We start from the raw sequence: 245705 nt of genomic DNA on the forward strand, positions 1-245705 counted from the left end.
GGAAACATTTAAAGCATTATTGCAAATGATCATCAACATACCTTTGTTTAGCGTCGTTCATCCTGAATTAGTCAGAGAGCTCTAAAATGTTACAAAATACTTTCATTGAACTTTTAGTTTATTATCACATTAATTACAGTAAGAATCATTAATAGCAAAATAGTGCATGAATGAGTTCAAGTTCCTATCCCAAGAATGGGCAGCTCTAGCATAAAACTGGAGATAACTGAAATAGAAAAAAGAGGCTTTACAGGACTAAGATGCATGTGTAGAATTCACTCCACCGCTATTAAAAAGTTGGCTCTGTCATGAAGGGTTTTAACTCGCACAGGCTCATATACAACAATACACATTGTAGCTGAGGAGAAATTTTGGCAAAGGCTTGCCAGAACATAATGGTTGCCACATTTTCAGTGAAGGATTCACATTAACATATTCACTCAGCAAGACAGACCATGCAGAGTACACAAAACTCAATACCCGCCCTGTGAAACAAGCTATTAACGTCCCTCTTCTGACCCAGCTATATATATATAAATGGAGCCACAATAGTGTATGCTAGTCAACGGTTGGCCCAGGTTTTTGGATTTTCCAGGCCACATGGACATCTCAGAACTGATACATTAGGCAATCACTCGAAAGGGCCCCTAGTAAAACCAATGTGCGGAGTACAGTGGAGGAGTATTACCTTCTATTGCTCGAATTCCTGCCTGGTTTTCACTTCAACATTTTTGGATGATTCAGTTTCCATCATCATGAGCTGCTTCCCCTGAAGGATCCCCTATGGCACATGTCCTTCTTAAAGCACAACTCTCAAACTGGAGACAATTTGCAAAAGAGCTGTTAATCGCCCTGTACCTTAGCAAGGAGACCGCAGAACGCATACCCTGATCACTCCTTGCTTTCCTGGTCTGCTCCATTCAACCTTTTTGCCTCCATAACAGTGGAAGCCTGGTCCTGCCACAATGTCTCTTTACATGGTTAGTGCAAATATCATCCAGATTTTGTTTCTTAATTATTTCTAGCAATATTATACAGGCTTTTGCACCGAATTGAGCAGAATGGGTCTCTCCCAAAATACCTCTGAGGCTGCTAAAATTCTGAGAGACTTTTGGGGAGGGAAAATTAACAAAGGACTTTATTTTTTTAGCATTTTTCCACATTCCCGTGTTTTTCTGAGCACCTGAAGAGTTTCTCCTCTGCTCTTGGGACAGTATGAGTTAAGACAACATCATAGACACACACACAAAAATTCTGTCTTCCCCAACAACATTACTTAGGCTTTTGAAGAGAGGCAGCTGACAGGAAAAAGAGAAATGATTTTAACAATGACACCTTAAAGTGAAGTTTAATACACAGGACAATAAGTTAAGAAAGGAGGCACATTTTGTTAACATTTTTCCCCTTTTCCTTGTATGGTTGCTGAATCCCTGAGTGTGTTCCCTTGCACACTGGGGACAACATATCAGCTGCTGAGAGATGCAGATTCAAAACTGCTGTGGAGGCTCCTGTGATAGCCCCTAGCTGCAGAAATAGGCTTTTGGTTTAGCTTTCCACAATCAAACTTCCTGCTATCTGCCATCTCCTGTCAAGAAAAGATAAAGGCTCGGTGTATTGGTGCCCTGCTTACCTAGGGCTTTGATCTCTCGCAACTCCCTGCTAGCAGGAGTTGGGAACAAGTCCTGATGGAGTTTCAGAGTACGGGAATTTACAACCCGGCGAGCTGCTGTGCTTTCCAAGGGGGCTGCCTTTCACACCACATCTGTGAGACTTCAAAGCAAAGGGGAAAGCTATTCTCTGTTTACTCTTCCAACTTCCCCTTCTGCAGCCTCTGGATGCTGTCAGTCACCGAACCTTCTGTGTTTCTCAGCACAAGCCCTGTGCTGAACTTTTATGAACCAAATCTGAGTAGAAAACTCCCCTGGGATGAGGCTGCCTGCCTGCAGCGCTGCAGCCACCTCTCTCTCCATGCTCGCACCATGGCGAGAGGGTTGTGCTCACCCTGTGGTGAGCCAAACCACCGGCACATGGGGCATCGGGCAAGGAAAGGGGCATGGCTGCCAAGCATCATGAGTGTTGGGTGCATCTAACTGCTGTGCCTAGTTCACACTAAACTGGTTACCTGGGAGCATTTCCAGGTCTCCAAGCATAAACCACAGCCGTGTTCTGATTCCCACCTGGCTGCATTTTGCCTGCGACATAGTGTCTTCCTGCTGGGTTTCGTGCTTTGCACTGAAAGGGAACTTGAGTAAATACTGTTTCTACGTGGGAATGCTCTGGATGGCAACACGGCACGCTTATGCCACATCTGCACAAGAGGAGGAAGATAGGGCCTTTCATACATGCCAAACTGTATGAACTGGATGCCCAGGATACAGTGAAATATCTGCCGCTGTTGCCAATGGTGCTTCCAGTTATGTCTTTAGTTCAAGGGGTATAGCTTTCTCCTTGATTTATTGCCCAACAGTCAACATAGGGATACATGCTGTGATTGCACAGCCAATCCTATTGTTGCATGCATGCATGAAAAGGCAGAAAAGTAGACTTGCACAGGAAACGGTAGAATGAAAATTAATCAAAGTTTGAGCATTTTTGATAAAAAATTATTTTTTCCTCATAACTGGATGAGCCATTGCTCTACATGCTCTATCATGGGCTTACTGTGCTTGATACGAGCAATGTCTGTTCCAGACATAGCCCCAAAAAACACAATACAGTTAATCGGCCCCACGGTTGGTTGGAGTAGTGTTGTGCCAGCGAAACTACAACACTTGCTGAAATCTCATCCTCGTGTTTCTGCACTGCATCAGCTTGTGCAACATTACCCTACCCAAGTAGGATACTTAGGAGAGGTAAAAACTTACATGAGTGGTGAAGAACGTGTTACTCCTGGCTAAAATCCCATATGCAGACCAGGATTCAGGCATACTGGCATAGCGAGTACATGGGAAGTCTGCTTGTGCTGCTATTCTGTGGATAGAAGAAGGATTTCTTTCACACCATTTGTCAAGAAAATGATTTTATCCTCACTAAGTACCCTGTGTCAGAGTTTTGTTATGTTTATAGTTCTGCAAAAGAGTCTATTACGTAGTTGCAAAATGCTCCACAACACAAGCGACAAGTGTGAGGGGGCTACAGAACTACAGGGGCTTCCAGACACTTGTCTATTCTGGGTAAGGATCCTAACCACAAGCTGTGCAAGTCATCCAGCATTGCTTCTGATGCTGTTATAAACAATCTGTAGGTTCTTTTTATTGTCTTGTGTTAGAACTAGCTACTTCATTTTCTTAATTATTTGCAACGTTAGTAACACAGGAGGAAATTCCTGAAGATTCAGAGGGCTTGTTTTTAATACGGAAAAAAATATATATATTTCTGTCTAGGATTCATAGTCCACAGAGCTCTAGCCAGTCCCTTAGATCATCTAATCCAACTGTGTGTATAAGAGAAGGTGGTAAGAACCTATACCACTAGCTGACAAAAATATTTCAGTCCTCAGAGGACTGACCTGATATTTGCCATAAGCAGATGACAGGATGAATTGAGAAGCCTCCAAATGGCAAGGCCCTTTCATTGACAAAAAGTTAGTTGGGAGAGAGGTGCCAAAAGATTTTGGCAATTGATTCAAGGCTGTAAAGAGGAGCTAGGTGGAAGCCCTCTGCAGCACAAGTCAACACACTTTTTAATAATACTTCATCTTGACCCCATCTGTTTATCAGTATGACCTTGAGCACTTGTGCTAGAGGTACCAACCAGACGTTTCAGAAAGGGAACCTTTGTGTCACCTGTGACCCACAGAAGGTGGACTGCCAATCTTTGATCTACTGCGGGTGCTTCACAGGAGAGGTGGGAGAAGGAAACATATATTTTTTCAGTTTATTTCTAATTGGTTGTTCATGGGGAGGGAAAAGGGGGGAACATTGATCTTTCCAGGAGACTTTTGAAATACTGAAGCACAGAACCTGGTAATAGCTTATAATCTTGCATTCCTTCCTTCTTTTCTTTTGGACCTAATTTCCTCCCTAGGTCTGTGGGCTGCAAGTTGATTGGGTCCATGTGGGTCCATTTCAACTAATGTTTTTTCTGATAAACGTACAGCTGGACAATCTAGTCAGACCTTTCATCTTTTTTTTGCTCTATCACCTGTCCTCCTGTCGTGAGTCTGCAATATAAGAATCATCAGTGGATAGAAGTGAATAAAAAAAATAACATTTGAAAGCTAAACATTTCTAAACAGTTAACCAATACAACAAAGTACCAAAGGAAGTGGGGTGATCTCCATTTCATAGTGTCTTAGCAGCAAGATATCCTTCTGGGGGAGATGACAGAAATCCGGAGCTGTTGAGCTCAATACAGAGTTAACTGGGAGATAACACTACAACCTGTATAATGCAGCAGATGAGATTAAATGACCTACTGGTTCTTCCCTGGCTCTGATTCTATGGATGTTATGCATATTGTGGTCATCATGTCTTTGGCAGAGTACAGGAAAAGGCCTTAATAGTCTGTAGTGAACTTGGTAAACTGGGGGGTAGTAAACTGTGAAAGAATTGGTGGGATCTTCTGTCGCTGAAGATGATGGGTTTTATTTGCTTAAGAGGATTACTTTTTAAACTCAGGCTACTGGTGCTTTCCACTAAATCACACTTTTCTGTCAATCCTTTAAAACCACACTGCACAATTCAGATGAAACTTTTAGAATGTGCAAAATTGGTAACAGCGCTGGCATTAATTTACTGATGCTCATTATATTGGAAAGAACACTGCTTTACATAACAGATGTGAGCTGTCATTACCACAAGTGCTGCTGGTTTGGGGATGGTATTGGACAGACAGCAGAGACTGAACAGCAGCAAAGCCAAGGAGGAAAACATTTTTTTTCCTCCCATTTCATCATCACATATTGTGCAGAGAAGATTGCACGTCTCAAGCCACATTCTTCTCTTATCCCCCTGTGCTATTTCCCTGTGGTTCAAACTGCACACAGCCGTAGCTAATAATTTTCAACTTTCAGCAAATTGACTGATTGCTACAGTTAGTGCAGGCAGCGCAGGAGATGCCTCAGAGTTTCTGAACAGCAGAAACAAAAGATGTGAGCATAGACAGGCACAGCTCACCTTGACTGTCTAGACAAAAGGCATTTACTAACATCGCTACATCTCTGAAGTGTAAGGGTTGTACACAGCCAACAGAGGTGCCTTTTTTGTTGTGAAAAGGCCTGAAACAGATAGGGAAGGGGATGATTACCGAGTACTGTAATACCAATTATTAGATGACTGCTGGGAAGTGTGGCTTGTAACCACTGGCTTACCACCACGGAAATCAGTGCTTCTGCTGAAACTTGGAAGCCTGGTTTAAGCTTGTTAGTCGCAAAATGGAAGAGGTTTGGTATATTATCCTAAAAATCTGTAAAGCCAAACTTCCTCTGACAGAGGTTTTACTTTCATTTCCTTCATAGCTTGTTACTTTAGGAGAATGAATTTCACAGCATACAGGAGTAACCAGGTGACTGAAACCCTTGCACCTCCTTCATTCAGGGAGTAACAGCAGGAATTTTCTTAATCTGGACTCTGGCTGAACAAACTGGATCTTCTCCAGCTGGTTTTCCTAGTTCCAATTTCTAGACTGGACTACAAGCTCCCCCTGCAGAAAAACATGCAGCTAAAACTGGGATTGTTCGTACAGCCCTATAATGAAAGGATGATTTGGGAAAAATCACACAGAGCAGCCTACGTAACTGCAGTACAATAGTTCTGCGCTGACTGAGGTGTCAAACTCCTGCTGATGACTGTTCTACTACTTCCAAAGGAGAGGAAAGGGAGATAAAAGGATAAAGCGCCTGAAAGATGCTTAGTGTATGAACTTACATATGAAGGAAGGGTATTGAAGGTATCTGTATTTGGTGAGTGGTTGTTTTTTTTTTTTAAAGCATTTTAAAACTGAACAAGAAATTTCCTTGAAACACACAGGGTGTTTGTTTCTTCAAACTCACTCCCCCCACGTACACAAGGGAATATTTTACTGCATCTGCCAAACTTTGAGAGAAAACCTTGGTCACCATTGTGTGGGTTTACTGCATCCGTGATTATCATCCTCAGAAATTTCCTCCTTTGCTAAAACAAAATGACTTGACCTAGGCTTGACTCCAGGCACATGAAAATAATTCCAAATAAGGATCTGCAGCATGACAAGATGCTGTGCTTAAGAGAAGTATAAACTGACCATGTTTAGTAGGGATTTCAATTAAAGGTGGCTTTTTGACATCATCACTTCTTGCAGCTACCAAAGCGATATGCCTCTCTGCTTCTGTAGCTGTGACTAGGGGTGAGATAAACCACAGTAAGTTAATTATATCTTCTGCTTCTGAAGGTGCAGACAGGCCAGGTTTACCTTCCTCAGTTTGCCAAACACCGGTGAGTAACAAGAGGGGGTTTGGGGAAAGAGCATCTTAGGAAAGAGATGTGCAGCAAGCATCCAGAGTGCTTCTGTGCAAAACCCACATAAGTCAAATATCCCTCCCCATAGGTTGGTTCACTGGGTAGATATTCTCCCTTCTCTACGTTATAGCCAATAGATGGAAATGCTTTTGGCTGGCAGTTGCCATTACAGGAAACTAGCATTTGGTGAGGAGCTACTGTTAATAATGGCACTATCAGATATGACAGCTGGCAGATCTTGTCACCACATAGTCACCAAGAGAATAAAAGGAGGTGTTATTCCAGATTTGGTTCCAATAAGGTGTGAAAATACTAAAACCAGCAACTCATAAGAGCACTATTGTCTAGTCCAATAATTATCTGCTGTTTAAATGCTAGGATAAATACAAATCTGTAAAGCTTTTACTTCCTAAAACAAAAAACTCCACATATTGAAAATCAAGTAGAGATAAATAGGAACTCATTAAAGTTCATCTGAGTTAATCTTGTCAAGGACAGAGAATGTAAAGGTTCAGATAATATAAGAGGCACAGAGACTGAGGGAACAGAAGAAGGAAGAGTTGCCATGTATGTTCTCACGGCAGAATTTGAAGTTAGTGCTTTGGTCTCAGAGTGAAGTTGTTAATGGGCCGGAAAAAGTTTTTGACACAGTTTGTGATGAGCATTGCAGGCTTGCCATCACTCTGGATGCTCAAGGGCAAGATTAATATCTCTGAATAAAAGCTTTAGTCTCTGAGCATTCCGAATCTCATCTGATATTCTTATCTGAACTTTCAATATACTTGCATTATTTATCACATCACATTAGTACTGAAATAACCAATGCTACGCTTCAGGACTTCTGCTTGTCTTCTGTAGGCTGCCAGAAACAATCATTCTTCCTTCCCAGTGCATAGCTGTTCTAATATCTCTTCCTCTTCAGTGTATTTTGCAATGTACCAACAGCAAAAAGAAAACACCTCAAATGCCTCTGTATCTTACTTTTGCTCAGTGTTAGGCAGCGCACTCAGCATGGACTTCCCCAAGCCAGATTTACAGATGCCTGCTGTTCTGGCCATGTTTGACTTTGACTTGTTCAGGAGAAAAGAATTTGCTAACATGGTTGTTGTGCTGCAGTTCTCTCTTGCTCTCTTCTTGTAGCACATCACAGTTCCTTGAGACTCTGAGTTGCTGATATGATGCTCGAGGATTCCCTCGCTGTTCTGGTCTGAGGGGGAGCAGAGTGGATATTCCTGTGGACTTTACTTAGTCTTAGGCCTATTTCATGATCATGGGTGACTGAGGGACTGGCTTCAAAGGCATATTGGTTCCTTCAGTCATATGCTCGTTTTCAGGAAGGAGAGAGTCAGAGAAATCCCACAAATGAACTTTGCCTCAGAGGGCCTGTCCATACAGAAGAGGCAAAGTGACTGAAAACAGAGGTTAAGGAAATAGAAAGTACTGCATTAAGATAGCTAAAATTTCAGAGGGCTCAAACCTCCCAAATCCTTGGAAATGGATCACTTCCATCCTACAGTTCTGAAAACACTGAAAGATGGAATTGGAGTTTTGGTAGCAAGGATCTTTTCACCTGTGTAGGTGGAAGTTATGTGACTGGAGAATAATGTGCAAAATCTGTAATGTATCCTAGGGGGGAAACAGTCCAAGCAACTTCCAGTGTGTTAGGCTGACCTGAACAGTGTGCAAAGCTTTAGAACAAATTTGCAGGACAGAATAATAAAGACAGGATGGGAAATGAGACAAAAAGCAATGTGGATTTAGCAAAGGTAGAATATGCAGGATCAATTTGACCTGTCCTTTCATAAATGATTTCCTAGCTCTAACCTGTCAAAGGTTTACACTTCCGTAAGCTTGCTTCATTGCTTCTGAGATGACTTGGGAGCAGGGGCAGTTTGCAGGGTTAAGTTCATGATACTAAGAGACATTCAAAGTCATTCAGGAACTGCTCAGCCACCTGCATCTTACCACAGGCTGCTGGCTGGGCAAACCTAATTCTAGGGGCAAATGTAGCAGATCAAATCTACCGGGACTCGAGAAAAGCATTACACACATTGTCAGATGGGAACTGTTAGGAGGAGACTGGGATTAGCAAAAGAACTATGAGGTGACATAAAGGAAATGGGCTGAGCACTGTGAGAAGCCCATGGAGGTAGGGGATTCATAATGAGCTCTTCTAAAAGCTAGGGAAAGAAGTGATGCTTGAATAGCTGTGCTTCAGAGCAGATACAAAGAAAGGACTGGAAATAGAGAATACTTCTTACAGGCAGAAAACTAAGTTTTATCCAGATCAGCAGAGCAAAGTTTAGTGGAGATAATGTTATGCAAGTATCAGGAGCCAGGGAAGAGACTTAATCAAACTGAAGAACACTGCTGATGTAAGAACAAGTATTTCTAAACTGGCCATACATCAGCTCTGGCTGCAACTGCAAAGATATCCAAGTATTAGAGAAGTGAAGTTCTGAAAAAATCCTCCAGACATTGTTAAATTCTTGTCCACACTCCTGGTTTAAAAGAGGAGCTTGTGGGATTAGCCTACAGCTGCCAGGGAGGGCTCTGACCCACAGGGTGTGTTCCACCCCGCACTAGGAAATACTGCTGGCCTCTTTAGCCTTTTTGCACATGTTCACAAACTTTACTCATGTGGAAACACAATAGGGATCAAAGTCTAGAGTTTTCTCTCAAAGGGAGGAAATGAGAGCATAAGAACAGAAAAAGAAGATGACAAGTGTCTGGAGGAAATTCCACGACCAGCCTTATTTCCTCCATTGCCACTACACCGCCTCACCCCTCAGTGCTGTCATCCAGAAACTGGAAAATCAAATGCCATGCTGGCAATGCCAGCTGCTTCCTCACTATGTCCTACCCACTCCCCAGACCCTCCCATTCTCCTGCCCACTTTATTTTCATCTGACATCTTGCTAGTATCTTCCAGGAAGACTGATAAAACACCCTTCTCACATCAGCTCTTGGCTCTCTACCCTCTCTTGTCTCAAACCTAAAAATACAATGTCCTTTCCTGTAAGCCCTTTCTTTCCCTGTCACGTACTCGCAACCATGCATCACCCTTTTGATTCCTGCTGTCTTTCAACCCATTTATTTGAGGGTGAGCGTCACAGCCCTGAGCTGGCCACAACTTAGAAGGGATTTTCCCAAAGAATAATAAGTCTGTCAAATACAAAATTAGGCTTTCTTTCTCTCTATTCTTAGAAAATTGTCTCATCTTTTCAAATAAGGGCTAGAAATAAAAGTTTTTTTTTAAAAAAACAGATCTTCGCCATCCCCCAAATCTCAGCAGGATGGCTCCTTTCTGTCAGGTTTGTTCTGGGTAAGGCTGGCTTCCCAAGTTGCAGCAACCTCTCTAACTTCTCTTTCAGGTTTCTAGGAAAGCTCTCTCTGTCACCTTAGGAGTCTGGATGTGTGTCTGCTCCCTGCTCCTGTAACCAGGAAGCTCATCTTGGGCTAGCTGACTCCATTGCTCTTAAGATCAGGAGCAACCTGCCTCCTTCAAAAGGCTTCCTCCTCGCACAGTTCATCCACACCTTGAAGGCTGGATGCTATTCTGGTACTTGTAGTTCTGGTCCTCAGCTCAGAAACTATCCACATAAATGGAAAAGGTTCAGAGATAAGCAATGAAGATTAGCAAAGTTTTATGGTAACTCAGCTAGGATACTGCAGCCCCAAAAAGCAATGATGGGAAGGAGGAGGGGAAATACATTTGAGGTCTACAGTATGCTGATTAGCCTGGGAAGGGTGCATAGGACCAACACTTCAGCATCTTTTCAAACACAAGAATGGGGGGCATCAGATTAAATTAGTGGGAACCAGGTTCAAAAAAGATCGGACTTCACACAACAAATTCTAAATCCTTGAACCTCCTTCTTAGGGACTCAAGGGGAGACAGAAGAAGGATAACTTAGGACTTACTAAAGAGAAATCACAGGCTCAGGAACATCCCCTGAGCTAAATATTGTCAGTACCTTAAAGCATACCAGAAGGAAGCATCATTAGTTTACCTTATTCTGCCTCTGGACTGCTGCTTGAACAACTCTTGGAGGCAGGATTTGGGCTGGATGGACTCTTGATCTGAAACCACACAGCTGCTCCCACAGGCCCAGCAGAAAGCCCTAAGGTCAGAGCAATCAGACTGTCAGGCAGTCAGGCTGCAGACAGGCTCATCCCGGATGGGATAGCAGGCAACTTACCACGCACTGGTGCTTCTGGTGCCTTTGCCATGGCATTCTTAGAACAGCCTCTTCTAACTCTTGTGGTGATGTTTCCACCCCAAGTATGCCAAGAAATGTAGGTATACACACATACAGTGTATTACCTATGCCTAGCTGTCATTTTGAGAAGCATTCTGAAAGAGTGAAGAGAGACGTGCACAACACTATTGTGGATCATTTTTGTGTTCTCCACACTCACTCGCTCCAGATATCACAGGACTGAGGACTTGGACATGAGGAACCCTACTAGGAACAGCACCACTTTCTCATCTCTCCACTCTCCCATCTCTCCAACAGATCCACTTTGAAACTTGCTGGAGAGCCCATTTTTAATTCACAATTAATCAGAAAGGACATTGGATTAAATCGAGTGCTGTAGGAAAATTCAAGTTTGATAAACACAACTGTATTCTGGGACAGTCATGTAACTCCATCAAATAAAAAAAATAAAGAGTAAAAACATACCCACACAAAATCACTCTGAAACCAATGTATTTGTGATTTCTGATGTCTTGCTATGGTCTTGAATTCACTGTTATCTTACCTAGCATCACTGTCAAGATAGCAAGTCTGTAGCTCCTAGAGCTGGAGGAAAGACAATGGAAATCCACAGAAATGCCTTTATTCACTCAGCATACGTGTCTGAAACATCTAGCTATGAGGCAAGTGACATTTCACCTGAAGTGTGTAACACCATTAATTGGTGTTGGACAAGGACTTCAGAATTCACCCTGCTTTGAGTGGAACTGACCCAGGGACCTCCAGAGGTTCCTCCCAGCCTAAGTTATTCTTTGGTTCTATGAAGGGGGGTGTGGGGGGAGAAATCAAGGAAAGAAGGGCGAGAAAGCTGATTCTTCCAGCCTCTGTCCATTCCCTCTTAGTGATGCATTTACTCTGAACACCAATATTTTTGGATGTGAAGAGAACCAGATATCAAAGAGTTCAGTGGACATCTCAACCCCACTATCCTTTCAGTAACAATGCTAGGCAGGTGTTCAGATATATGAAAATCTCCAAGCTGGCAAGTTCCAAAGAACCACTGCCATACACTTTAGGGCCACAGGTACAAGAGAAAGTCCAAGTGTTTGTAGCTCAGGTCTGCATGAATTTCTGGCAGAAAAGAAAATTTAAAAGCATCAGAGAATGAGAAGAAATTCAAGAAACAATGCAAGACAGGCAGGCAGTTTCAGCTGAACATGTTACAAGGCAATGATTAAGGAAGTTGAATCTATAATTAAGAAGTTCACAAACTTGGTTTGCAGGACAAACACTAGACTGGTGGATAGGCAATACATTCAGGAGTTTTGGGTTCCTGGGTCTGTTAATAATGGCCAAACTCCTTGCCTGATTCAGGCTTCTTCCCTTTGACTAGTCTTTTACTGGTTTCTCTCCTGTGCAGTGCTCGCTGAAGCAATGACAAGTGAACACAGCAAGGAGTTAGAAATTTATGTCTACCTAACAGCATGTAAGTGGGGCTTTAAGGGTGTGCTAGATAGCCCATCACATGGGACATGTCATCAAACTCAAGAATTTCACATGCTTAAGCTAGAAACAGAATTATAGCAACAGGCTGGACCTTGAGTTAGCTGAGTTACTGGTACTCACATTGCTAAGCATACGTTACCCAAGCAAAAGAACTGCATCTCAGAGCACAATGAATTGAGGCCTGCATGATCAAGAAATATGAGTCTCTGCGAGTTATTTGAGCTTGTCTGCTTGAAATTGGCAGAGTCCCCAAAAAACAAGGAGAGGGAGTAATTTAGTTGACGTTAAGAAGGTTCATTCTTTCATCTCTTGTCAATATCATCTACAGACTACTAATGTTCACATCGGAATGAAAGCTATGAATCAAGCTGGATACATATTTTTCCTCATGCGTTATCTGTACAATATCCTACTGCCTGCCTGACTCTTTTTGTTTAGCACCTTCAGGAGGCTACCTGAACACAAAGGAAACCTGACTTAAAGGCAAGATAGGAGAATCAAAGGAAATAAATTGCTCTCTATGTTTTTCTGTTACATCCCAGTGCACTTTCATAAGCCAAGAACTTCAGCGAAAGATGTCAAAGATGGAGGCACTGCATCACGGAGAAGGGAACTAACTCATACCTTTTGCTGGGCATCTACAGTACCAAAGGAAAAAAAAAAGTGTACTAAACAAGACTAATTTGCAAAGATGCAGCAGTGATTCTGCCCTACACAATTTAGTAAATCCAGTTACAGTTACGCTTCAATAGACAACTCCAAATGCTGCTAAAAGAGTTTATTAAAGACTGTACTAACAGTTCTTGTAACAATGGCACATACAATGATTCAAAATCATGACAGATAGTGTGGAGTTTTGGAGAGCATTATTATAATACACCATGGACAAGAACAAAGCAGATGTGCAGTCTCAGAACTCTACAAGCAGGCCTGTGAAATAGAGGAGTCCTATCATACAGCTGTACAAGTGTCAGAGAAAATAGAAAATAAAATACAAAAAAAAAGTCATTCAATACACACTCCTTGAATTTATTGACAGTATTACAGTACTTTATGGGTAAGGACTGGCTCGTTTCAGCTGTGCTTTCCAGAGTACAAGGGCAGCTGAAAACAGCAAAAAAACAACTGGAAAACAACAAAAACAAACAAACAAAAAAACCTCGGTACAATCACTACTCCAGTCCTTTCTGCTTAGGAAACTTCAGTCAGAAATTCTGACATCCCTGCAACCACTTTGCTCAGGACATCACTTCATTTTGCAAAAAAACCCAAATCTGGATGCTTCTTCACGCTAGTGCAAAAACATTTTTCAGTGGTATCATTAATCACAGAATAATGACAATCAGCATGGATCAACCACAGCATGGCCAACAGCAACTTTAAAATCAGAACAGAATGGACCTGCTGCACCTTGACCTTGAGGACTGAGGGCTCACAGAGGAGAAATGTGTTGCTCTCTCCCAAACAAGTTCATAGTGAGGAATGGTCTCGCTGTTTCAGGGAAAGAAAATGCTACAGAAAGCCTGCAAGTATTAAATTATCCAAACCCATGTAAAACTAACAGAAGAATATTGAAGTGAAAAAGGTATATAGCAGCCTTATTATTCACCATTGCCCTAAAGTTGTTCCCTTCCCTACTACATTGGTCACAGTAGCCAAAGTGCGACTTGTGGAGTTTGGCAGCTTAGAGCATCCCCATGTTAACGCAAGAACCCCAGCAGCATTCAGAGAGTTATGTTCTCCAAGACACACCAGCTAATTACAGTAGCAGGGCAGCTGCAGTCTGCTCCTGCTGTGCGGCCTTTGCAGCTTTTGGCTATGAGATCTTAGGCCCCTCCGCACTTGTCCCACTGGTCTTGCCCATGCTCACAGCAGCACATCCATGGTCATACATTCATTTGGTGTGCATCTTCAAAGCAGCACACAACTACTTTTTTAAGCAGATGTTGAGGTGTCTGCGTATCACATTGGGGCACCAATAAAATCTGTGCAACAACATCCCTTGGCAGCTCCACAGTACATGAATTCAATGAGGAATAACTGCTTTGCCAAAACCCCAAATCACTGTTCTCCTCCTAGTTTCCATGCAGTTGGTTTGTTTTGTAGTGTGATTATGTAGAACCTTTTTAACATCTGCCAACTTCAGAGGATAAAATCACAGTGCTGCGTATCAACAAAACCCAGCATACCCAGCCTCCAGTATAAAATAATGTATATACACAAAGCAGAATTTGCATCTTAAATAAGGAGAGATTGTCTCATTCTCTATAGTGTCTTACCCAGCTACTAAAAAATAAATAATTCACATCAGATTGATGGATTTGTTTCCTGTACAGCACACGTGCGCTATCAGAACTGACAAAGACAACATGAAAAACCTTTTGTAATTAATAAGGGAGAATTGTTGAACACTTGCACATATTGGCACAAGGCAGAAGAGAATAGGGAACATTACACAGCTCAGCTCAGGTGCCTTCCTCCGTGGAACGAGATTCAGATTTCAACTTTACAAATTCTCTGGCAACTTCATCATTGGTTCTTTGAGAGAGAATCCGCAGGACTGTAAGTCCAGTTTCATCCATGTGAATCCTGCGCCCAAGTGGGCACCAGCAAGCACAGCTTCCTTTGTCCGCTATGTCTCTGAGCTGCATCACTGCTATGCCCAGCACACGATCCTCCCGAGCAAAGCAGTAGTCCTTCACACAAACTTGGAGCTCATAGGCATCAGGGCCATCTTCATTACCCAGTATGCTGAAACACACACACAAGTTTGTTTATAGCTTCAGCAGAATATACCGATTTCTCTGCAGAATATATCGATTTCTCTGCAGAAAGGTGTCAGCAGCTGCCTAGAGTTCTAGATGAGCCATAGAAAACTGCTTTCTACAGAAAAGCTCTACAAAATTCAGGTTGGGGGGGGGGGGAAGACCAGGGTTAGAGAGGGGGAAGTGAAATATATGGCATATGGGTGTTTTTGCTGTTTCATGGCTGATAAAGACAACCTGGATATTTAAAAAGAAAAAGCCAACAACTCTTTTCAGCTTGCCTTTGCATGTGTGTTTGTGCTAAACTATGATATGAGAGAAGCAGAGAACATTAAAAGCTATGCTAATAGTATGTTCAAATCAGATAACTTGAAACACTTCCGCTTGTGCTAAAAGTTGCTTCATTTCAGTAATTAATATTTTAATTAGATGAAGTCTTTGTTAAAAATTCAGACCTTCCATTAAAGCAAGAGCTAATAAAATTAAACTGCCAATCTTTCTGATACTTGTAAAGTTAAAAAAAAAGGCACAAAAATCTCTTCATTTAAGGAAGCCTGTCAGATCTTTCTTTTCATCAAAGCAATAAAAAAATTATATGGATAGTCCCTCTCCTCCAAGATGTTTACACTCTTTTGCTAGTCATCTCTACTCCTCTCATTCTTACTGTACAGCTAGGCAAAGACGGGTCTGTAGCTCCTTTTTTTGAGTCTTTCAAGAAGGAAGATGCCTTGTAATAATGAAAGCCAAATTAGGAGAGATCAATGCTTAGTGTTTAGAAAGTCTGAAATTGTAGCAACGTAACCACTACTAATTCCAAGGACTGTATCCTTGGAAACAGATTCAGAAAGCATGTCCTGCAGGTCAAGTCAAGTCGAGACAGAAACAAATATTTATTAACAAAAAAAAAAAAAAAAAACCCCAACAAATCCAAAATACATGATGAACTTTTAGCCTCAACCCTACAAGCTACAAACAAAAGATATAAAGTTCATTAAAATGACAGAGCACAGTGAAATATGTTGATAGGATACCCAATGCCAAAGGTAGCCAAAGGACACTGCTGACAGCATCCCACCCACAGCAAACACTCCCATATTCTAGATTTTCCTGCCAGGACACCAAGCGTGGGGCCAAGCTGCTGGCTTGAGTAGTCCTTTCGGCCCTGGCCAGGCTGCTCGCTGAATTGCAAGGCCCTATCTGCACTCAGCATCTGCGCTTTCCAGGTCAGATCTTTAGGCTATTTTTCATACTTACAAGTGAAAGGTTTCATTGTATTTGGGAGCCCAGTTGTTGCTCTTGGACTTGGTCGTGAACTTCCTCTTCTTGTCACTCTGATGGGGCCCAATCATGGTAATTTCAACAAACGGACGGAACATGCCGGATGTTTGCCACTTCAGGTCATTGGCTGCCACAACTGGAAGAGAGAGTCAGAACCTGCTTTCCAGTAAATGCTCATTTGTCCCTGTCACTCTGGGAACCTTCTCAGCTCCTATCAACTCCCAGTTCCTTGTTTCAGAGGACAAAGTTCACTCCAAAACATGCAAGCGTCCTGACACACATGGGCAGGATCGTGTTGTATTACGACAGGCTTTTTTGTTCCTGTTTAAGTTCTTTAAAGGGAATTTAATACTTGGGACAGAACCTGGCTTTTGCCATGTGCAGAGTCAAAACATTAGTCTGAGAAGCAGGCATTTGTACAGCTCCATGCAGGTTGCCCTGCCAATTCTGTCCTTAATGCTAGATCAGCTGCACAATGAGGAAAAAAATGAGGCATTTTGGGCCTGATATAGAAGTCTGTTGAAAAGCAAAATGAGATTGCAGGAAAGACCAGCAAAGCATATGAACTGTGGATTCTTTCAGAAAGCTTTGGAAACCCCCCAAATTGTTAGCTCTTTAATCCTCATCCACTCCCAGGTTACTGCAGGGGACAGACTGAAGCACAGGGAATATCTATGAAAGCCACTTTTTACATTACGGTATAGATTTACCCTGGAGAAGCGGGGCCTGAAGAGCTGTATATATATTTTTAGAGAAAATTAAACAATTTAAGGAGACTGTAGGCAAGCAAGGGAGACCAAAGAGGAAGAGAAAGCCCGAGATGAATCATTGCTTGGGTTATTTTCAGAGTGCCTCTTCAGGGACCAGTTTGGCCTTCAAGACAGAGAAGAGCCTCTGAACTCTTGGTGGCTCTGCGATCTCTTGGCTCATGCTGAGCAATTTCGCAAGACCACTCTGTCATGCTGCCCTGTGCTTTGCAGCACATGCTAAACTGTGGGGCCTGGTGAGAGCTGTCATCTGATTTTTGTTTACTTCATATATCACTGCAAATAAACAACAGGACTACATATTGCCATGTCACTGGCTGGGCTGGACAAGCTCATCTGCTGTTTCTCTACATGTTCCTGATGTGAAACAGAAAAGACAATTCTGGATTCACATTGCGTGGTTTAGCACAAAAATATTATGACTTCCAAGGCTGGAAATTTGTCTTGATACAACCACAGATCCTGAGCAGTAACACATTTTCTCATACCTTTCACAGTGACCTTGTGTTCACCAGTTCCTGGGTGTGTATACAAGTCAATCTGTATGGACACTTCACCCACAGGATCATCCACACCAGACCCTGTTGGAAGAAAATCGACACCCCCCCCACCACACACACACAGATTATTGGTTATTGACACCACCTTTGGTTTATGGCCTCAGCAAGACGATATCCTTTTCACAGAACACCTTCCACAGCCAGCTTTTCAGTCAACACTGATAATGTAACATTAATGCAAATTAACATCAGACTTGCATGCCCAACCCGCATGAAACACTAAAAATAACATCCTGGTGAGAATACTAGGAAGAAAAAAAAATTAAGACTTCTAAAATTCAATAATGGACCCTCACAGAGAACAAGGATTTTTTAGAAGTTCCTATCAAGCTGTTGAATATACATGCAGGCATTCCAGTGCTGGGCATCAGCATTCCTATAATCTCACGGGACTGTGTGCTTCGTGATGGTGGTGGTGGGGAAAACAGAGAGAAAGTTCAGGAAAAAAAAAGACAAAGATGACAGTGATTTGCACTGAGCCATAATGCAGTCTCACCCTCCAAGAACCTTCCATGCTGTACTTCAGATAAAACCTTTCGTACCGATTGCCTGCCTGCTTCCCGTCAGAGCATAACGTGAATCCCTTAACTGTTGTATGCCATCCAAGGTCAAGAGAAAGCAAGCATTCGCAAACTGCATACTTACTTCCTTTTATCAATTAGCCAGGAGAAAATGAGATGTAATTTCACAGAGGAAAAGGTAACATGTTACAACACAAGGGGAATAAAAGATTACATGAGCCTTAAAATTCTTGTATCAGGATGTGTTCAGCTTTTCCACTTCTAATCGTAATTATCATGCAGAACAGGGAAATGACATTTATCTGGGTAGAAAAATCAAGATCTCATGTAAATTACAGAAAAAGACTACTTTGTGAAATGAAAATCAAGTTCTTTGATGAGATAGTGAGATTTATTTTACTTTCCCTTTGATAACTGTCTGACCTCAGGTTGACAATTAGCAATGCAGTTGTAACTGGGATATCTAGAGAATAATTGAGCACCTATGGAGAAAAGGGCTATTTTGTCAATTTTGAGGCTAAAACACATTATGAAGAGAAAGAACTGATGTATTTGATTGGACTTCAGGATAAGGAGCTTGAAGCATACCATTAAACAAATATTTTGATTAGATGGGTCTAATGTCAACTTCTACAAGAACAGACTGCAGGGAGGAAAACCCTGTATTAAAAAGACGACAGGAGGTTGAGAGCTAATCTGTGCGGTTTTCTGCAGAGTGTATTACATAGCACAGAAAAATTGTATACAAAGAAAGTTACATTAATTTGTAAGTAAACGTATATGAGCAAACATAATAGAAGTTCAAATTATTACCTTAGGATAGATACTCATTCTTCATCTAAATAAAATAAAGAGCCTTTAGGCTACAAAATTTGTATGCTATCTTGCATGTACTTTTTTTCCCCCACTCAGAACTGTTCTTTTTTTCCTGTACATAAGCACAGTGTTAAAATTGGAGGGCTTGATTTCTTTGACCTGACCCATCTGGTGGTGAAGGCCCCTCACTCACATCGTCAGCATTTTTCATCGGAGCAGGCAAGATTATTGACATTATGTAGGCATATCTTCTCGGACTTTATCAGACTGCAGTTGCAGAAACATCAGCTACAAAACACGCAAGTCTTTCTACTCCTCAGGTACTTTAGAGAGCAAGGGCCTTGCATGCGTCAGCTCCCAGCCTTCCTGCAAGGAGCAAGCAGATCAGCAGACGCAGTAATCCAGCCATGTCAGCACATGTTCTTAGGAAGTAAACTAGGGCAGGGAATTTGATGCAAGCCAGCAATGTGGATAGTTGTCATTTAACAACACTACAGCCTTGAACTTGCAAAGGAAGAGAAGCATTTTAGCAAAAGTATTATTGTCCAGGTCTTCATTTTACTGAACTGTAGTGGCTATATATGTCGCCGGCTAATAGGCTATAAATGAGACACTGATGCTTCAGAGGAGTGACAGCCGAACTGTCCCATTACCTTTGAGGAAGACCGATTCAGACTGGGGTTTTACACCTTCACTTTTGTCTTTCTATACAGAGATCAATGTTATATTAACTGAAATGCTCTCAGATTTAAAAAAAAGCATTCAATAGCTGTAGATAGCCAGTGAAAATACTCTGGTCACTTATAACTGTGTACATAACATATGCTTACATATACAGTGACAAGCAGATTTTAATCTTGACATGAAAGTCTCATTGGTGTGGTGATACTGGAGGGTGAGAGTGCAGAGTGAGCTCGTGCAACGTGTTACAGACATATCTGACCTAAAATAACCAGAATGTTTTGGACAGCATAAAATGAGAGATGAAACACAAGACTTAAGTTTATTCCATACTCCTGAGCACGCAGACTTCCAGCTACCCTCCCCGCCCTCGAAGCCAGATGTCTCAAGCTCGGCCGTAACTTTGAGTGCATATCAGTCATTACCATGTACTCCAGTAGCCTGCCCGTGGCAGAACATACACATGCAAGTCCAAGACTTGAAACACGGCAATACACAGCCCACGATAGAGGGGAGGGGAACAGGTCTGTAGCATCTCTCAAAAAACAGTCCATTTTCAGGACGGTTTTCACATCCCCTGAATAAATATCAAGCTTCAGGACAGGCTCTCAGGCAGACTTCTCCCGTGCACAGCCCAGGGCTCTATCCGTAGGATGCAAGCAGTCCACTTCTACAGGGAACCACAGGAAAGGGATCTCTGGAAAAGGTTTCTGAGCATGGGCAAGGTGACTTCGAAAGCAAGGCAAGTTTTCAACTGCCTAATGTTGTTACGGTAACAACATTAGTCTTGAACATACCCTTATCAGGAAGAACGTCCTCATTAGCGGTAAACCTAATACCTTTCCCATCATGCACTGAGACATGAATTCAAAAGGCAAGAAGCAGGCAGGATAAAGAGAGAAGAGTGTGAATTACAATCCAATTAGTGGTGACACTTATACAAATACAACACAAATATTCTAGCTCTTGATAGACTAAATAACCCCTTAGATCTTCTGCACCAACACAGGCTTTGGAGAGCAAGGCGCCCAGAGTAAGGGATTGTCTGGGTTAAAATGAGAAGAGAATTTATGCTGGCATAACTAAACTGCAAGCCCTGATCCAACACTGCAGCACAAACGGCCAATAGCATTGTGTCACAGAAGCCTGCTCTAGAAGAAGAGGAGGGCAACAGAGGCCTCACAAACTGGAACACACAACCGCTACTAGCGGTTTTGCAGGCAGCCGTGTCTTCCCATAGGCCTGTGGAAAGCTTGACTTATGCAAAAGGAAACACCAACCAGAGCTCTGTAAAGCCAATGGCAGCTGTAAATATGAGTGCTGTTCCTTCTGCCCCACCAATGCATAAGCAAATCTCCAAGTCGTTCCACGGTCTGGGGATGCTCAGAAATGTATGCAAGCAACATCCTTTTTCTAGCCCCAAACCCAGGAGCCAGTTGTGCCTTCCAGAGATATACCACCACTGATCCTACAGACAGTAGGTAGCATAGCTCAAGCCTTGCCTTCTCTTCCCCAAAACTCCCAGCCTAGCAATGTAGGAGATGTTAAGCTGGACCTCTCAGGGGCCCGCCAAACCCAGGACCTGTCCCCAAAAGTGTCTCTGATAAGCTACTTCACAAAGAAATGTTATCAGTCAGTTATGAGACATAGTTGGCTAACTCATAATGAGTGCATCTTATATCCTAAAGACAGAGCTTAATTCCAACCTTAGTCCCTTGTGGATATACCAGTGTTTGACCTTTCTGGCCACTGGATGTCATCATTGCTCTGCTGGGACCTACAGTCATAGGACTATTTTCTCAAATGCAGGTACTGTTTCTTTAGTTAAGTGTTTAAACCCAGTATGTTTTCAGTGTTTAAACCCAGTATTTCAGCCTAAGGAAAAAAACATTGTGCTGCTAAAGACAGGGATGGTTCAGTCCCTAAATCCCCAGAATTACCAGTACTTTCTCCAACGGTTGGGCAATGCCAGTATCAAGTAGTCTCATTCACACACCAGGGAAAAGCGCATTAGCTAAGGAGGGCTTTCCGTTTGTTTCCAGTGCTTGGTGTGGCACTATACTGGCAGAGTTAGTATGGCCTGTGGGGCTGCCAGCTGCTGTGGGTTTGGAAGGGCTGAAAGAAACAGGACGCCAAGCAAAACGGTGGCAGAAAGACCCACCCATGGAGTCTTATGACTTTCGCTTAAACAGCCTGAAATCTTAAATCATCAGTTCCCGCTTTCTACCTAGCCTATAATATCATTTGTATCCTCCTCCTGAGATTAGCAAGATTCAAAGTCTGCCAGTGAAGGTCCCTGAGTACAGTTCAGCTTATTCTGTGCAAGAATCCGGAGATGTTTCCACAAGAGCAATGAAAGATAAAGATAATTAACTATTTACCATTTCTGAACCAGTGAAACAGCACCCTGACTTCCCAGAGAGCTACCAAACAACTCCAGTGACCCATCCTAGCAGCTCACAAAATGTGCCAGTAGTGAATATTTTCTTTCAATACTTAAGATCTCTAATCATCTAGCTAGCGTCCTATGCTGGCTGCACACAAAACAGTGCTTGCGTTACTCTCACTGAAGTCTGTTCCCTTTAAAGGCAGCATGTAGCCCTGTGACTCACAGCATTGCTGCCAATCAGCATTAGTCAGAGCTGTGTGAACTGCTGGAAACTGGCCTGTGACATCGGCACCGACTAGTTTCTGCAGCGATGTTTTGCCGAAATTGTCTCCCACACCACTGTGCAAGTCTCAGTACAATAACTTCAAATTTCACTTCTAAGTCACCCACCCACATTAATTCATGAAATGGGACTGTTAAATGAGCATTGAGGAAAAACGACCACACAACCCTCAGGATTTATATTTCACATATTTCTGTGCTCTCAAAATGTAAATGGTGAGCAGGAAATAATCTCTTATCCCTCCTTCCCAGTTTCAAAAGTTCTCAACTGTCATGTTTCTAGAAACATTACTGCCAAAAGCGCTCTGCAAACTGGCAGAACAAGACAGAGCAATTATGAACAGAGTGGTAAGCTCCATTCAACTTTGCCAACAACAGAAAAAGTCTTACCCTGAGCTGTCTGAGTCTGGACAAAAGTTTTGATGAGAGTGTCTGTGGTCTGAGTGTAGAGAGAGAGCGCATACCGAAGCGACTGCAGGTCTGGACTTTTCTCCAAGAATGTTTTCTTCAGACCATTCCCCCCAGCATGGAAATATTGCTAAGAGTAAAAAGAACACGGAAAAAAGTTAAAGAACTGCAATCAGCAACCAACACTTACTGTGATGTTTTGCAGATGGAATGGAAAGAGCTAAAAATGCCAAAAACCAGCTTCTACACTGGAAATCCTGCTCTTAGTAGATCAGCTAATACGGCCTGTTTATGGCTTTCTTCTCCCCAGACTCTTAAATATAAATATGCTGGCTCCAAGCACGTGCCAGTCACTTGAGCCTGTTGAGGTTTACAATACGGCTCACTTGGTGCCTTACTGCTACAACAGCAGCAACGGATTGCTGACACTTCCAGAACTGGAACAGGCATCATCGTCCCAAACAGTATTTGAGGATGGAGCAAAGGAAGGACAGTGACAGAAGTGGAACCACTTACTTTGATAGTATCCAGGGCGAGATCCAAAACAGCACACTGCTTTGGAGTGAGACTCCTAGTTTCTTCTCTCACCATATGATCCTGCAAACAACCATTATGTATGATATTAGTATGCTGTTAAAGACTAAAGGAAAAGGAGTTGCCAGCATCACATCTTTCTCTGGATTCATGCTGTGTCTACATGGCCACAATGTTAATTCAGCTGTTAAAGGAACACTTAGTGGAGTCTTTCAGAGTCATCATTTATTACAGCTGAACTGGAAAACAAACAATTCCTCTGTTTCTTGTAGGTAAAGAAGAGAAAAATACAGAGAGGAACCAAACAAAGATAACAAACAACATTTTAAAATCACAATCACACCCAAAGCAATGAGTTCTGTGAGCCACAAATTGGACAAAATTGTTTGATGCTTTTGCAGATTTAAGTCTTCCATCTACAAAGGTCAGTACTTCATCATGTCATTAGCATAATGGGATAAAAGAAACAAACAACATGGTCTAGAAAATACCTTTGTTAAAAGAAGATGACGTTCCCATTAAGACTCACCACCTCCAAATACCAAAAAGCCAGGTATCCTTTGGGAAGTTTCTCTTTCTTGCAGTTGGAGCATATCCCTGTTAGACTCCTACCAGGCCACAAGGATGCGTCATCCTTTGTGATTTCACTGAACTCTTTGATGCTGAGTCTAGGTCTTAGGGAAAACTGGCACATTTTAGGAAGTAGGTTTGCACAAATCTAACTGAGCTGCTTGAGGGTCAGGCCAGCTGGCTGCAGCCTCGGCACAGAGACATTTACGAAGAAGATGCAGGAAAATCAGACACAGGTACTTATGCCTGCTGTAAATGTGACATAGCCTCTGATAAGGGACACTTTCCAGGGGACTCATCGACTAAATTATCTTTGAGTGAAGCATGTTTAGCTAGTTCATGTGTGCGTTTCACACTGATAGGCCTGCTGGCTGTCTTGCAGCCTACATCATTTGGGGTTGTTCCACTTGTTATCTATCATGATCCACCTCCTCCAGCCTGATGGAGATGAGGCTTCCTGCAGTCGAAGAGCAGTGCTAGGCAAACCGGCATGCTGCTCCGAGACATCTAGCTAGTATCTTTACACAGTGCTGCATTAAAATATAGGGAAGAAGCTGCTTGAGTCAGCAGTACTTCAGACAAGTTTGCACGGTGCTTTCTTGAATAATATAGACATGCCATAACTCTTCCCTTTCCTCCGCTCTAACTGTTCCCGGTCTGGGAAGCTCACTGCGGTGGCACGCTATTCTGTAAGCTGTAAAGTATCTTCTATTGTGACAAGCTTTCCTTAGGGGAGCAATAGCTCTCCTCCCTCTTTGCATGAGCTGGGAGTAATTCAATTGAAGATGATGTGGCTTCACACTTCAGTACACAGAGGGCAAATCATTCTTTCTTGGTCTGACAGTCTGAGATTAAGCACCACAATTGGCCAGAGCCCAAGGCCACAGTCATGGGAGAGGACTATTTAGTCAGGGTAGCCGTGCCCCCCGGGGCAGAGCAACTTTCATGTCTGCTGAAATGACTTTCTATGTCTGCCAGCCAGATCCCCCAAGCTGCAACAGAAACCAGGTCAGCATTTTTATCCTAAACACCAAAAGAGCTCATTCGCCCCCCAACTGAGCTGTCACCCAGCCTGTTTGTGTCCATGCTATCACAGCAAAGCAACACATCACTGCTTCCTAAGAGAGTTTCCCAGTGCCATTTACTTCAACACATTATGTAAAAATAGCCAAGTGACTGGACTGATAATGCTTGCACCTACACCCAAAGGAGCCCACGACTGCCATTCCCCTGCGTACCTGCCCTCTGCTCATCCCACACACTGTTCCTATAAAGGGGTGCACAAAGTGCTACCCTGCACTTCCCAGATTGTGAGCCAGCAACAAGCTACAAATACTTACATCAAATAAATAATTACGCAACTTCGAGCAGACGAAGTCAAAATCTTTTCCTGGTCTCACATATTCATTCTTGCATGCTACAGAGGTGCTCTCGGAAAAACTTTGCAGTTAGAGCTCAGCTGATTACTCCCGAAGCAGCATGAGGGAGAACAGGCGGCTGCTCCCTGCTCTACTCATTCCAGTTCTTGGCTCCGCAGGGCAGGCAGCAGCAACAGCCCAGTTTCGCTTAAGCAAACCGAGCAGACAGGGTTTGATAATAAACAGGAGGCAGATATGTGGCACCAAAGTGCCAGTCTCATGGGTGGTTTTCCCAGCATTTTAAAATACATTGCAAAATTGACTTGTCACCAGGACAGGAGCCTGTGCTCATCAAGTCTGTCAGCCTCAGTTGTTCAGCTGAGTTACCTGACCCACTAGGGCTCTTTTCCCCCCTGTTCTAAGACAAATAGAGGCTTAAAATGCATGCCATAATTTTTCCAGATTTTTAGCTGTAAAATGCTAGAGTCACTCATGCTTTTCCTGATAGTTTGTATATGCCTGTACAAAAGGGCAAGAAATCCATGACGTTTACACAAACCCAAACAATTTACACTCTTGTAACACCTTTACTCTTCTGGAATATCTCGTTTGGATGCAGTGTTGGTTCACACCATCTGCCTGAACTAAAAGTCTCCAGAATACAGGTGGCAGAGCGCATTCACACGTGTGTACAGCTCACTTGCTAGATATAAAATCCCATGTACCTGCACTGCTGTAGTTTTATATGTGGATATGCAAATAAAGCCTTGAGCACTCACCAAGGCTTGACTGATTTGCATGATTATGTGCATTTCTAAAAATGCAGTCCGGAGTTACCAAAGATAGGCCTCACGGAAAGTGAACTGAAGATACGCTGTTGCTGACGGGTGGCCTTTATCTGACCTGTGCAAATGGACACGGGAAAAGCTTCCAACTCATTCCTGGTAAGAGGCACCTTATATATTTTCAGAAATTCCAGTAAAGGGAAAATATGGAGGAAGTAAAAGATAACAGTGAATATCACTATGTCCAAGAATCCAGGGAATTTATGGCAACTGCAATCATCTGTACACAAACTGTTACACTTGTGACCTGGGAAGAGTAATGGAGCAAATTCACAGAGCTCTCCCCCTTTGATGCCGGAAGCACATGCAGATAGCAGGGGTGACTTTTCCACCTCCAAATGTTGAGTACTCACGGCTGTTTTTAAAAGGGGAAGAGGATATTGCCAGGAAAAGGGGGTCATTTGAGCACTGTGGTCCAGCTCTCACTCTCCCAGTCTGGCTACAAAACTCCTCTCTCCTCATTTCTCCCAAAAGTCTCTGCAGAAGTGACATGGAACATTGTAAACTCAGGAAACGGTGGAGGTGGCACATTCCTCTGGAGCCACCACATCGGCAGAGAGGCCAGCCTGGCTGCCGGAGTGCATGGGGCAATCCTCTAGTACAAGTGACCAGAGATGACACCTATCCTCCTTGGGAGCCACACCTGAAGGGTTTATGTTGTCAGTGTTAACTGTTATATTACAGCCTTAAAATATAACTGTAGAACAGCATGTACATCTAATGAAAGCACCTGCATATTCAGATTATTACTTGGATTTCTAATAAGTACTACTTTATATGATTGCATACTGTGCTGGCTCATAAGCATGTATACGTAAAATGTGTCTGCCAAGCAAGGGAAACACATAGCTGTATAAAGACAACTGTAATAAGTACACAAGACAAAAAGATGTCATGGAAAAGGACAGATGTATTTTGAAATTGCACCAATCACTTAGGATGGCTTTTGCCATGAGAAAAATTCCCTGGCCATCCTCCTAGACAGCATTCACATTCACATTGGTCTTCCTTCCAGCATCATTTGTGCCTTGTGACTCTTCCGAATTAAACCTCTTGCAAAAAATGTATTTTGTAGTGCAATTCGAACCACAATGTAGTGCAATTTGAACGTTGTAAGGCATCACTATTTTCATACCATTCCTGTCGCGACCAGTGAATTAGAGCTTCATTGGCTTACGATGAGGTGGCGTGCACTTAGTAATGCTCATGTCATGCACTGTCACGTCACGCACTGTCAAAACACATCAATACAGCCTTCATACTAAATGCCAGCTTGCCTGTAAAGAGAGCCCACGCAGTAGGAATTTACAGACACAGGCTCCTCTCCAGAAGCAACAGTTATTTTTGTAACAGTGCATCTAATTCCCTCATCAATAGCTAGCAAAATAGACTATTCTACTGATATCTCATTATCGGGAGCATTAGTAATGACTTCTACAAAAGGATGGCACAAGGGGCTCCCTTTTACACAAGCGGATGCAAAGGCATTGGCCAGATATTGAGACCTTTACTTTTTCATTTTAAAGTGATATAAAAAAACCCGATTGCTATTTCTACTGAATACATAAAGTACTCAGCTGACTAAATCCACAGCAAAATTTAACAGCTAATTTAAGCACAATATTAATGTTAGCAGCATTTCAAAGCACACATTCTCTATAATTACACACAACCACAAACCACTGGAAGCACAAGACATGTTATGCACTATTACACTTTCACGCTTACACAAGGATGTTAACATAAGCCATGCACAACAACAATACCTTCAACTTTGACAAGTGTCCCAGTTCCTTAGCAGCACTGAAAATCAACTGCGTACCCTACGATTGCAAGTTACAAAAGAAGAAAGGGAAAAAAGAAAAGATTATATACAAGCTTTGCATCTTTTTCCTTTGAGCACATCAAGTCGGTTCACAGATAATAACAACTTTACATAATAACCCCCAAGGTCAGTCAAAACAACTTGACTTCTTGCCAACTCATTACCTAGCAAAAAACCTGGCATTTCACAGAATCACAGAATGGTTGAGGTTGGAAGGGACCTCTGCAGATCATCTCATCCAACCCCCTTGCTCAGACATGGTCACCTAGAGCGTGTTGCACAGGACTGTGTCCAAACGGCTTTAAATACCTCCAAGGATGGAGACTCCACAATCTCTCTGGGCAACCTGTTCCACTGCTCATTAAAGAAGTTTTTTCTCATGTTCGGACGAAACTGCCTATGTTTCAGTTTGTGCCAGCTGCCTCTCATCCTATTGTTTGCCACCACTGAAAAGAGTCTGGCCCCATCCTCTCTACACCCTCCCTTCAGATACTTATGCATATTGATAAGATCCCCCCTCAGTCTTCTCTTCTCCAGGCTGAACAGGCCCAGCTCTCTCAGCCTTTCCTCATAGGGCAGATGCTCCAGTCCCTCAATCCTCTTAGCAGCCCTCTGCTGGACTCGCCCCAGTAGCTCCATGTCTCTCTTGTACCGGGGAGCCCAGAACTGGACACAGCACTCCACATGTGGCCTCCCCAGGGCTGAGTAGGCGGGAGGATCACCTCCCTTGACCTGCTGGCAATGCTCTTCCTAATGCAGCCCAGGATACCTTTGGCCTTCTTGACCACAAGGGCACATTGCTGGCTCATGGTCAGCCTGTCGGGAATTTCTGTGTATTCCACATCCAGACCTACTTTAGATCACAATATTCTGCTAACTGGCTTGCTCTTGCTTACAGAGGCCACCATTTAAACAGGATGCCCCTTCAAGTGGGTTGCAAAGGCCAGGCGTGAAGATAGCATATTGGTTTCACCTCCAAGTGGTCCTCTGGATTTTAAGCCAAGTCTAGATACACATGAACACAGTGACTCTGTAAGACTGGTCAAAGCAGAAATCACCCAGCTGATGACAATATTTCTACAGAAGTACAGCACAGTGAATGGGGTGGGTGTAAGCACACCTTGGGTCAGAAGCAAAACTGGATCTGAGCAGTTCTCAGGCAACAGATTGGCAAACTAAGTCCAGTGGACATTACTGCAATTTCTTTATATCTCAGAAACCTTGACAGTGGCTCTTCTTCCCACCCTGAGCCTTACTGATGCTGTATGACCAATGGGAGGGAGAGGGCAGGATAAATCCCAGTGGCAGGAAGTGTTGCTTCAAGCAGCTTGCGCTCTAGTAGAATGGATTTTTACATACTCTCCCTGCAATGGTGATAACGTAAAGATATTTTTCCTTTTCCCCCACCACAGCATTCCTCTGTTGTATAATACTCCTTTTGCCTGGGGATTTAAGTCCAAAATTAAATTAGAAAGATAAAAGCAATGAATACAGTTCTCCAGCCTCTCCTCCCACAGATGCTTTACAGGGTATGCTAGAATTTATTTTTTCCACTTCACTCTATTCTTGCCATTCATCTGTTCTTGTCTTTTTCTTTAAACTGTCACAAGTGCCCGTTATTCCACTCAGAATAAAATCACAGCCTGCTGTAATTCTGCCTGTGAATAGTGCATCTATCACATTATGAAACTTCTGCTCTCCGCTCCAGTCCTCTCAGGCTGGTCAGATTTGGACTACAGGACTAAGACATACAGCTCCAGGCAACCACTCTTCTCCAATTAAGTATCACCACCATTTTTTTCCTCTTTAGGAAAGCCATAGGTAGGTCAGGAGAGCTGTCCTCTTGAAGATGACTTTCAGCTTTCATGACCTGTAATCAATTGTTAGGGGCTAGTGTTAAAAGCATATGGAAATGCCATCACAGCTACCAGTTGAGAAGGGCCTGGGGAAGGCCAGACAAATCAGTTTTCAGAAACAGACAGACATGCTGGCGGGTGGCACTTTCTAGTATGGCCCATTTTCCTCAGGAAAACGCTTGGGAGAAGGTAAAGCTGATCATCTTTTGGGACCCCTGGTTCCATAAAGGCCATATTTCCACAAAGGTCTCTAGTAAATCCAAAGCATAGTTTCTCCTTTCCACAGTCCTCCTGTCTCTCATCTACTACCCTTCCTTATCTCAAAGTCCTTCACCCTCCCACTTAACCACAACTGCCATGAACATGCTCCCTCAAACAGTAACAAAGCATGATGTAACACCAAAATGATTATACTGTCCTTTGCTCCTACCTGTGGCAGTCAGTTTGTTTCATTTACTTCTTCAATATTTGTTCATTTGTTGCTTTTGAAGTCAGTGCTCTGTGGGGCAGGAACTACCCCGTGTATGTATTTGTAGAGGAGACCCTGGGAATTAGGTTCTACTGCAGAAATTGTTGTTAAAACCATTCATTTTTGTCTAGGGTTAAACTAACATCATCAGCTCCACTGATCCATTCCCCCTGAGCAAAAAAGCATCTTTATACCTGTCACTAAAAGTAGCAGGTGCCCTTTTACAGAAGAAAAGCACAAGCAAAGAGCATACAGCAGTAACACTAGAAAGACGGGGCTAGACACCCTCCTGAGCATTTCAACAGCAGTCCAGGCCTGCATTCTTTGATTAGATACTTTTGCCTTAATTTTGCCAGTTTCTGAAATTGCTCAAGCTGAAACACTGTGACCTGAAACTGTGGACAACTTCCTGATTTGCTCTATCCATAATCACCACTTAGCCCTCACTGTTCCTCAGCCTTTTATGCTTGTTGAAAAGAAATCAATACAGATCATGATCATTACTGACTCCATAGGTGAACAGAGGCTCTCGATAAATGTAGGCAAAGGCAAGGCATAGACAAAGGAAGGCTTTTGAAATGAGACTGGGAGCTCCAATTCTCATGGGCAGGCCCAGCAGTGATAAAATGCTATAATTCTCTAAACTGAAAGAATACAAAAATTCTCCGTATTTCCAGCAAACAAGGTGGGGCATGATTGCACAACAGGAGCAGCAAAGAGAGATTTCACTGTGGGCCACATTATGTAATCCACCACATGGGACATGGCTGGAGGGACATGGCAGCACCCAGTGGTCTGGTACCAAGCAGTGAATGCCGTTAGATGCACCTGCCGTTCTCTATGATTGATCATGGGCCTTGTTTGATTTATGGGTTTTAAAACTCAAGGTTTTCATGCCTGTTGACCAAGCAGGAAAAAAAAGTTTTTTCAAAATTATAAAGTTATAAAAATGTTGGGTTATTTATAAAAAGTTATAAAAATGTTAAGTGAGCAGCTTCAAAATATACTAATATTAATGTCTCTTTCTTCAGTATTTTCAGCCTTCATTGGGATTTTTTTGATACACATTTGAACAGCAACATTAACTAGCCAAGGCATGTAGTCTTCCTGCCACAGGCTTTTTAGCAGGGCAGGTCTGTAACACCGAGCAATTCCCAGTGACTTGATACGCTTCATGGAACAAAGTTGCTCAGATAACTGCTCTTCAGCTCTTCTTGCCCGCTAAGAAAAGCCTCATCAATCAGTGCCAATCTCTGCAAACATGCCTGCAAGCAGAAGTTATTGCACTGTTATACAGAGTTTGTCATCAATGCTGGTAAGGCCTAATGAAAATCTGGATAGCTCCTTTCTCTGCCAAATGGCATTCTTTGTTTACAAGTTGCTATACATTCTCAGGAAGTTATTTATTCATGGAAAACATACGACAAAGCTCTACAGGCAGGATTTATTCTATATGCACCACGTGGGAATGAAACCAACTATAGCTGGATATCAGATAGTTCTCGAGGGAAAAAAAAATGCTCAGAATAGAATTGATTAAAATGTAAAAGATGAAAGATGGGGGGAAATTAAGACCTTAGCAGGAAATGTTTCTACCTAGCTCTGTGACAAACTTAGATGGAAAAGGGACAAACCTGAAACAGTGCTGGTTTTCCTAATTCTTTTCAAGAAATTCATTTACCTTTGTGAACTTTTTGGAAGCAGGAATATTCTGAAACATCTATAGTCTGCAGCACAGATTTTGAATTCACTATTAAAGCTTTGACTGGATTTTTCCCCAGGAAAAGCACTCAGAGAAGGCTCATCAGCTAACACAAGTCTAATTGCTAGAAGACAATAGAACTGTGCCGATTTTTATTCCAAGGGGCTCAAGCCCTCATAGCTCAATTGTCCTAGCAATGAGTACACAAAGTTAAGAAACAAAAGCCTACTGCAAGTCTTTTGAATTCCAGTCTTTTTGGAAAACTTACTATTACTTGGAGTTCTTAAGTCATACTAATGCAAGGAAGTTTTAACTGGTACTGTACATTCCTTTCCTGGTTCCTTTTTTCCTCCCAGATTCAACATCATGAGAGCTGATCATTTATCAGCAACATTTAAGCTCATGTTAAAAGCTTTATCCAGGGAACATTAGCTACCACCCTTTAAAATCAGACTTTTTGAGACGTTGGGGTGTATTAAACACTGAGAAGATAAATTTTAAAATAGGAATAAAAAAGGGAAAAGAATTTTCTCTTTGTACAGAGATCTGGGCACACGTGCAGTTCACAGACCTTCTAGCAGGACTCACGCAGTCAAAAGCAGAGCATTTTATTCAAGGTTAGGACAGCTCCCTATCCCCACCACAGGGCAGCCTTGAACTTTTTTGCTTTTAGCTGTCACAGGAGAGAGGATGCATTTAAGCTACCCACAAGTTAAGAAAGGTTTCAGAAAACCTCTCAAGCAACACGCTCTTACACCACAGAATAACTCGCAGAAGATGCTGAAGAACAACTGGCCAAGAAATCACATGTAAAAATCTATCTGCATCTTGAAGAAAATTTTGTTTCTAACCTGGACTATGTTCTCATTTAGTGGAGAAAAGTCTGCCAAGAGTAGAGAAAAGCAGAGCAGGGGCAAGCACAAATGAAGCCTCATGTAAATGGGCTGTTGTGTACCATGCAAATAAATAAAGCAAAGGCTTCAGAGGAATCATCTGTGTGTGAATTAAGCAACTCTTTGCTGACCTGACCAGCCACTGAAGAAAGGCTGGGGTTTTGCACTAAGCAGGAAGAGAGAGAAGGAAAAGTATATCTAGTCCTGCTAATATACCCAAGCGTTGTGCACTGAGCCCCAAAATAAGAATTCCCAGAGAGCTATATTTGCATATCCACTAATCCAAGACACAGACTATTAATTAAATGTTGATCTTTACTTAAAACTAGTGAGGTGTGAACTGCTCTGTGAATTACTGGGGATCATGTTGCTATTAATCTCACAATCCATGAGCAGTCAGAGCTTAGAGAGGTAGAAGCCAGTCATTTGAGAGAGTTATTAGGCCATCGGCAGCTCAGGTCCTCGGAGCGTGAGGCTATAAAACTGCCCCTTTCCCATTATAGTGTCCATGGGCAGTAGCTGCCCATGATCTCTCATCTGAATTCCCCCCCTACATAAAACCCTCCAGAAGCAGCAGAGAACGAAAGGGGAGAGATCAGATTTTCTTCCCTGTGTAATACAGGCTGAGCTAATTCAAGTGGAATAAATCAGTCCGGAGAATAACAGGCGTTAAAGCACTGTGCAGTGACAAGGTCATGCCAAGTTAAACGCTCTTCTGTGTTCCCAGTAGGGAACCTTCTGGCTGCTTATGCTTTCCATAACCACCGTTAAAAATGCTTTTACACCTCTAATAATTTTACAGGAAAGGGAGAAAAATAATTCCAAACTTAAAAGAGACTCCTACTTCTTAAGAGCTGCAGAGGAGTTTTAGGAGGGAAAACCCCATCCAGTATCTTTCAAACATGCAGAGGGTATAGCTAGGGCCTTCTCTTGCTGGGGGCAGGGAAGAAAGTGAGTTACGGTGCCTGGGGCTGCTTTTGAGTATGATGTTCTGTCCTTTATGAGGAAGTAAAATACATAGAGGTGCATGGTGGAGAAGCAGAACAGCAAAGAGAAAGTCCAGCTTTTGTCTACACTGCCAGCCCAGAGCTGCAGCCCTGCCAGCCTTCACTGCCAGGGTGATGAAGATCTGGTGGTAACAGAATACAGCACCATGTCCCAGGGAATAACTGACTTGCACCTTGCAAGCAGGGTTTCATCCTTGTAGCCCATCTAGCCTCACCACAGGTCCCTGCTCAGGGACTGCAGAAGGGGCCATTTCATTCATTGCTTTGTCCACAACTTTCTGAAGCCTTTCTGAAACAGCTACTCTTTTTCCAGGTCAGATTAGTTCAGCCTTCTCACTATGATACAATTGATCAGATAGCTAAAAATCCAGCTATGATCAATTCACATTGTCTTAGAAAACTGAGGGTGTGCATCACTACACAAAGATAGTCGCTCAATCTGAAACTGAAGCAATGGCAACATGAAACTACTTGAAAAAACAAAACCAAAACAAAAAACTCCCAAAACCAGAGCGGCTTATAACAACATCCTGCAGGCTGGGAGAACTGTCTGAACACAATTATTGCCTTCCTCATGGTATAACCACTGAAGCACCCTCCTACTCTGCCTTTAAAATTCAAAATCGGCAAGTATAAAGCCCAAGCAGCTTCTCCTTGGTTCTCTCCAAGGCCTTTAATTTCACTGCTTCCATTCTTAAGGGGACATGATAACGCTGCTCTTGCATGGTAATTTTATAGCATTTCTCCCCAAAGATTTTTTTTCTAATAGAAGTTCGGCAAAGGGATATAAATTCCAACCTCTTAAAATTAGGGCTTTTTTCTCCTTTATAAATTCAAAGGAAAACAGAAATGATCACTCCAAATCCGAGCTCAGAGCAAGCAGCACCTTGCAAATCTGTGCGTCATGCTCATTAGTAGGTATGACAGCACACTGGGTCTCAGCAGCTCTACTTAAAGTTGTCATCATCAAGGCCAGAGACAAAGACCTTCCCTCTCTCAAAGCAAGGAATATCTAGTGGAAGTTTCAAGCTTACATTGCTTTTCTATACACTACAACCCAAGAAATCCACTCAATATATGTAGGCAGCTGCTGAATAGCGAAAACCGCTTTTGTTCTACCTACTACTACTAGGATAAAATACATCAGCATAAATTAGCCACTAGTCCACTCCAGCGCAGGCATGAAAAGAAGTTCTGGAACATCTCCAGATAATAAGGTTATAGCCCAGACTTCACACTACCTACCAAAACTGTGTGTCATCCCCCAGAGCAGCTGGACATACGTGACTTACATTTTATCAGCTTCTGTGGTTTCTCAAAATTAGGAAAGAGGTTAATTTGCCATTATTAAAATGTCAAAACACCTCATGACACACATTCATTGAGCATGTCCATGAAGCTGAACAATTATATAGAAGGCTGCCTTTGAAGGCAAACTATCTGGACATGCTTCTAACTCCCCAACACCGGAGATGCAGAAGCCATAATAGCCCTAACCCATGTTAAAACCTCAGGGTCATTAAAAAGCAATCCCAAATTAACCACACCTATACAGAGAGACATGTGACTAATAAGATGACAATAATTAGGCAAAAGAGAGACATGAGACTAATAATATGACAATAATTAGGCAAAAGAGTTTACAGGTGTTGATCTAACACCATGAAGCCAACACTAACTGCCAGAGAATCCCATATACACACCTTCTCTAAAGGACTGCCATTCCTAATCAATGTAATCTGATATTCTTGACAGCCACTACTTTTGGACCATGGATTTTGGATTCCTGTGCTTCTAGAGTATGTGCTCTATACCTTGCAACCCTTGAAACAAACCTTAAAACTAATAGAGCTGATTTCTCACTTTGCTAGGTTACAGACGACCTCTTTCCTTCCCAGAGCAGGCTAACGCGCAGACTGATTTATCTGGACAGAAGACTCAGTTGGTCATGGAGTTAAGTTACACAGGGAACAGTAACTTTCTGCTATGATTCAGGAAGGAGAAAATGTTTTACCGTATGATCTGTAAGAGGAGGCAGCACAATCAGCTTCTCCATGGTATTCATTACCACTCTCCAGAGCTCTTTCAGCACCCGTTTCAACACTGTCTTTTCACACACAGTTGCAAATAGTGTCAGGCTGCAGGGAGAGAGCAAGAACTCAGTAAGTACCAGAAATGCAATTTGCAAAGAGAAAGATGTGTATGTGAGAATCAGTGCCCCATCCAAAACAGTTTCTCATAATGACTGCTTTACGGGAAAAATCTTCCCTTTTCGTACAGTGCAGCCCATTTTCATCCTTGGAGTTCCAGCACTAATGACATTTGGCCAAAAGGGGTTCTTGACATTTCTGACCTCAGTCATTTCTGTTTACTGCCCTGGGGATCATGGCAGATATCGCTGAATTATGGTAGTTGGGAATATCCCAGATAAGATCAGTTACTATTACACAGGTTCCTTTTAAGAAGATACTTCCTGCTGTATAGGGCATACAAAGTATACAGGAGAAAGTCATCAACAAATATAGAAATATGGCTTTAAGCTTGAAGGGATTATTATAATGATCTTAGTTGACTTCCTAGATTAATACTTCCCATACTGATACGCAGAAGTTCCTGCAAATGCACAACTTCTGACAATTGCTGAAGTTCCTTAACAAACCACCTCTAGCACCACATCAAGGCATTTCTCGGATTCCTCTGCACTTTGTTGCAATTGCCTTTACCAGCAAGCACCTGCCCTTTTACATAAAGCAGTTCTGCTTTATCTCCCTATTTATTCCTCCTTTACTATTGTACAGGCTACCAAAAAGGCTAAGAAATAACAGATCCATCTTCAAGGTCCCACAGTCCTTTTCAGTGTTATTTGCCAACCACATTGGGAGAGCTAAGAAACAGGAATTCTACAGCCAGTAGTAGTGCACAGGCAATAGCCAACTCTTCTGCATTATGTAACATCTTCTCCTAAATTTCTTATTTTCCCATAGCTGATTAGACAGTGAACAAAACTGAACAGGGACAGGACTGATGTGATGTGTGTAGGATGCAGGAGCCATTAAAAAAGACTTTTCTTCCATAGAGGCATGAAGCAAATAACCCAGGCTCAGATTATCATCCTCAAATGACTTGCTCTGCAGCTGGATGAAAAGCTCACAGCACTCCAATTTCCCAATGATACAAAAGAGGAGAGCTTTTCAGGATTAGCAAAGGCACGCATGGAAAATGCTCAAAGAAATGAGACAGGTCTTGGATGTATTGACTGCTGCAAAGAGTCACTTGCTACATGGTGACTTGGAAAGATGCAAAGAGCAAGTACAGAAAGCAAGCGAAGAAACTATTTCTCAAACTTTTAAATAGCCTTCACTTCTCTCATACCATTTATCATCAAAATTGCTGGCTACACCTTTCAAAATAAAGGACTGCTGTGTATCATCAAGAAAATTAATTTCTACAATAATTAAAAACTGCATCGCTTCGTAGATCAAGGCTTAGCTGATCATAAGAATTATGTGCAATTAGCAGCAAAACGTCCCTCTGCAGTTGAATAATGCTGCATAGCATTAATGGCAACAGTTAATTAAAACAATGGATGTATAGTTCAATTTACTCAAGCTGGATGTGCAGAAATGTACCTCACCTAGTGCAAAAGCTTATTTGCTAGTCAGAACAGCAGCTGGTATGGCTAGAACACACAAGCTTAACATGAGATACTGGGATACTGACTAGCGTATGCATTCAGTATGTAAGTAAGTTTTGCAGTATGTTTGCTAATTGGCTACAATGTGTCACAGTGTGATTTGTACAGGAGAAAACTGTAGCTAATACACTTATAATTCACTGTGTGCCTCATAGTCTTCCCACTACCTGATGAGCAGTGTGCTTTGCCGATATCTATAATTGCCAGAGGGAGGAAAGGAGAATTGGGATTGAATTGTGGCATTGAAGGATAGCTGAAGAAATACACGATCCACGGCTTGGCGAGAGGCGGATTTGGGAAGAAAAGACATTACCTCGACCTGAGAATTCAGAGGCTGCACATTTCAAGAACCACTCAAGAACTTGGAGCTATTTTTCCTTCCCCACACTGTTCCCAATTTGATGCATTGCACGTATGAGACATATCTGAACACACTCTTACTTTCCATCCAGAAAATCCATCAATGGCCTCAGGACATTATCTGCATCTTGTGCCACAGAGTTTCTGGCATTAGCAGGAACATTTCCTGTTCCTTTCACTTGGCAGAGGATATCAGACATTTGCTTGACACACTCATCAATACGAGTCTGAAAGCTGGACAGGTAAGAGAAGCAAAAACAAGATTATTTGTGGCACAGATCTCACCTCTAGTACATAAGGTAAAACATTTCAAGCCCATAAACTGTGCACTCAGTTATACATTCTTCCTCCCTCAGATTTTCTGCTCATCTCCTTACAATATTTGTTATAAAGGGACATGCTATCCAGTTCCTTATGTACATCATCCACAGACAGCCCGCCACCCGGGAACACAGCCATGCTCACACTTGAGTTTGTTCTTTCAGCTTGCAAAGAGAAACGATCCTTTGTTATTTTCTAGAAACGCAGTTATTCTTAGCTCAAAGTCTTGCATATCTTTGCCTTCTACACACGGTGTTATATCATAGAGATCAGCATATAATATGGAACAATGGCATGATGTATGCACAACTCCAAGCACGTAAGAGTCCATCGGCAGTAATCTGGCTATGACCTATCATTGACCAAGCCTTTAAAATCACAGAGACAGCCTGAAGGCAGATATAGACTGAAACCAGTCCACTGTCACACAGTCCATGTTATATCAAAATATCAGAACTGGATGTGGGGCTTCGCTATATAATGAGCAGTGTTCTTGTAATGATGTGACTTGCAAGCCATTGAAGTGCAGTTACCTTTCCATCTTTTACCACTAAGAAGAGATTTAAAATGAAATACAATGGTTATATATGATGAATACCACAGCAGAGCTGTCAACCTACCAATTCAGCGAATAAAGGGAAATGCTTTGACATTTAGAAGAACAATTACTAACAATAGGCATTACAAGTGACATTTAGTGATCTACTAATGGCACAGAGGTTTGAAATCATGAAGTGAAACCAGTGCTAGGAACTAGGGTAAAGACTTAGGACCAGGAACCCACGTTTGAAAGCCAGCTATAATATCTGGGTAAGTGGCCTGAGCTTCTACTGTGTGAATCACCAGGACACGCACGGATCAGGAAGCACCCCTCCCAGCGTACAACGCCTTCCCCCTGCTACTGCCCTGTTGCTCTACCCTTCTTACCCCCACTCATCACCTCTTTCCTTTCCTGCATCTCAACCTTTGGCCTCATGATCCTCCTTGCTCACTTCTAACCTGCTTCTCACTGCAATTCCAGATAGACACAAGAGCTCTCTCCACAGGCAGCCTCCATTTCCACTTCCCCCCATTTTTAGCAGAGGAGGGCTTGCAGCAGCCAGCTGTGGCTACAACAGCAGCTTAGTCAGAGACATAAGCCACATCAGCTGTGCTAGAGAAAAATAGTACCAGGAATTTCCTGCACTGCTGACAGTCCTTATTCTATTACAGGCTAATCCTACCCCACAGTTCTCCCAAATCCTGCATCAGTTGTGGGATCCTGCTTCAAGATGCTGTAAACCTCCAGCTGGGGGAGCAAAAACAGCAGCATCTCTTAAAAGATAAAAAATAATACAAGGTAAAATTGTCACCAGTGATGAAAACTGGTAAATCAGTTACTGTGGTAACAGTTTCACCTGAATGTGAAGTCCATGTAAATGCACGGCTCAACAGGAACCCTTGGCAACAGCGAGTTAAAAGACAAACCTCACCTAGGCTGTCAGACAGGGCCTTGTGCTCCCTAATTCTTACAGGATTTCCTCCCTTCCCTCCTACAGACTCCCAGAGCAAAACAGCAATCAGCCTTGCATGAAGTGTAAACCCTTTCAGGGTTCCTTTTTCCTGAGAAATCCTGTAAAGTGGAAAACATTTCCATGTCCAGACATCATCATCTCTCAGCTCAAAGGTGGCAGGACTCTCAGGATGCGGGCTGCTTTCCCAGCAGGTGCAATTATCTCACACAGATGAAGCAAGTGAGATCTGCAGCGTCAGGTGTGCACAGTGCTGTGGGAGCAGCTCCTTGCAGACCCTGCACAGAATACTGTGGATATCGGTCTTACCTCCCACATCTACATCCTTCAGGAGGAGATCCTGCTCATACAGTAAACTGCAGCTCCACTTTTCATTCTCTATTACTGTTAAGGAGTAAGTGAAGCAGCTGCGCCCTCTGACTGGTTAAATCTGGCACATCTCTCTAAAACACTGCCTGGTATGTGTGCTGATACTGAATAATCTCTTCAAATTATATTTGCAAATGTCAAGATTCAACCCTAATTGTCTTGTAGCAGTGACACCACGGAGATAAGTGTCAGGTAACAATATTCACCCCCTAATTATGATTTCTCACTCATCCTCCATCTAATAATGAACCTTATTGTTTCAGATCAGTTACAGCTTGAATCTCTCCATTTCTTGCTATGCCATCCAATAGCGGCAATGGGAGCTACCCACTTAGCGCTGTGCACTGAAATCCAGCTAGTCTGACAAATCCCACAGTGATTTTTGGTCGTAAGTCCTGCAAATCTATAGACTGTAGGAAGCTAAGTTGGTACAATTTGCTCTATTCTCCTCATCCATGTTTAGGCTGTACCACTCTACATGCCTGCAATAATCTTGTTATAAAGCACAATATGAAATGAATGGGGTTTATCGTAAGAAATGGTTATTTTTGAAGATCAGCTGGGAACCCTCCATTTCTAGATTTTGCTTAATTGACATCTTTTTGCTTCACTGCAAAATTATTACAAAGTCGAGCACATTTTTATCCTCAGGTAAATCGTATCATGTTTTGAAATAAAATTTAATTGCCGACAATTACTCTGGCAGTTCTTTAAAGAGCTTCTCCCTTTGAAACACTGGAAAACAACATTCATTGCAACATTAGACCAAGTCAATCTCAAATTCTAAACCCATTTCCCTCTTATTCCAATATTCATTTAACAATCAGAAATCACTCAGCTGTTTCATACGTTCAGTGCAGAATGTTTGAACAAGAATGTCGCTTCATAAATGCTAAGCTGGAAACTGCTTTCAGAGTAATAAAGGAGCAGGTAATTGAGTTACTGACAAGCACTGTTTACAGAAAAAAAATCAGTCTATGTAATTCAAATACATTTCACAGCTGAGAGATCTCCATGTTACCTTTCTACGTAAAGCAATATAGAAAACAGACTTTTTAAAACATTTCCCACTTCTTTATGTGGTCTCAGCATTCGAAAAGGCCATGAATTCATGACAAAAAAAAATGAAATACAGTTGACATGAGTTTCTTTTCTCTTCTTAACCTCAACAAATGAGGCTAGATGAAAGAAAAGAATGCTTCAAGGACTGAGAACCTAATTACACTCACCTGTTACCAAACACTGCACTCAGCTCATCCAAAACATTGTTCAGCTTCACCTGGAGCTCTTTGAGATGGTCACTTGCTTCTGTGTCCAACTGTAGATGAAAGAAGAGAACTTAGCATGGAACCAGAGGTCAGTCTGCTGTCCTTCACAGCATTCGTGCTCACTGTTGAGGGCACCATTAATAAGCATGTGAACTCTCACCACTGGACTTTGCACACTAGGACCCTCTCCTCCACTGCCTGCTGCTGTTATAGAAGCTGTGAGATTGTCAACAGATACTTGACCAAACAGCAGTGAGAGTTTGCCTTAGGCATAGATATCCTCACAGTCCTCTTCCTGATACTACTTCAAGCTCAGAAGGAGACTTGGCTGTTTCAGACTTGACGTTATCTACTTGTGCATCTCTCCACGCATGATCTTGAAAGATGCTATTTCACCTTCCGCCCTGTTATCAGTATTCAAACTTAAGACTGACCCAGCCACTGCTCTCAGAAGACTGCTCCCCAGCTATTTTGCAAATCTGGCCACAAGTACCGCGTCAGGAACTGTCATGGACTGATAACTTTTGGAAAGCATAATCTCAGCTACAGGTACTAAGCGCATGCAGCTCTGCTCTCGCAAGGATCCAGATAATTTGGGTATACAGTTCTTCAGAGAAGACTATATCTATCTATCCATATATATGGGGGGGAAAAAAAATGCCCAAGCACTGCATGGAGTTTGCTGACATCTTGGCATGTGCTGTAAGATGGTGCTTGCTCCATCATTCTCAGCCCAAAGCCACCTGTTTCTGCATTCATGAAGTGCTTGTATTCTGGCTGTTTTCATCCCTCCAGCCTCAAAACAAAACCACTTTCTGAGCAGGCTGCCTGTGTGTATACATAATACCACATGTTGAACATTTTGGGATCATTTGCCCTGAAAGAGTAACTTGTAGAATAGATATTGCGTTTGTATGCAGGCAAGCTTCTGGTTGTAAAACAAACAAAAAAACCCCTCCAAAAATGTGTGCATTCAGCATTCAGAGCTTCAGCTTTACCTCTAAGCAGACTATCTATTTACCAGTGTAATCAGCCAGATGCCAGCACAGTGGCTAGTAATCAGTTTAGATTTTTACGTTATATCCATGCATGCAGCTACACAGGATTTGAACATGATAGGAATTCCCACTATTACATTCAGTACTGAAGCCCTGATTATATTCTTTAGCATCTGTCAGAGGAAGCCAAGCCTTAGGGGATTTGGAATCAGATCCATTCATTTTCCTATCACAAGCTGGCATGGAAAACTGACTCTATTAGGCATTTGAAACAGCACTAATGAAAGTCCTGGATCGGAATTTAAGAAATGGTGAAAAATATGCAGATGGTGGTTACTTGAGCCTAATCACTTGCTGTGATTATTTTCCTCTATTAATTTACATTTCTATTACCTTTGTAAATCCCTTGGTATGAAGGCAGAGGGCTGTCAGTCAGCAGCCATTCTAGCCAAACTTGTAGATGACAAAACAAAGAACAATGTCTGTTGGTGATGTTTGCCTTGCCCCTGCACAAGCCTTCCGTTCTCACATTAGTGTACAGCGGCAACAAGTCACAAGCTGCCTGGTTCACTACTGATAAATAACAGCACAGTGTTCTGTGAACAGTGCTCTGATTTTGTCCATTTCTGGTAGATTTGGGGCAAGTTCAGCTCACCATTGGCCCAAACATTTCAAGCGATTGCTTTTCCAGTTGAAAAAAAGGCCAGAAGAAATTTCTATGGGTCAAGTATTCCTCTCTGTTTACTTCTGCTTCTTTATTAGTTACCAGATGTGTGCGTGCTGGATCTAGACATGTTTTAGGTCAGGATCAACAACTTGTTGCCTTGGTTCATGAACTATGCAGTTAACCAATCGTTTTTACTGTGAAGTGACATGACTGAGAGTCTCTACGTTTTTCCTTGCTGCTACACTTGAAAGAAGAAAGTCTGATACCTCTATTGCAAGGAGGGACAGCTGGAGCAGTGCTTCACCACAGGGACAAGCTCCAGTAACCACAGTGAGGAACCGTGTCTCCTCCAGAACATAAGCTCATGGCTTTCTGGGTGCAACTGGCAAGACAGCTGCCCAGGTTTGACTTAGAGGTGCCTAGCCTTATCCTCAGGAAGCAAAGCCAAAGGCAGCTCTGGTGATGAGCATTCTGGTTAAGTGACCACCATGTCCTCTGTCATCCTGCAAAGGCTGTTTTTTTCTGAACAACTACTGCTACAGAAGAAGGAGTCTAGATAATACGTTACCAATTGCTAATGCTTAGGTACTGGCTCAAAGTAAACTTTAGAGAATTATCTGATCATGAGTTAAGTCCATAAGGAAGGTACGTGCAGGTGTGTATTGCTGTTTCCTCATGCATATAAGTCACATATTGGTTACAGTGTCCCTGTAGCACGTGATATAGCTGCAAACTGTTCTTTGCCAATATGGTGAAGCACTGATAACAGCTCTCAGATGAAACAGTGTCTATTCTGCTGCTCAGCCAATGAATTCTAAGTATATCAGCTATCACTGATAGTAGGAAGTGCTACTTGGACTGCATGATAAATCTGGCTGGTAGAGCAAAGCAGAAAGCAATATTAGATAGTTGGATCACTGCCATATGTCACGTCCAGACCATCTCTATCGGAAACGAGAGCTCAGCAGGCTTACGATCTCCATTCTGTGGGTGTACAGGAGATGATTCAGAGGAAGAAAGCTAATGAAAATTTCTCTGTGCAAAACATGGAACAGCACCCACAGCCAGGTGGCTTCTGATCTCTGAGCAAATGCTCCAATTCCAGTGGAGATAATGGTTGGCACTTCCACAGTACCATGTTTGAGATGTTAAATGGGAAGCACTAACCCTATATTTACATTTTGGGGAACAAAGCAGGGCCCTATGGATTTTCTGAGAAGACTTGGAACTTGGCACTTCAGAGAATCTGGGCCTCAAAGTCTCATCCAAACAGACACAGGGCTGGAACCTCAAGTTCTCTGCTAATCTGCACAGTGGTACTTACAGCATGGTATTATAAATTTCATTTTAGGCTGACCTTCTTCTGCTTCTCTTATGGATGAAATTGAACCTGTGAATTTGCTGCCATGGGCTTCCAATTTCTTGGGCTTCCAATTTCTCCAAGAGATGTCTTTAGTTTTTCCTTCATTCCTACACACAGCGATGAGGAGTGAGCAACCAAAACTGGAAGGCTCTTCTTTAGCTACAGAAACTCAGCTCTGTCTTTCTAGATGGTTGATGATGTTAACTAACTCACATCTGAAAGCCTGTGAAATCATCAGGTCTGATCTGACATAGGAGCAGCCAGAGAATTTTGTCCTGCTACCCTATTTTAGCCGCATGCAAGTTACAGGACTCATCTGGCTCCAGCTTGAAGTTGCTGATTCTTGTTCTGCCATCCTCCACTAGTTCCTGGGAACTTCTCTCTGCAAAGGTAACTGTGAGGCAGGAAGCTAAACACATTCAACCTCCTTAAAAGGACTCACTGCTCTGAATTTTCATGATTCTCCCTACTTTCCTATAGGTTTCAGGAATGAGAAACCTAGAGAACTTAATACTGGCAATAGCTGCGTGCTTCTCAAATGCTAGAGTGGCCTTATCTAGCTACAGCTCTTGGGAAGCTAATGAAAAGCAATCAGTAGATGCCATAGATCTTGTGAGAACATTCCTGCCAAGTGCTGACTGTTTTAAAGTTGTCCTGCAATTTGTTATTCAGGTAGCTGAGGATTTAAAATGTGGGCTAAATCTGGCTGAGCACTAAGAGAGTTTCCTGAAGCATTAACTGTACAGCTTAGCTTAGCTTGTAACCAAAGGCATGAAAATTGTATGACGACAATCTGCTACTACTCAATAGCTAATTCTATGCATTCTAAGCAGTGCTTGTCTCTGATACTCGCCCTAGACACTTGGACTTCACAAAAAGTGCAGAAATGCTGTTTTAAACTAGGTTTCCACAGCACATCTCTAGCATATCCTAGACTCTAGGAGTAGGCAACGCAGTAGGGCAGCTTTTATTTTCAATGTTATGAGTTCATAACTCATGAAAAGCCGAGCAAAGTAACAGGCTACAGAGCCCATTCTCACCAGCAAAATCAGAAAGGCTTACACTGGCCTCAAGGAGTGTATGCTGGGCAAGCTGATGTCTGCAGGAAAACTGCAGAGGTGAGTAGAAAACGCAGGTCTCATTAGGTTTAATTAGATAATGAATGAATAATTACATACATGAGGCCAGATACAGTCAAGTGCTAGCAATGAACATACACATCCCATTTTAGCACAGAGCAGCCCAGTTCTAAAAAGTATTTATGTAATCAGCTTCTGTCCAGCACTCACCCCTGACTCCACTGTCCTTTATATTTTGAATGCTAAATGTCACTCCATAAATGCATAAATTTTCAAAACCAGCTTCAGGAATGTTTGAGAGGGCTTCTGAGCCACCCGGAAGCTGTTTTGACCCCATGAGATAACAGACCTCAAAAGGGACTGAAGTATTAATTATAAACCCTAAAAATCATGCAAGATTTTTCTTCCTATAAAGATTCCTTGGTATCTCAAGCACAGACACAAAAGAATCACTCCTCACAGACCTCTCTAAAGCCCTTGATGTCCTACCTTTCCTACCAGTACTGTTCATGGACTACATGACGTCACACATGAAACCTGGTGATGTTGGACCAATTTTTGCCCCTACTTAATGCCTTCGAAGCACAAGTTTGAAAAAGAATAAAAGAAGTGGGGGCAGAGATAACATTCCTCACCTGGGGAAAGACAGAAGGCAGATACCATATTAAGGAGCCTAATCTCATGATATAGTACTGGGCAAGCACTTCTATTCCTTGTTACACCATTACACTGCAGGAAACGACAGGTGAGCCACTGTCTTTTCATTTCCCTAACTGTAACTTTGTAAAAAAGAATAAACAACATGAACTTTCTTTGGAGAGTGCTTTGGGACCTGCTGGCAAAGAGCACCAGGGAGCAGCAGTATTTAAAAGCTCTCCAGAGACTTGCAGGGCTAGTATTCTGCAGATGGACATGCATCTGTGAATCAGAAGCAAATGGAGCCGTGAGCATGCAGTAACTGAAATTGATCCCCAAGTTCTGGCTTTGCATGTGGTACATCTAACTTGACTATTGTTGGAACAACAGAATATCTGGTACTTAATTCTCAACACCACACACAAGAACACAAACAGGCGAACAGTTCAAGAGGGCCAGGACATACCACTAATGCTACTTCATTAATCCCCCAAGGAAGCAGTTCTGTTCTGGGTACAGCAGTCAGGACAACGTTTACATTTCTGCAGGCTGCTGTGTGATGTATAGTTGAACATACACCAAATCTATTGCACGAACTAAGAACTGCCCTTCTTGAAGGAGAGGATAAAACTCAATAGAGATGCATTTCCAACAGCATGTTTGACTACATGATTCCATTTTCAAAGCTGTTGTCTCACCAACTGATACTCACTAGCCAGGTTTAATCTCCATCAGAGAAGGGACTACTCAAACTAGAACAAGACCTTGTTTACTCTAGCAAAACAGAGGATCTGGTAGGTCTTCAGCTCAAAAAGCAAAGCACTACATGGTCACCAAGAGGAAAAAGCCCTAGGGATGGCAAAAAATTCAGGCACCTAGCACAACACAATTTATTTCTGGTGATCAGTGGCAGCCTAATGAAGTGAACAAGCAGAATTCAAAAAGAAAAAAAGAAATTACTTCCAAAAACAGCTTTCTAGCATGTTAATCAGGCTTTTTCTATGTGTTTTATTGCTCCCAGGCTGGGCTCCTCTCTCTTTTTCTCTTGTCCAGTTCCACAATACAGGGCAAACAGTGGCTCATTACCTCTGTTCTACCTCAGCTACTATCTGGGGAAAGTTTTAAACAGTAGAATGCAGGAAAGGTCTAGTCTAGGAGATGCAGCTCACAGTCCCATTAAATGCATTTTTCCCCCCAATTTAACATAGTATCAGTTAACTTGTTGGTATTTTCAATTCTAAGCACAGGGAAACCCTACTTAAAGGCCAGTGCTATGCAATAATTTGACAATTTGACAAATTGATTCCTTAAGAGAAATTGAGTGCACATGCATTAAAACTTTATAAATCATTTCACAAACATTTCATCACAAGTCTATTTTTTCCTGAAAAAACAAGCACTTAGCTACCATTGCTATTACAGCCGAGAGGATAAAATTCTAGTTCTTGATGTAACTAAGAAGTTAGGACTGTTCAGATCGCATGTGAAAGGATAAGAGAGATCTCTCTTGCCTTACGAGACGAACCTTTTAGTAGAGATTTTGCCACTTCATAGAATTCTGCCACTAAGCACGAGAAAGATTTGAAACAGCAATGCAGGCAAAAAGTGAACTGCCCATTAGCAAAGTGAACTTTCCTCTTGGTATATAGGTCATAGCACAGATTCTACCACAACACAGACAAAAGAAAATGCACTCAGGCTTTGAAAACAATTTTTTCCTAACAGCAGCATCAGCAGCCTTTTCTTCATCTTCCTGAATCTTGAAAAGCAATGAAAAAGAAAAAAAAGTACACAGATTATATCAGAACAGAAACAGTTATTTGGGGGAGAAAAAAAACCCTATTTTTGTGAGAACAGCCATCTCAGAAAAAAGAAAGGAAAGCTAAGAAATATATCTATATTCATGGACAGTTCTGAGCATCCAACAAAGCCTGACCATGTAACTCAGCATTTGCGAGTTTGCAATACATTAGATATTGGACATTTAACATCAGAGGTACTGTCCCACATTTATGTCATGTAAAATGACTTGATGTCAACAGTTCTCAGACACATCTGTCTTACTTCAGAGTCTTGAAACCACCAGCCATGCCCACAACCAGCCCACATGAACATGTTACAGATTACTCTCTTCCCTCCTCCACTCTATTCTGTGCCTTGAAACACTCCCTCCTGCATCTTATGATAAATTTAGCTGAAAAATCTCCAGGCATGGCTGTCCCTTCACACTTACTATAGTGCCAGGTGTCACGGGGCTCTCTTCATGACTGCAGTCTGCAAGTACCAGGATGATGCTAATAACCTAGTAACATTGCAGTAAAATTGAGTAATAATTACTCAGTCTCTTAACGCTCTTACCTCTTTACCACCCATGGCTTCAAACATCTTCTCCAACTGTACCCGCAGTTGCTGGATGTTATTCATTAGGATGCAGGGCTGAAGGGACAAAGGCAGGTGCCTGTTACTGCTCTGGATGCTAACATATATTCATCCACTGGTACAGTCTGTGCCTCAGACACCCTCCTCCAAGTATCACTGCCTCCATGAGTCAAATAGGAGGAAAGGCACAGATTTCAGCACTCAACCCTAAAAAAAGGAACGTCCTTCTTTCTCCAGCTTGAAATGAAATGGCCAGTTCCAGAAACCCCAGATCAGGGAATTCTCAGTTGTATTTTCGTCCTCACCTCTATCATAGAGAATGAGCTGAGAAGAAATAGGTGCAAGGACAAGGCCCAACTCTCTCCCCGCATGCCCTCCAAAAGTCGAAACTGTTGTTGCCTTCAGCCTCTTAATGCTGCCATGTGCTATTGTGAGTTGTGTAAATCTCAGGTCAGAAGGGGAACTACCAGCCAGAGCTGCACCCAAAGAGATGTTTGGAGTCTGCTAGGCCAAGCCTGAGAGCAGTAATGAAGGGCAGCTTGAGCAATAGACTCCTCCTCTCCCTACTTCCATCTCAACACAGCTGTGGGAGATACCAAAAACAGCATGGGACACACCCAGGTTTCAAAAATGAAAGTCCTTGTTTCATTTAATATCCTGAATTTTACTAAATTGGGGTTTAAACAGAAAGTTAATTAGATTGAGAAAAAAGTAAACCAAGAGTGCTTCTGAGAACCAGATCTAGAGAACAACCTGTGCCCATCACCTATCACCTCTCTAATGCAGAATGCAGACAGGCAGAGTAGAAGTTAATTCCAAGGGGACCTAACAGTCTCCAAGCCCTGCAGATCACCTCCAGGGTCTAGTTTTATTTTATGGCTAAGCCAGAATTCAATCCACAAAACTATAGGGATGATGATAAAAACAGGACTACTGATCATATTTACATCATCCACATGATCAGATTCAGTGTGCAGGGAAACTTGTTTTATTGGGACAATTACATGATTCCTCAGGGTGGAGGAGGAATTCATCACGACTCACCAGTTTCTCCTTGGAACAGTAGGACTGGAAGCTCTTGGAGAGGATGTCAGCATACTGCATTAGCACTTTCCCAATCGTCTGTGAAGACAAGGTGGCAGTACTGTTATTTGTACCCCATCACTGAAGGGGAGCTCCAGGAAATCAAGCCAAAACCACAGACCAAATAGGGTCCTTCAAAATGTGATACTATTTTTCATCTCACTAAGGGCAGACAAACAGCTGGATGTTGAGGATATTACCTTAGCAAATCTCCTATTGTAATGCGCAACAATGACAGGGTCTGGGCACTCCAGCTTCTTAATGATCTCAAAGCTCTGATTGAGCTGGGTGAAGACATCCACGACCGAGCAGGAGAACAGAGCATGCTCAGATGTTTGCTGGAACTAAAACAGAAGCACACAGAGTCATTCTCAGATGGAAAGGTCTGACATTTCATGGGTATCTCTGTCATTCACAGTCCTGGAGGCAGGACAACTTCACGAAAACCCACAACTTCCTTAGAATTAGTCAGAAGCTCTCCAAGAGGCCCAGAGGAGCTAAACAGACAGTTTTGCTGGGTTTATAGGTTTACCATCCTTCACCAGCTAGGATTTGACAAGCACTAAGGAAATGCAGCGTGATGCTGAGACCCTTAATGAAATGCGTTGTTTGCCTGTCAGTTAACGAGTAAAGAAGAGAGCGAAGAGGTTTTCTTTTTTTTTTTTTTAAAGATTTTTGTTTTAATGTAGACATTAAGGGGAATGCTGACGTTAGCATCACATCACAGGCTACAGCACCAACAGTCACAGAACAAACTGCAAGGCTCGTGCTCTCCATTGGAAATACTCAGCAAACTAAGAATAAGATTAGTCCGTAGGTGGATTAAGGTCATATCCTCACTGCTGTGATTAAGCACATGCTAAGTGCCTTATATTTCAATTACATATCTTACAAACACAAAGAGATGAGAGAGCACCAAGCCACTGGCTGAAAGATTAATAACGGCAGAACACAACAGGCATAAATGAATGGTTTGCACCTCACTATTAGTGTAAAACAGCTCTTTGTGACCTGTACACAAAAGTACTATGATCAACAAGTTTCCTAGTGCAAAAAGGACTGCATCCTTCCTTTGTATGACAGCTGAATTTACAGCATTATTGTTTGGTTCTGGGCACTGAATACTGCAGTCCTCTTTTCAGTGACCTACATACCCCATCTTTTTTATCTCTCTCCAGAGCACCGTGCAAGAATTCCAAAGAAACATCTTCATTTTCATCCAGCCACTGCATCACAAACTGCTCAAACCACCTGGAGGAGGGACAGGAAAGACAGCAAGGTACAGCATGAAGTAGAGCACCCCAAATGGACCTTTCCCCAGCACATACGCCATCCCTGCAGCATCCAGCGAATAGTCAGATGATCTAAAAGCCCTCAGAATAACACCTTGCCCTTCCTCTTTCCACAACATCACTGTCAGACAGTTGGTGCTGTTTCAGTAAACCTCATGAAAGCTTGTTACTGTTAGTTGCCTGAATGCTATTATCTATGTATCCAGTCAAAGTCCCCCCAAAACGCTCTTACTGATACACAAACTACCAGTGAGTAGGGCCTGTACCATCGCTTGGGCTGGATCAGCAGAACACAGCATGGCCCAGCCTCTGCAGACTGCTGGTCCTGTGCTACTTTTGTCCTTCTCCCCTATATTTCCTCTTCCTTGGTAACTTCCCCTTTTTCCCTTGGGTTCCTTCTTTACCTTTTCAGCATCTCAGAGCATTTTTATTTCCTTTTTCTCTCCTTTCATCCATGTGTTATACAAGAAAAGGGAGACCTCCATACCCACTGTCTGCATGTAGAGAGAGACACAGCACACTCCATTTGGACTCCATTTCAACCTACCATTTTGCATGTAAGAGATGCAAATGAGTATGAAGGGAGGAAAAGACACTCTTTTCCAGGGCCCTGTAGCCACCTCATCTGCAGATATAAGCACAGCTCTGGAGTGCCAGGAGGGAGAACTGAGGCTAGAAATTTTCTCTGCTTTAATGCTGTTCTTGTCTTCCCCAAGCCTTCTCCAGAACATCCTCCCATTTCTTTGGCCTGCTGATCTCACTGTGAGGGTGCATGAGTAAGATTAACTTCTGATGATAGCACAGCTCATCCTCTAAGGCTTGCAGGAAGCTGGCTAGCCCTGAAATAGCACTTCATTGACTTCTTTTAAAGAAGCATAAATACAGTTCACAAGAAAAGTGCTAGCCCGACTGCCTTGCAACATGGTCAAGTCTCTGAGACAAGCAGGCCCTAGAAGCAGGACAAGTTTTGTATCCGCCCTCTCTCCTCGCTTGGGAGGAAAAGCTAAATGGTAGAGCAGAATATGGGAGGTTGCAGAGGAAGAAGCCATTAAAACAGCCACTGCTGCATCTCAGGGAGATGCCTTATGCGAGGTGGTGCTGGCACAGCATAAACAGGGAAGGTGAGAACTGGCTTCAGCGATAGGACCTTAGAGCTTGGAGAGCAGGTCATCCCTCTGCTCCCTGCTATTTAGGACATAGTCACATATTACAAATGGGAGGGGTACTGTCTATGTTTAAGCAAAAACTCAGCACTTAAGCCTTTATTTAAATAACTGTCTACGGTTTGTTATTCAGATCTGTCGTGTGCAAGTGCCAATGTACTGCACTGAAGCAAATCTTAATTTTAAATATTACTAAACAGCATTCACATATAAGGAAAAAAGTGCCCATGTGTGATTTCAGTCCATACAAAAGATTATATGAGCCTCACAACAGAGTACAACCTCCTCTACACAAGCAGCTGTGTTCATACAGATCGTGCTAATTATGGACTGAGTTTGCAAAGAACATGAAAGCATGTGCCAGACATGAGAGGGAGATCAAGAGCAAATTTACAGACAGAGCACGCTGGATAGCCTTAAATACTCTCTACACTTTGGAATATAAAGCACATCGATGCTAATATTGGAAATTGTACCTGACACAGTGTTAAATGCCGACAGCAACCTGCCTATGCAGCACTATTCAATTTAGACAGCAACAGAGCAAAATTATCATAGGCATATGGACTTCCCATGTTCCTGAAAAATTCCTTTTGACTGCCAGTACAAGCTCTCAAAAGTCAGCATATTTGGGAGTTCTTGTGCTTTGCAAATTTCTCATGCTTTCAACATTTTGTTTTTAATTACAATAGCACATTTTGCTTTAATTACAATAGCACATTTTGAAGCTATAGCTCAATCCGTGCAAGAGAACTCAGCAGTTTGCAAGGAAGCAGCTACAAAATCCTCCACCTCTTTCAGATTTCCCAGGCTGCAAGTTGCTCACTGCTTCACCTATGTCATAGCTCAATGGATAGAAAGCTTTACTTGCTAGAGCCAAAACTGTGGCTTCTGGCATAGAGAAAAGTAGAACTACTTCCCAATTATCATTCATCCTTGGTTATTGCACCATATCCATAAGAAAGGGCCATGCAGCGTTCAGAACAGTCATTGCCCATTTTTATGGCTACCATATGTTGATATACAAAAATCAATTGCATAGATATTTTACTGTCTCACCAGACTGTCTAAACAAAGACGGTGAGTAAAGAAAGGGACATGGTGGTTTAGGATTTTGTCATGTCCCCCCTTCCAGCCCTGCCATTAAAAAAAATTATCTAGGTCCAGAGAAAGGTTTAAAATGAACCTTCAAGTGCAAAGTGAACTACTCAGGTCAGGTCAGGAAATGCAGTAACCACATTTGCAAAGTCAGTCTCAACTTTGCCCTTTGCTGGCTGGCAGTAAAACACAAGAGATTATAGACCGTCTATAAATATTTCTAGTTCCTGGGCACATTCAGGAGCAGAATGTGCTTTAAGCTGTAACAAAAACCTAGAGTTATCTCTGGCCAAGTATCCCTTACAGTGTTTTACCATCAGTTCTTGGGCTGCTGAGCAAGTGAGGAGGGACACTGGGGACCACGAAGGCAACATATCCAAAAAGATATTCAAAATTATCTAGCACAGAAGCCAGTAAAAATAATTTGATTCCATGCAGAAATAGATTCAGAATGTTGTTATATGGCAAATATCGTCTTCATCCTGTCACTTTCAGTTATCGATCTAGAAGCAAGCGGGGTAATGACTCACGCACGAGCGCACAAGGCAGAGGCTGGCGCTGCCGCTGCACGAACGCTCTGTGCTTGCAGGGGTCGGCACAGCCTGACTCGAGACTGCACAGCCCACGTCTCCAAACAACTTTTGTACAGAATACGCCTCGGTCCTGCCTGCAGGGAAAGGGAGCGGCGCTTTGTGATAAAACGCAAGCATGCTGCTCTTTGTTGCACAATAGTAAGGTAGCACAAAAGGCTGTAATTTCAGCTTGGCCACAAGCCTGGCTTCTGCGGTCTCAGGCTTGACAGGTGAACTAATCTTGCTCGTTTGCTGGGCTGATGCATGTGGGTGCCCAATGAACATCCAACTGGCCTTGGCAAGAAGGTAGGCAGGATTTCCAAGAGTTAGATGAGCAGATACGATGTTCAATAAAGTGACCCAGAGGTACAAGACAGGATTTCAAAGGCAGGAATGCCTTTCCCCACTGGAGAGGAGCTAGTCTCTAGTACAGCTACAATACTAGCCGCATGCTAACATCAATATTAAAACAAAACATAGAACATTTCTCTACATGTCTAAAAGAAATGGTTTTTTTGGAAACTGACACTTCACAGCTTTTAGCAGGCAGCTAAAAACTGAAGAGAAAAAGTTTTAAAGATCTACTCCCAGCTATGTTTCTATTTCAGGTTCAGAAACTGCTGCTGAATTTCAGAAAATTAGGGGAGCATTAAAAAAAAAAAAAAAAAAATCAGCTTCACTACTTTGGAGCCTTCACCTTATTCAATCATGTCCCAGGGCTATCAGAAGCATGGTCTCTTACAGCTTCAGAAAGAAAAGAGTTTGTGGATATCCTCTACTAGAGGGACATCTCAGCTGTTCTCTGGACAGCAGCAATTTGGTTTCATCTAAAGAGTTTACTGATGTGCAAACCTGATGCATGGACTCCTTTGTTTAAAGAAGCTAAAAGACTAAAAGACTGAGCAAAATAGACAACGGCACATTGCTGTAATTGATATCAAAGGGATATGTTGGGACAGGTGAAGACCATGGTTGAAACAAACACTACTTGTGCCTGACAATGTGATTGTTGTACTTAAAACATGAGAGTGAAGCAGCAAGGGAAGCCAGAGACTGCACAGGTTACAGGAGCGTAGAAGGAGCTCTGCCACAAAGACCAGCAGAGCAGAACAGTCTGCAAAAAGAAACTGAGCATCGATATCCTGATTATACAGAAGAAAAAAAGGAGACTAAGAATATCTGATTGCTTGCCTAAGTCTGCACTGACTCAGAGGCACACAGAGATAAGCCTTCTGAGACTATCACTCCAGCACCCTATTCACTCAGCTAATGCCTCTCTCTGACCTGATTTGCTAAGCAAGGCTCACAGCCCAAGCTGAGCTATTACACCAAGTGCCTCAGTCTTATTAACATGCAGATAACACCAGGCTTGAGGGACTGTGTACAGTGGAGGATGGGAAGAGAATTCAAACTGCCAAACTGGATAGGCAGTCCAAGCAAGAGGGGCAAGTGCAGAGCACTACATTTAGACAGCGGGGAATAATCAAATACAGGAGGGGAACAATGGCTAGGTAGGATGCTGCTGAGGATGCCTGGGCACTGGCAATACCATCAGAAAAAGACTGCCATCACCCTGGCATGCAAGAACTGCAGCACTGTGTGCAAGGCAATACAAGGCAAGGCCTAGATGGAACAGTCTTATTCAAGCGTGGGTGTTGCATGTCCAGACACAGACCAGCTGGAGAGAGGTGAGAAAACCTCACTTCGAAGCAAAGCTAGGAACAAATGGGAACAGGCAGAAGACTGGGAAGGGACAGGAGAACAATAGGTGACTCTCATAAAACAGGAGCAATTTGTTCTCCATGCTCAGGCTGGTAGGACAGGATATAACAACCTCAAACTGAAGCAAGAAAGATTTTTAGGGGGACGGAGGCCCAAACCCCCAAAGGCTGATCAAAGGGATAACAGTGAAGCACAATGAAAATAGTTACTTGAAAGGAATAGAGAAACACTATCGCTGTAAGTCTTTAAAAACCAGTTAGACAGACACTGGCCAGAAACAACATACCTGCTCTTACCTTCAGCAAGGTGGTAAACTCTGGTACCGTATTCTTTCCAGATTGCTTAGACAAGCTTTTGCATTCATAAACCTTCTTCAGGTCTGAAATCTACTCCCTCTCTTTTAAAGTTAAATAAAAGTTGAGAACAATTGCTAGAGCTAAAGAGAAAAAGCTTATCTGATGTTTCCAACTAAACCACCTGGTCTTATAAAAAAGTTACTTTTACTTACAAATCCTGTTATGCATATATGAGATACCATGCACACACATACAGACATATATACAGAGTGAGTGAGTGAGAGTGTGTGTAAGTTGTATCTGTTAACACAAGAATGTATGCAATCTCTGTCTCTCTAGGCAGGTGCTTACATTTGGGGCATCTACTCAGAGGGTCTCTGATGACAGGGAATGTCTGCTGTTCAAGAACTGACCAAAGCCCACACTACAAGCACAGAATAGTTTAAGGACTGTTGAGACCTATGGGAGACACTGTACAACGAGGGACTGAACTGTGTCAGAGACAGGGACACAGAACACCAGAGGGGACAAACATGCATGTAAATGTAGAAAACAAGGAGTGGTGAAATACCATATCATGAAGGAACCATGGGAGAACCAAATGACTGCCCTGAGGAAGATAAAAAGAGATGCAGAATGGGGGTTTACTACAGAAGATACAATACACTCACGCTGGATATTCAGGCACTTTTCCCTTGAAGGCAGGCAGATCACGAACATATTCATTGTACAGCCACTTCACTTTGAAGTGTAAGTTCATATAGTCTGCACTTTTACACAGCCTGTGTTTCTCATGCTCTGTAAGGAAGGAAAAAAAATAGCAGTTAGGTCTGAATTTACCACTATTGCTGCATCAGATACAGGATGGTCTTACAAAGCATGTCTGCAGGATGCAGCAGGTTTGAGCACAAAGCATCTACAGAGACATAAAATCTTCAATGACACAAGATTTCAGCAGCAAGCTGAAAGTTCTCTGTACTTGACAGGTTGCGCTCTGGAGGTTATTTTTGTAGCTCCAACTATCCAAACTAATACTTCCACTTATTAAGAGGTTTTTGTTGCCAAGGCAATAAAAAAAAAAAGAGAGCAATTTCTTATAGCCTTTCCATTTAACATATGATGTCCAGATCTTATTTTTGTGGGAAATAAATCAAGGAGAGTGAATTTGCTCATTGTTACCATAAACAAGGGCAACACATATGTTACACTAGATTCCCCAAGAGACAACAGTAGAGAGAATCAAGTTCTTTAGTTTGACAGTGCCAGTCATAAGCAAGTTGAGACAAGCTGCGAATTCTTTACATAGGTCCTCTCAAGCATTTTCACTATAGCATGTTAAATCCCCCCCTGCCCAACTCTGCCTTGTGAAGACTGGAAAGCAGCTAACATGAATTCAGCGATCACTGGAGCCACTTTGACACCAACTTTATCTGCAGCTGAATTCTCAGTGCTATAAGTAGAGTCACAAGAAAGGCCTTCTCCTTCCTCGTACCATAAAGAGAGGCAATACATAGCCAGAAATACTCTATTCCACATCTCTAATATGGCCACAAAGTGTTCCCCAGCATCACAAAGAGACCCTCCAGGTTGCCGCAGCATATCGTTTCCACACATCTCCTGGAGAGCTCATTTCACCACCAGCTTGGCCTCAAGTAGTTATTTTACCTTACATTCTGCATATGGGTTACCCTCCTACTAACAAATGGGTTTGAAGCCAGTTTACACAGCCCAAAAGAGTTCATGTTTGCTCTTAAGCCTTACAGAAATCTGTCTATCCTTACCCACTACTGTGCCTGTTCATCTGCTCTCTTCCTCCTTTCAACTTCGCCTAAAGATTCTTTGCCTTTGCCTCACTTCCCTTTTGCCCAATTTATTCTTCCCAGCCTTCTCATACTCTTCTTTGCCCCTCAACACCTGTATGCTCTAGTTTCCTCTATCTGCAAAAGCAACCCACTGTTCATGTCTCCAGTCTTTAGCCGTTCACTTTTTCTCCACCCATATTCAATGAATATGCTGTACACAAACAATACTAGGAGTCTGTCTTATTCTGCCACAGATCATCTCTCATCTCCTACCTACAACACTCAAATTACACTTGATTCAAATGACCTCTTCCAAACCTCAGAACCAGAGCTCCATATGCCCCCACTCAGCCTACCAATAGGGTGGAGCATAAATCTTGAAAATCTTACTCCCCTCAGGCTTTGTGCCCATCTCCTGCTTCTCCGGTAGCTCCTAGTCCTTGCTTCAGCATATCCTTTAGAAGATCATCCATCTACTCTTCCCTCCATCCCAGTTTTCTGCAACACAAACTCAAATGTGATCTGATTTGATCTCTATTCCAAGGCTATACTCTTCTCTGCAAGATGAAATCTCAGCCTCTCTCCCCTCATCTGCTCATTCGCAAAGCCCAACACAAACTACTGCCATCACACCTCAAAGCCATCTCAGCTACTGTTCCTGCTCACTGTGGTCACTACATGGCATGCTGTTGCTGAGACCCGCAACCTGGCCCTCTTGCTTGACCTGAGCTTCTCCAGATGTCTTCGTACCCAGACTATGTCTGAACAACGCAGCTCCTCTCTGCATAATGCAACTGTCTCCATAATGTGACCTTTCCCATACACCTACACAGCTAGACCACTTGCCATAGTCAGACCTACATTACCGCAGAGATCATCTCCTTGGACCACCACTCCTCTTCCTCTCTCATATGAAACATATGCTTCATGTCATCGTTTCCAAGGACCTCCACAGCCTATTTCCACATTACCATCTTTCAGCAGTTGACTCCCACCTCTGATCAGCCCACAAGCCCTGTTTTAACCTACTTGTTAAGTTCTCCAAAAAACATCTTCATGCTTTCTTCCAGGCCATTGCTCATGAGCTTTTAAGAAGCTCCTCCTACTGCATTGCTTTTCTTCAAACTTATCCTTGAAAACAGTAGGATTAAGTTTTCTTTCATGATGGTAACGGGGGGCTCACATCAGCTGCGCTTTGTGTGAACCGTGATTCTAATTGTCAGGTGACCAGGGCTGCACTGCCTGTATCCATCTCTTTCTTCTGCCAGACCTCAACAGCACGAATACACTTCATGCCAGTCGTCTTTTTGTTTGTTCACTCTAGCACCACAGCAAGCTGCTAGGCCATGACTATGGTCTTAGGTATTAGGCTAAAATGTACATGATTTGGGTACGGACTTAGGAATTTTTCCAAAGACTCACATGAGCATAGGAAAGGAAGGGAATAAGAGTTAGAATTTGTCTTTAACTCAACTTTCTAGTTTTTGTGTGGTTATGTCATTACTAATGCAAGTCTCTAAAGGCACTGCTGCTTATACGTGTAGACTGGATCTGAATGTGTAAAAAAAGTAAAGTCTCTCTCAACTTTGAATGGCTTTGATCTAGTACTACAGTACAGGTACCCAGTGAACAATATATGCTACAGGTATTGATCAGCTGAACACATGCCTTAAAGATATAAAGTCGTCAGAGCTTTTCTAAGCAGTAACCTGACAGACAAGCTTATCTTACATTATCATCGTCCATTTTAATGTAAATGTGAATACTTGCAACTATTTCAAAACATGAAGAAACTCCCACCTCTCTTCTGAAGCTTGAGCAATATGCATAAGAAGAAAGGCCAAGTAAGTTATGAGTTATCCAACTGAAAACACAAAAACCAAGGAACCTTTCTTGCATAATTGTTTCACAAGCTTCACCAACTCCCAAAGCAGTGGAACACTCCAGTGAGATGTTTGCAAACCTCTGTTACAGCGTAGTACAGATTTCCTCCCAATTCTTCCAATTCACATGTAGCAGATCCACACAGATACAATCTTCAAAAAAAAGAAACTCAATCTTCCTTTTAAATAAATTAAATGGTTGATACCAAACAGACAGACATAATCCCCATGGGATGATGGTTCGATGGACAAGTTACTTCTTATGTGCTACCACTTTACACATGTGCTGTGATCCATTACTCTCCACAGAGAAGTTGCTTTTATGGGAAGCAGAAGAACAGAAGTACATTCATGTTTTAGCTCAATAAAGCTAACATCTTTCTTGAGCACTAAGGAAACATGTTCCTCTCTCAGAGTCTGAACTGCTGACTTCCCCCAGGAATAACTGCAGAAGAAAATGATAAGCTCTCTTTGTAAATCTAAAAGTGGAAACAAAAATGACAATAACACTGCCCACTTAGGCAGGCTATAACTTCATTAACTTTGGTATGTGGTCCTGCAGAGGTGTGGTTCCTATATGGGAACAGCTCTGCTCCCACAGATGGAAGGCTTGACTTGAAGCTTGGCTGAGCACCTTGGCAAAGGTAAAGTGTCATCCAAAAGTCACTCAAAAAACCCCTCACAAGGGGACTTATCCACTTCCCTAGGTATCATTTACGCAGAAGTCAGCAGCACTCGTGGTTGAAGTGTGAATCACATCACCTGTAAAGGGTGGAGAGGTAGCTTTAAAAACAATCTGGCCAATGTAACACATTCACTGTGATAAGCCTAATGGTGCTTAGGTCAGAAGTTTGAGGGGAGGCTTGACCCCTCTGCTGGGGTCACACACACAACAAGGGAAGTCGATCATCAGTAATTCTTTTCCAAAATTCTCCTAGCCAAGACACTGGCCGCCAGCACACGACCACAAGAAAAACATAGTGCGTACAATAGCAGCCAAGGGAGTTAAACTTTAAGTGTTGTAGGCAAAAATTACGGTAAAAAGAATTCAGTCAGACCTATTTCTTCAAAATTAAGCAGTGCACTAGAAGCAACTAATTCAAGCCTTTTCCTGATATGCATTTTTCCTGTGGTAGGACATTTAAAACACTAGTAAACTGCAGAAGAGGAAGATGCAAAGCAGCCACAGAAGCATAAGCCCAGGGATTGCTATCTAACCACCTATGCAGTAAAGGAGAGGCTTCACACTAAGGAGACAAAACTAAGGGAAATTAAAAGAAAGGCCTTACCACCATAAAAGAGACCTTTGCGTATACGAAAGAAAGGTGGGGCTTGTGACAGAAAAAAGGCAAAAGTGAACTACAATAACCAAACATGCTGGAGCACAAAGTAAACCAACAAAGCCAGAAACCCCTCATCCCCACCAGCTTGTACCATCTGCCTTCTCCCCTTCAATGGTCACTGTAGGGTTCTGATCACCCACATTCTTTGTAAAGAGAAAGGTTTCAGAGCACTTGAAGGCGACACAGAAACACATCAGCTACGGGCCAGAGGTATATCTCAGAAGATTGCACTTACACCTTTCACACAAAGCAACCTGTGTTTCAGATGCTCACACTGTTACGCATTTCAGAAAAAGTTGAAGAGCACAGGAGCCATCAGTCTTAGCAGATTTTGGTTCTGCTTTATAAGCTGCTGGCTTTTATAAAGCTTAGAGGCAGCAGCAACAGTGGAAGAGTACAGAGATACTTTCCAGCACCTGCTGTGTTTTATCCTCAAAAAACCAAGTTCTGTAACATTCTCGCATTTCATCTGAAGATTTCATCTGCAAACAGTCTCCTCTGTAGGAGAGTTTTAGGGTCACTGAGGCCATATTATTAAGACATTAATAGGGAACTGCTTCCTAGCACCATGCTTTTCAATGTTATGTCCAGTTCTATTTTTGAGCCAGAGAATAGGTCTTCCACCATGTCCTTACTCCACAGCCCATCAGATCGCACAGGGTGGATTTTTCTTTTGATAGCCAACCTATTTTTCTTGGGTTAATTTCAAGCAAATAATGCTGAATTTCTGCAAAAAACTACTAATAGCTACCTAGGCTGCTGAAGTGTTAACACTTCAGAAAGTTGGCATCTGCACGTGCACTTGATCTCCCATATTAGTTGTCAGACCACGGCAGAATGATTTATTTCAGCCCTTCCTGCCAAGTCTACTCAGTCTCTGTTCCTACCAGAGATGCCTCCAGTTTACAGCTTTCCTAATGCTGATGTGTCCAAAGCAAGATGAAATAGTGCTGTCAGGGAGGACATTGATTTTCTATTACTGTCTTTTAACATCTTCCTAATAAAGTAAGAGCAGAATCCCTCTTTGCTTGGGGAGTGTGTGCTTTCTGGGTTATGGAGGTTTCATGGGAGACAGCAAGAAAATTAGTAACTCCAGTTTAGTTTCATCTGTCAGCCCAAAGTGGGTTCACAAGGAGGCTCTCCAGCTGCTGAGCACTAGTCAGTCAGGGCCACAGAGGTGAAGTTGTGTGACTTGGAAAAATTGTGCTCTTCCCTACAGAGCAGGATGATCCTGCTAGCCAAATCTGGGCCACACAACATTTCTATCTGATTTGTTTGACCCTCAGGCTGATGGGGAACAGGAGGCACTTCTGAATGCCTCCTCCTGTACTGCCTTTGCCAGTGAGGAGGGAAGTGCCAGGTTTTCCATTCACAGTGCCCTGAGCTGTCACTGCTTCTGGGGACAGGAAAAAGAAGACAGGCCTGGTAGATCCTGGAGCTGCTGCCATGTCTCAGCACCTGAGTCTCCTCAGGGGAGGCAGACGGGCACGAAAGATGGGCCTCCAGTGCACTTGCCTTCCAGCAGCCACTTTCAGCATGCTGCTGCTGTCACTACTACTACCAGTTCCAAAACACATTTGAAACTGAGAAGAGCTGTTTCATTTTTATGACCTGACCATTTCAAACATTAGCAATCTTACTCTTCTAACGGTGCCCAAAGGACACGTGCTGCAGCACCCCCAAACTAGCAAGACTTCTGGTTCTGGAGCCCCCAAGCATTGCATTCTAGACATCTCCCACACTTTATTCTCTGAAAGCTACTGTCCTTCTCACAAGGCTACAGATTTACAGACCCATAGAGGAAAAAAAAAAATGCTTAACTCAGCCTAGGGTCTTCATCTCACTGAGGTCTCTACTTCCTCCTCCTAAAACATCCTGGCCATTAACAGCACTGAGAGTAGCACAGTGCACTGCTCCTATACATTAGCATTTTTACATTGCTCTACACAGACTGCTCAGTGCATATGGGGGTTAAGTTCCAGCTAGAAAGATGCTGTTAGCTGCCACCTGCACAGAAAGAAAAGGAGGACTCATGCAGCCAGGAGCTGCTCTCCAGCTCAGATAAGCTGTCTTCTCCCTGAATCTTGTAATTCTCTCCACACTGTATATTGGAGAGCAACGTGGAAGCATAAAGCTGGAATGAGGGAGAGGGCAGTTTCATGCAACCAGGCCCCCATTCTTTCTACACTAAAGCCATTGAACAGCATTTAAATTAGAAACAAACTTACTGCCACTGCAGAGTGAAGGAGCCACAGATCGTCAACCATCACGCAGCCAGGAGGGAAGGAACAGACCCACACACTAACCAGAGCTCAAACCTCAGCAGTTATTCTCCGTTGAATATTACCTACAGCTTAGTGCCTGAGACACAACACAGGGACTTTCACGCAGAATTGCTGAGCATACTGGGTACCAAACAACATGCAAGACTAGTGAGAAGAGGAGTCTCCCAAACAGCACATACCCACCATTTCTGCAGCAGCAGTACAATCTTTACATCTCTGCAGATCTGCTCATCAGTGGCATAAAACCACAGAGCACTAAAGCTAATACTAACTACATCCAAGGTGCTATAACTACCAGTAACAGATCAAAGTCTCTGCCTACTCAAAACTACAAACTCTGCTAAAGAGCACAAACTTACCACTTGGTGAGGTGAATGAGCTCATGTTATCCAGAACTTAGGAACAGAACATAAGGGAAAACACCATGAAGAAAGTTAGGAGCAAGTATTATACTCTGCATTCATATCCACACATCTCCACAAAACAGATCAGCTTTTGACAGAGAGCTTCTGACACATACAGACCTCAGAGCACACCAGAAGTGTACCCATGGACTACTGCACAACCCAAAGACAGGAATATAAAACTCTTGGTAGAGAAATTACTGAGTTAAACTGAGAAATTACACAGCCAAGGACAGCAAATCTGATCTTCGCCCTTCATATCCTCCCCGGCTGCCCCATTTAAAAAAACGCGGTGAGCTAATCCAAGCATCTGTATTTAAAACATGGATAGTAAGGCCTATAACTGAATTACTGCAAGTTTGTTCTGAAGGTTATCTTTGAAGTTTTTAGAAAGCATAGCAGTGGGGAAATCACACTTGCCTCAAATAGAGCTCTACACCTTGAGGATTTCTCAAATATATAGTTGGAAGAGACACATGCCAACATACTCTCTACCACTGCTCAGCCCTCCCACATGACTTGCACAGATAGAGTACAAATACATGCACTACGCAGCTTTTCATCTTTAGTTCAAAATGCAAACCCTTCCCTGCCCATCACCTGACTTTCCGTCAACCCTTCTCAGCAAGAAATACTCTGAAGAGGGAAGCTCTTACGATATACGCTCTTTTAGCAAGTGTTTGCTGTGCACTGATGAACTCACAGGTGGAAACATCATGCCAATCCTTGTCTTAAAAAGCTCACTAGTGAACAGAAGGATGCCAGGAAAAGCTGAAATAAACCCAGATGCACCAGGGAAGACAGTCACTGACATGGACAAAGGGGACAAGGTATGAGATGTGAATGGAGAAAACCCGGGAGGCAGAGTGAGCTTGGGCACTGACAATCCATTGGAGACATATAAAAGGGAAAAAAAATTTGGTCAGATTCAGTCAGATACAGACAGAATCAGTACACCTTTTGGCAGCTACTTTTTGGATGCAACGGGGAATGGGAATCTCAGGAAAAGCAGTCAGCAACTAGATCCGCAGAGATACAGTTTTCAAGGCTGGTGTGAAAGGAGGAAGATACGTCACTTTCAACACGCAGAAGAGCAAAATGCATTATGATTTCCTGAGGGTGGATGCACAGCAGCAGATAAGGACAAAATGGAGAGGGGAGCCAAAAGGCTTTGCAGGAGCAAACGGTTTCTAGGGAAAGTGAATGTGAAGTAATCACAGCTGCCTTATCTCCAATATATGAGCCAGTAGCGCCAATCACTACAAGAGACACACTTCACTACAGGTAGTAGGGCTTAGTCCCATGTTCATAATGTCTGTTCTAAGATCAACACAACCCCACAAGACAAAGATGCTGTGGGGTACAAATGTATTTTAAAAGTTCCTAATGCAGAAGTGACAATGCTTCATCTAGACCTGCAGCCTGCTCAAGTCAAGCCTAGAGCTGGCAAAGGGTGTCCACAGCACAGTCTCTAGCCCTGTTATGTTGCTAGAGATGGGGAAATAGATGGAGTCTATCCTCTTCACCTACAGAGCAAGCCTGCAAGACTGTTCCTGCAGAACAACATGCTGGAAACTCTCTTAGCTGGCAGCAGCTTTCTTCTAGCAGTCTGAAATAAGAGATTAATGGGCTGTCAGTCCTAAAAGCAAACTTAGATCAAACTGGGGGCAAATGGACTGAGGATAATCTTGTGTGTTACCAAAAGTAATAACTTTGTTTTTGAAATACAAGCTATAGCTAGCACACCATGTAACACAGGCACTTCTGTTTTATCAGGCTGTCACCTCACAGATGATTGTAAAGGCCCGACCCTGCAAAATACTGAGAAAACAGCTCCCACTACAGCTGCAGAGACAGTGGGAGTTGGATGCTCTCTGAACCTTGTAAGCAGCTGTCTGCCCTCTGCAAACAAATACAAAAGCCATATTCAGACCCTGTAATAAACTGTAAGAAGAGTGCTGCAAATGGAAAAATTTCTTCCAGAGAGTTTGGTGGCCTCTGCATGCCTAACTTGTATTTTCAGAAACTGTAAATTCCTCCTTACTAGCAGTTTGCTAGGATTATGCAAAAGATTTATTCAAGATGAGGATATCTGCAGCAGGATTTGTTTTAGCAGCACATTTCTGCCCAACGCTTAGAGAAAGCCTAGAGGGTATCATACAGAGAACTGCAGCCATGGTACAACCCAGAGCCCACCTACTTCTCCAGCCCTTCCTATCTCAGTACACTACAGCAAGAAGCTGCTGCTGTTCTAGGGCATCATGTCCTGAGGCCAAGGTGAACTCATTACTTTAAACCAGCTCGGATGACTATAAACAGCTTGCAACACAGCCTGACACACAGCTCTAGACCCCCTGGAGTCTGTCAGGCAGCTCTCAGGCTGAATTCTCACCCACAAAGCAGCTGCCCACAAATAAAACACTAGAAAACCCTGCTCCAAACAGTGGTACAACTAATTTGCTTAAGCCTCATCTGCACCAAATGGATGGAGAATAAGAGATCAGCAACAACAGGTCAACTGGCAGCAGTGAGAAACTCTCTTACCTTCCATAGCATATTTCATATCCTGGGCAAAAAGACTCCACATGACCTCTGCGCTGATCTTCCCAACAGCAAGCTCCTGAGGAAACCTGAAGGGACATTTGGGAAAGGTTTTGGCACATTTCAGGGCAATGGACTCTTCTTTATTCTGCACTGAGCTAAACTTCAAGCTGAAAGGTTCAACATTACAGACATTTCTTTCACCCTAGAGAGACTAACCAGGTGGATTTTGGAGATCATGGACTGGTTGAGACTGGTTTTAGCTCAGAAAGCCAGCCACTGGATGCCTCTCCTAAAACAGACATATACAATAACTCCAGCAATGTGACCTCAATGGACTTTCACCTGTTTCCCTTTCCTGTCCATATTCCAGGTTTTTTCTAGGATTACGAGGCATTGGTGGCAAGCGAACACTAGTCAGGTGTTCTCAGAGTGTTAAATCCACAACCTCCAGGGCAAAATCCATCCCTTCACATATAATATAATGTCACATCTCTCTCTCTCTCTCTCTCTCTCTCGCCCCGTGGGATTGCCAGAGGAGCATTCACTGGTTACACAGACCAGTTTCAGGCTCCTTTGCAATGCTATGCCAACCCCACCCAGTGCAATCTCCCAGCGCAGCACAGAATACCACGTTCCTAAAGCACAGTTTAAGGCACCATCACCACGGCATCACTGTGTGCATTAATATGCATCCCGGAACTGCTCGACAAAAAAAACCCCAAACCCCCAAAACAAAAAACCAACAACTCTCACCCCATTCTCAGTTGCCTCCCTGAGTTCACGATTGTAATAATCAGGGTGTTTGTGTTCGAACGCCATCGTAAATGAACCTTTTGAAACTCTTCCATCCCAATCAAAAAGTTATTTATATAGACAGAGACAAATAAGACAGAAAGACAGACAGACAAGATAAGTACTTCTATAAATACACAAGTGACAGAAGAGATAGAAAGCAGTTTAACAAATAAAGCAGAGCACACAGAGAGACTGCTATTAGCATTAGCCATAAAGGACATGGAAGTTTCTTACTGATTCAGGACTGGGGTATAAGAATTTTTGTCCTCTTCTATGATAGAAACTATCAAAGTGATGAGTTTGGGCCAGAAATCCAGGTTCCTGATGCTGGGGCCCTGTTCCTCAGGAGGAAGATCCGGATTTTTGTTCTGGGAAAGAAGCCATTGGAAACCCAGTGTAAGTTTAAAGGGGAAAGAAAAAGCTGTGAAATGTAGATCACCTTGTTCCTTACAAACCGCAAACACGAAGGTATATTTGGGCATTTTCTTCCAAAGAGTTGAAAATTATTAACGTCTCCTGGCAACCTGCTTTATCTAATAGAAAACACAGTAACATGCCAAACCATGTCCCTAACTGGTGGCCTCAAAGCCAGAGATAACCCTCCTTTCGCCATGTACCATGCCAAGAGCAGCGCAGGCCAGGGAAAACTTGCCGAGACATCTTTCTCTCTAAGCTAGTTGCAACTACTTGCATTTTAGCCACTTGTGTTGACTAACAGACCCATGTTGGCACATTCTGTGCGTGTTACTGAAGAGGGGGCAGTAGAGCTCTCAGGGATTTGAGAAAAATTTGGGGCTAGAGGTACATCCTAATGCCAGTGCAGGACCCCGGGTACCAGGAAACAAGGTAAAACTTCACTCCTTGAGGTTTATCTAAACTACATACAGTTTCCTTGATAAGTCTACATGCTAATCAGCTTTTGCTGACTGAATGTTGCATCAAACCTTCCCTTCAGAAATATCTGCTCATGAAATAAAATAGCTGAGGCTGGTAAAATGAATGGCAGAGCAATTAGTTAGTGTAAAACGATTATCATCCTCCACTTACTAATCAGTGCTCATTAACTGATTACAAGTTTTGTACATTCAGAAGATTACATGCCACATAATTTTGTCCTGGCTTTTTGTATTAATTAGTATTCTCATTATCACATTAAGCAAATCATAAGCTTGGATTTCTGCCTGCTTATCAGTTACTCACAGGATCTGTCTGGTACTCGCGACTGTACAGCTCGTGACAGTTGTTGAAAATGTACTCGTAGGTGGAGTTGAGGCAAGCTTTTACACAGTCCTTCACTACTTGGCTGGCTCGGGGTGGGCTCTGCAGCTCTTGAACCTGCGAGGAGACAACAAAAAAAGCCAAACGAAACAGCGTCCGTAAATCAGAAAAAGAACAAGCCACAAGTCTGGGAACTACCCAGGACTCAGCGGATCTGCTTGCCGCAACTTGCACTGTCAGTGACCTGAAGCCATGTACGAGTCTCTGCCTGTGGCTCGCCTCCCCAGCTATAAAATAGGAGTGACAACGCTCATGCTCCAGCAGGATCATTTGGATCAGAAGAGAGATTTTAAAGTGCCAAGGAAAGTTCTTCAGAATACATAAACCATGTGGTTTGGTTTGGAAAGTCTGAGCCAGGCACACACAATTTCTGCTAAACTCAAAGGATTTTGCTATAATGCCAGCGAACCTTCTTTTTAACCACTGGAAGAACATGAGACAGACCATCAGAGCACATTACATCTGATCTGGAAAGCTTTACTGAAGACCGAACACTCGCATGCCTTTAAATACAGTAACTTTACCATGCAAGGAGGGCATTCTCCTTCACCAGCTTAACTGAATTTTAAAGCACACCAGAATCCTTAGTGACATGCCAACTGATGCTCCATTCTCCTCTTGCAATATCAGTTCTTTTATTTCACTATTACTTTAGAAAAACATTACAGGTCTATTTCAAAGTTACACCAGATATGCAGGCATTATCCTGAGAATACAACTACATCTTCAGACAATTTTGCTATTGTCACTTCCTCTAAACTTTTCAGAGGATTTCTATAAGCCAAACTTTCAATACATACATGTTGTATGAATGAAGACTTTCAAAATAAAGTTCTAAAATAATATTCACCAAAGGGCTTAAGATTAGACTGGTAAGCACCTCCTGAAATAGCTCAAATAAACTTGCTTTGTTTTTTAAAAGATGAAAACTGCTAAGTGACATGTGTGCTAACCTACTGCAGCAGTTAAAAAAAAAGTTTAGAAACAGAAATCAAGAGTTAAAAATAATCTCATTACACATGGCCGGAACAATAAGCTTAACTACAAGACAGACACATTAACATACACAAAGCTCTCTTGGGTCTTTACTGATGGATACTATCTCATTTCAGTATTTTTACCCTCCAAGAAATAAATTTAAAAATATTTACTAGATAAAAAGATGGTGAAGAGATGGTCATGACAATTAAATGATGTAGACATAATTTTGTATGAAAAGCTTCCTGATGTTACTAACAAAATAACTTATCATTCTAAAGAAAGACAATATGCCTTTTTGTTTTTGAGAAAAGTTATTTGTGCCATATTTATGACTTAAGAACCCTATGGAAAAAACAGGATTAATCTTTGTCAACCAACATACAGTGACACAGAAATAAAACGTGGATGTTTATTACATGGTCAGCATAAAGTCTCCATTGTCTTTCAGTGGAGAACAAAGGCACAAAATAGTTTAAAAATGGAAAATCAGCTCCTGCTACAAAGCTACAGAAGTCTCATTCCCATCCCCACTCATAGCACTACCTTCATCCTGAAGAAGGTGATGCTGGTCAGCAAATCCACTGTAGACTTCAGGTCCTGCAGCCGTTCACGGCTGCTGGCTGGGAAGTTGTTCTGTTGACATAAAAGGGAAATCCTGTTGGAAAGCACAGTCAGATCCCTGCAAAGCTTCAAGCATGTTCTAAATAGGGAAAGCGCCTTGGAAACATCTCCTGTTCAAGAAGCTTGTACCAGTCAAAACAATGCTCAATAAATAAGGCCTTTTATTGCAAGAGCTCATCTGTTTGCTTAATTTAATAGCTTCTCATATGGATGCAAAGTTTGTGGATGCCAAGAGACTAACAACCCTCAGAGACAGGAGGCCTTTCCTTGGCCCCAGGATGAGCAGGCTGTGAGCAACAGCCTCACCACCTTCAACCCTGGCCTCCTCCCTAACCCCGGGCAGGTCCTTTCCTCCTCGCGCTCCTGCTCGGCTTTTGGCTTCTCTTCTGAGACACCAAAAGATGTAGTATATTTGCAGCCTCTCCGGAGGAATAAAGTGGATTGAGAAGGAAAAATGTGCAGTGTTCACCCTAAGAAGGTATCTTAACCACTCGGTCCCCTGTAAGACCCAATCTGCCAACATAAGTGTTTGCCCCTCAGTGCCTCCTTTGCTCTAACACACTTCTTTTACATTATCACCCTGCTGCCTTTAATGGTTGTTTCCCCTTTCACTCTCCAAATTCCACTGAAATTAAAAGTGCCATTGTCCTTTCAAGAACTGCATGCACACACACATATTTCTAAAACTGCATATATGTGTGTATATACATATATATGCACATATATATACACACATACGCGCATTTATATAAATGCCAAATATATATATACACAGCCCCAGTGCAGAAAACTTTCTTGCTACATTCCCACTCTTTCCCTCCTGGGTCCTTTCACAGTGTTAAGGCTCCTCAGCATGTTCTTACATTCCAGCTGATGTGCTGCTTTTGCTACAAGTAAAAGACTAAATGCACTTGCATAGGCTTTTCATATTTGCCCATTCAAAAACTATTGACACTTTCTTTTTGACAAATCCACACTGCTGGCTATTCATTGTTTTCTTATAAGTGCTCATGAATAGCTTGTTGTTTCAATATTGGGGTGAGAGGGATTTTATTTGGGGTAATTTGAATAGCAAATTGCCATCTCCTCTTTTTAAAGTTGGAAACTGTAATCCCTTTTTTTTGGTCTTTCAGAACTTAACTTACCCTTCAGGGGGTCTTAAAATAATCACGAGCAGGTCTCAGATGGCTTCAGCCCGTTCTTTAAGGATACTACCAATTTGATAACCTCTAAATTATTTAAAGTACACTAATCTTTCCTAGTCCTTACCTAAGGCCTTTCTTGTTTGTCCACACCTGAATGCAGTTTTTATTGAAGACCAAACAAACAGAAAGGGATCAACGCTATAGCTTCTTGTTGCCATGTGTTGGTAACTCTTCCTCTGCTATACAGTGGATCATTGCTCTCTTTGCACCTTGCCTTACTAATGTACTTTTAGAATAGCTCATTATGCAACATCCCTTTTATCTTTCTTTTTTTTTTGCACCTTGCCCTTTCTGTCCCTTTGTCTTTTTAATGCATTCCTCCTCTTAGTCTGCTCATGTTTCCCTTCTCTGTATGTTTTATTGTGTTTCAGAAAGATGAACCACCCAGAATATGATTTTTTTTTTAAATTCAAAGCTGATACTTTGCCACCATTTTTTAAAGTTTCAATGAAGCAGCATTAGTCACCATTTATTTCATGTCCATTGACACAGGTATGAAAGAGCTCAAAACTATTCGAACATCTCACCCGCCAAAGAAGGAAACTCAATACTCCAAACAAGCTACGGCCATTCAATTGATAGCTGGAGTTATTAGCTAGTGCTAAATATCAAGAGGTTTTTCCACTCTCACATGGGGGCCCCAGAAGGTAGGGAGAAAGTTTCTGAAGGAAACCATGACAAAAGGAGAGGACTTGCATTTGATGTGAGAAAGGGTATTTGAGTGTGATACCAATCCTCTCTTTATTCAAGACCAGAGACTTCACTGAGCCTAAATGCTGACTACATCTCAGGTCCACAGGACTTAGGTGTCAGCAAAATGCTTCCAAGACTCCTGTTTCCTTACAAAAACTTGTAATTAGTGTGCCAAGTCACATGGCAAGACCATGTTGACTCTGGAGTAGCCAAGAAAGAAACTAGAGGGTTTAAGAAGCCCGATAGACCAATGCCAATGTTTGAAACTCATCTTCCTCTATACCTTTAAGTGAGATCTCAACCTGAGAGCACATCTTATAGATCCAGCGTCAGGGAGAGCGATCAGAGTCTGCTAGATCTAAAACATGTACAACATGGCCATGGTCCCCTGAAGGATTCTTGTCTTTCTAAGTGAGAACAGATCTGTCTGTTTTCCCTTTGTAGCTTATGCCTGAAGTAGCTGAAGAGGATTTAATTCAAAGGAATTAATCTAATTCAACTTACATTTCTGAGAAAGTATCAGAAATAAGTATAGTTCACAATCTTTAAATTATTTCAGAAGTCTTGAGGTAGTTATAATGCAAAAAAGAGTATGGTTTAAGCGCTAACCAAAAGGAAACCAGAATTATGCATCTGAGCAACAAGCTGGTCACAACAATTCTATAAGACACAGAAATTACCCCCAAATTCAGACATATAAGAAAAGTCCAAACTCCGTGTTTCCCCTCTGCCCATGAGAATTACTGAAAAGATTCTGCTTACTGACGCTTACCCTGTACATTGAAAGATCAATGCGAAGTGAATTATGGAGCTGGTCCAGAAGTTTCACAAATCGTTCTTTCTGTTGAATAGAAAACAGCAATAAACATTGCATATCATCACTGTCCAATCAATGCTCAGAGTAAGCAGCAAGATATCAGAGAATTAGTGCCAGATTTCAGGAGAGTGGGAGGAAAATGTATTGTGCAAACAGTATTTTCTTTGGATTCCTGGATTTGCTGTTACACTGTAATTATTTTTGAAGCTTGTAAAACATTAGAAGTGTTGGAAAAATACTCCATTATCACTGTGAAGTAGAGGTAGAATGAAACAACCCTGATATCTGGAAGACGATTTGCACTAAGGTTATATTTTAGAAAAAATGTTCAGAGGTGAGTAAAGGAACAGGTATAAAAGGGTCTACTGCAGAGCAATGATACAGATCCAAGACCTTATGTATTAGTTCAATGACAAGTATTATAGGTGTTTCACAACTACGACTATTTTCTTGGAGTCAGGTCTCTCCACTGGATCCTGGTTTTGCATTGTGAATATTTCCTCATTCAAATCTATGTATTCTCTGTTCGACAGGGGAATTTGAGCTATTGCAGATACTCTCCCAGAATGTTCAGCTCCACCACATATTACATGAAAAACAGATGAGCCATTAGGGACCAGGCTTTTTTTTCTTTTTTTCCCCTCCCTTCCTTTAAGCAGTTGCTGTTTTTAAAAATGAAGTTCTGAAACCATCAGACTGCATGGTATATTTTATCACCACAGCATCAACACGCAGAGTTTAATACAATTTGCTCATTTCCATACCATCTGTGCTCCAGTGCAATTTGAACATGAAGAGTAAACATCACAATGCATTACACTGATGAATATCTAAACCATGTGAAGATGACAACAAACCACGTTCTGCTTTGTCTACAAGAGCTCCACAGCTTAAAGCTCCTCACAGATCTAACATTCCTTAAACGGAGCACATTCTTTATTGAAAGGCAGAAATGCCATAGGCAAATCAAACAAGTCCGGCTGTAACATCACCGAACACAGAGACATACCCCAAAGTTGGAGGCTGCAAAGCGGTCTGAAGCAGACACATTCGTGGAGGCAGTTGTGTGCGCGTAGTAAGCATTGATATTGGCAAGTAAGGTGCTCATCACAGCTGGCACACCTGGGCACATGTATTTGGAGGAGAGACACGCAAAGTGCCTGCAATAGAGAGGACAGTCCTGGTCATTCTGGTATCCTTTGTATAGCACAACTTCATTTTCTGCCTACAGTCTCCAGAACCAACTCTCAGCCCACTGTTTCCTACCCCTTTAACAGCCACACAGCTCTACTTAGCACCCTGCGCAGATGCAAGTTATGCTTTCTCCCTTCTAGTAAGTCTCCAGCACCTTACTTTGAGTTTTTCAGAAAGATACCATCAAAACAATAAATACTATAGAAACAAGAACAATTCCTTTACTGCAGCCCTTTCCACACTATAAAATAGCTTCTCTCCTCAACAATTCATTGCCAGTAGCTTGTGATTAGGTGATAGCTTGGGTCCCAATGGCAATTATAAGAGTCAAGCCTGATACAACGAGATTACTATAAATTCTACTGCTTCTTGAGGCAGCCACAACTTCTGAGCTGACATGAGGTAGCAGGAATTGCAAAGCATTCGAGCACAGCGAGATCACACACTAGTAGTTGTGTGCCATGCTGACACTCAGGTCCTTAGGGCTAACCAGTCCATCCTGCAGGAAGCACGCAGGCTCATTTACATTTTCTCATTTAGTTGCTCTCATTAAAGTGCAAGGAACCCTCCTGCAGGAAATCTCAAAATTATTCCAGAAGCATTTGGGCTTGTGAAATAATTAAACAATCAAAGAAAATCTGTTAGACACGAGGAAAAAAAAAATCAGAGCTTAAGAAAGCTGATGTGAGAAAAAGCAAGTGAAGTTCATTCCAACAGACAGGAGAGTTGGGCCATTTTTAAGCAGTTCTCTGTGCAGGAATCCTTACAAACCTCCCAAACCAAATTTGGGAGCAATTTTCTAAATGTAGCTTTCTCCCTGCGGAGCTGATCACAGACAAGATTTTGTGCAAGTTTTCCTGCAAATAATTATAATCAAAAAAGTTCCAGGGAAAGGATTTCACACAAATTCAAAAGCCAGTATTTCAGACAACCATACGACATTGATGCCTCAATGTTAGCTTGCTGGCTACATGATACCTATGTACCAACAGGTCATTTAGGCACTCTATCAGTAAATAGAGATCAAGACTGATCAATGAAGGCACATCAAGTGCTTTTGTTTAGCTTGAGGAAGAAAAAGCTTAAGTAGTGGTGATCCAATTGATATCTTCATTAACTAACAGACAGGGTAGAGTTAGCAAGAAGATGGAGACAGATACAGTATCTTAGAGTAAAAAGACAAGCAGCGACATACAGCAGTTGCAGCATAGGAAATTCTGACTAGGTTTTTCCAACTTTTCCAGATTTCTTCCCCAGAAAGCTCCTGTCCTCGGAAAAGAGAAAGAGGTGGTGGTTCACCATCCTTGGAGATTTTCAACAAAATGAACCAGAACCTGAGCAACCCAATCCAATTTCCAAGTTAGCCCTGCTATGAGCAAGAAAGACCACCTCCAGAGGTCCCTTCCAACCCATATCTTTCTGCAAGTCTACAAAATAATGATGTTCTCCTCTCCAGCTGGTTCTTTTTTCATCTCTGAACAAATGCCTCTGAAAGACCTATTTTCCACACACAAACCCTATTTTTACTATTACAAAAATCCCTGGAATAACGATATCCGCAATGTGCTGGCAGCCTAACTGCAGCTATTCATGATAAGCCCTGGACAAGAACATCTAGTAATGGCAAGTATCTCATTAATTTGAGCAATTTCTTTCTACTTTGGCTTAAATCAACAAGCAGAAGGGTGTTTGCAAGGAGATGTAAGTGCAGATCATAACTAGTCCCAGGACCTTAGGTTGACTCAGAAACAAAGCTTTCAGCTTCAGATGTGGACTTTTTTTTTTTTTTTTTTAAACATTAGTCTGCTGCATTTAATATTACACTTAAAACAGGAAATGAGCTAAGTGTAGTACTAGTAGTCTCTAAAAGAAGGGCTAATCTCAAACCCAAGTACAGTGACCAAGAAAATGCTCTTGAAGATCAAGAATTATATTAGCCTAACTCCAAACAGTACAAACCAGTGAATCCATTACTCAAACTTCCTATAAACAGCTAGTTCTCAACAGCATCTGGGAAAGCAGTGATTTCACAGGACTGTATCAATTGCCACAATGGACCTGTAGGGTTAACACTTTCACAAAACTTCTTCCCTTCTCACACCACCAGAAATCTTTACTGGGATCTTTGGACAATACCTTTTTAATATGATAGTGTTCAAATAGAGATTTTAGAGTCTTAAAACAAAAACGGCTCAATTACCAATAATAAAGTACACTCCTTTACATTACTGAGGTTGGTGTAACTCCTTAGAATTCATTTTAAAGGTAAAGGTGCTCACACAAACTGCTCAGATGTGTGCCTAATTCCAGCACTTTCAAATATTAATTTCTAGACTTTGAGGAAGGTAGTGATTCAGAAATAGGCAGTCTCTTCCTGCTAACAGTAATCCCCCAAAGGAGTAGTTGGCAATGACAGTCCTCTCATTACCAACCAGATTTAGTCTTCAGACTCAGAAAAGTCACATCAATTAGTTAGGCTGAACATTTGCACTACGGACCACACAAAAGGAATCTTACGTCATGGCCTGGTATATTGATTCAATGCCGTAACGCATTGCAAATTCGTCCACTATCTCTTGAGCTGTCTCATCAAAATACACCTTCCAAGCATCATCTCCTTTGGCATCAGGGATCTTCACCACCCCATTCCCTTGCACATCTGTGAGATGGTGGAAGAAGTTCTGAAATACAAAACAGGAATAAAACTGTACGTGAAGTTGCTGAAGCCTCCAAGTGAGTTTTGTTGTCCAGCTTGGAACCGCCCTGAGGAGTAGCCACTGATGGCAAGTTTCCTTCCCCTCCTCCTTCCTTCCCCTCTGCCCAGTATGAGTTTTTCTGCTTTGACTTGTTTTTCTTCTCGAGTGTTCCCAGCCAGATTTTTCACATGCATACCTACCATTTTACCCATAAGACTTTGTGAATCATACAGAAGAGTACTTCAATGCAGTGAAATAATAGACTAATTAGTTATTATACAGCAGAACAGTCTGAACAGAATTTTCTTCTGAGAAGCAGGACCCTAAATTATTATTATTATACAGCAAAACACTCCAAACAGAATTTTTTCCAAGAAGCAGGACCCTTTACTAGACCGTTGCATTATTACTCATCATAACCTTTCACTTTATCTAGGAACACTGGAAAGGCTTTCCTCTATTATTGCTGTGCAGAAATTGCACATTCAGTTCAGTGAGTTTCTCAGTAATCCTCAAATTCATGTCACTTACGGATTCATCAGCCTTTCAGACAGCTGCCTTCTTGTAGTTAAGGGATGCAGAAGCCTTCTGATCTAATTAGGAGCTATAGGACTCTGCTTTATACTGCTATTTCTCCTGATGAAATTATTCTAGGTGTAAATCATTTTCATTTTATGAGGCACAAATAACTCCATGAAAGAAGGTGATGCTTAGAAAGAGACATCTTTGCAAAAAAGAGGGGAAGCAAGTGAACATGCATGCTTAGACAAAAAAAAAAAAAAAAAAAAAAACCCACAGCTTAACAAACAGAAGCAGTCACTCAATTAAAAACAACAAAAGCTATATACTCAAGGACAAGGCACAGCCTACTAAACAAAACTGATGTTCATCTAAGTCTAATATCTGTCTCTTCCCTGGTAAGGCAGGAAGACATTACAGGGCTCATCTAGCCAAGTGTCTAAATAAGTTGTTCCCATAGTTGAACGCTCCTCACTGTGACACATCTGTCCTTGTCTTAATCTGAATTTGCTTAAACTTCACTGGACCTTGTGATATTTTTTATCCATCAGGTAAAAGGACTCTGATTACTACTCCCCATTTTGGCACTTAGAGACTGAATCTGTCACCTGCCTTCTCTTTGACTGGCCATCACGAATCTCTCAGACACACGGTTTCCCCTTTTAGTTGTTCTCACGAGTCTTCTTTCTGAATTTCTTCCAAATTCTAAAACACTGCCCACCCAGCTTAGTCCATCTTGAGCCAGATCAGCATCCTGTGACCATAGCTCATTTTTGGTTCCTCAATAGTCATTCAGAGCTCTACGGCAGTGCAGCAGCACAGAGGAACCTAGGCCACCCATACCTACATTGCTCAGTGGCCAGAGTCAAAGCCCTCGCCAGAAAAGAACTTACTCACAAAGCAGCTAAGGTTGAAAACTGAACTTTTCACATGGATAGCCACTCTTCCAACTTTTTTCAGGCAGGTGAGCTTAACCACAGTTTTTACTGAGGAAACTAAGAGCTTTTCTGTAACTCTCCTGCCTCACAAAATACAGATGCAGTAAGAACTTGATGCCATTTTCAGCTGCAAATTTGCAGGACACCTGGCACTGGCCTGTAGCTTAGCAGTTACTCTATACTAACATCACTCGTTTTTTTCTGTTGTTGTCCAAGCAGGACAACACAACCAAGTCCAAGCACCAGGCTCAGCTTTGCTGAACCATGCAATATATGCAACTGTCCAGATGGAAACTGCACTGATGCACTGAAACTGCTCCTCGCTATCAGTGACAAGCAGTGTGTTTTGTTCACTACGCTCAGAGACTGAGATAATAGCAAGGAACACCTGCCATTATCCCACGGAAATGCTGCCTGTCTGGGACCCCACAAGGTATGAGCAAAGTGTATTTGTGGCGCAGATCTGGGTTTAAGTCTGCCATTTGAGTAGCCCTGCCCTAAAGAAAACCGTAGGTACTGTACATGCTGAAAACATTGCTTGAGGAAATACAGAAGACTCCACATTACGCTTGTGGGGGCATCTGAGCTGGACTAACGCCTGGTCTCAGCACAGCGGCAGCGCAGCTGTGACAGCACGATGGAGCGCTACAACCCTGGCTGAGCTGGGCAGCGCTTGCGCGCAGGGTAGACAGCCTAGAGCCTCCTCCGCCTTCCTGACAAACGCGGCTCTGATGATTCAGCATCTTTCCAGGCCTGCGGAGGCTGGAAAAGAATAGCTTACCTATGGCGAGGAGGAACATTTCAAGGAAATAAAGGTCAGAAAATTGCTTCTTCAACAGAAAGGAGGAACACGGTAATGACTGAGCAGATCAGCTCCTTACCTCATGAAGGCAAGTGTACTGAATATGATATGGAGCCACCTTCTCTTCCCCTTTGATCTCCACGCTGATTTGCAGGCGGATAGCCCCAGACACCGCAGACTTATCCGTTCTCTTCTCTAGAAGGAAAATGCATCAGCAATTATACGCATTTTTCACATATGGAGCACAGCCATCTGGGGGTGTCAACATGGGAGAAGAGATTGCTGGAAACTCAGGCTGAACTTGGGGTCAGAATCACCGCAGAGAAAACTGACTGCGACATTGTATTTTTTTTTCTTCCAAAACATTAAACACTAAGTAGGCCTCAGGAAAACAACTGCTATGATACACTCTCAGTATGACACATCTAGCTACCACTATGCATATTTCCAGACGTAAATCAGCCCTTCTGACACCAATTGTGCTACAGGGTCCCTAGACTCAGACTCAGTCAATTGAACTGGAACTACCAGGGAATATACTGCAAACCTCTCCAGACTAAGACTCATATGACGGCAGGCAAGGGAATTCAGCATACATATCATATGGACAGCTAAGACAAGGTTTTCCCCAAGACTAGCATTAAAACACCAGCATGCCTGGAAGATGTTGCTCAAATCCCTTTTTAAGAATAGGGTTGAGAGGAATCTGTTCCTGACTTCACCATAGTCCTGAAGCTCCTGAGAATTGCTGATGCTGTCCACATCAAGAAAATTTTGCATCTCCTAGGATTATCGTGCCTGTCAATTCAGCACCATCTGGTTACATATCATTTTTTCCTTCAAAGTCCTATTTTTGCCACTTGAAAAAGGCCTCAACAACTTGCCAGCCCGGTGCAGTGCACTTGCAGACTGGTAAAATCTTTACATCATCACAAAAACAAAGGGCAAAGGATGGGAAATATTCCTCCAGCACCAGCAGAGTCCAACCCTGTGCCAAGCATTTACCCACAGTACTTTCCAGTGCCTGCAGGGAAATGCTATACTGCACTTCTCCATTTTAACTGGAATCAAAACCCAAAACCTTGCAGCACATCCACCCTTGAAATCATCTAGGCTTCCCAGTGTTCCCAAACACACGATACTTTTTCAATCCCAAAAGCCCACTCACCAAGGTTGTACCACACATCCATCTCTCCGCTCAGCGTACGGACTTCAATGATAGTCTGTCCCAGGAAATCATCCGACTCGCGTTTCAGCCTCTGCTTGACGCGAGACTTAATGTCGTCATCTTCATCCCACACTCGCACCTTGATTCGGTCGGAGGAGTTATGGCACTCACTGTGAACAAGACATATGCGATGCTGAAGAGCGCATGCTTCAGTTGACATTTCTACACTACATGCTTTACATTTATTTTGACCTGCTTGTCTAACAGTGGAGGGATGCAAAAACAAAACATAAATAATTGCCTATTTAAATAAAAGGGTAGCCTTTGACAGGAAGTACATGGCAATTTTTTGATGTATTCTAAATGCTCCTATGTCATGATGGACACTGCAAATCTGACGCAAGCCAAAGGAGAGCGCCCTGCACTGATTGCAACCACCAGCTTCAGACTTGTAAGTTGCTGCAGCTCTCCTGCTGTTCCTCACTTCCAGGACTGGCTCCCTGAACTCATAAATCATCTTTACCGTTCTCATCTTTTTTGCTCTGAAACACATAAAATTCCAATGAGAGCTAGGCTCATGCATCGACGTGCACACCCCAAAAAGGGCGATGAACATCCCACTGATTTCTGATACCCTTCCCCATCAATGGTCTCATGTTAGACTGCAAGCATTAGGGGCTATTTCTGTCTGTGCACGTGCAGTGCCTAAGAAAGTAGGGTTCCGGTCTATGACAACAGCCCCTCAGGTTCTCTGCTAATAAAAATAAGTAAATAAGTAGCTCAGGTGGAAATAGTTCTCTTACTTCAAGATCTTCACAAACCAATAGTGCGTTAATGTACAATACATTATAATTGCATGATACAAACGCTGCCTGTGTGTGGGAGGATGTGGTTGGATACAGTAGTTGTAACAAACTTGGTATTTAATTACTGGAATTGATGCTGCCTATTATTCACAGCTCACACTGATACTTGCTCTGTGCCACAGGCAGGTCAGTAAAGACATTTCCATTAAAAACAGCAGTTTATTGTTTGCTGAATCTGCACCTTCAGCCTAGCACACAGGCATAATTCGCAGCCTCCCTCCTTGTGTAGGTGTTCAGATGCCTTTTGTAGACACAAACAGGCTCCTGGATAGAAGTGGGTAGAAGGACCATATAATAAGAGCTCTGCTCATTTATAGGCCACATGATACAATAAAGCAATTTGAATGCTCACACAAGACCGTGACAAGGGTGATTACTCACCATAACCACTACAAATGTCTGCCCTCAAGGAAATAAAACCTATGAAAACAGGCAACTTCTGCTCAAGGCCTGTTTTCTAGCCTTTTTAACATGCTGCATCTGTTGCTAAGCAACAGGGAGAAGGAAGAAATGGGTCAGAAGAGATCTGCTAAGCCTGGTCAATAAGATGTGACAGTGACTGGTATTTTCATGCTCCTTACCAAGAAATCTTTTGGGCTCCTATGGCTGCTAATGTGATTCAGGACTGCTTAACAGACACCCAGGCAGCTCCTACAGATTTTTTCCAGCCCAAAGGAATACCTGGGGATTATATGGAGAAACTTTGAGGCAATTCCAGATGGTTCTGACCACTGCTCAAGACTGTCTGTGCTCCCTTCCTTTTCTATGCAACACAGGAGGATATTTAGAATTCAGAAGAAAGAAGGTTCAATGTTTCTCTCCAGCCTTTATTCTTCTCTTCTTCCTCCTGCACTTCAAGGATGGCCTCCTTCAACAAAACACGCAGCAAACAGTCGCGAGCAGGGAATGCTTCGACGGTTGCTCTCTGCAGCTCTCAAACTTATCTGAGCGCATTGCCATGTCTACAGGCAACACAGCATAAGCACTTAAATCCTCCATTCCCAGCGCAGTGCACTAACGTACGTTTCAGCAGCACCTCAAGAGGCTCAGTGTTCAGAAATACATGGGTGCCTAAAGACACAGACTGGCACACAGTGGCATTTACAACGCACCGGCAGGTTAACTCCTGACTCCTTCAGGCCTAACCTACTGGTGCTCCAATTCTTCATTAGGTGGCTTCTATCTCAGTTCTTTGCTACCAATGGCCTAAACTTCGCTCCTTCATTCAGGAAAGCATTCAAGGTGTCCAGACATGAATGTGCTTTAGGTGCTCCCGCGTGCACATCCCACGTTCCTGAACGGCTGACTGCCCTCCTTCACCTGGCCACAGCAGTGCAGCTTGCTGTGAATGGCCACAGGAAGCTTTTAAGCAGCATTTACTGAGCTACTGAAGTTTCTACTTTACCATGCCTTTCTCTGCATTTTTAAAAGACTTCTCAATTCACATTCCTTATGCTGCTCCTATGCCAGAGAGAGTGCCTTATCACTGCTTCACAGCAGCTGAAATCCTTAGGCTGGTGGCTTACCCTTCAAACATCATCATTTATAAGTCTGTAGGAACCACGGTCCTTGTTTTCATCGAAGCAGGACAGTTCTGTCAGCATCAGTACACCTCCCAGAGAGCACCCCAAAACAAAACCATGAACATGTGGTGATTCAGGCTTGTTAACTGATAACAGGCTTGATAACTAATGAAAAACATTAACTTCCAATTTGTGACAGAATAACAACTCAGCAAGACTGTTGCTAGAAACTTGCCCTGTCAGAACACAGGAGATGGCACATTTCTAAAGATGCCTATCCTGCTTCTTGCTACCATTCAGTTCAGACCCATTTCAGGAGAGCCTGATGGCCTGGAAACTAGGCTCCCTTCATTCTGTGGCCCAGAAATTCTCTCTCTCTCATATAGCTATAGTTTTTTTGATGTTTTCGGTGATGCCTTTTTATATTAAGAAGTTACTTTGGCACGTCAAACTACCAAGTAAGGTAATGTTTTCAGGAAATAGCACACAAAATCTGCAAAAAACTCAAATAAATAGTGAACTTGCTTCCATGAAGTTTTTCTTCCTGAAGCCAGTGGTTGCAGGAGCCGTAGAACTAGCAAGGCCTGGTTCTGCAGACTTGCACCCTATCCCACTCTCTACCTACAGCTTTTCTGCCACTTTCCCATTTAGCTGTCCCCCAGCCACAACCCACCACTTCCCTACACAGGTTTCCAGTCCTTTCAATACTCTGGTCTCAGCTGCTCAGTACTCTCACCCAGCTCCCAGCTGGGGTGAGAGGGAGCACAGGAGGCTGTTATTAGTTCTGAGCTACACACACAGTGGCATGCTAACTGCTGAATATTCATTACAGCTTCTCCCACAATGGAGTTGATAATTTGGGTCTTTGTAATCCAGCTCCAATTTACACACACACACAAAAACCCATAGAAACTTATTCCTAGATTCAAGACCTCTGCCCATCTGTAAAGTCTGGTAGAAACTGGCTCAGAAGTTGTTGGGGTCTGGGACAGAGCACAATATATGCCCCTTCTCCTCAAGAAAGTGGGGAGAAGAAAAAGGAGAATTGTCTAAAAATGACCAGAACAATCAAGCCAGTGATTTGTACTCTGAGGTGGAAAAAACAATGACAATTGTGCTGATTTTGTTAATCAGTTGTTGCTTGTGCTAACAACATTTGCAGGATTGTTACTGAATCTCTGCACTGCAGGAATACTAACGCCAGATGAAGTTGTACATCAAAGTTGTAGCTAAACAGAAAGTTTGTAAACTTTTACAAAAAGAGATACAAAAGTACACCTATAAAACTGTGTCTCCAGCAGGTCACAAATGATAAAGTGAACTGCAATCAAGACCATAGATTCAAACCTTGGAGAGTGCCACGACGGAAACTAAAACCTTCTGGCACTATGAGCTCACTCCAGTGATTGTTCACTCAAGAAGAGGAACAGAGTCAGGTAAATACCATAAGGGCTTTTTCAGTTCCTTCTGCATCACATCCACATGGACAATTCTTCTCAATCAATTTCTCATCTCAAGAAATGTGTTAGCAACAAATTAACTCGGCAGGATACATTAAACCATCAGTTTCAATCCACTAATGCCGCAGTGAGACTTACATTTTACATCTATAAATGCACTGCACAGATTACAGAGGTGAGAAGCCAATGCAACCCTATCATTCAACATGCCCATTTCACGTAAAGACATTTCCTTCAATTATGTTGTTTTCTCGTATTTGCCATGTGAAGAACAGGAAAGCCCAGAGGCCCCAAATGCAATCAGGACTCTATTGTGCCAGTGAGGCAGACAGCCCCTGCCTTGCAGAGCTGACAGTCTAATAAAGACAAAAGGCAACAAGAAGGCATAGCAAGAACAAAAAATTGAAGTGAGGGAGCAACAATATTGTGCAGATTTGAAAGTAGGTCAGTCAAGCCCAGAATTAAGTAGCTTTGCTGTGCTCTGCTATTAAAAAAATATTTATGTCCAGAGCGCCTAATGAATATTTCTACAGCCATATGCTGTGAGCAGTTTCCATTCTGAATCATGGCAGACACAGCTCTTCAGGAGGGACTGTAAAGTTTCACAGTCCAGAGCAGGGGGACAGTTCATGCAATGCTAGATACAGAAAAAAGTGCAGAGCTGCTTGCAGGAAGAGTGGGTGGGAGTGCAGGAGGTGGGAAAATGCACAGAAGAGAAGTGCAGACCAGCAGGAGTTCAGGACTTGTCATCATTTCAGCTTCTCAGGAGCAAAGCTCCAAAAAAAGCAAAGCAGATTTCTGGAAAATCAGAAAGAAAGGGGTAGTTGTACCATCCAGTGTGAGGCAAAAAGAGCCCAATAAAGAATTATAACAACATACATAGAGGGAGCAGAAGAAAGTTGACTTCGGGAAACAATCTGGCTGAAAAAGATGATGATGATCTGGATACAGTTCAAACAGCAGTGTCTTGAAAGAGCAGAGTCCAATTTGTAGGTCTGTTATGGCCAACTTCAATAGGAGAGGAAGGCAGAAAACTTCTAAGCACTGGTTAATTTTTAAATAATGCCAAGACTCCTCTATCAGGGCAGAAAGAGACACCGGAGGAGGCACTGAAGGCAAAATCAGAGAGGCAAGAGAACCAGGATAAAATCTGGTACAGGTTAGAAGTTGAGCATGACAACGCAGGTACATGCCCCGAGATTCAGCAGTTGCTGTCCGAGAACAAAAGAAATGAGTTTTCTGTTCTTACAAGCATAATGCTCTTTTTTCTTAGGGGAACAAGTACAATCATTTTGCTGTTACCCAACGCTACAGCAGTAACTGCACAAATTAATCGTGCAGCTCTCCAAACTACAAAGAGCAGATAAAGTGATTCGGAGCGTTACAGCTTTAGCTGCATTAACTCGGCTTCCCAACAGGCGCTTGCGGCAAGGCATCAACTGCGCTCAAATCCAGGTTCCACATTGGTCACTGAGCAGGGAAACAAGCAGGATTTTATCGTAGTGCCGGTTTCATTATCTGCAGTGCCTGGGGAATAAAGCAAGCAAGACAGCCTGCATGGCCCCCACCATGCAATGAGCAAAGGCTGAAGGTGCAGCGTTTCAGTGACATTTATAAACATAGTGGTCTCAGAAAGGGCAGTCTTAAAAACAACTTTGGAACAGTCACATATAATCACAGTTTACTGAAAGATGCTGAGCTTGGTAACAGGCCCAGCTGCCGAAAGGAAGACTGCAGAAGCAAATAAGCTTTCAGGTGACAGCCCAGTAGTTGACTATGCGGTAGGTCCATTCCCAAAAGTTTAACAGGAATGTATATCATCTGTGGCTCTGCATGTCCTAAAAAATACTGGTTATCTGCTAGCAGGAGACACTGCATTTATTTTAAGTCAGTTACTCCTCTGCAATGAGAGAATAAACATGCTTTTTTGCAAACTGTCCAGTGACAATGTAATCTGTTCCAGGCAATGGTTTCACACCCACCATTCATAGCTTCAAATACAGCTGTATTCTGACAAGACAACTTCAATGGGATATTATTTTAAAATTAACGAGTCATTTTGTGACCACGCCAAGAAGCCCTGCACAGTCCTGTTGGGAACAGCTAACTCTACTGCTCAAGGTCATTAAAGACTGGGGCACTTCCTGAAAAAAAAAGGCATAGAGTAGCACCCTCCACCCAGCCCAGGGCTCTCCCTTTAAAGTGAAACTCTGTCTTACAGACAAAAGTTTCTTCTCTTAAACACTGTTTGCCATTGCAACCTGTTCAAATGGATGCTAAGCTTCAGCCTCTTAAAAAAAAAAAAAAAAAAAAAAAAAAGTCTAAATGGAGAATTAAATTCTTGCTTAATTAGACTGAACAGTTTGAAAATATTTTCTATCTAATACTACTGGGCTGTTTCTTACAGAAGTGAGAGTTGTGCAGACCTACCAAAACTTCTAAGTTCCAACAAGTTTTGTGAAAAGTTAGTGTTGCATGGAGCAGAAAAACCCACCAAATCAGTTGCTGTATCAGAGAAATCTGCAGCCAACTGGCTCGCATGTACCAATTGATCCAGACCTGCAGCTCAGACCCAGCTGCAGGCATGCCCTGTGCTGTCTTCTGTCCAGCCAGAGTAAAGCGTGAGGGAAGAGAGCTGAGGGCACTGCAGAAAAGTCTACAGGGCAAATGAAGGAGACCACCTCTAAGCCTGCTCATCGTATCTCCAGGGAAGGGACCTGGGATTTATTGCAGAAGACAAATGGGATGTAAACCCAAGATAAGCAGGCTTCAATAGTGCATGCTCACAGAGCGACTCGCTCTGCCTTGCGGCAACGGCTAGGGTCCCCCAACAAGGCTTCATCCTGCCAAGCACTGCATATGCAGAGTCTGGGGCAAGTCTGTAACACTGAACTGAGCAGAAAGATCAGCTCCTTAAATTCTCTTAAGTCTTTAAATTCCAATGAAAAGATACAAAAAATCTCACTATAACAGGACATTTCCTAAAGATGTAACTATACCAAGAGATAACTTTCAGAAAGAAACAACAGGTCCTGCAAATCACTTGCTCAGACAACATGAATATGCTCCAAGGCCTGGTCATTAATCTAAGCAGACGCCTGTAGTGACGTAGGCTGGTAATGACCTAAATAATGCAAACTCAAAGTCTTTTCACTCTTGCCTTTTCTAAAATAGGGTTCTAAATTTGGATTTCCAAATTGGGTCAAACTTACCATAATGTTTTCTAAAAATATATAGGAAAGGAACAAAGTCATATTTAAGGAAGGATATTTAAACTAATGTATTTTTCCACCCATCATTGTAAATAAACACAGAAGAACTATTTGAAAGAGGTTACTGAAGCCTTAAAAGCAGCTTAAACCAGTTTTATAAAATTTAATAAACTTTACTGAGCCTGTAGAAAGTATTATAATACTGACCTATATATGGACTGCCTCAGTTCATGGTATGGATTACAATATCAACCCTATAACGACTAATAGAGACAGGTTTCTGTCTCTGCATTCGACCTTTGAAAAGACACTTGAATTGCCATCAGTTATAAAGAAAATGGGCACCTAAGGAATACCAGCTACAAACAAGGCTGTCCAATAAGCCAAACAGAAAAGGAACAGCAATTACTAATCCATATATTTATCATTGCCTTGACCCCTCTCTCCCTATGAATCTTGCACCCCTTGAAATGTTTAATTCTTTTGAACACCAAACTTCTCATGTCTACCGTAAGGGAGGCTTTTAATAACTACCAGCATTTCTTTCTCCCACTGTGGTAATTTATGTCTAAAAAACAAACAAAACCCCTCCACATAAAATGGACAATTTCTTGCTTGTCCTGAAAATCTCTTTAAAAAAAAAACTTGGTAAGTAATGGGTATATTTTTGGTCAGTGTATGTTGACTTAAGTTTCCATTTGATTATGGGGAGGAGGAGATTTCAGTAATTTTAAGAGCTGCAAGCTGAAAAAAGATCCATAAATGCAAAAAAGAAAAATGGGCAGGTAAAAGACCTACAATGCATACACTTAACTAAATGACTCTCCTTATCTAGCATAAGGTGAGCTTTGACATCCATTAATGAAATGACACATTGATTCCAGTGCTCAACACTCTCCGGCCATCGATCTGGGTACTGTGCTCATTTCCTTCACCTCCTCCTGCTACTCCCAAGGCAATTAAAATACCCACCCAGACGCAGACAAGATAAAAAGTAGCATCAACTCCAATGCCCAATAGCGCATTTTCTACTGAATCATGGACATGGCCATAAACCCCATAGAGTGGCACCATGAGAACTGTGACATTTATCATGTTGTGCTATCTATCTTTAAACGCAGTATTTGTTGAATTTCCTAAAATTAGAAGGGAACACACAGCAAACACCATGGTAACTACTTGGCATGGTAAATCAAGGTCCTTAAGGCTCCCACACAGATTGACTGCTATTGTGGCTAGAGTTATCCAAATGGCACCTAAGCCTACTTACTACTTACCAAGCAGTAACGTTACCTTGGATTAAAGAAAGAATATAAAACCAAGGGCTTACCAGCTCAAAATAGAACTGAGACTTCTCTGTTGTTAATGATGAGCTCGAAACTACTTTAAAAATAATTTTGTTTGTACTCTGCATTGAAAAGACAAACCTGGACTGACATAAGCTTGATTTTAAAACGTAAACACAAACTTCAGTTTTCAGGGAGAACTTCCCTCCAAGCAGTTTGGGCAAAAAAAATCAGGGAAAAGAAAAATGAGAGAGAGATGACGTACAACAAAAGAGCTGACACACTGAAGCAAATAAAGATGGGTGCAATAGATTATCCAGAATCTTCAGAAGCTACTTGCTTCTTGGATTTCACGTCCCCATTTTTAATTATAACAAGTTTAATGATAAATTGATGGTACTATTTACTTATTCAATAAAAGTTTGACAGAACAAAATGTTTTTCAGCTTTCTGCGCTTATTTGATATCTAAAAAAAAAAAAATTGTACTTCCAGCCTTTATTTTTGATTCAGACATTGATACATTGCTCATTTTGAAAACAGATAATCCCTCAAGCTATTGTTACACTGGCTTTCCAGAATTAAGGGGGAGACCAGTAGCTTCACAGACAAATGACAGACAACTACCTCCCTCTAATCTGAGCTCACAAATTTAGTCAAACACCAACACAAGCAGTAGGTCACAGGAAGCTTGCATAATCTTTTATACAAACTTTACTCTTTTATATTTCAAAGAATTTTGAAAGTACATCTATTATCCATGAACAAGAGTCTCCCAGCTAAAGATTTTCCTTCCTCTTTAGCTTTCTCTAGAAACATCAATATAAAAACATTCACAAAGCAGATAGATTTTTTTAAGTACACGTAACAACTAGGAAAGACGACATGGACAGGCATGCACCATGCATATTGTTATAGACATCAGCCCTCCAGACACACACACTGTGCTGAGGACAAATGAAAGCACCATACATGACAGGTGATGTAGGAATGCATGCAGATACACAAGGTGTCAGCACAGAAGCACAGGTCATACAGAAAGGCAGGAGAGGGATGAGAGCCCTTGGTAGAGCACTTACAAATAAAACTTCTCTTCCCAAACAGGGTTCAGGTTCCCAAAAATTGTTTTTGTCCTCTTCTTTGTTTTGCCCACTTGAACAGTTACGTACGGATCGCTGGACCCAGTCTTGTCTTTGGCCTGCAGACCCTGAGCACACACCACTGGAAAGAAAAGAAAAGGTGTTACTGCCACCCTCCAGTAAGACAATGTGTCCGCACACCACATGAAGCAGCAGCTCAGAACGCCCACAGAAACAGGAATACCATTTCTGATGAGCCTCAGCTCATGGTGCATTACAGTGCCTGGAGTAGGAAGTACATCTCCACCTGCTTCCTACACACTGAGCTGAAAGAGAGACAGTTCAGAGCAGATGCTCTTCCTCTCCATTCTCTTGAGCTTCACCCTGACCCCCTCTTAGCTCAGGCTCCCAAGCAAGGCCAAGGGAACCCATGCCTCCCCTCACTCACCTGTGATCGTGATCTTTGCTGACCACTTTGAGGTGCCATCAAGCACGCTCTGCTTCACTGTCTTCATCTGCTGAGCATGTGTCAGCTTGCTCTCACAGAACACATCTCTGATCAAGTCAAAGATCTCTGGCTTGTTCCGCTCCCGGATCTTCATGCGATCCTTCATGGCCATGATGAAATTCTGGGTTCGGTCTTCCGCCCCATGCTTTGAGCTCTTCTCTGCTGCTCCTGTGCACCAGAAAGTACAAAATGCTCATCAGAAACATGCAAAGACAGAAGGTCATGTGCCACTGAACCTGGATGGCAGGATCAGAGTTGTGAGTTACCCTCCACACAATGCTGCTTGCTGTTGACTTTTGTAGTCAGACATTCGATTTCAACACACATGCAAGAGAATCCAGACCACTTAGTGCTGGGAGGGCATAACGGAAGGGGTATTCCCAGACTCCCCGCTAATCTGGACCAGGATGCTCTCCTGACCAGTGGCTTAAGTTCAAAACCGTCACAACTGAGAAAGACCCAGAAATCAGGTTCTCATAGTAACAGCAGCCATTAGCATGCCCCCTCCCCTCATGATCTTGCTTTGAATAAATAAGTCTTTGCTTGGGAAAGTGGCAAGAAGAGGACGCAGGTCCTTCATTCCAAATAGTACCTATGAGCTTGTCTCAAGGCTGCACATAAGCACCAGGTAAGAGCAAGAGTTCAGATGGACCCATGTGCACAGCATTTCCTACTGATTGGCTCCACACAGCTCCCATTCAGCACGGACTCACTGCCCGGCGTATGCCCAGTTTTTCTGCCTGGAATCATCCTGGTTGGATCAGGCATTAAGCTGGAGACATCTGAAGTACCTCTCTGGATCCCGCTCTTTATTTTATCAACTTGTAAGAAGCCAACACAACAAATCCATTACTAGAATCGTACAGTTATAGTAGATGTAACGTATAAGGCAGGAAATTCAAAAGTTAAAGACATGGACCATCATAAGAAAGGGGTGCAAGTACAGTATCTGGCAGATGGAAACACAAGAGCCCAGAGTAGAGGTCTATATTTCATGTGTATTTAACCAACTGGAAAACAGAGGACTCTGGTCATCTGTATATCTCTTAACGCTAAAAAGTTCATAAAATTACGAGATGACAAGAATGCTCCCACAACCAATTATTCCATATTAAATTATGCTAGTCACGTCCACTGTCAGATTTCAGCCACAGACTATTGCATCAGATATGGGGCATGCATTACTGAAAGTACTGACATGAACTAACAAGGTAGACAAATCAGGGTGTGAAAGGAAAAGCAGAAATCCAAGACTATACACAGTCTCTCTACACTGTCTGCAGTGATTTCAAGCTGTGATCTTAAATCAGATTTAGTGAAACCATGACAAAAATCCTGTGAACATATTCAACCATCATATTTCAGTTTAGTTTAATCTGCTTCTGTTTTTTTTGTTTGTTTTTTTCCTCCCCCTCTGGGATAGCTTAATTAAAGCATTCTTTGTTTTAGAGAAATGATCTTCTGCAAAAATAAGCATTAAAGCAGGTGCAAGCCTGTGCAAAGGCAGCCATCAAATCATGAAGATACCTAAAACTGCTTCCCTCTGGAAGAAGCTGGCAAAGATGACATTGGGAACACCTTAATATAAGGCATTACAATTTTGCATATGAAACAGTTTCAGCAGTTGGTGTCTGGATGCGAATAAAGTTCTGTGAAACAAGTGCACGCTCATAAAGGACCCCCAGCAGCACAACATAACAGGCAGCCTTGTTAGCAGGCTCAACAGCGTGCTCAGTGACTAACACTGCCTAAAGACATCCATTTCTAGGACCGCCAATCTAATGCCTTTCACCGTTGTTAAATTCACTTCAATAAAGAAACAAAACTCAATTATAACTTCCACCATCCAAACCGAAAAGTATAAAAATGCAGTTTGGAACAGACTCTGACAGCTGAAGTTTCAGAAGTTCATTAAAGATACTGCGTACCAAGGCATGCTATTAAAGACCTGGGTCTAAAACAGGCCATAACTTTGCATTACCTGATAATTATTTCTCATTTTACTTGCTAGAGGCTTGATGTTCAGTATTCCATTTAATACAATAAAAAGGCATCTGAGAAAAGGCCCCAGAGTTTCCTGTTGTTGGCTTAAGATGAAATGAAATCAAAATATTGGAATTAATTACACAGTCCCTGCTGTCTGCACTCACTGGTGATCATGAATTAGCACCACCCAAAGTGATGTCTTGTATCAGACAGCCACCCAGTTGTAGACTCAGCATTTATTAAAGGAATACAAAAGTGAAATGATACCAAGGGCTATACTTTGAACTTCAGATAAGAAGTGCTATCAGCTTTCGGCCTTCTGGGGACTGAGGTGGACTCTATTTTAGTACACGCAGAGCTACAGAAAGTTATTGGGAAACTGGGGGAGGACAAACTGAACAATTTGCGCTTCCTCGCATAAATTCTGAAATCTATAATGATCCACAGAAACAAACTCTGCCCTGCCTTTTTGGACTTCATAAAAATTAAGAACCAAAATTGAATATTAGGAGCTCATGTCATGCCTGAGTGGGAGTGCGCTAATTCGGAGCCATTTTCTAAAGAAATTACTAGCCAGGCAGCTTGCAGATATAAATGTTTTGCTGTTAGTCATCGAGATGGCCCCTGACTTATGGCCCCTGATTTTTGAAGCGGCACGGTCCGTATTGTTGCGTTAATGCAAGCACTCCAGAGGCACCAAAGCAGCTTCAGGACACAAATTTGGGCAACTGTAGGAATCACAGTTAAAAGGATATTTAACAGTCCCCCAAACCGGAGACCTTGCACAGTGGGGCCACTCATCCAAGCTCGCTCTAAGGCCGCCAGTCGTCTGTGACTGCCTGGGCTGCGGACATGCAGCCACTGCCACAGAGCCCTCCTGGAGAACGCCCGCTTTTGTTCCCTTGAAGGCTCAGCCTCTGCTTCCCGACCTTCCCCAGTAACCCCCATCTCCATCCATGCTGCTCCCCGCCCTGCCCAGGCGAGTGGGCTCAGTTATTCCTTCCCTGGGAAGGTTCCTCCTCTCCCTGCAGAGGTTGCACTTGATCCAGAATGCAAAAGCTGGGACTAGGCAAACAAGGCAGCCTATTCAACAACACAGACTAATAGAGTAAAGAATAGACAAACCCTCTGTCACAACACCACACCCTTTCCTCATTTTAACACCTGCCTGTTGGTAAAAAATCTCCATGGTTTTTAAAATAAAGATCATCAGGGGATTAATGACCTATAATGCATGGGAAAAAACCCAAAGCATATCACTGCACTGGAAGGCAGAGAGTGCTTTTCTTGCTGGTGGAGTTGAGATTTTTTTTTCATTTAGCTGCAAAACGGTGATTTGGGGCGAGTGTAAAGGTTCAGCTTTTCAAGTAGTTCTGTAAATGACTATGGAAAGGCTAAGGAATATCCAAGTACTGTGTATAGGAATATACAGTATCATATCAATGGTACTGGGCTTTCCTTCTCTATTCCTCTCTAGGAATAAATTCTGAGCCAATTTATGACTGGAAACAGAAAGAAAATACGACTATATTGGGACTGGTATTGATACAGCTATTAGTAAACTGCCAGTGCTGTTACCTTATGCTCTAACAGGAAAAAGTCAAGAAAGCAACATTGGCAGGATAGAAGACAGCTGTTCAGTAGGCGGATAATGCTTAGAAATTACATATTCCTGCAACTTAAAATAGATATTCAAGTTTCAAATAAAGGTATCCTTCCTCCTTCTGTGCAAATATTTTCCTGTACAGGATTCTGGAAGCAAACAAGTATTCATCACCATGGTGCTTTAATCATCATTTGACACAGAAGCCAAGATGTTTATCACAAGAGTGACTTATCCATCTTACTAACAGTCCACCTTCAGAGCCAGCCTCTGCAACTGCAACCTGTTCAGAGTGTAACACACAAGTTTCTCATTCAAAAAGCCACAAAGATAAGTCCTGAGTCAGAAAACTCTCTGAAGAATTCCAGAAGTGAACCAAAGTCCCAGGGGCCAAAATGGTGCCAAGCAGTGCATCCAACAACGCAGCCGTAGTACCTTGCATGAAGTTCTCCAGCTTTGTGACTCCAGCACACCATAAAGAACAAAAACCTTTTCAGATGCACTAGCAAAGCCATATGGCTAATCACACACAACACGAACTGCTGTTCAACAGCAGTTTCAGGCTTGAGATCTCAATTTCTCATTTTCAAGAGCTCCCAGGAACCAGACTTGGATATCCCAGGGCTATTTCTTTTCTCAGGTTTAACTGTAATCTACCAAGAACTAGATTAGCAACATTATCAAAAAACAAGATGCACACCTGCAGAAGCAGAATACTACTGTGTCTCAAAAGCTAGCCCAGAACTGTGCAAGCCCCTTTTGCTATGATCTCGTTGTCATAATGTCCTTCCTTCCACTCTCTTCATAATTCTGCTATACATACTTCTTTGCATCTGCACATCCTACACATCCATCCTTGGCTTTACTCTTCCTTTAATACCAAACTTTGCCCACTCATCCTTCTCTAGCAAGTACTATACTGGTGCTCAGGGCAAGAGATAAAAGCGCCCATTTTCCAAAAGCTTGCCCACTACGTGGATTCCCAAGAACAGCCCTCCATTCATTTCCAGCCAGGTAAGAAAGGATTGGAACCCCACAGCGGAAATTTCAAGTACCCCCAATAATTGTTGAAGACTAAAAAGAGAGCATCTTACCTTGAGCAAGTATTTATGACCTTATAACAAAAAGGTTAGTTGCCTCATCACCACAATAATATCTTATAAATACCTGCAATAGAGAAACCTGGACTTTTTAATCCTCTCAGAGCAACAAGCTAGTGCCAACTACCCATAAACCAGATGGCTGCAGTACACATGCCACAAGTAATTCAAGGTTAGCGCACTTCAGACTGCCAATTCATGGAACAGCCTTGCTGAACTGATCTGCAAGACACGCCTCATCACACAATATTGGAGACCAAGCAAAAAACTGCTGAGCCCTAAGCTGCTAAGCTGAAAGTTGCAAGTTTTGCTTTTTTTCTTAAGTAAATTTTAGATAAAAGTTTCACGCTCTTCATCTCTGCTGGGTGTCCTGTCTTGGGCGCAGTGCTTCCTGGAGCAGCAAATATATTCCAAACACATTCTTAATTGCCTCCTAGACAACTAATGTTTTGAGACAGTCTCACAAACAAACTGATGAGCAAATTAGCTTTAATATAGAAATAGTGCCAAATTTTACCCAAATGGATTTTGTTTCAAATTGCAACAAAGCAGTGCTGAATTTGAGTATTTTGTCACTACAGTCCCACACATTTGTTGACTCTGTCAGATACTCAATTTCTTAAAATATAGAGAGTAAGAAAAACGCTCTCAGAAGAAATAACCAAACTTAACTCTAATAGGCTTGGGGAAAGAGATCTTGTTATTTCCTAGAGAAAGTCATTGGAGTACAGAAGATAGATTAACAGCACATCCTGATATTAAGGAATAAAACACCAAGCGTCCACTCAAAATTTCAAGGCATAATCAACGGAATCTTATTTGTGACCATCCTGAAAATTCATTTACTCCAGTGCAAGATTTTCTGGAAGATTTATATAGACTTAAATGAAGACATATCCTGAGACATCAAGGCATAATTGATGAAATTTGTTTCTTACCAGCCTGAAAATTCATTTAACTCTAATGCAACATGTTCTGGAAGACTTGCATAGACTTCAGTGAGGATAAAATGTGAGAACATGCTTTTTTATACCAACAGCAATAATAAAACTTCTCTGCTGGGAAGAAACCTCCTCCTGAGTTTAATATACAAAACAGTTTAGTCTCAGATTTACTGGATCTCTAAACTATTGCTTTTCCTTACAGAAGTTCCTTTCTCTCCTTCCTCAAGCACAACCTATGTTCCTCAAACATGTATAAAAATTAATTTAATTTTTCCATTTTCTTCTGGCCTTGCGGGTTCCAATTAGAAGAATTTTAGCATGAACATGCCAAAACAATGAACACAATTTTCTGAAAAAGCCTTTTAATAGATTTCTAGTATCAATAATAATTGTTTTCCCAACCCAGAAGCATATCCACACATTGGTCCCACCATCTTAATCTCCCAGGATTACCTTTCCTCTGTCTCTTCTGTCTTTTAACCCCACACTGCCCACCTCCAATTTCCCTTTTGTTTCCACCCCAGATATGATACCTGACACACTCACACTGGCTACCCTTATAGCCCCAGCTCACAGCTTCTGTATCTTCCCTGCTCTGATACTGGGCAGCTTTCAAATAACTCAGTAAGCGAAGTTTTGCCTAAGTGCTTCACTAGTTTTGAGCCCAGAGCGCTCTCCCTCTCCTTACCTTCAAGCCGGTGTGCTGGAGTATCTTGTGTTTACATTTTGAAGGGAAATGGGCAAAGCAAAAATCTACAATCCCATGAATAAGACAACAAGTTCTTATCTGGTGCTTTGCTATACATGAAAGCACTGTTGTTTCCAGTTGTTACTTCTACTCTATAGAAAAGCACACAGATCCACAACCCATTGTATAAACTGATTTAACTTCAGCCAGAGATTAGACAACCTGTTCCTACGGTTATTCTTCACAGGCTCTTCCAGAGACTCCTTACTCTCACCATTGAAGTCGTCATCTACCTTCCAGCCTTAGCTTTCTTATAGCAAATTTATTCCTTTTTTTTTTCTTTTGAAAACATTAGGATTAAACAGACCATTGTCCTCCCTGCTGTTTATGTCCCTCTTCCCCAACTAAGTTCAAGCATAAGCAAGTTCAAAGGTGGATTAGACCAATTCAGAGAGCCATCACTGCTGGTCACTGAATATAGCATCTACTGCTTGGAAAGTCCTCAAGCCAGGGATAGCTGTAAGCTGGGAGAGCAAGCCAGAGATGTAGGAGCTCTACACTGCACATCCTACGCCTCTGCTTGGGCTCCATGACATCCCTTCAGAAACCTGATACTGGGACAGACCTAACATGGCCATTCTTAGCTTCCTGGAATAGCATCAGTCCTGCCTTCCTCCCATCTCACACTTCCAAGCCTCTCTTTTGAAACACAAACTCCTGTCTTCCTCTTGAAACAGTCCACATTTCTCCCATTACCACTGTACCCGCCACCCACCCCAGTCTGAAGGAAGCCTTCTTGAACATAGATGGCCAGAGCTGCACTCTGCAGGAATATATCTACCCTTAGTCATCAGCTATTTCTTAAACTTAGTTTTCCTTCTACTGCTTTTGACTTCATTACTTCTGCTCTGTACAGCTGAATTACATCTTTTTCCTCACTGCTGCTGATGCAAACCTAATTTTCCTCTACTCTCCCTATCATTTTGCCATACTGAGATATCACAGCTCCAAAGGGAACATTACTATATCTTGGACATACATCTGAAACAAACCTGGATGCACGTATCAGCAGCTTTTCATCTCAAACGCTGAAAATCCCCAGTTCACAGAGGGTTCTGGTGACTCCAGAAACCAAAAACTAACAAAGTTATCCCGAGTCTAAGTGATCCTCTACATCAGATTTGTCAGGAACCTGAATAATGTCTTAATTTCATTCTCCTGAACCAAATGAAATCCAGAAGCCCTTTGCTTAGGCACAAAATGGTCACAGCAAAGCGAAGCTGTCAATGATGCAATCCCTTAAATGCTATAAACTGTAAAGATCACCTCATGGCCCTTGAAGACAAATCAAGAAATGCTAAGCAACTGAGGAACAGATACATTTCACCAATATCAGCCATGTCTGTAAAATAAGCCACTGCAAATGGCCCCAGTCCTAACCGTGACTTCTTTAAAACTCTGCACACATGAGAAATAAAAGCGTAAAGAACATCTGTTTGAGGTGTCAAGATAAGCCATAAGAAACTGGTGACCTAGGATTCACTGGAATCCTTTGTTGGATCATCCAGTCTAACCTTCCCAACTAAAGTTTGAGACAGATGCAAGATTTAATTGTTTAGATTCGTGTCACCATAATTTGCAATAACCTGGTATATACTTCACAAACTTTTCCGATTACTTAGATTTACTCTATCAATCTGGAACAGCAAGAAAAAAAAAAAAATCAAGAGAAATGGCCCCACCTTCCTCCTCAAGATGTAACGTGCATGGTAGAAACTTGTACTCCATTTTAGAATAAGATATTTTGTTCTCAAGCATGAATATAAATTAGAGACCAAATCAAGAAACAGTTTTACATGCAAATAAAAATAATGTGACTAAGCGAGTCAATCAATATTTTCTTTTTCTTTTTTAATCAAACCCTTCTATTTCCTGTGTTAGGTCTCATTTATTCTACAAGCTCACAGCTCTGTCTTCTTTGAAGAGAGGGCTCAGGTTTTGAACGCTGCAGAAACAACAAAATAAACCGCAGCGGTACTAGGAAGATGAGATACTGCCCATATGCTCAAACGACACCTTCCTACCTCACCCATCATCTAAGCTGACTCAGCCCTAAGTCTCTAAGGTGATTCAGCCACAAGGCTCTCCTATTTAAAAGGCAAAATGCCTTACCAGCTTGCACTTCGTACAGAGAATTCCAGCTAAGTCCATGGTTTCTATCCCATCAGCAGGAATCCAGTGCTGCTCTGAAGATCTTAAAAACTACAGCAAAATGAGCTGATGGTAAAAACAAGCAATTTGCCTGGGATTCCAGGACAGGACTGACAGAAGAGAAGTCAAAATATCCAACCCAGTACCCTATCCATCCAGTCCACTTCCTCTCATCCGCCCTGGATATGCTAGTAAACACCCCACCTGCGGTGACACAGAGAGAGATTAAACACTTTACACAGGTCAACCCCAAAAAACAGAGAGATGTGACAGAGCCAAGAATTAAACTTTTTTTTCCTTTTTTAAAAAAAGCACATTAAGCACAGTCTTGCAAACAAGTTTGTCTGTGTCAGTGGAGCAGTCCTTGTCCACAGAGTGAATGGGGCAGTTTTAGCCCAATATCATCTTTTCAGAAAATATGTAGTCACTTTAATAAAAGCTTTTCCACTCATCACTAAGGTATCACATATGGAGCTAGAAAAGGTGTAGAAACACCTTTGGAAATGACCACACTCCACTGCACCTCTCAAGAGGGAGCACAGCAAAGTCACTACTCACTCTGCAAGCAGTCAGCGTTGAGCAAGTCTTGGCACTTTTCATGGCACTTGACTCCACATTCAGCGCAGCGCATTCCCTGCCGTGCAATGCCCCACAACAGCCCTTCACACTCATAGCAGTAGGTAGGAGTGGTGGCTGTCCACACTTCAAAGTTGTGGGGGATTGTACAGGAGATGGGGTAAATTAAGGCTTGCAAAGTCTTCTTATAGACATGAGATTTCTAAAACACAAGAACACACGACCCAGCATTCAGAAAGGTGACTGAATCTGTTTTCATTGGTTATCACATGAGTTTTAAGAGAAAACACATGAGCGGTACGATAAATCTACGCTTTTGAGGTAGCCAAGTTTAGCAAACTTTCACAAGTGGCAGCAGAAAACACCCTTTCAAAGATGATTTTGCAGATATTTAAAAAAAATGGAAGAGCAAAGAACTAAGGTTTGTGGACAAGGAGTACCTTGCATAAAGCGGGTTTCACACAGTATCTCTTATGATAGATAGCACAAAAGGAAAAGATAAGATTCTATTTTCAGGACCATATCTGACACAGTAAATGTTATTTTTTGTAAGTATGTTTGGTTTCTTTAAACAAATTAAGGAAGAAGCTTTGCATCTATATTTTTAGACATCTGTGAAGCTGGCTCCACATCCCAGAGAGCTAAACGCCTTTAATTTGCTTACTAAAAGTTATCAGGAGCCAAGCAATCCTCCCACTTACCAGCTCTTCATCCTTGAGAGATGTTCTGGTGGCCATTGCTGAGGTAATTCCGGCTTTCCGGGACTGGACCAGTGACTAAGAAGAGATAAAGTTTGTTATTCATTACCAGTATTCAGAAATGCTTTGGCATTACATGCACAGAGGTGTGAACAAGGGGAGAGCCTGCTACTCCAAAATGATACCAAACCAGCAGTCCATTACATTGAAGTTGGTTTCTTAAATGATGATAGCCCACATACCAGAAGAGTCAAAAGCATACTCTGAAAAGGCATCAGCTTGTTTCCATCTGTCCACAACCCATATTACTCTGGAAGATTTCAGTTTTGTTTCTTTGTACCAACTGTAGACAAAATCTGTGCTCACATCTCCACTTCTATGTTCTGGTAGCAACAGTAGCACTGCTGTCGCCTAAGGTCATTACGTGGGACTCGCTCATCTGTATTTAACTTCATTCATCAAAAGGAGATAATTTCATCAGTTTTATAACATATCCAACTCCCAAATACAACAGTGAAAGGGATACAAACAGGGTGAAAGAACAGAGGGTGGGTAGGGAGCACATGTTTGAATGTGCAGCGTGTCACATTCATTGGCCATCACTGAATACAATGAACAGCATCTCCCCCCAAAACGGCCTCCTTCACATCACGTCAGTGCTAAGCTCTGCAGCCGTGCAGACCGTCCGTCACTGCCTTTGCAGCACCTAACACTGACATCCAAAGGATTTCTTCAGCAAGCCACTCCAACTGGGTGAAGGCAAGGAGGAAATAAGAGCTAGCAACATCTGCGTTCAAGTCATCAAATCCTAACAGAAACCTCCATCTATGCTCTGATTTATGCTACTTGAAGGCAGACTGAAAAAGTTCATTCCATCAGTGATGTGGTAAGACAGCATACTGAATATACATGCACTGCAGGTTCAAAATAAAAAGCAAAATAATGGAGGGAAAAACAAGGTAAAATAATTTTTGTCTCTGGTGAAGACTTGGTGGATAATCTTTAACTCCACTTACCATGGCCTGTGGAGAGAGAGAGTGAAAGCATACAAAAGAAGTAACACAAGTTAATGCCATCATTGCAGAGACTTAAAAGATGCAAGCAGTTAGTAAAACACATACCAGCCTTCCCATGCATAAGCTGGCAGAGAAACTTGTATGCTATCTTTTCACAGGAATCACAGGATATGGCAACCTTGGTCTTGGAGCTCTTAAAGCCTTTCTCCCAAGTGAAAACGCACTGCTTGTGTTGAACGCACAGCCAAGAGAAAACCAATTCATCCCACAGAAGCCTTATCTCACCGCATCACACAAGCATATGAAATTTGTCCTCATTATTTGTTTGGTTCTTGTGCTTCCTCAGCACAGAAGCCTACTGGCAATATTGCAAATTACTTTCGAAATACAAGCACATATGCGCCGTTTATCTATCCTCTGAAATCCCAATCTTCTGCTAAGTTACTAAACCTTACATGGACATTATAACTTTCCGCAAAGTCTGTGATTTTTAGGAAAACATTTAAGAATAATGCAGGCCTACAAATAACGAAATAACCTGTTTAGAACAAAAAGGAAAGAGAACATTAAAAAGATCTTAGTCTACCAAGTCATACCTCATTCTCGCAGAGATTTTTGCAAGCACAACTCATAACTCCTTACTGTTAGAATTAGTTTAATTAAATGGGAAACCTACAACTTCTGGAAGTTGAAAGAACATTAGCAAACATCAAATGAACACTAGCACTTGTCACAAAGTAAAGCCATTTGCACCAATGACTATATCTGTGGTAGAAGAAAAATCTCTTACCAGATCACTGACAAGTGGAATTGGCTTTTTTTTGCGTAGATCAGGCATGCTATCGATGCCATAGAGACCACCCGCGGGCCTGGAAATTCAGAAGAAAAAAAAAGGTATTAAAAAAATCTCACAAGCAATGAGATATGGCAAATAGATGACCAAACAGCCTCCTACAAAAAGAAGAAAAAAGTCTCCTTGCTAATACCAATAATCAAAAAGAACAGAAGGACCTGGCCTTCATAAATGAAAAATCAGTTTTTCTGCAAATGCAACTCAATAATAATCTACTGAGCTGAAGTTGTTGCAAACTGAAAAAAAGTAATTTTCCAGTTCTCAGTGCTGAGGTCTGTGCTCGCTCTGGGCAGCGAGTGGGGAAGGAAGGCAGCCTTTCCCCCAAGGCTTCTGCTGGGCAGTGATTTGGCAAAAACTCAGGCAACGGCAGAATCACAGACCTATGGCATTAATTCACACCACAGCTTAGTCAGCAGTAGCTGATTCACACGCTTATGCTTGGAGAAACATTTTTTGCTCCTTCAGTAGAGTTCAGTTTATAGTTTACTACTGCCATTGAGTGTCGTATCAGGAAAGACTTTGGAAACTTAGAAAACACACTGGCATCAGTCTTTCTCCACTCCTTTCCTTTTCATTAAATCCACCTTGTGTTTCCTGTTTTGGGGGGTTTGGGGTTTTTTTTGTTTGTTTGTTTTTTTTTTTGGGGGGGGGGGAAGGGGGAAAAAAATGCTTTTCTGGAGAAAGCAAAGACAGCCAGAATTGAGATTATGCTTCAGAAAGTGTACAGCTACAGTAAAAGCGATTAAGCGTTTATCTTCCTATAGGTAACAGACCTTTATGCCGTGTGTCGGCGGACGGGACGGAGCATGTCAAAGTGGATCAGACCTGGGGCAGTTCCCTGCTATCCTTCAGTGGAGTCTAGGCCAGAACATACTTAATCCTGGCCCTCAAAAAAAGGGAAGAAAACCCTCACATCTGAGGAGAAAGGAGATGTTAAGAATTCCAGCACAGAATAGGGAACCGTGCTCTAAGGTGCACAAGCATGTCACAGCACAGCCTAGCACGAGGCTATGACCAAGGAGAAACCAGTCTATTATATATAGAAACATGCCACAGTGCTATAAGGGTAAAATTGACTTTTTTGACAGGGTGTAGGAGGGTGATATGTCCGAGCCACAACTGAGCGACAGCCGCTGCTGGTTGAACAGCTCTGGTGGGAAGGTGCATAGTCACGGTTAACACCATGAACCAAGGTTTGCCTCTGTATGCAACATAGATATATGCAATTAGTCACAGTTGCATTGCAGTACTGCAGGTGGTTTTTGATGCTTCTACGTGGCAAACAAAAACCATTTGGTCAGCTGCGCTGCTCTGCCTATGAAACGGCAGAGCTAGACCCCCAGCTGGGGATGAGGGAGACACTCAGGCACGAGAAAGGCACAGATTTTTAGCAGTTCAGTTAATTAAAACTGCTGGAATCTTCAGCCAAGGATTTGAACAGTTCTCCACCGCTAGAAATCCTTACAGCAAGGTTGGTTGGTGTTTTTATTAAGGGCTATCCTCCTTTGCAACAGTGAACTCCAGAAAATCTTTTTGACCAAGTCACACTCCAATAATCCTTTCTGGTTTACAAGAGAAAAATCTGAGCCAAATTAACCATTAATCAATACCTGCATAAAAAGTTTACTTTGTCAAAACTCCTCACACTCTTGCTGGAATCAAACTGGAAATACATCCATTGCCCTGATGTTGCAAACCTTTTCTGACATGAGTGATAAGTATTGTTTTGGAGTAAAATAGGTGTCATGGAATACTATTCAGGTGATGTTAGGAATGCCAGCACTACTTACATCACAGTGCAGTGTAATTAATTAATAACTTTAGTTGATTAAAGTCTGTAAGACAAAAAGGTGCAACAGAATAGGCACAACTGAAAGGAAACTGTGATATTTTGATGTTTCCCAGGAAAAGAACACACTAAAATGGCATGTTTTATAAATTCAAGATAAGCTTAAACAAGTTATTGTCCTTGAGAACATATCTAGTTAAGACCTGGTTTGCGCCAAATATTTGTGATAGACTGAGAAGCTTTTGCACATGCAAAATAAAAAGAACAATGCCTAAGCCAGCCTCTGACAGAGGACAAGAATATTTGAAAGGTATTTGCAGTCTCCATTGAAGAGACACATCCAAATACCTAGATAGTTATACCTAGATGACCTGCTTTTAGGCTATTAATATAAAAAAGATCTTTCAGCAACAGTTCTTAATTTTCAAAATTATTCAGCTTGTTCTGTTTTCAGCTACCTGAATCTCTTTACTCAAGCACAAGCTTAACTTTGCTTAACTGAATTACAGTTTTTGCACAGGTCCAATTACTGATGGTGCCTCATATAGGCACACTGTAGCTATATATGTAATAGGATAACTCTGCTCTGCAATGCATGTAATATTTATAGAACTATTACAGAGTACTATGTTGGGAAGTGAATAGCATCTCTGTATGAGGACGATGAGGGATTTATGTGCGTTAATACACAAAACATATAGATATGAGAAGTTACACCCAGAAACTGATCTGTAATACTCACTGTACTTATTTTTTAAAAGCTATCTTTCCAAAGCCAGGCTTATAGACAGGAAGCTACTGTTACATTATGCTAAAAGCACATTCAGCTTGAAGCATGTATTGATACTTCAATACTAGCTTTATCACATAAACGTTTACATTAAATCTTGAAAACTTCAGCAAGCAAAGATGGTTTGTGATGACAAGAAACGATTACCTCCCTCAAAGAACACCACTCTTCTAGTCTTTCTTATGGAAGAACAAGTCCGAACATAAGTGTTTTAATATACTTTGTGGCTAACAAGCCACAATGTGGCTAACATTGGAATTAAAGCTTTACCAGCCACAAACAGCTTTTCTGGAAATCTGGGAGAGACAGTGAATAAACCAGACTTTTGTCAAAACTACATTAGCTGGCCTATTTTGTTACATCCCGCAGGGAGAGGAAAAAAATATAGACTACAGCGAACGCTGCCTGGCATTGACAAAACAAATTTTAAGTATTTAAGGACTGCCTTTATATTCATCTTTCAAGCTAGGAAATCACTTTATCTGTGCAAACCAGTAAACGCAGTGTATTGACTCCTCGTTAATACAGGAGAAGGTGCTGTTTATAGTTAGAATTAATCACTGTCTTCTGCTCCTGCTAATTGCCAGTTCTCCAGCACTCTGCTCAGCAGAGTCTTAGACTCCTTAAGAAAGGGGTTGCTAGGCAGCTCCAGGCATCTGCAGGTGTGGAGGAAGCTCCGTGGCAATACCAACATTACAGAACAATTACTCCAAAAGCAGAACGCTGTATAATGAAGCCTTTGATTTAACTTTGTGTTTTATTAGCAAAGCCTACTTCAGTAGTATGAGCATTAGCCTGTACGTGCGGAAAGCCAGTCCCTTGCTGAGATTTCAGGACAAATCTGCTGCTACAACATCAGCACCTAATGAGTGTACCACCACAAAACCACCTCGCTCTAATTGCATGCAAAGCACATCGCCCAACAGCTCGGAAAAAGTGTACACTTTTCCGGACAGGATTCTAGGGAAGCTATCGTGCTGGCATCTATTATGCAGAGGATCACGCTGATATTAGACATAATCAAAATTTGTCTGCTTCATTTGCTGCCACTGGCATGCTGCAGCAAGAACGCACACAGCCGCTCACTCTGACCTGCCTGAAAGAGGCATTATCGTTACTACTTTACAAATGACAAACTGCAATGATCTCCAGAATTACTCCAGTTTTGACTACTACCCTGGTCATAAAAAGCACTGCAAAGAGAAAATTTCCCCAAAGTTACTTTTTTCTAAGAGCAAAAGACAAAGCAATCATTCTGAGCTACTCTCCCCCTTTCCCAGTGCCGGTTGCGACTGATTCAGGAAAAAAGACCTCATCCAGCCTCCTCTCTATGGTACTCAGCAAGGAATATTTACTAACTAGTGCCATAAGCACTTGTCCCCATCACTTGAGGGACTATACACTGCAATCATAACCTTGTTTTTAACCACAGACCTCCTGAATAGCTGCACAGCCCACCTCCAGCTGTTTAAGAGGATACTGAAACGCAGCAGCAGCCCGGCTCTAGGTGAGACATAGCTATTTCATTATTCCTGAAAACAGCCATTAGAAACATTAGAAGTGATACTTCTACTTCAGTTCAAGTGGGGACCACAAAATACACAGTAACTATAAACATACAGAAACAAGATCTCCAGATGCTACTTACCCTCCTTTAAGCCAAGGTGGTTTTGATGGATCAGCCTCATCTTGATCCTTTAATGGAGGAAGGGGAAAGAACAACGTGAAATTAGTTTCTGAAAACACCAGAAAATATTATCAGATTATATTCTGAAGAAAGGATAACAGACCACACTGCATGCAGGCAAATGCATACAGACATTCATTCAAGCACCTCAAATGACCAACACGTCAGGACAGGTCATATGGACACAGACAGGCTATGCAATTTCATTAACACCTAGAACTGGGGCCAGAAGAGCCTGTTCAGTGCACTTCTCCTTTCAAAAGGGAGCTTTGAAGACCAACTCTTTTTTTTTTTTTCTTCAATCTAAGCCATGAATTATTGGAGAGCTCTTCTTACTCTAGGTCACAACTTACGTGAACATGGTCATAATTGGGACACTGTAAATTAGAAGCATCTGTATGAAATGGACAAATGATTGATCAACATGAAACTTTGTACAAACATATATGAGCTTTCTTAGGCACAGATCACGTTAGTGTCACTTGTTCATGCTCAAACAAAGATTTTTCAACCCCCTAAGCAGGAAGTTTCCACTGCAGCCCCCACCATTCGTACACAAGTATTTCATTTCCAACAGGCGATGAACAAGGGCAGTCACTTGCAAGATGATTGCAGGAGAACCGTGATCTGTAGATATGATGGTAACCACTACAGACAGCAACATAAGGATCATCTGAATTCAAACCATGTTCTTATATTAGCATAAGAGTGTATTTAGAGGGCAAAGTCTCGTGTCTTTGAAAATCTTAAAAGGACTGATTACAGTTGAGAAGCTTTTAAACATTTAAAACATACCTGGGGGAAAACAGTAAAGATTCTGCATAAGGGGAAATGGTAACATCTCTGTTCCTATAGTACAGTTCATGCATCCTCCTGCATACTCCTTGAAAGGACAGGTAGTTTCCAGCAGCAACACAGAGATAAGCAAAATAAACTGCTAATACCTAACAGTCCAACCTCAGACAATCATGTCTGCCAAGAGGATAAAGAGGCTATAACTTGCGCACAGCAGAAAGCAAACATAACCATATCTCCAGTCTGGGAAAGCACAATCTGAGAATCATCGCAAAGTAAAGCAGTACCCATCAGAAAATAAGCTTCAGTTATACGCAAGATAAAAGAACATAGCACCAAAAGAAAGATGTACTACTTCATCTCCTTTGGATGAGCTGCACAACCTGTGGGTTGTTCACAGGTGACAGGAGAGGTCTTGCAAAAGGAGCAGAAATAATGAAGAAAAACAAGTTTGAGGTCTCAAACTGTACAGCAGCAAGAGCCCAAACTTCTTATTCATTATTCTTACAACTCCAGGGCCACATAGATCAGAAGACTAAGTAGATTTTTTTTTCCCAATAGGCATGAGCAATGTGATGCTACCCAGTACTTAATGCACTTCTCAGCTTTTCTATGTGCCTGCAGAACTGGTAGGGGCTCTGACCCGCAGAGTCTGTTCCAGGTGCACATTTCCCCAGCACACTGGGGCACAAGCTCTCCCCACGTATGCTCGACACACCTCCCCTCAAAGCTGTGCTCCCGAAAAACTCCTCCCCGCAGCCTGAAACCTAGGCTTCCTCCGGACAGACCTGGATCAACTGCTGGTTGAGAGCAGGGATTTCAGGAAGCAAATACGACGAGCTCCTTCAGAGCGCAGAACGCAGGACAGCCCTAACTTTGCCTCTGAACACTTGGAAGAGTCATGGCTAAAATGCAATCATAAAAAGGAACAAAAGTATTATACTGGACTGAGCTTGACATCAGTGTTCAGTCAAAGCTGAGCCACCATCTTGAACAACTCAGAATGGCAAATGAACGTAGCATCATTTACTGGTAAACATAATTGTGTGTTAAAAGTGTAACTTGCTTTTCAGTCAATTTATCTGAGAAATTCTAAACATAAGCAGCCAATCTTTGAGACATAAGCAGATCACAAATATCATGGGCCATACCACAGCACTGAGCCCACGAGAGCATCAAGAACCCTTTGGGGCGGGGGGGGAATCCAGTCTGCAAAGGTTGAGGGGGCAGAAAAAATGATCAGGAAACAAATCTCCCAGCTTTTGAGACACACAAAGTAAAACAAAGTAAAAATTGCCAAAAGGCCAGATAAGCTGTACTTCTGCTTATTTGTTTTAATTTCTTTTGCCAAGCCAAGCCTTTTAGACTTGTGAATAAAAAGAAAACCAGAGAAAAAGGAGAAGCCTCTGCAGGGCTGAGATTAAAAATCATCTGGGTATAACAGCACAAAACAAAAGACAGAGCTTTCAGGAAGTGACAGTGTTGATGCAGGGGCCAGGCAGGTGATGGCTGTGTGGGAACAGGAGTTATCTCCAGGCAAAAGCCAAGCAAACAGGTTAATTTGCTCCAGGCATAGTTCTCCCTGAGTAAGTGCTGAGAGAACCAGCACCTGACATCCATCAAACCAGGGCTGATGCCTGAAGACTGCAGAAGAGTAAATGCAGTGCCCACAGTTAAGGCGTGCGAGGGAAGGGGAGGATGTGATCCAGACTAGCATAGGCTCATTATCGACTTCAAGAGCTTGTAAGGCTTCAGAGAAAACATAAAAGGAAGAATTAACATGGGGACAAGTGGAAAACAGGATAAATGTCATACAAGGTACACCAGTTTTTAAAAATAATGTTTTTTCTTTGACAAAGCAACCAACCATAAATATGCAGTTGATACAGTAATTCTTTTTATTTCAGCAAAACATTTGACATGATGCCATGTGATGTTAATTAGGCGGGATAAACTAAGGAGGAGTAGGGGAGCCTTAAGGTGGGTAAACAAGTAACTGTAGCTGAGCCTGCCATGGACAACGTCACAAGGAAGTTAGTGGGAGTAAGGCAGATATGCTTATAAAATCTGCTGATGACAAACACAGGAGAATTACTGATACAGAAGAGAACTGAGAAACCCTATGGAAAAAGCTGATGGCAGTAAAGATTGTGACAATAGAGAATTAAACGCAGTACAAACAGCAGGGTCAGACCCCCCCAAAGCCTACTGCAAATTTTACTGCATACAAGGGGACGTTCAGTGGAAGGAAAGCAGCTGATGGCGAACCTGACTTCCAGTCATCCCAAAGTGCCCACAAGCCACGATGATACAACCATATGGGGAGAGAGCATCATCCATAAGCACACAAGTAAAAAAACTTCCAATTGGAAAATTGAAAAACCAGCGTGAGGATGCAAAGACCATACTATAAGGAGGAGAATGGGACAGCTTGCTTACTCTAGCAAAATGGACCTTTTTCTGTGTATACTCATTAGACAGGAAAACATGCAGCACGGAAGAAGAACTGAGGACAAATACAGATAGCAGTTGGAAATAAGAAGTGGTCTAACCATGATAGGATTGAAGTTCTGTAGTAGCCTTTCAAAAGGAGAAGCGGACACCAAAACTTAACTAGTTTTAGAGAGGGAAACTGGATAGTTTATATACAGGTTAGTGACACAATATTGCACAACGGCAGAGGGTTGGACAGTGACAAAGACGACCTCTGCAGTCCCTTGTTGCACTAACCTGCAGTGTCAAAGGAGCTTGGAAATGGTGCATGTATTACCTACAAGAGCTGGCGTGCAGTTTAACCTGGTTCAGACAGCTCTGGGAGCTCTGATTAAGCATAACAAAGCAAGCCATAGTTTATACCACTATTGCAGGTAGGAACATTTCATAGAAACACATTCCTCTTCATTTACAAGAGGCAAATGGCAATGCTGTTTAGATAGATTTGCTGCAGCTGGAGAGTTGCCTAGGGTTTGCTCTCCGAATGTAGCACTCATAGCAGTGTGCCAGCACAATACAGCGGCCAGTCTGGGTCTCATTGCCCGTTGTGGAGCTGCTCACATCCAGCAGCCCCAGATGATGGCCAGGCTTGCTCAGAGCCTGGGTGAGCAGAGAAAAACACAATAGGCAGAGGGGAAGAACATCCAGAACAACTGCAAGGGTTTTAACCACTATCCTTCCCCAAACAAATGGGAAGGGAAAACAAAGCCAGCACATGTAACATGTAGACATCAATGCTCTGCGCTCCCTAGGAAATTGCTTTGTGTCTGGCTTCTACTTTCCTTCTCTATGCAGCTGAGTCACTTGATCTCTCCTTGGAAGCAGCCAGGCCAGCTTATTTGAACCTGGAAAGTACTGATGTTTACGTCTTCAGTAAGTGCATACAGAAGCACTGAGAAGATGGAGCAGCGAACATGTAAATAAAACAGCCTATCATGTCTCTCTCCAATTTTTGCATTTCTGATCCTGGTCGATGATGGTTTTTACAACCACTATCCAACAAATATCTTCTGCCGGAGAAATGCCTGTCACCCCTAGTAATTCAGTATGTTAACTTACAGTAAAGAATGATGCAATCAATTGCTGCAAGGTCTTTGCAAAGTAATTAAAGTTTGGGTTTTTTTTTTAAACCAAGAACCATTTAGCAAAATAATGCCAGAGACACAGTAGCATGAATTTCATACCTTGGATTAAACAAGTCAACAGACAAGATCATTTAAGGCACAGTATTCAATCATCAGGAAAGCTATGTTTAGTAAAGCCTAAAAAGGAACCCAGTAAGAGTTTTGACTATTCAGGAAGAGCAACAGCTAGAATTATAAGTAATTTGAGAAGTTATTTAAACAAGTTGCAATTTGCATTAAGATTATTTCATATACAAGAGGATGTTTCAATGGCGAGAACAATTATATGCTTTTGCAGAAGAAAAAGTCCATAAAACAGACAGAGAGGCATCAAAAAAAAAAAAAAAAAATCACCAAGTGTGGAGGAGCATAAGGAAGAGGAAGAACATCTCCAGATCTGTTAGTCCTCTACAGGACTACATATAAGGCATTCTGAAATGTAACTTTCCATCTCATTTAAATATTGTATCTGGCACATCATTCTCTTAGATGAAAATCAGATGTAAAACATAGAAAGCTGCATTATTTAAATGGACACGAGAAAAATCAATAATGACTTCTTGTTTGTTTTAAAAATCGCCCTTACCTGTTTCCAAGTACCATGTTAGGTTATGAAACCTTCAAACCAAACTCTGCCTTCTAGAAATTCAAATTCCTTTGCTTAGTTATAGAAGAACGCAAATCAGGGTAAAGGAAGGTACAACTGTTTCAGTGTCTAAATAAAACTTCTAGGTATGTCTAATTAGACCCTTTTTTCAGGGGTATTAGCAGAACCAGACTGAGCTAAGTCATCCCAATTAAACTAACTAGTCTTGTCATTCAATGCCTTTATTGACTCAAGTACACTGTATTTTACATGGAATCCAAAGCTGCAACAAGCCAAAGGATTATTTTACTTTCACTGCAGTCACAGTGAATCTTCAAAAGCACTGATTCAAATAATGACTGAAAAGCCACAAAGGAAGCTACTTCCACCTGATGACTTCTGCAGTTAGTCTTCCACCTGCCAGATGAGCAGCCTAAAGAAAGGCTACAATGTTTTTGCACCAAAACCAGAAGATGACAGAATTTGACAGCAGTTCTGGATTTCTCTGTACCTCTGCGAAAGTGTTAGTGGACAGACACCTGCCAGTAAGAATGAAACAAAGCTGTCGATACATGGACCAAAGCTTAAAAATGCAAATTCACGAAGCTCAAAGACCTTCATGGAAGCCTAAAAGCCATACAACGTTCAGTCTACTCCAGGAAGCTGATTTAACATGACTCGTACAACTAACAGCGAGGCAGGGGCACAGCAGGCACCTAATCCACATAGCATGGATTCAAAGGAGGAAAGAAAAAAACAAACTGAGAATCAAACAGCCAAAAACTCCTCTGCATGAGGTGCAGTTGCAAACACAAGCTAAGATGTTGCACAGCAGTCAACAAAAAGTTCTGGGCATCCTCCCGGGAGGAAACAGTTACCTGCTGCTCACAAACCACTCACCCACCCAAGCATCGTAAGCAGAGGCAACAGGTCCATGACGGGAGAGGCAACAGCTGCAGGTACTAAGGGAGGAGTCCTGTCCTTTCTGTTGGGCACACTGCCCTGTTATCCAAAGCAATGGGCAGCCTGTAGCTAGCTAAAAGGACACAGGATCTGCAGCAGACACCTCCCAGCACCCATAGCCTTGCTGAATCCCAGGACTATAGCCCATCATGGTACACTTGACTTCAATTGCAGTAACTTGTACGAAACAGAGATGGAGTGAAATAATAGAACTGAGGAGAAATTAAGAAATACTTGGTTTAGGAATCAAAGGAAGAGGGTGATTACAACACACAAGACAGACAATTTGTTCTCCGCTAGCCTGGTGCCTGTGCACGTTGCACATGCCCCACAGAGCACTGAAGGGAAGAGATCACTCAAAATGTGTGTGTTTTCTCTTTCTAAAAGGTAAAAAAGGTAATAGGCACTGAACAGATTCTTAACTCATACACAGCATTAACAATGCCTCTGACAACCATAACATGCTAAACTGAATGTCTGCGCCTCAGCCGAAGCAACCGGTTACACGAAGACAAGGCATGCACACACGGGTGTTTCAGAGAGAGAGATGCTGGTTAGAAGGGACAACATGTACAACCTGGAGCTCTCCTCTACCTCCTTCTGCAAAGAAAAAGAGAGGAAGGAGAGGAACAAAAGTTAATAGACCAGATTTTTGCCACCAGCTCTGTAAAATTATTTCAGAAAGTGGAGTAAACATTTGCTGCAAGTTGATAAAACATTCACACAGCAGAGTTTTTTTTCCATGTGCTTCCCGGGCATACACCAGTTAATTAATCTCTACCAATTAATCTCTAGTTAAACTGTGATCAAATTTCACCCATAACTACACATGCATTAGAACATACAGTTCTGAGAGTTGATTTTACAGCGTTCCAGCTCCCGTTTTTTTTAACTCAAGAACCTTTAATAATCTTAATTAATACTGAATTAGAGTTGCTATTTATCACACTTGAAGAGAACCTGTATTTATCACAAACAGTAAGATTTATCCCCCTTGCCCCCAGACTGCATGCACTGTTTGCATATGGAGCATTCCCCCCTCCTCCCCCCTGTACATTTTGCCCATTGGGAGGAAACCAGGAGCTCCCACGGAACATATTTTGCTTTTGCAAATACCATAATGCTGAGAGAGATTTTCTGGTTTTATAAATCTAGGCAATTCTCCCCTGAGAAAAAATCCAGAAGCCTCCTACACTAGATCTCATATTTATGGATGGGCAATTTCAAGACTAGTAAAGTTATGAGAGCCATATTCAAAGCTTCCGGTACACACACTACCAATCAGATAAATCTGTATCTGCATAGCAGAATCAAATTACCCCTTTGCCAATGAAAGACACAGGCAAAGGAACAGCTTCATGGCAACATGGGCCACTCAAATTGGTTAAAAAGCTAAAATAGTTTCCAAAGTTACTCTCTCTATAGGTGTAATTACACACAGGCAATCACTAAGACAGGAAAATAGAGAAGCTATTTTAATTCAGTCACGAAGGAGAAGTCGAATTATTTTAGCAAATGAAGTGCTAGATTGTAGCTAAAATAAAAACCCCGCTTTCCACCTTAAAACATGTCAGTGCTGCCTCCACAGATCCACAGCAGGGACGAAAGCCTTTGAACCAGCAGACAGACCTCGCATTCATGAGCTGACAGAGGAGAAAACACACAGTATGCTGTCGTCTTCTACACAACAGAAATGCCATGCTTTGCCAGTCTGCTCTGCATATATCTCCTGATGTGGAGAGGCTGAGGAAACCTGGGGTCCATTCCAGGCTCAGGATGCAGACTTGTTTTTTTGGGGGGCACAGACACTTCTGACTGCTCCCTGCTACTGTGATTTTTCTACACCATCCTCCTGCCTGTTCCTTTCTGTAGGTTACTAAAACCTTCTCACCTAGGCAATCCCAATTTCACTTCAAGTCCTTTCTTTTCATCCCTCTCTGTGCATAATCACCCCAAACCTCCACATACAAACTCCCTCTCTCCTGACTTCAGCCCTTTGGTTCTTTCCATCTGTCCCAGGCAGGTCCAACCTTCCTTCCTTCCTTCTGAGGCTTTCATCTCCTCCATATTTGAATCAGATTGCTTCCTGATGTTGCCAGAGCCCGTGAAGTCTCCAAGGGCAGAAGACGTGTACTCCTTGAGCTGCTCATGTTTGGCACAGTTCTCAGTCATCCCTAGCAGGGAAAACCCTGCTTCAGCCCCAGGCTGGAAAACACTGAGGACAGATGAAGCCTTTGGCAATGCAAGAGCTGAGCTGTAGCAAATTACCAGTAAGCATATGGAAATGACACATTTTTCAAAGGCTTATTCACTTCACTCATTTGGGGTAGATTTTCACAGACAGACCCTTGACACAGACTACCACTGCCAAATTTAATTTCACTGGAGCTTCTCAAATAAAGGTCATCGAATTTATTTTTATAGAAATGTAAAGTCATGAATCTTGCATTGGGCTCATTTTCAGAAAATGCTGGATTATTTTGGCTTAAATGCCATATGTATCTTTGATTTCTGAGCCCCTTCAGTTCAAAGCTGTTAGGGATAGGTTCAGGCTAAGTAAAAATTGGCAAATCTCTAAGCAACTGCAGACAAAGATTTAAAATATCTGATTATCTTCCATTATAGCAGATGCGCTAACAGCCTCACCAATACTGAAAAGCACAAGCCAGTGACTGATGTAGTTAAACCTTGATCACAGAATTCTTTTACTGTCTCACTTTCGAGCATTCACTTTAAGTTTACAGAAATATCTACCATTTCAGCTTTTTTTAAATATGCAAAGTCAAACCATCTTCATCACTTCACTTACTCTTTCTTCCAATTAAAACTTTACAAGCTTGCACAGATTTTCAGAGGATATTCTATTTTCTCTTTTTACTTCAAATTAAATACAACAATTATTTACATGCATCTGCTAAGTTCTAAACTGTTCTTGTAGTTTACATCTGTGTACAACTATAAATAATTTAAACCTTTATGCCGCTGCATCATCTCTGATTCACCAAAACATGCAGACTTACTAACACCTTCAAAGTTATCATCTATTCCTTTGCTGCAGACTGCTGCCAAATATATTTAATAAAATATCTTGAACTGAACTTTAAAACAGGCATAAGCAATAGAGTGGCTCAGGCTCAGAACAAAAGAGCCAGCAGGCAGAACTGGACTTTCAATGGACCTGATCCAGAAACTTAAAGGTCTATTAAGAGGAAACTGTATTTTCAAAGACAGACATAAACAGTGACCTACAGCTGGGAAGGAAGAAGAAGAAGAAGAAAAAAAAAAAAAAACAAAAAAACTTTCATTGCATTCTGTATATGAAAAAAGAAAATAAGAGCTTGGCTCAAGCCTATTTTAAGTCGAGTACAGCAAAAATAAGGAACATAAAATAGTTACTACACTTTCTCACAAAAACAACCCTATTTCAAGTTGAATGATTATATGATTAATTTTGTCTCACCCTATGGCTCTTGCCAGTACAGTCATCCCCTTCTCTCTTTCTGGCTACTGCCAAGTGGCTACTTACCCAGTGACTCCCTCACCTGCTTGCTCCATCCTGTGCTAGCACTGGCATCTTGGTTACATCCCCCTACCTCCACTCTAGATGGACCTGCTCTTCCATTGCCCATTTCCATGCCTTGCCCTGATGTTCTGGGCTGCCTTGCTTCCTGACTTCTCATCCAGGGTTTTTTCCCTCCAAGTTCTCCCCCTTTTCCCATCCCTGGTCTAGTTCCTTCCACTACCCTTCACTCCTTTAGATTCCCTCTGTCTCTCAGAACACATTTTCTAAATTGTGATTCCATCTGATACTTATTGCAGTAACTGCAATTGTCATAGCTACCATATAGACATGCCTCTACATGATTTATTACACAAACATCAACTCATTTTCACATCACTAGAGGCTGTTGCAACTACTAGACAGGAAAACTAAACCAGGGATGCCCAGGAACGCCAGTCCATACCAGAGCCAGACTTGGGGCACCAAAGTCCAGCTGTCATCTTCCTCCTCTTTACTGTTTCAGCTACTTTTCCCCTTGTGAATGGACCTGTATTGCTGAAATTCTGCTGCGAGAAGCAGCCTCCCATTCGATGGTTATTGCAATATGTTTGTTGTACAGTGGCATAAAGCTAACCCAAACTACTGTCTTTTCCCATAGGTCTAAAATTAGGACTTACTTTCAGTACTTGAGCATTATGCAAACAATAAAATATGAAAGAAAAAACAGAAAGAAAATAAATTTTTGAATGGAAAAAAAATCAGTTTCATCTATACCATCTATACTTCAGTAATTTGAACATACTCTTGAAACAAAGAAGCAGGTGTTCATCTGTGCCAAGCCTGCTTAAAATAAAAAAATCTTACTGTTTCTACTTACTGAAAGCCTATTGTTTTAAGGAATTCTACAATAAGGGCCTTGCACAAAATAATAAAGCAAAGAGCTGATTACAAGCATTATGATCCACACAACAAGCAGGTCACTGATACAGAAGCCAGACACAGACTGACAGTCGTTTCTTCACAGCAAAAGCACAGTGACCAGATAAGACTGCTGAAGCGAGACAACTCTTTCAATGGGCGAAGGAGCACTGTGATTATTCTCATTAGCTTTGATGACTGAAAGGAGAAAAGTGAACAAAATATTTGATATGGGGAGGCTTAAAACAAGCAAATGAAGATTTCAAGCTATAGTCCCAACATTAGCACTCCTGAAACAGTCAGGTCACCTCACTTTCCTTAACTGCGTAGTGCTTTGGAGAGAGATGCCACTGAGAAAGTTTTCTTACTCCCTGGATAAGGAGGAGCTAGATGGACCTATACTACAAGGTTAGGTTAGGTTTTTACCAAACCAAGGTCTATTAAAACAAGGCCCATCATAACATGCAGGTCATTTCTATGCCCCACATCCCCAGCACAAATCAACCAGCACTGCTACAACCCTGCATTAGCTTACATCTCCTGAGGTCCAGTGCTTCATTATCTGTGCTGGCCGCAAGACACGCAGCCCCACAGAAATGGAAAATTTCTCATCTCATGAACAAGTTACAGAAACACAACACTACAACACAGGTTTTAACTTTTTTTTATTTTATTTTTTGATGTCCCTACTAGGATAAAAATCTAGCACATATTAAACATTGAGAACTCCCACTTCCTGATGGAGCCACTTGAAGTCTAAATCCACTCAATTCCTAAAACGGGCAAATATAGCAGTTACTTATAGCTCAAATGCACGCTTTGTTATCACATTCCCTAACTATTATATTTAACAAGGAACCAAGTCACGAATTATGACAAAACCACTAACATCTGCTATTTTGAAGATACATTGCAAACCTCTCTCTCTCAAAAAGAAAAAAAAGTGAAGCTTGCAAACTTGCATTCTAGTGTTACCAATAAATTTTGGGTTCATTTGGTCAGTACTGTTGCATACTAGGTATACTCGCCCTCGTAACTGTTTGCTAACAACTTCTAATAAACTGTCCACCCACAGAGCTAGGTCTTGCCTACCAGCTGCACAAATGCTAGATTTTAGCATCTCCTTAAAAACATTTTTTTTCCAGTTTACCTGAATTCGTCTCCTCAGCGGAAATCCAGTTTCCTTCCTGTGCTAATTCTTTTAAGAGTCTCCTACGCATTTGTCTCTTTTCCCTCAGCACATTTTTGAAATTGTTGATGCATTTGTTCAGGTAGATGGTCTCTGCGCATACTTTGTCAAGGCTCATGGGTCTGCACTCCTTTGCTTGCCCAGGTAGAGAGCTCACATCTACTCCAAGCTCATGAGGAGGTGAGTGCTGCTCAGCAAGAATTTCACAGTCAGATGATGGCATCAAACTGGAAACAGGAGGGTCATATGGAGCAGAGGAAAGACTGGAAGGAACAAACTGCATATGAGCAGACGCTTCACTATTTGCAGTTGTGTTTGCCTGGCTCTCAGATGACTGACTAGGAGGGGTTTCTGCAAAGTTGTCAGAGCTGTCACACATACCTGAACTGTTCAGCATAAGTGTGTTGTCATCATCCATCTGTAAGCCGCTATCATTTTCCATAAGGATTTCAGAATCACTTGTCTCTAATTTGTTAAATACCACTTGCAGAGCAGACCTGAAGTGATTAATAGCTTTCCCAAGCTTATTAGTGTAAAACTTCATGTCTACAAGATCAGTGCTATCCCGGGAATGGTCAAGGAAATACTTAGAGTTTTCCAGGACATCCCTAAAGACCTGATCAGTTGGATCTTGATCATTCAGGTCCATTTGGATCATATCTTTCAAGCTGTCACTACTATCAGCCATTTCATCAGTTGTACGATCACAGCTAATGGTTGTCACCCCACTAGAAACATCTTCTCTCTGACCATCAACTTTCTCCAGGGCAGTGAACTTGCATGGGCTATCACAGTCTATTTCAATTTCTTCTGCAGTTACCTTCTCATCTTTATCTAGAAGGGAAGAACCATTCTCAGCAATGCTTTCAGTGTCAGGCCTGTGTTCACTTCCATTGCTTGAAGCACATACCTGGCTGGCACTGCCCGAAGACTCAGATGAGCAGAAAAAATTTCCATCACCTGATTTGGCCAAACTGGTCACCTGAAGATTTTGTGGGGGTTCATGAGGGGCCTGGTGAAAGTCACTGTCACGTGAAGGCTGCCCACTACAGCTTATTACTAGTGCTTCCTTCTCAGTTTCAGATATCAAGTTGCTTTTCTTAGTCAAGGTTGACTTCTGTGCAAAACTAAATCTCTCCCCTACACACTGTGTTGTCCTACTCGTGCTTTTATACTTAACCTGGTAAGAGTCAGTTTGAAGGTGCCCAACTCCATCAGTTTTTTGAGCTACATCAAGATTCGCTGAGTTGCGATGATCTTTCTTGAAACCAGATTGCAGAGAGACTGAATCCACTTTCTGGCCCCTCTGGTCATTCTGCCGCTTTTGTTCTTCACTAGTAGCAATCTGGACCCCTGAGCTTTGCAGAAGGATAGACTTCTGTAAAATAAAGTCTCTCTGTTCAGAATTTACAAGTTTCACAACTGCTGGTCTTGGTGTTAATGGCTTGCCTGTACCAGTATCTGACCTATAAGCATCTTTTATATACTTACTGCACTGAATACCATTGAAGCAGTGATATTCAGACAAGAAGCTGTAGATGAGCTCCACTGTGTTTTCACCGTCTTGTTCTGGGATCCCATAAAAATATAGTACTGGTTCTTCCTTGCGTGCCTCCCTACGTGGCTCCCGAGCGCGTGTACCTGGGGTTTTGGTGGAGCCACCTTGAAGGCCTTCTATCTCACTCAAGACCGTATCCACACAGCTGGAGACTTCATCCACAGAGCCTTTTATCAAGTTGAGGTGCTGCCGGAGCTCTGCAATCTCTGTCTGGATGCGGCTTATTCCCTGGAGCTCTTTCACAATGTAATCAACCACATCAACCGAGCGATCTCTTGACTTCCGTCTACGACGGCTGTATGTAGGGGTCTTTTCCTGGGGAAAGCATCCTTCCCTTTCAGCTATCTCCCTCCAGCTCATGGTAATGCTCAGGGTAGAAAGGTCCTGCCCCTCAGACACTCTACCCTTTCTTTTGGAAGGGGTCTGTTTCATACTATCGGAAGAATTCCCCTCTAAGTCTTTCTGGTTCTGTTGAAGTGAGCATGGTATTTTGACATAGCCATCCCAGTTCAGTTCCACCTCCCCAATGCAAACTTCATTTGCTTTCTTGGAGCCATCACCTCCATCCTGGTTAAAGTCCCCTCCAGCAGTAGAAAATTCAGTGCTCGGGGAGTTTCTCTTTATTCCACAAACAAACATGTCCGTTTCAATCTCTACTGGAGAGAGCTGGCAGTGATGAGCGTGGTTTGGATTCTCATCTACCTGGCCTTGAAGAAGCCTCTTCATTTTGTCCCGCAGAAACAAATGGAGTCTTTGCTTCCGGAACTGCTTCCTGGCCCACAGTTTTACAACAGATTTTCTGTGCAGAAGTGCAATTTCATTTTCTTGCTTTTTCAATCTACTTCTAGCAAACATCATCAGCAGCTCCACCTGCGTTTTTCATAGTGCTACAAGGTGCACAAGCACACATCAATCACTTCCCAATGCACAACTCACATCCAGTTTTTATTCTGTCATGAAGCAGCTACTGAAAGAGGGGAAAAAGCATTACGTTTTGTTCAGATATAAATAACCAAAGTAACTTAAGAAGCATAATAAAAAAAGATAGCATCCACATAAAAGCAGGCAGAAAAAGGATGTGCTGTTTGAAGTATATTACAGCCACTGCCTTGGTTTTGGCCACCTCCCCATATTAGGCCTCCTTTGTTAAAATAATGGTTCCTCACTCCTCCTCCTCCTGAGTAAAACAAACAAATAGAAGCCCCAAAACATTCCCCCCTCCAGAAAAACAAAGACCAATCCTGTGAGCAATCTATTCCATTTTACTACCATGTTTGCAATTTTCTCCAAGCTGAGCTCCTAGCAATGGTGCTCTGTGTAACTGCTCCTCTGAATACAGAATTCTGACATGAAATATTAAGGATTCTATCCCTATAAGTTTCCTTTCCCTTCAGTCCATTAGCTTCATCCGTTCTTGCTTCAAACTGAAGTAGAAATCACATTTAAGTTGGCTCACCACCAGCTATCCCACAGGAATTGCACAAAGTGATGTAAAGTGGCAGGAAGGCTGGATGACAGATTCTGAGTGCGAAACCTTTTTGTTGTTTTAATATTTTTATCTTAATATATTGCTACCAAACACACACACACACACACACACACACATACACACACAAACCTTCAAAGCTTACAAGCCCCCAAGCTAACCTGCAGTTAAATATGCCACACGCAGCATATGTACAAACAGGCTGAGCTGACAGCCTGAAGATTCTGCACATCACTTCTAGTCCAACAATCAAGATTTTGCAGTGGATCATTTTCCCAAATTAAATCCCCACTGTAAAAAATTTATATATTATATATATATATATATATATATATATAAAAGAATTGTTACTTACTGAAGGCTTTCATGTGACCTCACTACTATACTTCCTAACAATATACAATCAGCTTCCTCCAGATAGCCAGGAAACTGAGGCAGACACAGACCAATATAGACATCCTCCTCCTTGAACCAAGGTGACTAGAGAACGCGCCGGTGTTTGATGTTCCAGTCTGGCCTTCCTGCTGAAAGACTGCTGAAAGTTCTTGTTTGGTATAAGATCCATAGTAAGTGCCTTTAATTTTCATTTTTACTATTATCTAGATCTAAAATGATTTTTTTTTAATCCCACAACGCACAAATGTAAGCATCACATGCAACATTCAGCCTAACTTAAATTTCACCAACTGCCTCCAGGATGAACATTTCTGTACAGCTCACAATAGCTTTGCATGGGAAGGTTTACTGCTATGTTGCAAGGAACAGAAACAGGGCAAGGGGGAGTTTGGTATCTCCTCCAGTTGCTCAAAATTACACTAGAATAATAAACCCAAGATTATTTTAACTCCTTCCTCATCAGGTCACGATCCCAAAAGCTCAGCACAAAGCTAACCTTGTTCTTGGTTTAACTGTCTTAAGGCTAACACTTGCTGCAGTTTACATCAGGTGTTTTTCTTCTGCTTCATTCTCACCCTCATTCGAGGCCTGGTAACCCTGGTTCACCTAACATGGTCTCTGCCACCCTGAAACCTTCTGCAGAGATTGTCACGTCTGTCCCAGCAGCACCCATGGAGAGTGTGGGGCGAAGGGCTGAGCCCAAGTATTGCATGTTCTCATGCGAAGTAGAGGACTGAACACCGCAGTAATTCTTCTTGCACGGAATTGAAGCCTTGATCTAAGGTCCAGTGAATTCACTAAGAGCCTTTCCACGGACTAAGGGCCAGCTCCAGAGGTCACAGAAGCATTTGCCAGGTCCTTCTTTCAGCAGTCAAACAGTGATTTCCACTTTCAAAGCATTAATTCAGCATTTCTGCACCTGCCCCGACCTCAAGCCACGGCAGTGCAGAAACCCCTTTCCCTAGTACATCCTCCAGTTCCACCTGACAGCCATTCATAGCACTGCCAGCATTTTGTTTTTAGCAAGTATTTCCATTCTGGCAAGTACTTTGTTTTCACTGCTGTCATTTCGCTTTGGGGGCAGGGAAGGAGAGGTTTTTTTGATTTGGAGCAAGCAGCACTTGCAAATACCGATCTCTATAATCAGAGCCAGTTAATATGCCATAACAGAGGCTGCATCTGTGCTTCAGGTTTAAGCCCCATGGTCCAGCATCTCAGCTGAAATTACGTACCAGATGCGATACATGCCCTTGTGTAGGCTAAACAGTCACTTTACTCAGTCAAAAATGCTAATTTCCCATTAAATTTCTTTGTTTGCTTCTTAAAGAAGTTTTGATTTTATAAAATTTCCAGGCTAGTACTCCATAAAGATCTGGCTGTTTTGTGTTTCTCACCCATCTACATCAGAGAACAGGGCTGACCTAAGAAATATTTGGCCAGGCTCTCTTCTTTCAGCACGTACACAGTCACCTTTCACTCAAGCAAAGAATCAGTGTTTAATGCCAGAGAAGCACTCTCATGTCAGACTTGAGAAGCAAACCTTCAGAGAGCAAGCACCTGAATTCAGTGGCAGCTGGGCAGAAGAGCTCTGAAGTTGTGCCTCCCGACACGTGTTGCTTGAGGGTAACACACATGTTCATTTCAAATATTTTCTGGCTCATCAAACCACAAGTGGTAGGAGAAAAGCCTACACATGCCTGTGCAAGGATTCCCTCCAAATGCTCAATGTTCATCACGCTTCTTTCTGCGCATGGCTTTTGAGCCACTAGAAGGACTTAATGATCTTTTTAGTTTAAAAATTAAAAAAAAGAAATTTGTTCCGAGTTGCTTTGTCTGTTGCAACACTCAATAGTAACAGTGTTATGGAGAACATTTTTTCTTATCAAACACTTGCTCGCAGGACTGCAGCCGTTCCAAAATGGACAGGTCAATGCAAACACTACAAAGCTGTCATTTATATACACATACATTGTTTCCATTAGAGCTCCTCGTTACAGAGAGGCAGTTTATCAGAACACAAAAGAAAAGCAGTAACTTTGATCTCAAACACCAGCAATACCTGTCCAGCTCATCCCAAGAGGGACAAACTGTTTCCTCTCAGCGTGGGAACAGGGCCAGAGCAGAATACAAGGACATCGGCTCTGGCTCAGAGCGTATCTCTCTACCTCTCTGTACAGTGAGTGTAAGCAAATGGAAATCTTTATTTCCCCTGGTCAGACGTGGAGCTCCAGGTACTCCCACACTTTATACTGTGGGCTGACCTCCCCGTGCCTCCACACCTCCTACCAGAGTCCTTCACTCCTCTTCCCCACCCAGCACTGCATGGGTGCCCCTGCTGCCTTCAGCTGTTCCAGACCAGGTGCTGTGCAGTTACCTGTACCCTATAAAGGTCTCTTGTTCCTCTAATGTCACCTGTGTTAAGGTCATGTGTTCCTTGTGGCACAGAAAGGCATCAAAATGACAAGAAAAGTTAAAAAAGATTAAAATCTAGACTTAGATCACTGCAGAAGTCTTTTTAAGTCTTTTTCTCTCCCAGGATCAGTTGAGGAGTCATACTAACGTGTAACAAGAAACCCAATCTTTAGAGAAAGAGTATTTGCCTCCTATATCCTGCCAGATGCTGCAAGCCCTCACTTACTACACAAACTTCTGACTGCCTTTTTAGCAGGCATTTGTCTCCAGGAGATCTCAGTGCTTATTGCAGCACAGGCGTCTCTGGGCGTGCAGACGGAAGAGCAGGCTGCAAAGCTTTCAGCAACATCTCCAGTTCCGCATACCGCAAATGCCCCAAAGGAAGCCAGGCTCAAGCGAAGCAGGCGTGAAAGCACCCTGGCTTTTCTTGGGGATGTTTGGTTTTTTTAATTCCCATGGGAACAAAAATGACATCTTAAGATTTTAGACAGGGGGAAACTGGCAACCTACCACAAAGACTGCAGGTCTGATCACCTTGCCAATGGCTACATTTCTGAAACATCCTCCTAACACATGTATACAGCTACATCTCCTCCTGACATAAGGGTCTGCGATGACAACAGGAGTGAAAGCATGGCACGCCAACGCTGAGCACTGATAGGTGAGAAACAAGAATGTGAGAAGTCCCATGAAGGAATAAACTGTAATTATGAAATCTCTGCTCAACAGTTGGGGATCAGCTAAACTTTACATTTCCAGAGCACTGTAAAAGGTCAGGCTCTCCACCAGAGAGAGGAAAGCTGGCTGCAACCCACTTGGAGCAGGGTCTTCACTTCTATCAGCCACTGGACAAATGTGGTTGAAAACACAGACGGCTTTGTGGTCCCTTCGGCACCGCCCCAAGCAGTGGGGAGCGGGCTGCAGTCAAGCGCAAGGGTGTCAGGAGAGAGTTTGGCCCCTCTGTGTCCATTAAACCTCTGCTAACACGAGATCAGTTTGTCTGTTTACCAGTATGTGGCTTTCATCACATTAAGGGAGATACTGAGACATCTCCACCCCACACCATCATGTTAGAAGGTGCTGGTGCCTCAGTGCAGATGTGATATTCAGAGTCATCAGCAAAGAGGTGTAAAAAATGATCAGCTATGATCAAAAAACATCTCACAGCAGCCTCTCTGGCTATCGACTCACACAGCCATGGCACTGAGTGAAATCTTTTGAACTAGACTATATTTATAGCATCTTCCACGCAAAGCAGTATTGCGTTACCTGTACTAGCAATTACAATAGGAAAAGCAATAAACAAGTGAAAAATCATCTTGCTATTTTATAAAGAGCTGATTAAACATGAAAAATACCATGAAGTAAAATGCAGGACATTATAGGGAAAAAAGGTTTTGGCATTAACAAGAGAAAGAATTCATGGCTAAGGCTGCCATAGCAACATCGCCCCAGCACTCTGCCTGCTGAAAATCAACTCTTCCTGGGAATTATTACAGCATTTTTAAACACGTTAATTGCTAAAAGGACCCTAACAACAAGGCTTGACAGTGACATGAAGAGTTACAGCCAGCCTTGCTGACAGTATGACTTCTGGAGGTGAGCATGCTATTTTCTAATTAACAAGATTAGATTTAATTTGGGGTTGGATCATACCTAAATGTGGCATTTATTGCTTGCTTCTTAGAATATGTCTCTTTCCAAACCTTGCTCCTAGTAGTTAACAGAAATTCCAACTTTTAAGTCCTGTTATGAATCATATGAACAAGAAGTTACTCAGCCAAACAAGCCTGGGTGAGGAGCAGCAGGACCGGAGAACAAAAGGCACTCAGAAAAATTTGTTCACCGGAGGACACTTTGGGTAAAAAGTAAGGTACAGAAGAGATGCACAGCACTTCACAGATGGATTATAAAGGAAATACATCCATAACGTTGAAAAGAAAACAGTTATAAAAGGATGAAAATGATTTTTAAAAAACAAAAAAATGTGAGCAAAAGACTATTTCACAGTCCCTTACTTGGTAATCCTGTTCCCTGCTAAGCCTTATCAATCTGTGCTCTTGCTCACATGGTAGAGCATAAGCTGCAGAACTCTGTAACTGCATCCCAGCCCCACCTGTAAAACTTTCAGAAATCTTCAAGCACTTCCAATGATGTTTTTCAGGTTTCACATGTATCTACAAACAGATTTGTTTCAATAAAGCAGAGCAAAAATTGTATCAGAACACTAATGCAGTCAATGACTGCTGGCCTCTGCTCCTTTCACATTTTACAAAAATACACTTGGAACCTTTCCAAAAGTTGTTTGATAGATGAAAAGAGGGAAGAGGACAAAAGATCAGATTTGGCATGCCAGTAACCGTCACAGTGGAAGAAGGATCTGGGGAAAACAGCACATTAGCTGAATGAATTACACACTTAGGCATCCCACAGGTATTTGCTACCCTTTACACATGGCCATTCCACTGATCCAAAAAACCACCGGCAGGTAATATTTTGCTGTACCAGCACATGACTGATATAGCTACAAAAGTGAAGGAACAGTAAAAATCACCGAGTACAAGGACAAAAACCCACTAAAGTGTTGCAAGGGTATTCACCAGTGTTAAAAAAATTTGTTGAGAACTAGCATGAAATTAAATTCATGTAATAGAAGAGCATCACTATGAGGTACAGCAAGGAGAGAGCACACAGCCCTAACTCCTTACTACTCCCTACAAACTAGATGGGACTGAAAAAGTTGCTAAGCGTCTCTGAGCCGTCTGTAAAATGGGACCAACGCTGCTTTCCCCTCCTCACGAGCACCAGCTTTGGGAGCACAGATGGAGGAGGACTGAGATACTCGGGTCTTTGAAATTAAGCTGTCTTTGGAGCCCCGAGAGTGCCTAGGCACTAGACAGCCCTGCCGCTCCCAGAGACGTACTCATTCCCTGTGCAGTCACAGCCTTTTATCACAGCTTTTTCTGCAAGCTAAAAGGAGCAGCAGCTGGCACAGTAATGCACCCGTTGCAGTAACGCATGAAGTCTATCGTTACCTGGCAGCCAAGAAAACAAGGCATCCAGAGACAGAGTTAAAGAAGCAAGTTCTGAGTGGAAAGGCAAGAACAGGCTGAAAGCTGCTGAGCATGGCAGCAGAGTGACAAGGCTCATGCATAGCCAGCAGCAAGCTAAGTCTAAGGCACCTACCTAAATCTAAGAATATCCTGTGCTGAGAAAAGGCAAAAAGGATAATTGACTGCTGAGAAAAAGAGAAAAAAAAAGCAGCTTCTTCTATCATTCTTATGCAAAATCACTCCACTCCTTAGCAGCAACCAGGGAACCCAAGCAACCAGCTGTCAGCAGTTTAAGAGCAAACTGAGAGGGAATTAAGTTCAGCACCCTCCTTATTTCCAGAGTGCTCATATTCAGTTACATAGGGTTTTGTATGTGGCTAAATGAATCAGGTATCTACATTAAATGATTTACTCATGACAACCTAATGCACTGCAATATAATCAGCTGACAGCTGCTCTTTAAAGCAGATTTTTCCCAAATCAGGATCCTGAGGAACAAGTACTATATTGAACAGATAAGCCAGAGCAAGAACCAACTTTTCTGTTTAAAGGAAACACCACCACCAACTGAAATACGAGCACAGGGGCACGCTGACAAGTTAGCTGGCCTCGGGATCAGGACCATAGAAATATGCTCAGCTTTGTGGAAAGGTTTCTGCATGTTCCAGCTACCTCTAACAGGAGAGCAGACAGGCAGCACTGTCAGTACAAGCACAGTAGTTCTGCCTTAAATAAGGTTTGCATGCACCATTATGAAAGCAGTGAAGGATGCTAAGAGCTCTGCCTGGAGTAACAGAAACAGAACATGCTGTACCTTCCCCGACTGGCAATCCAATTTCCAACCAGCGCTGAAGCAATCGTGTGAGCTCCCGGGTGCTGCATTTCTGACAAGAGCCACCAGGATATACCCCCCCCCCCCCCTCCATCTTTACAGTTTTTCTCAAAACTCCCACTGCTCACTGAGGAGGTCTGGAGCTGGCTTTCCAGGTGTTGGTGCTTCAGCTAACAAGGACAGTCAGAGCTGGGAGTGACAGGCAGCACCCAGCAGCCCAAGGTGATGCAATTAGGAGATGCAACCTGTGTTGTCAAGGCACTGCTAGCACAGCTGGACCGGTGCTGCATCGTCTCGCTCGCCTGTCTCTGACCTGTCCTGCACTTTGTTATGGCAGACAGACACTCCGTAGCTTTCAGACAGGATGGGAAAAGGGAACGTAGGCAGCTGATGGGACAACCAGGCTTTTCCAGCTCATGCTGCTCTTCAACTAAAATCCTTCTGGGCTAAAACCGAAGCTTTACTTTTATACGCATCCTCCCTTTCATCTTGAGGGCAGAAAAGCTAAGCATTCTGGATTAAATATTGATGTTTATCCCAGAAAGGCTCTCCATTAGCTGCCTGTAAAAAAGGAACAAAACTGAAAAGATATCTGAAACTGTCACACCATCTGCTCTGATTCATGAGCTTGTACAGCATCCTCATTGCTCCTTCATGCCAGTCATTTCATCTCATCAGCTCACAAGCTTCTCAGCACAGGAAATTAGGCCAATGACAAATATTCTGGGTTAAAAGCAAGCCTGTTTCAAGTGACATTTGAGGAAGAATCAAACCAGTAATTTAATTAGTCTCTAGCTATTTGCTTTTCAAGTGATCAAATTCAAATTACTCCAAAATCCTTTTCCCTTTAACTCTTCTTCACACAGTGATTTTGATGTCAAATTCCAACTGAGATACAAACCCTCTTAATACAAAAGTATGTGAAGTAAACAGACACAACCTCAGTTATAGCAGAGAAGAGACCTACAATTAGTGTCTAAGTGATGAGTACAAAAACTAAAAAATAGATTATACAAATGAACATACCAAGAGTAGATTGTCTTTTCAAAGCACGTGTTTAAATCCAGTAAGCTTGCAATGGAGCTATTATATTACCAAAGTAAACACGCAAATAGCCCACCCTAAAAATAAAGAAAGCAATTCTCCTTGTTTGCTGTCTGTTTGCAGTTTATACCTAGTCACTTCATTTGTTCCAATCATTCACTTACCTTTTTGCTTCAAAATAAAATGAAATCTAAAATGTAAAGGAAATTTATAGAATTAATAGAAAACTACAGAATACAATAGCTTGTTCTCATAGAAAAGACAAGTCCTGAACGATTCCTAATCTTGTTAAAGGTTCATCAGAAAATGAACTTTCACTACGGAGATTATCAACATATTCCTGATGTCCCATCTCAGGTGTCGGGGAAAGAGATGGTACAAAGGCACCGAGAGTATCCTGTTCCACAGTAGCACTAGGATGAGAAACCACGTAAAGTTGAAGGCATGTTTTGAAGAAAGGAAAAGGAAAAAAAATAAGTAAACAGCTGCTAAAAATCCAAAAAGCAAAAAACAGTAGAAGCCAATGAATGTAAAAGCCAAAAATGCAGAAATCCTGTCAGCTTCAAGGAGGCTCCCTCAACAGAAATTCTTTTGTTCACCGATGTAATGCATCTTTTCCCTTTCTCAGGCAGCACCAACTACAGTTAAAACTTCATCCTTCTCTTCAGTTGTGACTCAACAGAAAATATTGTACTTCAGAGGCAGAGAGAAAGCTGTGCAGCTATTGCTACTTTACTCCTCCACGTCAGCTGCTTACTGCCTAGATCCTCACACACGCAGCCTCCCTCTTTCGCTCACACACCAACACTCCTCGACTTGAAATGATTCTCCACTTTATTATCCATTCAGAAGGAAATGAGAACTGGTGGAACCAATCTGACTACAGACAAAAAGCACTCCTTTGGCTTCAGCAGAGCAGGCAGCACAGCACAGCACAGCGAGCAGATCTGCGCTGGAAAAGCACTCTGCCTGGCTCCTGGCATCCTGTAGGACTGCGGAGCAGGGGGGCCGGGAAAAAAGCCCGGGACTGAACAATTAACCCGTTCCAAGAAGAAAGATTCTTTGCCCATTTTAGAGATATATATGTATATTTTTACATCTCTGTTTCACCCCCAGACTAACCTGCAAGATTGAGTGATGCCCTTGCGCAAACACATCACATCCAGTTTCCAAGGAAGACTAGTACCAGTTCTGTTACAAGTGTGGGGGACTGAACACCCGTTGATCTTGCATTTCCCAAAAATAAAAGTCACATCATTACATAAAAGAATGACTGCAAAAACATTGCATAAAGAATCAGATCCACTCACTTTGAACTGACACTTTTTTCCTTTAAGTACAAAATCTGGGCAGCAGCAGACACTAACCCTGTAAAACGTGCCTAAATTAAAGCCACTTCTTATCTGCCCCACATGTTGCCCCAGGGGCCTCCAAAGGACTGCTGCTGAGAAAGTCTTCCCGGCCAGTTGGTCTGCATCACATCCCCTTTTTCACAAATGTTCCCTTCATCCTACCAGTGGCGCCTCCTTCTTCATGCACCCAACACAAGCACCCACCTCTTCCCTAAATGCTATTTCACTGCTGCACCTGCAGTACCCTATAGGGCTGAAGGCATTATACACGAACTGTGCGCATTGCCTGGTTTTCCTCAAGGACAACTCACTGTACCTTTCAAAATGAAGTCTTTTTAGTGTGGGGTGGGATTTTTAAGAGGCCTGGGTGACTTAGCTATAGAAATGCCACTATCTTCCCATCTGCTCACGTACCTCCTACATCCTCGTGAGCCAGCCTTGCAGACAATGACACTTGCTTCCCCCCTCCCAAATCTCTTACCTACACCAAAAACAACTTTTATTCACCACTACCTCCACAAGCATCACTGTGCTCCCAGCCCTGCCCCCACTGCATGGGATGTTGTCCTGACAACTTCTACCCTCTATTCCTACAGCTTCTTCCCAGGACCCATCTACCTCAGTGAAACATCACCTGATGATGGCCAGGCTGGTGTCCCCGTCAGCTCATTTTTTTGACAGATACAAGCACAAGTTTTGCTTACAGGTAGACTAATGTCATGGTTCACAATCCTTTGTCTTAGCAGCAATACTGGTGAACAGGACCCCCTCTGCTCTTTCCATGTGCAGCCACAGCACTGCCCCTTTCAGCCAGGCACAGAAATCAGCCAGCCAACTTCATTTCAGACCCCCCATAAGCTTGGAGGTCCACCATGGTCACTCATTTCCTCCATCCTCCAGAAACCTCTCCTTCTCTTTACCCTTCCTCTTGGTGCAGGGGCAGGACCATAGGTCAGATTTTCAGAGATGCTTTAGCTTTAAATGCTTCTGAGAGTCTGACTCTGAGCTTCTCATTATGTGTATGCACCATGCCAGGACAGCAAGGCTGCTATCCAGCTGAGGGCACTGAGTTCCACTGCAATAGAAATGATTACTACTAAACACATCAATTACAGCACTTTAGCTCAGAGCCAAAGCTCCAAATCAAATTTATTCACATAAGGACGAAGACTGCCCAACTGAGAAAATAAAATGCAATCCAGGATTTGCGTAGCACTCAGTATCTTCAAAGCTCTGCATACAGATAAGACAAAAAGGACCTTCTCAGTGGTCCCTTTCACAGCAGTAAAAAAAAAAAATAAAAGAAAAAAATTAAGTATCAGTCAGACAACCATTTCTTATTGGCATTAACAATCTATAGCACCTGAAGTACCCATCAGACAGCCTCCTAGGCTTTTCTGTGCCTTCTCTCTTTTCCAAAGACCCTCTTACAAGTGGAGCCAACGCCATACTGCTATTGCTACCTCTGCCTCTGTCCTTCACATCTCTTCTGTTCCCAGTCTTTGCCCTTCCCTGCAGCACATCCAAGTCAAAAATGCACTAGGGCCAAACACGATCCTCCAGCCAGGGCCCTTGAGATCCAGAACAGACTACGCAGGTTTCCAAGCACTACCACAGAAAACTGCAATACTTCCATGACTGCCTTATAAGAGTAAGACCTGAAAAAAACACTGAAAAAGTGAGCAAGTCTCATTAGACAAGGAAACAGGAGACATCACCAACGGAGGTTATGAGCAGTGAAGCACTGGTCATGGCCTCTACAACAGCTCACAAAGAGTTGCAGAGGAAAATGTAGCTATGAAAAGACAAAACACAGGTGCTTTCAGAAGCAGAGGGGACTGCTCCTTTCAATCATTTAAAATCCATTACCTAACACATGAGAGACTGCTTATTGGTACAGGCTCTGTTTTTCAGGGCTCTCTTGTTTTTGGAAATAATGAAAATAATTCAGGACTGGAAAAAATGTGCAACTCACATCTAAGAAGCCTCTGAGAAAGAACACGTTTTACCTTAAGGCTCAGACTGCGAAGTTATTTGCCTTCTACTAGAGAAATAAACTTCCACTTAAAAATTTAAATACTTCTTACTGTGATTTTTTAATTTGCCACCAGATTTTAATTTTAGGTTGATCCACCAGGGAATTATTAAAACTGATATAACCAGGCTCAACTATATAGGCCAAGTGCTTTGATGTCTGCAAGGTATACCTTACCCTTTTTTCTTTTTTAATCCTCATCATCTTTCTATTTCATTCCAACTTCCTGTGAAATACTGAATTACTGATGAAATTGTTTAAGTAAGCAATTCCTCCATGAGTACGAGTGGATTAGCCAAAGGAAAATGAGCAAGCTTCAAGTACAGCTCCTGCTCGCTCCTCCCACACACTTACACCTTTCTTCTGCCGGGAAAACAAGCAAGAACACTTCTTGCCCCAGATGCTGAAGTAAAAAATTGGGGGTTAAGTAAATTACAGAATAAATTATTACATAGAGAATTGGAACAAAGGGAGAAGAAAGGAGAAGTCAATGCAGATAGCCCATCTAAAACATCAGGGATAAATTCTGTCCAACTCACACTCGTCTCACAAATAGCCTCAGACATCTCTGACCTAAGAGCTCTCTAAAATAGATCATTTTTCTTCCATGAAACAAACAAAAAAGGAGCATCATCTATCAAAAATGAAGCTGCCTACTGCATTTCCCCAAAGAGAGAGAACATGATGAGGTAGCCTTGGGTCAGAGCTGTATTGGACCATGAAAGTTCAAATACACAGGGTAATGGTTGCCAAACGGTTCAGCAGTGAAAATTCGATTCATTATCTTCTTCACAGTCACAAGAAAATCAAATCAATCAAAAGTATAAAGACTGAAATATTGATGTAAAACCAGTGGTTATCCAGTGTTTGACAACTGTCCTCAGTGCATGCACTTTGAGGTTATATGGACCACAACATAAGCAGTGCTGCTAACATACAAGTTTGGAAAAGACAGTATATTCCAAGTCATTTAAAATTAGCCTGTCAATGCTATTTCTGCCATCATAGCCACTCTGTAGCTCTACAACACACTTCATGTTAAACACGTCTTTAAGATACTGCCTTCAGACAAAAGAAAAAGTTTCTTTAAGTGCCATGAAGGCATCACACAAAGCACCAATCCTTTCTTTTCCACTTAGGAAAGAAGTAAGGCTAGGTGCAAGGACAATCTGCAAGCTTGAAAGTGAACAAAGACACAGATCCCTTCTACTGCACCCCACTGAAAAGCAATAATTGCCAGACGTTGGCCTTGAAAACCCTGAAGAGAAGGAAGGAGACATGACCTTCCTTAAAGCCGAAAAAATCCCCCCTCCTTTAAAAGAGTTTTTCCCTCACACAGAACAGAAAGGTGAATTATTTGGTTTATAGAAAGACAACAAGAACAGCTCTGGCACATGAAAAACCTGCTAGAAATTGGAGCCATTGGGACGCTTTACCTTCAAAGGAGAGAGGAAAGTAGGCAATACAAGTCTATCTGTCATGAATCAGTGAGACCATCCTGCTGTCTGACTTGTTGTTGGACCAAAAGATGTTTGGACTCCTTGTTCTTACATTACTTGAATGTAACGATGTCTGCTGAAACCTGAGAGATGAATGTTTCTAAACCAGTAAAGGAAAGACTTTCACATAGTCTGGAAATAAAGGGTATTTCCAAGGCTAAGAATAAAGCAAAATTCAAGGAGTGGGATTTTTATAAGGTTAATGAAAGCCTAGAGTTAAAATAGCACTAACATTTTTTGCAAGGCTATGAATCCTTATACTTTACAGCTTAGGCCAGTCTTTTTCAGGCAGGGACTGAGAGAGGACTTCAGAGCTGCCTGTGATGAGTCCTCAACACCTCCCTCTGAGGCTGCTGCTGCCACATCAGCCAAAAACTTCTCCTGGGGCTAAAACAGATCTGAGAATTTTTATGCTGTAAAAACCTTAAAGGGGTTTTGTTCATAAAGTTAGAGAATAATTTTAATCTGAGCTTTTCACATTCACTGTTTCATTCGTTCACAGTCCGTGTCACTTGCAAGGACAGACAAAGCCTTTCTTGATAAAAGATCCCAGACACCTCTTTAAACACACAAGCTAAACCTGCTCACCCCCCTTCTTGTTTCCATGCTGATGTTTACACCTTTGACTTTCGTAGATAAAACCAAATACTATCAGCTCTGAAACCCAGCGTTTCACAGAAAAGGCTATTTTATTCCTCATCCAACAAACCCCAACCATTCCAGGGCACAAACTAGCCTCATTTCCCGAGACACTGTGCTCTTTTTCAGCAGCTGCTCCTGAGCCAAAACCATCCCACGTGTCACATCCCACACCAGCCTTCAAAGCGAGGGTCAGATTTGAACAGCAAAGCTGCTTCAGGTCACAAGTTCTGGGGTAACATGTTGTTTCCTTGCGCTCCAGGAATGACCGACACCAAAACCTTTCTTAGGTTGAGAGAGCTGAATTCCTCCAGAACTCTTGTCCTGGGTTTAAGCTGCCTATTCAGAAGTGCTAGAAGCTTTTCTTCACCTGAATTGTCACTCTTCATGTTTAATCCAAAAAGTACAAGCGCAAGATGGACCCTTACCAATCTTCCACGTTGCCCTCTAGAACTCAGCTGACTCTAAAATTTTACCAACTGGGTGCGTCTATTCCAGAAACAACTATCAAATTGGCTTTTAAATTGCCTTTTAAATTTCAGTCAGCTTAAATAAGTCAACAGGCAGTGAGGAAGCATTTATTGCAGAGAAAACTCTCCCTCTGCTGCTTTCTCTTTCAAATTACATCTCTCTCTCGCCTTATGGTATCCAAAACATAAGGACTTGATATTTCATGAGATTAGAAAATTACAATCAATGTCTTAATTGCACATCTAATTAAATAATCAACCTCGCTAAAATGCAAATGCATCTGAGCCCAGACATGCTGGAGGTGGGGGTGGAATTATGCTCTCATTTAGAGCTGTAACTGCTTTTTTGATCAAGAAACCTGGGAAGGAAAAGTTGCAGGTGCTGTGAAATATAGGCATCAGGTAGACATAACAGCCTTCAGACACAAACCAGTTGAAGCAGGGAGAAGAGTAGCATTCAGGTAAAGAAATAACATGCTTAACTTGCAGCAGTGGAAAAGCTAGGTTAGACATCTGGAAAAGCTTTTAACGATAAGTGTAAGTGAGCAGGGATTGCCTAAGGAGGCTACAAATTCTCCATCCCAGAAGCTTTTAACATAATGGAGTACTTGCATTTTTCAGAGCTGCTTTTGAGAAAGATGGATGGTCTAGCTAATCTCTTCACATACTGCCCAGGCCTCAATTCTACTGCTCTTTACCTGTATTATTCCAGAACCTGTCCCAGCTGGGAAACTACATAACAACACGTATACCAGCTAAGAGGAACCAATGACCTTGCCATGTAGTCTAGGCAGGCTATCAGCGACCCTGCTGTTAGTCGAGCACTGTCACCCCTGGGGGATCATTTCTCTAGTGATAAAAGATGAAGGTGTATTAGCCCCTATGGATGGTCTGCACAACATCTCAGCTGCGCACAATACGATGGCTTAGACCAACACTGTTGAGCTTGCTTTCCCACTTGAGTGTAACAGTGAGAACAGGAAAATGGTCTCCGACAAACTTGTTTGTGCCTTCTGTGGAAAGCTGGTCTAACACAAAGATTTAGCTACAGGAACTCATCTCCCTTCTCCGAACCAAACTTTGAAGCCGACAGTCTCAGCACCTAACTCTTCTTCAGGATTCAGTCATCCTATACTGTCTCTCTTCATCCAGCCTAAATCAGCACTATTGGGACATGATACTGCGCTCATCTCCCACTGCATGCCCTCAGGATAAAGGGGCTGTATGTCTCTAAACCTGCTCAGGGTAGATTTTCTTGACCTGACTAACAGTTCGGTTATTACACAGAACCAAAAGTGGGTTTTGAGTTCTTCCTTTCCACAGCATTAATTGACCATCCAGATTTTCATTTTATTTTGCCCTACACAACTTTATCCTACAGGGTGGTACTCTGTATGGACCTCAAGACTATTCCCTCTCTGGTTGGAAGTAAGCCCCTTTCTCAGCAAGGACAGAGCATGTACTATTGCTCAGCGAACAAGAAACCACTTAATATTGTTTGTGTTGTTCAATGCATGGCTACATGCATTACAGCCAAGCACTGCCCTAACAGAACCACTGTTACACACAGTGAGTTAGGAAGTGTTCCTTGAACTCATCACCATATTACTCAAGTGCTTTAAACAATACTCTGCTTTTTCATAGCATTTCTGTAAAGCAAACAAGTGTACTGTCCCCATTACAAGCGAGGAATAAGAACAGAACCAGGTCAAGACCATCTGTTCCTTTTGGACAGCCATTTCAAGATAACAAAAGCTTGACTTTTCAGAGTACTTGAGTTCAGAGCATATCAAACACTATGAAGTCTAGCTTCCAGCTACTGCTGTGATGGCTCATTTTCAGAATCTTAAGTCAGATAACCAGTAATCAAGTAATGGATCATAGGAAGAGGCCAGGGGAAAATCATTTTCAAAAACCACCACTAAATAGCTTCTCCAGCAACATACAACAGTGTAGCAGAAGAATAATAACTAATATCTATATGGAGCAATGCCCAGCTACCTCTGCTTTCTCTTCTTATACTTTTTTCTCCATTTGCTACAGATACACCAACTTTCAAAAAAGCATGGAAAGAATCTTTGCACTACCCTACCTTATGCTTAATGACTGCTGGCTGAAACAATTTGCTTTTCTCTGTAGGTGGGAATAATTGCGTCAATTTATATTTCCTACTGAAGAGGGCAGTTGATTAATGAACCAAAACACCCCATAAAGATTTGTTATAAACCTCATATATGCGCATTCCTCCACCAGTCTCTGCGGACACTGTTAGTGGACGCAATGAATGAGAAAGAAGGGGCACTGCCACGCTGCATCTCTGACGAAGCTGGCTCCAGCAATCATACCAGTATTAATAAGTCCAACCTCTGGCTGATGGTCTCTACAGAATGGGTCTGAATGTTAGTCTACAAACCCAGTCAGACTATTCCCCTTCTTGTCAGGGACAAGGAAAAGGGCAGGAAATTTAATGCAAAAAATGAAAATAATTGGGTTTGAAAAGCCTATGCAAAGGGATTTAAAAAAAAAAACAAACAAAAAACATTCCACCACAAACCAAGCCTTGATTACATAGCTGACTTAAGTGACTGAGAGGCCAATTAGCCCCTTTGGCAAGTCTGTGACAGGAAGCACAAGCACAGTTTGACCAAAGCATACACAAATACGGAGCGGAAAAGGCGGGGGGAGCGTTCCTGTAGCTAAGTCCATTGTCTGCTCTCAAGTCACTGAAGCCTTTCAGCCTCCACTGAAACTGAAGAGAAGCAAATTCACAGACAGGGTGAGAGGGGGATGACTCTAGCAGTCGTATATATAGTTGCATATTAACTAGCTATTAGTATTGCAAGCTAAAAATAGGGTGACTTAATTATGATGAGTAACATGAAACCACGTCACACAAATATGAAGAAGTAGTACTTGCTTTACGATAAGTTCCTCAAACAAAGCATGACAAAATCCAGATGAATACACCAGCCAATGTACTGAGATATTTGTGCAGACTGGATCCTTCAAGTAGCCTTTATAGAAAATATCACGAAAACATCTTTAGGCATTTCAATCTGCAGCACTAACAGGATAAACTGAATAAAAATAGGAAAATTTAAATAACTTGCAATAAAACATAGTAGTCCAAATAACGGTTTCACAAAAATATGTATGTTATTTTAAGTGACAAGGTGAATATTAACCGATTACCATAAAAAAAAAGAAAACCAAGATGAAAACGTGGTTAAAATAAACTGATCTTTTATGTAATGTTCTCTTCAGTTTGTTATATACGAGAATGTAAGAAAAGCTTAAAGCAATGGCCAAGATGGAGCTATATATATAAATCAGTTCAAGGTTAAATCTAATGTCACCAAATGCCGCATAGCTCTAATGTCTCCCTTTTAGAACAGATCACCAATTCAATGCTGTCTTGTCACTTTTTGAGCTCTCATTAAAAAATAATTTTCTGGTGTTAGCTTTTAGAAAGTTGCAACAAGGATGGGTTCAGTTGCAATTTACTGTCTAAATAAGCTAGTGAAATCCTACGGGAAATCTGAAAAAGAATCCCATTTGAGGACAAACCTGCTTACATACAATACCATATTTTCTGAAACTGTTACCACTTGAACATTTGTCAGAAAACAAAATTGTATCTACGACAGGTTCATTAAAAAGCATGAGTCACTAATAAATATCATTCTTCAAGAAACACCGCACACTTTCTAGCATCTTTAATACCTACCGCACCAGTGCACAGAAAAGCCTGGCCACGCGGGGCTGCAACATAACTGTCACAATTTTAAGTCAGTGACTGTATCTAATGGCAAATCTCTCTCCCACGCACCTCTGGTCGTGCTCCGAAACCCACGGGGTCCTGCAAGGCAGCAGAGCTCAGCAGCAAAGGCAGGCGGGTGGGCAGCGTGAAGGCAGGGAGGCCACGCGACAAAAAAATAGTTACGGAGGCTGTGGTTCCACGGACACCTCTCACAGCCTACTTAAAGGCTTCCTGGATGATGAAGTCCCATTCTTTGCTCCCACAGGCGACTGTCATATAATAGCTTTCATAAATAGAGCCATTTTTAGATTAATTAGAAACAGAAAGGGCAAAGAAACCCATTTGGAAGCTGTTCACTCACAATTAGAAAAACTGCTTTCTGATTTCTAGCCTGGGTTTGTTCATAACCAGTTTATACCCTTCTGTTCTTGCGCTAACATTAACCTTTAGCTTAAATAGCTGTAAACTTGGCAATATTTACTCCCCTGATCTATTAGTACGTGGCAGCAACATGATTCTCAGCTTTCAGTCTGCTGAGATAAATGAACCATACTTGGCTGGTCTCATCTCATGCATTCTCAGTGCTTTCCCCCAGATACTGCCCCAGGGCCCCCTTGCCAGCTCTACAACCCATTCTCTGATATTTTGCAATAGTCCCCCATCTTCTCCAAATTATTTGCTCATTTCCTATGTGGCATCATATCAGAAATATTATGGAAATACAGGCAGACGAGACTTAGTGCCCACCTGGTGTCACAGTGTAGCACAGAGTAGAAAACAGCATGCAGTTTGCGTTTTTACTAATTTCCCATTTGCCACCCCGTAACACTTTCCCTTCAAATTTATTCCACAGCCTCGAGCACTGCTGAGGGCAGACTAAGCTGGCCTGTGGTTACCCAGAACAGACTTTCCCTCTCTCTTCCTGATCCAATATATAAAAGTGGTTTAAATAGGATTCTCCTGTTTTTAACAGGATACTGCTATAAGCCAGAGAACAGCACAGCTGCTTGGCTGGGACCACATCTTACAACCCTGAAGGCACAAGCCACCCCACAGAGCAGTAACCAGAGATGTGTTGCCTACCACTCCCCAGTAAATTAACACTCACACCGCAACCCTTCCAGCATCTCATATATCCGTGCTTGAGTGACAGATGAAAATCTAAAGCTACATTTGGGATCCCACCCCAGCTTTATGCCTAAACTATCTTTATTTAATATTGTACACAAAAGGATGAAGCTGTCAATGCATGCAGTAAACCCTCACTGTGGAATGGATGTCCGATACCTTGATGTTCACAAGCTCCTTTGAGCACAGGATGGACTTTACAACCCCAGCTTGCCAAGCAAGGCTGCACACATTTCCTTGGAGATTCAGCAGCCTATGAGAGGAAGAATTTGTCTCTCCTTCATCAAGCACAGGTACCAAATGAAACCAAAAGGGAAGCCACCAAAAGGTCCTTTTTGTAATGCCAATAATTAATGACTAATGGAAACAAATCCACAGCTTGACCCAAAACACACTTGTCTGATTACTATTCTCTCCATTGTCAAAAAATTGCTAAGATTCTGAACACGAGCTGACAACGGACAACTTGCTGGTGGCCATGAGGTGGCAAGATGAAGTCCCTCCAAGCATGGCTTAAAAAGACACTTCATGGATTGTAAGAGAGGGGTCTGGATGCAAAGAAAGCAAGTTCTCTTTCCACCTGGAAATGAACTACTTTCTAATAGACAGCATTCATGTGCTAAATCATAAGATCTTCAAATAACTTAGATTCAGTAAATTATTGATATTAAAATGTGCAGAAATGAAAATACTACTCTATTTTATGCACTACCTAGCAGTAGCCAGAACTAGGGCCCTGTTATCTCCAGACATTGTATTAAGTGTAATTAATAGTATTTAGACCTCCAGATGCCATTTTTGTAAGCGGGGTGGGGGAGCAGTTATCCTATTTAAAACCAGATGCACAGTTCTGTAAGATTCCAAGTACAACCGCCCCTCCACAACTCCAAATATTAGCTGAAAGGCACACAAGGCAACCCCTGCCTGTAACCACACAGCCTGGAAAACTAGAAAAAAGTGAAAGAAACAGCACTAAAAAACAAAGTGGTCGTGTACTGGACCACTTTTCTGAGCTACTGCCTTTTCTATGGAGTTATATTATTCAAAGTATTTGCTAACGTTACACTAATAGTTAATGCTTCATCTATCATGCTCTCACAACCAGGGCTGGTTAGCTCATCTCTTCCCAAGTCCTGTGCTTTGTAAGCTAAAGCCAAAGCCCACTGCTATCTCTCTAGTGCAGCATTACAGATTGCTTCGGCATTATACAAAACTGGGAAATATCCCCTCCGCCCACACAGAGTCTTAAAAATAAGCGTGTGAAGTCTGGCTCTCCCAACAGGCAGTGCTATTTTTAAGAGCCGCCTATGTGGCAGGTAGGAGTCCTCCCCACCCACCGCTCCCATTGCACTCCTACGCTGAGCAGGGGTGACGGACTTACTTCAAAGCTAGACGAATCTCTGTTTTTCCAGGTTAACACCATATGCAAGGGCCATGGTGAGATGGTAAGGCCACTGCAGGCTGCTTCGCCCCACTCCACACTGGACACAAGCTTTACCAACACAGCACACTAATTCTTCTGTCATTACACCTCCAAAATAAGGTGCAAAGAGGGAAGTTTTGCAGAAGGCGGCAAATGCTACATCTTCTAATACGTTAGTGCTTTTCTATTTATCTATTTTATATTATATTATTATATTATTATATATTATCTATTTATTTAATTTTTGCCTGAAAGCTTAGACGGCTGCTGCAACAGGTCCTAGTAGGAGAAAAAGCACTTGCTTGACAAAGGGTTTGGGAAGGTACTGGTACAAGTACGGATGCAAGCTGAGCAGCAGCGGGCAGAGGAATAGCTGCTGGTTCAGCCCAGTTGGGTAATGCTTTGTGCATGATGGATAGTTCTTCAGTATGCAACACACAAGTCACTTCTGCAGAGGACAAACACTGAAATTGCTGTGATCAGGTCATCCGAGAGAAATGGAGCCAGGGTTAAAAAGGCAGCATTTCTGGGCACACTGTCTAATTGGGAACCTCGGGACCCTATGAGACACGAGGTCATTTATCCACGTTGTCAAAGCACTGCCGCCAGTCACATCTTACTCTCTCATCAGCAGTAGTACAATTCCAGTCAGGAGAAAGGAGGGTTAATAAAACACCTTTGCCTTCCATCTAAGATGGAAGCTATGTCTGAACAGGGAAGGGACAGCAAGGAAGAGTCCCTCCCCAGAAGAGCGTTACAGCTTAGCAGCCAGTGCTTTCTAAGATGTGGAAAATCTAGGTTAAAATCTCTGTACTGCCTAAGTTCAAATCAGGAACTAGAGTCCCAGTCTCCTCCTTTATTTGAGATGTATTCTAGCTTAAGCTGTTGGCTGTGCTGCAGAGATGTCTCATATTTCACATCTCTCTGTAATGGACATTCTTTATAACCTCAAAAAAAAAAACCCAAAAAACAAAAAAAAACAAACTTACCCTACATCCACTCAAAAACAAACCACATTATAGGACAGAAGTTGCTTTCCAACCAGCTTCACTCCAGAAGTCACACACTTAAACATGAAGTGGTTCAGGTCAAATCTGAGGTATAATGGTAGACTACCCACATGCATCCCAGTACATGCATGCATCAAGGTAATCTTAGATGTCAGAGAGCAGAAGCATATATTTTGACCAAATTTGATTTCTTGAACTTTTTTATGTGCAGCACTGGCACAAAGTTAGAGGCGTGCCAGGCTGTGCAACATTATATGAGGAACTATATGCCAGACATTGCACACACACACACCTGCCTTTTCTTTTTAAGGAAATCAATGGAATAAGCCTTGGAGCAGAAGTAAATTACACTGGGATTCCCATTCAAAGACTACATAATAATTTTGACTTAGAGATGTGTAAAGTTTCTGAAACAAAACTGGAGAAGCAAAGCTGTAGTCCGGAATACCACTACAGATTGAGAAAAGGAAGCGTCAAGTGTCCCTGGGTCTTGCATGCCTACAGGAGGCTTGGAGCGAATAAGTAAAATAGCCTAACAGGAAAATTAACTATCCACTCTGCAAATTCCTGTAATGACTTTAAGAAAGCTCATTAAGCTTTTGGACAGTTCTTTGTTTTGTTTTTGCACAAACTGCAGTTATTTCTCAGTACCAGCAACTGGGAGTGTATGGAAGAACTTTGTTTTCACTGAATGGGACGGATGGTCTGTGTTCCCTCGCACTGGATATCAACACTGAAATTTGTTTTAAGTGAATAGAAGTGGAATGTTAATGCATTGGTATGTTTAGAGAAGCTCACAGAAAATCCTGTTAGCAATTAAGGAGGCTTCTAACTGCTCTGGCCATCATGAAAAGGATTTCTGACCAGCACACTGCTTCATAAGAGATGCATTTCTCTTAATTTCAGTGTAACTACACTAAGAAGGGCAAGCCTGCTGATTTTCCCCTCTGGAGATTAGGTTATCCAAAAGCCACTCAAAACCACAACAGCAGCATTAATGAATGCACAACACTATTTTCTTGTGTGCATACATAAGAGTTATGCACTAATGAAGAGATAATTACTTACCATTCAATGTAAAGCAGGTTAAAAAATGATAGTAGGTCTCAGAAAATCTTAGTAGAGATACGTAACCTAAATAAACATATTTTATTCCAAATAGATGTGGCTATTTAAGACACTTGGCAGATGAAAGAACCTCCCTCTCCTCCAACTCCAAGCAGAGCGTGTCAGTCTCAAACCTCCACAGAAAGGTAGTAAAAAGAAGCAATGGCTGCAGATCGTCCAAGTACCGAATAACCACCTGGCACTATACGCTGCCTTGGGAGAGCAGTGAGGGGCTTTGGGGAGGCCCCGGCTGTGCTACTATGACACTTCTGCCCTGGCACAGGACTTGCTAGCCTGCAAACTCAGATGCAGCACAGGGAAGTAAGATTATGCCATGGAGAGATACTTTACTTTTGTATGTAACGCTCCTGAAATAATTATTGTTGCACAATCCGTAAGGAATCTGAAAGCCAGGTATGCATTTTAAAGATAAGGTATGCAGAAACCGTTGGACTGCCGTTGTGCGCAGAGCTGCCTAACATCAGATGGTGCGCACAAGAGCTGGCAGCGATCATCAGACCCACACCTTGACTACACAAGCCCGCTCTCCTCTTCGCTGCAGGAACAGCAATCCGAGCACAGGGGTGCTCTGCAGCTCCCCACCAGCCCTGATCTCTGGGGCATTTGATCAGCAACGCTGATATTTCTGAAGGCTGAAGATAATCCTCCTGAACACAACAGGAAGAAAAGGAGGAGGACTTCTAACTGGAGATGAAATTTTTCCTGTGACGAGGAGTTTCTAATAACTCTCAGAGAGAATACACAGTTTTTCAATTTGCTCCTTTGCCACTGTGTGGGAGGCTTTGAAAATGCACAGCTTACTCATCCTCACGGGACTGATGAAAAGACACCTTGGCAACAAAGTTTAAGGGAAATAAAATGCCAAAAGTAAGCGACTGCACGCACTGCAGAGTTTGTGAGAGGAGGAAAGGGACAGCTTCTAACCTCTTGGTGACTGATTCAAAGAAAGCACGTCTTCCATTAGCCATCTGGGCTACAGCACGGCACAGTTTTACTGATCAGCGGGGGCCTAAATTCAGATGTGGGGAGGGGCACGGGCAGACAGCTTACAGTCAAACTCGCAACCAAAACGGCACCAGTTAGCACCCCACTGCTGTCCTCACTAACAGGGGAAATCGCCGATAAGGACTCTCCTTCCCCAGCAACCCCATGGCTGCGAACAAAGGCGATGCTGGAAGTCTGCAGCACCACCTTCCCTGTCAAAATAAAAATAGGGCTTCACACACCAAAGCCACCAATATAACACTCTCTGTGGACCAAAGCTTTTAAATTGAGTGCTTAATGGCTCTTAAATATTTATAGATGCTTGATCAAAGGCACTGACTGTTTAATTATGGGCATGGGGAAATAAGATTAAGACTGGTAACTGTGTCCCCTCCAGGTGCTTATCATAATCCGGAAGAACAGTGTCATGAACTCTGAAATTACATCTGCCATCTCAGTACGTGATCTAGTTACATAGCAGTCAGAAAGAACAGACATTGATATTTAACAGGCAAAGACAAAGATTAAAATCAAAACAACTGGTATAAAATTACATCTGTAAAAGAAAAGCCAAAGAGGAAACATTGCTTAGATGGCTTTTGTTTCAAAACCAAAGCCAAGTAAATTGATGTATTTAAGCTCCTAACATACAAGAGGAAAATGCTGCACAAGACTTTTCCCCATAAAAAAGTTCAATATAAGTGGATAAAATTCCAGATCACAACACCCTTTTAAGTGCTGAAAGTATTAGTAAGAGAGTCAATTTGTTGATTTGACTGAATTTTTCTTCTGCTCCTGTCTGCTAATTCTTCTGCATTCTACAACAATCACATGCAAATTCGTCTAACTTTAAGAGTCACGCAGGCATGTCCATAACTCAAAGCTATTTCAATTAAGGAGGCTGCAAGCTGAACATGTAATAGCCCTCTGTATGTTCTTGTTCTGAAGGAAAAAAAAAAAGTGGTCCCACAGAGGGACTGCAGCAGAAGAGCTATCAGTAGCTATCAGTTAATGTCTCTTTGTAGACAAGGTTCTAAGTGTGCAGGTGAGAATTATTGAGTCATTCCTCTCAGGGCTCAAAATCCTGGTTTGATTCTGGCATAATTAAGTTTTCTTTTTCAAAAGTACAGAAAGAAATCTAGCTAAATAGTAGAAAAGAAGAAAAAACTTTACGCATGCTACCACTTAGCCTTTTTAACGTGCATAGTTACAAATCTCTGTGCCATTTTATAACTGTCAAGTCTTAATTAAAATACTATATTTCTCTGACTCGTGGGGCTGTAGGATGCATGTATATTATTCACATGAATATTAATCTCTTCCCAGGTAGGAGGCTGAATTGCTCAGGGGATTTGTAATCACATATGAAAACTTCTTGGGTGTCATTTGTTCAAATTCCAGCCAGATCTTTGTTCAAATTCCTGCCCAGATCATTAACAATTAAGAGTCAGTAGAACCATCTCGGAAGCCTGTGTGAGAGGAATCCAATAGCTCAGATCAGTGAGCTGGAGTTCCACAAGTATTAATATGAAAGAACCATCACACACTGAGGAATGAGAATGGGGATAAGAGCTGGAGGCACTGCCCCCAGCACTGAGGACATAAGCAGCTGCTCCGAGGGCTGGAACAAAAGAGGGAGACAGTCCTCCTGCAGGCTTCTAAGTAGTGACAGAAGATGGGAAGATAAACTATAGACTAGACCTTTTCTAACTACCTCTAGAATCATCAGGTTTTACCATCACACAGCATTTTAAGACCTCGTTTGGAAGAAAATACAGATTATCCAGAGAGGTATCTGGGTTTTAAAATGAGCTGATGATGCTCTAGATGCAGAAGGCAACTAGCAGAGAAGCTCTTCTACATTTGAGTAGAGACAGAGACAACCAGAGAAGGCAAAGGCCTCCTGGAAAACCAAAACAGTCGTCTTGATAGCTTGGAAGAAAAGGAGTGAGAAGAGCTAGGTGAATACTACAGAATTCAAGAAAGTAAACCAACACTCAGAAAATCAGTAGCTAAAACAGGCTTAAAGAGAAAGGAGTTCAGAAAGCCATTAACAGTTAATGAACACAACCACTAGATATCCCAGTGAAAAGGAAGGAAAAGAGGTGCAATGAGAGGGCAGTTCAAGAACATCTCAAGCTCTTCAGAGGGCTTGGACCTCAAAGTAGACATTTCTTCTTGATAAAGTTCTTAAGGATAAGCACAAACACACAGGAAGGAAATCAAAAGGCCAAAGAACAAAATTAAACAGCTAGCAGAGAACATAAAACATGACAAAAAATACAGCCGCTGCTTTCAAGAAGGGAAAGCGTGGCTTAAACAAGGCTGGAGCATTTAATGCCTTATTTGCTTCAGTCTTCACTGGAAGTGACAACTACAGTCAGACAGCTGACAGAATTAAATACTGGTTTTAAAAAAAGTTTAGCAAGTTAGGAAATAGGCTACAGTAAAGCAAAACAAATTTGAGATCAAACAGAGAAGGTAGTTATTTCTAAGTCAGCTGACCCTGATGAATCTTCATCCTCAGGTACTTAGATTACAACACCTGACAATCACCAAGCATTAATACTTAAGAACTTGAAAAACAGGCAATGCACCTGCAGATTGGAAAAGGGCAAAGCTAGCATTTATCCTTAAAAAATGGAGAGAGAAGGACTTAAATCATTATGAAAGAGCTAACTTGACTTTTTTCCCTCCCTGAGAATTGAAGACTGGAACAAATAATCAAATTATTTGTAAATCATCTAGAACATAAAGGAGGGAAGTAACAGTTGGCATGGTTTCATCAAGAGTAAAACTGTGTCAAATGCATTTAACTTGCTTCTATGACAAGGTGAGTTATTCTTAGAGTAGGAGAAGAACAGTGGAAGTGTTATATTCTGAGTTCTGGATGAAACTGCTAAAATGGATGCAAACATACTGAAAAAAATTACATTCAGTGTAGCCAAACTCAAAGAATGTATCAAAGAGGGTCCCACAGGCAGCTCTGGTAGTGCACAACCTGGCAGCTTGGGCACTGCACAACTTCTTCATCTGATTTGAAAGATATGTAGGCATATCAGATTAGGAGGAGACAGAGGGCAGTGTGCTTCAGGAGTGGGGAAAAAAAACAACTATGTAAGAACAAGTGCAAAGCCATGTACAGATTTAATCCAACACAAATATAGGCTAGAGAACGACTGACAAAGCCCTTCTCAGGGAGAACTCTGAGCTCTTCTGATAAGCAACTAACTGTATCAACAGCTTTACTCTGTGATAAAAAGGCACCATCACACCACGGTCTTGCGGTATCAGGATCAGAGCCTGGAGAATAAAGTCTCCCTCACTCACCAGTGCAGATCAGCAGGCTCTGGGCTTCTACATCTGGCTTTGGACACTGTATTTCAGAAGAGAGTCATTGATTAAAGAGTACCTAAAAATACTGACATGAAGAGGTAAAAGAAAAAGGGTCATTTAGTGAATAAGAGAAGAGTGAGTGGGGACTTGGTCCTCTGTTTGCAGCAGCCCTTCTTCACTGTTCCAGAGAGGAAGGGAATCAGTTCTGCTCTATTACAGCTGGTCCTACGCAAAAGAAATGGATTTATACAGAGTAAGAGAGATCCAGAGCAGAGGTTAAGCAAAGCTTTTGCACAGCAGAGACAACTAAACCCTGGAGCAGGCCACTGGAAAGCTCCATCACTTCAATTTTTTGTTTTAAGGAAAGTTGTTTGTTTTGACAGAAAGTTGTTAGGCACAGTCAAGGCAAAGCAAATCCTGCTGTGGTGTGAGAAGACTGACTACAGATATTTCAAGCTCCCTTTCAAACTTATTTCCTAAGAGATATTTTGCTATCGTACCAAAACAAGGATTGCTGTAACAGCCATCTCAAGGCATAACTTCCTTTCAATTCAGCAGAAATTCACAAAGTTTTGACTGATGCTGAAACGCCTCGCACTTCTGACAGTTTCCCTGTGCTAAGAAAAAGGCAGATACCCAGGGAGAGACATCACTGAATCTGTTGCCCTCTCTAGTATGTTTGTACACACATTTTCCATAATGCACACAACTAAACTGTTTTCTTTGCATGCACTACAAAACTACAACAGAAGTTTCCTTTCTACTTAGATGCCAGTGGTTATCTTAAATACTGACTGTCAGGATTAACCAAGAACACTGACAGTTTTGACCCAAAGCCATTCTGCTCAAAAGTGAAGTAATACAGTAATTGTCAGACAGGAAAGAAAAATTACAGTCCAGATAAGCCAAGAGAAAAAACCTGTTTCTGCTACAATGCTTCAAATGTCTTCCCAGACAAAAACTTGCAAAAGATCCAGGAAAGAAACAGAAGTCCTGCTAGGGATAGTTAGATGTTGTAAAATTGTTCCATACAAAAAGAAAAGTTACAGAAGAAAGTAGTGTTTTTAAATGAAAGATATTAACTGCACATCGGATAGTCGGCAATAGTTTATCCTCTGTAGGAAATGAACACACCATATGTTCTATTTCTGTGGGCATGCAGATAAATGAAAGCATGAGACTTTTTTATATACCTACATACACACACACACTTTGAGGGGCTTAATTGTTTTTTTCCCTAAAATTAGTGTTTATATTGTTGAAGAAAATGTCACAACCTTTTGCTTTTGACTTCCTAAATTGAGATTATTTATTTTTAAATCTTACTTTTCAGAGATGGAAATATCAGGATGTTTTATACACCCACTTTTAATTAGTGTATATATAAATATATTTGATGTAAATCTTCACAAGAAGCATAATACAATTAACACCTACTGAGCTAACAAGAGATTCTGGGGTAGGCTTGAAAAGCCATCTTCATTTTGAGCAGTTTAACATGAACCATTTAGTCCCAAACCTTTATGTTAATTATTATTATTTACAAATTCAGAGCTAATTTCTCTGCTTCTGCATCTTTTCTGAGAATTCCTCTCTAGTTCCAAACCACAAACCTCCAAAACGTTTGGCAGAACAAGATAGTTTTAAGACCAAGGGCTCATCACAAAATGTTACAGTCCTATGCAATACATTTGATTATCTTCTTGTCTGTGAAACAAAAACTGTAAGAGCTGTCTCACAAGGAAAAAAAAAAATGAAACCTTCAGCTACAGATCTAAAATCCAGAAAGCACAGAGAAGGAGCAAAGCCATACTCCATCCTACCTCTTGAAGCTGCAGTCGTACTTTGCTAATGGCTTGAATCCAACGGGCTCTTGCTGGAGAAAACAGTGGTGGCTCATTATCATCGCGGTAGCTTAAGGACAAGAAACAGAAAAACGCAATATGAAAGTTACTCATCTGTAATATTAAAGACTCAGCATTACACAGCGCAATCACAGTTTCAATTGTGGAAGTGGAAATAACCCACAGACGCCAAGTAAATACAACCCAATACATGCTCTGGGAAGGGAGAAGTTAATCAGATCAAGCCGATTCGTCACACTGGTACCACAGCTGCACGCAAGCAGGTAGACTGAAGATTTTCCATCCATAACTATTATTCCCCCCACCTGCTGCCAGTCCCTTCTAACTACTGTCTCTTCCCACTTACCCCTACTGCTACAAATTTACAGCCCCTCTTCGGTGGAAATGAGTGGAAAAAAGCCTGGCAACAAGGCGTAAGTGTGTTTTACCCACTCTCTGAACCTAAGTCCACTCTTTTCCACAGCTTTTCTAAAGGTTATGGATATCTGGCAAAAATGTTTCATCTCAGTGTCCCACAGCATGTTTTATTCTCCCTGACCTCATGATACATTGGGCTTTTGGTTGTATCCCTCCCTTTGCATGCTGTTGAGGTGTCAGCCATTCTGAGATGAGCATCTTTCCCTGTCTGCAATGCATCAGGCACTGCTGGCAGTATAAAAAATAAAATATATCTTATAGCAACAAGGCACACCAGCCATGCTACACATCTAGCTCAGGTGCAACTCCAAGGACTGCTCAGAGCGAAGTTCCCTATATACTCCAGAGAGACAGGAAAGTGTTTCCAGAGAGTGGAGAGAAGAAGAGGCAATGAGGCAGTAATATCCAAGTTAGATGCCTAAATTAGCTTGAAATAGACTGTGTGAACCACCCTTCATGTAAATAAATATAGGCCAGCTATTCTGGGACATGACTTCTGCTGATCTGTAAGGAGAAGAAGAAAATGAGTCAGAGTTTAAAAAGAGTTTAACGCTTTTTCTAGTCTTGTTTTCCTTTTTTACATCCTTAGCGTAAGGGTTGCCTCCACACAAACTGCAGGGTTTTGGCTGTGGTATATTGTCTCACGTAAGCACAGTTACACTGGTGTCAAGATATGGTTACCTTCAAAGCTCTGGGCACCGGCAGGCAAACATCCTTCCACAGATGTAACTGAGCCAGACAGAAACAACCCCTAATCCAGAAAGCATAACTGTATCCACATTAGGGGCTGCTATGACTTAATTCCATCATTAAAAAAGCACAGTCACTCCCAAAACAAAGTAGTGGAATCGCTGTAAAGCAGTACATCATCCAGAACACTACTTCTCCAAACTCAGCTGTGATGGCTGTCTTCAATACTGCCGACAGCTTAAAAAGTACAAAGACAAGAAAATCTGCCATAGTGAGTCAGAGCAACTTGTCTATTCATACCATAAGTCTACAATCTGTAATTACATAAGCCTTAATTCTGACTGGCCAACTGTGGCAGCCTACTACAGCAGGAAGGAACTAGTGCAGCTCTCACCAGCACTACATGTGGTACTTTGTTGCTTGCTCATAAGCTTGATCACACATGAGCAAAGCAAGCAGCAATCTTTGGGCCAGACTGGGCTCATTGAACAAGAAATAAAACACAGCAAATGAGTTTCAAGACACTAGCAGGCGTTCCTCTTTATGTACATAGCAAACGTAGTTTAAGCTTAGCCAACATCTCAAAAAACATCTGGTCCTGTGCATAAAGATGTCTCATAGATCAGCAACACCAAGTTAGCTGTTAGAGAAGAGGGCAGTAACAAGGCACACAATTTGCTCCAGACAGCAATGAAGAGAAGAATCCTCTACAAATTAGTTTAAAAGAGCTCAATAATACAGCATTTCACCTACCTCATTTGAACTCCTGCATCAACGTCCTTGGGCTTCTCAAGTTCCAGAGGTGACTTAGCTGCAGAATGATCTGTATGTTTGTCCTCTGTCTCACAGACCTTCTCCTCCTCTCCTTTGCCCCAAGACTCCTCTTGCTCCCTGAGCCAGGTCTGGCCATCCTTCTGGTAGCTGCCAGAGCTGCGGTAGGAATGGTTCGACTCCCTTTCCTGGTGGTCATCTTCTTGCTCAGAGCCATGGGCGCTTTCATGGGAATGGTCCAGCTCACTTAGGTGAGAGCTTCCCTGGCTGACATTACAAGAGGAGCCATATCTACTACTGCCAGCAGGGCTATGAGAGAATAAGAAATTTTGTCAGTAAAGAAAGCAGGGGCTTGGAGAAACACAAAGCAACCTGCACATCTAAAAACCTGCATGAGACACTAGAAACACTGAAAAGATATGCTGCTAAGTCATATCTAACAATTATGCTCCCTGAACTAGCTCTAGATTACTAAGCTTCAAAACTCTGGTAGGCAGTAGAAATACTTGATACACAGCCTGCCAGTATACAAACCACATGTTAATGAACTACAGCAGTCTTTCTAACACCCATAAACTACTTTCCATTAAAGTCAGCTACAAACTGCTGGCGAAGGTATTTTAATAGCCAGACAGGACTAAGAATGAGAACACAGGAATTCAGAATGGAAGTGGTTTTGCCTTCTATGGTTTCACTGCAGCCATGGGCTTTACTATAACCATTTAATTTGACTGTTGCTAAGAACTGCAGTTAACTAACATTAAAGTCAAGATTAAGGTTAAGATAATCAACATAAAATCCATTACAAAATTAGAAGCAATTGTTCACAGAGGGACTCACTCCAACAGAGCTTTCCCAAGAATTTCATTCATATAAAAAAGCCCAACACAGCAGGGGCCTGACCACCACGATTCAAGATACCACTTCCAGGAGTGAATCCCCGGAATCCTCACACAAAATAGAGTGCATGGAAATTTCTCGTGCAGTCAGGAAACTACAGCTGAACCACAGTAGACATTGCAATCCAAGAAATTAAGCTGTACTAATGTTTCTCCTACTCGCACATTCAGAATTTAGATTAATTTGATGTCAGATAGGAAGTTTTGTAGTCCAATGTAACAACTGTAGGATTAAAGGCACAACAAGTTTCACTTACATCACCCACAGCTGAAAGTTTAACAAGTCTCTGCCTTGATTTCTGAGGGCAATTGTAACTTAGCAGATATACAGAACTGAATTCAAATTCATGAAATACTGCTAGCTTCCTTTAGTAGCTTCCCTAACTGCACGATATAACCTTTGCACAGTTTTTAGGAAGAGCAAGCATTAGAATACCTTCGCTGATCTCTCTGGAAATGTTTTTAAAAGCCTCAATAATGTGAAATGAGCCTATTTAGTTCTATAATGCATTAGTGGTAAGTTAGATTTCTCTCAATAATTAAAAGTGTTTACTTTGCATTTTGAAAACAACATGCTCATTCCCCACAATGAGTTATCTACTGTTACTTTTTCCTTAGCAGATACAATGAAACCATCACTAAACAAGAAAGCAAAGTATATTGTACACAGCAGAATTAATACACACAGAATTAAGTTCTGAAAGGCTCATGAAATCAGCACTAGAAGCATCTCATTCAGTGGGTACAGTATAAGAACAGGGAAAAACTAATTACACCTACAAAAAAAGAAATGGAGAAAGCTGAGAAAATGGTATAAGGGCCTATGCATACTAGTGCTAACAGCTTGCCACATCCTCTTGTGACAACTATCAGTAATACTACAAACACTAGACAACAAATAAGGATGGGACTGAGCTACAAACATTAGACACCAAGGCCAATATTTACTGCTGCACTATTGCATTATAAATGGTCATTTGCTTTAAACCATTTATTATGCCTAATTTGTAACTGGCCTTTTCTTATTCAGTTGTTCCACACTGTTCAGATCTGCAGGCTGTGTGCTAGGATGAAGTGATGCTCTGCTCAGAGCAGAATCAAGCTCAGTTTCTTTCAGTTCAGGCTGGACCATTTCCCGTTCTTCTGCCCAATCATCTTTCTGCAGTTCACTGGAAATCACATTCTGCTGATCCTCAGACTCTTTATCAACTTTCTCTTCCAGCTCTTTGTTGAGTACATCATCAACAGCACTGGCACCAGACGGCTCTTCAGAAAGTTCATTGTTTACAGTGTCAGGCTGCTTTAAATACAAATTTGCTTCTGTATTTGCATTAGTTAGTTGATCTGATACTGCAGATTTTGAGCTTTCATCTGAACTGACTGTTCCTAACACCTTGTCATCTGGTTTTGACAAAGTCTGCGGTGGTACATGCAGTTCCCTTTTGACAGGGGCCTCCCTGTTGTCTTTTTGCCAGGGAAAGGAGAAATCTAGCTTTTTTCCAAATACTGCTCCTTGGGCACTCTCTGGCTTATTCACCTTTTCTTCACTGCCTCCTTCAAACAGAGTCGAGGAAAATTTCTTAAAGCTGGACATGAGGCCCTGGTCTGCCCCTGCTTTATTAACAGAAGGTGGCTGCTGAGAGAAGAATGATCCAAACGACTTCCCGCTATCAGCAGATGACATAAAGCTGAACTTTGGCAAACTGGGCATGCTTGGTATTTCAAAGACTGGTTTACTGCTGCTTGCATCTGTAGGAACGTTACTAGGTTGACCCTGTTTCTCCAAATCACATTTGGAGGCAATACTTTCTGCAGGCACCTTGTTAACTGCTAAATGTTCTGTCTGTTCAGCAGTTCTTCGTTCTGTTTCACTTGTTTTCTCTGCATCCAGTGGGAGCAGATGAACACTGGGCTCATCAGCTGGAGCTGGGGGTTCTGTTTCAATGCCACCGCTCCAGTCTAGCTGATCAACACTAGCATTTGCCTGGTCCCCTGTAACAGCAGGCTCCAATTCAAGTGTAGCACTCTGATGAGACTGGGAGAAGTCTGTATCTATACTGTTAGGTGGGGCTTCGATTTCTAGTTCAAGCCCACCGCTAGAGCCAGTCTGAAGGAAATTAATGGCTGTCTTGTCTGTTGAAGCAGCTTCTTCTTCCGTTACATGTGAAAAGCCCACATCTAATTGGCATGGATTTACATCAGTCTGATCAGTGACCGCAGTCTGCTCCGTATCAACTGCATTACTGAAATCAGACTGGCATGGTTTAGTTTCTACCATCTCAGAGGATTGTGTCTCACTACCCAACTGCAGGACATCCAGGGCTTGATCTTCACTAGAGACCACTAATTCTAGAGTGTTCCTCAGTGGTTCCTCTCTACAGGCTTCTGCGTTCCTATTTTCTTTAGTTTCTATTTTCATAAGAGATTCTTTTGTGGCATTGTCTTCTGCTGAGACAGACAAGCTATCCTGCTTCAGAGAGCTTGGGGCATCTATTTTAGATGCTCTGGCTGAAGACACGTCTTCTGTCTTTCTAGAGTCTGGAATGGACCCAATGACATCTTTCACGCTACTGCTTTGCGGTTTAGCGGTGGCTTTTGGAGGCATCTCTTTTGGAGTTGCTTTTGGACCTTTAAAGATGCCAAAAAGATCATTCGCAAAAGTTGGAGCTGGGCCACTTGGGAGGGATGAGAAACCAAAGAAAGAGGAGCTCTTCTTCTGTGCAGTAGGAGGTGCTGGAGCTTCAGGTTGCGAAAAGAAACCAGATAGTGTTTTAGGAGGTCTCATTTTTGTCATGAAACTTGAAAACATTTCAACTGAAGAATCAAGTACTGATTTATCACTCTCAGATTCCTTAGGTCTGTTCTGCAAATTAGATGCATCTGGCATTTTAGGGACAGACTGCAGCTCTTGTGCCTGTTGTAACCCGTCACCAAGAGTTTGTTCAGGTAATTTGTGTTCTAGCAACCCATGTTGTTGTAAACATGCTCCTTCTTTAGAGACTGCCTCATTTGTGATGTCACTCGCAGTATTTATGCCATTTAGATTCACTGAATCCCTTTTATCATCTAAGACCATGGTGTAATCTCTATTTTCAGAAGCTTGTTCTTTTGAAGAATAAGGCTGCTCCTTATCAATGGAAAATGCATCACTGTCCATCTTCCCTGTACTATCCAGAACATAATTTTCTGCCTCTAATGAAATAGCTTCTTGGCCCTGAGAACCCTCCTGCACACTGGGAGCCTCAAGACAAGCATCAGAAACAGTCAAATTGGTTACTGAATTGCCGTCAGCCTGCAGAAGACTTTTTCTGTCACTTCTTTCAACTACCTCAGCAACATTTTCTACAACATTTTCCACTTCCAGCACTTCTGATTTATTTTCTGTGAGAGTGAGATTATTAGACATTTGTTTACCAGTCACTGCTGCAATAATATCATCAACCTCTTTTTTGTCCGCATCTTGTTGCCTGGCAGGTCTGCTAACTCTGACAGCAGAATCAGTGGAAATACTTTGCTTCATACGTGGCTTGGAGTTCACCGATTGAGCTCGTTTTGTATCATTCTCCTGTCTTGGGGTAGTTGGTGGCTTTTCATCCAAAAAGGATGTCAAACTGAAGAAGCTAAAGCTAGTACTTCTTTGAGGTATGCTCTTCTCAGCAGCTGGACTGCTGGAAAAGAAGGAGGGCAGACGAAACAGCCCCTCTGTTTCTTGTTGCTTCGCGCTAGCGGGAGCTGATGGCATTGGCTCATCTGAACCAGTGAAGAACGAGAATATGTTCCTACTGGTTGGTTGTGCTGGCTGCGATTTTGAAGCAGTAATATCTGAGAAGCTGAAAGGCAAACTGAAACCAGATTCTTTAGGTGTCTGATCTGGCTTGCTTGGCTTTGTCTGATTAACTGTGGCACCTAAAAGATTTGCTCCTTGTTGCTTTGGTGTAACTGTGGGCGCACTGCTTTGCTGCACAGCTGAATGACTCAGCTGGCCTGTTTTGGGACCTACACACATTGGCTTCTGTGAAGCATTTCCAGGAGGCACTCTTTTGCTCTCAGGAGACTCCTCCTCAGCTTTCCTGCTCAGGTCTTCCATTTGCACAGCAGGACTAGGGGAGATCTGCTTGTCTATGCCTTCTGCTCCTACACCTTCCTTAGGGACAGAGGACAGACATGGCATACTGGCACTCTGATGACCAACAGGCTTTTCATTCTTTCCTTTCAACTCAGCCACAGTTCTGTCAATGGTTTTTGGCAGAGTTGTAGTACTTGGGGTTGGTTGAGAAGAGACAGTCTCCACTTTGAAGAGATCTCCAAGGGATCCAAATAATGATGAGATGTTAGAGGTTTCCTTCTGTTCCGGATGCACCGTTTTTTCTGGTTTATTGTTTGGATTTTTTTCCAGATTTGGTGATGGCTGTGGTGTTTTGCTTACTTGTGTTTTAAAGAAGTCAAAAAATCCAGAAGCTTGGGGTTTGCTGGCAGTTGAGCTTGCAGAAGAATCTTCCCCGAGGCTGAACAGTTTCAGAGCACTTTTAAATAACGTCTCCTCGGGCTTGGTGGCTGGGTGGCTCTGACTTGGCTCATTACTACTCTCATGGCGTTCAAGATGCCTAGAAACCGGCGCTGCTTTAATGGGTCTCTCTTCTCTTATGGGCCTGCCATCTGTAATATTTTGGCTCAGCTGAGAAGGAGATTTTTTTAATCCTGTTTTTTTAACATGAATGTTTTCATTCTGATTTAATTCACGTTTTTCACTTCTAGAAGATTCCAAATTAAATTCTGATAAAGTATTTGTCCTCAGTTCAGATGTAATAGGATACTTTTGCCCTATTTGTGCTTCATCTCCTAATTTTCCATTCACTGCAAGTGATAAAACATCAGCTTTATTTTCAGATGATTTTGACTGTGCGCCTTTTTTCTTCAAGGCAGAATCTTCTGGCAGCTCAGAGTCCGGACCTGAAGACTTTCCAATCAGTCCACCCAAAGCAGAAAATAAAGAGGTAACTTTGTTCACAGGTGTTTTCTTATCTTCTTCAGTCTTTTTTGCTTCTGTTACTCCTTCAGTGGATACCACAGTTTCTTCAGTTTTAGGAGCAGACTGAAACAGATGGAAACCAAAGAATCCTGATGATCCCCCCTCAGTAGTTGTCACAGGGACAGTCTTGTCCACTGGCTTGGTATGGACTTCTTTATTCAGTGACTTATTAAAAGCCGCTTTGGAATGCGTTCTAAGATCAAGGGTTAGAGGAGATTCCTCTGAATAATTCAGGGCTTCCGTTTCAGGTCTTAAGTCTACTTTAAGTTTTTGAAGTTTATAACCTGAGAAATCTAACGGCTGCTCTCTCTGATAATAAATAGATTCTTCAAACATCTGTGAAAAAGTCTCCAAGTTCATGTTCATTAACTGATCACTTCTCTGCAAAGCTACTGACAAATCCAGAGGTTTATTTGCTGTGTAATCATCTAAAGACTCTTCTTCAGCAAACCAGAACAGCTCATCTTCACTGCCAAGAGGGACTTTAAAACCACAAACAGCAATCATACTGTCTTCTAACACAGCTCTTGGAACAGAGCCAATGTGAAAATTATAATCCCAGCAATCTGGATAGGAGTACGTTTCAGGAGCACATACGTACACATATTGCCCAGTTGGATCAGTGAGCAGTGAATACACGTACTGGCTATCACTGTACATGTAGTATCCACAATCACCATCTTCTGATGGCCACCATATACCCTGTTCAAGCATCGTTAGCCACTCCTGGTACTCCCGGCTATAGGAGGAGTACATAAAGCTCTCATCCATACTTAAAGTCTCTTGGTCAATTAGGGTCCACATAGTTCCATCACCGCCAGACGAGTAACTTAAATCCATAGGCATCTCTTCTAATGAGTAACTGCCATCTCTTTCAAATGGAAAATTACTGTAATTTTCATTGAGAGAATTAATAGTCCATTTATCATTTTCTTCTGAACAGACATCTTGAAACATTAACTGGTCAAATGATTCATATGACATCACACTTAAATCTAAACTCTGTCTATCAAAATTGGCATTAGTGTGCCAATCCATTACATTTGCATTTCCATCCTTTTTACAGAGATTCACTACCATATCATTTTCTGGCCAGCTCAAGAACTGAGAGGGTGGAACAGAGTTCTGGTTTAATACATAGTAAACTGGTAATGCTATTCCATGAGTGTCAGCAGCAAGTTCTCCCACGTCATACTCCCATTCAAAGCTAGAATGACTTCTTGTTTCCTGATAATCTGAGTACTGCTCTGTGAAGTTTTGGCCTTTATTAGTCAAAGTGAGAAATTCATTTGATCCCTTGTTTAAAAGGGTTGGAAGAACTCCGGATTCTACATCGTGATTAGAGATATGCCTGCTATTTACAGGCTTTCCAGATAAGTCTTGTACTTTGTCCTGAAGATTTAAAGCATCATGGAACACAGCATGCCCATACTGGGGAACATGAGGCTCACCTATTTTATTTACTCTTGGACTGGACAGGTAGCTGGTATTTTTGGAAGAATCCATCATTTTCACATTTTCTAGTTTCTCCTTTGGTTTGGGCAGGAGATTTTTTAAGAAGCTGGAAGTTTCCTGCTTTTCTACAGTGCTGCTTTGAGTATCAGAAGTCATTCCCGAGTTGCTGGATTTTCTCTCAGAGCTAGAACTGTCACTTCTATCAAAAAGCTTCATGAAGCCTAGAGAGTTTGATTTCACCTTCTCTTGCTTACATTCAGACACATTTTCACTTGAAGCAAATTTAAATAAGCCAGAAAATAATCCAGGAGAACTGGTTTTCTGGCCATCACCTTCACTTTTAACAGTCAAGTCTTGATTATTGGGTGTGTTTTCATTGGAAGAGATGTGAAGAAATCCAGAAAGAAAACCTGCTGTGTTTTTCTTCTGCGTATCATCTGCGCTTGTAGTTTCTGGCATTCTACCAGAAGAAACGGATTCAACTGAGCTGTCATTTAAGCCTGCTGCATTTAGTCCTTCTCTCAATCCTCCTTTTACGTTTGTAGGTTGTTCTGGAGCACTCTCAGTTCTCTGCTGCTCACCTGCAACCTTGAAGGTACCAGAGGCACTCTCCTGGTGTTTATTTCTGTTTACCTGGGCACTAGAAGGGTTTTCTTTATTAATATTTTTTGTCTGTACAAGTTCCTCCTTCTGGTCTGATAAATTTGGAACGGAGCTAGACTTTAATGAAATGGAATTTTCTGAGCTACTGCTTCTGTGTTCAAGTGAAGAAACGCCACTAGAACTCTGATGATTTCGTTGATCCTTTGAAGCTGCTAGATTTTCCACAGAAGAAAATTTAAACAAAGAAGGAATAAAGCCTCCTTTCTCCTTTGTACTTTCCTGCTTGTCTGAAAAACCCAACCCACTGAAGAAAGGAAGCTTCCCAGGGAAAGGAAATGAATGTTCATCATTTGATGAACTGTTTCGTCTTATATCCTCTTCAGACTTGTGGCCTTTAAAAAGCCCTGGAGTACCTTCTTTTTGTCCTAGTTCAGCAGAAGGAAGCAACAACTGACTGAAGGACTTCTTGAGTGGACCAAAAAAGTTATCAGATGCTGTAGCCTGATCTGGAGGCTGTGAATGAACTTCCACATTACCTCTACTTTGCTTGTTTCCCAGTCCATGATCTGTAGTATGCCGATTCCCTATGGGATTTGTAGGATGCTGTTCTCTGGCAGTGTGTGCACCCTCTTTGACAGTCATGTCTTGCTGATTTGTAACAGGATGCAAATCTGACTGCGTTTGTGGCACATCCTGCTGCTTGGGAGCCAAGAGACCATCAAAATTGGCTTTCAGACTGAAGGAACTGACCGAGTTTGCAAGCCTGCCAAAGATTGAAGACACAGAAGTGCTATCTGTGTTTACTTCTGCCTCGTTTCTTGTCTCACTTGTCTGTATTTCCGGAACAATATCGTTAGTCCTGGCTGCCATCTGCCCAGACAGTCTCTCACTTAAGTTTGTCTCATCAGCTTTCACATGGCTGTCCTCTTTGGCTTGCTCTTCTTTTATGACTTCTTGTTTTGGCACTTCCTTCTCAGAGAAGATCTTTAAAGGATTAAAAATGCCTAGGACAGAGTTCATAACTGAATGCTGGTTCTGCTGGCTGCTGGTGGCAGTTTCTTGTGACTGCTGAGGACGATGTGTCGTGGAAGCCTTATCGTTCATCTCCGTGGTTTCTGGCTTGTTGGAGTTTGCATCTGGAGCTCTTTTATCATCACTTATCTGGGATGGTAGCAAAGAGTGAATGGAGAACTTGGTGTCAGCTTTACTATCTGCCATCGCTCCAGAAGATGAACTCTCACATTTGGGCTTATTAGGAACTACATTTGACATTCCACTTTCTGAGGGGTTTCTGCTTTCTGTTTTCTCCGGAGTGGAAGAAACAAGCTTTTCAACAGAGGCTGTGAACTGCTTTGTGCTTGATCCCATCTTTTCAGTCAAAGAGCTGAACAGGGAATTCACTGTATTCTTCACACCTGACAAGTCCGGGAGAGATTCAGATTTGGCTTTGCTAATCTCTGTGGCAGGAAGTTTGGTCTGCTCAGACTGCTTGCCCTCTACTGAATTACCAGCGTTATCCTGCTTCAGTGACACGCTCTCAACACTTTTTTTGGTCTCCGGCAATGTACCAAATTTGTTGATCTCTTCCTCTTTTTCAGCCAAGTATTCCGAGACCGTCTCTACTAAACACTGAAGTTCATCCATCGTGTCTACATAATCCTCACTGGGTTCTTCAACAGGAGAAAGCGTCAAGTCTTGCATAGGATAATTATGCTTGCTTCCTTTAGTCCTGTGGTTTTTATCGCAGCTAGCCTTTAACTTGGACTCTGAGTTTGGAGGGCAATGAACAGTGAAGTCTCTCAAAGGGCTGATGTTGGCCTCGCACCACGTTTGTGAAAGCATAGCCAGTTCCTCCATTTCATCGTCTGAAACAGGCGAGTACTGGAACTCGTCGGAAGCGCTGCTGTCAAACTCCTCGAGGATATCCAGGGGCACAAAAGCGTCATCCGACTGCCCCGTATGTTTCATGTCTTCACTGCTAGTGAGGTGAAGTGAGCCCTCGGGGTTCACTCCCTGCTTGTTGGGCAACTTGCCACTTTTAACCATCAGGCCATTTTTGTACGGGCGCAGGATGGGATAGGCAGGCAACTGTTCTTTATTTTCAGAGCTGCTAGTATATTTTCCAGTTCTATCATATACTGGAAAAACATTGTTAGGTTTGGAAGTAGTTGGCACACCATTGAAATAAACCGTTTTCTCCCTAGGAAACTGCAGGCCTCCATTGCTTTGCAGGCTTATTTGTTCACTCTCATCAAAATTACTGTATCTCAGCTTCTTTTTCCTTCTCCTATCTATTGTATCATATTCCTGAGGATACCTAGGGACATCTAAAGATCCTGACTCCACACACACATTCTGGCAATACCTCGATCTTGCACAGTGATTAAAATTTTCCCTTTTGGAGAGAGTTTGTGTCTTTTTTACTTTTGTTTCCTGCCAGCTTCTATTTTTATGGCTCTTTTCTAAGAATTCCTCTATTAGCAGTTTTCCTAGCTCTTCATAGTTACTCTCCTGTTCTTCTTCTCCATCTTCAGAGTTAAATGGAATGATCCTGACTCTTTCATTTCTAGCTAGAGATCCTTGTCTAAGATGAAAAATAAAGGGGGTGGGTGGGAAAGGAAGAGAGGCAGCAAGAAGAAGAAAAGGAAAATAAAAGTTAAAAAAAATCTTTAAAAGGACAGTTCCAATGGGGGAAAAAATAGTAACGAAAAGCATGCATTAAATAAAGGAAAATTAAAATGAGGAACAGTCAGATATAACAAAACTAAAAGCCTGTCAATCTACCAGCATTAAATTTCAATCAAACTGTCAAAAAAAAAAGAAATAAAAAGAAAAAAAAAGCAAACTGGGTTATGATATTCCACCAGTTACATTTGCAAAAAATTAACAAATGCCCATTTGAGGGAGAGCAGCCTTCTGTGATCAGTTGAGGGCACATAGCCTTGGCTGTACCAATACTCTGCTAATCGGCATTTTTCAGCACGCTGAAAAAAGTCACTTATTACAGTAAGAGGACTACTTTAAGATACAGTGCCCACACACACCATTCCACTATGCTGTGCCTGCGTTTCAGTCACTCTAGGCAGGAGACCTTGTTTTAGCAGTATTCATACAGCACACAGGCACCTTGGTTCTCCCGAGGCTGGCTAAAGAGCCGAGAACACGTGCAAAGCCTCAGCAGTCAGGGGACTGCAAGGAAAAAGGGCCAGGGACAGAAGGCAAGCTTGTGCACACGAACAACCCTAGGAGTGCTGGCTACTGCAGCCACTGTTTTGCGGCTGACTGCAACTAGGGAGAACTGAGCTCATGTCTCGGGACCCTGCACAGAGCGAGACTGGACCATTTAATGGGTTATTTGAGTTCCCAAGCCTGACAGAGATACATGACAGTTTGATCCTTTTCTGCTCTTTTCCAGGGGAAACTTGCCCTCCAGCCTGCTGCCCACATAGGTGCAAAAAGTGACTTTTCCCCCTCCCTCTAAGGGGGCCCCTACCAATGTAAAGGGAAAATCCTCACGGTCACTCCCCTGTCAGAAGGCAAAACAACATATTAGTGATGGATATTAGCCCATCAAAAGCCTCAGATGCTTTCCAGGGTCTATACTTCCCCCCTAGTATGCCTCTAAACAGACTCAGCAATCCAAACTTGCCCACTGTGGGAGAATGGGTTACAGCAGCTAGTTTTGCTATCAAACCAGCTGAGCTTCCTAGAATCCCAAGTAAGTGACCCTTGGGATTTCTGGATTAATTCCTAGGCCAGGATCAGAATTACTGCAGGATTACCTCCATTTCCCACCACCCCCAATGCCAGTAGCAAGAAAGCTTCCTCCTTATCTAAAACTTCCAGGAAGAGTTCTTGGCAGCCTACATAAAAATGAACAACCACATAGAAAGTGGATGTAAAAATCTAAAAGATATGCAGAAGAAAAGAACTAAGGAGCAGAAAGACACACGTCTTGACACTGCAAGAACAGAGCAAGAGACGGGAAAGGGAATATGGGCACTGTATGAATACTGCTAACACAAGTCTGTTCACCCCGAGAGCCTGAGTTGCCTGAGGCACCCCAATATAGGATGCTGATGGGCTAGCACTGAAAGAGAAATGGATCATTGCCTTCTCACTACTGCTGGTTTAGGGCTTCATTTCCATCAGTATTAGCTAACTTACACTAATTGGAAAGATACTCATTACTTCAAATGAACCCTGTTATACACAGTTTAGAAAATAGCCACATCCTTCCTGCTTGCAAATTTAAGCCAGTAATGGAAATGTTTATCATTAAAAAGCTAATGAAATTGAGAAGACTCCCAGGGCCACCACAGTTGCTGGATCAAGCCCTTCCAAGTCTCAACTGAAAGCAAAAGGAGCTACATGAATGCATGAAGAGCCATTAGCTGTAAATGCTGAACTAGCAATTGACTAATTTAGGCATCAAAGAAACTACTTCTGTTTGTAATTGAGCTCCCCTTTGTAAGAGTTTCCCCTCCTACTCTACAAAGCATTTCTGTTACAAAAAAGAAAAGCAATGAGGAGAAGTCCAACACCTAAGAGAGAGGACAACAAGGTGATGACATCAGGCCAGCACTGAACTACCACAGATCTGAAACACAGGCAAGGCAAACAGCAAAAAATCAGCTGAAATACCTCACAAGACCACTTCACAGCAGCAATAGCAAGAAGACAAGCACGTAGGCTGCAAAGAGGTTAACCCACCTATCGGACAGATCTAGAGAGTGCCTGCTCTCGAGCGAGCACTGGAGGCTTGTCATTTGACTAGACTCAGATGTAGATTCTGGGTCAGTTCGGCCACTCACAGTGGAATCTATGCTATCATAGCGCCTTGGAAATGAACAGAGCGAGAGCAGGGAGACATGGAGGACACACGGTTACAAAGTGCTTCCAAAAAATGAACTTTGCAAAGAAAAGTCAGAGCTTAAAAAAGGAAAAGAAATCTGTGGGGAAGGTGTCTGCTATTCTGAAGTTGAACTGGCTATTGGGAGCAAAAATACTCCAAGGACGTTCAGGAACAGTATTTGTTATCCTCAGTGCAGAGGTGAATAGAATAAATGTCCCTCTATCACAGGAACACAGTCACCTTGAACAGCCATTCAAGGTGAACAGGAGAATGAGAACTTTTCCAACCAAACCAAATGTTGTTAGAAAAAAACCAGGTGTTAGTAGAGCCAGTTTCAATTGCAGCATTTTGACATAGACTAGTTTTCACACAATTCAAGACAGGTTCCAGCAGAACCTTGTCTGGTTCCTTTGGGTCTGCCCAAGAATCTATAACAACTATTCAGTCATTTCCTCAGCAACCATGAACAGGAGTCTGCCAGGAATGCTGGTTTCATCGAGTGGCTCCCTGGTCCACGGCACTTCTAGCTGCTAGGAGCAAAAGTCAAACACATTTGGTTTTGCAATACTCAGCCACAATTGAGTTTTAAAAATATTAAATAATCAACTGAGTTCTGAAAATAGTTAGTGTCTACCGAAATGCCTCTTTTCAGATTACTCTAGTTAGAAATACATTCATGGTAAGAAAGAAAACCCCATGTAGCTTCTTTGGAAAGCATAGTGGCATGTCCTAAGTATTAAGATTAAATATGTAGCAAAAAATCTTGCTGGGCACCTGGAAATTGCATGGGAGAACAGCAATGCTGAGAGGGAACTGATTACCATCTGGGACTTGTTTTCCTGGATTGAAAGTAATTTTAGACCAGAACAGGCTACAAAGCATTCAGCTTTTAAATAAAGTTTATCAGTCCCGACACTTTCATATGGATACATTCAGGAAATCAAAAACAAACAAAAAAGCACAATATTTCATTTTGTTATTCCTTAACAATTCAAATCAGAAGTGATTCTTTAAAAGGGCATGTTACAACCACCACATTTATCTATCAGATAGGGCTAGAAGTTCACAGCCCACTCCAGGCAAGGTTGGCTATGCAAGTCTCTTTCTGTTGTCAACACCAGCTGAAGAAGTAGCATGGCTGCAGAAATATCCAGCCGCCACTGACCTCCCCAGTCTGAGTGCCCAATACCTGCTATTCAGCTTGGCCCATCCATAAAGAAAAGGTTTCAGTTCATTACCACTGCAAACCAATAGTACAGAATAGCTTACATGAGAGTCTATTCCTTGCATTAGGCATTTTAGGAAAAAACGGTAAGAATGACATGCCACATTACAGTATATGCATTTTTGGTGGCATATTTGTCTCTGCTACAGGAAATCCTAATACAAAGGACAACATTAAATGCTACTATTAAGTCAACTTCAGCTTTCACCAAAGAATTTTGATTAGCCATAAGCCAAAAAAGTCAAAATTTAGCCTCAGCCATTCACTGAGAACAACTGAATCCAGGTTCAGGTTTCACGAAACAAGAACATTCTTATGGAGAAGGATGAGGTAGAACGAATCAGTTAAAATGTGTAAAACTTTGCACCTCCAACTCCGACAGTGTTTAAGCAACTACCTCTTCCTTCCCACACTAGAAGCAGAAGCAGCAGCATGCCCTGGTCTACAGATCCACTCCTATCAAGCTAACTATTATTGTCTAAGTTCTTCTTTCTGCTTTCCCTTAACACTTACTCATCTTTTACTTTGAACAGCATTCTTCTTACATTTGTACTACTCCCAGCACAACCAGCTCCAGTTCACAATCATTTGATCCTTGTAAGTTAATGGTCTCATGCTTAATATTGGGGTCAGACAAAAGCGGTTGTGAAACTGCTGATTTATGGTTAAAAGGCCCCAAGACTTGCATGTTTGTCATGAGCAAAAAATCAACCCTATAGCGAAAGAAGTTACTTAAGAAGGTGAAGAAAGTTAATTTAAAGCTGTAAACTATCTTTCATACAGACAAAAAATAAAGATAAAAATCCAACAACCTTGCATGGTAACTGAAAAAAATTAGCAATTAAAGACCTTCTCCTTGAATATGCTGCAGGGGTAGAGCTAATAGAAGAACAGGAACTAACCCAAAAAAGAAAATACATCTGCCCCCAACAAGAGGAAACTTATAAGAGGATAACACTGTCAGACTATGTTTCACTGGCTTCGGAGGCACACTCATACACTGGTACCAGAACAACCATTGCTAAGTGTTCTGGCCTTCAAAAGGGAAATAAAAAGAAATAAAAAAGAATAAATGACCTCATACTTCAGCACATATTTAAGAGGTTATTTACTAAACTGCAGAATCTGGGGTAACACATAGCCTTATACATTCATCTTGGTTTACAGCTGAGTCCCAGTGTGAGCAAAGATATATTGTACCTTCTCATTTCAAGCCTTTCAGAGCCCTTGAGCTGTCCTCCTCTGCTAGCACAGCAACATCAGGTTCTGCCATAGAAGATAAATAGGAAAAGAACAGCTACCCAGAAGACAGTACCCACCTGATGGCCACATGCTCCTGATAATCCAGATCATAGTTTTGTAGTGAGTCAGCACAGGATTCCCGCAAGACCCCTTGCTGCTGCAGGCGCGATGGCACGGTGAACTGGTGCACGGAGGCATTGGGCTGTGCAGTCGTGTGGTACGGAGGAGGAATGCTGTTACTTGTCTCACTGCGATAGTCACTGTCTCGATCATCCACAGCACTGTCAGCATCTTCAAAGGCTGAGAAACAAGAGTAGCTAAGGGCACAGCTCTCTAATGCTGCCTTGCTGGGGCAGTGAAGCCCATTTAGATTTTAGAAAGCTACAAAAAGAGGCTATTTCTACTATAGATGGGTCTTCACCTGTAGCTGGTTATCACCTGTGGTTCTCTCAGTGTGCACTGAGGAATTCCAGCGATTCCATACCCTCCTTTCCCACTTCCTATCAGAGGAACTTACTTCTCTCTAGTCATTCTTAATAAGCAGGAGATTAAGAATTTTTTTTTTAATTCAAGAAAACCTTCAGATTCTTTGCTGCTGCCGAAATGAACATTTAGATGTTGGAGAAAAACATTCCCTCATGGAAAAGGGCTCTTGCCTGGAAACATTTCTGCCTTTTCACCATAATACCATCTCTTTTCAGCATCCTTAATCTGTGTTTTAGGGGGCTGAGGGGTGGGGAGGACTGTTAAAAGTATTAGTTTTTAAAGCTAAGAGAAACTAATGAAACAGTAGGAAGTTCAGGGCAGTCAGTAGGAAAATGAGAAGAACTGGGAAAGCAGCTCTGCTCATATGCAATTATTGCTTCTTCCAGGGAAAAAAGTGCCACATTTAACACACCAAGGTAGGTTAGCTTGTTAAATTTAGTAGTTGACACTAAAGACAACCTTCACAAAGGGGAAAAGCTCCCTTCCCATGAGTCCCTCTCCCTGGAGAAGCGCCTCTGCTTGCTAATCCTTCAGAAAAAGAGAACAAAGAGTTATACTGAGGAAAGCTGTCAAAAATACAATATTGGTACAGGGCTGCGTTTGGCTGTGCAGAATGCAAGGTTAACTTTGCAAGCTTACAGTGAAATAAAAAACACTGGTGAGTTAGTGGAGTGCACCGTTAGCATGCTTGAAACAAAGGAAAAATAAAGATCAGCCATTATTCACCACGTCTGCCACCAAAAGCCTGCCTAAAAAGGACAATCAAATTAAAGCACCCTCTGGTAAGTTATTCAATGGTATGTGCCCTCATCAGCCATTCACCATGAGTCTGAGCAACGAATAAAGTGGAAGTGCTGTCTGTTTTCATGCCATTTAATTAAAAAAAGTTTAACTGCTGAAATTCCAGACAGACATGATGCACAATGATGGCACACCTTTTTCTCCTACCGAAGCTTCATGCCTCTCCAATTCAACTTCTACTTTTTATCTAAGGTAAAGTCTGTTTGTTGTTAGTGATCTTTTCAGTTCCTTTACAATAGAGCAAGGTTACATCAATGCCCTACAGTGGATGAAAAAGCAGAAAACAATCCCAATATAAAACATGTCTGCACATCTATAAACTGCTGGGAGTGTGTGGGAAGCTCTACCCTCTTAAGCACAATCAATTCAATTTGATTGTCCACAATGAAAACAGAGATAAGACCCCTGCATTTTAGTAATCTAAATGCTGCATAGCTCTTGTCAGTCTCTAGTCAACTGAATAAAAATAAATAGTAAACATATATTGCTTCATTTGACTTTACTAAAAACAAATGTCCATCAATTTAATACAGTTGAGTGTCTAAGAGAAACACTGATGAGTTGCTACACAAAAATGATTTGATATGCCAAAGTGCCAAACCCTTCTGGAAAGTACCATATTTTCAGTCTGTGGAGTGAGGGCTGAGCTATTTGTAGATCACAAGGCACACACCATCCTCAGAAGCGTAATGAGCTATTACTCAGAAGAGCAATGTCATTGCTGAGCACTTGAGCCATTACTGTCTAATGCACAATAATTACTTTTGTTGGGACAGAAAACACTGTTTCACAAGAGCTTTCTAATGCCTCACTTTGCTGCTCAACTAATTTCTTTTTTCCCATCAAATATAACCCTCATTTAAAGCAAAGCTTAGATAACTGTGGTATGATGCAAAGTTCTTCCAGCTGTGGCTGCATAATCATGGTAAGCTCTGGTAAGAGCAGCCTGCTGCTGCACAAGGCAGTCCCACATCTGTGTGCAATGTGGCCTTGCGTTACTGCTTACTTTGTGCTGGCTCCAGCATCTGTGTCCCTAAGCACTGGGCAGGATCAGAGATCTCCCCCAACCCCCCCCAAGCCAAAACCCACTTTTGGATTGTGGCAGAGGCTAGTTTCCAGCCTAAGCCAAGTTCCTGACAGTTCACAGTGGGACAGTGCAGGGGAGGTGGCAGAACATGCCACTGGATGACCAGCAGGCAGGTGAAGGACCACCTTCTGCAGGAGTTAATGCTTAAACCACTTTAAAGCAACTGTAAGGCCACTATTGCTGTTCTGCTTAATGCACTCCAGTGACTGCTAATGACCAGTCTAACATCAGCGAGCCTTGCAGAGTGCACTACCCTGCTATATCGAACTAAAGAAATATATGACAAGTAAAATTCTCCACTCTTAGTTGGAGCATGATCATGGGCAGATATTCTGCTCCTTTTCTATAGGAAAGGTGATACAGATTGTGGCTCAGAAAGAGGATTTCCCATAAGAAACAATATTTCTATATCTAAAAGTAGTAGTCTAGCTTAAATGTTAATCAAACATTTACAGCATGTATGATTATAAAACTTGGCACCAGAATTTCTCCCAGTTCTTACGAATGTACAGCATGAGGAAGTCTCTTGGAGGTCATCACACAGAGTGCCTCCCTGATGACAGGTTTAAAGGATACCAAACCCTACCACAAACATCACTGAGACAGGAACATGCTGTTTCTCTGATATATGTGCCAGCACCTACAGCATCTATAGCTGTTAATACCAGGCAGAAACCCTCAGCAAGAACTGACTCAAATAACAGCCAGCTCCAGAAGCTCCAGAAAAATGGCCAGGTGAACTGCATCTACCCTATGATCAGTCTCACTTTACTTAATCGAAGTGCTCACAAAGACATTGCTCAGCCTGATTAAGAGCACCAAAACCTGGCCCTTATGTGGCTTATAGAGCACATTATCTCTGCAAGGGAGTTTACCATGAAGTGCCTGTACATGGTGATGACCTCATTCATTAACATGCTTGACACTTAACAAGTTTTATTTAAATAAGAGACTGACAAGAACTTGCAGAAGCAGCTTTAGGGGTGAAGTAACCCTCTTCAAAAGAAAGGATCAGATACTACAGCTCATGTTTCAGCAAAATATCCCTCATAACACACAATGATGTATTAAGTTTAAGCACTATCTTCTTCAAACAGATGATCCACCAAGCCTTCCATAAGGAAAGCAGTAGCTTAACCTCAATCTTTGAAAATCAGTTCATTCATCACAAGAAACATAACAATAAACACAAGTAATCATTTTATCCCAATTTGAGAAGTTTCACATGTACCAAAGAGCTCTCAAGGGATGAAAACAGTATGTCTTTGGACCCAGTGTCTAGAGAGTGGGGGGGGGGGGGGGGGGGCTGAGGCTGAAGGGCAGAGCAGAAGTATGCTGCTCATGTTTAATAATTGAATATTCATGCATATAGGCCACATAAAAAGAAAACCTATCAGTCACATCACACAGTAGGATTTTTACAAACAGAGTGAGGAAAACCAAGAAAAGCGAAAGCAAGATGTGCTCAGAAAATCCACTTCTCTGAAACAAACTGCATCCCAGAAACACTATCCCTTTCCCCAACCCTGAGTTCTCATACCACAGTTGCAGAGCAGAATCCTACAGTTTTTAATATAGTGATCTCAAAAACACTTTCCTGTCATGCCTGCTTTGCTAGTCAGACTTGACTTCTGCAACTTTCTTTACATCCTGCTTCAGGACAGGAAGCAAAGGTAACAGCAAAATTTTTACAGGCTGCTGGATGAATGCCCTTCCAGAAGGGCTTTTTTAAGGACCAATGCACAGCAGGGGCTCCTCTCAAAAGTTTGCATTCAGTTAAAACTGCTGTATGCTTTTCTAGCAGTGATGTCTCATCTGCCATCATGAGGGGGGTTCAATCTCTAAGCTTAGCTATGCTTCACAAGCTAGAGCAAAAGCTTGAAGAACAGCAGTAAGTGTACACCACATGAGGTCCTCAGGAAGTAGGAGGTTAATGCAAGGTTCTGCATCCCAAAGACCCCACCACTTCTCCAAAGCAAGCCATGGAGCTTCCCACAGCTTTTGTCTACTTTTAAAAGAACAGGGTAGAAGAGAAGAGGGCATACTGACTGAATGCACTGCTTTCAGTCCAAGGCCAGAAAAGCTCTCTGCCAATTCCACAGCAGGTCCTTCCCAGCCCACCTTCGCCACCGTGCATTCGACTTAAATTGCTTTTTACAAAAGCCTCTCACAGCTTCTTTCCTTAATCAATCCTTGGGACCCAACACTCCATCCTCACTGAACCGTCTGTCACTTCCGACGGTTATGTTCCCTTTCTGAAATCTTATAATTCAAAATCATGGAAGCTGAAGGAGAACTAGTGAAGTAATAGGGGAAAAAAAAAAAAAAAAAAAAAAAGAGAGAGAGAGAGAGAGACCAGGGGATCTTTCTGAGGCTCTTCTACAGCTCTCTCTGTGCTAAAAACTGAAAAGCTTAGCAGCAGTGATTTAAATGAAATTTTGCAAGTCATTAATCCTTCCTATTGCCCTCACTACTTAAAAAGCACACTAGAAATTTAAGTAATATTCAGTCTTCAGTCTGAGGGCTTTCATAATCTTATTTTTCCCACTTTAGAAAATGTTTTCTTCAGCTGAAACAGCCAACAGTCAAGAACTCAACTGACACTCAGAGGTGCAAAGAGTGCCTTTAGCACCTACCTTATTTCTTTATGCCTTTCCTTTTCTTAAAAGGAAATCAGGTCAGCAGCACAAGATGTCCCTTTGCTCTAGGCATGCTTTGTCCAGCCAGCAAGGCTCTGGACTGCAGCACTCTTCTTGCAAGAAACTCTCACTAGGAAGAAGTCTGCCAACCTGATGTTTCTGCTGTTTCCTTCTCAAGTGCTGTTCTAAGTTTATAACTTCATGTGGATTTTTCATGATGTCATTGAGCTCATGGAGTTGGCTTGGGTACAATTCATACATATGCAAACCTGTCTGACCCCATCAACTAGTCTCCTGCTGATAGAGGCTCTCACAACTAGAGTGGCAATACAACTGGAGAATAGGAAAATTCACCTTCTGTAGAAAAGTTTTCCCAAGTTTATCCTAGCCATAGAAACATTTAGCAGCCATAGAAAAACTAAAGCTTGCTACACACAAAATGCAACAGAGCATACCTAAAAGTGTTCTTCCCTACTCTTCTGTGGCAATAATCGATCTGTATGGGCCAGCTACAAATGCTGGTCAAAGCCTGTCCTCAAGGAAATTCATAGCATGATTTCAAGGAGAAGAGCATAGAAAGGAGGAAGCGGAGGAAGGGAGCTCCATGAATACCAGTCATTTCTGAAAACTCCACTCTAGAGAAACAGGCGAAGTACTCTCTGCACAAAACCCCTAAAATCTCTGACTGACCAATACCTAAGCACCCCCACTGCCCCAAACACACAAACTGGCAAATTAAGAAACACCGTTTAGGACACTGATCTTTATTGTCTTCAGTAGTAAACAAAAGTCTAGTTAATTCTCAATTATCCTACCACATCTTTGAGAATAAGCCCAAACAACAATGGAGACATTCAACATTAACAGCGTGAGGAAGTCATTCAACACTGTCAGTGCCCAAAGAACTTATGGTTTGATCAAAGACCAGAGAACAAGGAGGATGAGGGATGTTACAAAAGGAGAGATGGGGAAGCTCTGGTAGAAGCATTCTAGAAGGCAGAACAGGTCCATGGTTTTTCCTTATTTAGTTGGATATAAGGCAGATCTGAAGGAAGAAACACAAGTTAACAAAAAGCACTGTAACACTGGCTGGACATCAGACTTTAATTACTTGGCTGCAGTAAGAGTTTCCTCTCCATATTCTGTCAAAAATGGAATAGCATCAAGCATCATTTCCCTGCTTGCAGCAGTTACAGTTGCTGTTCTTTACATGGTCCCCTGAGCAACACGCTAGCTTTTTGTTTTGACACAGGGAAAAAAAAAACACCTTAGTTTTAAGGCTGATGGAGCCATCTCTGGAGGTCCTACAGGCAGTAGAAACCATGCACTATTGCTTAAGCAGAAACTTTGCCTGTGGAACTTCCTATAAAGTAAAGATGCTTCTTGCAGGTTCTTCAGGCAAACTAACACAAACCTTGAGCTGCAGGGCCTCTGCAAAAGTAATCACACCAAATAGTCTTCAGATGCAGTCCTCAGCTCTACAGGTCATAGACAGCGGTATCCAAATTCTACCTTTTCTAGGCTGCTGGACATGAGTTAAAGCAAAGCCTTACCACTTTTGCTATAACACTGTCCCACTGAGCTCAGTTATACTAGAACACCTGCAACACTTCTGTCACACTGGCGTTCACTAGCCATTTCCTCTTTTAGATTTGTTCCTGTATGTAGTGCTTGGTATATCTGTGTTCACTCCCAACATATCTTGTCACCTTAATAAAGCAACCATTACAGATTCCCTTCTGTTTTTTCAGTTACTTGAAGATGGATTTGGGTTTACATGGGTGGGAGGACCAACAGAGAAAAGCATACAAGCAGAAAATCAGAATCATCCTTATAGGAAAAGAAGAATATCCCAGTTCTGCTTTCTTACCCCTCGAATTCCAGTTAGAGCGAGTAACTCATTCAAAACATTGCCAAAACAAAAGCTAAATAATGAATAAAAATGAGCAGACAACCACTCACACAAAAATGAAGTCTCAGTGAAAGTCAAAGAAAATACAACAGAATAGACTTTTTATATGCATGAATATTCCCATTTTCCTCATACTGGAGCATGCTGCATCACTGTAGGATCAGGAAACTTGCAAGAAATTAAACTGTTACGTACTCAGCTGCTCTCCCCATCCGAAATAACTCCAGTTGCCTGGGTGTAACACATATGGCAGCAAAGAATAAGAATGGAAAAAGAAAGCTTAGAGAAGCAAACCACAACCATACTTCTCATGCATTTAAAATGCCTGAAAAATGTAAGACAATTTTGCTTTACAAATACAACATTAAATTTCTTTTGGGGTTCACTGTTCACTCTTAAGTTTGCTTATAAGACTCTGAAGATTAAGACTGCTATAAGCTCTAGGAATTCTTAAACTATCATACATTTATTAACACAAGCAGACAAAATATTTATCAACACTCTACTTTGCAAGAGCAGTTAAACATTGTACTTTCTAGTACATTACCATGATTACAGACAGGACATACGAGAAACCAGAGTCAGGAGGGGAGACTGCCTCAGAGCAACACCCAAATTCTAGTCTGAACTCTGCAAATTGACTGGCAAAAGTTGCTTCATGTTTCTACTCCTGCCCTCATTCCAGAGCAAAGATAACTCAGTGGCAAAAGTGCCACATGAGTAATATTAGCACAAAAAACTATCTGCATGCATGTAAACTAGCATAAATGAAGAGTGTTGTCTTAGCCAGAGAGAGAGACACTGCTACAAAACTTGGAGCATCCCAAAGATGCAAACGGTAATGAGTTAAATCTACAGCAGTAAGCAGATCTCCGCACACTGTAATTAAAGACGACAACAAACTTGTGCTAAAGCTAAACAGCAAGCTGGTAAGTGAGCCATTTTATGCTTTTTCAATATCCATGTTGTCACCCCAAGGCGATATCCAAGATGACGGCAGCAGCAACCTGCTACAAATACCCTTCAAAGCAATTTGGAAGCACACTCAAAACTTTTAACACCAGGAAAAGTCTCAGAACAAGCATTTCTACAAGCATGTGCAAGAATCCTTTCAAAAGTGAAGTTCACAAGTGTGTTCATGCAGAAGTGCAACAGGCAATAAACACAAATTCTTCACATACGGGCGGAGAACTAGCAAAAGCCTTCCTCCCTAGCTACCCTCTCTAGCTACCAGGCAGGCACATATTTTCCAGCAGGAGATAGCTTAGAGGATGCAACACACCACTCCTCCTGCCCTCAAAACAATGCCCACAAAGTTAGAATGGACTATTCCTTACTTTTAGCTATAAATAAATAAATAAATTTAACAACCAAAAAAAATCCAAGAAACCTCCTCCCCTAAGAAAAAAAAATCACCCTCAGACAACCACTTAAATAAGCAAAACTTGATGCTGGTGAGTAACCCGGCTTTCCACAAGTTTAGTCCATGTGCACATTTATCACAGAGAGACTGGTGTCACTTCAATTCCATGAGTGAAGAAAAGGTGGGCAGATTTGGAATACCCTGGGCGGGGGGGAGCTAGGGTTTAATATTCTCTCATCTGGGAACAAATGGTGCATCAAAGCTACAACCAGGCTGTTTCTTCCCTCTGAGTATAAAAGGTTTACAAACCAATGTAATTCCTCAGATACACTTCAATACTTGCAGGGTCCCTGGACTCTAGGCTGGCAGTTTGCCAAATAAAGCCATAGCTAAGTTTAAGCAGGACTTCTGTTATCTAGGAGAGCTTCAGAAGCAGGACATTCCCTTACGACTCCTGGAAGAGGAGGCAGAGAAAACAGAAAGCCACGCATGTATGTTGGGTTTTTTGTCATTAACCTAAGCAGCTCTGACCAAGTATGTGCTTGGAATAAATGTGATATTTTTTACCAGTTTATCTAAAAATTCCACATATTAAACTGATACAATGTTGAATGCATGCAGTGTCTATGGAAAATAAAAGGTTATTCCTGTCCTGTCTACAGGAATAACAAAGAAAAAACTTTACTGTTTACAGAACTTAATGAGTGAGAAAAACCGAAGTTGGTACAGTCAAGCACTGGCAGACTACAACCCAAGTCATTTTCATGGGAAAAGGAGAGAAGAGAGAGAAACAAGAAATCAAGCAGGCAAAGAAAGCAGAAGTAAAACAGATGTGGCAAAGAGATGAGAAGGGGAGAGAGCCAGAAGAAAGAGTATATGGAAGCAAGAGGCAGCGAAAGCCAGAATGTCATGACGATGCACGTGGCGAGAAGGGCCAGGCAGAAGGAGCAAGGCGTAGCCAGAACTTTGCACTGAGCTTTAATGAGCTGTCTTAAATAGCTCTTCAAGTGGAAAAGAGATCAACAACTTCCTATTAATGTGCAAGTCAGATAACAGCCTACGAATCTCTCAATCCAGAAAATCCTGAAGCTCAGCAGAGTTGTCCCACTGATACCACACCACTCGCAGACGGATAGGAACATTTTGATGGAAGGAGATGCTGAAGTTGCTATCTCCAGTAAACAGCAAGAAGAAAAGGAAGTCAACGTTCAGCTATTTGCAGCCTGGATTACTGTTAAAGATCCAGCAGATCAGCATTACTGCACTCAGCCTAGCTGCTATTTAAACGCCTTGCATTATTCATGAATGAGTGCACACGTAACATCCCAAAGACAACGGGGAAGAACATCAGAAGATACCATACATTTCACCAAGCAGCATACAGGTTAAAAAAAATGCAAAGGAAATGAAGCTTACTCATCCTGCAGCTTTTCCCAAAGATAAAACTCCAAGAGTGACCACCTCACTGCTTCATCACAACCACATTAGTCTGCACAGAAAGACCAAGCAGCTCTTTAAGGTAAAATACAAAGCCTGACTCTGGAAACCAGCTCTGACCATTCCTAGCCCTTGTTTCACTTACAGCAACCATTAGGATGGCTGGCACAATACTACTCACACCTTCAAAAGGCAACATGGAGGAAGCCATCAAGCACTAAAAACAAGCCTCACAGAGGCAAAGTCTGTCCTTGGAGAGGAAACATCACCACCTGCCATAGACAAGAGCCCTCAAACTGACAATGATGCCCCTGACCATCTTACTCTTACCTCTCTACCCTACTGCTACCACGTTTCTTAGGTACAGCATGAAAATCTCACAAACTTTCAGAAGCATATTAGAGACTTATTTCTGATGCACAAGAAAAGTAGCGGTTGACAGGGAGAGAGAGGAGAGAGAAGAGGAGCTGCCTTTAGAAACCAACTCCTTACCCTCTAAGTTGGCTCTTGGCTAAACAGGACATGCTAGAACCAGAGAGCTGCTGGAAAGAAACTGCAGCAGCAGCCAGAAAGAGATGCGGCAACAGAAAGGATGGGATTTTCAGCCAGAATCTCAAAACTCTGCTTTTGTTTGTTTTTACTGACACCCACTTCACTTCAGCGTCTAACATTTTGGATAAAAGACGAATTTATTAAAGATTCAACACATATGCCGCTTCATTTAAGATTCAAGAGCTAACAGTATACAACTCAGTCCTTCAGCATAATCACAGAAGACCTGGGTTGACAGTCTTGATATTTTGAAGGTTAATGAAAACAGAATTTCTTTTTAGCCTTTTCAAGTTGTTTTTATGCTTCCAGATTGAGATCACCTCTGGGAACAAATTTAAACCTGTAAGCCAGAGGTAAAATGTTACAAACTTGAATTGAAAATACCAAGAAGTTCAGACAGTAGAAAACAGAAAGTTGCAGTTCTAAGAAGATTCAATAAAATACCTTAATACTGGAATAGATGAAAGGGACCAATCAGACTAGCTACTCTATGTGCTCTTAAACACAGAGTGTGTCTTGGTTATCACATTATTTTGTATTCATAAGCTTCAGTACTCTCAGAAATGAGGTTTCATATAAACCTCCAATTAAGAGCAAAGCAATGCCAGGAAGCCTGGTGCCTTGGAAGCTACAACATTCTGCTCTTTAACACATTTTATAAAATACGTCTAAGTTCCCACAGTTAGCTGAGCAGAGCATATGCTCGTTCTGTGTCTCAAATTATGCAACTCTTCAAGGAGGAACTCCTCCTCCCCACTTCACACTGTCAAGCCTGGATCAGCAGGGACACTGAAGAAAAGCAGAATATCCAAGCTTTTAATGCAGTCTAATTTTATTTTCCGCATGTCATTTTGTTTCACTGTTTACAAGTCTTTCAGAGCAGCTGGGCTGTACTACCCCCATCAGAACATTATCATTTACCACTGTCCATTTCTTACAGTCACGCTGATAAATTATTTAATCCTCCCGTTACAGCCTGTGCTGAGCAAAGGCAGACAGTGTCTAAACAAGTTTAAAAAAAGCAAACTGAGCTCATGAAATTACAATATATTTGGTGCCGAGAAAGTACTGCTCTAGAGAAAACAGAGATGGGCAAGCGTTCTTCAGTTCTTTCTCCGAGGTTTTATATATCTCCTCTTCCTCTAGCTAACACCCTCCACACAGTATGCACAGATCTCAGATCTCAGCAGATTCTATAAAAATGTAATTATTTCAGTGTTTGATGTACTTCCCAAAATTAAACATACAGTAATTTAGTGGAATAAGCTTCCAAAATATAAAACAAATGTCAAATAGCTAGCTTTTAGAATCAAGTTTTCAGTAAGCAGGAATTAACCAAGAGTGTTTCATGCCAACTACCGCAGTTTCTAGTTCATTTCTGGAAGACCACAAATGAGAGAGGAGGTTTTTGCGCAAAAGGAGATGAGAAAGCACAGGAGGGAAATGAGCTACAAGGAGTTGACAGAGTCAAGGACAAGCACGGGAGTACTCGTACCTCTCCTCCCTGCTGTACTCCCTCTTTTCAAACACATTTTACTGCAGTTTGGCATTCAGTTTATGCTGAAGTTGTGGGGCATTTTAATTTCACTAAATTAAAGGGCCCTTCTGGCCAGCTTTACTATGGTCAAACAAACTGACTGAGAGCTGCAAATTTAAGCGGGGCTAGGATCACCATCAAATCATCAAGGGTATCCATGAAGTTACCGCAGACTTGTGCAACTCATTAACAGCTACAGACAAAAGAATCAGGCAGAGCACTGATTTTATCCACAGTGGAAAACCCATAATACTTGTACCACTTCACAAATACCTAAACGAGCTGTCAGATGTCTTCTCAGCTTCTGGGCTGCCAACTCACACAGACTATTCAGCTAACAGATACAAACATAAGAAACAGTTTTATATACTCCTCGAGTTACATTTTTAGACTATAGTTGATCATATAACATCACCTTTATACAAAAAGCAATGACGAATATACACTGCTGAACTGGTAGCTGAGATAGACTTGGCGCCTTTTTCTTCCGATGTTCCATCTTGGACTTTCAGTACGAGACCCACTGCTCCAGGACATACGCTTATGACTTGTGTACAAGTTAAGCAATAATTTTCATATCAGTTTAAAATATTCTTGTATTTTTTTAAAAAATGGTTATATTGCACTGCAATATAAAAATTCAAACTAATTTTCTGTTATTGGCACTACATACGGGATGACTACTACAGTTTTAGAATCCTTAAAAAAAAGTTATCCCAGCAGAAAAAAAAAAGGAAGAAAAAAACAATACAAAGGCATTCATGAACAGCACTAAACAAATTAGGAAACCTAAGTCATTACTGAGCATTGGGCTTTTTTGATCACTACTTATAGAGAATTGTGTCACTATTAGCAGTACTCATCATTTAAAGAAGAGACATTTACGTTTTGGGTTTATCAAAAGTCAAAGCTTTGTTTCTTTGTCAAAACCCTTCAAAACTCAACACATGCTCTAGGAAAGTGATAACTAACAACGTGTATCTAGAGGATCAGCCGCAAAGCCACAGATCTGCTCTCCTCCAGCATCCAGCAGTAGGTCAAATGTTAGCAACTTTGCTACTGTACAATATTCTAGTATAGCCATTATTTTTATCTTCAGTTTGCTGAGTACTTTTCCCTTAGACACACTCAGTCCTGAAGTAGCAGCTTTATACTAAAAATGCAGGCAGGCATTTCAGAGCAAGGCTTTGAATCAGTGTTCCTTTGAGCAGCCCCATCGCATCTCCTGCCAGCCCACGACAGCAAGTACCACAAAACCACAGAAACACAAATCTCTCGGATGGGATTTATCCCTCACCTAAACAAAGAGGAACAGGAGCCATCAGTCCTCCAGAAACAGAGGCCACTTTCCCACCCCATCAGCTGAACCACCACAAAACACCTCATATTTGTTTCACTGGTACAGACAAGGGCGGCTATTCTCTCCCAAGTTCAGTAATAACAACCCACTAATCTCCTTTCTACCCACCAGCTCCCTTTACCATTTAACCCTCATTTGTGTGCCACATCTTGATTTACACCAAATGTTTTCTGAGGACGGTCCTAAGGCTTGCTGTTTGCACTGCAGCTAGTAGTTTTACTGCTGTTTCTAAACCACAGCTTTTCAACAACAGCAGCAGGATCTTTAGCATCACCTGCCCCTGAGGAAGAGGGGAAAGTGGTCACTGACCTGTTCGCTGTCCCTCCCACACTGGCCTGGCCTATCTAGAGATGACATAAGTAGCTGCAAACCCACTGTTGTTTCTAAATGCAGAAGCAGGTTAATAACTTCAGAGAAAGCTTCCAAAAAACTAGAGATATGGCATGCCTTTCTACAAAAAGGAGAGCAGTATCATCTCCCAGCAATTGCCACATACCACACTGCTTTCCAGTACAGTATTACAGACCATAACTTCTATGAACAGTTTAAGATGACCAAGCTGTGGCTTACTTAAAAGCATTTGATATTGCCTGGTATAGCAGGTTTTTAATGTTGTTATAAAACAGAAAAGAAACTCAACAGGATAGCGCTTCAGCACATTCACTGCCATAGGGTCAGCTCTCCCAGTTCAACACTGGTGGATGGCAGTGACTGAACTCCAGTTAGAATAAACTAAAGGATCCAGCAACCACATGAGAAGATGCGTTTGAGCCAGTGCACTTGCAAGCTTTGGTCACTTTGAGTGCACTCCATGGGAACAGGCTGCATATAACCGAGCTCTTCAAGCATGGGCTCTAGCTGGTTCTACTGGGTCCACAGCCCACCCAGGTCCACCAACAGAGCGCCACTTCTGCAAGAACTGTACCCCTCACACCATTGAAATCCCAGCAACAGATTTACACAGCCCTAACTCAATGGCACATTAATGCCAGCATAAAGATGCTAGCATCCACAGTACAGCACCCTAAATACATGACAAAATCAATGTGGATGTATCAGGGCTGGTTGGGGAGTGGAGGGCAGGAATAAGGTGGAAAGGAGGTGGACATCTGACATTTTAGCAGACAAAGCTCCTCATCAGTACCACGTAAGGTGCCATAAGCTCAGCCTATGCAGAGGAATGTGCAAGTCTTCCTGATGCATCAATGGGATTTGAGCTCCTAGAGACAGAACTAATGGATATCAGGAATGAAACCCCTCAATTTTTCAAAGTGGGCCTTTGGTACTCTCAATGAATTAATGAATTAAAAGATACTAACAAAATTCTACCTTATACATTTTGCAAAAAATAGATTTCTTCAAATATTACTGGGAAAGTAGGGTCAACACAGCAAATTGATTTGGCCTGGAATGATGCCCATTCCTACAATGTGTATAAAATATTTTGCCAGCATTTAAGTAGTTAAAAGGCTGCATCCAAGAATCAAGAACAAAGCTGTAAAATTTTTTTCCTGCGTGCATGTGCACACACACAGGCACACATATTCTAGATAGTATTTAGGGTCTTTGCTTATTATTCCAGACTAGATGTTGTCTTGCTCCATTCTGTTTCATCTGCTGACAGACCAAGGACAGGCTGGCTTGGATTGCTTCTGCTGGTGTAACAGCAAATCAGAGAAATTATTTCTTTCACTGCTGTATCAACTCACAATCCAGAGCCTGGCAAAAAATTTACCTTCTTCTGAAAAGAACCCACAGCCTTGGCGGACAGGGATTTTACACAGTGGAAACCAAGCAAGACAGCACTATGGTGCGCTGTGATCTATTAGGATCCAACTGTGAAAAAAAGCAACACCACGGGTTGAAGGAAGTGGAAGAAAAATATATGTAGAGATGGGAGGATAGAGCTTCCTCAGAAAGATTATCAATCAAAGACATGAGGACAGACAAAACTGGTTGATCCAGTGGCACATAGCTTATCTTCTCTGAGAATTACACTGAAAAAACCTGCTCTCTTCCAGATTTGTGAACTCTCTGAATCTATTACTGGATACAGCAATGTTTACAGTAGCTGACATGAACTGAGGCAGTCAAACATTTTTCCCAGAGATACAGAATATGCATCTCATCCCAGTTTTCATTGCTGTTCGCTGCAAGTCAGAGCTGCATTTAAAATACTGACAGAGTGACTCACTTATGGATTATAATGCACTTTGACATTGCCAGAAATAACTAAGAGCATGCAAGGAAAATAAATCTGTACCTACAACAACAGTAAATAACTTTGACATTCATTGAGTCAATAAGCTCTGAAAAAAAAGTCATTTGATTACTTAATCTAGTTCATTTAAAGCAAGTTTCCAGACAATAAAAGCTTGCTTTCTTTTTTAATTTACATTCAATTTCAGGTTGTGGGTAAAAGCTAGTATGAGGATGCTGCAATTATCCAACAATCAGGTATTGGGAAATTCAGAGTTAAGATTACATTTAATAGAAATGTAAACAAAATTGGAGTCAAGAGGTGAATAGTTGAGGTACCAATTACAGAGAGAACTCGCTCTCAGGAAAGACTCATGGCAGAAGTCTTGTTTAAATATATTACTTCTATATATGTTTATATATGTTTAAATGTATTACCACTACAGTGCCTCACTTATGGCTTAAGATGACTAGAAGTTAAAGCAGTTGGTAGCATGTGATCTTGCTGGGACAGGACAAACGTGCAGAGAAACACAGAAGTAGTGCACAAAAAGCAAAATGACTAAGTATGATGAAGGAAGAGGCAAGAAGTGCCAAAACTAGAAGGGCCTAGTTAGAAGAGACTGCATGTACAAGCACTGAGCCACCTGTTTCACTTCAGGAATCAGTAGGAAGCCCAAATCCTGCACTACATCAGTAATGAAAAAGTCAAATTCTTCTAAAGACAAAGCAGCATTTCAGGCTATGAAGCATGCCTGAAAGCTCCGTAATCTCTGGAGAAATGAGAGCACCTAGCCTGGCCTGAGATTTCCCATGGCACCATGCCAAGGCAGCAGCACACACACAAGAACCACACAAAATGAGAGCCCGCCACCACAGATCAGACCTTGGCTTTTAGACGTGAGGCTACTGCTGAGCTCCATAAGCAGACAGCCTTGAGCCAGCTCCCTTCCCTCACTCACTGACCCATCTTTCACCCCCTCTCTGCTTCCCCTGCAACAGATATCACATTCATACAGGAGATGGGAAAATAACCATGAGAGACAGGTGGCTTTGGTAAGCAACCAGAGGCACGTGGAGAACATAGGAGCAAAAGAGAGAAGGACTAATCTAATTCTAACACTTAAGGACAAGTATTTCCTCATTTAATGAACCAGAACCTGCCTACTGAAATACAATTTTCTCCAGCTAGAACAAAGAAGCCAGCCGAGTCCTTTCAGAGCCATAAGAGGGCTCAGCAGGACACCAGCGGCACGCGCAGCTGCTCTCCCTGAGCGGAAATCCCATCGTACCATGGAACACATGCTAATTGCAAGGGAGAAGAGCCCTACAGTCCTTGTCTCCAAGAAGCCAGGTCAAGAGTGACCCAAGCTACTGACAAGTCAGACTACATGTACAGCTAGTTTCTTTAAATGCAAACTATATACAGCATTTTGGTCCACTTTTGCTCTATGGTGCATCAAGTTTTAAGATAATTTTGTAAGTTTAATGATTTGGAAAAACATTCTCATGGGGAAAAAAATCTTCTACTCACACGTAATTTCTTGCTCTTGCCTCTAGGTAGCTAGCCCTGATCACTGCTGGGAACAGGAGATCATCAGCTGGACCACAGATCTCATCTAGCACATTATGATGGAAAGTTGGATGAGTTTTACAGAGTAAAGTTTCTTGAGCCCATTTTTATTATGTCTAAAAATATATCTATCAGTTATTTATCCACGTTTTAAGTAAGAACGTTCTGTACTCAGTGTTTTTGGTCAGGAAGGACACCCATAGTGTTTCTGTGTAGAGGGGTTTAGTGCCTGCTTCATACGCAAAGGTCAGGTCAGCTTTCAATACAGAACCACAATCAATGGGTCTTCTGGGGTGAATTCTTACTTCCAAAGGGCTACAAGTCATTTGGGCAAGTTTACAATTTTCATGCACATAGCAACACAGGCAGAGTTCATTTTTCAAACTTAAGACTTACTTCTACATTAAACGTCTATTCTGTATTTGGCCATGTAAACAATTTGATATTCATAGATGTTGGACACTTGCAGGCAATAGATAAGCAAGAGTACATGCAGTGCCACAAGCTTTACTGAATTACCAGAAAGTTCTTAAATGTTAGCCACGTACTGCATGAAATTTCTAACATCACAATTCTAGTGACTCTATTTTTAAACCCATGAATGATTAAATTCATTCTTATACAATATTAATTGTTCAAACCAGGAGCCTCTGATTAATTATTTTAAAAGGTCACTTTCCAGCAAGATGCAGGCTGCTAACAGGTGACACAAAGGGCCGCTGTAGTTCTACTCTCTATTATGTCTATTTGCAAGAAGTGATTTGGTACTCCGGCGGAGATACCTGCTACAAGAGCTTGAAGGTGTAAAAGCACCATGCTGTGGGAACAGGCGCAGCTATTTTTTCTACAGAGAAATAGTTCTGCTAGCTTACTCATATATCAGAATATTTAGAACAAATCAATCAAACCAGCCTTTCTCAAACAAATGCAAAGCCCAGGGCATATTTGCTGAAGTGAACTCACAGACGGTAAGACATTTAGCCTGTGGACACTTTACACCAGACAACTTTCTCTGATATTTTGATGTTAGGAGTTCTGCGTACTATGCTAGTATGAATTAGCCAAATATTACAGTTTCTCCAACAACTTTTCTTGTTTGCAGGCTTTACAAATCAATTGCATCCTTCCATATCTTCCATATTTTTAAACAATATGCACACACACACACTTCATATGCACATTTGTGCACATGTGTGTATGTATGCTTCGGTTTGGGGGGGTTTGTTTTGTTTTTAAAAAGAGGACACATTTGGTGTTACTTAGGATACCACTGCTGACATACTTTCGTATAGGCTTGTACATCTCAGCTACACAACACATTCAGATTTCCTAAGCAACTGGTCAATGTCCATGTTTCTGAAGCTAGTTTTAAGATAACATAATAAAAGCACACAGATAGATTAATTCTTCTCTCCAAAAAAGGTAAAGAGTAATCAACATTTCCTAATGTTAACAGCTTTGTAGAGATCCTATAATCAGCCTAATGGATAAACATCCTGCAAAGTGTAACATGTAAGTCTTCCAGAATTTTAAGCAGAGGATAAAAGACTTGTTTAAATTATGAACCTTGAATTTTATTAATGTTACTGCCAAAAGTAGATAAGACATTCAAAAGAGACATCACTGAGGTTTCATCTAGCATATGTTAAGAGCAACATTGCAGAAATATAATTTTGCAAGCCATCATAGTGCATACGATATTATTTTCCCATCCGAGATTTCAGAAGTGTTAAAAAAAAAAAAAAAAAAAAGGCAAGATGAGATAAACAGAAATTAGTAAAAACATTTTTCATCCTTCAACTCACCACTCAAAAGTGATATCAACGAAATTAAACATCAAGTACACAAAGCATCTACATTTTAACAGGCTAGAGGAAGCATCCCTGAGTACATCTACTCTCCTCCTCTTAAAATTCCATAAAAGTCATAAAAATAATATTGAACACATGATATTTAAAAAGAATATAGCCTGACTCAGTTATACAATGAAAACTGAGCATCCAATTTTGTCGTTTGCGTTGGTATTACGGGCATCTGACAACCTAGGTGACCTTGCACACATCTTATTTTCCTAACGCACATGAGGACATATTGAAAAGTTAAAGACTCAATGCCTGATTTCACTTTTCAGCATCAGGAGTTTTAGACTGACATTTTTGTAGGGGAAGAGTTTTTCACAACCTACAAAAGTTATTAGCTTGACAGAGACTTCAGTATTGCTCTCTCCAGCTGACCTGCCATTTCTTCCATGCAGCTCTAACAAGAAAACATTGTCCAGATGTACCATCCTTTGACAACTAACCAGAGAAGGCAATGAAGTACACTGAAGGAGGAAAAAGTGTTAGGAAGAAATAAAAAGGTCTGACTTACAACACTGGGAGGCAGCACTGGGCAACGGTTTCTTCTGGACTTCCTGATAGGAATACTAAAGGAAAAGAGAAGGAACACAAATTGGTAAGAAAGCAAATGTAAATTTATGAAACAGTTTTCAGAGTATGACATGCCACACTAGAGAAAACATCTCTGGCAGTATCAAAGCACAAAGTAGTCATCTTAATACCCATACCCAAACATTCTCCCAGGAGTCTCTCCCTTTTTTATGCAAAAAGCAGATGTTAATAGTTGCGCATCTGGCTAGGGCACAGTTTCCTTCACTAGAAGCAGAGGCACTGTTTTCAATTCTGAGACTTCAATTTAGGCATCTAAAAGATCTGACGCTCTGCATCAAAGTTTTACAGTGGTGGGGAGCTCAGAACTGAGTACAAGACAACTTATGTTTTAGACATCCAAGCACACCTTCGGGAGCTCAAGACTGAAAGTGAGGGCTTGCAGCAATATTGCACTTGGAGACTGAAGGGCAGCTACAAAATTAGTGTGCCAAGCAGGGCTGTAATATGTTTGCCCAGCCAACGCATACAGTGGATCACAGAAGAGTTCGTATGTCCACAGTGAAGAGTTTTTACATCTCTTTTAACACCAAATCAGAAAACAGAGATATTTCAATTAACTAGCTTCTACTTTCACAAAGCTGTTTGTTATAGCATCAAAGCGCTCCCCAGGGGAATGCTGGTGGGTTTATTTTGTTATTCTCCTCTGCGTCATATTACACAGAGATACGAGAAATTTAGGACAATTGGGCAAAACAATGAGAACAGTCTTTGCTAGGGAAAAAAGGTCCCAAGACAAGGAAAGCAGCAACTTAGCAACCCGAGTGCTGCAATCAGCGCAAAACAGTGACACCAGACAGCTCCTTCAATTTGTAAGAATTAATGATCAGCTCATTAAGCAGAGGAGGACAACCCACAAACTTCTGTGGTGTTTATTTTCATATCTGTGCTATTTTAATTGCACAAGAGATGCTGAAAGGTGGTAAGTCATCATCAGCAAACTGCTACTTCATTGAGTTATTCAGGATTGCAAAAAACAAGAACTCATAGCACTGATAGGTTAGCAAACCTGTGGAAGGAAGTCTGCTGATGAGCGACCCTAGCTGCACAGGGCAGCAACAGGTTCTGAACCATCCGTCATACTCAGAGATGAGATTTGAGAATGGCAGTAGTTGTCCTTTCTAAAACCCAAGCCCAATGGCTAGCAGCAATCCCAAAAAGGAAACTGAACACTACGTGTTCAAGAATAGAAAACAGAAAGAATTATTATGCCACCACATAAACACCTAATGAATCTGCATTTTGAGTACTGTGTACAACTTTAGTCTGCTCATTCTTTGTCTCCAATGGAGGTAGCAAAAAAAAAAAAAAAAAAACAAAACAAACAAAAACAAAAAACCCAAAAGAGATAAAGGCACAAAGTTGTCCTGTACGAAATGCCGCCATACAGACTAGGACTCTGCAGCCTGAAAGCCACCCAGAAGGAGAGATCTGTAGAGATCTGAATGGCACAGGGTGGATGAAGGAGGATCAGTCATTCAGTTTCTCCAAATAAACCTGCCTCCAGCTGGTTTCGTAAGGAAGGGTTTCTTTGTTCAGAGCAAACAAAATATTTCTTCACACTGTGCATAATTAAGTTTACAAATTACAAATTAAGTTGCCGAATTCCCTGCTACAACATAACAGAGTTAAGTGGGCTCAAAAGCCAACTGACAGTCACAGAAGAAAAAAACCATCAAGTGCTGTTAAACACAAAGTTACTGCCTCAAACTTGAGAAGTTCTTGAACTACAAGTTGCTGCAGAGTTGGAGCAGATGCAAGAAAGGTGTCCCTGCACACTTGCCTTGTTATGTTCCTCTCCGGGTCACCAGACATGGGACTAGACAAGCCTTGGGTCAGAGCCTGCACAGCTGCTCTTACATTTTTAATTTTCTTACTGGTGAAAGGGAACATCCATTATAAATTAGGTCACAAATATAGGGACATGACTTTGTTGTTATTATTTGGTAAAAGAATGCACTTAACATGCAGAGAGACAGCACTCCAAGGAAAGAGAAGTCTCAAACTCTGGACATTTTTCACCAAGTAAAGATTCAATGAAGCACTAGAGGGCATCTACGCTCCATTGAAGTACCTGGCAGAGACTTCTGCTACAGCCCACTGGAGAGGGAGGCATTGCAGCAGTATCGCTGACAAGTCAAACTACTGAATGAGCTTTTCACCAAATCCAAGAGGTTCTCAAACTTCTGGGAAGGCAGGAAAGGTTGCCCTCAAGCAATTATTTTTTAATCCACCTAAATATTGGTCAGTCCTCATCAAAAAGAAAAAGCCGCCTTAGTTTTCTCCATCTGCACAGTAAACCCCATGACTGAAATAAGGAACGGACAAAGATGGATGACGGAGCCCAGAACAACAAGGTTCTGAAGTCACTGACAACACCTTTTGCAAGGTATCTTGCTAAGAAAAGGGACCTATCAGAGTTTCAGCAAGCACCAGGTTCTCTCTCACTGGTATTACCATTGCTACATGAGAGGTAAGAAATGCAGAACTTCAATCGCAGGCATTAGTATGTCAGATCTTAATTTGAAATTCAAACAGCACAGTAGTATGAAATGTAAAGAAAGGTTTTAATAATAGAACTGTTCCAGACTCTTTAATAAAAATCATAATTTTTAGTTTATAGCTATTTACTCAAGCACACACAAGAAAATTCAGGAAAGCAAAACCATAGCTAGCGGGTAATATAACACAAAATTCATAAACTGAGCCATGAACAATTTGATCAGGTCAAAGCTTTGCCTCCAGTAATGTCTCATTTCCAGGAGAGATTCAGTAACTGTTTTCATCATCTTCCCAGAAAAAGTTAACTATAAAATATCCTTTTTGACTTGATTTGATGAACAAAGACAGCTTATCACAGCTTGTCAAAAACGGCTTTACCCTCCTGCAAGGTAAGGAATAATGTTACCTTTACTTTGAGTGCACACGCGTCAAAATAGTTCTGTTTGAGCACTTCCAGGATACGGAAAAATATTTCTCTGATTAATACCAACATTACACTTAAGAAAACAGTCCTGAAAACAGCTCGTGGAGGACTTGTAAATTCAGAACATTTAGTAGTCACCTTAATCACAGGGATTCAATACCAAAAATATAAGCAAGCTACGAGACATTCAGGGCTGCATTCCTACATTCACCTTTCAGTTCAGATATTTACCTCATCATCTCCCAGTGAGTTTATTTGTTCTAATTTTCTGGTCCAGTACCTGGCTTCTTCTTCAGGGATATCTACAGGAAAAGAATCAGAGTCACGCCATCTTATTAACCAGGCAAGTTTGCATTCATGACCAGCAGCACTAAGAGTATTTTGAGATCACACCACAAAAAGCACACTGAATTCTGAAGTAATAAAACTGCCTTACACTAGCACTCAGATGGAAAAATAAACATTCTAAATAGTAACACATTTCAACGTCTTCAGAACAAACATTACTTTTTTGTTTAAAATTGATTGACCAAATGCACACCACACAAAAGTAGGAAAGAGGGAGACAGACTGGTACGTATTTAATTCAAGTATTAGTTTTATAAGGTGTCATTTAATAATGACTTGCTATATACTTGATAACACGTAACAAGATCAAGAGCCTCTTCCGGAGGCCTGCATAACCTCTAAAGAACAAGGACTCCTTTTGGATAGTACACCCCACCTATGTACCTAAGGTGACCCAAATGAAGTACTGAGGGGGAAAAATAAAGCTTCCTGTTTTCCTTTGCAGATAAGGCAGATATTGTGAGGTAATGAACAGTTACAGACACATTCAGTGAAAATACATTCCTATTTTTATATCTCAATGCAACTTCCTTGTGAAATGCATTACAGCCACCCTTTCACCTCCCAGAAGACTTACCAAGTTAACTGCCAGCAGCAAGTAGCAAGCATAACCACCTTTATTTTGGTAACTATTTTCTATTTCACACCTTGAAATAATACTGTGGCCTAATGGTTTGAAGGGAACAATGAATTCTGCCACTCAGAAAATGTCACCTCTCTGAGGGCACCCTCAAAGGTGCAGATGAACTGCTGTGGAGAGCTTAACATGAGGCAAGTTAGATATGAACTGTGCTTAAGCAATAGAATAAGTGATGCACAGCACCAAGGGTTAAAAAAACACTGAAAGCACAGTATTAGTCAAGCTTCCAACCAGGGACTACTCTGGCTAGATGAGATCAACCCTGCCAACCTGATCATCCTCAGGACTAACAAACAAGGATAAGTAATTACATGAATTTAGCTGGCTTTCCCATCTCCTGCAACTCTTAACTTTCACAGGTGCCTCATTAGGAGCCAAGATGTTTACACCTAACAAGTTTGTTTTGCTGCAATGAACTGTATCACACAAACATCCTCGACAACATGTTAAGCTGTACATAGGTGAGAATAGGAGGAGTATGCTGGGATGGTTTCCTGATGAAAATATACTTCCAAAAGTTACATCCATTCTAGCTCCTCAGAGAAACTTTTTTTTTTTTTTTTTTTTTGGAGGGTAGGTGTTTTAGTGAGATGGAAAACTACACAGATCTACAATGCTTTCAGAAGGGACTGAGCATTACTTTCTTCTTTGTCCCAGAGAGGACACCTGTTTGGCATATGTCCTCTGTCAGCCACACAAACCATCATCTTTATGAAGGCAGTGACCCCAAAACACATGGAGAAACCAGTGGCCACTATACTAGAACATGAACAGCTTCAACACGAATAACGAACATTTCCAAATTTCATAGAATTTCAAGTTGCAGAAGGAGGTATTTCCCTAGGCTACATATGAATGTCTACACTTCTGCAAAATAAACAAACACCACTGTATTTTTATGCAGTAAGCCTCGTACAGACAAAGGGGTAAAACAAGCCTCATTTCAGAAAGTTATAGGGAACTGCAAATTTAGTACCTGGGTCTTGAAAGCCTGCATTAAGTAGAAAAAGGACAAGTTGTTTCTCCTTTTCTTGAAGGGAGATCAACAAGGTAATATATATTAACTGTAATACACAGTCAGTTGCTCTTTCTGATGTACAGTATGATGCTTTGTTGTCATATGTTATTAGAAAACAAGGTAGGAGAAACATAAGACGGTCTTCCACAATTATTGGATTTGCAGAAAAACATATATGCTTTTGATCATCAGGGCTGTAGATCAAAAATACACAGATTTCTTAGATGAGCTCTGCACAAATTAGGGATGATATTTGAAGGAAATTTGACAGAATTGATTTACAAAGAGGACATCACTTAACTGAAGGCCATCGGCATAGGACCTAATGCGATTTAGGGGCACAAGAAACTCCAATGAAGATATGAAACAATCCAAATATGATAGCAAAGCCTATGTAATTTTGCCCTGGGAAGCCACCACATCTCTAAAAGAGAAAGAATAATTTATAAACTGAGGAATAAAACCCCCAAAGCCCAAAATCTAATGCAGTGAGATCCAGGAGGGATGAAGTGATATCATCGATACTGCAGAAACCGTAGCAGTCTCAGAGCAGGCTTCAAAGCTTACCCAGTTTATCTGCATGCCCAGGCAACAAGAAGCACCGTGCATCTCTTGGATTTGTTTTTAATCTCCTGTATCCAAGGCACCAGTTTCATACACAGAGCTATCAGATTTTTAGTACAGGGTCACTACTGCTCTATAGAAACAGCTTTTTACACAAGTCAGAACTAGAAATATTCTATGGTCAAGATTTTGAGTTTTTAAGGGCATCTTTTTGATCTTGGAGAAACTCTTGTCATCAGTGTAAATGGCAGTACAGTTACTGCACAACAAACCTTAACATTAAGTAACCAGCCTATGAATTTGAGTGAAGTTACCTTCTCAAAAGAACAGATGCCCAACAAGCCAGAATTCTTGATTTTTTTGAGAAAGCAGCTTAGAAATATTTAATTTTGCCATCCATTTGTGTCTGGCCTTAATCACCTGTTTTGTTTAAGCTGCTTCTTTGGAGCACAGAGAACCCAAACCCCTAGCGCAGAGATCACAGATGGACTGCTTACGAGGCACACCCACTAGCCAGCTCCTGCATCAATACAGAGCTTTGATAACAAGTCCAAGTTACTCTGCTACATTAACTTTTGCTTACGAGACAAGCAGCTGAACTAGTCCAAACAGAGACCATCTGATGTCAGCCAAGGACTCCGCTGACATCATGCTTGGTAAACAAGAGAGGAAGGCCATATGCCGGTGAAACAAAACTGCTGAACAAGAATAGTGAGAAGATGGGCAGATCTATTCACTACCTTTTTGGACTTCTTAGTTTGACACTAACATGGAAAGGTTGCCAGCTTTAACCCCCTTGCTTCTACTGCCATCTTCAGCCAAATGCTGAAAGCTGAAACCTCTGCATCACTCTGGGCTCCTGGTGTCAGGGTGCAGCGAGGACCGGTTGCTCCCTAAGGGAGTGGAGCCGGGAGCTGAGCTTACTATCTCGCCAGCCAGGGCCCAGGTTTACTGTACCAGAATGAGATGAGCTGGACAGACCCAGAGATCGTGGTCAGGTTCAACCAAGAGTCCAGACCATCAGGCAAGTTCATAATGATGAGGCAGGTCCAAGGTCAAGCCAGGAAGTCGGCCCGCAGGTCAGGATCAGGTCCAGTGATTGCCAGGCAGGTCCAGGGCAACAAGGCAGGTCCACGGCCAATCCAGGAAGTCCGTTTGCAGATTGGGGTCTGAGTCTGCAAGACCTGTGGCCAGGCATGGCCAGAGCTGGGACTGAGCTGCAGACCGGTACACCTCTGACATAGCTGAGGCAAGGACTGAAGGCCCCAGGCTGAGCTGAAACGGTGCTCCTGGGCTCAGGGCAGGGGTGTGGGTGGTGGAGGCCCCAGGTGAGGCTGCTTAGGGCCATTAAGGCTTATTAGGGCACTCAGGGCCCTGACACCACAGTACACTGCACCACCAAGAAATGAGGGCCCTCCAGTACAGAGGCTTGATCAGGCTGGGGGAAGGAACTAGAAAAGAGTTTCCTGCATTTATACAGACCACTTCACCCACAGTCAGACCCACTTGGATACTTAAACACACCAGTATTCTCTTAGAGATCTCTAGCTTGCACTAACCTGGAGTTTCAGCACAAGAGCTCTTTCCTACCATGGGGCTGGCCCAGAACTCCTCACTCTACTCCTTGCACATCATCCTGTGCCACCTGAGCTTTTCCCAAGCAGCAAGTCCTGGGCTGGGGCACACCCGAGCTATGCATGAGCAAGAACAAGTGATGGAAGCAAAAGAAAGAATTAACCACATTCAATTCCTCTCTTCCTCAGTTACCAGCCCCAATTTCTTCCCTTTCCAGAGGTATGGGAGTCTGAACAAGTTCTCACTAAGATGCCATTGCAGAGCCGAGCATTTCTCTTTCTGTACAGTACCCAAGACAATAAAACAACAAAGCACATTTACTCCACCTGATGGCTGGATGCAGATCAGCATGCTCCCAGCCTAGGAGAGGTGAGAACCCTGAAAGCACTTTCACTCCAATTATCTAGTAGAAACAAACTGGCACAGACCCAAACTGCTTTAGTCTGGGAGCCAAAAACATTAAGTATTCCACCACATGAGAGACTTGTACATAGCCACTGCACTTCTAAACATGGGGACAGAGTAAAATTACTTGCTAGCGGTAAAATTTTATACTTGAAAAGCAGCATCTTGGAGAGAAACCAGCACACATTCACTACATCTCAGGACAACAATGGCAAGACTGATTCTTGGGCTATCTTCTCAGAGTTTCTAAAACAAGTAAGAAGAAAATCCAACTGTCTCCCCTCCTGGATATGTCTGTCTTGTTTCTGAGAAGAATCAATTTGATCAGTAGCCAAAGCTGTTCTAGTCTGTCTTAGCCAACACTTCTTCCCATCAAGAAAGCAGTTTATTACCATTTTTAAAAGACTATTAAGCACAAAAATGCTTTGCACTGTAAGGGTTAATATCAAACTCTCACTAACACTTCCCATTTCAAAAGCTCACACTTTCCTGCGTTTTCAGAGAAGAGGATTTTCAGCCACTCTGTTTCTGCGAGACTGAACATTTAGGAACACAGGGCTGGCAGCAAACATTTAGGTGAGAGCCTGGTCCCCATCACTGCACTCCATCACACACACGAACTCAGTGCAGAAGGGTCCACAGACCTGCTCTCTCCTCTACACACCACAGCTAACGCCACGCTCACAACACTACTGAACACAAAGCAAGACCTGCAACTAGGACATGCAATGGGATATACAGAGGATATATTGAGGATCTTACAGACGTTCAGTCCCATTAGAAATGTAAGCACTAGCAAAAAGTCTAACTCTTGGATGATCTCTGGAAAGATCATATCTGATTATATCGCCAGGAGCAGAAACTACAGCAGCCCTCACCAGAGTCTTTTAGAAGTTGGTTGCTTCCCAACTCCAGATCTGCTAACTGCTTAAAAACAAGTTCACATGTGGAGAGAAAAAAAACAAAACCAAAGATAACCACACACACTCTTGGTTGCCTGCATCAGGTACTACCAATCACAGCATCAGCATGCTCTGCATTTCTTTCAGCTTTTAGCTGTTGCCAGTTTCCAGAGAACCAGAAAAAAGTGCAGGAAGCCTGAAAGCTTCACACCAGGGAGGAAGAATCCCAAACGTGTTAGGTAGAAGCAGAAACAGCAAACTAATCTGGGATAAATATATTACAAACAACAGTCCAGTTTCCTTTTCTAAACTGTCCAGAGATACGATCATGTTTCATACCAAGGACTTCAGCTTTTGTGTTTTGTGAAATTTATTTTCTCTTATACTCCCTTACAAATTTCTCAAGCACTACCTAAACATAATGATACATTTTAAACATAAAGATTGAGCAGCCTGGGGTACTGCATCCACATGCATCATCTAACCTAACTAAAACAGAGCAGCCAGAAGTGACATAAGTATAAAAGCACACCCCAACAGAAGAACACACTATTTTGGTAAAGCTGCTACCCCAGACAACTATATTTTACCAGATTTGGAAAGCAGCACAAGCTGTACATGAGCATACACGTATCACTCCTGGTCTCATGCTCCTACAATATCCAGGAGATCTTCACCTGGGAAACAAAACATGATACACGATGTTCCTAAGTGTCATTGCAAACATGCTGTTATTAAAAGGTTACGGCGACGGAGCTGCAGACGTAAGAATTTCCATGGCAGACGAAAGATCTGTTTAACTCTCTGTGCAGGTTTAGAGCAGCTGTTCCCAGCTGATAAGGCAACACAATCTTAACAAGGGGGGCATGAAGAGGTCATGCTGCTGCCCTCAGCCTAGAGGGAGGTTGCTCAGCAAATCCACAGGGAGAGGGGCAAGGGCAGTGCTGTGAGCTGAGCTATCTCCATGTATCCCTCCAAGACTCCCAACCCATCTCGCAGGGCCCCTTCTCCTCCACCCAAGAGGTGGATGCAGCAGATGTTCAGTCACCACAGAAGGGGAAGCACCACTTGAGAAGGTGATGTGGGTAGATGTTATCTTCCCAAGATGAATCTTCCACACTCTTGGCACCTCCACCTTTTCAATCTGCTTCTGACCCTCCTGAGGCAGGACAGATTGAAAAGGGAGAGGATCCAAGAAAACAGCAGCACTCTGAGTCAAGAGCAGCAGAAGCCTTGAAACAGCAAACTGATATTCCCATATTTCCCTAGACATTACAAAACCCTGGAAGAGGGGACAACTTTTCACACTCCAGAATAAATTTACTTCAACACAGCAGACTCCTCCTAGAGTTTTCTTACTAAATTTATAATCCATTGAAAATTTGCATCCTCATTTAAAGCCTCATACTATATATTAGACATTGTCTCAGACCTCTGGAAGGCAGTTAAGTGTGGAGTAGTATGATTTCAGGATTTGGCACAATAAGCAAAGGAAGAAGTAATAGATGTGTTTTATATGATCAACGGCGTTAAATCAAAAACAGCTAAGTCACTAAATGCTTGTTATTCATTTAATGTTCTCAGTCTTCTGCACATGCTGTGGTTCTGTACAATGTAATATATTTTAAAATAGTGGTTAAAAGAAGTCTTGTGTTTTGAGGGCAGCAGCAGGGAGAAAACACACATTTATTACATGAAATATTTTTCATTTGTTAAATCCAGAGTGCTGTAACACATGCTTGTTTTGCAGGGAGTCTGTTTTCCTACACAGGAAACACAGATGACTTTTATTTCTATTAAGCACAGTTCTCAGACTGCAATGCAGCCCAAAACACAAATTTCAGAAGAAACTGAATTCTCTTTTGGATATTTTCTGAATACAGGGAGAGAGATCACAACTTCATGTCCTTTTAAAGCAGAGATAATTTACAAGCAATGATTGTCAAGATCAACTTAAATGAGAATGTAGTGGCTACAAGCCTTGTCTTTGGCTACATGTGCTGTGCTCTGTCCCCTTTGGCAGCCTGAATGTTTTCCCCACAGAAGCAATTTTTCATTCCACGGGGAAATAAAGTGAGCTGCTCCTCTCCTTGCATAAAACAGGCAACTTCAGTAACAAACTTTCCACTGACAGAGTGACAGCAGTGAATCACCAGGAGAGTTTTCATGAGGAAGAGAGACAGCTCCACACCAACATTAGACAATTTAAGATGTTTAAGATGTTGGATACTTTTCCTCCTTTACATACAGGACTGTACCTATTACTTCTATAAAACATTGCATTCAATCAAATTTGTGCCATCCAGCTGACTGTGCACTGGAAACAGTACATCTAGTGTAGCTCTCAGAACATGAGATACAATTTACATTGATTTTAGTGCCACAGGGCCAAGGCCTGCATCCTCCCTTGCACCAAGAAGGAGGGTGAGACTAATAGATGACCTAACTTTTTTCCACAGCAGATGGCCAATCCTGACAATTACTGGTCAAATGCCAGAGGGTGCACAAATGCTCCAACAGTGCTTAGATCATGGTGCAACATCACTCACACTGCTGGGAGCTTCGTTGCAGAAAACAAGCAACAGGCAGAGGAGGAGAGATGAGCCTTGCAATGACAGACAACCTTGAAACACTTTAACACCCGAAGCAGAAAAAAGGCATACAACCCTCCCAAATACCATCTCTGTTCCAGCTCCTGTGAGTTAGTGAAGAGCTGGAAAGAGAAGCTATATAACTTTGGATGCATTCTGACTAAACCCTTCCTTCCTTCCCCCTCAACTCTCCTCATTATTTTATTTTTAAATTTTATTAAAAACACCTTTACTTGAGACAGGTTTGCTCCAACTAGCTACTTTTCCATATTCCATACTTTTCACAAGTTAACTCCCAAGAAAAGCAATTATTCTTATGATACAGAGTTATTTATATGCTCTGTTAATGATAACGTTCGAAAACACTGAGCATTAATACTTCACTGAGCTGCACACTTCTATCAGAAAACAAGTGCATCTACTGCATATAGCTCATTCCAAATAGCTCTAACAACAGACTTGAACACTTTTAGAGCCAAATGTGTATAGATGCAAAAAAGTGAACGTTCCCTGCTTGAAGACATAATGTCAGACTGCATAATCCTGAAATAAGTATTACCAGTTTCTAAATATTCGTCCAGTCAGAGACCTTCAAATCTTGCCTATTTATTCTGACCTTTTAAGTAAGAAAGGGGCCAGTCAAGGAATGGTCACCAGCATTGATCTGCACTGAACTATTTTGCCTGAATTGTGAACAAACACAACTTGACTATAACACTCAAATTGCTCTCAAACACTTTCTCTCCAGTGTCAGTATCCTGAGTAACTTACTGAAATTCACTCACCAAAAGGTAACTCAAATCTTGTGTCCAGCAAAATCTTATGAGGAGTCGGGTTTTTGGTTCCACAGATTTCATCACGTTTCATTACCACCTCTGCCTCCAGTGTAGACCATTCCCCTGGACCTTCCTGTGAATCACAAGCATCAGATGAAGTTTCAAGTCTGGCAGATGCTCTTGCAGTAATTCTCACACATTCGCTAGGATAAGAGCCCCACAATATTATCAAGGCCTGATACCCAGTTTTAACATCTACAGACATCCCTTCAGCACATGCTGGCAGCCTTGGTTTCACAAATCCTAAAGGTTATTATGAAGACAAGAGACATATGCCTCAAAGCAGAACTATTCACTTCTCACTGGTATTGCAAAGGTAAGTCCTCAAAGGCAGAAACCAAGGAGTGCCTGGACAGCCAGAGGAATTCAGCACTGGCTAGACCTTACAGTCACTGTGCTAGGCATCCCCACCCTTCTCCTTTCATGGATAATATAAATTCCCTCTTCCTGCTCCAAGACCAAATTCAGTAATATTTTAAACATGTGCAGTGGATTTGAGGTAAAAGAACCAAGTATGTTCTGATCAGCTGCAAGGAATGCCAAATCCAGTAGTTAGGAGAAATCAGATATAAGTGCATCTGATTTCCTCCTTTGTTTAATAGGAATCAACACCACTAGACACCCTCTAATGCTCACACAGCAGCTGCAGGAAAATGATGTAGACATGCCCTACACCTACCTTAAAAATCAGATTGTCTGTTACTGGGGCAACTACAATGCCCTCTGTCTTTAGCAGGGACTTAAAAAAAACAAAAACAAAACAAAAAAACAACTGAGTATCAAACTAAGGAGTCACTACCTCAAACTTCATACACTTGCCAAAAATGTATGTTCCTTAACATCGTAAGCCCTGTTTTCTGAGTTCACATGAGTGGAATGAGACCACAGACACCTATTTAAGTTCAATTGTCTTGTGTTGCCAGCTTCCTTCTAGCCTCAGCTTTGCGGTTGAAGCTCTGCTGAGAAGCACAGTCCTGAGCTGCACCAAGCTACATTTGTAACACATTAACTATCAGTTGTGGTGCTGCCACAATAAAACTGGAGTGTCAGCTTAACCTCATCAGCTTGGCGAATGGCTTTCAGAGCAATCCACACAGTCCCGACCAGGGTGTCCCAGATCAGTCCTTTGTTCCACACTTCAACAATCAGGCCCAGGTCCAGCCGACTGATCTCACTGCAAGGAAAGAAAAAAAGAGCACAGGTGAGGAAAAAGCTCTGCTCAAGACTCTGCATTACCACCATGATCACACCAGTGAACTCTTTCCACACAGTTTAATCAAGCTACAGAGGGCTTCTGGAAGGAATGTGTGTGGCCAAGGTGTCTCACACTCATAGGGAACACTCATTTCTAACGGCTGATTTCTCAGAGTTTAAATGCACAAAGATTGCAAAATAAAACCCTGAACTATCTCACAGACTGCCAGAGTTGGAAACTCATCTCAGCAGCTATGCACATGGAAAGAAGTAGTAGATTTTGCACTGAAACATAGAGGTGAGCTCCTCTCTGTCAGCAGCCATCCCCAATTCTAACAAAGCGAGTGTCCACTTTCCTTCAGCAGCACAGGCATACTCTGGCAGGCTGAAACGTGCCAATACACATCTGTGAACAGACCCGCAACATGCCAAGAGTAATAGTCTCAAACACAGCATAGCTGCATTAGCAGCGCTACCTATCACTCGGTGCCGAGTTGCACTACTTCCGATCCTGCGCTAGCTTGTTCCTCTGCGTGGCAATGCAAGGCTTAGAGCCATGTAAGTCTCTGGCACCACATGGCAACACAACCATGCAACCTTTGTGTGCTATGCCCCTGGGAATACCTGTCAGAAGGTTTTCATGACTCTCTTCCCTCTCAGTGAGCAAAGGCTATACCTCCAATTCACTTCTTCCCAATGCTCTATGCCATTTATACCTCTCTTTCATGGTAGTTTATAACATGCTTACTTAAGAACAGTGTAATATGTGCACAGCCTGAATATTGAGAAAAATTATAAAGTACAGAAGGCCCCCGAGCTCTCTGTTCATACACAGCTGTCTCACACTTACCACACAGCAATGCTGTTACCCCTTCTTTGAGTTCAGGACTGCCCTTTGTACAAAGCTAGGTATTTCGGACACAAAGTGCTGCTGCGTGCTGTCCTCCTGTCCAGTCAAATGCAGCCATGTTAAGTTTATCACAGGAAGTTAAAAGTCTGTTAATTGCTAATTTCTATAGACTGTCATCATGGCCAAAAAAAGGACTGCTGCAAATTCCAACATCTACTTGGGCTTTGTTTCAGAGACATCTCATACTTGAAGAGTAGCTTGTATCTACAAGGTCCAAGGCAAACCCTACAGCTACAGCCAAACACATTAACACCTATTTTAAATCCAAGCACCTCTGTTTTAGGACACAGAAAGCAAAGTCAGAAGTATCCAGTACTTGGGTGAGTCAGTCCACCACAGTTTAAAATTAAGCTAAGACACAGTCTTGTTATGAGTTTACTGTTAGCATCTTGAAGCTGAGTCTCCAGCCCTCTCTATTTGGCTATGGCGACACAACATGGCTTGAGCTGAGCCAACAGCAAGCCACCCGCACCATCACTGCAGTACTATCCTACTGCTTCCCTTTTGGGGAGACAACACTTATCTCACTGCTCAGATAAACCTGCAACAACAGAAACGAGTGATTGTTCTCATGGCTGGATCACTGTGAGGCCAGAAGGGGAAGGGAGAGAAGATTGATTAGATTGGCTCAGCCATACTGTAAAACCATGGTCTTTGCTTCAATCTACACCTGCAGAGCAAGACTCTGACTGTAAGACACCCATGGAGCTTCTGTCCCGAGCTCCACAGGACAGGTCACCAGCTACGAAAGAAAAATTTTTCAGGACAGTGACTTTGATTGCCTTGACTGCATCTCCCTTTCTCCACCTTCTGGTTAGAGGCAGAATAGCTTCAAAAAACAAAGGAGCTGAGATTCAAATTCAATGTCCCTCCCATTCCACATGTACACAGAATTTAAGTGAAAGATGTTTCTAACAACTTCAGCACTGCTTTAATCATCATGTTTTAATCATCATAGCTTGTGTTTTCACTAAAGAAGTGCTTGCTTGTAAATATGCACTGATTTTAAAGCTTCTTCAAAATTAGAAGATGTCCCCAAAGAAGACATTAAAGCACTTCACTGGTCTGGTAAATAAACAAATCTCAAACATCCCTAGAGCCTCAAATTCTGAAATGTTATTTCTCACAAGGAGTTCAGAAGCAAAACCAACATACACATACAGAAAGTGTTTTCTTGCTTGCAGTGTATTTTTCTACCATGCCTTATAAAAAAGGTAAAGACAAACACAGACAGTAAAAGCTCCCTTCCCTCAGGGAAAAAAATACTGCATTCAAAAACCTTTTCCAACTCCAGAAAGACAAGCAAAGCAGTAAACAGTAGCACTGGAATATCACTGTTAATTCTCCTGGGCCAGTTTAGCGTACACAGGCTCATGCAAAACACACTGGCTGCCATGTGCTACAAATAAACATCACAATAACTGTGCTGTTGCCTGGGTAAAAGCAGGGAAGACCAGGGTGAGGTAGATCAGCTAATATGCTGCTTTTATATCCCTTAGCAACTAATTACGGAGTGGCAGAGCAACCTTACAGCATGCTAGCTAAGCTCCCAGCTGCAAGGGGAGAGGAGTTCCAGGGGCGCAGGGGAGAAGGAAGAGGAACAGTGGTGAAAGTCGTCATCCAAAACAAACCTGCCGTTCTTCAATCACTCCTGAGCAGTCTCCTCAGTATCTGGCTGTGCTTAAAGCTAGTTCTTGCCCACAGATCCAACCCAAAGCACAGAAAGAATGAGTTAATAGCTTGGGTACTAGCATGGGATTTGGCAGATGGGTACGATTCCCTGCCCCAACCTCCCTGAGCGGGGATTACCTCAGAGCTGCATGGTTTACCCTAACGACAGCCACAGCCCTGGTCTGAACAGAAAGTGCCGAGCTGAGACGATGGTGCAATTCTTGTTTCTCTGAAGATGGAAGACAGGCTTCCAACTCTCCCTGCAGGAGGAGCACACACCCCACACACTGCTCCAAAAGGAGATGAGGGCCACAAAACAAGGGACACAGAAGCACAGCTATGATAGCAGCACTCTGCCCTGTACCAAACCAGGTGAGCTCCTCACCCAGTGACAAAAGCTGCCCACTCTGGGGAGAGGACAACCAACTGCTGCTGTATGAGGGAGCATACTCACAAAGCACCATGTGGGTGTCTTGCTACAGGGACTATGCAAACACCTCAGACCCACTTGAAAACAGCAGCATTAGCTTTGACTCCACAACACGAGCACCACATCATTCCCACAATCAACAGCAGCGTCCACGCCAAGAACAGATAAACGCATCTGGAGTCTGGGATTTAATAAGTTTAGTTCACTTTGTCTTAGAAAGCTGTAGGAAGAGAACCAGATGCAATATATGAATGAGGCATTCATCTATCAGCAAAAAACTCCCCATCCCAAGAGATACTGGGAAATCTGACTGTGTGTCAGCATCACAAGGATCAGGGCAAATCAGAGGTGCCAACTACACCAGAAGGCCAGGGAGGGCAGGCACTGGTTCTGCTGCTCAGGACAGGGACTGACAGCCCCTCTGATGGCTGCAGCAGGGCAGCTGGAAAGCACATTTGTGGGCACCAGCCCAAGGGAGAAACAGCAACATGGGCACCTGGAAGGGCCAAAAGCCTGAGTGAGGAGAGTTTCCGCACTGAGATAAGTAGGGTCACAGTGCTGGGGACCTGAGTGCACTAATGGGTCGTAATTGCCCTGAGCAGCCTCACCTAGGGCCTCCCTACACCCTGCCCAGGCCCCACTTCAGCTGGCCCAGAGCTGTCAGTCCCTACCCCAGCAACACCATAGCAGTGCCTGTCTCCAGCTCTGCCACAGCCACTGCCTGGCCATCATGGGACTGTCTCTGACCCTGGTTACCTTCACCAGGCCTGAGCCTCACTTGCACTCCCAGCTTGACCTTGAAACTGCCTCGTATGATGCCCTAGACTTCGAGCTGACCCTAGCCTGATCCTTGGGTCTGCCCTGCTTGCCTCGCTCACGTACCATGAGACTGGGCCCTAGCTGGCAAGCTCCCTGCCCTGCCGGCCATGGTATCGTGCTCGGCTCCTGGATCCCCATCCTAGAGGGAGCAGCTGGCCCTTGCTGCACCCTGACACACTGGATCCAGGAGCAGGAATCCAGGCAACCCAGAACCATTACAGGACACAGACTACTCCCACCAGTCCATAAGCAGGGACAATCTCCCAGCCCACCTCTCCTTGAGCATAAGCTACTGCATAAAATAGAAAAGCAAATGACTTAGGTTGTCAGCAGGTTTGTGCATTTTGCTTGAGTAAGCACTCCATTTTATACAATATGCTAAGGAGCTTCCTACAAACGTCGGTGCTGTGGAAGGACTCATGCACAAGCACCTCACTGCCATGCAACACTGTACTTACAACATGAAGTCTTGTTCCCAGCAGGGTTGGTCCCCTCGCACTGCTACCGTCGTGCTCTTCACATTTTGCACTTTTAAGGTCACATACGTATTGAATTTATCTGGGGAACGAGAGGCAAAAAGTTACCCCCTCCAGCATACATACCATTTCACCACATAATCACAACATTTCAAGGCTTTCAGTCCATACACTGCACTCCAGGTGGCCAAAAATAAAAAGCGCATGTGGGGAGACATCACTGGATTAAAGACCCAAATATTCAAGATGTCTTTCAAAGGCCTTCCCCTTCCAAAGTGTCAGTTCGATGTTCTTAGATATTCATGCCATGAACAAACAAAAATCTTTCCCCCCAAAAACAACAGGCAACAAAGCATTTGCAGTAAGTTGGGGGGCGGGAGTGTAAAATCCTGAAGAACACAGCCACTTTGAGTGGCTGCCTACTGAAATGCAGAGGAGGGAAAGGAGAGCCAGTCTGAAGAGACAGGGCCTATCACACAGACCATGCAGAGCTAAAAGCAGACTTGCAAAACATACAAGCAAGAAGTAACTGGAACGGAAGGGAAATGACTGTACAATCAGCCTGACTGCTCTCCCAGTTGCAAGCTGGTTTTCCACCTGTGAGTCCACAAAGGGCTTTCTCATGACAAGTTAAGGGCAGAAGAGAAATAGTAATCTATGCTAAATGTGCAAAAACTGATCCGTAGTGCCAAACCAGCTGAACTAGACGAACCACGTTACGCTAGCATTTTGACAAGCTAGGGTTCGTTTAGATTTTTTTGCTTTTTCTTTTAAATCTGATGGAAAAGCCTGGAGCAACTTTTTTCCTTGTTGCTGCTACTTCTTTGCTAATAAAACCAAAAGCAGGCAAACAAACACAGAGGAAATTTGAATATCAGTATCTGAGAACGACCAAACCCCCCTGTAAGGGGAGTTACTGCATCAGGCATATCTATTAGTATCATCAACCCCGGAACAAGACACACACTAAGCAGCGAGAAAGCAAAGTACAAATTCTAATAATTCAGTGTTCTGCTTTATCTACGCCCTGCATAAGTCAGATTACAGTCCATTTTAATACTGCCGAATTCACACACACCAGTGCTGCAGGCTACTATAGCACGTCCCAGCATCTAGCTTCAAACACCTCAACACACGAGAAGAACAGGGAAACAACACTACCCAGAAGCTCAGGCAGAAGTGGAAGTCACTGGAAGCTGGACACCATATCTAGTTACACTGCTTGCATCCCTCCTTGCCGCTGGGCTTGTCAGTGAAGCCACTCAGTTCACTTGTGCTAAATCTAGACTATAGGACACATTCTACAGCCCCAAGCAGGGCTGCTGAATGGCAAACACCCGGAGTACATATTGTGTCCCTTCCAGTCTGTGCACTCAGCTTTCCTTTCCTGGAAAACCAAGGCTGGTCCATGCACAGATACAGATCTGATGTGGAGTAAGGACAAGGAGACAGCAAAAGGATATACACAAGCATGCCTGCAGTTCAGCTGTAGCCTGATAACACCTGTACCAAGAGAATACAGCCGTGCAATTGCTTTGGACCTAAACATTTTAACATGTGTTTCTCCAGAAGCCATACCTCTTTCTTTTCTTTAAACATCCCAAAACCAGTATTTCAAACAAGCAAGTTTACAAACCACCTGAAACTGGGCTCCAAGGAAAAGGCAAACTGCTTATTCTTTTGTAAAAAGCACATCAAATTGTATTCAACAAACGATTGCTGAGGGACTCCTTGCTTGCTACCAGAGCACAGTGAAATAGTTATTTAGACTGTAAACTCTGTGTGCCACAAGCTGTTTGTTTTTATTCTATTACATGGACACAAAACCAGGCAGAGGGGATTTTGATCCCAATTACAGCCATTAAGGGCTGCCACATAAGAGAATGAATCAATTCTTTAGTAGCATCCAGCAACCACAGTGTGTACTGGGGAGGCGCTGGATCCAGACAGGCACATACTGGTGACTGGGACACACCAGTTCTGCTTGGCAGATGTTTACAGATCCTATATTTAAATGGGACAGAGGAAGGATGAGACTGAAGTGCAGGCTGGGGTGGGAGCTGGTCACAGTAGATGAAAATCGACTTTCCTCACTCATCGCCTGTTCAGGTCAGGTAAGCAGGTGGAGGTTTCTCAGCATGATGACACCAGGTCTAACTCAGACAGCCTGGACTCCCGGGGTAGCTTTTGTCACTCATAAGAACACCACAGAGGAGCAGAGAGGAGCTGGATGAAAGCTGGGGAGGGGAGCAGCAGGAGCAGGAATGAGAGCAAGTGTCACTGCTGCTGTGAACAAGATCGACTGGAACAAGGGCAGAGCAGGGCTTACCTGGCGGTCCTTGAAGTTTAGCTTTCTTTACTGTAAAGAAAAAAAAAAAAAAAGAGGTGATTAGTGATTTTGTCTTACTACAGTTTCATTCTAGGAGATGCATAGTGTCATTGGACATCCCCAACAGAAAACTGGAAGCTGGAAAACTGTACTGATTTTCACGGTTTAACGGATCTGGAGACAGAGCCTCTTCCGTGCCCCATCTCACCTCTCTAAATAGACGCAATTTAAAAAAAGAATTATAGGATTAATGTTTGGAAAGCACCGTGATGTGGCTAACAAAATAATTTCGAAATCAGTCCTTTGCAAACCAGAAATTATTATTTCTGCTGAGCAAGACAACAGTCCACATCACCTCACTTACAAAGTCATGGATACACTAGAAGAAATAAGCATTACTATATAAACAAAGAACACCTCTTCAGCAGGACACAGCAGACTTTCAATCACAACTTGAAAATAATCACCTAAGAATTACCTCTATAACGTGACATCCGTGAATGAAATGAACCCTCCATGCCAAACAAGCAGCAGGCTGAACTCAAATGTCACTTTTCAGAGTTCTCTTTTGTTAATTTAATTCCAGGACAGCATTTATCAAAAGTTAAGGATCAGAACATAAAACAGCACTGGTTCTTATCTCTCTGTATGGAAGTGGTCCACGTCAAAAGCGAGATTTTGTTTACGTTTCTCTTCTGCAGGCTCACATCCTCAATGACATTTCTATGTGTAAGTACTGAGGCAAGACATCTCCAGGCTCCCCTAGTTTTCCCAGTGGAAACACAGTAACACAAACAACATATTTGACAAGGTAGGAAGCAAGATACGCCTGAGAGCAAAAAATAGTTGAAGAAGGGAGTTAGTGCATCTTCCTCCAGAAAACAGGGCACCCAACATTTACTAACATCCCATGGTGACAGATTTCCACAAGATTTCCACACTCTAGAAAGAATTTTTTTTTTAAGGGCCTTTACATGGTTATACACACAGAGTTACAACAGAGTGTGATGCTGGAGAACACCCTCACTATCTGATAAATGCCTCTTCGCAAGCATCCACAGTCCAGGCAGGTGTTTCTACGCAGGGAACGTCGTACCAGCTGTAGCACAGGACAGGGAGGTCTCAAACACAAGTCAGAAGTGCTGTAGCTTTTAGCAAGACTGCAAAGCCTACAAGCTTTATTTCCAAAATAAACAGGTACATTTTCACCCAGATTCAGAGCCTGAAGTATTCCTGAGGCTAAAGCTCGTGGTACAAGCAAAACGCCCAGCAGTCACGGCCAGCGTTCCCGCTGGCTGAAGGAGCAGATTCCTTTTTAACCTCCAAACAATCTGTTTAATCGCAGAGAAGGGGGGGGGGGGGTGCAATCTACCCGCTTCCTAGGTGCCTTTGGATACAACACAAAAGCAGGTGTTTCACAAGCAAACATTGCCTTGGAGTGAGCAGACACCAGGTTATCTTAGATCCTGCCCTCTGCTTTGGAAAAGGCAGCGGACAAAGAAGTGCATGTGCTCGAGGGGAGGGAGAAAGGGAGGAAGACGGCAAGGGCATGTGCAGTAAGCTAAGCTTCAGCTGGTCTCGCTCCCTAGTCGGCGGCAGCAAGCTCCACTGCTGTTAGCGGAGGCACCCCCAGTGCGGAAATTCAAGGATTACTTGTCAGAAAAGCAGCCGGCGCGGGCCAATTGCTCCCAGCCACACAGACGAACACAGTCTCGGCAGCGAGCAATATGCAAACTAAGAGACAGATGGCTGTCTAAATTGTGCTCTCAACCTCTAAATATTAAGAGGTTCATTCGATGAAATGTAGCAAAGCTTCCACTGCCCTGGTGTTACAAGACAACCCTGAGAAGCTCAGAAAGAATGTTTGAAGTAGGTAGATTTGGATAACTTCTATCTTAGATAGAATTTGCTTAGCATGAGTAGCCGCACACTTGCTTAGCATGAGTAGCTAAATTTGCTGAAGCCTTAGGCCACGCTCCTAGTTCGGTAAGAAAGGGCCCCAGAGCTGGTGCAGGCTGGAAAGATAAGGGAGTTACAAGCAGTCTGCATTCCTGTGCCCCACTCTCCGAAAGGGAGGATGTCAAGGCTGTGAAATAAGGCCTGTTTGGGCGCCAGGACCTTGGGAAGCAAAACCTCCTCTCACTGTTGAAACAGTGTTAATTAAGGGGTCTGGATTATGTCCTCTTCCTCAGGACCTTGGGAGATAACATCTACTGACCTAGCTGGGGCAGTGTTAATTGATCAGGACCTTGAGAAGCAGGGGTGGGACCCAGGGAATGAAGAAATCACTAACCAATCAGTGTAAAAGGGAGAGTTGTAAATCTGGCAATTTGTTTGTATAAATGCTACTTGAAAAGTTGGGGGGGTGTGCTCGATTTGTGGGAAACCACTGAGCACCCAGGCTTGCGCAACTCTGAAATAAATAAACAAATGTCTCTCCTGAGTGTGTAATTATTGGCTTATTGCACACCGGGCAACGAATCCGCTTTTCGGACAACACTGGTACACAGAGGAGCTCCCAGCGCGGGGCTCCAGCGAGAGCTGTCCCAATGGTCACAGCAAAGGGGATGTTCTGGAGCAGCAGCGAGGCAAAACACAGGAGACCTCAAACCTGCTACAGAGCGCAAAACACAAAATAAAGTCTTGTATTCATAATACCTAGAGGCCCTGGGCTCATTCCCTGAAGACGACCTGCATGTAACAAATTACACCTTCAACTGCACAGGCAGGGCTTACAAAGAAGAGCTGAAAGGCGAACCTGGAAGCCTCACCTACACCAGCGATTCTTTTGCTCATTCTGCAAGTTAACACAGTGTGTCCCAAGAAAAGTGACTTGGACATATTTTATTTTTTAGCTCAGTGGAAAGCACTTCTTAGGCTTATGTAAAAACCTTTGCAAAGGTGCAGCTTCCATAACACCTGAGGATCACGCCTGGCTGCAAGACCTCAGGGTCTCCCACACAACAGGGTGCATATCCTGGAGTACAGAGCTGCAAACAGCCGCTAGACACTGCCAAGACCCAGCCTGTTCACGGGCTGGGTGCAATACAGCAGAACAGCGTGCATCATGCCACTGCTGATGAACCACGGCTTCAGAAAGGCACAACGGCTTAGCTTCCCCCAGGGAAATTTTGGTACCCAAACCCGCTCGTTCTGTCTCACTAGAGCTCCCTAAAACGCCCCTATATGCCAAGCGCCCAAGAAATGACATAAAGGAGCAAAAAATCCACGAAAGAACCTGAACCGTTATCAGTCAATTGCAGTGTTATGGCAGAGACTGAAAACCCACTGCTACTCCCACAGCTCAGCACGACAGCAGACCGAAATCAAGCCGCACAGAACAGCACACTTTATAGATTAAAACTTGTATCACAAAAGGAAACTGTTCTCCAGAGCACACAGCAACGCCAGGTATCACAGATGCATTTGCTTCGGTGCCACCGCAAATTAAAAACCTGAAGACAAAATAAATCAGAGATCTAGCTGAGCGATTTCTTTACTCACATGCAAAAACAAAAAAAAAAAAAACAAGCAAAAAAAGTTATCCCACAGGCACTTCTGAGTTCTGATAAACAGTATTTGGAAACTAACTGGGAATGTTAAATCCCGTCCAGTTTCAAATGGCTGCTCTCAGCAAACCGGGCAGTGCAGAAAGCCCAGCCGTCCAGAGGCAAACATTAAATTGCACTGAACAGTAATCCTCATAGGCTGCTGCAACGCTCTGTAGGAAGGAAGGGAATGAAAAAGATAGAAAATTAGAACAGAGGGAGGCCTAGAGCTTTGCACTGCCACATGGGAACGTTGCATTATACCGATGCACAGAAATGAACCTGCTCTCACTGAGCAAATGAAGGTGCAATTAGTTGCAAGAGAAAAGACAGGCATACAAGAGTCACACCTACTGCACCTCACTTCCAGGAGCGCTGATAACATCTACTAGAAAGCAGACAGACTGCACTGAAATAACTGGATGTATATCGGGCAGACAGATAGGAAAACAACTATAATTGATGTAAACATTTGATTCATCCGGAGACTTGTCCTTGGGAATCCTTCACCATTTTGGTGTTACTCTAAATAAAGGACTTTATACCTGTTAAGTACAAAACGCTAGAAAACCAGACTCCTAAAGCCTAGGAGAGATAAAATATGAGCCAGAGTTTGCAGAAAGTGTCCAGAATCATTTTGAGGGTGGAAAAGCAACAGTAGAACATACATCATAGCTACTCTTAAACTCAATTTTACTGAGAAATTCTTGCTATCAACTTCTTTTTGAATTTCTCTGAATGATGTTTTTTCTGACTGGGTATACCATAAATAAAAATCCAGCATGCCAAATTACTGCAAGGTTCATACATCACATCTCTCAAACCTCTTGCATGGGAACACGCTCCTATTCAGTTAGGGGGAACACGGACGTCCCAAAAAAACTGCAGATTCAAGCTCACTTTTAACATTTGCTTTGCAAGTCAGAGGGACGTAGACACAGGGAGTGCCCCAGCAGATGGCCAAAAGATTACATCCTCACTAAATCCAGCACATGACTTACGAGCTGGTCACTCATCACACTACAGCAAAATCTACATCCTGACACAGAGGCAATAAAGCACCAAGGATGGGCTGTGTGGGAAAGATGCGGTTTAATTAGCGCTCTTAAAAAGAAAAGCAATGCTGAGAGCAGAGCATTCAAAATGCATTTGCATGATTAGCTAAAGTACACAAGCAATATGACAAACAGCTTCCTCTTCCCTGAAAAACTTGAATGCAGTGTTAACATGTTTTAGAGAACTGGCCACGGACACCAACTTGTGCAAGAACTGTCTCCACCTGAAGGGCAGAATCAGTTCATATTCCCATTTCACTCTGCTGGGCCTTTCTCACCTCTTGCAGGTGCCTCAGACTTCAGTGCACAGGGATATAAAGCACCGCGCAAAGGTTGCTTAAGCAACAGAAGTAAGAGACAACTTCAAGAGGCTTGTACTATCCAAGACTAAGTCAACACACCAAACTGACACCTCGTGCATCATGCAGCACACAAGCAGAAAGGAGGGCATCTCTTCTGAGAGGGAAATGCTGGCTAGTCACTGCCCTCGTCTTACAGGTCTGTTATGTTTTCTGCATAAGCTGCACTGAGTCTCTGGTGACCATTTTGCCATCTGAGCCCTGCACCAAGTGCTACAGCATATGTACTTATAGCAGAGCCAGAAGCTCAACATCTAGCCCTCACTCCTTGAAATCTATTTCTAAGGCCCAGGAAAGGCTGGCAAGTGATGCAAGACTGCTGCATCTACCAAGGACTGCTCTGCTCCTGGGGGCCAACCCTGACACACAGGTACTTTTCCCTGCCCTGGAAATCAAGACATTTTACAGATCAGGCCCCTGCACATCCTCACCTCCCACTTGAGGGCAACGAAGCCTTGCCTTTCACTCACCACAAGAGTCCAAAAGATGCTCCACACTGTGAAAAGCAGAGGCCACGCAGTGGCCTTAGACCCCCTCCATGCTAAGTTGGTCCCTGTTTTGTTTCACACATGGAAGCGCAGCAGCATCAGAGTCGTGCTATTAACTGCAATTGCACATGCACCAGCAGAACGACCGTGCTGTGAAACTCTTCTCACGCCATCACGACTGTAGCAAAAGAACTGGATGAAACAGCAGTTTAATGGTTCCCCAAGCCTGTTACAAGGATTCAACATGCCACAGCCCTGTGGTATTTCCCAGCCTGCGACAGGTTTAAAAAACAATGCTTCACTGCATTCTCATACATTCAGAGCTAAATTATGTTCAGAAGGAAAAGCTTTTCCTCAACTAGCTAAGAAGGAAAAGAATAGTTGCGCAGGAGCCCTGTCAGCAACTCACTGGCATTCGCTAGTGCCTTGAGAGCCTCTTCTGTACCTGCAAGAGAGTCCATCTCCTAGAAGCAGAGCATTGCTGAGTTAAGACAGTTACTGCACCCGAGAGATGCCTTGGCACCTAAGGGACAGTTAAGAGACAAGAGACTGAAGTCAGGTTAATTACTTCTATGCTTTGTCTTACTGCCAGGGAAGACAAATCACTAGTTTACATATAACCACTGTTCCAGTCCACCGGTGAAGGGAGCGTTTTATATACCAGTGTATTCCCTTCAAAGAATGACGTGCTGGAAAAACACTGGGTACCTTCATGTATCAACAGACATAAAAGCTGAGACCGTATTCACGATAAACAGAGAATAACATTTTGTTAGTGCTTGGTGTGAATGGATTTCTGTTATGGGCTGGGTTGACCTGACAGCTATTCTGACAGCAGAAAAATGAAGAGCCCCTACAAGAACATAGCACAGATATCAACAGTACTGACAGAACTAATGTTGGGTCTAAAGGCAGGATATTTCTGACTTAAAGCATGAAACAGTCCTTCAAAAATCCATCACCTGTTTGACTGAGAAGATGGTGGGGGGAATCCAGACAGCCTGAACAGCAAGCCAACAATAACACAAAACTTACCTCGATTGAATGCAGACATCTCACTGCTTTAATAAGTAGTCCAAAATAAATGGAATGGACACAGTATGTGTTTATTAATTTTTAACAGTTCATCAAAATGAAAAACCCACTTTCACATCGCAGTTCCTGTTCTTGAAGCAAAGAGCTTTCCTCAGTTAGACCACTCTCAATGCCCACAGGACAACCTGTCTCACTTTTCTCAAGACCTTAGGAACTATGTCAAACAAAGGGAAGTTATGCTCAGTTTAGCAGGCAACTACATCTAAAAAGCAACTATTGTCACTCTTGGATTCTCTTGAGAAGGAAAAAGAGAGAATATATTCTGTTGCTTCTGGTAGCAAATTGATCTACCCAAGGGATTTCCACTTTGCCAGATGTCTTGAAAATGAATTGAAATCCCTCCTAATTCACATGAATTAGCATCTTCCTGATCAGATGATCTGCAAATTCATTACCCTTTCCAGAGACACACGAAGCTACAAAGTTTATTTAATTTACAATGCAATATTCCAACAAATAGCTTCCTAACAGTTACTCTACCCTTTCTGTCCGCAGGATGGTGACTGATAGCAGCTGGGACACAGGTGACACTGCTTGGAAGGGTTTTCCAAATTCCTGTGCTAAGGGTGGACACATTCATATAAATCCCATCCAGCTTCAGCACCATTTTAGAAACCGAACCTAGGAAAGCGCTACAGAAAGTACATACACATCCCTCCCAGTAACCCACTGGATAGCTGAACCTCACTAGATGCTGTGTATCACAGTCTTATCTAAAACTTCTTTATTACTGCCATAGCCCATCAGCATTAGAGTGACACAACACAGTGGCAGAATATCTCAAGTATTCCCCACTCAGTGTCTTACTCACCTGGACAGGGCACCTGGGGAGCCAACTGAACAACATAATAGCCAATCTACACAAAACTGAGCAATTCTGCATTTAATACACTTTACTTATTTCACTAAGCAGAATAGTCAGATACATCTTTGATCTGATGATTGGTTCCAGTAATTTCATACCTCCTGCAGTCACTGTCACTTTTCAGCTCAGCTCTTGAACAAAACTTAGTAATGCATACAGCATAGCTCTGCTTGCATCACAGCTTCCTAGCACTCCACTTCTATCCTTATAAAAGTTACCAGATAACTTAAACAACTAATTTAAAGGCTTGGTAGGAAATCCTTTTTGACAGTTGCAAACACACCAATTAAAACCACATTCTCGAAGTACAGCTGGAAGAGAATACCAGCTTTGCAGACACCTTTGGCAAGCTGGGGGGGGGGGGGGGGGGCAGCGCCTGGGTGTTTTTTTTAAATACAGCTCAATCTTCACCAGCAATAGAAGCCTTCTATTAGAAGGCCCTACTTCTCTAAAAGGGATTTTAGACAGCAGCAGGAGTTACAGTTCAATTTATCTTTACTTTCTTCAATGGTTTAATGCAGCAGGCAGTTAATGTAGGCTTCTAAACACTTTCAATGACAAAATAGATTCAGACAGTTGGAGAGACATCTGGATCTCGTTTACGGGTTAATCTGTTACCAGATTTGATTTGACTCACCGGCTTAACATCACACATGTTTTCATGCGCCTGAACTGAAGAGTTTCATATGCATTCTTGTTTACTGCTTAATTTGAGAACTAACGCACCTGAAATACTTCTTAAACTACTTCAAGAACATAAATTCACAGGTGAAGAAAATGTTACCATGCAGTTAGGACACTCCTGCAGAAACGTGGAAGGCTTTACAGTTGTGAATGAACAGAAACTTAGGGCAGAAAAATCAAATCAGTATCTCACCACAGAGAACAAAGTGTACTAGAAAGATACAGGACATAAAAAAAATGGAACTATATGCAAAAGGTGTAAGCTGATATAGTTGCTTTCTACAAGTTGCATATAGCAGGGGAAAAAAATAGAAGAGGAAAACAAGAGTGGCTTGCAACTGGTAACATTTCTTTCCCTGAAATGAGTGTACCTGTCAGACTGCTCTGCCAGAATCTTTACTCCGGCACTACGCAGGAAGATAGTATCTGGCAGCAAGGTCAAGATGCATTTGTTGGTTTGAAAATAAAATTCTAAACAGAGCAACTAGTACTGGAACAGTTCAGAGAGGGAGGGAGAGAGGGAGGGAGGAAGGAGACAGTCACTAAACAGCAGATCCCAGGACCCAGAACCCCTCTCATCGCTGCAATTTCAAAGAGCTACAGTGATTTTATTAAAAAGCTAGCACAGTTCAGAACAGGATTTGTGCTGGCAGGACCAATATACCACAACCATTAGGCATAAAGCCCATACTGCAAAAAGATTCCAGCATTTTAAAACATGTTCATTGTTTTAACCAAAAACTCAGGGGATCTTATCAACAAACAACATAAAACATTATGAGTTCTTCTGTAAACCACAGATTGCATCAATATTACATGGAGCATCAGCAGTTACCAAAACTTCCGCTTTGCAGTAAGAAGCTGCAAGAAGTTTACTTACACATTATCCTAGAAAAAGCTTCCTGCAAATCAGTAGGAAGCATTCAATTGATTTCAGATAAGCAGCAGCTGAAATAAGTTTGACAGTATTGTTCCTTCTGCCGGGGGGGGGGGGGGGGGAAGTATATTCATGAACTACACAGCCAAAAAAGCTGGAAACAGATGCTCAAAAACAGTAAAGAAAGTGGGAACATGAAGCCTTGAACCTTACAGCCCCCTGTAACAGATTAGTGCTATCAGTGAACCCAGAACGCCAATAAAAGACCATAAAAGACTTTCCAGTTTTTACATTAACTATACTTGGAAACAGAAAAAGTGAAGAAGCTTCCAGTTCCAGGCAGCTTGTTCAGCTATATGCTGGGCAGGAGAGAGGAGGAGGGGAAAGCTTAAGGAGAGAAGCAGAACATATCACCCTGAAATTCCCCAAACCAGGTGAGACTTTCTCAGGCAATGGGGCTATCCTCCTTTTCCCCCCACCTGTATGGTCCCACAGATCATCTGACAGACAGTCAGTCTCAGGAGACTTCCCCAGCCAATGCAGAGCAGATCAATCAGATGAGCTCAAGTCACCTTTCAGGTCACTAGAACAAGTTGAGAATCACAAGCCATCTCCTGCCAGCTTTGGTGCTCGCTGGAATTACAGCTTCCCAGCGCCCAAAGAGATTCTTCCCTCTAGCAAGGCATCTTGTTATCAGTCCTTACAGGTTGCGTGGAAAGTATCTGCTCCAGCTCTCGAGAGCTCCACAGCCTACACTGGAGACAAAGTGCCTCAAAGATACACCAAGTCTGCACGCTGCTCTCCAGAGAGCCCTGCACCTCATTACTCACCTCTTCAACTTACCTGACAATAATCATGATCTCAATGCAAACTGACAAGTTAATTCTAGCACGGTGAGAGCCAGTATACTCAGGTGCTTATTTAGAATTATGCTGTACTTCTTTGTAACCTTCGCACAGACATGTTAACCTCTACCTGAAATTTAACTCCACTCCTAGCTGTCACTTCAACATCTGTTTGCTACTCAAACCCAGAGGCTCAGAGACTACCAGTGGAGCACTCAAACTATTTTCACATACGTTAGACGACTGAGTAATCCCTCCTAGCCTTAGACTGACCTAGCATAGGCAAGCAAGCATCACATCAGATGATTTGGACTGGAACAGTTGCATTTTTCTTGAGAAACAGGGAAACAAACACATGCCGATATTTTGATATGTTGTGCTTACACAGCAAGATATGACGCCTTCTTCCAGAGTTTGCTTTTCAAGGGGAAGCAGAGGGTGGTGATGGAGAAATAGATTTGATTCTATTTGTGTAACAAAATACCTTTTAAACAAAAAGGTAACTGAGGGTGCAGCCAACTTCCCCAATTCTAGAGAAAAACAGTTCCACGTATATGCACTCAATGTCCGAACACTTAAACTAGTTGTTAAAAACCACAGCTCAGAGAAATTCTCAAATATCCATTTCTTCCTTTTTTGATTGATCAACGTAGACACGTTACTGAAGATTCATTCAAGTTTCTGTTCAGAAGCTGCTCTGAACTGAGCAGTGAGGACAGGAACAAAATCTCTTATTCAAATCACAGAGATTATGAGAGGTTAATCCTCCTGATGCTGGCAACACAGACAACTCTTTATCAGGTGACCTGGTTCCCCAAGCAAGAGGTGAACTAACCAGTAATCCAAGCAGTCTCTTCTCTCTAATATTCTGTTGCAGTCTTTATTTTATTTTACTGGTTTTAAAAAAAAGGGGAAAAAAAAGGCAACTTGGATGCAAAATACTAGCAAGAGTTACTTACTGTATGTGTCACTTTCCTTCCAAAGAGATTTTCTATTATATTTTGCTTCAGTCCCCTTGCTTTAAGGGGCTCCCTGCAGGTTACAGATTTCTCCTGAATTTTTCATTGTTTTATTGGCAGAAGAGATAGTGTCTCTACTCCTGCATCAGTGCCTGTTAGAAAAAAAAAACTCTCAAATCTTTCAGCATTACATACCGAAGATAAATATTACCGGGCACAAAAAAAAAGAGGCTTCCAAGTTTTGAATGGCGTAAGTTATATTTCTTTCAAGCTCTGTGAGGTTCAGAAATAGGTTATTTTAAATTAATGGAAATATCTCAGTTAAAAAAAAAACACTATTTAATTTTACATAAGATAGACTTCAACTCATATATGTCCACAGCTGTCAAAGACTAAGGAAACATGCATAATAAAAGCCATATCCCAGCACTGTAAGGGAGCAAGACACAGACAGATAATGTATCGAGCCTGCTGGAAGCCAGTTGTAGTTAGTGAGCTGACTGTACTGGCAAACCAATAGTTCCACTAGTTCATAAGAAAAGCTTCAGTGCAAAAAAACAAGCCAAAGAGCAAAAACCAAAAGCTTAACTCAGAAACCAGATGAGCAGACAAGTTAGAGTTCTCTTTTCTATTAATAAAAAAGGCAAGAGAAGATTCACCTCTTTACAGAATAATTTCTTCCAAGACATGAAGCACATCCAGCAGCTGCTCAGACATAGTAACTACTGGTAAAGGCCACTTAAATGACCAGAAACCTGCTGGAGTTACCAGTCAAACCACACAGCCTGCTCACTGCAAGGTAACAGATGTTAGAAGACAAGTACCATGCCTTTGGTACCAAACAAAGAAGAAAAAGCAGGAATTAGAATAAAAGAACTTGTGTGCTTTCTCTTTGGCTGGAGCGTGCCTCTCTCCTTGGTCAACAAAAGCACAGAAGTCTCCTGAATGACTCTGGTTTCTACACTCCCTGTTTAGACTGAGTTTAACTGAGAAGCACCCTGGAAGAAAAGTTGCTGACTAACCACACTACCAGTGATCACCACCCAGTTGCACCCTTGGTATCTTTTCTGGTAGTTTCGATTTAAGTCAGAGCACGGCTGGAACCGGCCAGCTGGAACGCCGCTCCTTGTCCAGCAGGGCCGAGCGCTACCTTGCTCCAAAAGGCGCCGCGCTAAGAGGAGAGATCAATAAATATCATTGTTCAGTTTGGCAAGTTAACGTATTTGGCAAAAGAGAAATTCAAAAACAAACCAACAGCAATGCTGTGGTGCATTCAGTAACTACTTTTTTTAATTAAAAAAAACACACACCATGCTAAAGCAACTGATAAGCTCCCAGGAAAAACAGCACCTGTGCTTTCCTGCATCAAATAATGAAGCAGCACTCGTCTACTTTGAAAACAACTTCTAATGAAAATAACATCATGTTACTTAAACATTAAAAAATGAACCAGAGAAAAGTGTAATCCACAGGAGACAGAGTTGAGTGCGAGCTCTAAAAAAAAGCAAAGGAAACTTTTAGGGGATCAGTTATGGCATAACTGGATGAGATTTCCACGTGGGAACCTGAGATCTGACAGAACAGTGTTTGCAGACGAATTCTTTGCAAGCCTGATTTCACACTCAGCAGTTCACAAACTGAAAATACCAGTCCCTGGATGGTACGTCATAGAAATAGGACAGTTAGCTCGGCACCAACTTTTTTCCTCTTTTTTTTTCCGCCCTTTCTCCCCCCCGCCCTTTTTTTTTTTTTTTTTTTTTTTTTTTTAAGGTCTTGAGACATCGATCACTTAAAATATTCCACAAGGCAGCTGAGAAGAATGGGTCTTTTAAAAAAAAAAAAAAAAATGTAAGAGCTGCAAAGACAGAAAGTGTTTTCTAAAATTCAGCCTAGAGACGGATACCCAAGCAAGCACTGGATTTTAACTCCATTGGGGACAGTAGCACTGATGCTCCCCACGGCAGTTTTACAAAATCTGCAAGGGCTGTGTCTCCCAAACATACTATCATTCACCTGCCAAAACTTTTGTTTTGACACAGCACATATGGAAAGAACTGAATCACAACCAGGTGTTACTACGACAAGGACTATTCCCAAGACAGTTCTCCTGAAACCCATGCTATTTGCTTGCATTTCTTCCTCCATAAAAAAATGAAAGTGAAATGCCATCAGGCTAAATGCCATTAGCATCAAAATCATTAACTAAAACAAACAGCCTTGGGTGGCAATTTATTATGAGCAAGTTTCCCCATACGTAGTGTCTTTTTATTATTAAAATTTATACCTCAGCAAGACACTTGGTCAAAAATTCTACCTTAATGTACAATTTTTCTACAGCAAGTAGTTGTCACAGAAGTGATACACAGCATCCTGCTGTTAGAGCTGCGAGGATCACCAGACTGGAAGGGCCCTTTGGGGTCACTGAGTCCAGTTTCTGCTCTCACAAGCACCTACATCATTTAATCCATCCAAAAATCATTCCTAATTTCCAGCCTAGACTTTAATTCATGATGTGCTTATACCCACTACATCTCATGCCAATGCTGTCCTCTGTCTTAAGTGGCTCTTCTCCCTCACATCTCCTCTCCTGATGGATTTATTTACAAAAGCCAGAGATCCCATCAGCCTGCATTTACTAGGTGGAAGAAACCACGCGCTCCCTGTCTTCTCACAGAAGAGGCTGACGGGAACAGAGAAGCAGCCACATTTATTTTCACCCTCTCCATCTAGACCTACCAGAGCTCACCCTTCCTAGATGGGAACCACCAGTGCAGCCCACCGCATTCAAGGAAGAACTACCCACGCCTTTGTCCTTCCCCCTCGGCCAGGAATACTTTCCCCAATGCATACCAGTATCTCCTCCTCTTCCCACTGTCAGTCTGTACTGGTTGGCAACACAGTGCTGGATAATAAGGACTACCCAAAATCCCTCCTTTCACCCCTGAGCTCCTTGCTCTATCAGAAATTCTTGCCATTTGCCTTCACACGCACAGCTCTTCTACTTAACATCAACCCATTTTCATTATGGCTGTCCTTGGGGTCATTTAATTCTTCATGCATTACGTTTATCTACTTCCATATCGATTATGCCATCAGGACTTGGCTCAGCAACAGCTTTAACACACACATTCCTACTTTTCTTGCCATGTCACAAGAGAAAGACATTTGTTTCTCTCACCAGCCCTTCCTGTGTTACTAGCTTCTGCCTCACTCCGTTCTTTATCCGCTTCACGTTTCTTCCACCAATTCCCATTTTCTTGAAGAACAACAAAAAGACCTGTCTGCTATCATTATTTGTGAGAAGCTGACATGCATGCTTTTGTGTAGAAACAAGAGGTTAGCCAACCCACACTGCATTTTATACCCGACTTCCTTCCAGACTGCTTTCACCTGTGTACAAAGTTTTTATTATTCTCTCTGGTTGGTTTTAAACGTGTACATATTATCACAGTCTCGCATGCTTTTGAGGTCAAGACGCATACTTGCCCACATCTATCACCCATACGCTTATCCTTCTGCCAACCTACAGAAACCACCTTTCTTGTTCCCCAATTAGGTGATGCCACTGCTTGCTTAGAGCAGTATTTAAACTTCTGCTACCAGACTTCTGATTTCAAGTGTCATGTGTTTTAGTGCTCTGGACTACAGATTACCTGATGTCTCCAACTCAAATGCATTAAGGTGTTAAAGTTTTACTCCCATCCCATATGTCCATGTATCATTTTTAATGTCACCTTTACAAAAAACAACTCCTACAACTCAGAGATCATACCCAGATCATCTTTATTCTCCACCCTGTCCTCGTTGCACTGTGGCCTGATTCCTTCCTTTGTGAGATTGGTTGTTTCTCCTTTTCATGGGACCAAAGCGCCTGTTGCCTGTTTTAATATCCTTTGCAAGAACTCACATCATCTGCTGCATTGGAAAGCTTTGCCTTAGCCCTGAATTTCCTGATCTCCAAGATACACCTTCCTTTACAAACCGATTTTTGCCCACACCTCTCACAGGTTCTGTTTGCTCACCATATCCTGACGCAATGATCAGATGAATCACCAGCTTTGGGGTCATTTCCTAGGTGGAGCCTCTGCTTGTTATTTGAGATGCTAATATTTGCCCCTTTAGCTCCACGGCATTGCCTGCCCTTCTCCGTATCCAAGCTCCCCAATTCTTCTGCCAACCTGACTTTAACAACCAGTTTCTTTGGCTTCTCTAGAGGTTTGACAGTTGCTGGCCTCCTTGTGCATCTGTTTAACTTAACCCAGCTTAAGCAGTGATCACTCAAACCAAGTTCACCTCTACATCCAGCTTCTCTGCAGCATCTTCTATGCTTCTCAAAGCCATGTCTACAGTGAACTCCACCGATCTCTTTGCTTCAGTCACTATTTGATGAGATTGCCAGCTGACACAGCTCTCTGTAGCCAGCCATTACCAATAGCACTTGTTTTCTGGTGTGAGCAGTTAAGTCTCCCACAGTGACAATAATCAGAAATATTTCTCTCTAACCATATTACAAGACTTTTACCCACATTTAAATCCTACAGTACATGCAGTAGATCCATAGCACTATCACAGCAAAATCTCTTATCAGCTCTTCCCAAAGTAATTTCAGCCCAGCTGGTTCTCCTTTATCCACACTAATGCTGCTTTACAATTTTGCATCACTAACACACAGTGGAATATTGCCAGTCACCTTTATTCCTCTCTTTCCAGAGCAGAGCATCCCCTCCAGCATCTACATTGCCATCATACCCCCCACTCCACAGGACATTTGATAACCCTATGAAAGCTAGTTCGAAGTTTTACACCAACAGCTCAAGTCCCACCGTCCTAGGCCCACACTTTGCTTTATGATACTAACGTATTTGTATCTTCTTGGAAACAAATTCAAAGAAATTACTAATTAAGATGCTTTTCACTATTTGCTTTAAGTTATATTACATGCCATTCCTGATTCATGTAATCAATAATTTATCTCCACTACCATCACTTCACCAATGCTCTACGAGAAAAAATACAATGCAAGCCCCCAGCAAGCGTGCATATGCAGGGTTAGAGCAGATGGACTTGGATGTCCATCATGTGCTGCTCTGCTCCAATAAAGCCAGAACACACTCCTAAATCTTTGACAGAAGTGTCAGATATATACAGAATGGTATCAAATTTACAATAGAAGTAAAAAGTTCATTGCTACAGCTCTGTTAAGCCATAGTCCTTCTACCTATCCAAAGTGTAACAAAATACTGATTTGAACATACCGATCTGATAGGTCATGCCATGTCTTCATCTCCTTTTACCATGGAAAAAATATCTAAGCACTTTTCATTACAGACAGACTAGCCACAATACAACAGCCAAGTACCTCCACTCAAGTAACAAAAACATTACCAAATTTCATCTTTCCCAATCGTTAAGTATCTGAAGGGGGAATGCAGATTTCATAATAGTCTCTCCAATTCCAGAAAAGGCTCACCAACTTCTGTTGTTTTGATGCTGAAGCTGGATGACCAGCTCAGTCTCGAAAGCATGAATTTGTCAAGTAGGATGATAATTAACAAGAGAAGGCGGCTGCCTGGAACTGCAGTAAATCCTTCATCAATTTTAATTCAAAACCTGATGTTTTTCTAAAAGACTGTAGGTTGTTACACTAAAAAATACTATGTTCTACAGAGGGTCATATTAGAACATTACAACAATTCATTCTGGCCTTATAACTATAGTTTTTCTAAGCAGTTATCTCCTCAGAAAATCTGCAACTAAAATGGAGCATATGCAGACTCCACTTACTTAATTTGATATGTCAAAATCTAATAAAACTTTGCATATGCAGCAAATTACACCAGGTAGGAAAGGCTGAAACAAGGTTACTGTTTCACATCCGTTTCTCCCTCCCCATGAGATCCATATCTATATTGCACGCCAAACTCCAGCGACGTACTACAAGTTTCAGGTTCGGATCAGGAATTCAAGTTTGGGGGATGTTTGAACAAGGAAATGACAAGAATTTATTTTATAAAACAACAAGAATATATTGCCCTATGAAAATGCATTATGATTTCTGGTAGCGTTACAATTCCCAGATCCAAAAATCAAGGGAGCCTCAGCTTTCTCAGAATTTCTGGCCCTCAGACTCTCCAGGAGAAGCCACCTGAAGTGGGCCTCTCGCAGAAGCCACGACGCCTTCAGAAGGCGGCCGCTTGTTTGCTCTTAAAGAAACCTCACGCTTAAGACTGACTTGTGAAATCGAGAGGGTGAAAAAAATAGGAATGACATAATTTTCCAAAATGCTCGTAGTTGTTTACTCAGCAGTCAAATTCCTCCCTCACCCAAAGCTGATAAGCTACCTTGGCATCATCTCAACTAGTTTCTAGTACTCCTGGTCCCTTTAGGAAAAAGTTATTCAAGGTTTCCAGGAGAACAGTTTGCAAATCTCCAGTGTAATTGCAGCTTTAAGTCTGAAGTCCCTGGACAGTTCCTGAAAACATGTTCTGTGGTTTAAACATGCCCTCAGGAAAGGAAATGTCACTAAAGGGTTTCCTTCTAGATACCTCAATATCCACACATTCATCGATACATACACACACACACACACACTTTCTTTCTTTGAAAACTGCTATGTTTGATAAGCAGAAAGTTTGAGTTTACAATATAGTCTTAGGAAATTTGACTTCGGGTTTCTTCATACATAGACCTTCCATCATGACCTGGCTACATGCAACTGTTCTAAAATATCCTTAAAACATATTTTCAAGCAACTTAAAAACAACCAAAACCGTGCAGGAGCCGAGTACACAGAGCAGTGTTGGTATAATCTGGTCAAGGATTAAAAGAATGAGAGGTTTAATGGGTAACCACAATTAGCTCCAGACCAAGCTCCTTTCTTCAGGAAAGGCCAACAAAGCAGATGACAGGTTGGCTATATATTGTAGACTTCATCTGAATAGTGGGGTGACCAAGAAGTCCTTTTACATGAAAAGGGTTTTTTTGTTGTTGTTGGCTTTTTTTAATGATGCAGCTTAAGCTGGGTATTACTTCATCAACCTGAACTGAGAAAATAAGCATTGAGTCTACCAATGTACAGAAATGTAACTCTGCAATTCTTTTTATACCTAATGATTGTGTCTCAATGCTGCAGTCTGTTTAGCAGCGCTTTTAGCTGTAAAGAAATAAGAGGTTTAAGTCACAGAAGCTTTAAGTAATAAGGTTAAAACCAGTATTCCTTAAAGAGACACGGTCAAGGCTGGACACTAAACCTCTCTTAAAAACGTGCTAACAGTTCTAGCCTAGAGATCATCTCAAACAAGACATTTCCTCCTATGCCACCTCTGAAAGCCCATTCCAGCCCAATTCATGTTCTATTCAGACAAGTCTGCTCAGATGCAAGGAAGAAGAGCAGGGATCTGAGGTCAGCATAAAGTTGTTAAAAGATCATATAATCTTCTGTTTCCAAATGCCCCATTCCCCAAATACAGAGGGCAAAAAGGGAATAAAATCACTTTTTTAATACTTTAACACAGCTTCTTAACCCATGCAACCATGCCCAGCAATGCTGAGACATGTACATATTTAAGTCCCAGCTATCAGAAGAAATTCCTGCAAGCAGAGGTGGTGAGGGATACATGCCTCACACTCCCTCAATTTAATTTCCTCTCGGTATGGGATTTCCATAAGCCGTGGGACTCCAAATGTAGACTTCCACAATGAATGCCGGCAGCCAACTTTCTTACAGTTCCTTTCAAATCCCACCTCAACTCACCCGAGAAAAGGGTGAGCATATGGATATGGATGCTCAAAAACAGTGTCCTAGAAACTGAGTCACAGCCATCAGCTGGCAGCATTTCCTTCCATTTTTAAGATGCCCTCACCCAACTGTCAGGAACACAGCAAACCTGCTAGTGCCATCATCCAGACTCCAATTCCTTGCCACTTTCCGTAACCTCAGGATGTGAATCCATGTCATAACACAGTGTTAATAAAGTTCAACCGACATCTGTCAAAAGAGTTCCTCAGCTGAGGACTTCTCTTCATCTAACTCGGCCCCATAACAGGTCTCTGCACTCCACACTGCACAAGAAGGAAATAGTCACTAACATCAGCAGGTACTCAGCATGCTATGTGCTAGCTAAAAGCGTATTATTCAGTTGAAACTCACAGCTAACAATGGGGGGAAAAAAAGAAAAACACACTTAAAAGGACATTAAGGAGGCTGTTTTGAAAGCCTGGAGGAGGCAGACATTTCAGTTTTTTGCAACACACCAAGTAACCCTTATAATACCTCAGCTGCATCTCTGACTGAAGTAACAACTAGAGGTTTTTTGGTTTAACTTTTTTATCTGGATTAAACTTGAAGCTTACTTCCTACCTGAACTAGAAATATAAATGCTCGGGATAATATACCACGATAGAGCACCTTGCTTAGAAAATAGTTAACTGAAATCTGTGAACACATCATAGATGACAGTATCAGACACAAAGACATTAAACTGACAAAGCCTGGAGAGCTCACATGCCTACCAGTAATTCTTCAGTTCTTTCAAAACTTGTAGACAGCTTCCTAACAGGAAAAGCATTGAGCAGGCAGCAAAAGAACTGCATCCTATTACAGTTACTTCGACAAAAGGATCTTTGAGAAGTTACCTACAGTAGTTGTGATCAAATTGAACACAACACGTCAAGTCCAAAGACAATCCCAGGCAATTCACAGGAGGCATTTCAAAGGGGTTAATTTCAAAAGCTGATGATAATTATTAGTAAAATTAATTGAGAAGAAAAATATTGAACCAGAACTGTGATATTAGGTACAGGAATCATTTACAAAGAATTTTCTAGGGGGACAAAAAGCCACTGTTCCCCAAGCAAGGACAGTTTTGGCTAAGAGTCCATCCTACTCCAACAGCAGCAAACAGATATAAACCATGGTAAGGCACAGGAGAAATAAGCAGCATCAAGACAGGTGAGCAGCATTAAGTATAGGCAGTTAGATGGTGGAGAAAATGTCTGAGAGAGCTAGATTTAAAAAAAAATTATATATATATATATAAAAAAAAAAAGAGGAAAAACACAAAGAAGGATATTGTCCTCCTAGATCATTTACTGACTAAACTGCTAATGGCAAAGAAGCGTCAGGCATCCAATAAACATTTGCTCCATGTTTGGGAAGAGGCAGGGCACCTGTGTGATCAAATACTTTCTAATCCATCAGTAAGTGAAGAAGTGATTAAACATCCTAGATGCAAATGACTATCAGAAGGTCTGGATAACTGGCGCTCGGGTATCACTAAAGAAGTCTGTACCCCAGTGATGTTTGTGTTAAATGCACCCTGAAAGATTAGAAAAGAGGCTCTAAGGAGACGAGGAGTGCTGGCCTCCAGGCAATACCCAGAGCAGGCTTGCAGGAGGACACGTATCTGCATATCGCAGAGCACATTGCCACTTCCAGGCAGAAACATCTGCAAGAACGATGGCAGCAACCAATGCACATGGAGAAATAGTGATTAATGGTCAATACTGGTTTGGAAAGACTTACCTGAACTACACAGATATAACAGGCAGAGGTTTTGGAGACTTAGCGGAGCACGATGTTCTCATTAAAGTGTAAAGTGATGTATCATCAGGAAAGCCAGTGAAACAGAGTAATGGTTAGCCACTTGAGAGAGAAGTCCCAAACAGTGGAGTTCCCCAAACACCGGTATTAATGCCTGCCATATTCCAATACTTTCAATGCTAGATTGGGCATTCATTGCTTATAAAAAACAAGCAAAGAGGCAAATAATAAAAGGAGCATTACGCACAGCAGCCTCGTCAAGTGTAAGCAGGGCCCAAGTCAAAACAAAACACATCTGAAATCCTTTTCAATGCAGAGAGATCTGAACACCCAGGATACAGCTGTAGAAGAGGAACCTGCATCACAGAAAGCATCTGCCAAGTTTAACAGGTCACAGTATTTCAGCATTATTTCAGCAAAGTCCTTGGCAAAGATGGCTAATGCATGCACAGATAAGCAAGAGCTATGAATAGGAATAAAGCAGATTTTAGTTCTCCATTCAACAATGATGAGATCAACACAAGAATATTAAATCCAATTTTCATTTCTATAGAAACTTGAGAAGCATGGTCAGAAAATAAAGGCTGCAGAGAAAAGCAACAGAAATTCAAACGCTAAAAAGAAACCTTCCAGAGAGACTTTGGCAGTTTGTAGTTTATCTAACAAGAGAATAGCAAGTGTTTTCACACACTTCCACACAAAGAAAATGCCAGGTACTAGCAGGCTTTAATCAGAAAGAGAAAGGGAAGTCCCTACACACACTCACAGTAGCTCCCAATCTATGTACATGGCAGCACATCTGTTTGTAATGCCACATAATGAATTACTTGCAGAAAAAAGCAATAGTTATTAGGTATATCACTCTGCTTCAAGTGTCTTAGCTCTCTGGGAAGAGCACTGAAGGCAGCTTTCACCAAGTGATTAAAGTAGTTCTCAAGATGTTGATTAAAATTTGGTAATAAGGGAGCAGAAAAAAAAGAAGATATGTAAGAGTTCAAAGGAAAGTAATAAGAAGGTCATTTACAGGCAGAAATATGTATTTCACATGCCTTCAAGTCAAATATTTGAAGTAAGGTGCTGGATTAAAAAAAAAAATGCAGTTTCATTTGCCTGGACTTTATATGACAATGTGTAAATTGCAATTTTCATACTAGTACAGTACAAAATGAGCAACTTCTAGCACTTGGATAAATCCAGCAGTTGCTTGCATATTAAAACAGTAGGTTAAAAAGAACTTTAATAAATTTGAGCTGGCAGAGCCCAAGCTGAAGGAGTCAACTGAAAGGACACGAGGTGAGCAAGGAGAAAGCACACCCTATTCCAATTTGGGAAGCAGTACTGCACAGTGCCTTTATCCCACTGAAAACTGCAGAGGACTGTCAAGTAGCTCATAGTGTCCAAATACTTAAAGCAAAAGCCCAAACTGTTTGTTGCAACTTTGGCAGTATGACAGTGTTCAAAGCTGAGTGAGGGTTTGAAACAGATAAATGAATTAACTTTGGTGCATCACAAGCCAAACATTGTTTGTAGGTTTTCAGCATTCCTATTATTTAACAAGACGAGAAGCAGCAAGAAAGTTTTAAAGTTTTCTCTCCAAATAAGCCACCAACTACACACTTCAGTTTTCCCAACCCAAGACTCAGTGCAAAGAGGTGCCTTTAGTAGCAAAGACTCTTTAGCCTTAACACCCAAATTCCTAATGCATTTTATGTTGTTCCAATAGTAGATACACTGGTAGCTTCATGATTAATTGCAATCAGACGAAAGGAGCATTTTAAGAGTTACACAGCAATTTATCCATGAAGCATTATGCTTTTATTCATGCCCTAGCTTCATACCTTGTACTTCTGCTACTGCATTTAGAATCCAATTCTTTTCTTTCCCCCTTTTGATCTATACAAAGACAGCCAGACAGCCAGGGTTTTTTTTCAGTTTTGCAACCGTTTTAGAATACAATCACAACATAGCACTACAATGACACTATTGCTAAGAGCACTGTTCACAAGCGTGCAGTGTAGGAAGCTCCAACTACAGACCTTCATCATTGAGACATCAAGAGCTGGAGGAGCTGCATTCAGTCCCACAAAGAATGCAGAGGTGAGTTGAGGCTGTTGTGTCAGGGAAAAAGTCTTTTAAACACAAAGAAAAAGCCTTGATGTTTGATTACTTGCTTCAAGCTATGGATATTATTAGATATTTCACAGGGTTGGTGTGCTTTCATTTCTAGTATCAATAATATCCATTTTCCCATTTGCTTCCTTCTCTTGGACACTAACAAGAGTTTAATTTGGTGGACAGTAATTAGTACCTTAATTTTGCTAGCAATACAGGGACATGTAATCGAGTTCATTGAGTAGTATTCCAACACTCCTTGCTATCCTGATATATCAAAAATGTCAACAAGATAAGCAAGCTTTCACGACTCTCTTCATAGCAGCAGCAACGTAAATGGTATGCCAAAAAAGAAAGCCCCCAACCTCAGGATGGTGTCACTTCACATAATAGTCAGCAATTTATAATTTCAGAGTGCAGGACCAGAACAGATCTCCTAATTCAATCTCCTAAATACCTCAGGCAGCTAAATCTCACACAGACACTGCACATCAGGACCCAACACTTTAGTCAGACAAAAGCACTTAGACCCCCTTGGGACTAAGCTGTGTACCACACACAGGCATGAGGCAAGATCCCCACTGCCAAAATCCTTGCAGCAGCGGAGAAGCAAAGTATTTCAGACACGGATGCTGTGAGCAGAACAGGCAAGGTAAGAGACACAGAGACATAAATTTTACTAGAATTAGCAGCAGGATAAGGTAGGTCAAGAAGCTGGAAAGACAGCGGGACTGAAGTCACAGCATAAGCTGTCACAGAACAGAGAGGAGGAAGACAAGAAGAGAACCATCACTGAATTTAGAAAGGAGCTATGCCATTATCTTGAGATAGCAAGAGCTGGGGGTAATGTAAGATGTAATAAAAGTGGGTAAGTGAAAGGCTTTGGAGTTAGATGCAAAGGATGCAAACAGCAAAGGAACTGATGATGAAGCACCAAGACCTCAGTAGGGTCCCCCTTTAGGATGACCCTTGCAAGCTGTGCTGAGATAGCAGTTATTTCTATCTGTAAGAAGACAGGAAAGATCAGAAAGAGAAACTTAACGGAAATAAGATCGAGGTAAAAATCAAGACTTCGAAGAGAAGGCCAAGAAAGTTAACAATGCAAGACTGATGTGAAAACCTAGATTGCTTCACTGGGATTACTTTTATTCAATATGTGCTATATTCACAAATACAACACTAAATGCAAACTAATAAAGCAAACTATGCCATGGGAAGATTATCGGACATAATCCATGCACAGCTGCTCTGAACAGGAGTATATGCAATCTCTTTTGCACTCAAGCAGTAGAATCAAAATATGAAGAAGTCCCCTCTAAAAGCCTTAATCATGTAAAATTCAGGATTTGTTCTCCTATTCATTTCAGTTGAACCCTCTGCATCTTTCAGAATTCCTCCTTCAAAAAAATCCTTTGGATTTGCTCCTACTTCCACAGCCTGTACCACTTCGCGCATCCTCTAAGCGCCGGCAGGTGAGCCCAGATTCACTTTCTCAGAGTTCAGTGTTTTCCATCAGGTGCTTCCGTGGCAGATGTAGCGCAAGGCGTCCAAAAAGGTCTCTGCTTTGGTCTCCCAGTAGAAAAAGGAAGAGAAATGTGCAGCTAAAAATGACATCAAGAAGCCACATACGTTAGCCACTCTTCCAGGAACAAAGACAGCAGTCGGATTTGTTTGATTGGCACTGTTTTAGATTATCCATTCACAGAAATATCATTAACTCATGTAATTCAAGGAGAAAAAAAGTCACTGAATCACAACGCTATCTTTCTGGCTGCCAGGCTTGTTGTTACACTGCCACTTAGGGTTTTTTCCACGTTTCCTTTTATCTGTTAAACTGCAGTTCAGAGGCAATTAATAGTGTCCCAGTCGCCTACACTTCCTTCACAGGCTTTTTGTTGTTTTTTTTCTTTCTAATCTCAGGTTTACAACATCCAACCCCATGCTACTATGCAACCTTACATGTGCACCAGTTTTTATACGGAAGTTGGAAAAGTGACTCTTCATTAACAGCTGCACTGCCTTCTGAGCAAGATTTGTTCATTGCAGTGGAAAGGGAAAATGCGAGAAAAAGTATCACTTTTTAGAAGTGACAGTCAACAGAGCTTTCTCCTGCTTGCCCCCAACGTTACTGTTCTTTCTCAGGTCCTAGGATGCATTTTGGTTTTCAGAATACTCTACTTCGGTATGCCTCCGTTTTACAATAGTTCACACTTGTGAGATTTCATTGGCTCATTCTTGCCATCACAAATAGTTAAAGAAATGTGTTTCTTCAAAGTTAGCAAATTACTGTATTCCTCATGCTTACAACAAAGTTGCTCAGTATCATGTACCCAAATTATGCCAAAATTATCTACTCTCTTAGCACTGTAACTGGAATGAAAGATATAATTGTCACTGCGATGATTCTCCATCACTAATTCACCAGCCCTCAAGTTTCTTCCAAGCTTTAGATCTTTATCCCTAAGCAAAGAATAAGCCAAACACAAAAGCACGTTGTTCTAGGCCACTGAAATGCTTTTATCCCAAAGGCTCTACAGACCAAGCAGCAGGACCCTGAAGAGGCAAGACAACTTCACTAACTAAATCATTCAGTTCACATTCTTCCACTATTCTGAGTGGATGAGATATAAATACGGGTATGAATGCATCTTTAACACAGTCAGCTCCAAGTAGCGTCAGAAGAGGATTTCTTTAAAAGGACAGCCTGAGAACCACCACTACAAAGAATGAAGAAACACATCCTCCTTCAGAAGCCTCCTACTAGATTTCTCTTGTGCTCAGAGAATAACCTACGGGAAGCTGCTGCCACCAGGAAACAGGCCGTCAGCTGCAGGAGCCCAGCTATGAAAGCACAGCAATCCAAAATGAATTATTACCTGCTTTGCCAGCTGAGCAGCATCTTCCTGCGCAGAAGATGGTAACATCCAGATTCAGGAACCTGCTCTAAGCAGGCTTTGAGTGGCACAGCAGCCAGAGTCACCAAGATGTAACATTTATGAAATAGCAGCTACTTTCCTCAGCTGCACAAGTCTTGACCTCACAAAACCTTGGAATACCTTGCATCCTTCCTTCTTGAGATCTCCTTGCCTGGTGCTCCACCATGCCGGACCTTCACATCACAGCAGTGTCCCAGCGCTCTGGAAGAACAGGGCTGCTCCCATCACCTTGCTCCTCCGTATGTATCCACCTCGCAGCACATCCAAAGCAATCGGAGAAGGCTCAAGCACATGGAAGCATCCTTGAGCTAGTAAGAATCGGCTTCGATAAAGACATTTGGCAAAGTCTTCAAAAGGGACTATATACACCTACCACAGTGGCTCAGTGTGCTTCAGAAACTGCACAGAAGCGTATCGATACTGTTTTTAAGACAAATGTCACACTTTCACATCTCACCTAACTCCTTAAGTGCAACACATTTTTTTTTTTAATAAAAGGACCAAATCTTAATTAAAAAACCAAGAGTGGTCCCCTCAAACACTACATGCTCCAGACCACCCCAGTATTACTCTGCCGGTAGCTTTTTACTAACACTACCACCAAAACAAGGATTTTGATCCCAAAAGGCGACAGCCAGCTGGACAGAGGGCCACCACCAAGGCCCGCGAGCGGCGCGCAGCGTTACTGTCCCACCCCACCCGGCGAAGGCGTCCAGAAGGTCGAAGCAATGCCCCACCACGTCAGAGGGTCTCCCCGGGGGGTTCAACCCCCTCCCGCGCGAGGCAGCGGCACCTTCCAGCCACCTGTTCGCTCGGAGAGCGAGGCTCGACGGCAGGAGGCCGCGGCAGCCCGTCGCAAGCCGGAGCACAACGGCCGCGCCGGCGGGAGGTGCGGTCGTCCCCCTCGGCTTCAACCGCCGCAGCCGCCCCCCGCCCGAGCCCGGCCCCCACTCACCCCGCACGCACAGCAGCGACATGGCGGCGGCTCAGCTGCCGCCCCGCCGGCCGCCCCCAGCTCTCCTCATGCCGCCCCGCAGCTCGGTCGGCCGCTCGGGCAAGCGAGGCGGCGGCGGCAGCGGCGCCGGGAGCGGGGGCGGAGCCGAGCCCGCCCGGGCGGCGGGACGAGCCGCGCCCCGCGGAGGGCAGGGACGGGGCGGCGCCGCGGGCGGCCGCCACCCGCCGCCCCGCCGCCCCCGCCGAGGCCGCCAGGTGGCGGTGCCGCCCCGGTAACCATGGCAACCGCCCGCCGCGGCCTGCCGCCATGTCGCGCCGGTGGGTTTCGGGCCGGCCCGGACCTAGGAACTGCCCGCGCGGCGCTTTGCGCCTCGACGCCGGCAGTTGGCTGCTCCGGGCCGAGCCGCCGTCTCGCATTGCGGACGCAGAGCGGCGGTGGAAAGAGAGCCGTCCTCTCCTCTAGCTTTCCAGGGCCGACCTGGAGGTCCCGGGCACAAGCGCTTCTTAAAACCCGCTTAGGTGTTTTGGAAACTAAGTCTCTGCAAAAAAACCGCGCTCCCCCTTGAGCGGGAACGCGGGCCGCAGCGCTCCAGGCGTCGCTCCTGCTGGAGCCCTGCTGCCGGGCGATGCCAGGGCAGGTTCGCCCTTGTTCTGACAGTACCTGGGGAAAGGGAAGGCTGTGCTCACCGGCACCTCCCCCCCTCTTTTTTTTTGCTTTTCTCATTTTTTCTTTTGTTTTACTCCTGCAATGCAAGAGAGCTTGCTGCATACACACCTTCCTGCCCGTGGAGTCGTTCTCTGCATTTACACTTCTCCTTCCCTGGCACACACTCCGTCTGATCACCTAAGAACAGCTCAAATGATTCAGAGCCATGGTCCCCTCATTCCCCCTCCGTTCTGTCTCTAACAAAAATAAGCAAATGCTTGGAAAAGAGTAAGAACAGTTCAAGGAGCTATGCTTCATGAAGGCCTCCCTCTTGATATCCTTCCAGCTCTGCAGGGTAATCAGCCGGGATGGGAGGTCCTGAGCCTGATGTGTTAGACCCCTATAAACTCCTGGCATCCACATCTTTTGGTAAGGTGTTTCACAGGGCTGTTGCAGGAAGAACCGCTCCTTTGGTTTCCTTTGAACCTGGTTCTTTAGTAGTTTTCTCTCATGGCTGCTAGTTCTTGTACTGCTGCTGCTTCATCCCAAGGTATTAATAACCATAACCCTGTAGAGTGTGTTTTTGGTGCCAGACAGAGGATCCAAGGAGAAACAAGTCATTTCTGATACTGAAGCTCAACAGTCAACTGCCATGTAATGTGAGTTCATGTTTAAAGTAATGCAGAAGTCTACATAGAGGGCAGAGGACGAGTCCACCAGCCTTCCCAACACGCGGCCCTAGAGGTGAGAGGGCTGGGTTCTGCCCCGTACAGTACAGCACGTTTTACTGCCATTATGGTTGCTGCACGTAAGTGTATCAGTCATGGAAACATGTCAGCAGTACTTACAGCTTCTCTGAGATACCAAGTGTTCCTGTAAAAAAAACAGGCAGAATACATGCTAAGGTATCACCAGACACAGTCTCAAAGGACTGGGAACACTTCTACTCTTGGCAGTGTGAATAAGGATGGTCAGTGCAGGAAAATGTGAGTACCAACACGGAGGCAGGTAGGGAAGGAATCTCCTCTTCTCATCCATAGTCTGGCCTCAGTGTCTCTGAAAGGCTCCAAAACCCCACGAAGGCTCATGTTTGCTTACTTACATAGTTCATATATTCATTTTTGCATATTATTTTAAGTGTAGTGGTAGGATGCTGTAAGGGCTCTAGCACACCAGTCTCTGCATTTTGGCTACACATCGTCTGCGAGCTGGGCATGACACTGATTTCCAGTTAACTCCAGGAGACATCACTGTTTTGTTCTAAAAAGCCCTTCACTGTTTATATCCTATGTATCTTAGGGCAGCATACCACATTTTCAGCCTTTTCAGATCTCCGTTGCTCCTCTGCAGTCAGTCACTGAACCTGCGGAAATTTATATCAGCAAAAGATCTGCTCGGGGTTCTTAGACTTGTCTCAGACAAGTCCTTTCTTTTCTTCTTTTACAGCCTTGTTGCAAAAGAAAACCCTTAAACTGTGCATGAGCTGATCTCTGCAATAACCACACAATTCCATCATCACTGCCCTTCTCCACCAGCCTCTCCATTTGCTGGGCCCCATCGCTCTGCCCAGCCTAATTTAAAGAATAAAGTCTTTGGGGCCATGATCGTCACTTACTGTGTCACACAGCACCCAGTACAGCAAGTCTTGCCTACAGCTTGTGAATGCTACCATAAAACAGAAATTGTCTCATCAAAGGCAGATGATGTTTCATGCTTTAAAAATCATAGTGATGTGGTACTAGTAAGTGTGGCAATCCAGTGAGCATCTTGTAGCCAGGACCTTCACTGGCTGAGATATCTCATTACCAGCAATAACAGCAAAGGCTGAGATTATCGTAGGTGTTATGAATTCCCTGCAGTTCTGAGGTCTATTTAGGTCCAGGTGAGTGTTTTACCAATCTTTATCTAATTGAAAGAGGTCATTTGTAGAAGTGCTTCAGCCAGCTCCTGGTTCCCAGACATGGTGGTTGCCTGTGTGTCTGCCCATCCTCTCCCTCCTTTCCATTTCAAATAGGCTGGAAGAAGGACCACAGCACCACTGGGAAACTTCCGCAAGGTAGACTTCCCTTCCTTTAAATTATGTTTGCTCCTTGATATCAACAACTTCATATTTTCCCAGTTGAAATGACACTTCCCAAATACATCTTTCTCTGTTATTTTTCTCCAGTTCTTCCTCTAGACATTGTTGTCATAAATATGGGAATAGGTTAATGATATTTACTCTGCAATAGAAAGAGGAAAAAAACTTCCAGTGCTTTCCTCAGCCTCTTAAACGTGGAAGATCTTTCAAGGTCTGTTTCTATAAATCCACAAAAGGAAATACCAGGTTTGTAAATACTTAACTACAAGCAAAGCCCCAAATCCTGTTGTAGCAGACTGGATCTAAATTCTGCAGCTGGCAGAGTGCTCCGGTAACACAAGTAGTACACTCTGTGTCAGCATCATATAACTTTTTTTTAATGGAGAATTTTACTGAATTAAGGAGGGAAAATAAAATGCAGCGAACACAGTAAAGTAACCCTCATACACATTGAAGCCATATGCTTTTCTGAACTAGGAGTGAGGTGCTCTGCAAGTTCAAAAAGGAGTCATAACTGGCAATTCCAAAGTGATATCCAATTTTCCCTCTGTGCAGAGCAAGAGTTAATTTTCTTTGGCAGATCAGACTCCAGCCATTGATCTGGGATCACCCACTGTTGGATAGGAAGGTTATAAATGGATGGTCCTCAGCTCACTGCAGCTTGCCAGCTGTTTTATACCAACCTATTTGCTTTAGTTTCTCTGTTAAGAGAGCAATAATGTAACTGTATTTGCAGCCTAGGTAAACTGTGTTTTCTTCTTCTTTTATTGCTCCTCCGCCTTTGGGGGTTATGTATTTCTGCTGTTGTAGAATGGATCAAGCTGAAATCTGGCATGTAACAAACCCACAGGGGCTTTATTTTAAATGAAAAGGTTTAGATCTGTTAAACCATTTTTCTGTTATGCAACTGACAAAAAAAAATCATCTCAGACCTAGGGTTGCGGGGGGCTAAGCTCTGAAGATAAGGGGAAAAAAGCTTTTAATTTACCCCATGACATTTGGCAGTAACTGAGTGCTGAATATAGTCTAAGCAGCTGATTGATATTCTAGTATTGGGAAGCAGCCCTCATGTTTGACTGTAAAGGTAACAGGCTAATGAACTGGCTTTCGCTGGTATTTTTATTCCATTTGTTTACTAATAACATTTGCAGAACAGCTAGGGCATCTTTTTCCCAACACTGCATGGCATCTTACCTGGATGCAGGAGCTATTGCAATAGCACCTTGAAACACAGCTTTATCTGGGGTGGATCACAGCAGGTACTGGCACAGTAACTGAAGAACAGCACATACGTGCACTGGGAATTGCAGGGAAGTAGCCTGTAATTCTCTCAGTTATATTTAAACCAGAACATTTGTTTTAACACTCCAAAATACTGAAACGGGATGATACATGTGAAGTCTTAGAGGCGCAGAAATAGCGAGGACATCTGAGTAACGTCACACCTGAAGGACTGCACCTGCGTGTAGTGTTGCAGGGCAGAGAGGCGAACAGAGCAGTGAGGACAGCAGCCCCCCCAACCGACCAGCCAAATTTTCTGTGCGACTTTGTGCATCTTCACTCCAAAATCCCCCTCTCGACTTTTCCTAAGGGTGACTTGGCAACTTAAGGCATTAACCCATGGCTTAATTTTGATTCTCTCTGAAACAGAAACTCTTTGACTACCCTGATCAACCTGCAACCCCGCCACTGAAGCCCCTTGCTGGATCTTTTCTTTCAGCGGGCTCAGAGGGACCCTCGCTTTCCTCCCCAAACAGCATGGGCACTTCGGTAGGGTTTGGTCTTCGTGCCTCAATTTTCCATCCACAAAAATGGAGGTTGTGATAATTCTTTAAGGAAGGATGTATTACAGATGAGGGTGTCATTAGTAATGATGAGACACTCAGACACCACATAATCATTTAAGACAGATAAAGTGATCTGCTGGCTTTTAGATTACAAATCCCTCTTCAAAAGGCTGGAGAGGCGAGAAGCATCCTTTCATCTCTGGGAAAGAACCCTCCGCATAAGGGAGCAGCTTCTATGGGAACTGACCTTTTAATTACAGCTGCTTGGTAGAAAGAGAAAAGTCTTTCAACCGTTCATGCTGGAGTCGATAGAAGTGTACCCGCTTCTCATGCAATTATCCTGAGTATCCCGAACAAAGCATTTCTTGTTCATTTTGGGGTGCTTTGTTCTTGAGCCGGCTGTACCCAGGGTCATGCACAGGCAGCATTTCTCTCTTCCTAGCATTTACCCACTAGATGTATTTATAGGCAGCAACTCCATCCCCTCTCAGATTTTGCTCTGCCAGACTTAAAAAAAGGCATCTTTTCCTTGTGGTCCAGAGACCATCAGCTCTGACTTGGGTGGACTGGATGCTCTGACTATTTTGTAGCTCTTTGCGAGTTAATTCTTCTGGAGTGAGGATGGCACGTATTGTACACAGCAGCTCACACAGGGATCAGGCCAACGTTTCCTGACCTCGATGCCTCAGATTAGACGCACAGATCTCTGCTGTTCTGTGAGTCGGTCACCCTCCAGTTTAACAGGAACACGTGACATTGATTCTACAATTCCCTACTCCACTTTGATCTGATTCATATTTAAATTAAGCCATGGCTTTCCTATAACAATGAGAGAGAGAGAGAATAGCTGCTTCTTTTTAGAGAAGTCAGATATTTCACCTTTCTGAGAGGAGCCGCTTTTAGCTTGGCAAAGTGCAGAAGCCCTCACCGTGGTGGGGCTTGCTTCCTGCCTTACAGCTGTGCCCTCCGTTTTTTTTCTGTTCGCATGAACAGGAGAAATTTGAGGAGTGCAGAAGGTTATTCTTCAGTAGAGCAGCCTAGGGGGATAGCTTTTCTCTTGCTTTTGTACTTTTTATTCATTGAAGGGGAACATTTGGCAGAGATAAAAGAGGAGCTATTTGTCAAAGCTAAAGGAGAAGTTGTTGGTAGACATAGCCAAAGGGATGGGCTCTGAGGGAGCAGCATCGTGAGGCCGCAACGGGCTCTTCTGCTTGTCTGACCTCCATCAGGGCCCCATGAGCATAGTCAAAAGACACGGAGACACCTTCTCCCACCACTGGACACAAGGTGCCACAGGGTGAGGCAAACAGGGCCCTGCTGCCCATGAACTTTATTTGTGACAATCCTGCTGTGGTTCCCAGTGCTAAAATTAGACAGTGCTACTAGCTGCACCCTTGGGGTTACTGAATCCTTCTCGTTTTGGTGTGGAGCAGTTGGCCAGAGCTTCCTCCCTTCGGTGTGATTTTGTATTGCAGCATAGCTGTTATCTGAGAGCCACAGGGAGAGGAGGGGGCTTCCTCATTAAAACTAAAAATGCCTCGGTAAGAGCCATAAACAATATGGGAAGGTATTTAACCATATTTATGGGCAACATGGTTTTTGTCAGAGGATTTTTATGGCGCTCTTATAAAATTACTTCCTAGAGCAATAAAGTACGTTGCAGGGAAAGGCCAACCTCCCACAGTCTGCCAGAACCACCAACCCTCGAAAAGCAGCCAAGTGACTGACGTTTCCTATGCAAACAGGCTGTTTAACCTTGCAGCCAAGTCGTTCCAGCAGCGCTGGAGCCTGAGCCGCGTGCGTGAGCGCCGAGCCTTCCTGGTAGGTGAAACACGGGGGGAAGGCGTGCGAGCGGGCAAGCCCTCCCTCTCTCCCTCGCACACACACACATCGCGCTTTCGGAGCCCTGATAGCAAAATAAAAGCCCTGTTGTGAACGCTTTCTGCCACCGGGCTCCTACCAGGAGTGTGCCAAAAGCAAACATTTGGTGATGCCATCCTCCCAGGAGTCTCTCTGTTACCGCGTTTTAACTCCCTCTTTTGTCCCTTTTTTCAAAGAATTTACAATGCAAAGAGAAGAGAAACCCTCTTAGGTCATTAAATGTCCATGCACCGCAGTTTGTGCAGTTTAGCACAAGCAGTAACTAATAATTGGGAATCTTCTCACTGTCCAGATTGTAATTTTTCCCCTTCCTCCTTCCCCCTTTTTTTAAACAACAAAAAGAAAAATTCAGGACTTTCCAGATTTTACATATTTGTGTTCACAGTGCAGTACAGCCTGTGTGGCAGCTGTGGGGCACAGTTTACTTAGTAACAGAGCAAGCTGCAGGTAAAGATAAGTCACAGAAGATGCGGCATTACAGCCTGAAAGTTGTTTTTACAGGCTGTAGCTCATTACCAATACCTGTTTCTTGCTAAACTTCACCTTTGTATCTCTGGTGGTAGGTGTGAGATGGTAAGTTTTAAAAGAATAACATAAATATAAATAAACATTAATATTTATAAATATGAATATAATATTTATATATAAATATTTTATATAATATTTATATAAATAAATATTTATAAATGTAAAACATAAATAGAGATCCTCTTGATAATCTTCCTCAGGAGCTCCTTGAGTAACAACTGTTTGAGCAGGATCTGTGGCATTTAGGGACCATTTCTCTATACTGTTTGCTGGACCTTTGAATGAAAGAAATTGTTAAAAAGCAAATATAAAAGCAAAATTCAAACCTGTAGCTAACAATCCCAGGCTTCCTCTGTTTTTTGGGCTGGATATTACCGTTGCATGTTGGGGTCAGAACCAACACCGTTCATGTGCTTTTTGAGCCTGCTAAGAGGTGAGGATTAAAAGAAATACCAAAAAGGAGGAAAATTATTGCTCAACCAACTTTCTTTATTATCATAAAACAACAAAAACGGTCCATAAGCCTTTGCTCTATGCTAGTGAAAGTCCAGCTCAGCTGGTTACATTAAATTGTTTATGGAAATCAGAAAGAGTTGGAGAGAGTTGGAGATATAGTTGTTTAAACACTAGGGTGGTGATAAGGGGTCCTGCCGACAGGCTGCGAGGATCCTGCCACCATCAAGGTTTGGCTTGGCAGCAGACTGGGAAAGCCGAGGAGCCAGGAGTCCTCGTGTACCAGATTACAACCTCCAGCCCCGAGGGGATGTCTGCTGTGCCCTGGGGCGGGCAGCTGCGAGCCCTGCCGTGATGCCCTTTGCAATACAACAGCCATCCGTCAGCTCACCCAGGAAACCTCTCCAAACCCACCCAAGGGGGAGGACCAAAGGGCACCAGCACCTCTAGCCTCCACCTCCACCCTGAGCAGCTCCGAGTTACCCTGGGGCTATCATTTCCCTCCCTGCTCCCCTTTTTTCTTGACTCTTCCCGTCTGCCTAAGAAAAGTTGAGCTGAAGCAGCTCTCAGAGCCTGTGGCCAGAGCACGTCTGCAAGCAACGCCTTAAACAGCCTGATGCTGGCGTGAGTTTGTCAGGTCTCGTGCTGAGCGAGTGGCCGGCGCTTCTCACTGAGGAAACAGCCTCAGAACAAAACAATCCCAGAGAAAAAGGCCATAATAGGGAAACGTCACTGAGATCCAGGTCACGAGCAGCAGCAGAGGCAGGGTAGTGTGGGAGGAGCTGCTCTCACTGGAGTTTTCTAGGAAGAAAAGAAACCAAATTCAGGTCTGAGCCTCCAGACAGAGCCTGGGGTTTTCAGGAAGCAAAGGGAAGGTGAAGCCTGAGAACTGCACCTGGATTTAACCAGTAATGGTGGCAAAACAGCCAGGCGGTGTCGAGAGCCAGCACTCAGATGAGAGAGGTCGATGGGCCAGTTTGGCCCAAGGTTGGGTGCCAGGAGGCATGCTGCAGCCATGGAGTGGGACATGGGGACAGCCAGGCACATCCTGGCACCTGACATAGATACAGAAACCACACAGCCCACTGGCACAAGCTGGTACAATTCTGTCAAAGATGTCCACCAAGAGACTAAGTAATGGTCCACCCATCTGGACCCCCCAGACTCCTCACAACACAGACACCCAAGGCACATAGACCCCCCCCCCCCCCCAACAGACAAAACTCTGCCGTTGCCAATAATTGGGGCTTTAAGTCCTGGACATGAAGCTGGGTCTCTAACGTCTAATGACAAGAAGCCGCTTAGAAACAACCTACCTGAAATGAGATTTGCTCAACCTGGAGCATCCTTGGGCAGTGCCAGCTCTGCTTTTTGCACCTAAGCGTATAAAGCCAAGGTCTCAAGCATATGCACTCAGCAGAGACCCTACAGCCCTTTCCTCAGGGCAGTGCTCTTAGTCCCAGCATCCTGGTCAAATTCCAGTTGGGTAATTAGATTGTGATTAGGTAACTGCTTGCATATGCCATTCCCCTTCCCTGGGGAGCCTGGCTCTAAATTACTTGATGCTTTCAGGCCTCCTAGTCATTAGCAAGGCTGTTTCCCTCGCCGGTGGGAGCCTAAATGCTGTCAGAGCTTGGAGAGTGGCTCCACTGCACATGGCCTGCCTGTAGGACACTGGGTGCCTGGGTGGCATGGGTATTGCCCACGGCAGTCAGAAGTCCTCCTGCCTTTTGCAGAGATACCAATGTGAGTTTGCTCAGAAAGCTGAAGTATAAGCAGTAAGACCCCAAACTGGGGAAATGAACCCAGTGTCATTGTTCTGCTTAGTGGATAGGAAAAGAAACAGACTGGCAAAGACATTTACTTGGGCTAGGTATCCTTTTGTGGTTTGCAGATTGAAATTCTTAATGACACCCATTACAAGTTGTTTGCTTCCAGATGCTGTTTCCTATCATGCTCAGACTTACATGCATTAACATGGATAATTCTGCTTGGAAAAATGTTCAGTACTGGCAAGCGCACAGGTCTAGAACAAGTCAGCATCCAAAGCACATGAATTTTTAGACAGATACTATACTTTTGTCATGTCTTTTGATCCCTGAATGGCAGCCATTCACCTCCATGGAATATTTGCTTACAGCCATACAAAACTGCTGCCTGTTCACAAAGAAACTGGCTATAGAGATTTTTCCTTTCCTCACAGGATCTCTTACCCATTATCTGTCTGTCCCTGCTACCCAGCAATTCCTCTCTCCCTCCCATCCCAATCTCATCTCCATCTTCCTGCCTTTTCTCCCGCTCCTGTGAGTCTGACCAGCTCCCACATCTGCTCCGCATCCCCCTCTTACCCACCATCTCCTGGGACCCCTAGCCCCATCTCTCTGGGGGAACGGGGACAGCTTCAGCAGTGTTATTGCTCCTCTTCCTTAAGCTGGGGTGCAGATCTAGGGCTCCCAAGGAGCTGTTGTTACTCTCCAGAGGGTGTAGGACAGAGCAGGACCATACCAGGCTCTTCTGGCTCCATTCTCCAAGAGAAGTATTGGGAGCTTGAGTGCACAACGAAGAGCTCAGCCCCTTTTCTTCATCAGCCTGTGGGCAGCTGTATCCAGGGAAGCGGAGCGGTACAACAGGCACACCCAGGCTGGGATTCACTGGGGAGTAAAGCTGTGAAAGTGCTGGAGTGAGAAGTGTCTCATCACACTGCAAAACAGCAATGCTGGCTAAAACCTCACCCCTCTGAAAATCTGCGAGGAAAGCACACAGTTCCCTGAGAAGAGAGTTAGCGGGTATAAGCACAGGGAGAGAGCAGGCACTGGTTGCTGGTGGCAGTGATCACCAGTCACCGGTCTTGTCCCACCAGCTATCACCTTGTGTTCCTGACCAGCAGTACAAGTGCTCTCTTTTTGCATTCAGAAGCCCCTTAAAAGTCAAATCCCTTGGCTGACACATCAACAGGGCAAAACCCAATTCCTTAGGCGGGTCACAGCCTCCAGAATCCATGGCAAGCTTTAATGATGGCAAAAAGCCAGATCTTCTGGCACCAGGGCCCCATGCTGTGAAGCAGAACCAACACAGGCTTTGCTTCACAGCATGAGGAGTAGGAGGAAAGCATCCCTGTCTGCATGCACCTTCCTAGAAGGCAGCCAAGTTTCTCTAGATGTCTCCCATGAAACCACCAAGCAGCCCAAGCACTGCTCTTGTGTGCAAAGAGCTGCTAAGACAGCAAACAGGAACACAAAGTGCCTGGTTCCCTGCCAGAGGTTTCTGTGCAGAGGCTGGAAGCAGCAGGGATCCCTGCTGAAACCCACAGAGCCATAGGGCAAACCAAATGGGTCCTGGGGGTTGTTTGTTATCTGAGGGCTTATCAGAAAACTGCTGTGTCTTGACATTGTTTAGGGAGAGTTTTTCCCCGTGGCCTTATCAGTTCAGTGCTGATGGAGTGAGTTTGTTCAGCACAAAATCTCTAGCTGCAGGTGCTGCCACAGCAGCATGAATGCTCCACACACCAACGCTCTGGCCAAAGAGCCGAGCAGGCAGCACTGCTGGGAGCAGGCAGCTCTCTCACAGAAGCAAACTGAACCAAAGAACCTGCCCTGTGCACGCAGGGGTTCTCAGAGCTCATCCTTGCTGCATGCTGTCAGCTTGGTCATTTCTAAATCCCTACGTATTCATTAGGGCGAGCTCACATGATAGGCAGGTCCTCTGCTACCCTTAGGTACCATCTGAGTTTGTGCAAGCCAGAAAAACTGCTCCACTCCCCTGCAAAACTGCTGCTCAGGACATTTTCCAGGCCCTCCTTGGGCCTGTCACCATCCTGATGCAGTGTTCGAGGCTGAGCAGGTGCTTTGTCCTCCGTGGTTTATCACCACTGGGACACTGACCACGTTTTTATCCTTGAAACCATGTTTTCCTTTGGCTTCTGTGCCCTGTGTCTTCTCTTGTTGTTTCCTTGGGGTGTCCTTTCGAGCATGCATCCCACTCAGCTTGCTATGGGATTCCCTCTGCTTCTCCTTCCACTGTCTGGGTGAGGATTTAGCTGGGCAAATGCAGGGGTCTGCGTCATGATCACCTGTATCTGAGCTCTTCCCTCTATGTTCCCATTTATAATCAGTGGAAACACCTCTCAGGCACAGTTCCCTTCACCCTCAAATACATATTCAGCCTAGGTTAGATGCCCTGAAAGTATATATGTCTCTCCTTTGACTGTGAAGGGAGCCAGGGATTCTTTGCTCAGAGGAAGGAAAACATCAGATGAGACGAATCCAAGGCTTTATCTGAGAACATGAACACCATCCAATACCAGCTCCATGTTGGGGACCCGCAGACCTCCCTCTCTGTCCCAAACTCAGCTTTGCCTGTCCAAAATTAGCCTGGCCCTGCTTTTTCCTCACAGATCCGTCCCATGGCCTCAAACTTAAACTCACTAGAGCAAAGACCTTTACATCTGTCATTGAGTCCTTCTGTCCTGGAGTACAGCATCATCATCCCATCAGTTTTTCAGGCCCGGCTGAACACTTGAACCGTCTGGCTGATACAATCCTAAAGAGAAAGCACTTGAACCTGCTGCATTTGTCACCAACCCGGGCTGCGCTGGCTGACTTCTTTCCGTTTTTCCCCGGTGCCCCTTGGAGTTGTCTCTACCTGCCATCGTGTTCCAGCCTGCAGGTGCTCAGAGGCAGGTTTGTCTTTTTATTCTGAGCTTGCACAACAGCCACTGAAGCGCAGCCTCTCTGGAGCAGGGAGCTGCTGCAATAACCCCAACCGCAGTAACTGAAATGCACTCTTTGCCTGATTAAATCTGAATGGGGATTAGCGGTGGAGGAGGAAAGGGCTGGAACTTTAATTCGTGAATATTGTCCTCTTTCTTTCCATCATGCATATATAGCAGGAAAGTGGATGCACAGCTAGAGAGCAGCACTGTTAGTAGAGATACAGGGATCCCCCTGCTCCCCTGTATGTTTATTCCAGAGGCATAACTTGCTCCCAAGGCAACTGGGTCGGGGTGAGATGCCAGCTTCTGGCTATGGCTGGTTCCTACAGAGCGTGTTCTGATAGCACAGCCTGATGGTGGCTACCCACAAAGTGGCTGAGTGCTTCCCACCACAGCACAGCCACCTGTGCCCAGCGCAAGGTAGCTGTGATCTCTTCATACTCACTTCATACTCGATAGACATGTCCCTTGGACCGTGCCTTGCAGGCACAGGCCATTAGGCCAGAGGGTTTGCCAGGGCAGCTGTGAAGAGCAGAGCCCTCCAGCTTGCGCACCAGAGCTTTGCTTTTAAAGCTGCTCTGCTTATGCCATTAAGAGAGCCCTTTTGCATTCGCAGCATGGACATGGTGGCCAAAGGACACACTCAATGGCATAAGCTGCATCATCAGGTGGCTTTCATCAGCACTGCTAAGTCACTTTTGGGGTATATATTTTTTTCCTCTGAATTAAAACCAAAACAGCTCTGGTAGCAAGGCTTTACTGTGCAGATCTAAGTGTGAAAGACACAGAGGCAGGCCCTCTGGGCTGGAAATTGCTTAAGGAAACCTGAAAACACTTTCCAAACATTGCTCCTACTGCCAGCATCGCTGTGGCATCCTCCACCAGTGTAACACAAAGGGAAGCTCAGCCCCAGCCCAGGAGGCTTTGCTGCACCCCAACCAGGGGCTCCTGGTGCCCCTTGCCTGCCTTTGCAGCACCGTGCTGGGATCTGCTCTCCGATGGAGGCTTCCCTGCTCCGGTGGCACCGCGGGGCTCAGAGCAGGAGGCCGAGGTGCCTGCCTCCCCCCGTGGCAGTGACCTCATTTGCTCACACACCCGTCTGCACAGAGACCGTGAGACTGATCCGGGAAGCCCCAGCGTGGGCAGCTGGCAGGGATTTTTGCGTTGTTTAATTCTCAGTCCTTCCGAGAGCCCAGGGAGGGATTGAATGCATTCGCTGAAATGAAGTGTGGGCACATGGAGCCGAGCCGGACGCTGGGAGCTGAAGCTGCCCTGCGAGAACGGTTTGCTCCCGGAGGTGTCTCACTGTTCCCTGCAAGCGGGAGAGGCTGACACAGAAATAACAGCCAGATGTGGGCAAAGCATCAACCCAGCTCCCATCCTGGCTGAGGCTCAGGAAATAGCAGCGGGGAGCTCCCAGCCCTGCATGAGCAGTGGCGATTCAGGGCAAGAGAATTAATCTGTGAGCTCCCTGCTCTCCATGGGAGCATGGGAGCGCCGAGACCGCCGTGCCGAGCATGCAGTCCCATGCATGGGGTTGCACAGCTGGGCACGGTGAGCTGGGTGCTCAGCAGGCAGTCTCTGGACGCAGAAGGGTGCAGCAGCAGCAGCCTTGCCAAGTAATCGCAAGGCTGTGATTTTTGGCAAGATCTAAACCTCTCAGCAGCAGTGGTTAGTGCTGCTCCTCCTTCAAATCTGCCCCTCTGCTCCATGGGGTCGGGTCCTTCTGACCTTGTTTTCTCTAAAGATTGGGATGAGGCAGAGAGATTAATATTAACTGTCCAATGAAGCTCCTTTCACCCCAAGTTTCCTACAGAAGCTGGGAGCAGCCCCTCTCCATAGGCCACAGCATGTAGGAAAGAAACTGTTTTCAAGGTGCAGTGCCCTGAAAGCAGGGTCCTGCCGTATAGGAAAGGCCAGGGGTGCCCAGCTCCCAACCCTGCTCCTTGCTGCAGCTTCGCCCCCAGCACGTGCTGGTTTGGCACGGCAGCTCACAGCTAAGTCCCGCTCAGTTCTGCGCACGCAGCTCTGTTTCACCTGCCACAGTGCACAGGCCACTGCTGCTTCATCGAGCCTTGAGCACACTTGGGTTGTGCCAGAAAAGAACAAGCATTTAATTTAAGGTAGTCTTGTCAAGATTGTCAAAGTTCAGCTTATGGGGATGGAAAGAGGGAGCAAACAAGTCCAGTACGAGATTCAGTAAATCCAAAGGAAAAGATGGCTGGTGCAGACTTCTCTAAAAAGGCCTAACACACCAGCAGCATTCCCACTTGTCCCTGTCAGAGGTGAGCGAACTGAAGATGGGAAAGGGACCTCACTGAAACGGAGCTGGGAAGAGAACTGCAGCCCCGGCAGCGCAGGTGCACCCAGCAGCTGCGGCTGCTCCAGAGGCACAGGGAAATCCCAGGCCTCTGCCAGGAACCATCCTGATGATGCCACCGCGTTATCCCATGCCAGGAGCTCTGCAGAACAACAAAAATTCACCTGCAGAGGATGGAGGGATGGAGAGATGGAAGGTGGGAGGGACCAAGAGAGGGAGGGAAGAGAGGGGACCCTGCTATGCCTCCTCATGGCAATCTCACTGAACATATCCGCTGGGAATCTCAGGTACAAACCAGCCTCCAACCTGCAACAGGCAGAGATAAAACCAGGGAATATGGTGAACCCCAAGAGGTGAGACCTGATACCAAGCAACCAGGAGTCCCCACAGCATCAGGACTTTGT

The 245705-nt window shown here is 42.6% G+C and overlaps 2 protein-coding genes across 4 annotated transcripts; both read right to left on the reverse strand.

The window, feature by feature from the left end:
• Window positions 1-12908: 12908 nt before the first annotated feature.
• Window positions 12909-231065, reverse strand: LOC112988024 (protein unc-13 homolog B). Of its 3 annotated transcripts, XM_064502594.1 has the most exons (40): window positions 230897-231065; window positions 230062-230249; window positions 204578-204607; window positions 202231-202330; window positions 197805-197922; window positions 196698-196821; window positions 188101-188171; window positions 184867-184921; window positions 165628-165850; window positions 150225-150551; window positions 148323-148413; window positions 105346-105392; window positions 101056-101134; window positions 99253-99327; window positions 98534-98753; window positions 89384-89611; window positions 88936-89077; window positions 79511-79680; window positions 78422-78537; window positions 75905-76068; window positions 73203-73353; window positions 72149-72217; window positions 69401-69490; window positions 67799-67933; window positions 66833-66966; window positions 65804-65889; window positions 56214-56340; window positions 50554-50650; window positions 49600-49743; window positions 49361-49438; window positions 48296-48373; window positions 41156-41244; window positions 37807-37959; window positions 35686-35809; window positions 27686-27742; window positions 23129-23209; window positions 22595-22742; window positions 17444-17536; window positions 16165-16324; window positions 12909-14896 (listed from the first exon to the last, which is right to left on the reverse strand). In XM_064502594.1, exons 2-40 carry the CDS (start codon window positions 230105-230107, stop codon window positions 14611-14613), a joined length of 4806 nt encoding a protein of 1601 aa, XP_064358664.1. In that variant the 5' UTR covers window positions 230108-230249; window positions 230897-231065; the 3' UTR covers window positions 12909-14610. The 3 variants fall into 3 exon arrangements, with proteins under 3 accessions (XP_064358664.1, XP_064358665.1, XP_064358666.1); XM_064502595.1 differs by lacking the exon at window positions 230062-230249; XM_064502596.1 differs by lacking the exons at window positions 230062-230249; window positions 230897-231065 and adding an exon at window positions 229882-230004.
• LOC135325099 (uncharacterized) lies at window positions 116852-119543 on the reverse strand. The gene has a single exon (XM_064502598.1). It carries the CDS (start codon window positions 119368-119370, stop codon window positions 116890-116892), a length of 2481 nt encoding a protein of 826 aa, XP_064358668.1. The 5' UTR covers window positions 119371-119543; the 3' UTR covers window positions 116852-116889.
• Window positions 231066-245705: the final 14640 nt, after the last annotated feature.

Source organism: Dromaius novaehollandiae, chromosome Z (genome assembly GCF_036370855.1).
Source record: "Dromaius novaehollandiae isolate bDroNov1 chromosome Z, bDroNov1.hap1, whole genome shotgun sequence".
Lineage (NCBI taxonomy): Eukaryota > Metazoa > Chordata > Aves > Casuariiformes > Dromaiidae > Dromaius > Dromaius novaehollandiae.

Bases quoted from the DNA above. Each gene is read 5' to 3' on its own strand.
- LOC135325099 (XM_064502598.1), bottom strand. From the start codon at position 119,370: ATGATGTTTGCTAGAAGTAGATTGAAAAAGCAAGAAAATGAAATTGCA.
- LOC112988024 (XM_064502594.1), bottom strand. From the start codon at position 230,107: ATGGTGGAGCACCAGGCAAGGAGATCTCAAGAAGGAAGGATGCAAG. The intron at 197,923-202,230 runs GTAAGTACAGTG...CTTTCCTTGCAG, and splicing joins TGGGAACAAGACTTCATGTT to TGAGATCAGTCGGCTGGACC. The intron at 105,393-148,322 runs GTAGGATGGAGT...CCTCCATTAAAG, and splicing joins TACGACTGCAGCTTCAAGAG to GATCAAGATGAGGCTGATCC.